Source organism: Girardinichthys multiradiatus, chromosome 20, assembly GCF_021462225.1.
Source record: "Girardinichthys multiradiatus isolate DD_20200921_A chromosome 20, DD_fGirMul_XY1, whole genome shotgun sequence".
Lineage (NCBI taxonomy): Eukaryota > Metazoa > Chordata > Actinopteri > Cyprinodontiformes > Goodeidae > Girardinichthys > Girardinichthys multiradiatus.
Window position 1 is genome coordinate 13,572,784 of NC_061812.1, and position 248,318 is coordinate 13,821,101.

General features: G+C 38.0%; 10 protein-coding genes across 14 annotated transcripts; 7 read left to right on the forward strand and 3 right to left on the reverse strand.

Moving 5' to 3' along the window:
* Positions 1-3,325: 3,325 nt before the first annotated feature.
* Positions 3,326-7,681, forward strand: LOC124857556. The gene is made up of 3 exons (XM_047348862.1): positions 3,326-3,475; positions 4,310-5,062; positions 6,890-7,681. The coding sequence occupies exons 1-3, from the start codon at positions 3,326-3,328 to the stop codon at positions 7,679-7,681; spliced, it is 1,695 nt and encodes a 564-aa protein (XP_047204818.1).
* A 9,022-nt stretch (positions 7,682-16,703) lies between these two features.
* LOC124857415 (odorant receptor 131-2-like) lies at positions 16,704-18,172 on the forward strand. The gene is made up of 2 exons (XM_047348667.1): positions 16,704-16,859; positions 16,950-18,172. Exons 1-2 carry the CDS (start codon positions 16,704-16,706, stop codon positions 17,730-17,732), a joined length of 939 nt encoding a protein of 312 aa, XP_047204623.1. The 3' UTR covers positions 17,733-18,172.
* A 6,075-nt stretch (positions 18,173-24,247) lies between these two features.
* On the forward strand, positions 24,248-26,381 carry LOC124857387 (odorant receptor 131-2-like). Its single transcript, XM_047348637.1, has 2 exons — positions 24,248-24,379; positions 25,533-26,381. The coding sequence occupies exons 1-2, from the start codon at positions 24,248-24,250 to the stop codon at positions 26,328-26,330; spliced, it is 930 nt and encodes a 309-aa protein (XP_047204593.1). The 3' UTR covers positions 26,331-26,381.
* An 8,214-nt stretch (positions 26,382-34,595) lies between these two features.
* LOC124856153 (odorant receptor 131-2-like) lies at positions 34,596-36,767 on the forward strand. Its single transcript, XM_047346388.1, has 2 exons — positions 34,596-34,727; positions 35,967-36,767. Exons 1-2 carry the CDS (start codon positions 34,596-34,598, stop codon positions 36,765-36,767), a joined length of 933 nt encoding a protein of 310 aa, XP_047202344.1.
* Positions 36,768-43,512: 6,745 nt separating this feature from the next.
* On the forward strand, positions 43,513-46,187 carry LOC124857558 (odorant receptor 131-2-like). Its single transcript, XM_047348867.1, has 2 exons — positions 43,513-43,617; positions 45,372-46,187. The coding sequence occupies exon 2, from the start codon at positions 45,411-45,413 to the stop codon at positions 46,185-46,187; it is 777 nt and encodes a 258-aa protein (XP_047204823.1). The 5' UTR covers positions 43,513-43,617; positions 45,372-45,410.
* Positions 46,188-47,679: 1,492 nt separating this feature from the next.
* On the forward strand, positions 47,680-50,746 carry LOC124857320 (odorant receptor 131-2-like). The gene is made up of 3 exons (XM_047348535.1): positions 47,680-48,139; positions 49,062-49,487; positions 50,293-50,746. The coding sequence occupies exons 1-3, from the start codon at positions 48,029-48,031 to the stop codon at positions 50,542-50,544; spliced, it is 789 nt and encodes a 262-aa protein (XP_047204491.1). The 5' UTR covers positions 47,680-48,028; the 3' UTR covers positions 50,545-50,746.
* Positions 50,747-52,938: 2,192 nt separating this feature from the next.
* Positions 52,939-72,441, forward strand: si:dkey-43k4.5 (potassium voltage-gated channel subfamily S member 2). 3 transcript variants are annotated; one of them, XM_047346604.1, is made up of 11 exons: positions 52,939-53,196; positions 61,035-61,216; positions 61,344-61,477; positions 61,943-62,107; positions 62,199-62,370; positions 64,287-64,370; positions 64,456-64,617; positions 65,142-65,225; positions 69,250-69,342; positions 70,047-70,106; positions 70,245-72,441. In XM_047346604.1, the coding sequence occupies exons 2-11, from the start codon at positions 61,046-61,048 to the stop codon at positions 70,482-70,484; spliced, it is 1,365 nt and encodes a 454-aa protein (XP_047202560.1). In that variant the 5' UTR covers positions 52,939-53,196; positions 61,035-61,045; the 3' UTR covers positions 70,485-72,441. The 3 variants fall into 3 exon arrangements, with proteins under 3 accessions (XP_047202560.1, XP_047202557.1, XP_047202559.1); XM_047346601.1 differs by having other exon boundaries at positions 70,047-72,441; XM_047346603.1 differs by lacking the exon at positions 52,939-53,196 and adding an exon at positions 56,140-56,250 and having other exon boundaries at positions 70,047-72,441.
* A 7,513-nt stretch (positions 72,442-79,954) lies between these two features.
* Positions 79,955-117,513, reverse strand: LOC124857302 (serine/threonine-protein kinase 4-like). Of its 3 annotated transcripts, XM_047348516.1 has the most exons (11): positions 117,107-117,513; positions 111,810-111,890; positions 110,622-110,750; positions 110,390-110,504; positions 109,415-109,579; positions 108,185-108,352; positions 107,900-108,037; positions 107,372-107,503; positions 107,070-107,271; positions 98,260-98,411; positions 79,955-83,609 (listed from the first exon to the last, which is right to left on the reverse strand). In XM_047348516.1, exons 1-11 carry the CDS (start codon positions 117,148-117,150, stop codon positions 83,451-83,453), a joined length of 1,485 nt encoding a protein of 494 aa, XP_047204472.1. In that variant the 5' UTR covers positions 117,151-117,513; the 3' UTR covers positions 79,955-83,450. The 3 variants fall into 3 exon arrangements, with proteins under 3 accessions (XP_047204472.1, XP_047204474.1, XP_047204473.1); XM_047348518.1 differs by lacking the exons at positions 111,810-111,890; positions 117,107-117,513 and adding an exon at positions 110,899-111,029; XM_047348517.1 differs by lacking the exons at positions 111,810-111,890; positions 117,107-117,513 and adding an exon at positions 110,950-111,026.
* A 324-nt stretch (positions 117,514-117,837) lies between these two features.
* On the reverse strand, positions 117,838-121,772 carry LOC124857066 (cytochrome c oxidase subunit 6C-1). The gene is made up of 4 exons (XM_047348160.1): positions 121,620-121,772; positions 119,246-119,360; positions 118,083-118,215; positions 117,838-117,960 (listed from the first exon to the last, which is right to left on the reverse strand). The coding sequence occupies exons 2-3, from the start codon at positions 119,348-119,350 to the stop codon at positions 118,090-118,092; spliced, it is 231 nt and encodes a 76-aa protein (XP_047204116.1). The 5' UTR covers positions 119,351-119,360; positions 121,620-121,772; the 3' UTR covers positions 117,838-117,960; positions 118,083-118,089.
* Positions 121,773-132,879: 11,107 nt separating this feature from the next.
* Positions 132,880-230,899, reverse strand: angpt4 (angiopoietin 4). The gene is made up of 10 exons (XM_047348098.1): positions 229,922-230,899; positions 150,355-150,510; positions 150,157-150,278; positions 140,040-140,124; positions 139,545-139,692; positions 139,342-139,454; positions 138,978-139,079; positions 138,699-138,865; positions 136,527-136,660; positions 132,880-134,186 (listed from the first exon to the last, which is right to left on the reverse strand). Exons 1-10 carry the CDS (start codon positions 230,315-230,317, stop codon positions 134,026-134,028), a joined length of 1,584 nt encoding a protein of 527 aa, XP_047204054.1. The 5' UTR covers positions 230,318-230,899; the 3' UTR covers positions 132,880-134,025.
* Positions 230,900-248,318: the final 17,419 nt, after the last annotated feature.

Genomic DNA, 248,318 nt, shown 5'->3' on the forward strand with positions numbered 1-248,318 from the left:
GAGTAGTATGAGAATGTAGCAAAGTGAAGGGAAATTGTCATTAGCCGAAACCTTTGCCAGCATAACTACAGAGATAGCTCAGGATAACCTAAGCCACTCTACCTATAAGCTTTATCAAAAAGGAAAGTGCCTCTCATTCTACTTCTAGAGACTCTAGGAACCACCAGTAAACCTGAAGTCTGAGAACGAAGTGCTCTGTTACGAATATATGGAACAATCAGATCTCTGATGTATGATGGAACTAGATCATACCTTTAACTGCCTTTAACTGCATTTTGTGGACATCCTGATAGTAAAGAATTACAATAGTCCAGCCTTGAAGTAACAAATGCATGGACTAGTTTTTCAGCGTCACTGCTGGATAGGATATTTCAAATTTTAGCAGTATTCCGGAGGTGAAAGAAGGAAATCCTAGAAACCTGTTTATTATGGGATTTAAATGACATGTCCTGGTCAAAAATAACACCAAGGTTTTTTACTTTATTACCGGAGGCCAATTTTATGTCGTCCATATTAATCGATTGACTAAGCAGTTTATTTTTCAAAGACTCTGGTTCATAGATGATTACTTCTGTATTGTCTTAATTTAAAAGCAGAAAAATTAAAATCATTCAAGTTTTTATGTCTTCAAGACATGCCTGTAGTCTGTCTAACTGGTTGGGCTCATCAGGATTTATGGATAAATAAAGAGTATTATCAGCATAACACTGAAAATGTATCCCATGCTGCCTGATAATTTTACTTATTGGAAGCATATAAATAGTTAAGAGAATTGGCCCAAGTACTGAACCCTGTGGTACTCCACAATTAACCCTGGAGTTTGAAGATGATTTATCATTTACATGAACAAACTGGAATCTGTCAGACAGATAAGATTTAAACCAGCTTAGCGCTGTTCCCCTGATCCCTACAGCATGTTCCAGCCTTTCTAATAGAAATTTATGATTGACTGTATCAAATGCAGCACTGAGATTTAACAGGACAAGTACAGACACAAGTCCATTATCTGAGGCAATAAGAATATCATTAGTGACTTTCACTAGTGGTGTTTCCGTGCTATAATGACCTCTGAAACCTGACTGAAACTCTTTAAAAAGATCATTGCTGTGTAAATGATTACACATTTGATTAGTAAATATTTTCTCAAGAATTTTAGATAACGTAAGACTGGCTATAGATCTGTAATTTATTAAGTCACCTTAATCAAGCAAAGGTTTCTTAAGTAAAGGTTTAATTAAAGCTACTGTAAAAGCCTGTGGTACATATCGATTTACAAAGGATTGATTAATCATATCTAAAATGTGGCTGGTAATCAAAGGAAACACTTAAAGGACTTAAGGCCTCAATAAATGTCAAGATTCATTATGGTGCAATAAGAAAACTTGTTTAACTTGTTTAGGGTTGCTGAGTGAAAGACCCTTTTCTCTAAAAAGAGGATGTCTGTGTTTGCAAAGTTGCGTCTGAATGAACCACAAGACTCATTTGGACCAAAATAGATGTTAGGCCCTGTTGCATGGTATCATGTTTGGTGAAAATCTGTGAAAATCAAACAAAGCATATTTGTACAAACACTAGTTCACAAGCCACAAGACCTGGACACTTTGTGTGTATAAGTTGACCACGAATACTTGACTCCTTGGTTTTTAATTCTGTGAGCAAATGTGAGGCCACCACTCAAGCCAAAACTGAATTATAACTAGTACAATGATCCCAATTGCAAATGCACATCTACAACAGAATTACTGAAAAAGAAAAGAATCAATGTGTTGTAATGGCAAAGTTCAGATCTCCAGCTCAATTAAATTATGTTGTTTGACCTTAGATCAGATGTGCAGAAACAAATTTCTACATGCCCATATGTAATAATATGAGATCAAAGTTGTCATTTATTTCCTAAGAGGAACAAATGCCTGAATTTAATATTTTCGTACAATAAAAAAGGTTGGTTGTTATCATCAAACAAAAACGCAAAATCACCCCTTATTAAGCAATTGAACAAGTATTTCTAATTGTTTTAAGTTTCTCAATGAACGAACAGTTATATAATTAGGTTATCTATGGTAAGTTTTGTTAGCCTGGAGGTTTAATCCTGTAAAAGAAGGACACACACACACGTACAAGTGCAGTATCCATAAGGGCTGCTAGATTCTACGTATGCACAGGCACACCCATGAACCCTTACGTTGATCCCATCCAGACTATATAAAGAATGGACCATCAGTATTACTTTAATCTGTCAAAGTAGATCTCATGCAAAGATTTGGCATAAAAAAACAAAAAAATATAAATAAATCATAATTACCAAGGAGTGAAACAATGATAGTAGGCCTTTATGAGTTGATCAGGATGTGTTTAGTAAATCTGAACCTTTTTGAATAAGGAACAAGTGAAACAAAAGGTCTGCTGGAAGAAAAACTGATTTAAGCTGATTTGGTGATCCTGAAATTGAGGTTAGTGCTTCTATTTTATCTTTTGAAAAATTCCAGCTTTTACATTCTGATGTAAAGTTACAATTATATGCTGATACTTTACTACAGAGACCGACAAGCTTCGGTTTACAGGCAATGTGCTGTTTGGCTGCTCTCACTAAGTCATAATGTTATATAATGATTTAATTTGAATGATTCTGAGCTTCAGATTGAAATTGATTATTTTGCCTTACATGACTGCAAAAAAGGCTAATTACTTAAAGAAAGATTCATATAACATTAATACCACTGAAATTTTGTGTATAAGATTTAATTTGTTATTACTTTGGCATCTGTTATTGGAAGGTCGTGATGTAGGCCTTGCACAACTTAAACAAGGAATTGTGATTATATATATATATTTATATATATATATATATATATAAATATATATATACATATATATAAATATATATATATACATATATATATAAATATATATATGGGGATGTTAACAGGAGGTAGGTGTATTATCTTTAAGAAAGCATATACAATGAACTAGACAGGGTAATGTTTCCTAAAGATTCATGGATCTGCAGAAAAAATAAAGGTTTCAAATTGGTCTGGATCCAATTGTGAACCATGTCACAACCTGATGTACAATATGCTAAAAGCTAAATGGTTAATCATGAGAGTGCAAAAATACAGAGCAGTCTCATTAGCCATGCTGACTTCTGTCAATGTGTGAAAAAACAAATATGAGGTTGAAACCATCAACACGCTTATACACCTTTATAGGTTTTACACATCTATAAACCCGAGCTGTTATGAAAAGCAGAAACAGAAAACTGCTTTTGATGTTGCTGTAGATCTCTTTAAAATATTTTTTCTTATTTTACCTTTACAGGCTTGAAGAAATGAATGTGTCCGCTGCCAATGTGACAATGGTTTTAGATTATAGGGACCCCTTCACCAAAGCTGTGATCAAGAATGTCATTGTTGTGGTCCTTAGCATTTCCATCAACTACATCAATGCAGGAATAATTCATACCTTCAGTGAACACCAGGTCAGACATCTTTTGATAACATTTATTGCCTTAAGAAATCAATGACATAATCTCACAATAGCATTTTTAAATTTTCTGTTTATCAACCTGATTTGACCAAGGTTTTACATTTAAATTGAAGCAGAATTAAGTCAGACTTTAACTTTTCATATTTTCTCTTCTTACAACCACAAACCTCAAAAAGAATGCAAAAGGAAAATGATAGATGGTTTTCAAAGTAATTCACAAATAAAAATCTTAAAAGTGTGGAGTGCGACTATTCAGCCCCCCTAAGTCAATAGTTAGTCTTTCTCTACAATTACAGCTGCAAGTCTTTTGAGGTCTGTCCTTATGATCATTGGTTTTTAGATCTTGCCACAGATTTCCAATTTAATTTAGGTCTGTATTTTGACTGGATCATTGTAACACATGGATATATTTGAGAAAATGCGTAATTTAGAACACAAAATTGCAGCCATAATACAAAACCTAACCAAATTTACCAAAAAAACAATGTAGACCTTAAAATATAATTGTTTTGCTTAGATGCAAAAAATGTATTTGTAGTATGTCAGTAAATGGTGAGTAAAAAATTCTAACAGTTGAAGTTTTTAAATACAAACCATTTTTAGGCCAATATTAGCCCAATATTATTGATTAATAAACCACAAGTGCTTTATTTTGATCTGATATCAATGGGCAACGCAACACTCTTTAACTTTAAAACAATTCCTTTCACTTCATAACAGTATTGCTTAAATCCTCATGTGTTATTTGGTCCATCATTTAAGATGATACATCATTTTATGACTTTTTTAACCATTACTACATGCATTTTCTTTGTCTCATATTTAGATCTTCTACACAAATCCTCGCTACATCCTGTTTGTCCACTTGGTTATCAATGACATGATCCAGGTGTCACTGACTGTTGCACTTTTCATCATTAGCTACATCCTGTACAAGATACAGGTGTTTGTGTGCTGCATCTTAATGCTGATTGCCCTATTCACCACTGAAAACACCCCGCTGAACCTGGCCTGCATGGCGGTGGAGTGCTACATCGCCGTCTGCATCCCTCTCCGTCATGCTCAGATCTGCACAATCAATAGAACGCGGCTGCTGATTTCTTTAATCTGGACCACCAGCCTGTTGTCTGTTCTCCCCGATCTCTTCATTACCTTGGCCACGGAGCCACTGGACTATTTTAATTCACGTGTGTTTTGCCTCAGGGAAACAGCTTTTCCAAATCCCAGAATCATCGAGAAGAGAAATATTACCTATATTGTATATCTCACTATAGTATGGTGCATTATCTTTTACATTTATTTCCGGATAATATTCACAGCTAGAATAGCAAGTAAAGATGCAAAAAAGGCGAGGAACACAGTCCTCCTCCATGGGTTTCAGCTTCTGTTGTGTATGGCAACGTATGCAGAACACCTGTTGAAACAGGCGTTGTTGAAATGGTTTCCTAAGTATTATTCAGACTCTCTCTTTGCTTGTTATATAATTTTCCAAATACTACCAAGATCTATTAGTTCAATTATCTATGGCATGAGGGATAAAACATACAGAAAGCACATAAAAGGGTATTTACTTTGCAAAGTGAGCCCACAGTAACATTAATGGAGAATGTACTTCAGATTTTGTTATTCAGTCTTGTATTATATATGACCTGTAATGAATGCAATATAATTATTTCACAAATCTTTGTCAAATGATTATCTCTCAAGCAGTTCTATGTGAAACAGTACTTTTCATTAACAGTTGTAGTAAAGTAAATCCATTTTAAGTCATTAATCAAAATGTATTGTCAGACGTTTAATTTACAAAGAAGGTTTTAAAGAACAACCAAAGTTGATCAAAGTTCTATACAGTCAGTCTTAAAAGAAATAATAACAATGCTAATAATTTCACATCCAGAGCAACAACGTGAAGTGTGGTTATGTAGAAAACGTAATAGCCATCATTATCTTAATCCAATTAAGACCAAGAACATTTTGGCGGTAGGCACTGCAAAAAAACCAAAAAAATACATAAACAAATAAGTAACACCCTTAAAAACAACCTAAAATGTAAAAATATGTAGCAGTTCATCCAACTGCTATGTTACAGGTCACTACGTTCATAATGGATACCCATAATATTTGTGGTACAAGAATAAATCAGGTTTTGTGCTTTTTTCTTTCAGTATTTTTGTTGAGGAAACTGTTGTTTGAGCACATTTTCCTATCTTGCTTTTTCCTTCCACTCAACCTTTTAGGAATATGCTTGGATACAGAACTCTGTGAACCACCAGCTTCATTAGCAATTAACTTTTTTGGCTTACCCTCCTTGTGGAGGATATCAATGACTACTTTACATCATTCCAGCCTGCAGTCTTTGTCGTGATTATGTACCCTACTGACCCAGACTGAGACACAATTTAGAAATTCAGGAGACCTTTGCAGGTGTTTTGAGTAAATTAGTTGATTTGAGTGTGACACCATGCGTTTTTCAAATTAAACTTTTTAACAATATTCTAATTTTCTGAAACAAGGAATTTTGGGTTTTCATTATCTGTAAGCAAAAATCAATAGAATTACAAGAAATAAGGTCTTCAAATATTTCACTCTATGTGAAATAAATCTGTATAATATGAGTTTCACTTTCTGAAATGAATGACAAAAATATTGAACTTTTTGCCTATATCAATAAACTATTTTTTTAGATGTACCTGTATACAGATATAAAGGGCTATAAACTCCTCCAATATTAAATTATCACAGTATGATTACAGCTACTAAAGATATGATGATTTTGCAGTTTTTGTATTTAAATTTAAAAGAATAATGTGCAAAATAATATTATTGCTGTTATTTTAAAAAAGCTAGTTATTACTGCTGATGCTAAAATATTGCAAAACTAAGGTTAAGAAAATACATTCAGTCAGTTTTCGTGTTGACCGTTGTTTCCATTTCTGATCACTCCTCGTCAGATCTGCTCTGGAAACAACATCTGCTGCACATAGACAAAAATTATTTACCCTAGATTTGGGTACAACTCATCACAGTAATGGTGCGAGCTAAATAAAACATTAGCATGAAGATATCTGTGAAAATCTATATTCAAACTTTTTAACACAACCGTATTTTGCTATTTATTAAAAAAAAACTTATATTTCCAAAAAAATATTATATTTCCAAAAAACAAAAGGTAAAAATAAAACTGAATTTGACCAATAAATAAATTTCTGTAACAATATTACAATTCTTAGGTGTAACATTGATTGTGAGAACAAGAAATAAGTAAGTATACTAGCAGTGGTTGGTATGAAGGCCAATATCCTTTTTATCTCATGCATTGTCTTCTGCTAACATCATTGTCACTAACACTAATCATTTGTTAAACAACCAGATTCATGTTTTTCCTTCATTTTGAATCTATCTGCAGATTTTCAACATGAATCCTCGGTATATCCTTTTCATCCACACGGTGGTCAATGACATGATCCAGGTGACCCTGGCCATCAGCTTGTTCATGATCAGCTACACCATCTACAAACTCCATGTTTCAGTGTGCTGCATCCTGGTCCTACATACTCTCTTCACCACTGAAAACACCCCGCTGAACCTGGCCTGCATGGCGATGGATTGCTACATAGCCATCTGCATGCCCCTGCGTCACATTCAGACCTGCACTGTGAAGAGAACACTGATGTTGGTGGGATTAATCTGGGCGACCAGCCTCCTGTCGGTCCTTCCTGACCTGTTTATAACATTGGCCACAGAACCGCTGGATTTCTTTCACTCCCAAGTATTTTGCATCAGACAAACGGCCTTCCCAAATGTGCTCCTTGTTAAAAAGAGAGATATCACATATTCAGTGTTTTTAGTTTTACTTTGGTTTGTCATCTTTTTATCTAACTTTAAGATCCAGTTCACTCCAAAAACAGCAAGCAAGGATGCAACTAAAGCCAGAAACACAGTTGTCCTGCATGGGTTTCAAGTGGTGCTTTGTATGACTACATACGCAGCTCCTCTCCTTAAAAATGTTCCGCAGAAGCCGTTCGCCCTAAACTATAATGACTCTCTCTTTGCCTTCTACATCATCGTGCAGGTCATGCCACGATCCATTAGCCCCATCATATTCGGTGTGCGAGACAACATGTTCAGGAAGTACCTAAAAAGGTATGTGTCATGCAAATTCAGTCAGAAACCATTCAGAACTTTGAGAGCTTTTTAGTTAAAGACAGCTCCTTCCATTAGTTGTTCCTACACAGAAACACATAGAAAGAATGAAGCATGGAAATGTAAATTGTACAGTTTAACAACATAGATATTGTTTAGGTGGTAAATAATTTCTTGTTTTTAAAGGCTTTTTGATGAGGCTTTCTAATTGTAACCCACCTGGTAAGGGTTAATAAATATTTTTTATTGTTGTTTCTAACATTTATATGCATTATTGGTTTGTTTTTAAACCATAAGTCTGTTTTGCATACATAGGAAGTGTAATGCATAAAAAAACATAGTTGACATGGGAGCTCACTCACAGAGCACAGCTTTTGCACACATGTTGAGCAGTGAAAGAGAGATAAAGGTATGAAAACCATATATCACTGTACTTAAACTTGGGTGTATGTCAGCTTGTAATGTTACCTTTGTAAAACTCTTGTTTAGCATTGGATAAGTGCAGAGTGAGCGAGGTTATGTGGTAAATCACCCCAGTCCTTGGTAAATTAGCTCTCACTCCTGTTCCTAAATGCTGAATGATCATGTGTCACACAATTTGAATGAAAATGAAGAAGGGGAGAACATTATTTTGCACATTTTAAGTTCATTTACAAAGAATTTATGTAACAGTTTATATTTTATTTAATTAATTAGGCAGAGAAGTCTTTGTAACATACACAGTGTCCCTAAAATAAGCCAAAAGTGATTGCCTCAAAAGTAATCGATGGGAAATAAAATAGGTTAGAGATAAATTATTCTGACACCACGATAGCCCCAAATAAAAACCACTCAGTAACTACACTTCTCTACTAATTTATTGTTGTACAACATTTTGACTTGTGAGTATAATTAATCTGATAACTACATGACATGAGAGCTTAGACTATAACATGTTGTAAATACAAGTCAGGTCTTTTTGATAAGTTGGAGGAAAGTTAAGCTCCTGGCCCTCATATCTGAAAAAGCCTATGTATAATTCTTTGATGGTGAGCCTCCCGCATCCCCAATTGCATTGTTTTTCATAATTTGAATAAAGGTTCTTAAAACTACGATTACCCGTGTGTTTGATCATTGCACTACATCTCAGCTTCTTCGATCCTAGACTGTGCTGTGTCCATTCCTTGGAGTGGGTTAAATAATACATATCTAAAATCTTAATAGAAATGTAAACGGCTATGAAAAATTAAACCAATTAAAGGATAATCTTAAAATAAAAAAGAAACTTTTTTTATCTTCTATTCTGTCTTCTTTCTCTTTTATCTTTGATCTTTTCCTCTTTCAACTTAGATTATGTGTAACACGTGAACCTTAAAGTTTGATAAATTAAATATAAAACTGCGATGGACTGGCGATGGACTGGCGATGGACTGGCGACTTGTCCAGGGTTTACCCTGCCTCTCGCCCATAGACTGCTGGAGATAGGCACCAGCTCCCCCGCGACCCACTATGATATAAGCGGTAGAAAATGACTGACTGAAATATAAAACTATGCAAAATATAATACATTTTTGAAATTTAGATGAACAACATCTGAGAATTATTAAAGTTACTATTGATAGAGATAAGATCGCCAAGTCTGCAAAACATGAAGAACCGTTTAGTCGACTGAATCAACTAGGAGGAAACTCATCTCCTTGGAAATAAAACCTCTGTGGGTTTTTTACCTGCGCCGGGTGTCGGCGTGGTCTTCGATCGGCATATGAATCTTCTGACCTTCTTGTATCAGACAGATTTCCAACTTTCAAGCTCTTCTGGGAATGGCCTTGTGGAGCAAAGGTTTGCCTGCGAGCTTTTGCCTCCGTTGCGTCGTCCCGTGAGACACGCGGAAAATCGGAACGAAACTTTATTTCCTGCGGGTTCTACAATCCCGGGTGACGTCAGAGCTGCGATGTCTCTAGAGCTGCGCAGGTCAAAATCTGCGACCAAAATGGATGACTCCAACAAGTGTGTGACATGATTTCATGAAACATACTTGTCCCAATCAAATAAACAATAAATAAATAAACTGTTGACAGGTTTATAAAGTTTCAGTGGTGAAACATAATGTACATGAAAACGTCCACTGTCAGAGCACCAATTAAAATGTTTACACTAAAACTGAATCTGACTAAACTAGATAAGGATCTAAGTATATTAAAGCACCACACTGAGAGGGATGGTAAGGGAAGTAAAAAAGTGTCCAAGTTAAAATACTGCAACAACGATTAATTTTTTCATATGACTGTGCTACTGTAATAAAAGCTCAGTTGATTTGAATGCTTTTTACACATCTTTACCACAACTGCCAATAAAGGTTCAGGATACAGTAGCTCTTCAGAAGAAAATGCTTACAAGCTGCCACCAAGCTGCCACCAAGGTTACAGCATTGCTGATTTAAAACCACAGGTGGAAGGAGCTAAATGGAGTCAGTGATACTGATTCATGAAAAAAATCCTTGATTAGACTATTCTGTTCTGACCATCTTTGTTACACAGAAGACGGAACGAAAATCTTGTTAAAATCTTTTTAATAAATTGCTTTAACTAAAAGTGATGTAATCACCAGTTTTTCAAAAAGGCCTGTACCATTTATGTCTTACAAGGCATAAATGTGCAAAATCAGAATGCTAACTTTAATTCTCATTCTGATCCTGTTTTCCTATCTTTTTTCTTTTTTTTTTTGCATTACACCAAATAATCCCAAGACAGAATGGTTTGATTAAAATGACCGATTCTACTTTTTATTTTTGTTAACTTTTTTCCAATTTAAACTGAAAGATCTGGTTGATGGTAAAAATGGTAAAAAGATTAACAATCAGCACAGTATCCTATTACATATTACAAAGATAACAACCACATTACTCTCTACATGCCTCCATCTTAAGTCTAGCTTTTAGTTTGAGGATTATTTTCAGTCTTTTACAAACTTAAAAGCAACATTGTTAGTCAGTCATTTTCTACCGCTTATTCCATAGTGGGTCATGGAGAAGCTGGTGTCTATCTCCAGCAGTCTATGGGCAAGAGGCAGGGTACACCCTGGACAGGTCACCAGTCCATCGCAGGGCAACACACAAACAACCATGCACAAACTCATTCATACACCTAAGGTCAATTTAAAGAGACCAATTAACCTAACAGGCATGTCTTTGGACTGTGGGAGGAAGCCAGAGTACCTGATGAGAACCCACACATGCACAGGGAGAACATGCAAACTCCATGCAGAAAGATCCCCGGACGTTAATTGAACCCAGGACCTCCTTGCTGCAAGGCAACAGTGCTACCAACTGCACCACCATGCATCCTGTATTTATTTTCGTTTCTTAATTTGAGCTGTGCCTATTACTTTTTCATGTCTTATAAGATGTCCTCCTCTCCTCGTTAGCTGAATTGTACACTTACTGAAAGCAACCTGAATGGACCTGGAGTTTATCTGGACATGTTCACTTTAACTGATGTTGTTGCCAATGTGGTCGTTATTTTATGCAGCATCATCATCTGCTTCCTTAATGCTTCAATGGTTCACACATTCTACAAGCATCAAGTGTGTATTTCATTATAGTGTGTGTCTTTAGAATATGGTGCTCATATTTAAAGCTCAGTTGCATCCACTGTGCAGAAAATAAAAATAACTTTAGGTGTCTGTACTGCTACAATGTTAGAGAAACACATTATACAAATATGACCAAGAATTACTGTTGACAACATTTAAACTTGGAATTTTATCAGGTCAGTTTTATCAAGTCTGATATGATGAGGAGGAGTGAGTTTGTAGGCATTTTGTTTGATATTTTATGAATGATAACAGGGAGATATTTCTTTCAAAACAGTGTGGTGTTTACATCCCTAAGCAATTTGCTTTTTAATATGTATATGTACTTTTACTGAGTCCTTGGTACTTAGTTTTACAGCATGTGAATTAAGAGTCTATCTGGTTAAATTAAAAAAAGGAACTGTTCATAATAAAATAAGATCTAGATTCCATGGTTTAAATATAATCTTAGAAACTACAGTATATAAAATTATGTTTTTGTTGTTTTTACCAAGAAACACTATCCTGCATCATGGTTTTCGGATGCTGCTATGCATGTGCAACCTTTGTTAAAGCAGCTCTTTACAAGCATGTTCTTTGAGGAGAGAAAACACATACAAACTATTACTTTTGTGTTAATCCAGGTATTTCCTCGCTTTCTAAATCGTGTTGTTTATGGGTGGCGAGACAAGGATTTTTGAATATACTTTAAGAAGAATTTTGTAAATTTACAAGTAAAGGCAGATCACTCTTGCCTTTACTTACCTAGCATAGCTCCAAAAACGTTGTTTGTTTCAATATTTTCAACATAAGTTAGAAGATGCAATCTTATTGTCTTTAAGGGGGGAGGATAACGCTAAACAACTAATCAGTGAGCCAGAAGTACTCTCTCTAGGAAAGAGTGCACAAATGCAATGGCAGCAGTAGGTTCTTAAATGACAATCCAGTGAAGATAGACTTCTGCACACACTACAGAAGCATTGGGCCAGGGGTACTTTCCCTGGATAAAACACAGAGAGTTAATTTTACAAAGATAATCAGTTAATTTATTCCTTGAGAATAGTGGGAGAAAATAGCAGGATGGATAAAGGTGGTCAGTAATTCCTCCAGCAGGCCCTACCTGTATGTGCATAACTACAGCGAAAGCTCAAAATGACTTAGGCCACTATATCTATAAGCTTTATCATACACGAGAAGAGCCTAATAGCTACTAAATATTCCTTCGATTCTACTTTTAGAAACTAGGAATAACCAGTACACCTACAATCTGAAAGTGAAGTAATCTATTGGAAACATGTAAGAATAAATTATTTAATAAGATGGAGCTGGACAATTCAAATCTTTCTTGCCACTTTTGGTCCGCTTTAAACGGACCAGAGTTCGTTTCCCCCCTTGGTCCGGACCTTTTGCGGAGGTGTGAATACACTCAAGCGAACCCTGGTCCGGACCAAACAACCGGACCGAGACCCAGGTGGTCTCGGTCCGCTTCCAAACGGACTCTGGTGCGGTTCGCTTATGGTCTGAATACAAACCGGCCCCGATCCGAACCAACTACAAAAAGCGTACGTCTCTTTGGACATAAAAAAAGGTAGCAAAGATGTATGTTGTAAGGTAATCATACCTGATAAACTGTGTGTTGCTTAGCAACGCTACCGGCTTGTTGTGGGACAAGGCACGTAGAGAATGTCGGGGGTTCCAAAATTATAAATGGAACGTCTCAAAGTCTGTGTTGAATTAGCTGCCCTTCACCCTCACAATGATATTGCAGCTGTAATAACGGCATAAATATGCAGAACAGAGGTGCTGCAGTCAGCACGTCTACAGCTGTTTTCCTAAATTTCCGGGTCTGTGCTCTGTCCCGCCCCTGTCATTTCTGTCCAATGGGAACAATGATCGTCACCCGCGTGGCTTTATTCACAAGTAATAGTTAACTTGCAAAAAGTACAATGTGAAAGCAAACCGCACCAAATGAAAAAAATAAAGTTCGCTTTAGGTCCGGACCAAACAAGCGGACCAAAGGAGTTTCCTGGTGTGAATACACCCTAAAGAAGACTTAAAATTTTGAATAATCACTCCATTTTGAAATATAATCTCTCCATTTTATTCTCATTAGAATGAAATAAAAAGGTCAGCTGAAGGCTTTTAGATGAGTTTTGCGGCTTTCTGAAAAAAAAAAAAAGCTTGGCCTTGATATAACAAATGCATAGATCAGTTTTTCAGTGTTGCTATGGGACAGAGTAGTCCTAATACTGGCAACATTGTGCAAGGGAAAAAAGGTTGTCCTAGAAACCTGTTTTATTGGATTTAAAGGGCATGTTATGGTCAAAGATAACACCTACTGTAGATTCTTTACCTCAGCATTAGCAGTTTTTAAGACTGACATGTCCTTCCCTTGTGTAAACACGTGCAATTTAATATGCTGTCATGGTCAAGTACATAGAAGGTAAGAAAAGTATTGAAAAATTCTCCAAAGTCAAAAAGAAACTTTAAAAGACCTGCCATGTAGTCCTACCTCAATAAGTATTGATCCAGGTAAAAACTACAAGAAAGCAATGTTCGTGTAAAATGTTTACAAGTTTCTCATTTAAGTAAGTCAGACAACTAATTAATACCCAGGAGAAAATCATACCTACATCCCATGTTGGCAGGATTTAACATTCATATAAAATCCGATGCGATATTTTACGCTCAGCTTCGGACTGACCAAACAGAACCGAGAGTGATACATCTTAGGTAGGACATTTCTTGCACTTCTCATGTGAACTATAATGTTTTGGCTATAGCATTTTCTGCAATTAGCTTTCTTTTTCTGAAAAATGCATGTAGTATGTAGAATATTGGAGATATTTAAATGATAAGTATCTTTTTTATTCTTTCATATTTGCAGTATTCATTGCTATTATCAATAATAGTGTATAAAAAATATATCTATATCTTAAATATTCACTGCAGGTATAATAGTTTGATAGTGAAAAGTATGACTGAAAACCTTTTTTTGGAAATGTGTTGTCATCTTTTCCATTTAGAATAAAAGAACAGTATAGGTAAATGCAAACAATAACATATTTTTTCCATTTTGTTTCATTTAATTACATTGGTGAAATTACAAATTCAGCTTATTTCAGCTTCATTTTATCACATTAATTCTTGCTGCATATCAAAATTCTGTTGGCATTGTTCCTTTCTAGGTTTTACTTCCTCATCTCCTTTACTAAAACACTTCCTTGATGTTAATGCACTAAAGGATACCGAGTGTTGAAGCCCTTCTAAAGGTGTTTTTTTGTGTCCTTTTCCTGCACACCTGTTCTAAGGTTTGTGACAGTGTGGGTTCTGGTCAAAACCCCTTACAAATTTTGACTTAGTGCAGATTAGGACCGTCTGCCTGCTGTTCTTCTATAGCAATGGTTTTGTCAAATATACAAAATATAATTTTAAATAATTTACAAAACAAAGGTTTGCTTGAACAGCAAGGTGTTTTCTCTAAAATCTCAAAGTACCTGACTGTATTAATGTTGCTATCACAGTGCACAAAGTGCAAGGATCTATGCCATAATAGATGATGACTTGTTGTTTGTCTCAACACTGCATTAATTCTTTCAAAAAATGTCAATATTAGAGAATCATCTAAGCATTTGTTGTAAATATAGCTTATGATACTTTATCGGTCAACCTGTATTTTTTATGTTCTCCCCGTGCATGTATCGGTTCTGTCTGAGTACTCCAGCTTTCTTTCGCAGTCTAGAAATATGCATGCTTGGTTAAATGGTCTGCAAAAGGGTTAAATTTGACCGGCGCTGAGCCCAGTTTACCATTTTACATGCATTTATGTACCAAATGACAAAAATATGTTTTTTGAACTATTAAGATGATGATTAAAACTTGTTTTTTAATGTGTTTCTGTTGTGGAATACCAGAAAAAAGAAATCATCATTCCCTTCTTCTGCCTTTAAAACAAAATATATATTTTTTTATCTTTACCTAGATGATAAATCAAATTAAGTGTTCAATTGGAAAGTCATAGACAGCAGATATACAGGGGTTGGACAATGAAACTGAAACACCTGGTTTTAGACCACAATAATTTATTAGCATGGTGTAAGGCCTCCTTTTGCGGCCAATACAGCGTCAATTTGCCTTGGGAATGACATATACAAGTCCTGCACAGTGGTCAGAGGGATTTTAAGCCATTCTTCTTGCAGGATAGTGGTCAGGTCACTACGTGATACTGGTGGAGGAAAACGTTTCCTGACTCGCTCCTCCAAAACACCCCAAAGTGGCTCAATAATATTTAGATCTGGTGACTGTGCAGGCCATGGGAGATGTTCAACTTCACTTTCATGTTCATCAAACTAATCTTTAACCAGTCTTGCTGTGTGTATTGGTGCATTGTCATCCTGATACACGGCACCGCCTTCAGGATACAATGTTTGAACCATTGGATGCACATGGTCCTCAAGAATGGTTCGGTAGTCCTTGGCAGTGACGCGCCCATCTAACACAAGTATTGGGCCAAGGGAATGCCATGATATGGCAGCCCAAACCATCACTGATCCACCCCCATGCTTCACTCTGGGCATGCAACAGTCTGGGTGGTACGGTTCTTTGGGGCTTCTCCACACCGTAACTCTCCTGGATGTGGGGAAAAAAGTAAATGTGGACTCATCAGAGAACAATACATGTTTCACATTGTCCACAGCCCATGATTTGCGCTCCTTGCACCATTGAAACCGACGTTTGGCATTGGCATGAGTGACCAAAGGTTTGGCTATAGCAGCCCGGCTGTGTATATTGACCCTGTGGAGCTCCTGACGGACAGTTCTGGTGGAAACAGGAGAGTTGAGGTGCTCATTTAATTCTGCCGTGATTTGGGCAGCCGTGGTTTTATGTTTTTTGGATACAATCCAGGTTAGCACCCGAACATCCCTTTCAGACAGCTTCCTCTTGTGTCCAGTTAATCCTGTTGGATGTGGTTCGTCCTTCTTGGTGGTGTGCTGACATTACCCTGGATACCGTGGCTCTTGATACATCACAAAGACTTGCTGTCTTGGTCACAGATGCGCCAGCAAGACGTGCACCAACAATTTGTCCTCTTTTGAACTCTGGTATGTCACCCATAATGTTGTGTGCATTTCAATATTTTGAGCAAAACTGTGCTCTTACCCTGCTAATTGAACCTTCACACTCTGCTCTTACTGGTGCAATGTGCAATCAATGAAGACTGGCTACCAGGCTGGTCCAATTTAGCCATGAAACCTCCCACACTAAAATGACAGGTGTTTCAGTTTCATTGTCCAACCCCTGTAAGTGGCATAAACAAAATAGCAACAATTGTGAAAAAGGAAACAAAAACTATAGAAAATATTGTGTAACTTTTTCCAGTGATAATTCCTTGAGCATCGGTTTTAAGGACTAAGACGTTTTTGTGAACACTAAATGCTTCAATTTGCCTTAAAAATCAAAACATTTAAAGTGTTGTTGTTTAACATGATTTTCTCTTCATAGAAAAGGGCAACATATTGGTTTACTACATGAATTCATCATCTTTTAACATCAACATGTCAAGCAGCTTGGCTTATAGAGAATCCCCCATCGCTGCTGTGGCCAAAAATGTGATCATCCTGGCTATTGGCATTACCATCAACTATATCAATGGAACAGTGATTCACACCTTCAGAAAACACCAAGTCAGCCTTTGTCTTCCTTGACTATGACTTATCTTTGTCAGTTATTGAAATCAAAGTAAATTGATAAAACCTTTATTTTTTCTCTTTCAGATATTTTATATGAATCCTCGTTACATCCTCTTCATCCATCTGGTGGTGAATGATATGATCCAGCTGACTATAACAATCAGCTTGTTTATCTTTAGTTACGTCTTCAACAAAATTAATGCCTCCATCTGTTGCTTCATTATTACCTTTGCTGTTTTCACCACTCTCAACACTCCATTAAATTTAGCTCTGATGGCGGTGGAGTGCTACATCGCTGTTTGTCTCCCACTTCGACACGCTGAACTCTGCACCATCAAACGAACATATTTTGTCATCGGCTGTGTTTGGGTTTTGAGTGCAGCATCAATTTTGCCAGACATATTTATTATCCTGGCAACGGAGCCTCTATGGTTATTTTACTCTACAATATTTTGTCAAAGAGACACTCTATTCCGAAACCCAATCAGTATACAAAAAAGGGATGTTTCTCATATGATTTGTTTATGTGGAGTTTGGTTCACTCTTTTCTTTACCTATTTCAAGATATTTTGTGCTGCTCAAGCTGCTAACTCAGTTCAAGGAAAAGCAAAAAAGGCCAGAAACACTATCCTTCTTCATGGCTTTCAGCTACTTTTGTGTATGTTAATGTATATATATCCATTGGCAAAAACGTTTCTGGTGTTCTTGGCTCCTGCAAATACTGTCCAAATACTTTTTGTTTGGTACATATTAGTCCAGATTCTTCCCAGGTTTGTGAGTCCTATTGTGTACGGACTACGAGACAGTACATTTAAACGCTATTTGAAAAAGTATCTTCTGTGCACCATTAGAGCCGCCAACAAATGACATCTGTCAGTAAAGTGTTTTGTGTTGTGGTAGATTCCCTGAATTGGATCATTTAATGCAGTTTGCTGTCCTTTGCATAAAATAAGACAATGAATTTTGCTGTTTCAAGCGATCAAACAAAAATCTTTTTCAAGCAAAACTGATATGGGACCAAAATTAGACAAACTTCATTTCAGTTATGTGATTACACTATGAAAACAACTTGTAAATCAAAATGAAAATCGAAATATTTTGAAATCTAAAGGTTACATACATACAAAATCAATTTTTGTTTTCCTAATTTCTCTCAGAGAGCTTAGGTAAGTGAATTTCCATGGCAGGACCTCTGATAAACATTGTTAGGTGTGTCACTTTCAGTAAGTCTTGAATGAAGCCTGTTAACAATGGAACCAAATGCTTCAGCCAATCACATTCCCCTTTGAATCAACGATTGATCACTTGTATTCACTGTGCAGTATATGACTCTTAGTCCTGAACAGTTTTCTCTTAGGTTCTTTTGCTTCTTTTTCCATTAGCTGGCAAGATTTTGTACTGAACCATTATATGTTTCCAATATTCACAAGACTATGTAAATGTTCATTTCTGTCATTTATTGTAATGTTTCATTAAGATACTTCTTCCTGAGTCTTCATTTTTTAATCTGACAACTGAGTCATCATTTAAAAGCTGATAAAAATATCGAAAAGAAATAATTAGATATTTGTGTGTTGTCTTTAAACTTTCAAGCACTGCATTAACATGTAAATGTTGACATGTAAGTTTCAAGAGCATGTACCTTTTTTTAAATAAAACGTGTGTTGTTTCATGTTAAAAAGGCAGGCACGCATTATCTATGGTTGAGAGTAGTACTTTGACATGGAAAAAACTGAAACATTATGGATTCATTTTATATTAATTTCTGTCTATGTAAGCCCTTCTCAAGTCCTGCTGGCTGTTTGTGATGCTTTAGATAGTGTAAAGTGTTTGTTGGAAATAATTTATTTAATAAATAAACACATGCTCAAAAATGCATGAGATACTGCTGTTGCTGTTTCATTTTCAGGCTAGAAACCATTCTAATAACATGATATGTCAATTGCCAGTTCTCCAAATAGAGGCCATGGGAGGCTCGTCAAGTCAAGTTTATTTATATAGCGCTTTTCAACAACAAGGCACTAAAGGTGGTGTAAATAAGGAAAAACATTACAATGATACAGAAAATCAAACAACAGAGGTAATTAAAAAATAAAGAGAATAGAATGATGGATAAAAAAACAAAAGGAAAATTGGACTGAAAACGTAACTAATAATGTTTAGATAACACATTCAAAGGCCACTCTAAACAAATACATTTTTGATCTTGATTTAAAGCAACTTAAGTTTTCAGTGCTTTTACAGTTTTCTGGGAGGTTATTCCAGATTAGTGGAGCATAAGAACTAAAAGCTGCTTCTCCAAGTTTGGTTCTGGTTCTGGGTATGCAGAGTAGATTTGAGTCAGAAGACCTGAAAGGTCTTGGTGGTTGATACACAGACAACAAGTCTGTAATGTATTTTGTGTCTAAGCAATTCAGTGATTTATAGACTAACAAAATAATTTTACAGTCTATTCTTTGAGATACGGGGAGCCAGTGTGGGGACTTTAGAACCTAGTTGATGTGCTCCAATTTCTTAATTCTATTAAGGACGTGGGGAGCAGCGTTCTGCATCAAATGTCTGATCGACTTTTTAGGCAGACCTGTGAAGACACTGTTGCAATAATCACTTCTACTAAAGATGAACACATAAATTAGTTTTTCAAGGTCCTGCTGAAACATTAGTCCTTTAATCCTGGAGATGTTCTTTAGGTGATAAAAGGCGGACCTTGTTATTGTTTTTATGTGCCTCTGAAGGTTCAGATCAGATTCCATCACTACACCTAGATTTCGAGCCTGATTGGTGGTTTCTAGCTGTATTAGCTGAAGCTGTGTGCTAACTTTTAAGATCGTTGGCTAGATGCATAGAACAAATCAATGCATGGTTGTGCCATAATTTTCTTCAGTTCAATAAAAACATGGCTGAAGTAATTATTTTTGGACCAAAGGAAGAGTGATCAAGAGTCAGCAGACACCTTCAATTACTACAGCTAGAAACCTCTGATCAGGCCTGAAATCTGGGTGTAGTGATGTGCTCAGACCTTAACCTCCAGACATTCAGTGAAATGAAGACATTCACTAAATCGTCCTATCAACCAAAGAACATTACCAGGATTAAAGGCCTAATGTCCCAGCAGGATCTAGAAAAACTCATCCATGAGTTTATCTTTCATTGAATTCATTACTACAGTAGTGTCTTCACAGGACTGCCTTAAAAGTCAATCAGGCATCTGCAGCTGATCCAGGATGCTGCTGCCTGAGTCCTTATTAAAACTAAGTAAGTAGAGCCCATCACTATAGTCTTTGATGTGGGTTTCCCGGATTCGAGTCCCAGGCCCGGTGACCTTTGCCGAATGTTTCCCCCTCTCTTGGGGCTGCCCTGTTGCCTTGCTGCAAGAAGGTCCTGGGTTCGATTCCCAGCTGGGAGTCTTTCTGATTGGAGTTTGCATGTTCTCCCCGTTCTCCCCTTGAATGTGTGGGTTCTCACCAGGTGCTCCGGCTTCCCCCACAGTCAAAAGACATGCCTGTTAGGTTAACTGGACTCTCTAAATTGCCCTTATGTGTGTGCATGTTTGGGTGTTGCCTGGCAACCTGTCCAGGGTGTACCCCGGCTCTTGACCAAAGACTGCTGGAGATAGGCACCAGCTTCCCCTTTGGTGTAAGAAGTCAGTTCTGGCTTGTCAGTTTAGGTTAGGTGTTGGTTGATTCTTTCCTATGGGCCCATTTTTCTAGATTTTTTTGTGTGCTTTTTGATGGATTTGTGGCAACTTTTATGGAAGAATAAATGGAGGATATTTCTTGTATACTTTTGTCCTTTGTCTAACTGTTTGGTCCCTGACACTATTCTTTAAAGATTCACGCACTCGAGGAGGCTTAAAACTAAAATAGAAACTTGAGGCAGGTCTTACTGGGATTAATCCAGCTAATAATTATCTGACCATTTGGGGCACTTATAGAGCATTGCAATACCATTCCTTGATGGTCAGCTGCTCCTTTAATACAAAGAAATACTAATAAAGAGATGTTAACGTCACAGAATAATTTGTCTGGTTGTGACACAGCTACGGAACTGTTCACCCTTTTGATCTCAATATACTGAATGATGCTGAATGGCATCACATCAAAAGTGTCATGCGTACTTTAAAGACATCACAGGACATTATGTTCCACAAAATCTCATTCATTTCATCACATTAAGATTTACATAACAGAGGTTCTTTAAAAGAGCAGCATACAGGGCAAGATACATGGCAACAGTGTGCAGTCTATGGCAATGTTTTGTATTTTAGCCTATGTTGGTTTGCATATGTACCAAATTAAGCACTTAATAACTCTTTTTTGACTGTAGTGACTATAGTTAATAATGTTTTCTTCTTGCTGCTGGTTTTATCATAACAGTTTGCCTGATTATAAGAATTCTTTTTTTCTCTTACTTTTTATGGGTCAGACCAGGCGTGTGGTTGGACCGAAGCCCAGGATGTTTTCTGAACAGCCCCGGACTTCTTGATAGAAGAAATTTAGAAGTATTAAAAAGATGCAGCCACAAAATGGTATTGGACTTCACATTTTTATTTAAAAACAATCAAATTTTTTCAATTGTGTTCCATATAATCCACCTAACCTGACAATGAGTTAAAAGGAGAAGACAAAAATAGTTATTTGCGCACTCGCAGCACCACGAATGCGCAACTACGCGCACAGGTAGAGACGGACTCCATTCTGGAGAAGTCCAACAGCAGTTCACTCCAGGTCGACCTGCCTCCTTCATTACCTGAAAAGTTACACTGAGCGCCTCGAAAAAGGCTCATTTCGGACCAACCGCGGAGCCAACCGGAAAGTGGGAAGCTGGTGGGTGTGTGTGTTCAGGAACAGGTGGAAGCAGAGCGGTATAACCCAGACGAAGATAGCGGTAAAACCTGAATGCTGACTCAGAATGGGCTAATTGTAAGTTACAGCTAATCACTTATTCACCCAGCAAGACATCAGGTGGAGGTTCACTCTAATGAGCATCTTCAGGGTCATGATGAGGAACTTTCACCTGAGCGTCAGGTGAAGTTCAATGATGTGACTGTGATAGAAAACAGTAGCAACCTTCTCTGTGAGCTTCTAGCTGGATTTGCATCATAATGTGAAAATATCTGGTCCTTTACTTCAGTCAAAATAAAAGCATTTAATCCTAACGTAGCTAAACACATTAAAAGTCCTTCAGATCCACAAATTGCTTCTCATTGCAGCAGCCAGTCTTATATTCTAGTTCTACATGTAGACAGAAAAACCTGTTGCTCAATAAACCAGGAAAATATCTCCTGGTTCCAGCAAGACGTAGTAGAAAGTGCAAAAGTAAGCCTCCCTCTTCTCTTTCATATCTTCTGTGCTGATTCTAAACATACAGCTCTGGGTTTAAAGATGCAGCATAATTAAGAAATAAATCATAGCAATTAATCACTGGTGGACCATTGATTAGTTAACTATTTTATTTTTCTGAATTACACATGTAATGTTATATAAACTAAACTAATTAAACAAGGATACAGTTTTACTGAAGGTGAGACATACATACCATATGTATACAGTTATTAATAACTGTAATATTAGTAATGATAAGGTTCAGGATGAGGCTCTATGCTCTATTTTAAACACCACAACTTAACACCTTCTGTCTCAAAGTGTTTAATAATAAGAACTGCACTAATGTCTCACATGCTTAGTGCAGAACAACAGACTGTGTTGAAAAATGTTTCATTTATCATTTTTGGCAGGCCAAATTTCTTCAGAAGTGGAATAAAGGGGTGAAAAGATGGCGATAAAAGAGAACAGGTTCATAAAAGAAGGAACAATTTTAATAAAATGTTTCGAAAGCTCTTGGCATAATAAAATAAATGTGTTTTAGGATTTTACCATTTGACTAAGATTTAGGAAAATCCACTTTATTCCACTTTATTCCACTTTCCTTTTTTGAAATATAAGAATAAAGACAATGGAGCCTCAGGAGTGGAACACTTTGATGAGAATGTAACCTTTAAAAAAGGTAATTTATGTAGATGACAAAACAAGCTCATTTATCTGGCCCATGGTAAACATCTCTGAGTTTAAGAAAAACTTTTGTCAGCGAAAAATTCAGATTACGTTTTTTCTAAATACCTCAAAATGTGTCATTATTTGCTTCAGCAAAATGGTTTTTCATCAGACCTAAACTCTGTTTCTCCTTATCCTTCATTCAGCTTCTAACAAAAATAAAAAGTAAAATTATTGCAAACCTTTTTTGTTTGATTCACAATAATTTACAGTCAGTCTAAAACCAGCCGGGACAGAGAACTGGTACAATATGTCCTATGTTATTTTAACCTTAAATTACTTATAAATTGTCTTATTGAAATCTAAATATTTTGGATTTGGGCAAAAGCTCCCTATGATTTGAGACCCTAAAAATGCCCCTGGGTCAGACCATATGTGGGTTTGTTTATTTAAATTTGTATTTTTGTTAAGAAGTAGCAGTGGTTATTCAAGACAGAATAATGCTTAAAACAAGCTTTGGACAAATATACTGATTTCCATTCTCATCTCATTGCAATGCAGTCTATCATGGCCCTAACATACACATACACGTGCACAAAAACACACAAATTACACTGTTGACTATTTATTACTCTCAAGACTGCCCTTCTTATTAGATATATATTAGGACATGTCAAGCAGACCTGACTTATTGTCTGCAGCATAACCCTATATGATCATCACCAGGTGAGTCTGTGCTTTGTGTTGTTTCTGTTTAAAATGTTTAAAAATTAATTCTTAGCATTCATTTTAAATTCCCTGTTAAGAAAAAATGGTAATATGTACATTACATCAGTTGTGATTTTGTTGTCCAGTTGAAAATTTCTATTTTGCTGTCATTGATGATGTGTGTTTTGCTGTTTTTGGTTTGGTGACTCATTGGTTTTAGCAATGGATAAATATTTATTGATCAAAACAGATATTTAAACTTTAAAAGTGATGCATGTAATTATACACTACGGTGTGGTGTGAAAGGGCTTGTTATAAAATGTATTGTATTTCTGTGATCAGAAACTATTACATTTCTTGATTTAAAATTGTAACATTTGATGAAATGGAACACCTTTTTAAGTTAAAAACTGCTTACTGTCATATTTGAAAATGAGCTTGAAATTAAAATATTAATTTGTTTAAAGTAAAGACAATCCCAAGATCACTCTGATTATGTTGAAGAGTGCTTGTGTTCTGCTAATTAATATCACGCTATTAAAACCTATTAAAACAGGTTAACTGCTATGTTTCTGACTGTATAAGCCATTCATTTATCCTGTTTTAACATTTACCTGTTGAACATTTTTCTGCAGTTTGGCCCACTATCTCAGATTACTTGTAAGCCTTCTACATACTGGTATGAATACCACTACAACTGTCATTCGGGACCCGCTTTACCTAGCAATCATCAAGAATGTGATCACTGTTGTCATCTCCCTTTTGATCATCTACATTAATGCTACTCTGGTTCACACATTCAGAAAACATCAGGTATCGATTTTGTACATTTTGCAAATTTGCATTTGTGTCTTTTGTGTAATAGCTCAGGCAATTCTCACCCAATTTCTGTTGTTGTGAAACAGTAAATAACAAAACGCATGAATTTAAATATAGAGAAGTTAAGTAACAATTTTAGAAATGTTCTTTTTCAGTTGTTTTTCTGGCAGTTTAAAAGTGATTAATGCAAAGAAATGACAGTAGAAAAAGAAATGAGCCTACTAGAATCTTAAGGTGTCCCATATATGCCATTTATTCATAAAACTTCCATTTATGACAAATGAATGAGCCTCAAAGTGTGTTGTTCTATTCCAACCAGTGTACTTGTAAAAAGGTCCATATGCCTCTAGCTGCAAAGTAATATGAAAATATTAATATTGTTGCTGTATTATTTCTTCTGAAAGTTCTACTTTTCATTATTATAGTTATCTGTCTGTTAGGTCTTATTGAATATTTTTTAGTATATTGTTGATGTAAAATTCTATAAGTTTTCTTACAATAAAGTCTTAATTAAGAATAAGTTTCCGAAGCCAGAGCTGCCAGAGATGCAAGCCACCACTGAAGAGCTTGCTGAATTTTGATGCAGTTTATCTTAAATTAGGCAGGGGTTTAAAAGGTATTTTATGCCAAGACGTTTATGGAAAGGTGTTTTACTCCGTCTGTTAAAATAATGTAATGATAAAACCATCTTTTTTAAGTTTTAGGGCAAGAGTTTTGCTAAACCTTTTGTTTTCAAAATGGTGAATAATCCTTGTACAAGTCATGACTTACATAACAACAAGAGTTTTAAAACTAAAGTTCATATAAAGTTTCAGCTTACAACAGCAAGACCGTTTAAAAAGGATCATTTTGCCAACATAATTCATTGGAAATTAATGTAACCCTCAGAAAAAAATGTGAAAGGACTTTCAAGTATCATGTGGAAGGTCACATACCATCAATTGTGCTTGTATTGGCGTTGAGAGATTGTGATATTTGCAAAAATATTTTCAAATCAAACTTCAGAAAGAAAAATACCTTTAAACAATTGGTATCCAGATTGTTTCATGCTATAAGCTTAAGAACTCTGAACTACGAAGGTAGACTTACTATTAAATCAAATCTGTCTTCCTTCCCATTTCCTGAAAAATCTTGTCCTTTGTTTCAGGTTTTCAACACAAACTCTCGTTACATCCTGTACATCCACCTGGTAATCAATGATATCATCATGCTGGCATTGATGATTCTTCTTCAAGTCCTGAGTTACATCTTGTTCACACTCAATGTCTCAGTTTGCATGATTATGCTACTGATTGCCATATCTTCAAATCTAAACAACCCCTTAACACTTGCGGCCATGGCTTTAGAGTGTTATCTGGCCATATGCTTCCCTCTACGCCACCCTCAGATCTGTACAGTCAGGAAAACCTACATTGTGATCACTGTGATATGGTTCCTCAGTTTACTGACAGTCCTACCAGATCTCTTCATAGTTATTGCCACAAGACCTTCAGAGTACTTTCAGTCCAGGATTTTCTGTATGTGGACTAACATTTTTACAAGTCCAATCCTTGCAAAAAAGAAAGATGTATCCAACATTTTGTTTCTAGTTATTGTTTGGTTCATTCTTTTCTATACATACTTCAGGATTCTTTTCACTGCACAGGCTGCTTCAGCAAATGCAAAGAAAGCAAGGAACACTGTCCTACTTCATGGCTTCCAGCTGCTGCTGTGCATGTTAAGCTATGTTCATAGTTTAGTAATAGAGGCCCTGTCAAGGTTGTTTCCAAATGATATTCTGGCCATTCGATATGTAATTTCACTACTGATTCAGGTCATGCCTAGGCTCATCAGTCCGATGGTATATGGCATAAGGGACAAGATGTTCAGAGAGTACTTGAAACGATACCTGTTAACTACAAATTCAAATATTCATCCAGAAAAGATACAAAAAAGGCCAATATAAGTATGTTTCAATTTCAAAAATCCGTTTTCAAGGCCCAGGGGCCATACTTTATTTCCCCCTTTCCCTACGAGATCTAAAAAGGGTAAAAGGAGGCTTAGAGTAAAAGCCTACCTCAAAAAAACACCTCAAGGGTGGAGCTTTTTGGAGGAAAGTTGCTTAGAATTATGATTTCATTGCAATTTTTCAGTATTGTGCTTCAGTAATCCCTGGATTTGAATTTTGTGTTATAATGTATTTGCTATGAAAAAGTCTGAACTTTCTGACTGATCCCTGTCACGAATGCAGGGAAGCCTGTATGGAGAGCCGTTTCATTCAAAATTAAATAAATAAATAAATACTGCTATTGATAAATTATTAATAAATATTCCATGAAATAAATAAATATCCCCATGAAATAAAACACAAATAATTATGTTAAAAGAAATGTATTATTATTATTTTATTTTATTCATTTCAAGACTTATTTGATTTGCTTAAAGATTTATTTAATTTACTTAAAGATTTATTTATTTATGTCATAACGCAGTTTTATTTTGTGACACTTTTATTTTGTAAAGCTACTTTACGTATTTCGGTGACTTTTACTTTTTAACTTCCCTGAAAGTAAAGGGACTTTACAGAGGTTATGGAGTGAAACCAGTATTAAAGATGGCAAGTCCCTCAAGCTTAATGGAAAGGTGTATCTGTATCAAGCTTTAAAGGTGACCTATTATACTTCCTTTTAAACATTTGGGATAGGTCTATGAGTTATACCAAACATGTCACATTTTTCACACAAAATCATTCTCAGATAATGAGATTCCACCTCCTAAGTTGCCCCTATTTTGAGCTCCTTTCAGAATGAGATGTTTGGGGTCTCTGTCACTTTAATGCAAATAACTGTATCAAGATGTGACCCTCTACTAAAAATCAAGCAGGAGGAGCGACGCTTCAGTTGCTGGTCAGGGGCGGGACTCAGGTAACGCTGCTAGGTGCCAGTGTAATTGTGACATCACAATTGTTTTTTGAAACTGCACGATTTAAAAAAAAAACTAACATTCATTTATAACCAAAAAAACGGCTGAATATTTTTTCTTTTTTTTGCATTTGAGCTATTTGCAGAAGTATTAGTGACCCAAATGGAAGTATAAAAACAATCAAAAAGTAAATTTTGCATAATAGGTACCCTTTAAATAACTTGCTGATACAGACCTTGTGTTCAGGCGAGATGATAGAGCACTGGTTGGGACTACAACCTGGTGTTCTGGGGAGGTTAGATTGTTTTGATGAGAGTGTTTATTTTCCCTTCCTCCATAGACAATGAAAGCCAAACAACACACATCATTCAGTTCATTAATATATTCTTCCACTAAGGGGGATTTTTTGTATCTATTTGAAAAAAAGCACTGCTAAACCCATGCTAATCAACAGGACTGACTGAGTTTGAATATTTAGTTTGCAAACAAAAAATACGAATACCTTCTGTTTTATAACTTGAAGGTCATATAAATTATAAACTGTAAACTAAGTTTAGAATGAGTATAAGTAAAGCAAAATGCTGAAATAATCAGTAAAAAATGTTTTGCATGCTCTCTCCTACCACAAAGCTCCACCCCCAGTACACCCAAAACATTCCATCTCCCAACCAGGCAGTTTTCTGCAGTAGATTTCTTTTCTGGTCACCTCATTTGGCCTTCATTTCTCCTCTGGAAATGATGGGGGTAAAGGTATAGCCCCAGAAAACTAACCTGGAAACAGGTTTTAAAAGCAATGCTTTTCATTTCCTCCACTTTATTCTATTTATGGTTTTTTGCATAAACCACACTTAAACTTCGTACTCGTACTCGTCGTCTTCCGCTTTATCCGGGACCGGGTCGCGGGGGCAGCAAACTCAGCAGAGACGCCCAGAGGTCCCTCTCCCCAGACACCTCTTCCAGCTCCTCCGGGGGGAGGCCAAGGTGCTCCCAGGCCAGCCGAGAGACATAGTCCCTGCAGCATGTCCTGGGCCGTGTCCTGGGCCTCCTCCCGGTGGGACGTGCCTGGAACACCTCCCGAGGAAGGCGTCCAGGAGGCATCCGGTATAGATGCCCCAGCCACCTCAACTGGCTCCTCTCGATGTGGAGGAGCAGCGGCTCTACTCCGAGCCCCTCCCTGATGGCCGAGCTCCTCACCCTATCTCTAAGGGAGTGCTCGGCCACCCTACGGAGGAAGCTCATTTCAGCCGCTTGTATCCAGGATCTCATTCTTTCGGTCATGACCCAAAGTTCATGGCCATAGGTGAGGGTAGGAACGTAGACCGACCGGTAAATCGAGAGCTTCGCTTCTCGGCTCAGCTCTCTCTTCACCACAACGGACCGGTACAGCGCCCCCATTACTGTGGCAGCCGCACCGATCCGTCTGTCGATCTCCCGCTCCATTCTTCCCTCACTCATGAACAAGACCCCGAGATACTTAAACTCCTCCACTTGAGGCAGGAACTCCCCTCCAACCTGAAGAGGACAAGCCACCCTTTTCCGATCGAGAACCATGGCCTTGGACTTGGAGGAGCTGATCTTCATCCCAGCCACTTCACACTCGGCTGCGAACCGCCCCAGTGCATGCTGTAGGTCTTGGCTAGAGGGGGCCAGCAGGACCACGTCATCTGCAAAAAGAAGAGACAAAATCCTCTGGTCCCCAAACCAGGCCCCCTCCGGCCCTTGGCTGTGCCTAGAAATCCTGTCCATAAAAAATATGAACAGGACCGGTGACAAAGGGCAGCCCTGCTGGACTCCAACATGCACCGGGAACAGGTCCGACTTAGTGCCGGCAATGCGAACCAAACTCCTGCTCCGCTTGTACAAAGACCGGATGGCCCCTAGTAAAGAGCCACCGATTCCATACTCCTGGAGCACCCCCCACAGGGCATCACGAGGGACACAGTCGAATGCTTTCTCCAGGTCCACAAAACACATGTGGACCGGTTGGGCAAACTCCCATGAACCCTCGAGTACCCTGTAGAGGGTATAGAGCTGGTCCAGTGTCCCACGGCCGGGACGAAAACCACACTGCTCCTCCTGAAGCCGAGGTTCGACTATCGGTCGGACTCTCCTCTCCAATACCCTGGCATAGGCCTTACCAGGGAGGCTGAGGAGTGTGATCCCCTTGTAAACTTAAACTTAAACCCCCTGTAAACTTAAACTTCACCTTGTAAATTTTTTACCAAAGAAAACAAGTGGTAATTTGAAATTGGTTAAGTTGTCGGAATAAAAAAAACAAACATAAATCATATTATTAACAAAATTATGTTGTGGAAAATTCTTTGTAATACTCTGAACTTCCCTTTACCTCTCTCCTCTCTGACCTCTGTGTTTTGTTACCCTAGAGGAGTTGGTCTGTAAATTAATTATCAGAAGTTTTATGGTTAACACTCCCTGAAGTGTTGTATCTCAAGGGATGGTAGATGGGTGCCCTCATAAATAACCTTGTTACCTCCGACCCGGGGAGGGTCTGGAGGCCATATTTCTCAAACTTTTTAAGTTGAGGTAACACCCACATACTGTTTAAATACTGTTTGTAAACTCTTGTTCTGGGCTCTGCCTTTCTGAGTTGCTCAGTGACAGTCATTCAAACGCTGAATGCCTTTGAATAAACTTTATAAGATAAAGTCCGGTCTTTCTCTTGTTAATGAGTTGACTTCTCTCTCACTTTGATAAGAAAATCCATAACACTTGTCATTTGTGTAATTTAGTAATATAGTATTTTTAGTAATATAGTATATTGCAATATAGTAATAATAACCTTAGATAATATTCAATGTATTGAATTCGACTATTCATGTTCAGGGACATACATGGGCAGGTCATCAGTTCATTGCAAGGTCTATGCAGACACGTGTGGGTACAGCATGCAACAGAGGTTCTGTTATGATTTGGGGCTTTTTGGTTTCTGTTTTTTTCTTATGCTTCTCCCAGTTTTTGAATCATGCTTCTGTTTATTATTTTCCTGGTTATGCTTTAGTTTCATGTTTTTCTAGTTTCTGTTAGTTTGTATTCAAGAGTCTCTGTGTTGCTCCAGCCATGTTTTGTTCTATCTGTCAATTATCTTTATTCGGTTCACCTGCTCCAAGCTAATCTGTCTCCTTGCTCCACCTGGTTCACACTCCATATATACACACCTGTTCAGTTATTCATCGCGGAAACATTTTCAAATCATGCTCTAGTCTTGCTTTTTGGATCATGCCATGCCTGTCTCGTCTGCCTGTTTCTGTTTTGTTGCTGCCTCATCTGTGAGTGAGTTTTAGTTTTTTATTCATTAAATCTTTTTCCACTTACCGTCATGCTGCCTGCTAGTCTGTATTCCGGGGTCCTTCGTTACACAAACCTTAACAGGTTTGCATTTAGGGACAGCAGAGTAGATATTTTGGACAAAGAAAATATATGATTTGGGAGTCTACCTGGATATCAGTGAAACTACCTGGGTATCAGGTGAACCAAAGAAAATTATACTTTTAAAAACAGTGACAATGCCTTTTTTTAATACGTCAAGCACACACAGTGCGGCTTTAAGAAGCATAAGCTTCTTCCTGCTCCTTTTAGAACTTCATATTAAGGTTTTTATTTTTGATTGATTATTATCATATTATTATATTTTGTTAATTTTTCCTAATATTTGTTGTTTCCATGTTATTAATAGAGATTTCATTCATTCAAGTCAGCAGAGGGTTTTGTTTGTGTAATCAGTCAGTGTGATTTTGTGGGTTCCTTTTATTTTTGTAGGCTGTTAACAAACAGACATAAGAGCAACCACGAGTGTCCTCCAACATCATGCAGCACTGAATTGTCGTTTTAACTGTCTCCATTTACAATAACATTCCCACTACAGCTCTTTCACAAATTATTCAGTTATAGTTCACTTATCCAGACAAACAACCATGTATAGCAACACTATGCTGTAAGTCCCAAAACGACTGGTAATAGTTAGCTGTTAGCTTACCCAAGCTAACAATAGTAACTTACAATCAGTAATACTTAATCAATAATACTTAATACTTAGTATTAATACTTACGGGAATAAACGGCCCACCTTCCCCACATTAACTTCTAAGCCATCTCACACGTCGCTACATCTATGTCGCTTGATCTGTTAAACAGACCCGAGAGCAACCATAATTTTCTTGAGGTACATGGCCTTATAAGGAGGCTGTAATGACTCTAGATTCATGGTCAAAAAAGTATTCATTGTTGCAATGTTGTGAAAAGCATATAGTCAAATGGAGACAACCAAGATGACGGACAGAAAGTGAGGCTGCAACTTCAGTGATGTCAATGAAACCCCCCCACTGCCATTGGCTTGCCGAGTCCAGAGTACTCCCTATGTTCAATATGCCCTCTTCTGGCAAATTGAGTCCACTACACGGATAGTGCTTTACCTTTGGTCTAAATGGAAGAAATGGAACTTGGTGAACTATTGCCAAATTAAAACAAAACATTTGCAATTTCATAGAATAATATCCTAGGCTTCCATTGAAACGAAATACATTAAAAAGTATTATGCCCAAAGTCTATTCTCCCACAGTTCTTGTGTTTTCTCATGTTGGATGTCTAGGCTGGTGTTGCGGAGGACCCCAGAATGCAGATAGACAGGCATTGTAATCGTTAGTAAAACGGTTTATTTTTAAGCAAAGCAAACCAATTCACTCCAAGGTGGAGGCAGAAACAAAACTTGAACAGACACAGGGTACAAACAGAAGTGGTGATGTTTCCGCAATGAACAGACAGAATGATGGAGTATAAGTGGAGCATGGTACAGGTGAAACCGGGAGACTGATTGCTTAGTGCAGGTGGACCAAATGAAGCTGATTACAGGTTGATGATGCAGGGAGTGAAAACGAAATGTGACTCGGACAAAACAGAAATCCAATGATACAAACTAATCGGGAGAAAACATAACGTACAAAACTAGAAAACAATAATCAGAAACTAAAGGACAACCAGGAAACAAGTCCACAGGTGCAAAGTATAAATATGCCATTCAATACATTGCTAAATGTGAACAGAAAATGAGAGCGGACTCGATGGCTGAAAAACTAATAATGTTACTGGCTGTTGGAATGAGGTGAGAGCTCTAAACAAATCTAAAACATTACTTCCTAGTGTCATTGAGGGTGTATCTGGAGTTGACAATATAGTACAGCTCTGGAGACAACATTATTCTGCCTTATTTAACTGTGCCAGAAGTGCTTCCTATAAAATGGAAAGTATTGCTAAGAAAGATATAATGATAATCTCTCCTAATGAAGTTCAGCAAGCTATAGCACTATATGTTGTCTGATAATAAGGCAACAGGTTCGGATAAAATCCCAGCGGAACATATGAATTATACTAGTCAAAAAGTTGTTGTGGTGTTTGCCACATGTTTCTCTGGGTTTGTGACCCATGGGCAGCTACCTGACTCTTTATGGTCTGTTACTCTCGTCCCTGTAATTAAGGATAAAAATGGCAAGGTAGGAAGTCTGGATAACTACAGGCCTATAGCTTTACCCAGTGCAATATCTAAAGTACTAAAGCAAATACTGCTCAATCGTCTCAGTGAGTTCATTTGTACAACAGACAATCAATTTGGTCTCAAAGCCAAGATGGGCACTGATTTTTGTATTTATGGCCTGAAGGAGGTAGCACAGGCATATATAAGGTTGTTTGATAAATTAAAACAAAGAGGTGTCCCAGACAGTATTATAAGAATCCTAGTCTACTGGTACTCCAGTGATTAAATGCTTGTGAAATGGGGCAATACTGTCTCTATCATTTTATGTATGCTAATCAACTGGCTGTTCTCTCTCCCAGTAGTGCTGGCTTTCAGCAGTTGCTGAAGTCTGCTCTGACTATGGGTTGAGATATGATGTGCAGTACAATGCAATGAAAAGTGTTGTGTTAATATGTAGGACTAAAGGGACAAAGATCTTTCTTTTCCAGAATGTTTGTAAAAAGATCAAATCCTCTGACATGTGCTCAGATAATGTAAAGATCAATGTATTTAAAGCTTATTGTACACCTTTGTATACCGCCCCCCCCCCCCCCCCCCGTGGTGTAAATTTAAAAAGTCTAGCATGTAGAAGCTTAAGGTCGCTTGTAATGATTCCTTGAGACTTCTGCTCAAGATACCATGGTCCAGTAGTGCAAGTGAGATGTTCTGTTATGCACATGTCAGGACAGCTCAGGTAATTAGGAGAACCTTGATGTATAAGATTATGTTTCGTCTGGACAGCTCCCAGAACAGTCATATTGTAATAATGTCAAATCCTTCAGCCAGTGTACTACGCTACCAGTCTTTTCTTTTTTTCTTTTGTTTGTGTTTATTTGGACTTTGAGTCTGCCTGTTAAATAAACTAACTAAACTAACATAATTATAAGTTGTTTCTTCACCTGATTTGTTGTAGTAGGGAATGCTAGCTATTTAAAATGATCATGTGTTACAGCATCCTGAGTCTTATGGCACTCCTAGATGCAGGAACATGGAACACACACAAACCGACACACACACACACACCCTTGACTGTTTTTGATCCCATGACTTTTGCACACAACCTATATATATTGAAATTTATCAAACACTGCTACCTACTTGTCTGTAACACAACGGAGTATAACCATCACCAGGTGAGTCTGCTTTGTGTTATTCCTGAGTGTAAACAGGTAAGACATCAGGGTGCCTTTTGTATATAAGTTAATATACATTATATAAGTCAGAGTTCAGGGATAATTTACCTGAATTGAATCTTGCTGCTGATGCTGTCATTACCAGAAGTGAAGAAAAAAAATTTCAGCACTACTATTTTCTATGTTTTTTAGAGTACATCAGTAACAGGAAACAATTAATTGTCAAATAAAAGTTATTTTTTATAAATTGTCATTAAGTCACATGTGCTTTTGAAGTGAGGACAAATTAAAGGGCTTCAAATAAGTCCTATTTTTATAATGCTGTGAATTACTAAGTCAAATCTCTAGTGGCTGTTTTGGCATTTATTGAGATTTCACATATGATATTGAGTGTTTATTGTGTATATTAAGTGAATAATAAACTATGTTCTGTTAGCATTGTTGAGGTTTATGTGTACAGATCACATCGTAGTAAATGGCAAAGCTTTATGATTAAATGTTTGTTTGCAGTTCTGTTTTTGACTTTGTAGTCATGCTATGCTTCTTTCTAAAATTCTATAAACTGTCATGTTTTTATAACCTACCATGATAAATGTTTTTCTGCATTTAGCCAGATTATGTCCGATGAGTCGTCAGCCCTCCTTGTACTGGCATGAATATCACAACAACCACAAATAAGGAACCCCTGCACATTGCAGTAGTTAGGCTTGGATTCACAGTTTTTTTCTCGCTCACGATCATCTACATCAATGGCATTTTGATACACATTTTCAGAAAACATCAGGTATCAATCCTGTCTTTTTTCTAAATTTACTGTGGTGTCTTTAGTAAAAGATAATATGAACTGAAATTCTATGTAGTATTTGGATCGTACTAAATTGAATTTTTGTTGCTTAATTTCAATGAAAACAAAAGTGGTGTCATCTTGTCATGATTCATTTGTGTCTTCATTTTCCTGATTGATCATTTGTTTTTACATTGCTTTTACATTGTTTTATTCAGAGCATGTGGTGGTCTTAACCCATTTTAAGTATCTTTTATCTCAAGTTTGTAAGAGTGAGACAAAATATTAAGACTTTTTGTGGCTTTTAAGTCATCTTTTTGATTGCCTTTAAATTGGTTTACAATGCAACTGAATGTTAAACAGTGATCAAAGTCCAGTTTTCCTTTAATTACCTTTTGGCCGATTAGAGGAAATACAGGCTAATCAACTAATAAAAAGTCAGATTTTTAATAAAAAAAAAAAAAAAGAGATTTAGTGTCAAATTTAAAATATTGGCTCTAAATGTTTTGAAAAGCTGTTTTTGATAGCACCGTGATGAAGAGCATGTTTCTTCTAATTATTGAAACCACATCAAACCTCTAATATGTCATGTTGTTGATCCTGAAATTATTTTACTCCAGCTAAGAGGATACAGTTCTAATGAGTGTATAAATAATAATCATTTTTATGAATGCTAATTACTTCAGGGTCTTAGTGATTAATTTAATTTAATAAGTTGAGTTCTTGTTAAGGATCATAATTGATATTAGCTGGTAGATCCTTTTTGCCAGTATTAAAATGATTTTTTGTCTGGACTGACAAATACTCAGAACAATTGGAAAGAAGAAGAATTTTATACTTATAACTTTGTAAAAAATGGCCCAGAGCATAATGCAATCACCACCAAGCTTTTTGTCCTGGGTTTGAGTCCCGGCCCCGGCGACATTTGCCGCATGTCTTCTCCTCTCTCTTCGTCCCCATTTCCTGTCTAATTACTGTCAAAAATACTGGGGGGAAAAGGCCACTAGTGCCGCAAAAAAAATTCTTAAAAAGAATACTTTTTCCGATAATAAATGTGACAAAAAAATTCCTACTTGTTTAGTTGCTGGATTTTGTTCAATCTCATATAAGCGTAATTATATGAATTAGTTTTAATGAATTTAGTTTATGCTATTTCAGATTATGATATTGTGTTGTCGTGACAATGTCAGGCTAACCTCTGTGCCCATTATCTCCTGAAAATCTTGTCTTTCCTTTCAGGTTTTCAACATGAATTCTCGCTACATCCTCTACATTCATCTGGTTTTCAATGACATCATTATGTTAGCATTGATGGTCCTCCTCATAATTCTGAGCACCGTCTTATACACAATTAATGTCTCGTTTTGCATTATTATGCTTATGATTGCCATATCTTCAAATCTAAACAATCCGTTAACACTTGCTGCTATGGCCTTAGAGTGTTACTTGGCTATATGCTTCCCTCTCCACCACCCCCGGATCTGTACTGTCAAAAAAACGTACATTGTGATCGCTGTGATATGGTTTCTGAGCTCTCTAACAATACTGCCAGATCTGTTTGTACTTGTGGCAACAAGACCTGCAGAATATTTCAATTCAAGGAGTTTTTGCTTGTGGGCAAATATTTTCACATACCCTCATCTTGAGAAGAAGAGAGATGTATCGAACATAATTTGTTTGGTCATTGTGTGGCTCATTCTTTTTTATGCATACTTCAGAATCCTTTTTACAGCACAGGCTGCCTCTTCAAATGCAAAGAAAGCGAGGAACACCGTTCTGCTGCATGGCTTCCAGCTGCTGCTGTGTATGCTGAGCTATGTTCATAGCATAATGATAGAGGGCATTATAAAGCTTTTCCCAGAAGACGCTCGAGTCATACGCTTTGCGATCTCTTTGCTCATTCAGGTTACGCCTCGGCTTATCAGTCCAATAGTTTACGGGATAAGGGACAAGTTGTTCAGACAGTACCTGAAACGATACTTTTTACCCACTACTAAGACAGACATTTATCCAGAAAAGCTGGAAAAGAAGCCAATATAATATAATTTACTTACTTTCTTATCTAAACCACACTTCAGCTTTTTAGTACTTCTTTATGCAAAGCAAACACATTTTTTACGTGCATGTCATTATCAGGTAATTTGATAGTTTTTGTTTGATTGGAAATAAATGAATGAACAAATACTGTATACTGACTGCAAAACTTATTTATCTTTATGTTAGATTTTTATGGCTTCATACCTGATTGCATGATTTTGAAAACCCTGTATTTTGTTTATTTTTACCAACATTCTGTAAAAAAATAGTCTGGTTTAGTGTAATTTGCAAACAGGACTTAGTAAAATCTGCTCTGTCAAAGTGATTAAGCAGCATCTTCCCGGAGATGTTGGTGCTCATCCATGTGTTCCTTCTTGATTGGTAATTATTGTCTTTTGTATAAGAAATGTTTAACAAAGTATTTATTTAACTTTTGTCTCATATTTCTGTCTGCTTAATGATTTATTCCCTTTAATTGTTACCTTTTCAACAAAGGACATTGGTTTTAACAAATCAATGTGTGTTTATACATTTTAAGTGGGTCTTTGCTAATGATCTATTCTGTAAACCTAAAAATGTGCAGCATCTTAAAATGAAAGCTTTTTATAACCCTGAAAGTGTAATGAAATTGACATCACACCCAACATAATCATGTCCCAGTGGCATGTTGAAAAAAATAAAAATATACAATCCAATTCAATAAATTAGAATATTATAGAAAAGTTCATTTATTTCAGTAAATCAATTCACTAAATGAAACACAATATATAGATTAATTACACACAAACTAATGTTTTCAAGCCTCTCTTTCTGTTAATTATGATGATTTTCTACTTACAGCAACAAAACATGACATTTAGAATTAGATTATTAAAAAGCATCATTAATACAGAAATGTGGGCTTAATGAAAAGTATTTTAATACTGTATCTGTTTAAAGGTTATTAGTTTCAAAAGGTACTTTAATGTGCCTCATTGAAAAAGATTTTTCAGTTTACTGAATGTGACAGTAATTAAGTTACATTCACACATCACTACTCAGGTCTTCGCTTAGTTTGCTTTGCTATATAGGTTTTAGGGTCATGGTGAGACAGCATGGGAATGGGAATTGAACCATAGGACAGCTTCCCTTTGAAATGTTTTAATTATTACTAAAAATATTTACTATTTTTATGTTAAGATAATGTAAACTACAATTGCAACACATCTAATGAGCCCCAAAACAGCTCTTTACTCTTACGCAATGATACTATAACTTTCTTCTTCTTCTTCGGTGTGCACAGACACATTTATATAAGACAGTGTGGACTAGTGATCTACTTAGATGATCTTTTCCAAGAAAGTATGTACAACTATGGTTCCGAATTTGATTTGGACAATACCATCAGACTGTTATATCTTCTATTAACTGCTCATAATAAGAATTAATCACCCAAGTAAAATCCTAAAAATGACAAATAAATTATTATAGACAGACATACAATGCAGCATTTTCACATAAACAAATAACCAATAATAATAGGATCACAGATTGCTCCTTGTATGAATTTCTTGTTGGCTTTTTGTTTCTGATAGAAGAATGAGCTCAAAGGACAATAAACATCAATGGGAAAAACAAAGCCATGTCTCCTTCAGAATGTGCTATAACCTGATGATTAAAGGACCCAAATGCAGCTATGGAGAAGGTCGGTCGTGATGCAAATAAAACCTTTAGTAATACACTGACAATGAAGATTAAAACTGATGCACAAATTTACAGAAGAACAAAGACAAGTGAAACTCAAGAGGCCCAGCGAGCAAATAGGATGACTACTTGTAAGAAGCTCAAATTTAAAAGAAGGACAGTTAGCTCAGAGGAACACAGTCTGAATACTCAGCAGTGTGATTGGTGAATGAGCTGAAGGTGTGTTGAAAGATAACAACGTGTGTGGAACAGGAACCTAAGGCAACTGGGGGAATATCATGGCTGGAATTCAAAATAGTAAACAACAAAATGGCTGATTATACACAAACCAAACAAAACTGGAATAGAACCTAGTGTAAAATCTACATAGCCAACCTCCACATCATGACAGAATCATGTTTGAGATATATGTAGTGGCAATTTTGTAAAAGACAAATAGCACTCTGTTTTGAAGTATATAGAGTGGGGAGAACAAGTATCTGATACACTGGCGAATTTGCATGTTTTACCACTTACAAAGCATATAGAAGTCTGATATTTTTATCATAGATACTTTTCAACTGTGTCGGAATCTAAAACAAAAATCCAGAAAATCACATTGTGTGATTTTTAAACATTGCAATTAGCAATTTTAAGTAATGCAATTTGCATTTTATTGCATGACATAAGTAGTTGATCACCTAACAACCAGTAAGAATCCTGGCTCTCACAGACCTGTTAGTTCTTCTTTAAGAAGCCCTCCTGTTCTCCACTCATTACCTTTATTAACTGCACCTGTTTGAACTCGTTATTTGTATAAACGACACCTGTCCACACACTCAATCAAACAAACTCCAACCTCTCCACAATGGCCAAGACCAGAGAGCTGTGTAAGGACATTAGGAATAAAATAGTAGACCTGCACAAGGCTGGGATGGGCTACAGGAAAATAGCCAAGCAGCTTGGTGAGAAGACAACAACTGTTGGTGCAATAATAAGAAAATGGAAGAAGTTCAAGATAATCACGAGAAAGGTGATTGATCAGCCCAGAACTACACGGCAGGACCTAGTCAATGTCCTGAAGAGAGCTGGGACCACAGTCTCAAAGAAGACCATTAGTAACACACTACACCGCCATCGATTAAAATCCTGCAGCGCTTGCAAGGTCCCCTGCTCAAGCCAGCGCATGTCCTGGCGGTCATTTCTTGTCCAGCGTGTGTTTGCCAGTGACCATTTGGATTATCCAGAGGAGGAATGAGAGAAGGTCATGTGGTCTGATGAGACAAAAATAGAGCTTTCTTGTCTAAGCTCCACTCGCCATGTTTGGAATAAGAAGAAGGATGAGTACAACCCCAAGAACACCATCCCTTCCGTGAAGCATGGAGATGGAAACTTTATTCTTTGGAGATGCTTTTCTGCAAAAGGGGACAGGACGACTGCAGTGTATTGAGGGGAGGATGGATGGGGCCATGTGTCAGGAGATCTTAGCCAACAACCTCCTTCCCTCAGTAAGGGCATTGAAGATGGGTCGTGGATGGGTCTTCCTGCATGACAACGACCCAAAAGCACACAGCCAGGACAACTAAGGAGGGGCTCTGTAAGAAGCATCTCAAGGTCCTGGAGTGGCCTAGCCAGTCTCCAGAACTGAACCCAATTAAAAATCTTTGGAGGGAGCTGAAAGTCTGTATTGCTCAGCGGCAACCCCAAAACCTGAAGGATCTGAAGAAGATCTGTATGGAGGAGTGATCCAAAATCCCTGCTGCAGTGTGCCACAACCTCGTCAAGAACTACAGGAAACATCTGATATCTGTAATTACAAACAAAGGTTTCTATACCAAATATTAAGATTTGTTTTTCTGATGTATCAAATACTGATGTCATGCAATAAAATGCTAGTTAGTTACCTAAAAATCACACAATGTGATTTTCTGGATTTTTGTTTTAGATTCCGTCACTCACAGCTGAAGAGTACCTATGATAAAAAAAGAAAGACTTCCACATGCTTTGCAAGTGGGAAAACATGCAAAAAATACTTATTCCCCCTTGTGTTTATATATATGTGTGTATATGTGTGTATACATATATACACTGCTCAAAAAAATAATGCGAACAGTCAAGATCTGAATGAATCTGAATGAATGAAATATTCTCATTGAATACTTTGTTCTGTACAAAGTTGAATGTGCTGACAACAAAATCACACAAAAATCATCAATGGAAATCAAATTTATTAACCAATGGAGGCCTGGATTTGGAGTCACACACAAAATTAAAGTGGGAAAACACACTACAGGCTGATCCAACTTTGATGTAATGTCCTTAAAACAAGTCAAAATGAGGCTCAGTATTGTGTGTGACCTCCACGTGTCTGTAAGACCTCCCTACAACGCCTGGGCATGCTCCTGATGAGACGGCGGATGGTCTCCTGAAGGATCTCCTCCCAGACCTGGACTAAAGCATCCACAAACTCCTGGACAGTCAGTGGTGCAACGTGACATTGGTGGATGGAGCGAGACATGATGTCCCAGATGTGCTCAATCGGAACAGGTCTGGGAAACGGGCGGGCCAGTCCATAGCTTCAATGTCTTCATCTTGCAGGAACTGCTGACACACTCCAGCCACATGAGGTCTAGCAATGTCCTGCATTAGGAGGAACCCAGGGCCAACCGCACCAGCATATGGTCTCATCTCGGTACCTAATGGCAGTCAGGCTACCTCTGGCGAGCACATGGAGTGCCGTGCGGACCTCCAAAGAAATGCCACCCCACACCATTACTGACCCACTGCCAAACCGGTCATGCTGAAGGATGTTGCAGGTAGCAGATCGCTCTCCACGGTGTCTCCAGACTCTGTCACGTCTGTCACATGTGCTCAGTGTGAACCTCCTTTCATCTTGGCCCAATACTTGCGCTAGATGGGCCAAGGACTACCGAACCATTCTTGAGGACCATGTGCATCCAATGTTTCAAACATTGTATCCTAAAGGTGGTGCCATGTATCAGGATGACAATGCACCAATACACACAGCAAGACAGGTGAAAGATTGGTTTGATGAACATGAAAGTGGAGTTGAACATCTCCCATGGCCTGCACAGTCACCAGATCTAAATATTATTGAGCCACTTTGGGGTGTTTTGGAGGAGCGAGTCAGGAAACGTTTTCCTCCACCAGTATCACGTAGTGACCTGGCCACTATCCTGCAAGAAGAATGGCTTAAAATCCCTCTGACCACTGTGCAGGACTTGTATATGTCATTCCCAAGATGAGTTGACGCTGTATTGGCCGCAAAAGGAGGCCCTACACCATACTAATAAATTATTGTGGTCTAAAACCAGGTGTTTCAGTTTCATTGTCCAACCCCTGTATATGTGTGTGTATATGTATTGTATGTATTAATCTATAAACTGAACATTTAGCCAGGCATTTAGAAGGTTGAACTTGCACATTACTGATCTATCACATTTGTTAGAAGAAGTTTAAAATAGATGTGATAGATTTCTATACTGTGCATTATGGTTTTTGAGGGAATTTCTGTTGACATTATGCCTCTACCGGGATTGAAGATAACTGTCTGCCATTATTTGAGGCAGGAACAAAAAAAAGGTTATCTGAGCAGATGGAATGACATTTCAGTTGGAAAAGTACACAAATTAGAAAACAAAATGTCATCAACCTGGTTTTTATGCCTTTTTTTATCACCAAGTGGCAGTTTGTACCCAATGTCCAATTATTTTGAATAGAAAATATAATTCATATTTTAATACAGTTCTACATTATTCTTATGAATCTTTTAATGTATTCCTGTTAGAATTCCTGTCAAAAGGTATATTAACATTATACAGACAGACTTTAAAGCAACGGCAAATTATTTGGAAATGTTCAGTCAAATGACATATTGCTGTAAATATATGAAATAAAAAAGTCACAGGATGAGAAAACCATACATTACACCAACCATAAGATTACATCATCATAATCATCATCATTAAAGTTTCCTGCTCATTGATGAACACTGTTGTCTTTATAATAGGCAAACTGCAGCTCCTTTTTGTCTTTGTCTTACCTGAGGTCAGGTAAGTACCTATGAGGTTAGATGCAGGACTTGAGTTTGCTTTTACATGAACAGATACGATAGTATTTATATTTAAATCAAATTCTAAATTTCAATTTAAAATAAGTTTAATAAGCTGAAATGTTCTGCTTCTATATCTTTGGAATTTATGCTGTCTTTTATACTGGCTTTTAATACTCTTTTGGGCTCCTTTTTTGTTTTTTGTTGTATTATGTATAGTTTTTACCTTTTGAATTATTATTTGTTGTTTTTGTGTGCAGCATTTGGCAGTTGTTTTTAAATGTGGTATATAAATAAATTTGGTTCGATTATTATTTTTGCCTTCCATGATTTATGCACAGTTGACCTGCCAAGGCAGACAGTCTTTGCCACATTTAACATCTTAGAAAACTCATCCGTTTAGCACCCATTTTTCATTCAAATTTCTGTCATACAAAAAATGGAGGCAAAGTGACATTTGGCAAATCTTTTACTAACAATTTTGTGAAAACAAAGAATAAATGACAAGATTTTCTTTAATTATGAAAACAGATTGCAAAATATTTTAAGAAGTATTTAAACGTGTTTAAAATATTCTTTAATTCACTTTTATTAATGTTATTAATTAATTTCTTCTGTTTGGTTTCTCTAATGTCTCAGTGAAGCATGAACTCATTATTGAGTCTCACAAGCAATATGACTTCCCCTTATCAGGTTTGGTGACACATTGAAATAAATATTACTGAAATGTTTGATGTGGCTATTTTTGACTTCATCATTATTATTAGTAGTAGTAGTAGGAGTAGTAGTAGTAGTATTTCTTACAAAGAGATTATTCCCAAGGTAGCCCTAAAGTGAAGGTGCTGTAGCAACACTGTTTTATGAAATTGAGTTTTGTTTCTCTTGTATCTTATGCTAATGTCTGTAAAGGCTTGAAGGATACTAAATAATGGCAATAAATGTGACATATTTGCATCTTTCTGTAATTAATCTGACTTGTTTAATTTTTTCTCTGTTCAGCCTGTGCACCTTAGAGATAATTTCACCACAGCTTTTGTCAAGAACCTGACTGTTGTTCTGGTCTGGCTCGTACTCACTTATATCAACAGCACTTTGGTTGCCACATTCTTTAGACACCAGGTATACACATGCACACGTCTAAAAGCTCAAAACAACAACCAATGAACACCCGCTTTTTACAAACTGTATTGGCTGAATATATTAACAAAGTATTTGTCTATAGACTTTAGATAGAAAGAACAATCGAATGTCATGAAACCTGTGAAATATGAATTATTGCTTTATTTTCATGCAAAAAATGTGTTGTGGTTAAATGGAGATCTTGTAGAAGAAACTGATTTTGTTAAACCAGAGTAGGAATGAAAAGACATGAAACAATTAATATTTCTTGAAATGTTCACATTTTGTCACATTATAAATTCAAACTTAGGTGTATTTTATTGGGATTTTATATGATAGACCAACACAAAGTAACACATAATTGTGAAGTTGAAGAAAAATATGTTTTTGATTTTTATACTCATGGTCTGCAGACTTGCGGGGGCAGCAGTCTAAACAGAGCCGCTCAAATTTCCATCTCCCCAGACACCTCTTCCAGCTCCCCCATAGGTGGCCTAGGAGGTCTCCTTCTCCCAATAGAAAGTGCCAGGAACAACTTCCGAGGGAGGTGTCCAGGGGGCATCCGAAACAGATGCCCAAGCCACCTCAGCTGACTCCTCTCGATGTAGAGGAGCAGCGGCTCCAATCCGAGCTCCTCACCCTTTCTCTGAGGGAGTACGTGGCCACCCTAAGGAGGAAGCTCATTTCAGATGCTTGTATCTGGAATCTCGTTCTTTTGGTCATGACCCAAAGTTCATGCCCGTGAGGGTAGGAAAGTAGCCCGACCAGTAAATTGAGAGCTTTGCCTTTTGGCGAACCTCTCTCTTCACCACAATGGTCCAGCGGATTTCTGCCACGGCCGCACCAATAATATCTGTTCATCTCCATTCTCACCTCACTCGTGAACAAGACCCCAAGATATTTGAACTCCTCCACTTGAGGCAGGAACTTCCCTACAACCTGTAGAAGGTAAGCCAGGGTTTCCAGTCGAGAATCATGGCATCGTATTTTTAGGAGCTGATCCTGGCTGCAAACCGTCACAGTGCATGCTATAGGTGTTGGCTAGAGGGGCCCAGCGGATAGGAAAGCCACTGGTCCCTAAACAAGACCATCTCCGGCCCTTAGCTGTGTCCTGCCCATGAATGTCATGAACAGTACCGGTGACAAAGGGCAGCCCTGCCATAGTCCTACATGCCCCAGGAACAGGTCTGACTTAATGTTCCAAGTAAAAATCTGCTAAATGTGACTGGAGATTTTTGCCAGCTATTCTATGCAAAATAGCTGAAGCTCAGTAAAATTAGGTGGAGTAACTGTTCCAATCAAAATTCAGGTCTTGCCACAAATACTGAATTGCATTAAGCTCTGGACTTTGACTGGGTCTTTTTTAAACATGAATAAGGTCTGATCTAGACCATTCCATTGCAGTCTGTTTGTATGTTTAGGACCATCTTTACGTAATCTCTGACCAGTTTATCTGTAACTAATGAGGAAAAGCATAAGGTGTACCCAAGTAAAAAGGGCTGAATGCATATGCACAGTAAAATATTAAGATTGTTATTTGCTGAACATTTTTGAAGACTGATCAAATAGATCTTCTGGGTGGCATTTCAAAAACTACAGATTCTGATTATCCTCATCTGTTTGCCTGCATGTTTATACTGAGGTTGATACTGAGATAAGGCAATTCATAATTAATTGTTAACCTACTTTTAAAACAATTTATTCATGCATGACTGCAAATTAAAGGCCTTCTCTTCTTGCTTGTCTTCCGACAGACATTCCATGAAGATCCTCGTTACATCCTTTTCATCCACATGGTGATCAATGATGGCATTCAGCTGACTGTGACCATCACGCTTTTCATCCTTAGCTACATTTTCTACAAGATCAATGTCTCTTTCTGCAGCTTCTTCATCCTGGTGGCGGTCTTCACCACCAGAAACACCCCAGTTAATTTGGCCGGCATGGCCATAGAGCGCTACATTGCCATTTGCAAACCTTTGCGGTACACTCAAATCTGCACAGTGAGGAAGACTTACATAGCCATCGCATTGATTTGGTTTATAATTGTGGCCCCAGATATTACGGATCTGTTTATAACCCTGGCAACTGAGCCTTTAAGCTTCTTTCATGAGTCTGTGTTCTGTTTGCGCCAGAATGTGTTCAAAGATCCCATCCTGGCTCAGAAAAGAAACAGCTTTGATATCATCTATTTCTCCTGCGTGTTTCTTACTCTGGTCTTTACCTACCTCAAGATCATGTTTGCAGCCAGGGCACTCTCAACAGTTAACACGTCAGCTCAGAAAGCCAGAAACACCATCCTCCTTCACGGTATCCAGCTGTCCATGTGCCTGCTCTCCTACATCTCCCCGAGTGTGGAGATTGTTCTACAGATCATTTTTCCGGGTCGAATTCTTGAAATCAGATATGCAAACTACCTAATAGTCTACATTCTGCCTCGGTTCCTGAGCCCAATAATCTACGGTGTCAGAGACAAGAAGTTCAGGACATATCTCAGGATGTATCTGCTGACCTGCTGCTGCAAGTACACAGTAAAGCCAGTGGATCCGCTGAACAAAGACAGAATATGAAAATGTTTTTTTACAAAAAATTAAATAGATGTTTGGACTTTTGTGGATATAATCTTTAATTACATCTGACAGGAAAATAAACTTTTCTTTTAAATTTTAAGAAAATAAATGTAAACATTTATTTAAAAATTAGTAGTTAGTTGAAAAAGCCAAACCTGGGGACTTTTTAAAGAGATTAGACATTTTTCACTCTAGTAAAATATATTATATATAGCTAAAACTAAAAGCTTACAGACACTGCAATAAAAGATAAATAGCCTTTTTTTCACTGCTGAAATAAGAATAAAATTTGTTTTAGGTCAGGTAAAACAAAATACAATAATTTATATTTGTTGTTTAACTGTTGATAACCTTCTTGAACACTTTTGTGATAAATTACAGTGGAGGCTGCAGTTCTGGTTTTCTCATCTAAGCATGAACACACTTCTAAACCTTGTAGAATATGTTTACAGAATAGTTAAATTTGCTTTTGCTGGCAACGGTGGGTCCATCAACATATTGGACCTTGTAGATTAATACTTTTGGCAGTATAGTGTTTTTCTGCAAGTTCATTACAGGAAACTACAGCGTAACCTGTTACATCATAGCCTATATAACTGAGTAATATTGACTCAGAGGCCAAAACATCCATCAAGTTATTCATAAATGAACAAGAGGAGGTTTCTGACTACCTCACAAAGCGAGTGCTCTGTCTTCAATTTATAATGTGTGAGTATATGACTTTATTTTTATTGAATGTCAGAGCTTTAGGATACATCTGATTTTAAGGGTACTCATAAAATCATTTCTCTGTTCTTCCTTAAAGTTTCTTAAGCTTGTCTTGTAAGTTACACTGTATTTGTCTGTAAAGGTTTCCAGTCAAGGTGATTTAAGAGCAGAAAATATTGTTTTTGGGTAAATAGTAAAATAGTACTATTTTATGTCCAATTTGTGTATCCCTGCAGCACAGTTTACATACATGTTTTGTGTTTTCTAAAACAGTTCTTTTTTAGTCTCCAACATGAGTTTTAAGTCTCTAATTAAGGTACACATAATTTATTTTATGAATCTCAACTATTTTTCTGAAAGTAGTTCATAAAACTGTTAATTAAAGATTCTTGTATGACAACATTATTTATGAAGTATAACTTTATAAGAGAATTAATTTATAAAAACTGATTTGTCAATGTGTTGTTCTAATTCCTTTTACATCATTAACCCTCTAATGTACCAGGAATCCTCTCACCCAAAGCTTTAATGCTGCTTAAGACACTGTGGAGGGGATGTTGATGATGAATTCCACCTTCTCCATGCATCTGGCTCTTCTTATGAGTAATAGCAGCTCTATACAGATAGAGGGCAGTGTGGCTCTAGCTAAAGAAAGCTTCTCTTCTGTTCTGACTAAAAACATCATGGCCATGATGGTGTGGCTGGTCCTCAGCATCATCAATAGCAGCATGGTGCACACCTTTCTACAACATAGGTACGTATGCTTCGCTGAATTTGAAGTCATTTTTAAAATGATAGGTACAAAGCTCTGTCATATCATGCAATATTTATTATGATTTTACTACAGATGAAGAAAGGTTATGCAAACAACAATAAAAATGGACAGTATTTTGGTTAATTATCTACATATATTTTTAAGGAATAAAAAGTATTTCTTTGGAAACTATACTACAATGAAATTACCTCATTCAATTCACCTGTTAACTCTCCTCAAAGACAAGACAGTGACTATCACATATGTATTTGCATTAGCTGTTGTCTTATCTGTTCTAACATGAACATATAAGCATTCATTTCTCTCTCAGCTCATTTCCTCTTACCCTAGTCTCTTCTACGAGAACTCCCGCTACATCATGTTCATCTGCATGGTGGTCAATGATGCTCTGCAGCTCACGCTTGTAACAAGTCTGTATGTGATCAGCTACATCTTCAGGAAGATCCATCTCTCAGTCTGTTGCCTTCTGGTAAATTCAGACTACTTTTCATCAGCTTCATGGCACATAATAACTTTGTCTAAAATAAGACAGCTGTAGATGCCTACATTAAGAAAGGTTTCTACTCTGGTTTTGCCACATATGCCCTAAACGGTCAAATATATATATATATATATATATATATATATATACTGTATATATATTTTTTATGTGGAGGAACATAAAAGCAATATGTGAAAAGCAGGAAAAATGAAGGAAATAATTAAGAGCATAATAGTACAACTTCTCTGTAGCATTGTTTAAATACATTTTTATTCATTTAACAACAGACAAACACTGTAATACACAGATCTTTACCCTGCCTGATCATAAAACAAAATGTAATATTATGAAGACAATCAATGTTTGTCTTCTTTGACATGCATGCTCAGTATGAGGGATTGCTGCAAAGTCAACGCCAGTCACTGTCCACTGTCTCTACATGCTCATCCAGGAGGAGTGAATGCTGCAAGTCTCTGACTGGATGCAATCTGCTGGGTTTCCTTAGACAGAAAAACGTTTTATCCAATTTGAATAAATAACTAACTCTGACTGCACGGTTCAATGATTAGGATTAATTGGAATGTATGAACTTGACTTTTGTGAAGTGCCTTGAGACAACGTGTATTGGGAATTGGCGCTATATAAATAAACTGACTTGAATTGAATTGTTTAACTGTCAGAGTACATAAGTCCTTTTTAACTGTGGCCTTCAACTAGAATATGTATTCAATTCAATTCGGAAATACTTGATTCCTGTCTCCTGCACCACAGAATACTTTTAAACTGAAAATTAGCTGACATTAAAAGCAGCAGCATCATAGAGTACTGTGATCAAATTCTGAAATAAGAACCATTTATCCTTCTCATTATTTTTCTGACCACCACTACAACATATTTACTTCATCTTCAGGTTATGACTGCAGTCTTTACCACCCGCTCCACCCCTCTCATCCTGGCCGGCATGGCTGTGGAGCGCTTCATCTCCATCTGCTTTCCCCTACACTTCAGCTACATGTGCACAGTGCCTCACACCCTCCTTCTCATCGGTGTCATCCTCATCCTTGCTGCCACACCACCAATCACTGACCTCCTCATAATCGTCATCAAGGAGCCTCCGAGTTTCTTCCACAGTGTCATTTCTTGTGACCACTCACTTCTCTTCCCTGATTCTTCCATCTATTACAAGAACTGTGTGTTTGATGGGTTGTACCTTTCATTTGTGGCCCTCATACTGCTCTACACCTACTGTAAGATCATGCTGACAGCACAGGCTGCCTCGACCAGCCTGGCATCAGTGAAGAGAGCCAGGAACACCGTGCTGCTTCACGGAGTGCAGGTGATGTCTCAATGCCGAGAAGCAATGTCACTGAACAATACAATACCAGGAGTTTACCTACAACAAATGCAGACATTGTTTGAATATATTTAACTTTTACATACAAAATTTTACTACATTTAGATTTTTTTAATAGTAAAAATGTAGAACAGAAACCATCACAGACAAATGTTTAGGATTCCACTGCATGTAAATACTTCAGATTTAACCAAAATAAGTTCATCCAAATTTATTAAAACTGTGTATACATAATAATCGTCAGTGAAAGTTGCCTAGATCGAGACAGTTATTAATTAAATCAATTTTGTATTTTTTACGTAAGACCTGCATAAAGTCTTTGTTCTAAATTTGGTTGAGGACAACTAATTTGATTGATAAACATTGGCTAAATAAGGCAAAAATAAGGCAAAGACATTGGCAAAATAAGGAATAACACAATAATTTGTTCATTTTGTTTGACCAAAATCAATAAAGATGTTATTTAAATAAAACCTTTTTGTTCACATTACTGGGAGAAAGAGATTACCAACACATTGTGATATATTTTGTTTGTAATTATTTTATTTATTTTAATATTTTAATTATAGCTATTTTTAGTTTGTGTATTTATTAGTTTATTTTAGTATTTTTCCAGTTTTATTTTTAAGTGGATGGAAAAATCCATAAAGAACTGAGCCACCATTCAGTACCAAAAGGATATTACTGTTTTCAGTTTCTTCCTTTGTCTTAAATTTTCTTCGCATCTTTTGTACACATGAAATCTCCTCTACTTGTAATCTGACGGTTTTTCCTCCCTCACTTTCAGCTGCTGCTGTGCATGCTCGCCTTCGTGGTTCCCTCCCTCCAGGCTGCTCTGATCTCCCTTTTCCCTCAGCTGATAATGGAGATCCGTTACGTCTTCTTCTTGGTCGTCTACATCATCCCCCGCTTCATGAGCCCAGTTATCTATGGGTTCCGGGACGAGCTGTTCAGAAAGTACTGGTTCCGGTATCTGTCGTGTCAGAGTCTGAAGATCATTAGGGTCAGGCCTGGAACTTTGAAAGAAGCCTGCAGGTGAAATAAAGTCCAGTTGGAAGCATGGAAACCATCATTTGAGATCTGGCTTCACTTTTAATCAGTGCAGTATGTTGTGATTTCAAGGTTGAAGACTAATTGGTCTCTGTTTCAAATTCTTAACTTTTCTGACTGTGGAACTGCTGGATTAACATAATTTGAAATGTAACCATTTTTTTCAGAATAAAACCTTTAAATTCACTAAATCCAAAGAATGAATAAAAATGTACTCTTTTTCGCATTAATATGACATTCAATTAAAACTACCTTTAGAGGCACATAACACTGTTCATTAAAAACATGATTGCTGTGTAGCTGTGCAAATGCTTCAAAACAGGTGAACAGCTAAAAGAAAAAACAAGCAGACACTCACCACCCTCTTTATTACATACTTCAGTTCAGTTGCTTTTCAACACAAATAGTAAATCAGCCAATCACTTGGCAGCAACTCCATGCATTTTGGCATCTAGCATTTTTTTTTTTTGAAGGAGAAGGAAAGGGGATTTAGGCTATTTTGATCACACTAGTTTTTTTGTTTTGTTTTATGCCAATCAGGCCATTCTGAGTATTTTAGAAATTGCTGATATACTGAGGATTTAACTACCATCTTTCAAGTTTGCAAAGTATGGTCCAAAATATAATGGTTGTAAAATGTTTTGTTGACATGAAAGCTCTAAGGAGAATATGCAGACTGGATTGAGTTATTAGGAAGGCAAAAGTAGTTCAAATAATCACTCTCAACAACCAAGGTATTTGGAATACTGTCCAATCTCTATACACACAACACATTAAAACGTCAAGCAGGTAGGCTACAGCAGCAGAAGAAACCAGTGGAAACCACTCATGTCAACCTGGAGCAGGAGTTTGTTTTATAGTTCACATAGCCTCACCAAAATTAAGCAAGGATAGACAGATGAGTCTTGATTTGCCTATCCAGACTGTTGGTGATTGTGTGATGTTGTCAGAGACATTTCCTTAGAAAAATGTGGGGCCCTTAATAGCAGTTGAACTTCATTTGAACTCCACAGGCTAGGTATTGCTGCTGACCATGTTCAACCTTTTATGCCCACTGTTTAGCCATCGTCTGTTGCCTAGTTCCAGCAGAATAAGGCATCATGTCACAAAGCTCAAACCACCTGAAACTGGTACCCTGAACATGACGATGAACTAACTGTAGGCCATTTACAGATCTCAATCCAATCGAGCCCCTTTAGGATGTGGTGGAGATTCACATCATGGATATGAAGCTAGGAAATCTGCTGCGACTGCATAAGGCTGTCGTGTCTCTCTGAACCAAAAAAAAAAAAAAAAAAAAAATGTTTTATACACCTTATAGAACCTATGCCATAAAAAACTAAAGCCGTTCTGAATACAAAAGAGGGTCCAATCCAGTACAATCAAGGTGTACTTAATAAAGTAGTTGGTGAGTTTAAATCACCAAGTTTCTGTACAAAAAGAGAATTGATACTTTATAAATGTATTCATATGAAAATAAATATTTAAAAAATGTTAGTAGCAGACCTGGGTGTAAATTATTATTTTTTCTGAATTGTTTGACACACTTATGAAATACACATAGAATGCGTTTTTTTTTACCTTTAGCAACTATTATATAAAAGACTACTATCTTTTAAATAGCAGCCAATATAACTCTCTCTCTTATAGTTGAGATTTGACATTTGACATTTTTGGCCACAAGGTCGAGCTATCATCATAGTGCTACAATTTCATGTAATTGCGGTCTTTTGGTCTTGTTAGTGAAACAAAATAAATACTTTAATGATGTAGCCTTTATTAAAGCAACAGAAACAACTGAGGAAAGATTATGCATTCCTAGGCTACATTTTAGACAAAATATTCCATGACCAAAGAGCCAACCAACCCCAAATGAGCTCTTGAGAAACCTTTTAAGATTCTCAGCTTCCTGCTATTTGGCTTTACCTTGCAAGGAAATATTGGTTAAAAAAATGCTAATCCCTTCAGCTGTTTGTTGATTGCACGTTTTTTTTTTTTTGAAAGTCTAATATTGTGTGAGCTTTAATTAAATAAACATAAAAAATAATCTGACACATTAAATCAAAAACATTTTGTGGTGTGTTTCTCAAAATGATCATTGCTGTGTGGACAGATTCAATTCTGTGGTTTCAATAAACTTTCCCAGCGCTTAATAGTGTGATATTAGTTATCAACGGGACACCAACTTTTACCTAGTCAAAAACAAAATAAAACAAACAAAATTGATTTAAGAATATTTCTATCATTAACCACTGAGTGTCGCTAATACACCATAATACATGGTTGTTGTGGCCTGGGGAGGTGATACTGTCTGGAAGTAGACCTCCTTTTCCGGACTGTGACGGGAAAAGCCGAAGACTCCCCACTGAGGGAGATGGAGAAAACCCGTAGTTCAGATGGAGGAAACCTAAACCTCTACAGCTGACTCTAGCTTCTTTTCTCAGCTGTTTTTAGTTACAGACGAAGGAAACGGCTGAGTTTATTACGAGGAACAAGTCGTCTTGCATTCTTCTCTTTTCTTCTTGTTTCACATTTGCATAACGAAGGGTAAAACTTATTAAAGAATCATGGGGTGAATCAGACATTTGAGGATGAGGATGTTATTCTAGTGATGAAGGAGCTGTCGTCAGAAAACTCAGACGTAAGTTACAATTAAATGTTTTTTTTTCTCTCAATAAGGTGTGCAGCCAAGTGCATTTAGTACAATCCATTAAGAACTATTTCAACAGATTTATGCTTGCAGAAAACTGACGCGGGCTATTGTATAAATGTGTATATAATAGTTTGTTGTTGCATCTCTCCATCGCTGGGTTTCAAGCGGAAGTGTTGAATTATAGATCAACTTTTTTCCTGTTTTCATCATGTGCAGCCCCACGGAGAGCTCAGCATGAGCTCATCATATCATCACTCACACACAAATTCTCTGTCACTGATCCACAGTTGTTAATTGCATTGGCTTTCCTGTTTTAAATGATAAAACATAACCTTATTTCATTGTTTTCATGAGTAACCATAATGAACCTGTATATAATTGAGCTGTGATGAAAATGAGGATATGATTTTGATTTTTATCATATTTTGTCATCACATTAAAGTACTGCTCAAACAAATTAGTTAAGAAAAACAAGCACACTACTGGACTTTAGGGTGAAATAAGGAAGAACATTTTTATAAGTTCTTAATACATAAAGGCAAACTATCATGAGAGTTGACAAGTATTTTACACTAATGAAATAAGCTGGGCTGCAACTGTCCAGCGGCTTTCAGGATAAATCCTGACAGTGAGATGCAAACAAAGAAACAGATAAATACAGCTTCGGCTTTGTTTGCATCTAGCTAGGGCCGGTTCCCAATGTCAAGGTTTGAAAAAGTTGCAGTTTTAAAACTGCTGTTACAGAGTTCATAGAATCCTTTCAATAAGAAACTAGGGGGAGTGGCAAAATAACCTGAGTTTTCATCAGCGTTATAAAGCACTATCCCTTCTAAACCTATTGCTGCACACGGCTGGTCAGCTGCCTGAAAGAAGAATACCACACTATTCTCTCATTTATATGAAACAACTTGAACACGTAAATAAACTGAATTGAAACTGAACACGTAAGAGAAAAACAAAAAAATTAAGAAAAGAAAAGGTTAACCTCATTTACCAAAACACTTTATCTGATTTTAATGAAAGACTAAAAAATACTTCATCCGACTTGCTTTCAGTTAATGTGTTTATAAACCAAAAATACTGGGAGTTTTGGTTATTTACCATTTTGGTTATTTTTCTAAATATATTTCAATAAGAGCCAGGTCAAAACAGAATATAACCACCACAAGAAACCACTGAAATACAAAACTAAAACTGCATTAACAGCATCTCAGCTGTAGCATTGATAGATAACTTATAAGTGGCATTAAACTATATTGGTATAATTAATTCAACCAATCTGATTTTCAGTCTCATAATCGGTTAAAAGGAAAGATGAATTCAGAAGCTGAAAGGGGGAGTTTCTGGCTACGGAGATGAAAGCTCAGAATATGTTTTACTGACTAAATATATAACCTATCAAACTATTACAGAGCTATCAGGAGTTTAAAGAAAGGGTTCCAAATGTAGAAAAGGAAACAAGTAACATGTGTGTTTCCTCACCTTACACAAGAAATGTCAGGCTAAAATGGGAAAACACAGAGCCTATTGTGGGTCAGCAAAGCAAAATGATAAATCAAATCTTGACAGGTTAATTAGGCCTTTAACTGGCTCAGTTGAGCAAAACGTTTCACTGGTTCTGGTTCTTCTTACGCCTCTGCCGCTCCAAACACACCATACCTCTCCAAGAGATATCGAGGAAAGAGTCATCATGAGGGACTGATAAACCAATCAGAGGCAGAATTAGGGAAACATGCAAAATATGGAAAGTTTTACACTAAAATAGACATGGAGTTGTTACAATTTCTTTAGTATAGAGAGAGATAAAAAATGTCATCAAACTGTTAGTTTAGATAAAATACTATCTCCTGAGTGGAGATGTTTTACATTCAATGTTTCAAACATGTCATCATTCTATTGAACAAAAAGATGAGCTCACATTCAGATTAATCAATAGCATAACACTTTAAGGTCAAGCTCCTGTGTCACCACTGGTGTGGGATGAGAGGCTGTGGCTAAATCTGAATGTCCAGCAAGGACATTTGGAAGGGACTGGGAGGAAAAGGGTTTTTGAGTTTTAAATGCTGATTGTGTCTTTGAATTACTACAAATTTAAACTGAGAAGCAAAACTTCACAAAACATTTTTAGTAAACAGAAAAAAGAAAAAGAAAAGAACATAGAAACATTATAGGCACACAAAAAAAACTTGCAGTGATGGAAATAGACTTAAAAATAAAAACTAACAAATACATAACTGAAAAAAATAGAAAAAAGGACGAAATACTGTTATCTTTTACAATAAGAGTCGAAAATCACCTCATGTGATACATGTTTCAGCCACTATTCACAATTTTAAGTATAATTATGTGTCCCTCAAACAAACACACCACCCACAAATGATTTTTACACTAAATGTCAGTATGGTTATCTGAAGCCAGGTTATGCGATCATATAACTCAGCAAGATTTGATTAAATACTACCAGGAAGAAAGAGAAAGATTCAGGAACCAAAGAAGTCGGATCACTCTGGCTAAAATAGCACTACGCTCACATTAGGCTAACACTGGAGTCCTGAGGCCATTTTCCACATTTACCAATTAGACACTTTACAGCATTAGGGCATCCCGGTTTAGCTGCACTTTACCTTAAGCTATGAGTGCTCAGTGTGGACTCTGAATAGCTCCCATCAGTGTTGTTAGATGGAGTGTGGAGCAAATATCAGACATTACTCAGAAATAATGCAATAAATGTGTGAAATAAAACAAACAAATCTGACATTTTAATAACACAGGAAGTTAATAGCTCCTTAATCTTATGAAAGAGTGTTGTTCACTTAGCTAAACAGTAGTTTCAATAGATTCCGTCACTGAAACCTTGCATTGACTGTAAGAAAGACAGCTACTAAAACAGTGATCCAGAGGCTCCCTCAGACTTTACTTGTTGCTAAGCAATGTTGAACCAACATTTGCAAACAGAACTGGATTGAATTAAGGTTTTTTGTGGCATTACCTTCACATGTTGGAATGTATTTCAGGTAACAACAGGATGAGGAACATCTAAGAGTGAGTGAAAATGTCACAATCCTTTGCACAATTTTAAAGTTTGACATGAACGTTGTAATTAATTCATCTGATGGGAGATCTCAGTGCATAGTTTTTACTGTTAGAGTCTGTTCACCGTGTGGGTGTGTACACTGGGAGTGCAGTAAATTAGCTTGCGTGGGAGTTATTTTTGCATCTGCTGTTGTTTATACATTTTTCTTGCAACTTCATTACCTTAAGAAAGTTGAGTAAATCATATATTTCTTCAGCACTCTGCTTATTTACAATATTTTAGCATACTGATGCATTGTCTATGTTAAAGATTCAGCAATTTAAGATAAATTAGAAGCTATATGGAAAAAACACCTTTTGTGTTTTCTTGACAAAATTGAAAGGTCTTAACTATAAATTAATATCAGAATCAGAATCAGCTTAATTGCCAGGTTTGTGCACACAAACAAGGAATTTCACTCCCGTACACTTTTACATTTAAATGTACAGACTGTCAAGTGTTCATCAGAGAAACAGCCTGGGGTAAAAAACTGTCTCTGTGGCGACTGGTTTTAGCAGACTGCGTTCTGCAGCGCTGTCCTGAACGTAAAAGCCAGTTTAGGTGCAGGATGTGTGGAGTCTATAGAGATTTTAGCTATCCTTTTCCTGATCTGTATAAGTCATGGACAGAGGGAAGGTCAGCCCTGATGATTCTCTCTGCAGACTTGATTGTTTGTCTGGACCTGTCCTGTGTTTTGGATGAGCCAAACCACACTGAGATGGATGAAGACAGGACAGATTGAATGATGGCAGTGTAGAAGATGACCAACAGCTCCCATGGAAGGTTGTACTTCTTGAGTTGCCTTGGAAAGTACAGTCTTTGCTGGGCCTTTTTCCAAGCATTGTCTATTTGTGAGGACCATCTCAGGTCTCAAGAAATGGTGCTTCCTAGGAACCAAAAGTGGTCCACAGCAGACACTGGGTTGTTGAGGATGGTGAGAGGTTGTGTGGGGGTGGCGTTCTCCTAAAGTCCACCATCATCTCCACAGTCTTGAGTGGGTTACGATCAAGGTGGTTCTGACCACAACAGTGTATCAGCCGATCCACCTCCTGCCTGTATGCAGACTCATCACCGTCCCGGATCAGACAAAGGACAAAGGCGTAATCTGCAGCCTTCAGGAGTTTCACAGACGGGTCCACTGAGATGGGGTCATTTGTGTACAGGGACACGATATACTGTGCATACATATCTGGATGCACTATCCTAAAAAATCATTTGCTAAAACAGATGAGACTAGACTGCCCGCCTTACAAATGCAATAGATTGAAGAGGCTAAAAGAAAACCTGCCTTTGTAGCTTTTAAATATTCATTCGGTTGTTGTGTTCAGCTCCACATATGCATGTAAAACAAATGTTCTTTATGAATCTACTCTGCTGATGTTTCTATTTGGTGACCACTGTACTCAAGCAGATGAAATGACAGAACCCACCCTATTGGGGCTGCAATATTGTTTTTTTTTTTCTGTAACGCTGTTCATCAGTGTCAAGCATAAATTTGCCTTCAATGTGATGTACATTCCAACGAACCATCAAGGACAATGGCCTCTGTGACAGTACTTCATGGACTTACTTGCACACACTCACTCGCACACACACACATGCTCAAGATAAACATATGCACCCCCTCACACCACCTTCACCGTTCCCGGCATGATGTTGTTTTGTCAACTTGTTGCTTCTTTGTGCTGAGGGTTTTTGCAATCTCAAACTGTATCCTGCTAAGGATAAAGTGTGAAATATGATTTTTTTCCCTCTACTTACCTAATGTGGCCTCTTTTGTCATCTAGCAAGGGCAGCGCCTGTGAGTGGGCAGCAAAGCCTCGGTGACCCGTCCCCCCTTGTCTTGTGTCATGATGTATGTTTGGATGGGTTGTACTGGAATTCTAATTTCCCCTCAGGGATCAATAAAGTATCTTTGAATTTGAATTGAATTGAATGAAAAGGCAACCCAATTCATGTTGATGTCAGGAATCAAATGTGAAAGGTCCTCCACACACATGTTTCCAGCCTTAAGTTATCTGATATATGAAGTCCCCGGTCCATCCTCTGAGTTTAATTCATAGGTCAGAGTTAAGTGGGTTAACAAACAAACAAATACACTAAAAATAGGAAAGTACTAGACAGAAAATGAGTACGACCAATACATACTTTCAACAACATTGAGAAACATGTGCATTAATGTATTACAATAAAGTCTGGCTGCAAGGACTAAAACAAAATAAATAAATAAAAGATAACACAAAAGAAAATGTTACTGACATCACAACTATCCATCATAAATTCCACAAATCTAGCTTTCATTTAAAAGTTGTAAGTAGAAAGCCATGTTGAAAGATAGTCATAAATGTCCCATTTGCAGTTTCTACAACCCAAGTATTGGACACAGAAAATATGGGGCAGAAGGTGCTCTGGTCAGATGATGCTAAAATTGAACCTTACTGCCTACATCCCTACATGCTATGTGTGGCAGAAAACTAACACTGCACAACACTTTGAAACACAATCTCCAGAATGATACATGGTGGTGGCAGCATCAAGCTATTTGCATTTGTTTATGAGAAGATGGATGGTGCTGAATACAGTGCAACCCTGGCAGAAAACCTCTTAGAGGCTGCAAAAGACTTCAGCAGGAAAATAATAATAACGTATAGCTAGAACTCAAATGGAATGATTTAAATCAAAGCATATTTATGCTTTAGGAGGAACTTGTCAAAGTTGAGACGCAAATCAAATTTGCTTTCCATCCATTCTGACTAAACCTGAGCTACTTTGTAAAACCAAATGGGCAAAAACTCCATTCTAAAAATTCACAAAACAGGCAGAAACATTCCCACAAACATTTCGTGCTGTTCTACATACATCTGAATATATATGCACTCCACACCAAAAAATATGAATCCGTATCTTGAAAAAATATGTATCCTTGTCCTTTCCCATTACAATGCTATGCTACTCTGAGTCTATCACTTAAAATCTCAATAAAACACATTATAGTTTTTGATAATAATGTAACAAAATGTGAAGAAGCTCAACTGGTGTGAACAATTTACAAGGCACTGTACTTTTTAATCAGATACTTGACAATAGCATCTATTTTAGGACAATGATGACTTAAAATATTTCACATTTGATGCTATGGAAAAGGTGCAAAGGAGCAGGATTTATCTTGTAGGAATCTAGGTTACAGGGCAACGAAGACAGATTATTATATGCTTCAAAATAATTAAAACTCCTACATGTGGAAGCCTATTTATAAGAGTGAGTAGATTAATTTTGCTCACTATATGGCAGAAAGCCTGCATGTATGTTCTTTGAACTTTCTTCAGGGGGATGTAAGTTGTGTATGTAAAGCAGCTTTCAGGTAACTGCATCTGCATGGAAAATTATATCAGCAATATCATGCAAAGATGAAGAAATAGGTTTCTGACTACATAAATAATCTACATGACATATGTGTTCCTTTTGAATTTTTGTATTGTTTGATAAATATCACCTGGATAACTTTACACACTGTATACTTACGATAAAAAAAAAATGAAATACAAATGATTTTATGTCCTATGAATATTTCAATTTGAAAACCTTACAGTTTCTGATCAAACTTTACTGTAAAGTAGCAAAGTATTTCAAAATTCTATCTTTTTAGGGCATCCTTTTGAATATGAATGTTGACTTCAAGTTTTATTGTCAGACAACGGAAAAAAAAGTATTGAAAACCAACAAGAGCTTTTCAACGGTTAATAATTCCCTCCACTGAGAGTTTGCTCTGTAAGTCCACCGATTCTTGTTTGTTCTATCTTTCTTTCTTGCTGTGATTTAAAAACCAAGAAACAGAAACTAAAACAGAAAAATGACCTTTTGATGACAAGTTTCTAACTGTAACTCCTCTCTATGATTCCAGTGGAAACACATCAGAAAAAAAAATCATTAAATTGCCAGTATGAAAAGAAGAAAAAGATTACAACAAAAAAAATATTTCATGGCAACCTCATTATTTTCTAAGAAGAAAGACACAAACTTCTCATCATCAGCATGAGCTGCTGCATCCACAAATGCAGTGGGAGACCTCCGTCACATCTGTTCCTCGCTTGTTTTCGGAAGATTTTTTCTCTCTGCAGTGAGCGCAGTCAGAGCGATAGGAGTCATGATTGGACAGTATAGCAACCGTCAAAGTGTTTGTTTCTATTTCGGTAACAGAAATATCTTTTGAGTTAATATTACTTCCAAACCAAAGAAGTTAAATTATCACTTTTCAAATGTTTTTTAACTAGTATCAATCTTTAAAGGTTACCGAGTATAAATAAAATGGGTCATATTGTGTGCCTACTTTAAGCTGCTTTTGTCGAACCAGTGAGTAAAACTTTGAAAGGAATCAGGCATTTGATCAAGAGACTTCCAGGTGCCTCACTTTTCTGGGCACATCCCACTGGAAGGAGACCCCGGGGCAGACCCACAACCTGCTGGAAAAGCTTGCGATTGTTCAGAATAAGCTGTAGAACTAATCTTGGGAAAAGGATCTCTAAGTTGTCTTCCTAGACCTGCTGTCCTTGCAAGTGGTTAACTTGCAACTTTACCAACTCTGCTGTGATTATGTCCCTTTGTGGGTCAGGTCACACTAAGACAGCAAATACACATCTTAGGTCTGTATTGAAAGGGACGTCTGAAAGGCACCAGTGAAGTTTGTGTGTACTTTTAATTTTGTCTGCAGCACCACCTTTTAATTCTAATCTCTGCTGTGTCTGTTTTGCTTCAGCAAATTTCATTATGGTGAAGGAAGCTTTGCCGAGCTGGGTCCATCAGGACTCTGAAGAGGGTCTCGTTCATGTGAATGTCGGCGGTCTGAAGAGGAGCCTCTGTTCCAGCACACTGAAGAAATTTCCAGACACCAGACTAGGAAAACTGCTGGCATGCGATTCAGAGGAAGATATACTGCAGGTGGGCCCAATACTTTAACAGATAAAATGACAAAATAAACTTGTAGATGACACACAAGGACCGAGGTTATTTTCACCTTTCCTCCATGTGTTTTCCAACTTTCCTTTTATACTCCTCACTCTTATAGGTGTGTGATGACTATGACATACAGGAGAAGGAGTTTTATTTTGATAGGAATCCCGGTCTATTCCCTTATGTCCTCCACTTTTACCAGACTGGCAAACTTCACGTGATGGAAGAACTCTGTGTGTTCTGTTTCAGGTCTGTTTGATCTAACCACCACATCATCCATCATGTCACACAGAAAAAACTTTATGCTAATCAAATTTATTTGCGAGTTCCTCCACATTTCACCTGGTTTAATGAGGCGCTGAGTAGTAGAGTGGTTGCTGCGTAAGCGATCTGAGCAACAGTAATTGAGATCTTCTTGCACATGCACCAGATATGTGGTTTATTATGTTGCTCTGTAAGCAGATAAAGTAGCTGGTCTTCTGTTAAGCCTCTACTAATGTGTTTGTTCAGTGACCTGAGTGCCTTTTCTTTCTCAATTAAAACTAAAGTATGGAAGTCAGAAAAACACACAGATGACCTCGGTAACTTTATCATTATAAATAACTAAAATAACACCAAATTATTAAGTGATTCTTGACTACTGTTTTTGACTAAGGTTTTTACTTATTATTTCAAATATGTCAAGTGGATTTGGCACCTTTTTCCCCTATAAAGCCAGGAGATAGAGTATTGGGGCATCAACGAGTTCTTCCTGGACACCTGCTGTAGTTACCGTTACCACGACCGCAAGCTGGAGAGAGGCCGACACCGCAGCTGGGATGACGAGAGTGACGTCAGCAGCGTTGACACATCTGTAGACGAGATTTCAGATTTAAACAAGTCAGACATCTTGGTGCTCTTTGCAGTATATGTAAATTTTGAATCTGGCTCTGAAGATCCCCTTAATTGGTATCATCCTCCCTCCTCACAGGGACATGCAGCATTTTCAGGAGGTTCGCTATGGGAACATCAAGAAGTGTTTGTGGCTTACACTGGAGAACCCAGGGTACTCCATCCCCAGCAAGCTCTTCAGTCTTCTCTCCATCGGAGTGGTGCTCACATCCATCACCACTATGTGCATTAACAGCATCCCAGAGTATCAGGTTGGTGCGGAAGAGCTTGAAAGATTAGATGGCCATGCTTCTGATGGAAAGCCACTTTTAGTATCATATCTATTGATTTACAACTCCAAAATTCTCAAGGGCAATTGAAGTGCTCATCTGTACTCCTCAAAATTTTCCTCAATAAACTTTTAATATTTTAACATTCTGTAATCTAAATCAATGTTATCTCAAATTATCTAACGTAAAGTTCATATTTCAACTTCCTTTTATAACAAAACCAAGTTTTAAAAAACTGTCTGTGGCTTGATTTGCTCAAAATACTACACAGCCATCATACATTAGCACTCTACTACAGTCTTAATTTACTGAAGATGTTTCTTTGCGGGATTCTTTCCTTCTGCTTGCAGGACCTGTCTCTTTCGGAATAATCATTCATCATGAAATCTAAATGCTAATTATTTTTTGAGCAAGAACATTATGGGAACATGCTGGGAACTCACACCTACACAAACTAGGGCACTGGACTGTTTAATTATCTTACTAGCAGTTAGTCTGGGGCACTAGTTCATCCTATGTGGACAATGTCATTGTGACTCATAGGTTCAGCTGGCCCAATAGTCATCTAGTTGGCCTGTAAATCTCCAGGCTCAGTTTTCTTAGATTTTTTTTTTTTTTATCTAGGGTAGTTTCCTGGCCCATTATTTATCCCTCTCACCTCATCTAACAGGGTAAAAACATAAAAAACCCTGGTAAAATTTTACCCCAGAAAACAGGCCTAACTGGGAAGTAGTACTGTTGGTATTACCCTGAACCTCTGGGATGGAGCTTTGTGGAGGAAAGAGTGCGAACCATTCCTGATTGGTTGAAACTTGCCAGGATTATGTCGCAATCATTCCAGTTTAAACTCCTTTAGAGATAACTGTAACTAACTATAATATACTTTAAATCATGTACTTCCTACCGTTGAGGCTGAAGTGTTTTACAGTGGCTTTATTTATTAAAAATCAGCTTATTTTGTTAGTTATAGCTGTAGAACATCGGGCTGTTATACTAACAAGAATTGAGAAACAGTTCATTTCTCCTCTGAAATAGACGTGAGTGAAGGTGGAAGTCAGCACCAACAAAACATCCAAAATTTGATTCAGTTGCACCTTTGGAGTGAAATTACACAAGTTGCAAGCCTATTTCAGATCATCTATTTGTTCTATGATCTAGACATAGATCATGGAATCCATTTTTCACCTTGTGATCAACTGAAAGGTCCCAACAATGAATGGGGGCTTGAAGTTGACCCACCAAAATTATCCCAATGATCCACTTCAGGATGTAGCCCTACACTATCAGCATCCATAGGTTATATGAACAGCACTGAAGTGGAAACACGTAGAAAGGATAAGCTAGGGCATATTAAGGGTTCAGGGTAATTTTGTTCTCCAGGAGAAAGATACGGTGTAGCATATTGTAAGCCCATCTTTTTGATGCTCAAGTCCTTTGAGTTTAAAAATTTTAGATACACTGTGATGTCATTTTAAATAAATGGTTGGGGTGAGTGTGCTGTTAAAAATGCAGTAATGATTTGAAAATGCAAAAATGAAATTCTCAATGAATTCTCAAAAGTTTAAATATCATAGTTTCAAACAAGTGAAAGCAGCTAGAGTTCAGTCAGACTGCATAAATAGGTATTAATGTCCAAGAAAAACCATGTATTGCTTTGCTAAGTGTCCCAAATGAAAGCACATCATGGCAAGTGATTGCTAAGATAGAAATTAAAGATTTTATATTGCAAGAATAAAAAGAAAAAAAACAAAACAAACAGCCTATTGTTGTTAAGCTAAGTTATTACCTAATGTTGTTTAATAGATAGTATGGTGAATAAAAATCAAAGTAAAACAATAATACTTGATATGTCATACACTTTGACTGATGGACAATATGCCTTTATTTTTTTTGAATAGACTTTTGACTCAGATGAAAAGTTGATCCATGACCCAACCACACAGGCTCTTGAGGTATTCTGTACGTGCTGGTTCACCTTTGAGGTGAGGACATAGAAACAAAATATTTTGTTATGCAGGTGATGTATGCAGGTGAAAACCAGATGCTGCTGTCTGTTTCTGATCTCAGGTTGTGGCACGTCTGCTGCTCGCTCCAAACAGGAGGAAGTTCTTTTATCACCCACTCAACATTATCGACCTGGTGTCTGTGGGTCCCATCTACATCACCCTGATCTTTGACATAGCTGTGGGATCCGAGTCTGAACTGGGAGGCCTGGGGCGACTCATACAGGTTACTGGTGTAACCCATTCTTACTGTCACATTAGAGAGCAGGAAAAAAATCAGCATTGTGTTGGATTTGATTTCTGTTCAGCAAAGTGGATGACATTTTTGGAAAACAGTGTTTTTTGGGTAAAAATATAAGGTGGTATATTTCTTAATTCTGGATCAGCAAAGTGACAGATACATCACTTGCAGGCAGGGGAAGTGAAGCTTGAAGCTTCTAATTCAAACAGCAAGATTGGTTTTAGACTTTTAGATTAAACCAATAGGTAAGTTTTTGCCTCTACAAACTGGACTGTAGTGTGTACACCATGACATCAGCCAGCATATTTGGCACTAAAAGCCCCTTTAAATCATTATAAGGTAAGCATCTTAGTAACAGTAGAAACTGTTTCTAATTTAGGAAAATAGTGGAACTTGTAATATGGCCTCATTATTGTTCATCTCCACGTGACTATGTGACTAAAGTCACAGAAACATTTTCTTTCTATGAGACACATTGTATCACACATGGACATTTTTGTATCTCCCAGGTGTTCAGATTAATGAGGATCTTCAGAGTTTTGAAGTTAGCCCGACACTCTACAGGTCTGCGCTCCCTGGGAGCAACACTTCGGGTGAGTCAGTGTCTTTCCACATAGTTATATAACTCAAAACGTTGTGGCACAGTAGCTTGAGAACTTTTTGCAGATGCATCCTTCAACATTTAATAGATATTAAAAGATGTCATTGACAGGCCCATGTCAGTGAATTAAACTATCATTAAAAAGTTTTTTTTTTAGTTCTTCAAATTAAATTTGGATCTCATGTACAGGGGTTGGACAATGAAACTGAAACACCTGTCATTTTAGTGTGGGACGTTTCATGGCTAAATTGGACCAGCCTGGTAGCCAGTCTTCATTGATTGCACATTGCACCAGTAAGAGCAGAGTGTGAAGGTTCAATTAGCAGGGTAAGAGCACAGTTTTGCTCAAAATATTGAAATGCACACAACATTATGGGTGACATACCAGAGTTCAAAAGAGGACAAATTGTTGGTGCACATCTTGCTGGCGCATCTGCGACCAAGACAGCAAGTCTTTGTGATGTATCAAGGGCCACGGTATCCAGGGTAATGTCAGCATACCACCAAGAAGGACGAACCACATCCAACAGGATTAACTGTGGACGCAAGAGGAAGCTGTCTGAAAGGGATGTTCGGGTGCTAACCCGGATTGTATCCAAAAAACATAAAACCACGGCTGCCCAAATCACGGCAGAATTAAATGTGCACCTCCACTCTCCTGTTTCCACCAGAACTGTCCGTCGGGAGCTCCACAGGGTCAATATACACGGCCGCGCTGCTATAGCCAAACCTTTGGTCACTCATGCCAATGCCAAACGTCGGTTTCAATGGTGCAAGGAGCGCATATCTTGGGCTGTGGACAATGTGAAACATGTATTGTTCTCTGATGAGTCCACCTTTACTGTTTTCCCCACATCCGGGAGAGTTACGGCGTGGAGAAGCCCCAAAGAAGTGTGCCACCCAGACTGTTGCATGCCCAGAGTGAAGCATGGGGGTGGATCAGTGATGGTTTGGGCTGCCATATCATGGCATTCCCTTGGCCCAATACTTGTGCTAGATGGGCGCGTCACTGCCAAGGACTACTGAACCATTCTTGAGGACCATGTGCATCCAATGGTTCAAACATTGTATCCTGAAGGCGGTGCCGTGTATCAGGATGACAATGCACCAATACACACAGCAAGACTGGTGAAAGATTGTTTTGATGAACATGAAAGTGAAGTTGAACATCTCCCATGGCCTGCACAGTCACCAGATCTAAATATTATTGAGCCACTTTGGGGTGTTTTGGAGGAGCGAGTCAGGAAACGTTTTCCTCCACCAGTATCACGTAGTGACCAGGCCACTATCCTGCAAGAAGAATGACTTAAAATCCCTCTGACCGCTGTGCAGGACTTGTATATGTCATTCCCAAGACGAATTGACACTGTATTGGCCACAAAAGGAGGCCCTACACCATACTAATACATTATTGTGGTCTAAAACCAGGTGTTTCAGTTTCATTGTCCAACCCCTGTATTACGTATGGGGTGATATGTTTCAACGATTTATTTCTGTTAATTTTGATGGCTATGGTTTATAGCTAATAAACGTAAAATTCTGTTTCTCATAAAATTTTAACTGTTTTTGGGTCAGGGGTTAGGTTTAGGATTAGGGTGCGAACTGTGTTTAGATTAGGTTTCGGGTAGGCATGTCCTGGTAATGGATAGGTTTCAGGGTTAGGCCATAGAATAAATAGACAATGAAGGGAAGTCAATGCAAAGTCCTTGTAAAGACAGAAATAAATAATAAGTCTGTGTGTGTGTGTGTGTGTGTGTGTGTGTGTGTGTGTGTGTGTGTGTGTGTGTGGTGGCTCTTGAAGCACTGACTCTAGCTGCAGTCCACATCTTGCTTCACAGTTCTCTTTGGGCTGTGTGTATCTCTGCTGCCTGTATGTCTTTTTCTGCCACTCTATTAACATGCTTTCTGCAGCTTACGCTCTGCTGGACAACTGTTAGGTTAGCAGGCTTTCCCGTGATTGTGTAAGCCATAACATGCTCATTTCTGTTATAAGAAAATCCTTTTTTATTGGTCTTATGTAAGATTCCAATTATGTGTGAAACAGATAGTTGGGTATTCATTAATTCAAGCAATAGTCAACAAATTCAACTAATAGAAACTCTTGAAATACATCACTGTGTGTAATGTATGGTAACAGGTTTCACCTATTTACCTGAAATAAACTAACTTTGCAATGATATTTGTATTTACTGTAATACACCTGTATTAAATCCCACACATTCAAGAAGGGAAACGACATAATTGTGCCTCTTTAAAAGATGTGTTTTAAATGACTGTGAATTTAAATAGATTAGAAATGTTGAGGGCAATAAAAACTGAAGGATAATACACTGAACTTGTCTGAGACTGACCTACAGGTTTCAGTCCAACATAATGAGCTAATTTAACTGCAGTACTGTGCAAAAATCTTGAGATAAGCTGACACTAAACACTTTTTCTTGAGCAGATTGTTAGAAGCTGCACATGCTTGCCTGTGTACACAGGTTTAATCATTCACAGACTGGTTGCATTCATCTGACCCCAGCTTTTTGAAGGTCTGGTAGACTCTGCTGCTTTTTCCTCAGCCCAATTAGTGGCCATTGCAGTGGACGATTTAAATAATTATACAAGAAATAATCAACTTTAATTCAAACCCTCCTGAAACTAAAATATTTATTATTCGATACCAGAACTGCTATAATCTTCTCTGTATTTATCTATTAGCTTAATAGAAAAGGGTCTGTCTGCAAACATTGGACTCCTAATGAACAACTAATATTCTCTGTAAATCAAACACTGTTGTTTTGCCTTGTGTCATTGTTCGATAAAGTCTTAAAGAAAATTTGCAAGTGGGACCAGTAAAGACATTCTAGAGAAAGATGCTGAATTTAAGGCTGTTTTCAGCAGTTCAGTCATTCGTTTCAGCATGTTAGAGTCATGGTGTCGCCATCTGAATTAGAAAGAGACTCTCATCACTGCAGGCAAGATTAATAGTTAAATGCTCTAGGATGCAAAATGGGATAAAATCTTCCTAAAGAAATTGTTAAACTTTTTGAATGCTCCATGTCTCCAGGATTTGGATGTATTCAGATTTAATTTAAAGTAAGAAATACTTTATTAAATTAACTGATTTATCAGCATCAACAGTGATTGTTGAGTTTATTTTATTTTATTTTTATTAATAATTACTTTATGAACCTAAAATCCAGACACATTCCGAGTTTAAGAAATTTAATTTTGGTAAAATACTTCATTTCCAAATCAAAAGAACAAACAGCAATATGTAAACTAACTGGGTTAATAATTTTAAATGCACTCACACTAAATAGTGTGTAAAAATAATTTTAACTAAACAGCCTTAATTTTCTCAATCCATCGTCAAAGGAATACTAGAAAAGACAATCTATCAAAGTTTTAGCCTTTAAACTCCAAAGTATTTTTTATCTTTCACTTACAGAGAAGAGAATAGGAACAACAAAAATCCATCTGCTATATTTAGCAGCAGGCAGTGTAGCATTACCGCATCCAAGTAATGTACGAGTCCAGGCTGTATTTTATTTTTAGTTGACTAAATTGACTGAGGATGTTCTGTGTTTTCCCAGGAGAGAGACTGAATTACACAGCAGTTCGAATAAAATGTCAGTGTTGATATCCTTTCATTTAAAATATGACTCTTGACATTTTTCCATGATGCACAGCATGAAAAGGGTCTTTCTGCTTTACTTACATACTAAGTTCCAATGAAACAGCATTTCTTCCTGGATATTTAAAACGTTTCTCAGCTCAGATGGCCTGGTTCTTTATATTTTTGTCAATGTTGGCAAACTTTGAATGGCTTTATGAGAAACTTATGGCATGAGATAAAAGACTTTCTCACACAAGGTGGTCCGTCAATCAGGCAATTAATCAATCAATGGCTGTTCAGGCATATTTGTGAATATAGAAACAGGAAAAACAGCAGGTAAACCTCTGCCAAAGTGTGTTTTCTAATTGTTCTACAGAATGTGATTTCTAACTCCTCCCTGTTGTATCTGCAGCACAGTTACCGTGAAGTGGGGATACTCCTGCTATATCTGGGTGTCGGGGTGTCTGTCTTTTCTGGGATTGCTTACACCGCTGAATGTGAAGAGGTAAAGTTTAAGTGATGTTGAATAGTTTAGAACCCATGTGTAATATTATGGTACATATTCTATGAATATATGTAACATGTACATTTAGTTTATTGTAAACAATTTAATTTACTGTTCAACATCAACAGTTTGTTTTGACTTTGCCAGCAGGACAGTATGTTCTCCTCACCCCCCTGGTTGATCTAGGTTTAAGTATTTGTGGCACGGAGAGTAATGAGTGTTTCCAAAGGCAATCAGCTTTGTTAGAGTCAGAGATGTTATAAATTCTGGTATTTCCTCTTCATCATCAACTTAAAATTTGTTCATGATCATGCAACCTTTAAACTGATGGCATAAACCAAAGGTCTAACAACTATATTGAGTTCTGTTCAGTTAATATAGCAGTAGTTCAACACAAATGCCATTTCAATGCACTTTACAAGGAAAATAGGTCCAATGCATATCAAGTTACATAAACTTAGTCCAAATTCAATTCATATCAGTCCAATCAATCAGTCAAAGCACCATCCAATTACATAGACCGTAAACATATAGCCAGAGACACAAAGGAGGATTTTAGATCACAGATGTGGGATGCAAAATGGCAAATAGAGAACTGACCTTGAACCAACCTTATTTAAAAGATTTGGATACTTGCTGTAAAGTAAAATAATGTTGGATAGCTATTATCCTCTGTTTTAGGCATCCATTTGTACCTGTTTCAGGACGTAGGTTTGGACACAATCCCGGCCTGCTGGTGGTGGGGAACTGTCAGCATGACCACGGTGGGTTATGGAGACGTAGTGCCTGTCACAGTGGCTGGAAAGTTAGCAGCCAGTGGATGCATCCTGGGCGGCACTTTGGTGGTGGCTCTGCCCATCACTATCATCTTCAACAAGTTCTCACACTTTTACCGCCGGCAGAAAGCTCTGGAGGCGTCCGTGAGGAACAACAACTGCAAGAGGATCAAGGTGATCTGCGAGAACGAGCCGGAGGATGAAGAGGAATCAGATGGTGACAGTCGCTGCCTGGATGATGATGATATTGATGACATTGAAGATGACATTGATTTTGAGGATGAAGGAGGAGTGATAAACTACAGCTATGTGGAGCATCCATCTTACACATCGACAATGAGAAAGAAGGAGCTGTATCAGCTGTAAAGATCTGAAACTTTATGACAGACACTATTAACCTAAACTCGGTGGACTACATATACCATGAGGACAATACGTGACACTAGTTTGATTAGAGTTTGATGCTTCCAGATCATTTAGGTGAAGGAGACGGGTCGTAACTGGGGAATACAGGGAAGTAAGCATGAATTTTGGGGCTTCCATGAATTGTAATGTGTTGCCACTGAGCGTACATGTGGGCTGTTTCAGGACTGAATTTTACCTTTTGGTTTTATTGCTCTGCTTGTTGAAAATGAAAGTAAAAACCAATCAAAGGAGAATGACAGACCATATCAAAGTCAAACCGTACAAAAGAACTGAATGTATGTGGAAAAGCATGCTGTTCAGTAATGTAAATAAAATACACCATAGAAATACTTTAATAACATAGAAGAAGATGAAGGACATATTTAACAGGCTAAAGTCCATAGTTGCAAAATTTGCATCAGCTAAACAGGTAAGTTAGCGTCACCTGAGAGATAAATTGTTTATCAGAAAATGCAAACACAGGTGACATAAAGAACAGTAAAAAAGTGTTGGACATGAAGATTATAAACTTTTAACCATAAATGTTTGGCACAAAAGTAAGATAAGTTGTGTTTGATTATTTCTTTGTTGTCACAATGCTCTAAAGCATTGAAAATGCTCATTATTTCAAATTAAATGGTGCCACATTTGTAAGGAAAATGCATTTGTGGGTTGAGCAGCAGAGTTTAGTATGTGGGTTGCTCCCATGAAAAACTCGCCAAATCCTCTCTGGCTCTCTGTATTCTGCTACAGACTCGTGTTTGGTGTCACTTATTGCTTTAAATAATGTAGGTTTAAAGAAACAAGACATATTAGCTATTTGACAATTAATTCACTTGCCAAACAAGGGCCATAAGAGTGTGTGGGAGAACTGTACACAACCACAAATGCTTGGTCACACACTGATGTGGGATGACTTCCAATTCCTGAACTAGCACTTTTCACAGGGCAGGTAATGTGGTTGTGTTGGTTATTTTGGCATGAACAAGTCCAAGCTGATTCCAAACATGTTTGATGGGGTGGAGGTAGGGACGTCCAACAGGCCATTCTATCCTTTCCACTCCAAAGTTCTAGAGTTTGTTTCTGATCAACCTTGCTCTCTGTCCAGGACAAGCGTTATTATCTTAGAGGAAATAGTTCAGTGAAGATCTGGGATTGCCACTGGCTATAGAATTTCATCATATTTTTCTCTATTAGAACTATCTCCATTGTGAGGAAGATGCCTCCACCAAAAGGTGTTTGGCATTGGAGGATATTTGGCAAGGTTTTATGGGTATAACGTATTTGACAAACAAAGGCATTTTTCTCACAATTGTGAGAACATTTAAGAGGAAATAAACAGGAAGACCCTCAAACTCCAACTTTTTTCAAAATGTTTCAACATTTGGACACCACATTGAAATGGTCTGACTTCAATTAGACACTTTATCCTCCTGCACGATACCCTAAATGTATTACTAAAACAGCTTGTAAAAGATCACCCAAAATCAGCACTGATAACATATTCTACAAGTAATATTTGCATGTTAATAACAAATAGTGTTGAACTATGTAATTGTTGCCCTTTCATGTTAATTTCTAGGATGTAGTTTCACCTTTCTATTACCATTCATCTTTGCATTACTTGAGACACTCTCTACATGTAATTTTAGGAGGTATTTTGAACAGTTAGCAGCATGCCTTTGTTAGACTACCTCTTGAATTCCACACAGCAGCTCTCTTTTCACCTCTGCAGATAATCCCCGTAAGAGAGCAGTGTTTTTAGGGAATGGGGTTATGGAGTGATGATGCTCTACTCCTGAATGTGCTCTCTCTTCCTTATGCCAACACTCCCTTTTACCCTACCATGGCAGCTGCTCACAGATAAGCCTGGGAGAAAGTTGTAGTCTTCATTTTAATAAAGTTTTCATGATTTGTTCCTCTTCCGCTGATTTATTTAACTTGGGTAGGTGAAGGGGGACACAATCTCAGTGGTATTTTAGCATGGTGAAGTCAATAAAGAAGCAACAAAAGACATAAAGGACTACAAGTCTGCCTCTCACTTTAGTGTATTTTTGAAAACAGAGCTATCTCATTTAAGACTGTGTGCATCCCCTTTCCCATGCTCAGAACAGTTTTCTCCAGAAACCTTTCCTTTGTTGTTTGCAATAAACATTTGTAATTCATTTCACCTTACAGATGCTTGCCTGCACCCCCAGGGTCATAATAAGTTTCAAGAGCCATCTTCCCTATGGTCATTTAAATATTAACAATCCTTCTTTTGATTATTTTTCAGATTTTACGGGCTGTCCAGACATGATTCTAAATTATGTCTTTAACCAAATTTGAGAAATGATTTGATAAAAGTTCATAAACACGCTTTTTTTCCCCTATATTTTAGTGGTCTAATCTAAACCATCAACCAAGATATGATAAATCTGTCCTTAGTAAACAGAGACAAACCACATGCTTTTAAGGCGGCAGTTCTAAGACCTTTTCTTAAAAAAATAACTACTTTTGATTCAGGTTCTAGCCAATTATTTACCTGTATTTTGAAAACGTGAAAAAGAAAAACACCAAAATCATCCAGTTGAATGCTCTAGACAGGTTTTAAGAGTCCATCAAAGCACTGATGAAAGCTATAAGGAAACTCTAAAAATTTTTATACTGTAGTTTTTAAAAAATTGCTTTGATTACTGCTTTGCTCTCTTGGCATTCTCTGCATGAGCTTCATGAGGCGGTCACCTGAAATACATTTCACCTGAAAGAATCTTGATAGAACATCCCAGAGGTTCACTGAGAGACAACCAAAGGTTAATATTTCAGTCATCACAGCAAAGGGCGGCTATTTTAAGGAACCTAAATTATAAAACATATTTAAAGTTCTTTTGCAATTTTTTGTTTGCTACATATTCCATATGTGTTCAATTACAGTTTTGATGGTTTCACTGAGAACCTACATTCAATGGAAATAGTCATAAACATAAGAAAACACAAGAAAACCATTACATGAGAAAGTGTGTCTAAAACATTTGACTGGTAATGTAAAAAGATAGTAGATAGATATAAATTTAAATAAAAAATATAAATAGATAGATATACATTTGAAACCTTTACAGTGGACCAAACAGTCAGGTTTTATGTTAAAATAAACACTTAGGTAAAATTGTCACTAACTGGTGTTGCTTTTTTTCCCCATTTGTGTTTGTCGTGAAGTTAGTCTTAACTTTTTATTTCAAGTGGCATTAAAAGGTCTTAATTCAAAGTCAACACAAAATTTAAGCTGAAAAACTGATGTGGTAGGCTTGTCCAATTTGCTGAATTGTCTTGGCAGTTATTTAAAATGGTAAAAATGGCACGTGGGTTTGTATGCATGCCTAACAGCATCAGGGCATACTCCTTAAAAGATGACGGATGGTGTCATGGGGTATCTCCTCCCAGATCCAGACCAGGGCACTGAGCTCCAGGCATTGGATGGACCTAAACATGATGTCACAGAGATGCTCTATTTGATTTAGGGGACTGTGGAGACCAGTCAATGGTATCAATTCCTTCATCCTAGGAACTACCTGCATGCTCTTTCCCCATGAGGCCAGATCTTACCAGTGATCGAAAAAAACAGCGTTGAAATAAATGGCGTTACTAACGGCATTACGTTTTTTACTTATGAGTAATCAAATGAATTATTTTTTCAGCTTTACAACGCCATTACCGGTACTGATAATTAAATGGGGCACGTTATAAACCAAAGTTACTCATTGAAGCTCTTCTCATCTATTGTGGCTCACAGCCACAGGAGCTAAGCTTTTTTTTCTTTACTGACGTTAGGTGGGAGGCAACGCAATCGTATATGTGATGATGATTGACTAGGGTAGAGTAAGCTTTCATTGTAAGCCAATCAGAGGCAGTGTTCAGTTTACACACAAACTACAAACGCACACGTCTGGCAGTCAGGGCGCCATGGTTTATCTTGTACAGGTCTGTGCGTCCCTCCATTGATATGCCTTCCCAGACCAACACTGATGCACCACCAAACCAATCATACTGAACAGTGTTGCAGGCAGCATAACGTTCACTGCAGTTTCTCCAGACCCTTTCACATCTGTCACTTGAGCTCACAAAGACCTGCTCTCATCTATGAAAAAACAGGGCACCGGTGCTGAACCTGCTCATTCCTAGTATTCTCCACAGTGCCGGGTAGTGAGCACAGGGCCTACTAGAGGATGTCAGGCCCTCAGGCCATCCTAATAAAGTTGGTTTCTAATGGTTTGGTCAGAGACATTCACACTGGTGGCCCTGTGAAGGTCACTTTGTAGGACTCTGGCAGAACTCATCTTGTTCCTCTTTGTACAAAGCAGCAGATACCCGCTCTGCTAATGGGTTAAGGACCTCCGACGGCCCAGTCCGGCTCTCCTAGAGTAATTGCCTGTCTCCTTGGATCTGGGAGAAAACTGCAGTCCCTGACATTAACCTTCCAAAGTTAAACACCTTTAAGTTTTATATAATTTGGCATTTTTATGGGGTTTGCCAGATTAGACTATAATAAACTTTAAAAAAAAAAAAACAGAGAGGTTAGTTTCTTTGAGAACTTTGGTGTGTGGTGTAGACAACTGTCATTTGATTTGTCTTCTTTCATGATCACCCTAAATGTCAAATAGCCTCGAAGAGCCATTGGTCAAGTCAAAGCAAACTTACTATCCCCTCAGGTAGCACCCCAAGGCCTTAAAAAACATGAAGAGCATATGATCTTGAGAGGTTTAAGGCTAAAAATTGTTGTCTGAGCACGTGTCATTAATTAGCAAATTAGGAAATCAAGAAAGCTTTGCTGCAGGTGATTGCTGTTCGTGGGTCTCGTAATCCCTTTTAACACACAACACTCACTCTCCTAGACCCATACTAAAAGGCAAATGCTTGTTTGAAGGACTGCAAGACAAAAACTACATGAGTCTGAAAAGCAACAATGAAATTATTGCTGTTCTGCTGCTAAGCTTATATTTCACTCAATGGATGATTGAGCAGGACACGACTTTTAGCAGGTTTTTATCCCATGCCAGAGCCTTTAACAGGAGAGGGAAGATGATGCCAGAAGAGCCAGACTGTCTGCTGTGATGAGCTGAGACGGACTGTTCTGTTAGCTGTCAGAAATTGTGAAGAGAAAAGGAGCAATGTTAAACCCTAATGCTAAAAACCTTGAAATGGCCAATTCTGGTTAGTTTACTTGTCTTAGTGGCACCAAGCTAAGATGAATGGAAGTCATTTGTTGTTACAATTATTTGATACTTTAACTTAAATCCAGTTGAACTTAGTTTTGGAGTTTGGTGCTACTCTGTTTCCAGGGATGACTGCACCTGTGTCTGCTGGTCAGCAGAAATTCACTTATTATTGAAGGGATTGCCATGTAGTTTGTTACAGCCATCATTTGATCAAAATACACTGATAGTTAAAACTTTACATTTGATCTAGCATGCCTATCCAGACTTGAAAACAACTAAACATTAGGAAAACTATTGCTGCAATCATTTCCAAACTTGATGCATATCAGTTTGTGTGAAAAAGTCAAAAATAAACTTATAGCCTTCCTCATCATGCTATAAATCAGGGATCTTTAAAAGGTAGACCACATCCAAATACAAATCAGCAGACAATGATTCCACCCAAGAATCTGAGGAGAGATTATCTGCCCCCATACCCATCATCAAAATACAATAAACAAACATTGAAGCATTTATGACATACTAGTAACAGTGCATTGTTGTTGGAAAGAGGGTTTAGACAATATGAAAAGGTTATCAGGGTTTAGTTCTACATCACAAAAGCCTAATATTTTAACAAGAGTGTACAATTTGCATGTCCACTGTAGGTGCACAGTTGATCAGAGACATCTGCATTGGAAAGATCTGGCAGATCTGTTTCATTCCTTCTCAAAAACAATAATGTTGTAACTTCCAGTAACTTCTAACTAAGGATTGTACAATCAGTATTTGATTCCGTTGTAAATCTGGGATCTTCTCCTCAGATCTGGCATCAACATAATTGATTTTACGAGGGTACTGTTGTAGTAAAAATGGCGATGGAATGAGCTCGAGGACAAGAGGCTTTAATATAATTAACAAATGTTACTCCCACCTCTGGGAAACAATTGAGAAATAAAAATGACAGTGTCAACTCTGGCACTAAACAATGAAAACCATGAGACCTGATCACTGAGGTAATTACTATATTAAAGACAGGTGTTCTCGCTAAAAATAAAAAAACAGGTGAGATGGGATAGCGGCACCAAGCAGGATCTACAAACTGAAACAGAGACTGAGGGAACAGAACCAGCTGACACAAAAAGAAAAATTACTAAGTCCAGATCAAGCCAAAAATGTATTAACTGAATGAGGTAATTTAAAATAAAAGGAAAATCAAATATTTGTGAATCAAGAGAGAGCTGACAAGAAAACCCTTTCATATTAGCAGTACAGCCATTGAGCTCTGTCAGGAAAATTGAGGTTCTGTGACAGGTATCCTTGGGCAAAAGCCACAGAGGAAAGGCACCAAGTGAAAACTGTAATAGCTGTAATAAAGCGCTTTGAACAAAACTTAAAACAAAGTTTAAAAAAAAGGTGCATATAGGGGCAACACCAATGACATCTGAAGTAATTATCAAAAGCATGGATTTACAATGGCATTAAACACCATGATGAAAAAGTGCAAACGTCTAACTTGCAGGCCAAAACCTATTGGAGTAAATATTGGTTTTTAATTTCAATTTGATTCCTTAATAATTTGGTGATACTGGTTGTTTGAGCAATGGGAAATTTAAGAAGAGGTAAAAATTAAACTTGATTTTAGTCCTTATTAATTAAACCCCAACTGCTCTGATTCTCAATAAATAGCTGCTAGAACTTCTTGTTCATTGCCTGCAGAAAGGAGCAGCGTGACTGCCTTATTGCCAACCTTTAAACCTTTAAAAAGACAAAACTTGCTTGCATACAGAATGCAGCATTGTGCAGTTTCAGAAAAAAACAAAGGAGTTAATGTGTTTTTTTTTTTTCACAAAGTACAAAATAGGCAATTTAACCAATGGAGGTCTTATATGAATGAAATATGTCTTTGCTCTTCATCTGTAATTAATGTTCTGCCAGAACTGAGCTGGAGACGCTGTCAGGCGTCCTGATCAGACAACTAAACGACGCTTTAAGACACCTTTTACTGAAATATGACCCAGATGTATAATGAATCAAAATGAAAAGTAAATGTCAAAACAACATTGCAAATTAGTCTTACAAACAAGACTCTCTTGGACACAATGTTCGTCCTCTGCAAGCACACACATTTATCCAATTAGGATGTAGAGAAACAGCGGGCCCACAGACAGCAAAGGAGAGTGAAATGAGATTTGTTGTCGGCTGATTAAATATTAATTTCAGCTATTTTGGCAGATATAACTCTCAACATGGTGAGGAAAAATGAAAGCGGGAAAGAGAATCGCCTCAAAGGTTTTGTTGATGGGACAAGAAAAGGCTTTTAGAAAGTCAACAGGACGTTGAGCTTAGTCCTCATGTCTGCTGGTCAAAGCTGAGCTAAAATGAGGGCAGAACATTAACCAAAATAGACAAGAAGACACCTTCTCATATGTAAAGACAAAAACACGCTTCCAGTCATTATTTTATATTGGAATCTAAAACCGGGATTGCAAACTCCAGTTCTCCAGAGCCGATGTCCTGCATGTGTCCCTGCTTTGACACAGCGAAATTAATGGCTAAAGCACCTCCTCAGTTAGTCATAACTTCTGCAGAAGCCGTGTAGCAAGTCATTTATTCGATTAAGGACAGGTCGAGCACAGAAACCTAGACATCCCTTTCTTGCTCATTCTAGAGGATCTTAATCTGTTCGCAGACCAGAACGTATGTAAAGTTTCTTTAGAGAGATCTTGTTCTGTCCCGGGGTCTCCTCCCAGAAAACCTCTAAAAAAGGTCTTGCCCAGTAGGCATACTAATCAGACACCCGAACCGACTCAACTAATAAAACTTGAACTGCAGAGGAGCAGTAGCTCTACTTCAACCTTCCCCTGGATGATGGAGATCTTCACCCTTTCTCTAAGGGTTAGTCAGGGACCCGACATGATCATGACCAACCATGGGTGAACGTTGGTATGTAGACGGACTAATAATGTGAGAGTTTTGGTGTTTGGATCAGCTCTTTCTTCACCATTACAGAGTGGAGCAATGTACTAGAAACAATCTCCAAATGGTTATGCATCTCTCACTGCATTCTACCATCACCGTTGAGCAAACCCGAATGATCAATCAACTCCTGATGGCTTGAAGATGCCAACAGAAACATCATGTGTTCCATCCAATTGCTTCATCCAAACAGCACAGGGAAGAATCTCAACTTTGTACCAAGAATACAGACACAACTCTTGCTTTGGTTTTAACAAAAAAAATAAATAACGGATGTCACTTAAACGCATCTCTGGTACCCATAATCCTGCTGAAAACATTGCCTAGGGTGACACATTCGTAAGCCTTCTCCAGACCCATAAAACACATGTTGTCTGGAAAACCAAACTCCAAAAACCTCCTCAGCAACCTTGAATTAGTTTTAGATGGTGAATTATTTCTTGGATGGCTGTTACTCTGACTTACTGCAACCAGGGCTTCTCCAAAGGAATTTCCCCTTGTTTCTTCAAACAGAAATTGATCTGACTGCTGTCTGCTGCAAGTAGGACAGAGTGCTCTTAAGTGCTAAACAGAAACCAAGCTCCATACCTTCAACTGTCCTGGGACCCTTGACATTTTAACTTTTTATTGCAAATTTCAGTTCTGATACAGATTGTCAAAAATTTGACCAGATTGTGTCTTTTGGGAGGAATTTTTCTTTTATATTTTTTTCTTCCACAGTTAAAATACCCATTAACAAATTAAACAGAGCAGTCTGTGCAGTCTTCTGCAATTTTGTTTTAATTGACACATTCAAAATGAATAATTTAAAGACCATGCCATTGCAATTAATTTCCTTCATTCCATTTTTTTAATCTGTTCAAAATGTCATGTTTGTCTTCTACAGGACCAGCTTTCCCTGCCAAAAAAACCAAACCATTCTTATATGGGTACACATCACAAGATGGAAAAAATTGACAACTAAAACTCACAAATGAGGCATTAAAAATTCTGAAAATGTGTGAATATTTCCCATTCAAATTAATAATTAAATATACAAACATTCATGTTTGGAGAAAATATGTCAATACATTTATGGTAATCTTTAAAACAGCATTTATATCCAGCTTAGGCTTGTAATGGCCATGCATTTTCGTAAATAATGATTTCCGGTTAAATGGTACAGAGTATTTAATGCTAGTTTCAACTCGGACTCCAAAACTAGGTGCTTAAACACAAAACCTCATTGTCTCGCATAACATTTCTGTTTAGAGGGGCGAAGCAAAAAAAACAAGCTGCCCATTTAAGTTTATTGTCTTTATTAAAGAAGCAAACAAATAAAATACAAAGACCAAATATCACTGATAGCAACATACGCTTGACTTGTAATGCATGCTGTACTTTAAGGCAGATACACCTCGGAGAGTGAAAGGTAAACTCGCATGCCGACAAACTGTTTTGTACTTCGAGACCGAAAAGCAAAAGGCAATAACTTTTAAACTCCGATTTATTCACTTAATATCTATCAGATAAGAGCTGACTGAACCACTGCTGCAATACACTATCAGAGGTATCATACTTTCTAATAAATCCCACATCTATCTACAATTTAGTCTTTTTTCCAGTGCTCGTTTAAGAAGTTTAAAATTAATATAAAAACACTGCATCTTTATAAAAAGTAATACAAAACTGAAAAAAAAAACATACATTTCCAGAAGAACAGTGGTAACACTTGAGAACCTATTTCAGTAGGATTTACACTTTGCAAGTCAGAGTTATTCATTCCAATTACACAACAAAAGTATGTAAATAATTTAAATAACAGATATTAAACTACCCATAATCTACATTACTTAATAAAATGTATTTTCTCTTCCCACAGACCAAATGTTTACAGCCACAGGAAGCTTTTGCAGAAGGTTTTTGAGGCTGTGTACCTGCAGATTCCTACTGAGGCAAATCAGACCTCTTGCTGTTACAACTTAAGACAGTGTTGCTCTTCAAACAGGAAAGAAAATGTAAGTTTTACATAGATCAGCATTGTTAGCCTTCTGCCTCTGTTCTCCAGTGATTTTGACTTAATTTCATGAGCATTTCAGCAGAACTCAACAGATTATTCATCTAATTCAATGATGCTACGGTTACATTATTTTCAGGATTTGTCCGTTTTTCTGTGCTATCAAAACAAAAAGGTGACGACTGATCACAAAAACAAAACGGGAAAACCACAGGTTATAATAAGAATCCCTTTAGCTTGTAACACAAAAGAAAACAGAAAGTGAGTCTTATTACAGAAAATCATGGCATCCACAGAACAGGCTCAGTTAATTACAGCATTCAGCTGAAGGGATTCCCTCCATCAAACATCCAAGCTCCTCTGAAGTCTAACTGAATTACAACAAGCAAACACAGCCAATGCTTCTCATACAGTACTTACAGAGGTTCACTCTGTGTGGAGCATTTCTGAATATCTACAGCAGTTTCTCATTGCCATTATTTTACACCCCTGAGGAGTTTCAGGACCTGAGAAGCTCGTTTTACTCTGACACAGTTGCTAAAGGGTTCCTTCCTTTCTGACTGCGTTAACACTAAAGCTACATAACAAAAATATACGCGTTCCAACTTTTTTTTTCTTTTTGTGCTGATGAAAAGCAGATATGTCTGAAATGCTGGCGAATCTTAGGAATGTTACCAGTAAAACTGGATCCGATCTGGAATGAGGCCGTTTGGCAGCCGTTTAAAGTTGTTTTAAAGTAGAAAAAAGGAGCCTTGTTAAATCTGTTTGATACATTTGTCAATCTAGTTACCGTTTTAAGGTGTGGACTTCATTACAGAGAAAAAGATGAAGAATTAAACAATGACAAGGGCACTGGGGGTTAAAACAAGACCAAACTATTTTTACATTATTAAACTCCCTTAAAAACACCCACATCATAAATCTCAAATTATACTCAAAAAACATTTAAATCCATATCTGTACATATCAGTACAGCCAAAACCTTTTGACTAGTCACTAAATGAAGTTTATTTTCCCAGGAGCCGCTAATGAAGACCCAAAGAGATGAAAATAACCATCACCACTCTGCTCTCTCTTCTCCTTATTAACATTTAAATGTGAAGCATAAAGACATGTAAATACTTTCTAACACTGCAATCACACAAGTGTAAATAACTCTTCCAAGGCCTTGACAAAAGGATTATATAAATGTAAGTTTAATTACTTTAGGGTGAAAGATATATAAGAATTCTCGATCTTTAAATGGCTCGAGTGGCTCATGTAAACATTAAAAATGCCCCATCTCTGTTGTTTGCAGTGTGCTCTAAACCCAGCTTCAAATACTGCTATAATTCTAAATATAGATTTGTGTGTTAAAGTAGTTTATGTGCTTCTACTGATCCTCAGGTCACTCTTTAGATTCACAAGGAAGAAATGTCTAATAAGGCAACACTGGACAAATAAACAGTTCAGACATAAAGTTGCAACATAAATTTGACCGAAGTGCTGAGATTCACAGAGGGATGCAGACGATGCTGTTATGGAAAAGAAACAGAGGTAAATGGTGGGCTAATACTAACCGACATTATCATTGCAGTCGCACATTTTCCTAAAATTGTGCGGCTTTAAGTCAAAACATAGATGTTTAGTTTGGATCCGTTAAGTTAAATGCATCAGTAGCAACACCCTACAACATAAACAATGAGCCCGCACCAGCTGCACTTAAAAAAATTATTTTTAGGGAGGAGAAGGCAACATCATCACCATCATTATCCAGGCATTAAGCATAATGTGAAAAAACAGCAACAAAAACTTGAAATCTTACTGCCTCCTTCTGTAAAACTTTTTGCAGTTTGTCTCTTTAAAGCAACAAATCAGTGGAAACAAAACCAGTCGTGTTACGAGGCACAAAATGAGGGTTTTAGCGTTTCCTAGGTAGAATATAACCACCGACCTTTACATTCAGAGCTGAGGGTAAAAATTACAAACATGTACCGAATTAAAGAAACTAAAGGTTTCATTAACTATCTGGGTAAATACACACATGTTAAGGGGATAAAAAGAAACTCCTTTAAGGCCTTTAAATCTCCTTTCCACTCAGCATTAAATTTGTAATGGCTGTTTGTGAAGGCCTCAATCTGGTTTGGATCCAAATTAAACTTTGACATGTAAACGAATCAACTTGTGTCCCAAGGGAGGCCGTCATGTGCTGATAACTTAAAACTTCTCTGTTCTGCTTATTGAAGTTTTTTTTTTTTTGCAAAAAGAAAGTTATTTGATCTATTTCTTGGTTTTCACAGTCTGGAGTAGGAACACTAAAACATTTAGCAGCAACTATTTTCTCCAGCACAGAGAGAAAACCCTCAATACAAGTACCCACTGAGAAAACATATAAAAAGAAACTTTTAAGGAAACTGATGGTCTGAGAAAAGTTATTGTCACTTCAGACAAAAACGTGCAAGCTCGAAATAAACCTGGCAGATACAGATCAGCTGCAAATATAGATTTTTTAAAAATGTTTTTTAAATCAGCTCTCTTCTCTTAAACTGAATAAGCTCTAAAAGAGGGCAGATTCTCTCAAATCAAACAAACCCTCTGTCTAACAGGGTAACTCTTTGGAAACTTGCTTGACATCAAGTTCCACATCCAAAGATCCGCCTCTTCCATCAGTTCCCAGATGTCACATCCAGCTGCATTAAATCATGTCCAGCTATTAGGATGAGACATTTGTTAAGACAGCAGTTAAAAATAAGAGAAACTATCCTGTTGTATTCGTCCTGTAAAGAGGTCTGCGGGTGCCTCTCAGAAGTTCTGCTGAAGTCGCTTTTTGGCCGCGATGGCGTCGAGGATGGGCTGCCGCTTGGCCTGGTAACGCTGATGGATCTCTTCGATCTCCTGCTCCATCTGAGGATCCAGGGAAGAGAGTCTCACCCGCAGCTCCTCCACGGACCACGTGCTGACCTGCACAAAGAAAAATCAAACACATTGATTCTTTTATTATCCTTCGACACCAACTTTTATTTAACAAACTGTTAAACACTGGAAACTACTAGAAACGGTTACTAGAAAATATTTAATTTTTCAAAAAAAACTGACACGTTATTGATTTTATTAATCATTTGTAATTCAGAAGCAACATCTTAAGGAAAGACTTCTTTGTAAGATGCTCTGTTCTTGTTAGAATATTTCTGATCCTGTCTCTCACTGCGCCGTCCATTTATAACCAGGATGACTTTATTCGGTTGGCATTTAAGATGAGAGTTAAATGCAAGGTTTATAATCTAAAACACTTAAATTGGTCAAACCCAAGTTGTATTATTCTATTCTGAGCAAAGCATAATCAAAACACAGTTTGGGGTTCAATATTTACTGCTAGTTCTTACATTAAAGTCACCCTGGGTGGGATCTTTCTTCAAAACAGGAGTACTTACAGAGGTCGACCTGGCTTGAAGTATTTTAAACTGATAACAGCATTTAAAAAAAAAAAAAAAGTTTGAAACGTCTCCTCTCTTTCTGAGAGCAAAGAAGTGGTGATTGTGTTTTTCTCAAACTAATAACCTGTGTTATGTATTAATGAAGACTACAAAACCTTTTCCACAACCTCATAACATCTAACACACAACATCTTGGTGTACCTATTTTAGTGGCTTTTTCAGAGGTGACATCTATTGACATGTATTTACCGTCTTTTGCTCTGTTGTAGTTCTGTGATCGGGAACGGTGCCTCCTTCATCATTACCCAGGAGGTTTCCCATCTTTGTTTTTACCAGCAGCACATCGCTCTCAAGCTATTTATTAGCTACGATCGATAGAGCTAAAATTACACAGATGTCCTAGTCCACCACACAGAGTCCGATGAACAGAAGCTGGAAGGTCCTGCAACTCGACGACATTAGGGTTTGTGATTTAAAGGTCACTGAGGGGTCAGTACCTGCGTAAAAGTTACTAACAGCACTCATGTAGGTATCATTAGTGCGATACTGCAATTATATGCTTTCAAAATTAAGCAGAATATTGTTACATTCATGAACATGTCACCAAGCAAACAATTCATTTTTCACCCTGAAAATATTCAGGCTGTTTAATCTTTTAATTTCTACACAGATACAAATTTGATAGTTAACCCTAATATAACAGGGCAGCATAATTTCAAGCTGGAAAAGAAAACCTGCCTCTGCTTTTTAATAACCTGGTGCATGCATTACATATCGACTCAAAGCCTCGTTAAACAGATTACATTGAACTGATCTTAAATAATTAAATACTTGGAAGTTAAGTCTTAACTGAATCAAGTAGAAAAACACTCCTGGAAAATGCATTCTCTGTTACTATAGATGTGCTCATAAATTATTTCTGCAGGCCGCTCCAAGTATTCTAACACTGCTTTAAATAGGACATAATTATGTCAAAATAAGACTAGGATGAATAATACATAAGAATATATGCAACGAAGATTGGTTGCAAACGCTGTATTTCATTAAAAATTGAAATAGTTAAAAAATATTTTACTTGTTTTATTAATTACTGAAATACAACATAATATTCAACACCAAATACAACTACCCTGATGAATAAATGATCTGAAGTGTTTAAATTACTTTGAGTTTTATAAGTTGATATTCCTGATATTCACTCTTCTGTCAGAAAAATTACAAACAACTTTGTTCTCACTGAGACTTATGTTTAAAGGGATGATCTGAGGCAGCAGGGGGACGGTGAAAGTTGAAGAATAAAAATAGATGTAAAGAGGACCAAATGGAGTGAGCGACTGGTTCTTCTACAGCTGCCTCCCATGAAATATTCAGGTTAGAACGTTCAAACCACATATTCTGTGCTGCATTGTCACATCACTCAATCCGCTAAAGCAAAAACCAACTCAGAAGCCCACAGAGCAAGATATTGCAGATATAAGATAAAGTACGATATACTACTGCTACACATCTTAATACTACAATCACAGGATGATCAGTCTAATAGGTGAAAAACAGACAACCCCTCTCAACCAGAAACATCTACATTTAGCTTTAAAACATTTAAAGATCTGTATGTAAAATAAATAATGCAGTTTTATACTAGTGATCCAACTACAGTAACAGATCTTCTAATGTTGTAAAAATGCTCCATTTATGCTTCCATAAGGTTTGGAAATGCAGACACAAATCTGTTTGTTTTTTCAAGATGACATAAGCTGTAAAAATAAAGACAAACATCTGTTTATGTCTTCAGGGTTCTGGTTTAAAAAAAAAAAAAAAATGTATTGTTATCTCATCGTTCACATAAAATGTGGAAAAGTTTTATCATTTAATGTCAGATTTGTTTTGTAAAATCCAACAAAAATGCCATAAAAGTTTAAACTAACAATACTTTTTTTCCTCATTAAAGTTAAATACGCCTCTTCACCTTCAATCCTTTCCAACTCTTTAAACAGTGTTTTTAAATCTGAACAGAATCACTTTTTATAAGTATACTAAGCATGTATCAGTATATGGTATTATAGTTTAACAAACTCACAGGAACTTTATACAATCTTACTTCTCCTACAGTTTAAAGCTTTTTAACAAGAAACCTGAGAGCCTGCAGGAGTGAGAGTCTCTCTGGCTGTATGGAGCCCAGAGAAGGTCTCTCCCTCCTCAACCTTGCAGCAGGCTGTCAGTCGGCTGGCTGAAGAAAAGCAAGGCAAGTATAGGAGCCTAATAAAAAAAGAATAATGGCAAAAACATGAACAGTAAAGGCTTGAATGCTACAGGAGTGGATGAGTCACTCTTTTTAAAAGGGAACACAGTTTTGAAATGACAGTTGGTATCAAGTTTCAGGAGTCAGTGAATCTCTAAAGTCCAATACTTAGAGCAGGTTCCCTACTGGGCCACAGTGGATCAGGATAACTGTTTAACATCAGGATGTTGAACTCCTGATGATTTTGAACAAAGCAGAATCGACACAATAAGCTTGTCACCATAAGAACTATGACTACATTTAGCAGGTGATTATTTGCTACAACAATTTAGATGTCTTTACTGTAATTTGTAAAATAAAGGATTAAAGTTTAAAAAAATCGAATTCAAACTGACTTTCATGTTTTAACCGACACTGGCTTATTAAATTTGGTAGTACCGTATTTTCCGCACTATTAGGCGCACCGGATTATAAGGCGCATAGAATAGAAGCTACTGCAGTCAAACGTTTGACTGGGGTTGCGTTATGCATCCACTAGATGGAGCTGTGCTAAAGAGAATGTCAACAAAACAGTCAGATAAGTCAGTCAGTCAAACTTTATTAATACACTACAAACCAGCGTTCTGATAACTCCATTCACTCTCATGGTAAGGTCTCCTCTACATAGAATTCTATTGAATAGAGCCAACCGCACGTTAGGAATGCATTGGAGTCTATGAAGATGAAGTTGAAATCAAACGTTAGTTAAAACGTGAAAGGGAACTTTTCCCTGATTCAGTAAACACGTAAAAGAAACAGTTTGATGCACTAAATCAAACGTTAGTACTGTTAACCTTTCCTGTTTCTGTCCCCTGACCGTAGTCTGATGACACAGGGGAGACGCTTTCTCCAGGGCCGAAGTTACTAGTTTCCTCGGGGTTAACTCCCTCACTCATACGTTGCTGAGTTGAGCATGAAGAAACAGCATCAAAACACTGAGTTGTTGACGAGATTCGGGGTTCTTTTTAATGACTTTGCAGCACGTAAAAACACAGGGCTTACAGACTCATACACCGCTGCTCCGGTCGCCGTCTCTACCCACCCCACACACAATAATACCGACGTCACTCCTTCACTCTTGATTCTCAGCTGCGGCAGCACACAGCGCCACCTCTGTCCGGAGGAGTAATGTCAACATCTTCCATACACACACACGAAACATACACCCCACACACTGAGCTTCTAATCACATATAGTTCAGGCAATTCCTGCAACAGTACATTCAAATGTTATACACACACAAGTGGTGTTGGACTAGGAGTAAGCACAGTACAGGTGTTTACCGCTATTACTTCGGCGACGCCCCTGACTACGGTAGCCGTATTGCTGCAAGCGGTGCGGCTTTGTAGTTTACCAGTCGTACTGAAACATTTTGACAGAGCGCCGTGTACAACCAGTATGGATCAACCAATTAACCAATTGATCCATATATAAAGCGCTCCAGATTACAAGGCGCACTGTCATTTTTTGAAAAAATTAAAGGTTTTTAAGTGCACCTTATAGTGCGGAAAATACGGTAAATTTAATTTTAGTAGTTTCGACTGAATTTTTGAATTAAAAATCCATGTTATGAACACATTCAGCAGATTTAGTTGTTTTATCTTTATCTCCTGTTACGGAGCACATTAGCCATACATGAAATTATTTTAGCAGTTGTAGTAAAAAAAAAAAACTGCTTTTCCTTTTTTAAATCAAAGCAATTAAGTTGAATAACTTTTTTTTAAATACAGCACAACATAAAACAAGCATTGCCGGCCCAATGCTGAACAGAATTCCACAATTAAGAATTTAATAAAACGTATATCGCAAAACAAATTCTAGAAAAGGAATGAGGTAAAATCTAAATAATAGAGCCCAAATATTCTTCATGTAAATATGTTTTTTTGGTCAGTGATATATGGTGGTAAATTATGACTCTGAACTTCAGAAGAGAAGCCATTATAATATTGCCAGGATCATAGTAATGTGACAAGATTTTTATTTTTATTTTTCCAACAGGCTCATTGCTTTCCTCTGAATGCAGTGGAGACGAGACAGCGTGAATAACAATTATAATAAAAAAAAAACATGTTGGGCCTTACTCAGGATTCTGCATTATGATTTAAAAAAAAATAACAATTGTAAATATTTGCTTTAAAAATTTAAAATCTTGACCTAATAAAACTTAGACTGTGCTCTATGTTTTTGTCTAACCTGTTTGGTTTGATGCCACTGTACAGTGAAACTGTGGTAGTTATGCTTAAGTTAATCATCTCAGACTGTCATACCAAGCCTAACTGGTACATTTCCAGACTCTATTCAGTCTCGTGTAATAAGAGACTGCTTAAAAAACATCCAAAGAATTTATTAAGCAACAGTGTTTATGTGCAAGATGTTTTTGCAGCAACTGCAAATAAATAAATCTATCTTGGTATTTTTTTTCATTCAGTCAACAGAAACTTTGACTTGCGAGTTTATCAACAAAACATTTTTATATCAACATGATCCACTGGTCTGTTGAAAACCGGGCTGTCAGGAGTAAAATGATCCTCTCACTAACGGTGCAACAACAGTAAATCTGACAATAGGTGATACAGTGCATCTACAGGTCCTTCTCAAAATATTAGCATATTGTGATAAAGTTCATTATTTTCCATAATGTCATGATGAAAATTTAACATTCATATATTTTAGATTCATTGCACACTAACTGAAATATTTCAGGTCTTTTATTGTCTTAATACGGATGATTTTGGCATACAGCTCATGAAAACCCAAAATTCCTATCTCACAAAATTAGCATATTTCATCCGACCAATAAAAGAAAAGTGTTTTTAATACAAAAAACGTCAACCTTCAAATAATCATGTACAGTTATGCACTCAATACTTGGTTGGGAATCCTTTGGCAGAAATGACTGCTTCAATGCGGCGTGGCATGGAGGCAATCAGCCTGTGGCACTGCTGAGGTCTTATGGAGGCCCAGGATGCTTCGATAGCGGCCTTTAGCTCATCCAGAGTGTTAGGTCTTGAGTCTCTCAACGTTCTCTTCACAATATCCCACAGATTCTCTATGGGGTTCAGGTCAGGAGAGTTGGCAGGCCAATTGAGCACAGTGATACCATGGTCAGTAAACCATTTACCAGTGGTTTTGGCACTGTGAGCAGGTGCCAGGTCGTGCTGAAAAATGAAATCTTCATCTCCATAAAGCTTTTCAGCAGATGGAAGCATGAAGTGCTCCAAAATCTCCTGATAGCTAGCTGCATTGACCCTGCCCTTGATAAAACACAGTGGACCAACACCAGCAGCTGACACGGCACCCCAGACCATCACTGACTGTGGGTACTTGACACTGGACTTCTGGCATTTCCTTCTCCCCAGCCTTCCTCCAGACTCTGGCACCTTGATTTCCGAATGACATGCAGAATTTGCTTTCATCCGAAAAAAGTACTTTGGACCACTGTGCAACAGTCTATTGCTGCTTCTCTGTAGCCCAGGTCAGGCGCTTCTGCCGCTGTTTCTGGTTCAAAAGTGGCTTGACCTGGGGAATGCGGCACCTGTAGCCCATTTCCTGCACACGCCTGTGCACGGTGGCTCTGGATGTTTCTACTCCAGACTCAGTCCACTGCTTCCGCTGGTCCCCCAAGGTCTGGAATCGGCCCTTCTCCACAATCTTCCTCAGGGTCCGGTCACCTCTTCTCGTTGTGCAGCGTTTTCTGCCACACTTTTTCCTTCCCACAGACTTCCCACTGAGGTGCCTTGATACAGCACTCTGGGAACAGCCTATTCGTTCAGAAATTTCTTTCTGTGTCTTACCCTCTTGCTTGAGGGTGTCAATAGTGGCCTTCTGGACAGCAGTCAGGTCGGCAGTCTTACCCATGATTGGGGTTTTGAGTGATGAACCAGGCTGGGAGTTTTAAAGGCCTCAGGAATCTTTTGCAGGTGTTTAGAGTTAACTCGTTGATTCAGATGATTAGGTTCATAGCTCGTTTAGAGACCCTTTTAATGATATGCTAATTTTGTGAGATAGGAATTTTGGGTTTTCATGAGCTGTATGCCAAAATCATCCGTATTAAGACAATAAAAGACCTGAAATATTTCAGTTATTGTGCAATGAATCTAAAATATATGAATGTTAAATTTTCATCATGACATTATGGAAAATAATGAACTTTATCACAATATGCTAATATTTTGAGAAGGACCTGTATTAGGAGGCTCTACAGAGAAAAACAATCTGGGTCAAGGAGGAGTTATCTGTCACCGAGAGCAAAAAGAATTAAAATAAAACCTTCCAATCCACAGTGGCAGAGACCTAAACCTCAAGAGGTGCATGAAACATACAAACAGGCAGCTCATCAAAAAAATATGTTTATACTAATGCACTCAGATTTAAGTTCTGTTTTTAGAAACAAACTTATACAGCCTGGCATAGTGAAACAAACCCACATTCCTCCATAACCATTAAACACATACAATTATATATCAGGGAGAAAAAAAGAGAGTGCTGTATGCTTTCTGTTTTAACGTCCCTTTTATTAGCAACATATTGCAGAAACCCTTTTTATTGTTTACTAAGAAATTAGTGGCAAACTGATACAAACACAAATATTAACTCATAGTTTCATTAAAAGGATTCAGTGAAAATCTAAAGGTGAAATGGGAGATCTGTGATCTAGTTAAAGAAGCCATCATATATTTAAAGATCATGTATTAATATTTAATCCCAAGCAGCAGCTGTTTGCACTGTGTAAGTGTCTCTGAGCAAGACAAACGCCACCTGCATTTTCACAGCAATGCAACTTCTGAAGTGGTATTAATGGCCACGAAATACACTATGTGGCAGCACAGTTAGTCAAACTAAAAACAGGCAATCCTGTGAAAGAATGACGTTAAAATGTGTATAAATCAGTGAGAAGATTTTGTTACATATTGCAATGAGACAACGTTCTGATTACACTCCTCACATGGGTAACAAAGAGATTATTCAGCTTATATTTCTGTTTATATTTTGCAAAGAAGAGTAACGGGTCACGCCAGCTTTACAATCTCATGAACCATTCTGCTATCCAAAGTTGTAATGAATGCCTTTACAACAAAACGTGACGTCGCCCGATACAGCGGAGCCGGGGTCCCACCCTGGAGCCAGGCCTGAGGTTGGGATTCGTCAGAGAGCGCCTGGTGGCTGGGTTGCTCCTCGCGGGACCCGGCCGGGCCAAGCCCGAACAAGAGACGCGAGACCATCCCCCAGTGGGCCCACCACCTGCAGGGGGAATCGTGAGGGACCGGTGCAAAGAGGATTGGGCGGCGGATGAAAGTGGAGACCTCGGCAGCCCGATCCCCGGATGCTTAGGCTGGCTCTAGGGACGTGGAATGTCACCTCGCTGGGGGGGAAGGAGCCTGAGCTTGTGCGGGAGGTCGAGAAATATCGACTAGAAATAGTCGGGCTCACCTCCACGCACAGCGTGGGCTCTGGAACCCATCTCCTTGAAAGGGGTTGGACTCTCTTCTACTCTGAAGTGGCCCACGGGGAGAGGCGGCAGGCTGGGGTGGGTTTGCTTGTTGCCCCCCAGCTCAGCCGTCTAGTGTTGGGGTTTACCCCAGTGGATGAGAGGGTCGCATCCCTGCGCCTACGGGTTGGGGAGAGGTCTCTGACTATCATTTCAGCCTACGGGCCGAGTGGTGGTGCAGAGTACCCGGCCTTCTTGGCGTCCCTGTCGGGGGTGCTGGATAGTGCCCCTCCTGGGGACTCCATTATTCTGCTGGGGGACTTCAACGTCCACGTGGGAAACGACAGTGACACCTGGAGAGGCGTGATCGGGAGGAATGGCCTCCCCGATCTGAATCCGAGCGGTGTTTTGTTATTGGACTTCTGTGCTAGTCACGGATTGTCCATAATGAACACCATGTTCAAGCATAAGGGTGTCCATCAGTGCACCTGGCACCAGGACACCTAGGCAGGAGGAGAATGATCGACTTTGTTGTCGTATCATCAGACCTTCGGCCGCATGTTTTGGACACTCGGGTGAAGAGAGGAGCTGAGCTGTCCACTGATCACCACCTGGTGGTGAGTTGGATCCGCTGGGGGAGGAGAAAGTCGGACAGACTTGGCATGCCCAAGCGCATAGTGAGGGTCTGCTGGGAACGTCTGGCGGACCCCTTGGCCAGGGATGTATTCAACTCTCACCTCCGGGAGAGCTTTGACCAGATTCCGAGGGATGTTGGAGACAGAGTCCGAGTGGACCCTGTTCTCCGCATCTATTGTCGATGCTGCCGCCCGTAGCTGCGGCAGAAAGGTCTGTGGTGCTTGTCGCGGCGGCAATGCCCGAACCCGGTGGTGGACACCGGCAGTAAGGGACGCTGTCAAGCTGAAGAAGGAGTCCTATCGGCTGTGGTTGGCTTGTGGGACTCCTGAGGCGTCTGACGGGTACCGTGGGGCCAAGCGTGCCGCGGCCCGGGTAGTGGCAGAGGCAAAAACTCGGACCTGGGAGGAGTTTGGTGAGGCCATGGAGAAGGACTACTGGTTGGCCCCGAAGCGATTCTGACAAACCGTCCGTCGCCTCGGGAGGGGGAAGCAGAGCTTCGCCAACACTGTTTACAGTGGGGGTGGGGAGCTGCTGACCTCGACTGGGGACATTATTGGGCGGTGGAAGGAGTACTTCGAGGATCTTCTCAATCCTGCCATCACGCATTCCCTGGTGGAAACAGAGGCTGGGGACTCGGGGTTGGACTCTTTCATCACCCAGGCTGAAGTCACCGAGGTGGTTAAAAAGCTCCGCGGTGGCAGGGCTTCGGTGTTGGATGAGATCCGCCCTGAGTACCTCAAGTCTTTGGATGTTGTGGGTCTGTCATGGTTGACACGCCTCTTCAACATTGCGTGGCGGACGGGGACAGTGCCTCTGGATTGGCACACTGGGGTGGTGGTCCCCCTACATAAGAAGGGTAACCGGAGGGTGTGTTCCAACTACAGGGGGATCACAATCCTCAGCCTCCCTGGTAAGGCCTACGCCAGGGTATTGGAGAGGAGAGTCCGGCCGATAGTCGAACCCCGGCTTCAGGAGGAGCAGTGTGGTTTTCGTCCCGGCCATGGGACACTGGACCAGCTCTATACCCTCTACAGGGTACTCGAGGGTTCATGGGAGTTTGCCCAACCGGTCCACATGTGTTTTGTGGACCTGAAGAAAGCATTCGACTGTGATGCCCTGTGGGGGGTGCTCCAGGAGTATGGAATCCTGGGCCCTTTACTAGGGGCCATCCGGTCTCTGTACAAGCGGAGCAGGAGTTTGGTTCGCATTGCCGGCACCAAGTCGGACCTGTTCCTGGTGTGTGTTGGACTCCGGCAGGGCTGCCCTTTGTCACCGGTCCTGTTCATAACTTTTATGGACAGGATTCCTAGGCACAGCCAAGGGCCGGAGGGGGTCTGGTTTGGGGACCAGAGGATTTCGTCTCTTCTTTTTGCAGATTATGGTCCTGCTGGCCCCCTCTAGCCAAGACCTACAGCACGCACTGGGGCGGTTCGTAGCCGAGTGTGAAGCGGCAGGGATGAAAATCAGCTCCTCCAAGACCGAGGCCATGGTTCTCGATCGGAAAAGGGTGGCTTGTCCTCTTCAGGTTGGAGGGGAGTTCCTGCCTCAAGTGGAGGGGTTCAAGTATCTCGGGGTCTTGTTTACGAGTGAGGGAAGAATGGAGCGGGAGATTGACAGACGGATCGGTGCGGCTGCCATAGTAATGGGGACTCTGTGCCGGTCCGTTGTGGTGAAGAGAGAGCTGAGCTGAAAAGCGAAGCTCTCGATTTACCGGTCGGTCTTCGTTCCTACCCTCACCTATGGCCATGAACATTCGGTCATGACTGAAAGAACGAGATCCCGGATACAAGCGGCTGAAATGAGCTTCCTCCGTAGGATGGCCGGGCACTCCCTTAGAGATAGGGTGAGGAGCTCGGCCATCTGGGAGAGGCTCAGAGTAGAGCCGCTGCTCCTCCACATAGATAGGAGCCAGTTGAGGTGGCTGGGGCATCTATACCGGATGCCTCCTGGACACCTTCCTCGGGAGGTGTTCCAGGCACGTCCCACCGGGAGGAGGCCCAGGGGACGGCCCAGGACACGCTGGAGGGACTATGTCTCTCGGCTGGCCTGGGAACGCCTTGGACTGGAGGAGGTGTCTGGGGAGAGGGACGTCTGGGCATCTCTGCTGAGTCTGCTGACCCCGCGACCCGGTCCCGGATAAAGCGAAAGACGACGAGTACGATGATAAAATTAAACAACAGAGGTAATTTAAAAAAGTAAAATAAAAGACAGACAATAGAATGATGGACACAAAAATGAAAGGAAAATTGGACTGAAAACGCAACTAATCATGCCTAAATGGCACAGTCAAAGGCCACTCTAAACAAATAAGTTTTTAATCTTGATTTAAAGCAACTTAGGGTTTCGGCCCTTTTAGAGTTTTCTGGCAGTTTATTCCAGATTAGTGGAGCATAAGAACTAAAAGCTGCTTCTCCATGTTTAGTTCTGGTTTTGGGTATGCAGAGTAGATTTGAGCCAGCATACCTGAGAGGTCTGGGTTGTTGATACACTGACAACAAGTCTGTAATGTATTTTGGTGCTAAGCCATTCAGTGATTTATAGACTAACAGAAGTATTTTAAAGTCTATTCTCTGAGCTACAGGAAGCCAGTGTAGGGACTTTAGAACCGGGGTGATGTGATCCACTTTCTCAGTTCTAGGGAGGACGCGGGCGGCAGCGTTCTGGATCAACTGCAGATCAACTATCATGTCTCTTTGGCAAACTGAGTCATTGCAGATGATGCTTTCAAAAATAACAGAAAAATGGTCAGATAGAGCAACATCAGTTACAGACACCTTGGAAATGTTTAGACCCTTAGTGATGATCAAGTCCAAAAAAAGTCCCTGTTTGTGGGATTGCTGTTTAACATGTTGAGTCAAACCAAAATTTCTAAGAGTGTCAAATAAATCTATTGTACTTCTGTCTTCAGGATTGTCCATGTGAATGTTGAAGTCTCCCACAATAATTAAACAGTCATAATCAACACATATCACAGATAAAAGCTCATTAAAATCACTGATAAAGTTTGTTTTGGACTTAGGAGGCCTATAAATATTCAAGAACATTGTTCGGACCGGGCTCTTTACCTGGAGAGCCAAATATTCGAAAGAGTCAAATTTGCCCAGAAATACTTTTTTACACTCTAATAAATCTTTAAACAAAGTGGCCACTCCTCCACCTTTTCTTTGCTGTCTGCTCTCACAAAGTAAATTGTAGTTTGGAGGCATCGATTCTATCAGAATGGTAGCTTCATTAAATTCATGTAACCATGTTTCTGTTAAAAACATAACATCAAGATTGTGGTCAGTAATGAAGTCATTGATTAAAAATGATTTTCCTGACAGAGATCTAATGTTCCGTAAACCCAGTTTATATGACTTAGTTTCTGATATTAACTCTGTGTTTGGTTGTACCTGACAGTTTATGGCTTTTGTTGATTGTTTATTACTGTCTCTTATCCTTTTGGCTTTGCTCTTTCTGTCACGTATAAGCACAGAGATTTTACAACTAGCTCCTATCAGGGGCCCAAGTTTTTCCTGGACATGCTCATTTCTGATAGAGTTACCACTGGGGCCCAGATTGTATCACAGATAAATGATTTGAAGGTCCTGATTAGGAGGAGATAGATTAGGAGGTGGTGGAGGTCTGCTGCATTTGGAAGATGTTGGTTTAATAGCAGGGCCTCGGCCACGGGGGGTGTTGAATGGAGAAGATGTCAGAGCCATTTGGGTCCCGGTCTTAAGAGCTCCTTTCATGTTATCAGAATCCAGTAAAGCAAAAAGCGGGTTCAGTGGGGTGATGGGAGAGTTCTGTGCGGTCTGGGTCGGGGTCTGGGGTGAGGGGGGTTTACCCGGGGTGTCGGGTCTGGGTCTGGGTTTGGGGGGATGGCGGTATAATGGGGGGGTCCACGTCTGTGGATTTCGACGGGGAGACCTTTTGTGATGACCTCTCTTTCTCAGCCAACTGGCCGGTTGTCTCTGCTGGAGCTGTTGGAGGCAACGTTATCATTGTTGTTGATACTCCATGTTCTCTGCTGAAGATCAAAGCTGCTGGCGGATTATTTACTGAATAGAAGAGATTAGATGTGAGACGTTTGGCTCCTGGCTTGTTCAAACAGAAACCATCTTGCTTGAAGAGTTGTCTTTTTTCCCAAAAAATATTAAAGTTTTGATGAAGTTCACAGGTGTGGTGGCACATGCTTTTTTCAACCACTTATTAATCATCAGAAGTCTGGAAAAAACCTCATCTCCACAGAAAATCGGTGCAAAGGGTCCGCTGAGAAACACCTTGATATTGAGACCTCCAACAATATTCAGAAGTCGAGTGAAATCCTCCTTCAGTCTTTCTGATTTTTTCCATTATTTCCAGCTGTCTCACTCCTATCAGTTGTTGTGACATCAGCTCGCTGTCGAAGTCTCCTTTTCCCAGGGGAAACAGGGACATTTCTCTGTAATTCTGGCCATTCTATTTTATTTAATTGCTGAGATCTTCCAGTGACTCGTCTACCTTGATTTTTTGGGCATGCTCCTAAAACATGCCAGGGGGGTCTGCCGGTAGGTTTATTCTCAGTGTTCTGATTGCCGGCTGAGTTGTTGAGCTGGCTGTCACTGTTTGGGATCACAGGCAGAGTTGAATCATCGTTGTACCCCATATTCACCTCCACATTCACTTCTAATCGGTGGATTTTCATCTCCAAAGGAGAAAACGTCTGAGCAGGCAGAGAGGCGGAAGTGCCAATCTTAGTCATTAGATGACTAAGATTGGCATTCACAAAAACTGCTGTTTAACTGCTGCAGTAAATTAATTTGCAGTTTTAATCACATTAAAACAGACATATTGCTTCCTGTAATCGGACCCACTGAGAGTATATCCAAATGCAGCATGAGTTGATGAGCATTGAAGCAGATGTTCGCAGTTTAAAGTCTTACATCAAAATCACAAACAAGATCCTGTGTGACAGGGCAAGACAAAATATGATCCATTAGCAGCTGGTGTTGGACCTCAGGATCGCTTTCATGCCAAGAGAAAAATAAAGGGGCAATTTTAAAAAGAAAATACAGAGGCCGATGTGTGCTAAAAGTGGGGAAATGTAAGATTGTACATGCTTCTAATTCTGAAACCAGACACAAACGCGGATCAGCTCATAAAATAGCTTCAGCAGGCAAATAGCGTCTCTACGTAATAGTTTTTTTTTTTCAAATACAGAGTTGCCACACGAGAACACGGCCAACATGTAATCACTCAAAAGTATTTCTTTTTTTCCTCATAATTATAAGTTAGCATAGTATTTATATGGACTGCATATAACCTGATACATTTTCAACTTTAATCGATCATTTTCTAAGTGAATCTGGTAAAATGTTTGCAGCACAACTTTTTTATTTGGAAACTCCATTCTGAGAGTGATTTCTTCCCGATACAGTCAGATGTTTTTGTCAAAGGGGTGAGGAGTGTCAGGTCCTTGAGTATAACAAATGTTCTCTATCTCTGATCGCTTCATTGCACCTGCTGCTTTGTGGCTTAGAAGACTGCATTCCGATGCAGAAATAGGTGCAAATCTCTCCCATTTGCTGAACATGATGGGCATGTTTGCTCCTTAAGGTACTTATTACAATCTGCTTTGTAAATCCAGTGCAGACACAAAGCGTGTTAGCAAACCTGTTCCAAAAATGGAGGAGATTGCGCTGCTTTGTGAAATCTTCCCAGAGTGAGTTACAGTGTTGCACATTGACAGTTTGTTACCTAGCAGCTTGAAAACACCTATGCCTCTATGGGAAACTGAGTGGCTGGTAAAGTCACGATAAAAATCCGTTTTTTTTCTCCCTCACTAGTTTGAAGAGTCAGTCTCATACTCACAACTTTGAGATCTCCTTCAGCTGGGAGCTTGTGGTTGTCTGCATTGTTTTCTCCACGGCGTCCCCCATCATTGTGATTGTTTACCTCCTTCTCTTTCTGCTCAAAGTACTCCAGGAAGGACGGCTTGGCCGGCTGCATCGTCTCATCTCGCCCTACGTGACACACAATCAAACCGCCATTTACTTGACTGTAGCAGAACTCAACATATCATATGCTTTTTACTTACATTTTTAGCTAAAGATCCGAAAAAACGAAGAGTGGACTGGATTCAAACGATGCTTTTGTTTTAGAGCCTAAATTCTGAATGGGTTGAAGCATCAAAACATAAGGATTTAAAGAACCAGATGCTAAATTTATCATAATAGGTGATTTTTGTTTCTGAAAAACACAAAACTAAAATCACATAATAAAGGGTTGCATATAAAGACTGGTATGAGGTGCCGGGCTAGAATATAAGACATGCAACATAAGGGAGTTTGTGAAAGTAACACAGCAGATGAGTCTACAGAAGGATAGTGTGACTGGATTTAGTTAATGGTAATGGATCTCTGGGTGCAGTAAAAAATCATTTCTAGTATTAATAATAGTCAAATGTTATTATTCTCATTCCATTCCAGTATTCTTTGGCCCTTCTGATTAGAGCAAAAATCTCCATGTTGAAAAACAACATATTCGCCAAATAGTTTTTATTTTTACCCCATTGTGAAACACATCTAATAGTATAATTAAAACGGTCAACAATATATTAATTTTATGCTTTTCACCGAGTTCTGTATTCCAATCAAGTTATCAAAAGAATCATGCTTATTCCTAGATATGAAAATAATAATTATTAACATAAATAAACAGTTACATTGCAGCTTAGGAATCAGTGGATAAATAAGGGCAGCACAAGGCTCAGAATATGGATACCTTTAACTGCAAGCATAACTTGTATGCTATTCCCCTAATCCCTCGACGCTGCAGGTTACTGCACACTGAGCCAGCGATAATGCTCCGACTTGCAACAATTCCCCTTCATAGGGATCAACTAGATGCTAAATTATTAAAGCAGCAATAAACGGAACAAGACAACATAAAACATCAGGACGAACATGACAATATAAGGAAAAAAGAAACCTTAAAACAACAATTATGTTGGGTTGGGCTTTAGTGTATTACTGGTCCAACAGAAAAAGAACCCAATATCCTATCAATGCAGTGTATACCAGATCTAATAAATCCTGCACCAAAAATGCATCAATGTCTTCCATGATGAATGGACTGCTGGATAGAAAGATTAGCTATTAACCTTTTTGTAGCACAAACATTACAATCACACATTAGTGATTAAGTTAAGATTGCATAACAGCTAAAAACAAAAATACTCTTGCATGTGGGGATTCACCAACATTAAATTTGGGTGCACATCAGTTATTGTTAATAATCGATATATACTCATATATATTTCACAAATTTTTTTTTATTTCAATAGCTTTACTTGTAAGAGTCACAAGAATTTTAATTTAACCGGAATACCAGTGTGTTACTACGTGGGAGTTAAGACAGCGACACAAACTGCATTTCACAAATTGTAACCGTGTTAGTGCACCAGTGGGGCAAATCAGTGAGTGTAGTTCAGGGTTGGATTCATAGCTTTAATAAGCTGTGGTGTTATTGAGGAAAAACTCCCACGGCATGCACACATCACAAAAAACAACTGCCACAGTTAACATTTAGGGCTACTGATTTAGAGTATTCTAAGGAAATCCTTTACACCTAATTAAATATTTCCTTTTACAGAACCTTGTTAGATATGAGCCTTTTGATCTATCATCATTACACTGGAAAGTAGGTGAAAACACAGGTAGTTTAAAAGTGCACTTAAACAGATTTGTGGCTAATTGTACAATTAAATAAATGGAAAATGAATAACTTGAAAGCCATAATCTTGATTCAGCTATTTAAGGATGTAATGATTCAACATGACCAGAGCAGATGTTCAGCTTTTAATTACAGGGTGAAGATATAATGAGGTTTTCGGCTCATTTTATATAAAATAAATGCTGAAAAAAATGATTGTTTACCTTTTTTCGGTGTGGGCAGTCAAGAGAATACACAGGTTGTCCTTGCTGGCAAATTAGTACAATGTAAAATGACAATACATTACCAGTCAAGTCTAATTTTAATGTATTAAATATTTAAAGTAAAAATATCACGCAATCGGTATTTAAAAGTATTTGCTGAATATGTCTGATGATAAGAAAAGAACTCTCTTAAACCCTAGATACTGTAGAACATGTAAAGGAAATTCAATTTTAAGGGGTTCTGGTCTACTTTCCTCAACTTGCAGAAGCAGAGAATTTAACATGTTTATGTGTCAATAAGGGAAACGATGACTTTGTTAAGACACTTGTGAAGAACTCCTCCCAAGGGAAGAGGCTAATAATGGTGCATTGGGATATATTTACCAAATTTCTAAGTCTTCTCAACTTTCTTTTGCTTTATGAAATTGTAAATCTTCATAGTTCTGACAGAAACTAATAAGAGCAGCTCAATAAATAGCAGCGCTGAGTCAATAGGAGTGTTAAATATATCGGCATGGTCTAATTTGTGGAACCAAAGCCACTTTTTATGTGAATATAAGAAAATCAATCTAACGTTTTGTGCTGTCTGACGAGAGCTACACTCATTTATTCTCAGACACTGAGCTTATAAAAGTCAAAAGTTAGGGAAGCTTGCCTTAGTTTTCCTAATATGGAGATGCTGCCTGCCCACCCAAAATAATCAGATAACTGAAGGTCAGCTCTATAAAAATCCATGAAACTTTAGTTCGGTATCTAATGTTGTTTGGAAACTTCAGCAGTTATCTGACTGGTCAGAAATACTTTGAGATGGTGCTATAAATTCTGGCCTGCTGTGCTTTAATGCCTCTCTACGCCAACCAAGTCTGAAGGCCAGCATGTTAGTGAGCAGTATTAAATGCATCGCCCCTTTTTTAAAGTTTTACATTTAAGGTTGACTTTTATTTCTGCTTTTATGAAGATTTATGCTGCAAAATGCCAAAATGACCAAATACCTCTAATATAGGATATATGTTACCTAACTTAGTTAAATAGGTGCAATTCTTTTTAAATAAACACTGCAAAACATTTTTAACACCTCACTGGAGACATGTCATGTGCCAGCCTGCTTCAAGTCCTCCATCATCATCCCTGTTCCCAAGAAGCCAAGGACCACAGGGCTTAATGACTTCAGACCCGTCGCCCTGACCTCTGTGGTGATGAAGTCCTTTGAGCGCCTTGTGCTCTCACACCTAAAAAACATCACCGACCCCCTCCTGGAACCCCTGCAGTTTGCCTACAGAGCCAACAGGTCTGTAGATGATGCAGTCAACCTAGCCCTTCACTTCATCCTCCGGCACCTGGACTCCACAGGAACCTATGCCAGGATCCTGTTTGTGGATTTCAGCTCTGCCTTCAACACCATCGTCCCAGCTCTGCTCCAGGAGAAGCTCTCCCAGCTGAGTGTGCCCGACTCCACCTGCAGGTGGATCACTGACTTCCTGTCTGACAGGAAGCAGCGCGTGAGGCTGGGGAAGCACGTCTCTGACTCCCTGACCATCAGCACCGGTTCCCCCCAAGGCTGTGTTCTCTCTCCTCTGCTCTTCTCCCTGTACACCAACAGCTGCACCTCCAGTCACCAGTCTGTCAAGCTTCTGAAGTTTGCGAACGACACCACCCTGATCGGACTCATCTCTGATGGTGACGAGTCCGCGTACAGATGGGAGGTGGACAATCTGTTGGACTGGTGCAGCCAGAACAACCTTGAGCTCAACGCTCTAAAGACAGTGGAGATGGTTGTGGACCTCAGGCAGAACCCAGCCCCACCTGCCCCATCACCCTCTGTGACTCCACAATTGACACTGTGGAATCTTTCCGCTTCCTGGGAACCATCATCTCCCAGGATCTCAAGTGGGAGCCAAATATCAGCTCCCTCATCAAGAAAGCCCAGCAGAGGATGTTCTTCCTGCGGCAGCTGAAGAAATTCAACCTGCCAAAGACTATGATGGTGCACTTCTACACAGCCATCATTGAGTCCATCCTCACCTCCTCCATCACCATCTGGTACGCCGCTGCTACAGCCAAGGATAAGGGCAGGCTGCAGCGTGTCATTCGGTCTGCTGAGAAGGTGATTGGCTGCAGTCTACTGTCGCTCCAGGAACTGTACACCTCCAGGACCCTGAAGCGGGCAGGGAAGATTCTGGCTGATCCCTCCCACCCCGGTCACAGACTCTTTGAAACTTTCCCCTCTGGCAGGAGGCTGCGGTCCATCCGGACCAAAACCTCACGCCACAAGAACAGTTTTTTCCCATCTGCCACCAGCCTGGTTAACAAAGCCCGGAAACCACCCTGACACTCTCCCTTTCCCCCACACCCCCCCTTTTTGCTGACAGGACACCTGTAACCTGTAACTCTATGCGTTACATTAACGCTCAGCTTGGACTCCTGCTTTACTTGCACAATGATCACCTGCACTGTTGTACCGCCCTGGTATCCTATACTGCTCTACATTTACTCTCACTCACTTAAAACTGTGCACATATATTTATATTATATTGTAGATATGTTTATACTGTTTAATTTGTATTGTATTGCACCGACTATGGCAAAACAAATTCCTTGTATGTCCAAAAACGTACTTGGCAATAAAGCTTTTCTGATTCTGATTCTGAGAATCAGTGGTTTAAGGCAATCGTGTACAGCAAAATGTTCTTCAAAGATCGGTAGAAAACTCTGCTTAACCTGCTAAAACATTTCCTTTTTCTTTCTGCTGGCCTGTTTATTTACTTTTTTTAAAGCAATGGGGACAACAGACAGTCAACATGGATAATCTTCAATGCACATTAAAAAGCCTGAACTGATTTGTCTTCCTTGCTAATTTTGAAATCAGTTCAGCATCTCCTGCCTAAGTAACGTTGGAGCTCTTATCAAAAAGTTTCAAAAACTGAGTTTGTACAGTTTAAAAACACAAGTTAAAGATAAAACAGGAGAAAACTTTAGAGTGCTGCCATCCACTCCTACCGCTTTAATCAACCCCATTAACCTTTCATAGACGAAGAGTTGTAGGAGATGAGCAGCATAAAATACTTTACAGTCTCTTTAATGAGGACGCCCCGCATGGAGCAAAGCCAGCGTTATTTTCAGCAAGCACCGAGTTAACTGTGGAGTTTGTGCTTCCCAGCTTCTGCACAAGAACTTGTAGAACAATTATAGTGGCTGTTTTATACATATTTAAGAATCTGAAATTTAAACCCGTAGTCCTGTGGTTAGGAAGCCTAACTAACCATTTATGACCTAAATGTATTTTTTTAAAACCTGTTTTATCAATTACAAATTCTTATAATGATGGTAATTATAACTTCATCTGATTGTCTTCATTTCGTTCAATTTAAACCAAAATGCAGAAGCAAAGCGTTGAACCATAAACTAAAGCAGCAGCCTTTGGTATGAACTACACAACTTTACTGCAATGTTGTTTGGATGGCACAGGAATCTATCTACAGGGAGAAATGTTTGAAAAATGCATCTGTTTGTTGCTTTCTTAGTTATCAAGAAATAAACCAGTTATTTGGACAAATACTGATGCCACAAATATTTAAACAATCAGATTTGAACTAAAACCGTTTCATTTTTCAGTATCGTGTTTTTATTGATGCTAAATAACTGACCAGAACTCCCTGTTAAATCTAAGGAAAAATTAGAAACAACTTTTATGACACATAAAGAGATGACACATCTGCTGTTTAAACCAAATTTACCATATTTAATTTCCAGTTAGATAACTACTGTCAGCTTTGCATATTGCACTTGAATTGCACGTCTGGGGTTTGCATGACAATTATTCTTCATAATGAAAAGATTAAAATAGTGTTTGAGTTTGAAAAAGAACTCTAGATTTTAGAAATATATTTTGAGTTAATCTGGTTTACAGTAAAAGGAAGAAGAAGATGCTGAGGGAAAACGCTTTTTATGAATCATGGTGAGTGAGGGTAAATAGCAAATCCATGGAAATTAAAAGGCTTTTTTTTAGTTCTATTAGGGGGGATCGATCTCTGATCTAATCTCTTATCCAAATCCTCAGGGCCTCGGAACCATAAAATCAGACTCATTAGCTTGGTGAATGGGCAAAGACACACACACACACACACACACACACACACACACACACACACACACACACACACACACACACACACACACACACACACACACTTCAGACAAAAGACAATGAAACATCCTTGATTGTGGACGTTCAAAGTCAGAGAAATACACACAAACACAGAAGCATGTAGGGTTATAACGTAATTATGATTTCTAAATGTTCCTGTGTTAATGAAGTTTAAAGGGAAGCAAGAGGAGATCCATGCTAACACAATGCTTAAACAAATAAATCAGATTGGAGAAATGTGTGTGGATTAAATGAGTGCGAGATCAAGATTTATCGTTGTCCATGCAACTACGATGAGGTAATCCTTATTAAATGCGTGCTTGTGTTTAATGTAATGACATCAGTAGCGTGTATCATGTACAATTTTACAATTTAGATCATTTATGCACACAGTATTTATTTTAATGAAGATTGTACAAGAAAATCTCTGACATCAAAAACAGATTTTGACATAATAATGTCAAATAATTAAAAAGTATAAAAAGTAATAACTGAACATGACTGCAAGGATATTCACTTTCTTCTGGTTTCCCTTTAGTGGTAAATACAGCAAGTAGTGTGGCTTTGTCTCAAGCAGGTTTGCACATGTGAGCAGGGCAGCTAAAATCTAAACCCCAGTTGTAGTTCTCCGACAGAGTGAAAATGATTATCTTCCAGGATTTGACAGTATTTTTCTGCATTCATGTTCTCCTCTACCATTACAAGCCGTCCAGGGAGAGCTGGTAAGAATCCCCAGAGCATGATGCTATCACCACTATGCTTAGTGGTGGAGATGTGTGTTTCTGACATTCATAAACAGCTTGTAGCCTGGTGACCAAAAAGCTCAATGCTAATCTCATAAGACTAAAGAACTTTCTTCCTGGAGTCTCCGGTGACTTTTTGGGGGAATTCCAAACTAGGCAATTTCATATAAACCTTTTTTTTTTTTTTTTTTTTTGCCACTCTCCAATATAGTTGTGACTAATGTGCAGTTTATCATCTGAGCCACTGAGTGTAGGTGTGTTGGTGTATTGGTGCCCTCCCCCATTTCTTAATGATGGATTCAACTGAAAACAATTAGATGTCCAGCATGTTGGAAATCTTTTCTAAGCCATTTCTGGACCTATACCTATAATCCCCCTTTTACTAATTATGATGCTGCTGCCATCAGTTTAATGAACCCAAAATTATACTAACCATAACCATCAGAAAGTGGAGTGACCAGTTTACAGGCATTGTATCTGGATCTATGGCTAATAGTGAATGGCAATATACAAGTATCCTAATGTCAAAGCTGGCATTACTAATCTTTTAGGATGTTGGGTTTTGACTGTTCATGACTCACTACACAGACATTTTACAACATACCTTAGAAGCTAAGTGCTACAAAGCTTCTCGGCTTATAAAGAAGCTTCATTAGACATCAGTGTAGGAGTTCTGGCATTACATCATGAAGTTTTACAATCCCTTGTTTTTCAGACACAGCATTGTGCATCGCTCAAGTCACACTTAATCAAACTTACACACATTCACATATGCAATGCTCTCTTTAGGGTTCATTTTATGGCCATAAAAAACAAATAAAAGTCCACCCACAGACTCCCAGCACACACAAACAAAATGCAACTCTCATAAAGACTCCCTGCCAAAAGCACCCAAGAGATCTAATGCTACCGACTCCCACTCTTCAGACTCCAAATTGATGCTGCCCAAATAAACGTCAATCCAGGCAGTAAAATATTTAACCTAACAGCTGATTCAACCACAGGTCAATCTCTCAAGACTTCATGTTAGTAAAAAAAACAGCAATGGATGAATGAATGAAAAGAAATTAATTTACAGGCTGGACATACATATTCTTGTGTTTGACTAAAACTTTCACTAAACCTAAATGGAACAGTAATAATTTCCTAGCTTGCAGGATGAATATCCAAAATGCGTGATATGAAACAAAATACGGTTTAGGCTTCTGAGGAAACATTTTTTTTTTTGTTGGCAAGATGAAAAAGAAACACCAATAAAATACATTAAAAAGCACAAAAGCTCTAGTACTGAAGTGTGGGATCAGAACTATTCAGGATCATTGTCATTCTGAGAAATATTTCTGTGTGAATAAAACATAACGTTTAAACTAATTCGACTGCTTTTGCAAATGTCTATAATAGCCAATTACCTGTGTAAGAAGATTAGTATCTACAAACACAAGCAATCAGCCATCTTTTCGTCTACATGTTTATTTAGGTTATTGAAACCATGCGCCCCCTGGTGGAAAAATTAAGTCAGTTCTACTGCATGAACCTTTTGCTTATCCTAAAGTAAGACAGTTATTAAATAACATAAAAAATATTGAAAACTTCATTCGGTCAAAAAATTTAGTTTGTTTACTAAAGTCTTATTAATAAGCAATGCGGCTCAATAGATAGACATATTAACAGTATGTATATATGTATGACAATGTGCTGATTAAAGAAAAAAAAAAAAAAACCTCTTTCCACATAAGGTTTACTGATAAAATTAAGATACAATTTAAATTATTTCCCAAAGCTGCTAACTCAGTTTTATAGACCCTAAAACCAAATAAATTGTATGTATGCAAGTGCAATTTGCTTTGTGGAACTTACTTTTCATAGTACCAGCCTCTTCCTCATCCTCATCCTCAGAGTTGATGACCATGGTGCCAAGCTGTGACTGCATGGTTCCTGTGTCTCCGTGTTCAATCATCGTACCGCTAAGTGAACTTGCTAATGAGCCAGCAGCCCGAATGGTCCCAGAATCACCCGTTACGGCCCGAACCATCGTCCCCTGGTCAACCTCATCTTCATCCTGAAACACACAAAGCACTGAGTCAGGCAGAGCTCAGTTTAATGCATTTAAAAAAAACAATCATGACATAACAGCCCTCCAGTTCTTCCAAGGTTTGTACCGAATTGTTATCATCTTCAGCATCCTGTTCTCTCTGCTCTGCCTCCTCTTGTATCTTTAGTTTGATCTCCATGGCGTCTTGGATCAAGGCTCTTAGGATGGAATTGGGCTTGGCTGATTTGATAAATGGATGCTGTAGGGAAGAAAGAAACAATTCATTCTGAAATTCTAAAATTTATCCAAAGATGTTTGTTCTCCTAAGGAATAAAACCGAATGAGATTTGTGTTATTGTACATAGCACAAGTCATTATTTTCAAAGCTTCAATATCCTAAAGATGTTCAACAAAAACATGCATACATGATTAGACACGTCACAAAATAATACTCCCAGAAGCTAAATAAAAATATATGTAAACTTACTGTATGTAAAGTAGTTAAACATTTTATTTGCAATGACTTAGCTGAAATAAAAGAACAAGACAGCTACGAGAAATAAATATTTTTACTGTTGTGACGTAATAACTCTGTCTGGGTAACTTATACTGGTCCTAAAATGCTACCACCATTACTACTGGTGGGTAACTTTACCTGTAACAGCTGTGTGGCTGTTGCCCTGTTTTCAGGGTTTTTCACCAAACACTTTTTGACAAAGTCAAGAAAATCTGGAGACCACTGATCTGTGTTCCGAAATGTTGGTGGAGGGTTGGTTGGAATCATGAAGATCGCCTGCAAGAACAAAATCTATTAGGTACAATCTATTGAAAGCCTTATATTAACAAATAAAAAATATTAACAATGGCTCCATGTTCCAGTTAGTACAGCAGGTTTAAACATTTTCCTCCTTCACATGTAGAAAACCCAACCAAACCTCACCCTCATTGGGTGTATGTCAGCATAGGGCGGTTTGCCCTCACCCATCTCTATAGCTGTGATTCCCAATGACCAGATGTCAGCCACACAGTTGTACCCAATCTCCTGTATGACCTCTGGAGCCATCCAGAATGGTGTGCCGATGACTGTGTTTCGCTTTGCCATGGTGTCCTATGAAGGACAAAAAGACAACAGGATTTACTGTAAAATTAAAATAACACATTCTTTAAAGAAGTTCAATTACATCCGAACAAGATTTACAATATAAAAGGTCATGTGTATTACCGTAAATTCCAGATTATAAGCCGCTACTTTTTTCACACACTTTGAACACTGCGTCCTATACAACGGTGCGGGTAACGCATCTTTTTTTTCATGCCGCCAAAAACATTTTGCCTGGTAACAGTAGACCACTCAAATTGATGAGTAGTTCAAAGAGGTCCAATGAACTTGTGCGATAAATCAAGAGCACTTTCACAATTCAATTAACGGTATTGTAAATCAGACATTTATCTTCACCCTCATCAACATGGAAAATCACCAACGAGTTTCGAAAGGCTGGACTGCTGCGTGATTAAGGGGACCGGGTGCGCTCAAGTGAGAGCGTCAACGAAGAGGCTGAAGTGAGTGACGAGATCCTGAGGGTGTTCAATCCGGACCCTGAAGAACAGGACTTTGATGGTTTCAGTGCACAGGAAGTAGATGAAGAAGGCGATCAATGACTTTTGACCTGGTAGGCTGCAGTGTAAATCAGTTAGGAGAAACTGGAATGTTGTTCGTGCGCTGTTCAGTAAAAAAGCATTAGCAACGTAATTTGTGTGTTACTGATAACGTGCATATATTTAAAGGTAGCCGTGTTACAGGCACTGTTCGAAAAAAAGCATTTGCAGTATTCATCTGTTTATATTACCGTACGGATTAAATTAAAAGTTCAAAAATCCTCACGAGTAATATCTTTCTGTGTAAATCATATTACAACGTGGGACACCCGCGGCTTAACATCCGGTGCGGCCTGTACTAGTACAAAATAGGTTTTCCTTCTAAAATTAGAGCATGCGGCTTTTAATCAGGTGCGCTCTGTAGTCCGTAGTATATAAAAAAATAAAAAATCCGTCGGCTACAAGTTTTTGAATTTTAACAACTAACTTTTGTTTTTCGAATTTTCTGACGGTTGTTTTGTTAAACTAACACTAAATATATGATTAATGTGATTAATTTGGGCCTTCTGCTTACTGTAAGCTGTCCAGCAACTCCAAAGTCAGCCAGTTTGGCTTGACCTTCTGCGTTTAGCAGGATGTTGCCTGCCTTGATGTCTCTGTGGATCTTCCTCATAAAGTGAAGATACTCCAGACCCTTCAAAGTTGATTGGAGGACAGTTGCAATCTCATCCTCTGTAAGCTATAAAGCATAAACACACACACATAGAAAGAGTGATTAAGAGAGATGTAGGGATGTAATCCAGCAGCCATCCACAACAAATTCGTATTATCCCATGTCGCAGGTGTCATAAATTACATTTTCAAATGCACAATCAGTGAATAGTTTTAGTTGGCAAGAATAGTCACACAAAGTTAATATGTAATGTTCTGAAGTTTTTTTTGAACATTTCTCTATATATGCAAATCAAAAACCTTTAAAATTCAACCCTCAGATTGACCACAGTGTGGTATTCTAACGAGGCATGTGTAAACAGAAATCTTTTCTTTGCATCCCAGACTGCCAAACTATTCACGAACCAAACTTTTCACAGCAGAAATGGTTTTGTTGCTTTCAGCTTCAAGAGGATCCAGCTTTAGACCCTTCTGGATCATCATGATGGCTACTTGTTCCTTTGACAGAGCCACTCATCTCAGGGTGACGAAAGTGTTATTTAAAATGTCTCAATCTGGAATTATTTGGTAACTGTATTTTCTATCTTAAAAAGGGTTAAATACAATAAAATGAGTACAATGGAAGAGTCTTATTTTGAAAAACTGATGTCCATTTTGGACATGTTTAAGTGGAAACATGCCATTGGGATTTTTAAAGATTATGAATTATATATTTTATATTGGATCAAATTTCTGATATAACAAAAATATTACTTCTATAATAAGTTAAAATCCTAGTAGTGTAAAGCATCCGTCCTTTACTTTCTGATAGCTGCCCACTTCTCGTTGCACAAACAGATAGGTGTCTGTGTGTGTGTGTGTTTGAGTGTTACATTACCGTCTTGTTACGTATTCGGATGATATCAGATACTGATCCGCCACCACAATATTCCATGACAATCCACAGGTCACTGTTTTTGAAGTAGCTGCCGTAGTACCGCACTACATGAGGACTGAACACAGAGATGTGGCTGTCAGACATGTTCTTATTTGTAAGGGACGCCACATTAAGTAGCTCTACGCCCCACATGTGATGGTGTTATTAATTCAGCAACCAGTTCTAGTCGTACCTGTTACATTGCTGCATGATGGAGATTTCTTTGATGATCTCCTGAAGATCAGACTCCACAGGAACTTGTTTGATGGCTACAATCTCCCCTGTTTCTTTGTGATTAGCCTTAAATACACAACCATAGGACCTGCAGACAGACAAATGATGTTTTATCTGTTAAAACCCATCAATAACCAGATGGACAAGTAAACCCAGAGTATCAGTCAGTAAACGTCAACATAACTTAAAATCCATCACCAACATTAGTCTATAGATGAGACAATTTGATGATTTACTTTATTTTACATCTGGTTCTGATTTCTAGTAAATTTATTTAAACTTCGCACAGATCATTTATCCCTGGAGTTGGTAATCCTGCTTGTGCTTGTCCCATCTGATTGAAGTACTCTTCAGTCTGACTAAATTTTCATTTAGTTTCAAACACATTTTGACAAAAATTCAGAATTTGGTTCTGAAAAGGTTGTTATAACACATAAAGCAGTTAAAGACATTTAAAAAATGCAGATCATGATCCAGCCCATCTGTCGATACAAATATTTTTACGTTTGAGTGTGTTCTGCTGTTGAGGTTTGCTGTGCTTTTCCTGTTAAGCAGGAGGAGCAAACAGCTATCAGCTATCAACATCAGTCTCTTTCAAGGACCAAACTGAACTGGATAATTTTCCACATGGCTTCAAGTATGAGTCTGTATTTATTGTCCTATTTTGTCACTATCTCAACTGGTGGCTTGACAAAAGCCCAAGTCACTTTAACAGAAATTATGCTAATGACTGATTTATGAGAAGATATGAGGAGACCAAATAAAAAAGACTGAATTAGATGGAAGTTTATTTAAATCTGCTACTCCCTGATGACACGACTGGCATCAGTTGTGACACGGATGCACGGCGTCAATCAGCTGCGAAAACAGGAAGAGCGTTGAGAAACAGGATATGAAGAGGCGCTGTTTAGACTGACAGGCACAACAGAAGGGAGGAGCTTTCTGGCAGAGGAGGGAGTCATAAATGAAGCAGAAACGCTAACAGCAGGATGGCATGACTAGCAGACAGAGTATGAAAGAAAATGGGACACAAAAGCAGATTACCACCAACCCTTAGATCCCCTTTAAATGCACGCAGATTTAGACATCCAGACGGTATCGTTTATCAGGGCTGCGTAATCAGTTATCATCTTACTATGTGACTTACCCTTCACCCAGCTTCTCTAGGACATCAAGGACTTCCTCTGGTTGCTTGGTGAGACTGTCCTCACTCAGCTTCTTCAACTGTCTGTAATCAATAAGAGATAGATGCTGATGAAGAGGTGTTGCTGGAAAAGGAGAGTTTACAGAGTCAAACCCTCAAAATAGGGCTGCAACTGGGGAATCCTTTCAGTAATTTCTCAATAAGATGTTCTTAAATTGATCCTAACCCTAAAATTTAGACGTCATGAATTGAACCCAAAGACATAATGGAAACTACAATAAAGAAAAACATGAAAATTATTTTAAAGCAACAGTGCACGTTGCCAGACATCGTTTTGATCAAAAATATACAGACTGTTTGTTCTGATGATTTCTTTTTTAAATTTTCAAGATTTTACATAAAACCCCACATTTTTAAAATAATACTTATGTAACCAAAACGTCCTTGTAAGTGTAACAAAAGGCAGTTAAATAAAGGTTCAGTTGTTCTTTTGAATGATCACTTCTTGGAAACATCAAATTCTTAAAACCTCTTTATCTGAGACAAAAATATCTTCAGCTAAGAGACACAAATAGATCTAAACACTTCCAAGATGTAGACCCTGACGAGTTCATTTTAAGATGGAGCAGGGAGGCAGGAGGAAATATCTAATTAAAATCAGTGGCAGACTGCTGAGTCGGGGCTCCAGGGATGTTGGTGTGGGTGGATTGGACCACCTACTGAACTAAAACCATCCCACCAGCCTCAGCAGTCTGTTGTGTTGGGCATATTTTTAATAGATTATGCTTATATGTTTTACCTTCATGTGAGCATGAAACTGTGACTATATCTTAGTTACTTTTTTTTTTTTAAGTCTGATAGGCTTATTAATGAAACAGATTCTTCTTCTGGTTGAATTCTACAAAAATATATTTGACAAAATAAATTATGTTAATCAAAACTTCAATTTATGTTTTAGAAGAGTGTTTTTTTTTGTTACCCATAACAGTTAAATAAGTCATTTAAAAAAAAATATAATATGACACCAAAGGTCTCTTATTAAAGAGATATCACTGCTCAGCAAGTATGTGGCTTTTCTTTGAAACTTTTGTACTACAATTCATACTTTATGTAGCCCATTCCAGCCTGACGCCAAGCTGCTCTGTCTGTCAACTTTAAGCCAACAGCAACACAGAAAGAAGAGCCTTGAAATGTTAATTTGTCACAGGAGACCACAAGAAAATCCCAATCTGCTTTTAAACTCCTGCCAAAAAGAAATGGGGGACACTAAATGTTAATATTACTATATTTAAAACTTTTTAAATTGCCACGTTTTCCAGTTATGCCTCTTTTTCTCCTAAAACCATAGCTGTGGCACTTAAAATACCATGTAACTTCAGACACACCTGGTTCATGGTGTCACTCTCTCAAGTAAGAGAAACATTCTGGTGTGAGGTTAAGTGCCTTGCTCAGGGGCACCTCAACATGAGGCAGGAGAAGGCTCAAACTGAACCCACAACATTCAGATTGCAAACGACTACTCTTCCCACTGAGCCACAGTCGCCTCATTTACCATGACAAAGGAGCCGTGGGCTTAATGTCTGATGATAAATTCCTTCTAACATGGCCCTGCATTGTGGGCCTTGTAGTTTTATCTCAGCATAATGACACTGTAGTCATTCAACAAAAAAACAAAACAATTGACCTGAAAACATCGGAGCAAACTTAAAACCTAGTATGGGAAGGTTTTTTTTTTTTTTAAATGTCTACATTTCACATTTAGTTTTTCACATATATGCAACCAGTGCAAATGTGGTGTTCACATAAATTCATTCTTTTAAATTGTTTACACTCATAAAACTGACCCATAATTCTTGAAAAACTTTACAAACTTCAAGCTAACGTATGTTACGCCATGCTAAAAAAAAAAAAAAACATGTTGCTTCAATTAAATAGATATATATTTAAACAGCACTCTTGCATTGACTGAATGAGGAAACAGATGATGACTGAGAAGACATGATAACAGAGTTGCGATTTTTTTTTTTTTACTGGCATCATCCTGATAAGTGAACAGAATAGGAACTCCTCAGTTCCTACTGCCAAAGACACTCAGCAAACTGAGCTAAAAACTGGTTCCTATTCTAAACAAACTTAACAACTTTAGTGAGACAACAAAACTCATACGTTGATAACAGAAAGGGACAACTCTGCAACATTTTGTCCCGAGTCATAGCCTTGGTTAAAACCCTGTTAATAAATGCTGAGTGGAAAAAAAAAAAAAGAGACTCCGAAACCCTGTCAGTCTACTGCTGTCAACATCAAGTCAGTTTCTGAATGCTAACATTAGGTTGTTACTTGAGTTGGAAATCGTTCAAAACTGAATGTGTCTTCATTTTGTCACCTTCTGATAAGGCTGCATGCTTTTATAAATGAAGATGGGAGGAGATCAAGCAGAGGAGGCTCAGGCTGTGAACTTCTGCTCTGAACCACAGGAGGCAAACCCAGCTTCATGCAAATCTGAACCACTCAATGAACGAGACATTTGAAGTCCTGGTGAGCCCAAAGCTAGGGGCCAGAGTTGTCTTTTTGTTGGTAGCTTTCAGTTAGAAGTTTAACAAACCGTTATGTGATCATGCAAGAGTGGCAAAGGCATCATAGAGGTCAGCAAAACCAAAACCCCATGCAGAATCAGGCAGTAAAATCAGAAGATCAACAGGTGCATTCACCCACTGGCTCGGCTGTTAATCTTCTGATCATGTTAATAAGTTGGCTGGGAACCTTTCACACTAACAGCAATAGTATTTAGTCAAAGACAGTAGGTCAGAAGGCAAAAAAAAAGAAACCTCAACTGGAACTGGGTCGACTACAAATAAAAGATTCTAAAAACTGAACAGAACGTTTTGAGCCTCAGTAATTTAACAGAAAGCATTAGTTGATTAGTCCCAGTCTGAAACTTTATTATGGTTAAAACCCCTAAGAAAATAATGCCATGTCTGCTTGAAAACTAGGGCGGCACAATGTCAGGAAAACATTCTCCTAAATCTTTTCTTTCTTTTAATTCACTGCAATTTCATCGCCATTTCCTGTGAGCCTTTCAGCCATTATTAAAAATAGAAATAACGTTCATCAAGGGCGGTTGAAAGCATCCAACAGGCCAATCAGTGGCATAGACATAAATGAGTGGCATTAAAAACATGATATCCAACCAGATATTAGATCCAAGCTACCCTTTGTGTTTGTGATATTACAAACATTGATATTAGAATAATGATTACTATTCAATGTAGTGTGCAGCTCTATTGAAAACTCAGTAGCTCTGAACAGCTTTACAAAACACTACTTTTTCCTGAAACTACACTTACTCTCTAATGACATCCAACAAGCATACGTCTCTTTTATCAGATATTTTCGATCAATTAGAATTTCTAGATGTCAGCCTCAATATAATACTCCATCGTGGGGTGAATTGTTTGAAGAAAGCAACTATTATGTCCTGAAACGTGCTTGTCTTAAGATACATCTGAATCGCCACATACAGCTATAGTCTTCAGTGAGCTCAGGATTACTTTGTTTTAATGCACAACAGTATACTGAAGTGCTAGGCTAATGCCACCGTGTTTACTCTCTGTTTGATATTACTTTAGGGCAATAATCTGAGAACAGCTAGCCAGTCACATGACACAAATCCAAAGTCACAGACTACTGACAATAAACTGGTATCCTAGGTGGAGCTTCTTCAGGGACTCTGTGACCAATTATTTAAACATGCCTTTATTAGATACCTGATTCAATATGCCCACAAAAAAAGGTTCAGCTGTAGCAGCTAAAAACATTTGAATCTTCCAGAAGTGGCAAAGCTCCCAAGCTGGTAGCAGAGATGTACTCCAGCTGATAACCATTGAGTCCTGCTCCAAAACAACTGAAAATTAGACTACATGAAAACAAAAATTATTTTAACAGCATATCAATAATATCTGAAGTATAAAATCATTATGATGAAGGTAGTGGACAGATTTCTTTTACATTAGTAATATAGAATTAGCAATAGATGAAGTTTTGTACAACTCTGATTGATGTATAGATAGTATGAATTAAGAGTGCAGGAAGCCTAGAGCCAGAATGGGCGATTGCAGTCCTCCAGGGCCGGTGTCCTTCATTGTTTTAGATGTTTATCTGCTTTACCATACCTAAATGAAATGAATGGCTGGTTTGGAGGCTTATTCGTAGCCTGGGACAAATGCTCAGGAGACAAATTCAATCTTTTGATTCAGGTGTGTTGGAGCGAGGAGTCACCTAAAAAAGGAGCACTGGTTTTCAAGCAGTGGAATTGCCTAATTGATGGCCTGGTTTGTAAAACATTGGAAGCAGGAAGAAACAATAATATGTGAGTAAATACAAGAGCCAGCATTTTAAAAAGTATGACAAATAATTTAGTCTCAACAGGGATTCATAACAAATGACAAAAAAATATCACCATATTACACCTGCTGGCCCTATATCCCTGCCACAAAACCAGTTATGGGGTGGTCTTACTCCCAGCATGCATCAGTTATCTCATTCACGCCAAGTTACAAGTTTCTAATTACAGAGCACATTAAATGCTGTTCTTAAACCACTGTGGATTATACAAGCTAGGAAAAGATCTAAAAGGAGTTAAAGATTTGAATTAGATTAGGAGGCCTCCATAGCAACAAGCTCTGAGATTTAAAACAAAGATCAACACAAGCTTCTTAAGGCAGATCAAACAGACGAATGTTTGAAATGGGTCTGAAGAAAATGCTGCAGCTCTCTTCTGTGACATAAGAATAAATGTATAATTCTTGGTTCGTTTCGTTTTTTTTCCGTCTACTACCTAACATAAAACCAATTAGCTAACTGTCTAAAATGAACTTATATTCCACAGCAGTATGTGATTAACTTTAACCAGGTTAGGAGAAAAAGATCAAATGCACAAGTTTTCATAAAACCTGCAGCTTCCACCCGAAAACAAAGTCATTTTATTTAAATAAGGCGACTTCTGATATTAAAATGAATGGTGGTGTAAAACACGTTTAATCACATATAAAAAGAACAATTGAGCACTTGTAAATGCACCAATGACTTAAAATATTAACATTTGCTGTTGTATTTCAGTTTTCCACCTAGTTGTAGTCTACGTCATTTAATAACGTACTCACTATACGCTTTGTTGTTCCAGATGCGTATTTGGCAATTATTTGACCCATCACTAAACTTGAGTGTAACGCCAGGCTAACGTTTAGAAAGATTAAAATCATTGATGTACCACATGTCCAAACTGTTTTCATTATTAGTTTTACCTGCGAGGGTTATTCCTCATCTGCACTTTATCCTTGTTCTCCATGTTGTTCCCTCCAGTTCACTCGGGTTCTCCTGGTTCAGGTCTGGAATCAAACTTGAACCGGGGCTGGTCAACGTCAAGTAGATGCTAACAGTAGCAGGTCGCCGTCTGCTAGCAGCGGCAGCTAACGCGCCGTTTCACAGCGGCGTCCCGACTGACGATTCTCCCGCTAGGTTGCCGTAAAAACACGTCGTACGAATCATTCTGTCAACCCGGATTCACACGGTAAATACGTTTTGTTAGGCTATGGTATCCTCGCCGCTAGGCACATCCTTCCCCTGAATCGGGACAACTTTAGACTTGTTTGACAGAGCGTTTGGCAGCCGCTCGAACATCCACCTGAGAAACCAGGAAGTGCTGAGAGGAGTGGGCAGGAAGGCGAAGGCGGCGCAAACAAAGAACGCAGTACTTAGTTTCAACAGCAGGGGGCATCACGAACAAAAAAAATAAAAGTATATATATATATATATATATATATATATATATATATAAATAAATAAAAGCCAGTGTTAAAAAATTACACAAAGTCCACAATAGCATAAAAATTTACAGCATCAAATATTAGACCTCTAATTTAGATAGAACATTGCTCATGTTTACTTGTGAAAAGACTACATAGAGAATACATGATCTGGGCAGCACTGTGATTTGTGAGAACATTTTTTCTATGACTACAGCACAGAGACAGAGTTTCATTAATAGAATAGTTTATTTTATTTTGAGGAACAAACAGCAGAACGATGTTCACATGTGATCAGTAAGCATCAAAGGAAAACCATCTTCAGGCCAGGAATGAATGACAGGACAGTGGAGCTGGAAGAAGGATATATGTTACGATTAGACACAGCCAGTTTCAATTGTGAAAATATATCAGCATAAAATATTTTGCTTGTGGTAAAGTGAAAAATCAATTTTAAATATCAACAAAGACTCACAGAAGCTTTACTCTCCAGAGGGCCGCACACTCTCGAAGATGCCAGCTTCTCTCATGGCATTGAACTCTTTGACAGCATCATATTGCTTGTAGAAATCAGCATATGCCTTCTTCCTGGGCTCTGTCACTGTATACTGTTGCAAACAAAGAGTGTAAAGGTTAGCCTAAACATTTGCTAAAATAAAAAGGTCTGCAGGGCAAATGTTACAATGTACAGCTTACTTCCACGTCTAGGAGTACAATTTTCACACTGATCATTTGCACAACAAATGGAAGCAATAATAATATTCAATAAATGTTTTGTAAGTTGTGCAAGTTTTTCTATTGCAATCCAACTTAAAATCTAAATCTACAAAGTAAATGGGCTTTCAGACCAAAAAAACAAATAACGTATCCAATACACACGGTAGCCATTAACCTGCTCCCCACTTGGACAGAAGAAGCCACCTGTCATGTTGAATTCTTCATGCTACCATGTGGATCATATTGTACAAACAGCAAGCTTTTATTGCTGCTTCTCTACTTCAGTAAAACCTGTGGACATAAACTTTGAGTTTTACACTATAGTCGCTTACATGAATTAAAAGGTTTAAAATTGACTTAAAAAGGACAATGATGGAAAAAAGGTCTACCGGGTTCTCAAAAAAAAAAAAAAAACCAGGATGTTGTACATTTCCAGAAACAATTCAAATGAAATTGTTTCTGCTATAGAACTGCCAAGTTCACACATGTTCTATCTGTAATGTTTTGCATTTGCAGAAGTTTAATGTTGGATTAAGTTGTTGGTCGTTGCCGATTATTCCAACTCTTTATTTCAACCATAGAGTTAAAAAAGTTTTTCTTCTAGATGATGTTTTTAAACATTCTCAAGCACACAGAGCATTCCCAATTATTCAGCTTATAGTATAGTACAGTGTTTAATACACGTTAGCTCAAAAATGAATGATTTATGGACTTCATTTCTGTTCATATGCTTTCATGCTTCTAGGATAACAAAAAAAACTGATTTGTTTGGCTTTTGCGTAGGGCTTGAACTTAAGATATCTACATCTGTCTCATTTTAAGAGACACTGAATATGCTTATAGAACATTTTAAAGTGATCTTATCATAGTTTGCATTACAGTGCGAGTCAAAGTTGAGCTGTATGTGTGCCCCGTTCTCACCTTGAACGCTAACCCTGCCGTTATAGCAAGAGTAAAAGCAATGGGGAGATGGAACCTCAGGCGCTTCGCCAACAATCCCCTCATTACTGGCTTTGGCAGAGACATGGTTGATCAACTGTGGGGGGAAAGAAAACAAAGTGCAACATATGATAACTTGACAGACTAGTAAAGTATCCCTCCTTTTTCTCATAATATGGCTGTTATGAAAGCAAATTTACAAATAATCCTTTAATTTGTTTTCCCAGTAATGTAAACAAATCCCAAAATGTATTTTGTTTCTCTGCAAGTAAAACAAAGAGCATAACTTTTTGCTTGTTGAGTTATGCATTATTTCTTAATAGAAATCAGCATGAAAAAATATATAACTTTAAGCACTACATGCTACCAGGTTGTATTTACTGGGTTTAGGGCTGCGACTAACGATTATTTTGTTAATCGATTAATCTGTTGATTAATTTCTCGATTAATCAATGAATAACCAGATAGCAAAAGATGCTTATCAGGAGATTTTTTTTCAGAATTTGAACCCTGTGAAGCTAAAAATATGCCACTTGAGGAGTTCTGGACAAAGAATATTTACCTACAAAAAAGGTTTTTCATATTTAATGCAAAATGTATATTATTTCTGTACAATTTTGCCCTGATTACTGCTCTAAGGTTTACTGTTGTTCTTCGAGCAAATGGCATGTTTTATAGTCTGTATACTCTAGTTAACGATTAATCGATTACTATATTAGTTGATGATTATTTCAATAATTGATTATTCACAATTAATCTGATTAATTGTTTCAACCCAATTAGGGTTAATATTAAGCATTATATATGAGTCAGAGGCTGTTTGTGCTCCAGTCTTTTGCTTGGAGAGTACACTACTACAGCATAGGCCCCCAAAAAACATATTTTAAATAGCTATTAGCAACAATTAGCAAGTTAACATGCCTCGAGTTTTTTTTCCATTCCTTCCAACAACACAGCTAACGTTTATTGTTGAAGTATTGGTCTAACACCACCATGTTTGTCCTTTTCTACAGATAGGTATAATTTCTTTTAAATCAACTGAGTCTTTTTAGTTAATGTTTTCAACTTTATACTATTTTCAACCGATTCTGAAATGTGAGCACAGGCTTAATTAGTCTACACGACACCTAGATTCCAGCAAAAATGCCTGACTATACGATTGAACTATATTTTTTTTATTTGAAAAGAAATCCAAGCTAATTGTTTTTTTGTTTCAAGGTTAAATGTTCTCTGTTTATGTTCTAAACCAACACACATGATCTTGGTATCAGTCTTAAATTATTTTGATGGTCTTTTGGATTAAATTGCTTGTGTTGAAATAATAGCTTTGAAAATGTCGATACCACACCTAGTAAACTGCTGTTTGGTGAACATTAATGAACGCTACAGTAAATAGGATTGTGTATTGTTTTTTACCTTTACTTTTACCAATTATCTTGTGACGTTAGTGTTGTGTTTTTGCATTTATTTTTCAGCCAAGCATTTCGCTGTAAAACATGCAGTTTCTATCTAATTAAATGTGCTGTATAAATAAAACTGTCATCAACAAATTTACTCTTAAGTCTCTGCTCCTTGTTTTACATTCAGTAATTTTGTTTTATCTATTTAAAAACAACTCAGTTTAAAGCAAAAAATTATAAAACAACAGAGTTTAGTAATATTTAGGTATTGACAAATGAATACAAATGAATCCCATAGAATACTTTCATGTTTTAGTAATTTATTTGTACAATTTAATATTGTATTTACGACGAGAAGGACGAGAAGTTCTCTTCACAGCCTCAAAAACCCAATGATTATCATGTATGGTAACTATAGACAGATCGCCATTATGTACTTTTGCCAAATCATGTCAGCACTTATAACACGTCCACTAAAGCGCAGACTTTCAACCAGAAATTAGTGTAATTTTAACAAATCACGACTTAAATTATCAAAATTAAGCATCTGCAAAAGCTAAATGATCATTACATTACAAAAACAAAAGCATCTGACTGAGACACAGGGTCGTACGATGGGTTGCTTGCGGACAAACAACGACTTCGTCCATAACGATTTCTCCAAACCAGTATTATTAGGACATTAATCATAGAGATGCATGTAAATAATAAGCAAGCAATTAACCCCGCCATTCGCTATTAAAAGCCGCTATTTAGTTAGCATTTAGCTGATCATGAGATATTAGCTAGGTCAAAATGAGCTAACGGCTAACCTGACTGCGCCATGGAGGAAGAGCAGCGAAATAATTAAAAAAAAAGCCTAAAAAACTTAACGTTTGGCTTCGCTGCATAGAGCAATCCGATAAAAGCTCCAACCAAACAAAACTATTTAATGAATTCATTCTCAAAATACTCACAGTAAGGCAGACGACCTTCAGAGAAACCGCTAACACACTTCAGCTGTCTTTCACCCTTACAGGAAGAGTCTCTACTGGTACCGCGAAAGGACAAAAAGTCCCATTAAAAAGCAAAGTAACCGAGGGCTGAGAAACCAGAGCTAATAGGGGGCTCTCGATGTCATGAGGGGAGGGTGTGGGTGAAACACAACTTTTAAGCAATATAACATTTCGAATATTTAATGCGATAAATATTTGCTTGTGGCCAGTTCCGCCATATTTATTAAAAAAAATGTGAGTATTTATTTTGTAACCTTAATGCTTGCGTTCATGCTTGAACAACTTCATGAGCAGTTAAGTCTCCAACCACAAAATAAATGTTTTTGTTATAAGTGGAAGAGTGTACCTTTGATGGTGCACATTTTTGGTCCTTTTAATTAAGTTTATTTCTTTTTTTTAATTTTTATAATTTGCCTTTATGAAGCACTTTGTGGTTTTTATCTGTGAAAGCTGCAATAAAAATGACAGTCTACTAACTGCCTTTCTTACTTCCTATATGGTCTACAGTACCTTTGTCTGTAGGGATGTAAACAATTTAAACTTTTTATCATAGATCTCCACAAGCTGGACGGAAATTTTGAAATAAAGAGTTTAACCACAAGAGGGCACCATTAAACTACTACATGTGGTCATTCCTGCACAATGACTGTGCAACTTTAGTTAAATACAGGGTTTATATTTTTGTGTTTATTTTGGTGTCCCTGTACTAACTCTGTGAAACCTGCTTAAACAATTAAAACCATGGTTTTAAATGTATAAGCAGATGTATGTACGTACATTGTATAGCAATATACGCACAGTCTGAAATTAAATCTAAACTTCCTGTTTCAGGTCACTTACAATTACCAAAGTTACTTATATTTGCTAAACACTTGTGTCAAACATTTTAGGAATTATTCCACTGGCTTCTTGTATTTTTGTTTTCTGGAGTTTTGGCAAGTTCCCTCAAACAGAACCTGTGTAACTAAGTCAGGGTTGTAGAGCAACTTGCTCTTGCCACAAATTTTCTATGTGGGTGTCTGTATATTTTATACAGACCCTGTCTGGATTGGAGAAATGCACAGTAAATCAAACATAAGCACCCAACTCAACGACACCATAGGATATATAATATTGTAACACATGGGGAATAGTTCAAACACATCACTATACCTACAATCAATAAGAGATACAAATGATGACATTTATAGTTCTGAATGGAACTGTTATTGTCTCTGTACTGCTGTTTTTGAAGTGCAACGTTTGTTCATCTTATACCATGTTACTGTTTTCACTTGTTTGGTTTTGCAACTTTTTTTAGGAGGCTTGGATCAAAACTTGTTTTTTAAAGTTTGTTTTACCATTTCTTGATGAAAGACTGACTGACATCTGCACTCTGTGTTACTGTCAATTACACACAGATGCACAGAAATGCAGTCTCTATTGATGCACGATAATAGCTACTTTCCTCACAGCTGGGGTTCTTATTTGGCTCATATACAGCACACTTCGGGTAGGTTATGAAAATAGTATTCAGTTACAGTTTAGTCATTTTGCAGAAACTTTTATGCAAAACAACTTAAAGTATGGAATTTACGCAACCTATTGGCTTATCAAGGGTGATAGGGGCTTTGATCATTTGACATAGACATTTCAGCACATGGAATGTGTTGGGAAGGATTGCACATTTTCCAGCTAATGTCAGCAATTCTATTAAAATTCAATTGCCCCATCATAAAAATTTGTTTTTTGGCACTTGATACGCCCTCTCAGCAGTTTTAAAGATTTAATTTTTAATTGTATACAAAACAGAAATGTAATATTTTTTTCATGGCCACAGGTTGTTTTTTTGGTCCATTGCTATGTTTCACCACTGGCAAACAGATCTTGTTTTCTTGAAGCATTCATTAAAAACATTTGGTGGGGGGCTTGGGAATATGTGTAGGAGACGCTAGCGAGAGATTGAATTTTTTTGGCTCATATTTCTGCAGCTGTATTAATAAATGTCTTTACAGACAAAAAAATCGTGATTTGTTATCTAAAATAATAATAATCCCTCTTTGCAACGGAAAGTGTCTAATTGATAGTTGGGATAAAACTGGGGTTTTATAAGGTGTTCATCCCAGACCTTACATCATAGGTCAAAATGCTCAGTGTGTGGGAATCCTTCACTATGGCTACAACTCTTGTTGTGTTGTGTTTTCCAATTAAAAAAAAAAATATATACTGGAAGGTTATTAAATCTGAACTATTTTGTACAAGATAGACGGAGCAACATTTAGTACTCTAAGGTAAGATGAACCATGTGATCCTTTGATTCTCAGTTGTAATAACAACATTGATCTTTTTGATAAATAAAAAAAAAGAAGTACCAATCCATTGCAAAAAATAAATAAATAAAACTAAGCAGCTTCAAAAATGAGAATGAAAATGAACATGTTATTTGTCCTGAGATTCTTTCCAGATTTTTGTGCTGCGACCCATATACCGAGGTCTCAGTCCTTGATACAACTGTCCTGGGTTCAAGTCCCAACCCCGGAGAACTATGCTGCATGTCTTTCCCCTCTCTCCACCCCACTTGCTGTCTGCCTACTTTGAAAAAATAACAAAAATAAAGGCCACTATAGTCGCAGATAAAAAGAAATAAAATGTCATTCAAATATTTTTGCATTAATCTAGTCTGTTAAAATAACAAGAAAGAAGTGATCTAAAAATGTCAAGTTTGGACTCAGAAATCATTATAGGGAACTTGTCTCCAGTTCTTGTCTTATTGCATCATGGTGCTGTGTTTGATACAGTGGATTGTCCAATTGTTTTAGAGGCTTAAACATGAGATTAGTATAAAAGAAAGAGCAGTAGGCTTGTACAGGTCTTATTTATCTGACATGTTGTAATTTGTTCATGTAAAAGATGAGTCTTCTTCATGCACTAAAATTTGTTATGGAGTTCCACAGGGTTCTGTGCTTGGATCGATACTCTTTACTTTCCTATGTGCTTCCATTTAGCATTAGCATTGGTTAAGTTTTCTTGACAAAACATTTGATACTTAGAAAGAGTTATTCATTACACCAGGGTCATCTAATTAGTTTGTCTACATGCATGTCTGGAATATATAAAAGCCTGTATGATGTTCGATTTTCTGCTTCAAGACTCAGAGAAACCTGACACTGATAATTGTTCACAACACAATTAGTGTGAAAACCTGTTATTATTAATGAGCAGTACTTATCCCCTTAATAAAATGTAAAATATTTCGAAGATTAGCAAATGGGCTGCACGGTTGCCTCGCAGCAAGAAGGTCCTGGGTTCGACTCCTGGCCGGGGGTCTTTCTGCATGGAGTTTGCATGTTCTCCCCGTGCATTCGTGGGTTCTCTCCAGGTATTCCGGCTTCCTCCCGCAGTCCAAAAACATGACTGTTAGGTTAATTGGTAATAGGGTGTGAATGCATGGTTGTTTATCCTGTGTGTCTCTGTGTTTCCCTGCGATGGACTGGCAACTTGGCCAGAGTGTACACCGCCTCCTGCCCATTGACTGCTCGAGATAGGCACCAGCTTCCCTGTGACCCACTATGGAAGAAGCAGTAGAAATGACTGACTGACTTTCGAAGATTAGCAAATGGGCTTTCAGTGCCAAAGATCTTATTGTTTCTTTTGCATGATGTTGCTAAAACGCAGAAAGATTTTGTCTCCAAGTCTCAGAGATTGTGTCTCAGCTGGACTCCCGGCTGGGGGTCTTTTTGCAGAGACTTTGCATGTTTCTTCCCATGCATGCATGGGTTCTTTCCGGGTACTCCGGCTTCCTCCCACAGTCCAAAAACATGATTGTTAGGTTAATTAGTAATTTGGTGTGAATGGATCGTTGTTTATCCTGTGTGTCTCTGTGTTGCCCTGCGATGGACTGGTGGCCTGTCCAGGGTGTATCCCTCCTCTCGCCCGTAGACTGCTGGAGATAGACACCAGCTCGCTCGTGACCCAGTATGGAAAAAGCAGGAATAGAAAATGGATGGATGGATTGTCTCAGAGTGATACAGAGCAAGAAAATAAAATTCAATATTTTTTTTTAACATCCTTTGTCAAGCTAGGGATTATATTGATGCTTGGAAATACATAGCAGTCTTCTGGTAAAAGATAGGGTGCAGAAAGCACAGAAAAAAAGTCCATGCGTTGGTAACTTAGACTAGCTTATTGGGATTCTTCATTAACAGGATGTCCAAGAAATTTTTTAAAACACCTTCAGTTCATCTATATTAAGGGAGTTTTGGTTCAAGAAGATTTTAGGAGCATAACAGTTTCAACAGTTTGTCAGCTGCTCTACCAGAGAAAACAAAACGTTGGATTTGTTTTATGCAAATGTCAAGGACTCATACATCTCTACAGCAAGACCTCCTCTAGGCAAATCAGATCCCAATCTTGTTTTTCTCTGCTCGAAATATAAGCCCCTTGTTCAGAGGCAACCTGTAATAAAAAGGACTTAGACAATTGTCACAGGAAGCTGAAGAAGCTCTGCAAGGTTGCTTTGAGGCTACAGACTGGGACGCACTGTGCCAGCCACATGGAGAGGACATCAATGCCATGACTGAGTGTGTAACCGACTTTATAAATTTCTGTGTGGATAACATCATCCCCACCAAAACCGTGAGATGCTTCCCCAATAATAAACCCTGGATCACCAGTGACCTGAAGGACCTGCTTAACAAGAAAAAAAGAGCCTTCAGAGAGGGAGACAGGGAATTATTGAGGATTATACAGAAGCAACTTAAAGTCAAGACAAGAGGCAGCAAGGAGGTGAACAAGAAGAAGCTGGAGAGCTAGCTCCAGCAAAACAATATCAGAGATGTGTGGACAGGGATGAAGAAGATCACAGGCTTCAAGCAGAAGGATGATCAGACCGATGGAGGTCTGGACAGAGCCAATGAACTGAACACATTCTTCAATAGGTTCAGTTCAGAAACAAGCACAGCATCCTCCTCTCCTGCTCACAGCCAAACAGACAACCCACCCTCCTTTGACCCACAGGACCCACAGCTGTCCAGTAACTCCTCAAATGTTTTATCTTGCACCCCAGCCCTAGACCCTTTTGCTTTTACATGTTTGCTTTCAACCATATCAGAAGATGCTGATGCTCTCTTTGCCACCCCCTACCACCTGTGTGCCTCAAGAAGTCAAGTGAAGATGCAACTGGAGAGACTGAATAGGAATAAGGCTGCAGGTCCAGATCATGTCAGCCCTGGAGTCCTGAAGGGTTGTGCAGAGCAGCTCTGTGGGATTCTGCAGTACCTCTTCAACCTTAGCCTGGCCCAGAAGAAGGTTCCAGTGTTGTGGAAGACCTCCTGTCTTGTTCCGGTACCAAAGAAAACTCACCCATCAGTCCTCAATGACTATAGACCTGTTGCCCTGACATCTCACATCATGAAGGTCCTAGAGAGACTCCTGTTGGCCCACCTGAGTAAGCAAACAATAAACTATCAGGACCCCCTTCAGTTTGCTTATCGCTGTGGAGTTGGAGTTGAAGATGCCATCATACACCTGCTTCAACAAACCCACTGTCATCTGGACAAAGCCAGCAATACTGTGAGGATCATGTTCTTTGATTTCTCCAGTGCATTTAATACAATCCAACCTGATTTGCTTTGTCAGAAACTCCAGAAGACTCAGATGGAGGCCTCAACAATCTCCTGGATCAAAGACTACCTGACAAACATACCACAGGTTGTGAGTCTAACCAGGTAGTCAGCAGCACAGGAGCACCACAGGGGACTGTACTCTCACCATTTCTTTTCACTCTGTACACCTCAGACTTCTAGTACAAGACAGACTCCTGTCATCTGCAGAAATATTCGGATGATTCTGCAGTCGTGGGGTGGATCAGAGATTAACAAGAAGCTGAGTACAGGAAGGTGGTGGACCGCTTTGTGGCATGATGTGGAAATAATCATCTCATGTTGAACGTTACTAAAACAAAGGAGATGATTGTAGATTTTAAGAGAAACAGGAATAAGTCAAAAACTATTTCTATCATGGGAGAAGAAGTGGAGGTGGTGGAGGAGTATAAATACCTCGGTGTTCACCTGGACAACAGACTGGAGTGGAGATGCAACTGTGAAGCCATCTACAAGAAGGGACAGAGCAGACTGTACTTCTGGAGGAAGCTTAGGTCCTTTGGTGTTTGCAGCAAGATGCTGCATATCTTCTATAAGTCTGTTGTGGAGAGTGTGATCTCTTCTGCCATCATCTGCTGGGGAGCAGCATCAGAGCCAGGAACTTAAAAAAGCTCAACAAACTGATAAAAAAGGCTGGCTCTGTTCTGGGGACTCCTCTGGAACCTCTGGAGATCATTGTGGAAAGACGGATTCTTCATAAAATGAAGAACATTATGGAGAACCCTGAGCATCCTCTTCATGAGACTGTCCTACAACAACAGAGTGTCTTCACTCAGAGGCTTCTTCAGATGAGCTGTAAGACGGAGCGCTACAGGAGATCCTTCCTGCCTACAGCCATCAGCATCTACAACGGCTCTTTGAAGAAACCTTCATAATGAACTACAACAACATTTAATTTCCCTTTGGGATTAATAAAGTATTTTTGAATTTGAATTGAATTTGAATAACTTCGGCAGATTTTTCACACATTGAAATCCTCTCTTTTGATTCACCTCATACCTTTTGGGTGGTTTGGTTTATGCTGAGCTATTTCTATAGCTATGCTACTTTAGCTTTAAGCTTTTCCTTACTTTTTTGTTTTTACTTGTTTTTTTACTTCCCATATGTGTTGTTTGCAATTATCATTGCCATTAACTTTGGGTTTTTTGCAATGCTGGCAGCCTGTTGTCTTCTGTCTAAAGTTTCTCTTTGCCGTGTTCTCAGAGGCTCTCTCTTTCTTAGTCTGGTTTCACATAAGTACAACTAAAGTGAAGATCGGGTGTAAAGTGTTGTCTTCTGGATGTAGAGAAACCTTTCTAGATATGAGTAATTTATAATCACTAATACACTAAATCTGACTAGCGCTAATTGAACTGAACTGAGAAATGTTATCCCAGCGATCTTTAAAGTGTACAAAAGAAAACAGAATAACTACAATATGTAATATTTGCTGCTCTTTTTTAATAATAAAAACAGAACTCATGTCATGGAGGTGTGTGCATTAAAAAGGAAAAAAAACATCTCAAATGAAGAATTAAGGAAACCAATCCACTGAATAGAATAAATATTGTCTTCAACGTATTTATTTTCTGAATGAGTGCCATGAGAATATTAAATCTGAGGCCATAATAAAATGCAGACTTCAGAAAGAAACAAGAAAATGCCCAGATTGTAACGATTAGGACAATAATAAAAGCAACATTTATTTGCTTCAGGATCTGGACTCAATTCCCAACATCTGTAATCTGTGTGTTCTTTTCTCATTTCATTGTCAAGAATTTCTACCCAACATAAAACAAGAGAAGAAAAAGATTGATTTGGATTTGGCTTGTATTTGCCATTTGCTAATACAGATGATTTGTTTCTTTCCTGATTAATTAGTCCCATTCCTTCTATCAGTGTCCAGTAAGTGTTGCCATATCACTTGATAACTGCATCAAAAAACTGTTTGCGTGCCTGTATTTCCTGAAGAATAGTGAAAACAGTAATATTCAGCATCTTTACAGCTGCAAGAGTTACATTAACCCGCCTTCAGTTATTGATCATTTTCATTTATTTACAATATGTTTGTACGTCCTTTTCTTTACAGGAACTGTAGGTGGTAATCAGAGTTTGAGATGCACTAACATTTGTTCATTAGCCTGCTTTTGGCATCTCAGAAACAAGCCTCACATTTGTTTGATTCTTATGAGCAATAACACACTCCGTGTTTAGTCTTGCTGCACATAGAGATTTTTTTTTGGTTCTGTCTCCAGAGCAGTAAAAGCCAGCTGCCTTCTTGAAAGAAAGCAGAACACAGAATGAGAACACTGGTGAAGAATCACTTTCTTTTGTTGGATGATCATCTGTTGCAGCCTCCTGATACTCTGGCATCAAATCTCAATCCATGTGGGGTTTTCTTCTCCCCACATTGTCTTGACTCAATTTCTTTGTTCCTGGTGTGTTAAGCTGTAAGAAACAAGTCTTCTTGTCAGCCTTTGTCCACAAACTCTTTGGTGCCAATTACTGCATACTTTTACTACCGACATGACAAAACATTGCAGAGAATGCATTACAATTATATAGACTTTGTGAATTTTAAGAGAAGCTTCATTCATGCCGCTGTTGTGTTGTTTTTTGTCTATTAGTCTTTTCTTATCCTGCTTGTGATTTCATGAGAAGTTTCTCTTTTAGTAAATCTGAAGACAATTTAACAGCATTTTGTCAGCACTTTATTTTCTCAAGTGATGACACAAACCTTTTGCATGTACCGGTGAATCTCAATACAGTGTAATATAACTGAAAAGGTAATTAATTCATTTCAAAACGTGAATCTCATAGATTAATTAAACATAAAGTGATATATTTCAAGTATTAATTTGATATTTATGGCTTACAGCTAATGAAAACTTAATACAAAAAAATAAATTGTCAAGCAAAGTCAATTCTAGATTATCTAGAGTATCCAGGACATGGGTTACAACTATCAGAGAGGCATTGAATCCAAGCTGCTTGAGATTCTGTGTAAAGTCATGTCATTTCTTGGTCTTGGTCCTATTGTCCAAAGTTGCAGTAGCCATCTACCACAAAATCTTGGAGCACTTAATATTTCTCTTTGCTTGCAAGTGTTATGCTAATAAAATTTTCTTGCAGGACTTGAGCCCATGCCCACATTGCCAAAAGTATCAGTACCTGGTTGGCATCACTGTGCTTGTTAAGCCATCAACAAACCCCATATATAATGTGCAGTTGCTCACATTCTCACAGCTTGTGTACAAGTTATAATAAATTTACTGCCATTTCAGAAACACATCAGGGACATACACCATGTTAATGAAGTGTGTCACACTGAAACTTGCTACTGCCATCCCAAACTGTTTCATACTAATATTCTTTTCACTCTTTAATTTAATATTTTTACTCAGTTTTAGATGGACTGGCGACCTGTCCAGGGTGTACCCCGCCTCCCGCCCATAGACTGCTGGAGATAGGCACCAGCTCCCCCGCGACCCACTATGGAATAAGCGGTAGAAAATGACTGACTGACTGACTACTCAGTTTTAGATACATTTGTTTTTCTCTATAGTTATTGTTACTTTTCTATTATAGTGTACTCATTACTTATGTAATTTATATCTGTTGCTTTGATGCTTTAGCTGTGCTTCTGTGAAAAAACCATAACATGGATAGGTTCAATGGTCATTGTTTCTGGGTTTTATAAAGGGATGAGACAGAAATAGGATATACTGAGTCAAACTATGCTTAGAACATTTACAGAAGTTTCCAAAAATATAGAATTAATTCTCTTGGAAGACATTGAGAAATAAAAAAAAAACAATATATATACAGGTCCTTCTCAAAATATTAGCATATTGTGATAAAGTTCATTATTTTCCATAATGTCATGATGAAAATTTAACATTCATATATTTTAGATTCATTGCACACTAACTGAAATATTTCAGGTCTTTTATTGTCTTAATACGGATGATTTTGGCATACAGCTCATGAAAACCCAAAATTCCTATCTCATAAAATTAGCATATCATTAAAAGGGTCTCTAAACGAGCTATGAACCTAATCATCTGAATCAACAAGTTAACTCTAAACACCTGCAAAAGATTCCTGAGGCCTTTAAAACTCCCAGCCTGGTTCATCACTCAAAACCCCAATCATGGGTAAGACTGCCGACCTGACTGCTGTCCAGAAGGCCACTATTGACACCCTCAAGAAAGAGGGTAAGACACAGAAAGAAATTTCTGAACGAATAGGCTGTTCCCAGAGTGCTGTATCAAGGCACCTCAGTGGGAAGTCTGTGGGAAGGAAAAAGTGTGGCAGAAAACGCTGCACAACGAGAAGAGGTGACCGGACCCTGAGGAAGATTGTGGAGAAGGGCCGATTCCAGACCTTCGTGGACTGAGTCTGGAGTAGAAAAATCCAGAGCCACCATGCACAGGCGTGTGCAGGAAATGGGCTACAGGTGCCACATTCCCCAGGTCAAGCCACTTTTGAACCAGAAACAGCAGCAGAAGCGCCTGACCTGGGCTACAGAGAAGCAGCACTGGACTGTTGCTCAGTGGTCCAAAGTACTTTTTTCAGATGAAAGCAAATTCTGCATGTCATTTGGAAATCAAGGTGCCAGAGTCTGGAGGAAGACTGGGGAAAAGGAAATGCCAAAATGTCCGGTGTCAAGTACCCACAGTCAGTGATGGTCTGGGGTGCCGTGTCAGCTGCTGGTGTTGGTCCACTGTGTTTTATCAAGGGCAGGGTCAATGCAGCTAGCTATCAGGAGATTTTGGAGCACTTCATGCTTCCATCTGCTGAAAAGCTTTATGGAGATGAAGATTTCATTTTTCAGCACAACCTGGCACCTGCTCACAGTGCCAAAACCACTGGTAAATGGTTTACTGACCATGGTATCACTGTGCTCAATTGGCCTGCCAACTCTCCTGACCTGAACCCCATAGAGAATCTGTGGGATATTGTGAAGAGAACGTTGAGAGACTCAAGACCCAACACTCTGGATGAGCTAAAGGCCGCTATCGAAGCATCCTGGGCCTCCATAAGACCTCAGCAGTGCCACAGGCTGATTGCCTCCATGCCACGCCGCAATGAAGCAGTCATTTCTGCCAAAGGATTCCCGACCAAGTATTGAGTGCATAACTGTACATGATTATTTGAAGGTTGACGTTTTTTGTATTAAAAACACTTTTCTTTTATTGGTCGGATGAAATATGCTAATTTTGTGAGATAGGAATTTTGGGTTTTTATGAGCTGTATGCCACAATCATCCGTATTAAGACAATAAAAGACCTGAAATATTTCAGTTAGTGTGCATTGAATCTAAAATATATGAATGTTAAATTTTCATCATTACATTATAGAAAATAATGAACTTTATCACAATATGCTAATTTTTTGAGAAGGACCTGTACAACAATGACCCACAGCTAGAGCTGCAGCAAGAAATCAGCTGGTGACCATGACCAGTGTGTCACCGGCCAAGAGTGTTCCCATTCTTGCAGAAATTCATGCACAAATGCCACAACAAAGCACGTACTGTACACTGCATGAACATACTTTTCACCAGGTCAGCATTTATGTGTGAGAAATAGTTTTTTTTAATCTTTAGTCTTTGGTAATCTTCTAATTATCTGAAAAACTGAAGTTTGGGCTTTTATTAACTGTAAGCCATAACCACAAAATTAACAGAAATAATGATAATTAAATAAGACAGAAGTTCACTTTTTGAATTAAATTACCTAAATAAATTAACTTTTGATGATATTCTAGATTTTTAGATACATTTGTAGATAACAAATATGATGTCAGACCACATTGTCTTTACAAGCAGTTCTTCTTTCATTTTGACCCATACACATCAAAGTTATCAAATTTTTCTTACCAATGAAAAGACATCCTCCAAGCTGTTAAAAAAGATTCAGACATTTTACATCCTCCCTTTTAACCATCATCACTGCAGTGATGCTTTGATTGGCTTCACTTAAAAACCCAATGACTGATTGACCCTTGGCAGTGAGGAAATTCACAGCCAAGCTCTTCAATAACATAAAAGGTTTGTGATTTACAAGGTAAATGCTTTGTCTGAATGTAAATTTTGATCAAATTAATGAGGTACACAATTTCTATATAAAGCATTGCTCTGAAACCATGAGACAAGGAACCAAGACACTGAAACATCTTACCCTGTCTGCACCCAAATCTTTCAGATGTAGTTACTGTGTGCGAAAGGACACAGTGAAGATATCTTTCTAAATCTGAAATCCAACTAGCATGCTGACCTGTCTGTCCAGCAACGAATGTGAAAGGTTGGCACAGAGTTTTTTTCTTTTTACTAAATATCGTGTTTTGTCACAATTCATCTCTTTGGGATTGTACACAAACAACTGAAACAACACTTGCGGCGTCGAAAGCAACGTACAAATGTGTCTTGCTATCATAATATGTAAAATATGATCTTAAATAAACTGACATGATCTTGCTTTTTGTTATGTCTTATCTCTCATGGACCCAGAACTTGTAAGTGGAAAGTTTTTTAGGCTGCAAGGCTTTCATGGTGGATCATCTGTTGGTCATGAGTTGAGCATATCAGATCCAGAAGATGCACCATGGATGCATCATAAGGCAGAAGCTGTTCCGCATTGTTACAAGTTAGTAACATTATTAGGAAGGTTTGTTTTGCAGATTCTAGACATATGCTTGCGTGGTCATTGCTAAACATCAGGTGTCTTGAATGTAGAGCTTCCTTCCTAGAAGTCATAGGGTCGGACCATCATTGAGGTGGAACGCAGGGAGTAGCTAGGGCCTCTGAAGTGGTGCCACTTGATGCCGTTGAGCTTCCTGATGTTGTGGCCAACTGTGTAATAGATCCCGTTTAGGTTGGAGAAGCCACAGGCGTCAAACCACCAACCTAGATGGAGAAAGAGCACAACAATGAAGGGACATGAATACGAGGGGAAAGAAGAAAGATGTTTGACAAAATTCAAATTTTGATAGGGAAAAGCAGAGAGACAGGCACTGGGAGAGAAGAAACTTACATTTTCAGAACCACTAATTGAGGACCACCCTAGTCAAATGCATGTACTTCTAACATTGAGTAATTAGTAGCAATTAAGAGTAATTCTTTTTTTTTGCAGCATGGAACTGTTTTGGGTCCCATCCTTCCAACAACAAATGCCTGAGATTGGGAAGGATTTCAATTCAAATGTTTTTTTTAACGAGATAAAATCTTCATCTGTTCTTTATTTTATTTTATTTTACTTTTTTAAATTACCTCTGTTGTTTAATTTTATCATTTGATTTGTTTTTCTGTGTCTGTATCTGTGTTTATTTGCTTTGTGATTGTATTGTAATTGTATGTACAGCGCTTTGAGTGTCTCGTTGCTGAAAAATGCTATATAAATAAACTTACCGTACCTTACCTTACCTTATTATGGTTCTTTTAGCTAAAACCTTTCTGAAGGCAGTAAAATCTGTCTGTTCATGTGCAGTTCTTTGGCCAAATTCAATATGAAGACTCTGGCATTATTTGGGTTTGGAATACTTGCAAGGGCCTACATGTGTTATGATTTGGTGTTGTTTGGTTTTTGGTTTCTGGTTTTTTCTTCTGTTTTTCACAGTTAAGGGTTTGACTCGTTCTTTTGTTATTATTATTCTTAGATTTTGAATCATGCTTCTGTTATTTTCTGGTCATGCTTTAGCTTTGTCGTCTTGTTCATGTTTTGTCAAGTTTGGTTTTGTTTGTATATTAGAGTCTCTGTTTTTGCCGCAGGCACGTTTTGTTCTGTCTGTCAATTAAGTTTATTCGGTTCACCTGTCCAAGTTAATCTGTCTCCTTGCTCCACCTGGTTTTCACTCCATATATACACACCTGTTCAGTTAGTCGTCGCGGAAACATTTCTCATGTCTTTTTCTCATGCTCATGTCTTGTTTTCATGCTCAAGTCTTGATTTTTGATCATGCCTTGCCTGTCTTGCCTGCCCGTTTGTTTTGTTCCTGCCTCCTGTAGTGAGTGAGTTTTTTGTTATTAAATCTGTTGCACGTACCGTCATGCTGCCTTCTGGTCTGCATTCTGGGGTCCAATATCTCGCAAACCATAACATGTCTTTGAGGTCCATGAGCATGAATTTGAGTGGTTAAATCCTGAGGGCGCCCATGGCATTATTATGTGCTGCTTGGGGGCCCCAATCATTTTCTCCTTAAGGACCTCGTAAAAGCTTTGTCTGGCTCTGTTTTAATGAATGGCTGCACCTCAAAGTTTTATTGAATGAAATACTCTAATAATGGCTCTGACATTTTTGTGTTTAGAATAACATCTTGAATCAAGCTGAAAAACTTGACTCTATATCACTTCTTGCAATTATTGAATCTTTCTGTGATTCTGTGTTTGCATGGCTGTCCCTGATTCACCCTTACAATTCACACAGTTTCTAAAGTCATCTTTTTAACTGAATGTTAAAAATAATGTTTAAAAACAGATCTTTATAACCAAGTGTACTGCTTTCAATAACAAGGTTCTGATGTTGAAATAAAACAGTGAATTCCTTAAGCCTCACAACCTTTCTCTTTGCATTTTAAAATCTAATTGTTAACAAATGCCCTGTACAATAAGATGGAGCACTCATTATTATCAAATTGGGTGCAAATTAATTTTTTGCCTTAAGGGACATATGATGGAGCTCTGTTTGTCTTTTTTCTATTACTTTTCTTTGCTCTTTCCATCTCAGTTTTTTATTTTAGTTTGTCTTACTCTGTAAATTGCTGTGATTTGAAATGACTCACTGACTAATGGTCATTGCTAGAGTCTTTTCCTTTGAGATCTCGAGGATTCTGGCCAAAACGATTAAGTTAATCTGCGATTACAAGCGATCGAGGGGAGGTTGAGGAGAACCAAAGAGCTGTTTGTGTTGGCGGAGGCTCAAGGTGAAAGTGCAATGACAGAGACAGATGTTTGACTGGCCAGACCTTTATGCAAAATACCAATAATTCTGATCCTCAATCAGTAAAATGTGTATTTTTTGAAGCATTAAAAAATTTACACTGATTGATGGTAGAGAGACACTGATAAGATGTAATAAACTATTATCTAAATCGTTCCCGCCCTTAGAAATACCTAACTTAAAAGTTTCTCGCTTTTTATTTTGTCATTAAAGTGTTAGTGGCTTATCTTTAGAAAAGATAATGTTTCTTATACAGAATTAGCATTGACCTGGAACCTGCTGACACTAAAAAAGACAAAAAGAAAGTATACCTCCAGTGAGCATCAAGGCACATTTGCAGTGGTCACAGTTGTCATTGTCATGATCCCGGGTGCTGAAGCCGGCCCCGTGGGTGATCAGGCTGCTCTGCCTCCCTGATGTACCGCTGTAACCTCTCAGATACAACCTGTGGGCGAAGAGACAAAATCATGAACAAAATATGTTGAGACAAGTTAACATTTGTCTTTAAAGAATATAGTTGCACATGATTTCATTTAACTTTAGATCCAACAAGCCAGATTGTTTTGTGCTCTTTTAAAGGGGTTTAAATCAGTTTTTATTTAGACTTTTATTTGGATCTGCTTTTTCACTTGTTTTTGTCAACTCCTTGACTCTGAACTGAAAGTTATTGTTCATGATCTGACAACCAACTCTCACAATGTTATACCAAATATCTGAACCTAGTATTGTTTCAGGGTAGGACTAGGAGTGGATGATAGACGCTCAAAGGAGGCGCACCAGGACAAAAGAGCGTGTTACTATAACTAACTAAGTAACTAACTAATGAAAGCTCACATTTTTGTATAATGCTTATATAAGTTGTATGGTGGTTGTACGCATAAAACTGGTTTATCCATTGAGTTTAGGAACTACATTTTTTCCTTCATGATTAATCGATCAGTTAAGGAGCTTAATAAAAAGAAAAACAAAAAAAACACACATTTACCTAAAACATGGTGCCTTTCAAAGACTGCAAGAACATCTGGCGTCTTGGAAAGAAGGTAAGGAAATACTGAATATGGGATGTATGCTCTGATCCAAATCAGCATACACTTCTAGCCTCTGGTTGTAAACTGTTCCACAGGTATGTAGGATAACAATTGAGTTTGATTCTATCTGCACTCACTAAACCTGTCATATACAATCTGAGGGATCAGGATGTTTTGTAATCTCAGAGAAAATCGGAGATATATTTAGACCCAAGGCCACTGAGTGGTTTTTAGAGAAGTAATAGGAATTTAAAAAGTAGCCTTTGACACAGGGGGAGCCATTGTAGTGATTTAAGAAGTGGTGGAATGCGCTCCACCTCAACGGTGTGAGTGAAGAGTATGACAGCAGCACTTTGGATGAACTGCAGCCGTCTGAGATATTTTTGTTCAATTGAGACTGATGAAGACACCTTTACCTTCTTTTTGGCCATCAGAAAAATAAATGTTTCCCACTATCTTCTCTGGATAAAAAAAAAAAATATATTTGTTTCTTGCTCCTCATCTTATAGGATATCAGAAGGCTACTCTGACTATTGTCCTTGGCTGCTTGTTAGATATAAATCCAAAACTATACCAACACATTCTAAGTATTTCAAATATAAAAAAAAAAAACATTCTGGTTAATACCTCGTATGTGTGCACATTTATGTAGCTTATAAAGGACTAACTTACATGCATTACCTGTTAACAGGCTATTGTACATTAATTCTGTTTTTGTTAGATCCCTATCTTGGGATACTTTAAAACATAAAAGTAAAGACAACAGTTAGCCTCTGATTTTTGTTGACAGAAAATTAACTGGTGATATATTGTCCTAATAGTTTTCTTCTAGCAAATTAAAATAATTTCAGATATTGGATTGCATTTGTTTGTATGGATGATTGAAGGGTTTTGATTTATTGTGAAACAGATTTAGAAGAGCCGTTTAATGTTTTGGCTTATTAAGATAGAAAATGATTATAAATGTCATACATTATTACTTTTTTTCCATCTACCAATAACATGCAATCATGGTAAAAAGAATGAAAAGATTTTCCAGAGCCCTAATGGGCAAAAATCAATAACCACCAAATTTCTGTCCAGTATCGAGCCTCATAAACACCAAAATTTGAGAAAAATTCTAAACCAAGGTCAAATAATTAAGGAGGTTACTTCACATTCATTGTTTTCCTTATTGTGCATTGGTCAATTATCAGGAAAAACTTATCGTCAGCAGAATTTAGTCATAAATTATGTTTTTCTGGGAGTTTAACTATTCATTAAAAATCCCTAGGTCTGACAGTGGGTGTACTTTTTTGCCATGACTACAAATTGAACACATATGAGAGGCCTAATTATTCAATCTAAATTTAAACGTAAAATTCAAATTATTTTTTATGATACTACAGGAAAAATTATTGTCTTATAATATGAATAATTTCTCTTTGTGTGAGGTGTCTTGTGTCTGTATGTTACCTGTACTGCTGTCTTTCACTGGCCAGTGTAAACCGGTCATACTGGGAATGCTCAGAGATTCCCTCCCAGTCCTGTAGCTCCACTCTCAAGGAGTACTGGCCCTGACTGGTCAGCAAGTATAAAACTTCATTACCCAGCCAGTGCTCCCCCGACACGTCCCCAAAACCCTGTGAGAGACAGGGAGGTCAAGGGGTGAGGTGTGAGGGTGAATTGATTCAAATGATGATTTATTTTTTGAATTCTTTGTTTTTAATTGTTCTCATTCTGAGGCATGCTGACCATTTTGTACTCCCTCCAGCTCCTTTGGAAATCCACGCTGCCGTTAAAGCGCCACTGGAAGACAGTCCAGCCGCCGCCACTCGTTTCCATGTCACAGTACACCTTCGGGAGAAGAAATGGAAAAATTTGACACCAATGTGTAAGACAAAGTCAGCCAAATAGAAATTAAAGTGAAACTGACTAAATGTCAAACTCACACAGCATTCAAAACTATAAATATATTGTAATGTTTGATGATTATTACACATGTGTTAAATTTAAACAAAAGTGAAAATAAGAGCAAAATGTGTACTTTTACAATGTTTTACATGCTCACCATTTCCTATCAGTTAGGTGCAATCTGTAAAAGTCACGCAGTGATTACCTGCACCGGTTCCGTTCTGTTACCGATATAGATGTGATACAGACCACTGGCAGAATTACCAGCCTTGTAAGCATCTGCACAGTCTCTCCACATCTGGCTCCGAGGAGGAGACCCTAAAAGCAAAATACATGACATGATGCAACACAATATTAAACGTTAAGATTTAATTTCCACACAACCTCTCTTAGTGTTTGTGCACATACCGGTAGTTGTGGCCACCATGTCGATGAGTGTGTGGACTGACTCCATCAGCTGAGCCTGCTGCTTCTGGAGAGAAGTGTTGTTGCTGGTGGCGACTCTTAGCTGCCTCTCTAAAGAGTCTATGGCCACCATCTGAGTCCTGATCACAGACTGAAAAACGAAAGCTTCATTAATGTTTAATTCTTGTCTGCGGCTTCTAGTCGTCTTATTTTCTTATTATTCTTCATGCATGAATACAATTATTTGACCCAGAAATCACATGAGGAAAAAAGTCATTTGCATGTTTTTATTGTGTAAATCAAAATCTTTCTAACATAAAGTAGGGCCCTACAGGGTGAAAAACTACATGGTCATGATTAAGTAAATAAAAACATCTAAGAGACCTTTCATGATTAATTTTAATTTTAATACATAGTCAGACACCTGTCCAAACAGTCGTCTGCTAATGTTGTTTCTTTACTATAATAACACACAGATGTCCCGTTCATTAACTGTACCTGCAGTCGGTTCTTCTCCAGTCTCATGTCCTCCAGTTCTCCTCTCTGCTGAGACTCCAACAACTGAACTTTGCTCTCCAAACGGCTGAAAGAAACCCAGAGAAAAGACATCCTGAAAAACATTTAATTTACAAAAAACATTTTTTGCAGCACTAGTGGGCTTTAATTTTTGTTATTTTTTTGAAAGTAGGCAGGCAGGAAGTGGGATGGAAGACATGCCGCACAGGTCAATGGGGTCAATCTTTTACCTAAATTCCTTAAATAGTAGAGATAGCATATAAAATGTTAGTAGGAACACATCAAAGCACAGAAAACAGTGCTGGTGAAACATTAGGTAATATGCTTGGGTCTATACTTCTCCTTTTGGTTCCTAATGCACAATTAATCATAATTACCAACATAGATTCCAACATATTGTGAGTGAAGGACCCTCCCAAGTTGGGTAAATGAAAAACACAACACTTCGGCTTTCAGATCCTTCCACCATTTAACTGTGACAGCTCTCTCACATTAGTTTTTGAACCATTTATTTATAGCATTGTGCTTGGTGTTATCTCTGCGGGTGGGTAGGCTATGGCTTTCTGCTTGATCGAATGCTTAAGGTAAGTCTTCAAGTAATGCAAGAACCGAAGCTGACTGTCGAAAACATGAGCAGACACTGGTGTTACAGTAAGACATTTAATTAGGACTCTAAATTATTCCTTTGTTTCTATCATTTTCACCACAACCTTTAGACAGAACTAGTCCTTCATTAAGCTTGTATCAACAAAATTTGCAAATAGCACATCCACAGTAAAATCAGTTTCTTACTGTTTGGGGGTCACTTTTCCCAGAAAACCTAACCTTCCTCTGCCATTAATTATTTCTAAAGAATAATGTAAGGTATTCCAAATTCTAAACCACTCAAGCTGAACATCATGAAGTGAAAATGATTGAGCTTAAACCAATTCACAATTGGGCCTCAGACCCACATTCAAATAATATATAAATCACAAACAGAAGTTAAAACTTTATAAAGACATGCAGACTGGTGATCCATTCATGCAAAATACAGGTTGTTAACATAAAACTGATGCAGAATGACACAAAATCCAACTATTACATATAACAGTGCATACAAAATCTTTGTGCAACAGACCACAGTTTGTAAATGGTAAATTACTCCCAGTCGTTAAAGATGCTGTGGCAGTGAAATGAAGATAAATAAAGCGACCATAACTCATTCTGCCAGTTCAGACCATAGGTCTCGTTATCTCTGCAGCTTAACCATGAGTGCAGCTGTTGAAAGAAGACTCCAGGCTAGATCAACAACATAAGAATGGAATTTAGCACAGAGTAAATCTGTGACACAATGGAGAACGATTAAAATTCAAGTTTACATTCATTTTCTGAATTGGTGCGGATTAAACATGTTTTAAATTCTACTGATTTGAAGGTTACGTCATAATCTCTGTGTTTTTTTTACATCAGATTTTGTTGCAATTGTTTCCTACCTTAAGAGAATGACAATGGTTTTCAATGATTTTAAACTGAGTCCTGAACGTATCTCAACGTATTGTGTTTGTGCTGGTTATTGTGGTGTTCTTCAGAGTTTATAGACTGTTCTTTTATTTGCTAACCTGCTTTACAATGAACTAACCTTGTTATTTTCTGTAACTGTTATGTCCTGTTGTATATGTATGCCTACAATCATGTGCTGATTTGGTTCAAAACCATATGAGTTATTGTTAAAAACATTACAAAATATATAATTTGTTTAATGGCATGAAAATACTTTTCAACAAGAAAGGAGATAATCTTAATTTAGGTTGGATTGGGGACCATTATGTTTCTCCTCTAAGTCTCTATAAAATCTAAATTTGCAGTCCTCATGGTAACACCAGAGAAGAAAGTTAACATCTGGAAAATTTAAACAAAATGCTCCATCATTCTGTGCCATGTTGCACATTTTAGCATTGGAGTGATACTATCTTACATGAGCAGGTGAGACTTTGGTCACATTAATAGAGCTGAAACCCTAGATCAGCTCTGGGCTGTGATCACTTCAACATGCTGACCTACACGTTAATGTGGAAATATTTTTCAGCCTGAAGGAGACAGATAGACAGCCAGTGATTGCTGTGGCGCTGCGGTTTGTGAGGAACGTATAACGAGATGTGTGTGCATGAATGCGCACTAACTGAGTAGAAAAAGTTGTGAAGTTATAACAACGTTCATTTACTTTATATAACTATGAGAGGTGAAAAGGTTTATGTGTTTGCTTTATATTTTTTAGGCCTGCTTAGGTTCAGGTTGTTCTGATAGGTGGACAAATCCACATGTCTATACTCCAGCACATTATTGTTTTGGTCATGAACTTTATAGGTAAATAAAAGAAAGGATTAAATGTTGTGATTAATAAATTAAAATCTCAGAGTCACTCTAGTCCAAATAGCAGAACACTAAAAATGAATACTTGGTAAAAAAAACAAGCTTTGACTCAACAGCCGGCCTCAAAAGTGGGTGTGGAAGACATTTCAGCTGACTTAAACTGGGAAGGTAATTACTTTGGCATTTTTTAGAAGACAAAACAAAATTGAATCTCTTGGTGTTCATTCAGAATGAATGCTTCTAATAATAATAAAAATGTAATAATGTAAAGTAGGTCTGATAAAATACTGTGTAATTTTTTTGGACCCTTCTTTAAACCTTTCGTTTTTTATCACCTTTATCTGCAAATTACTGAATATGGCTTTGAACTCACTACAGAAAATTCAGGGTATATTTATTCTAGAAACTGAACTTCGTATGAATTATAAAATGCCCAACTAACTCATGTATTTTGGAACAAGCAGGACAAAAAATTATTATAAATTATTATTATTTACATGTCTCTGATATCATATCTATGTCTCAGGTCTGTCAGAGTCATGTTGATGGCTGTATTCTGACAAAGACTTCAATACTATGTTTGTTACGGTCTGTTCTTTTAGTTCAGGTCACTGGGCTGATGTTGCAGAAATTCGAGCAGACCTGCAGGATGTCCTCTCCATTTGTCCACAGCTGGTTGTGAGTGAAGAAGCATACATGTCTATTTATATAAACAAGTAAAAGTCAATCACATGCAGTCTGCTGGGACCCATTTCACCACCAGGTGTAAACTGATGCACATGAACTGTTCACTTGTGACTGGATCTCCATGAGACTCGTGCCAATTCCCAAAACTATACCAAATATTGAGTCAGAGAAGTAAAACACATTGCAAAGCAATTCCTTCATTTGCAAACCTGGTCTAAAAAACATAAATTTTGAAGTCACCAATAAATGAACTAGGGCTCAATTGGCTGTAATGGGACTGTTAATAACCTCTGTTGGTTCAGAGTGTTTTGATATCTGTGTAGTCGATTGACAGCTGTGATTTGACTTTGCTGCCAGCTGTTCCTAAACTCATCCCTTCTCCAACTTTTGTTTCACAATCATTATCAGCCATGCTGTGATCACACTTCGCCTTGAAGTATTGCTGTCCCATAATATTTAATCCTTTTCTTCATCCATCTAATGATAAAAAAAAAAAAAAAAGTAGCAATGATGGCAAGTTAAAGTGGGAGGCCACTAAACAGATCATACAAACTTTGTTCCAGTTTAAAGACACCAGCATTGTTGTCATGTAGGTATCATATACGTCTCACCTTTATACCAGCTTTTATTTATGTCTCATACTGAGTTTAGAAAATAACTCTTCCTTGGGTTGACTAGTTACTTTTCTTTTTTGACGCAAATGTAGCCTGAAAAAGACGCTTTAAATTATGTTAAGATTCATAAACTGTCTGGTCATTTATAAAAAAATAAATAAATCAGTCTCATAGTTTCAAGATCTATGAATTCTTGACCTTCCTCTGGTGCAATCCCCATCAAATCAAAAGAAAAAAACAGGAATTATCTACATTTATTAGGACTATGATTTATTCAGAATCAAGACTACAATTCACCAACACTTGAACTCAACATTACAAGAAAAAAAAAAGAGCAAAAAATCGAAAAAATCAAGAATTTTATTTCTTAGTAATCAAAATTATGTATAGTCACTCATGATTAGCTAAAGAAATACACAAATAAACATCTAACAAACAAAACAGCAATGCTAATTCTACTCTGCTACTACAAATTAAAGGTTATTGACAAAAGGAATCGTTCAAAATATTACCTAAAATGATAAAAAAAAAAAAAAGGATTTATAAAGGTTTTTTCAGTTTCTGAGGAGCCTGAAAAAATAGTTTTACAACCTAATTATGATACTAATCTTTACTTTAATGTGAGAAGGGAACGGGATATTAACAGTTTTTGGAACCACTTTCAATCTATCAGTTTTTAGCCACAAAAGATAGAATTATTTTATTTTGTTCAGATGTGAACTTTTTACTTTAACATAGTACAAGTAGTGTCTCTGCTCATGCAGTTTCCGAGGGGCTGATTAACCAGTTAGAAGCAGGGAAAGGATAATGTGAAGCATATGTTCTATTAGCCAACTGGTGAAAATTGATTCTATTATTTTATCTAAACCAGATTCTTTAGGCTAAGAGAAACCTTTGCAGGGATTAAAATCACAGCAAGCCATCACTTGTATTAAATACGTCTTGACTAAGACTGTTTTCACTTTACATTTTATTTGATATATGTAACTGTGTAGCTATTAAAAGAAACAGGTTCATTTGTTTTGGTGTTTAAGATTTAACACACTAATAAATATTTAAGCTAGAACTAATCATACATTATTTAAAATCTTTCTGATTTTTTTTTTAAATTAGCAAAACAAGATCATTTATGTAGAAAAAAACATTGACAGACATTCAGGTCAAAGGTTTTTGAGCATACCACTGACAAGATCATATGTTTTCCATATTTGAAAGACTCTGGGAAGCCACCTGTATAGTATAAGTGGTTATTTTGACCAGACCCTCTGTTCAGCAAGGCTGCTTGACAGAACCTGGAGAAAAGCAATTTTTGTAGGTGACAGGTCAAATCTGAGCTTCTTTATGTACACAACACAATGCATTACTTGGGTTTATTGTCACCTGGGAAATACCAAAGTATGTAAACAAATTGACAAAAAATAATTTGCCTGTGCAAATATCTGGATCAAATTTTTATGTCCCAGTCCAGCTGTGTCTACTAGTATTTCTTAGCTCAGAGGTGTGGAATAATAGTGTGAAAAAAGAACAACTAAAACAAAAACTAGGAATGGCTTGTTCTCTTTTTCTTATCCTATAGGTAAAATTGTCATTTGATATGATTAAAATATTGGTTTAGTAGAAATAATTTTATTATTGTAACATCAGCAGCATTCAGTTTAACCCTTTTTTTGTTTGGTAAACCAATGTTTCTATAGCAGTAATAGCTATGACATCCTCCACTACACTTGGGTTGCTTTGCTATCAGTCTTTTTTCCTGTGTGTTAATGTCAGAGTTCTGGGAGTTTCTTTCTGTTCACCTGTTTTACCTGCCTCCCATCCTGTTTACATTCAGCCATTCTACCCAAACAACCAGAACCTGATCCTGGAACAGCTTTAGGACATTTTGAGTATCTGGTTATGCCTTTCGGCCTCTGTAACACCCCGGCTGTATTTCAGGCCCTAGTGAGTGATGTCCTGATGGACTTCATCGATCGTTTCGTTTTTGTGTGTTTAAATGACATCCTCATTTAATCAAGAGACCTCTCAGAGCATTAACAACACGTCCGCTTGGTCCTTCAACGCCTCCTAGAGAACTGTCTATATGTAAAAGCTGAAAAGTGTGAGTTTCACAAGACCTCTGTTACCTTCCTCGGATTCATCCTAGAGGGTGGGCAGGTTTGTTCAGATCCAGACAAGATTAAGGCTGTACTCGAATGGTCCACTCCTAACTCACGTAAACAGCTTCAACGGTTTTTGGGCTTTGCCAATTTTTATAGAAGATTCATCAGAAACTACAGTCAAACTGCAGCCCCATCAACCGCTCTGACTTCCACAAAACACCCTTTTGAGTGGACTCCACAGGCAGATGCTGCTTTTCATAAGCTCAGTGACAGTTTGAACACTCAGTTGTGATATTGACAGATAATAAAAACCTAGCCTACCTTCAAGCAGCCAAACACATTAACCCTCGCCAGTCTCATTGGTGCCTTTTCTTTTCACGTTTTAACCTCTCAATCTCATACAGACCTGGTGCCAAGAATATCAAGCCTCAACAGTTCTCCCCGGATGACTCTGACAAGGAGCCTGCTCCCATCCTACCGCAAAGTTGTGTTGTTGGAACCCTCACGTGGGATGTGGAGAATTTGGTATCCCGGGCCCTCAGAAATGAAACAGATCCCGGAACTGGACCCCCAAATCGGACTTACGTCCCATCAACTGTCCGGTCCCGGCTGATCCACTGGTTCCATTCATCCAAGTTCTTGGCCCATCCTGACTATAGTTGAACCATCGCCCTCATTTCCAGAAGGTTTTGTGGCTGTCCCTTCATGTGGACGTCAAAGAGTATGTACAAGCCTGTACTATCTGTGCTAGAAATAAGTCCTCTAACCAATCAGCCGCAGGACTATTGCAACCCCTTTGTATTCCTAAGCGGCCCTGATCACATATAGCCCTTGACTTCATCACCGGACTTCCCGCTTCAAGAGGTATGACCACCATACTCACTATTATCGACCGTTTCTCTAAGACCTGTCATCTCATTCCCCTCAGAAAACTACCCTCTGCCCCTCAGACAGCTCAACTTCTGGTTAAGCATGTTTTCAGACTCCATGGTATACCTCTGGAGATCCTCTCCGACCACGGACCTCAGTTCACAGCTAAGGTTTGGAAACAATTCTGCTTAGCATTGGGAGCTAAAGTATCTCTGACCTCAGGATATCACCCCCAATCTAATGGTCAAATGGAGAGGATGAATCAAGAGCTGGAATCCACCCTCCGTTGTTTAACATCAACCAACCCCACAGACTGGAGCCAATTCCTGCCATGGGTTGAGTACGCTCATAATTCTCACACTTCTGCTGCCACAGGTTTCTCCCCTTTCGAAGCTTCTCTGGGCTACCAACCAGCATTGTTTTCCGCTGACGAGAAAGAGATCTCAGTCACTTCTGTACGCCATCACATCCGTAGATGCAAGCATATCTGGACAGCCACTGCACAAGGCCTGCAACACACTGCTGAGCAGAACAAAAGGTATGCAGACAGGAAAAGAATTCCAGCTCCTCTGTACCAGCCTGGTCAAAAGGTTTGGCTCTCATCACGTGACATCCCTCTAAAATCAATGTCCAAGAAACTCGCCCCCAGGTTCATTGGCCCGTATGAGATTATCAGTCCTTCAGCTGTCCGCCTGAAGCTTCCTTCGAGTCTCCGCATTCATCCAACGTTCCACGTCTCCCAGATCAGACCCGTCATCACAAGTCCTTCTTATTTTCTGAGTACTTACCTTCTCATGTCCTCCTTCCCAGGTTACCTCCAGTTCCGAGCTTCTTATCCAGTCTATGTATGCAGAAGATCCAGACTCTCTCTTCGCAAGAGAACTTCATGGATTATCTTCTCAGTTGACTGCATTCAGGTTTCAAGTCTCCTCAGGCTTCCTGTGAATGAACTTGGCTCAACCTCCACCGTCCTCCTCTCCAAGATCATCCACCTGGTGCCACCTCCACCTCAAGTGCAAGTAAAACAGAATTACCTGGACCTTTCACTTACCCGATACGCTTCCGGAGATTTCCATCATCTCACTTCTCCACCCCCCCTGGCGGATCTCCTAATCACCCTCTGTAAGCAAAAATATATCAAAATTAACAACCCAGAATATTACCTGTCACTTACCATTGATCCCTTCTCCATACAGCGGCGAGTTCCTGTTTCTCCAGCAAACATAATATTTCTTAATAAACTTGTTAAAACGTTTCCTGTTTTCCTGAGTGTATTTCTGCATGTGCGTCAAAGTAGCTAGAAAAACAGTTAAGAGTTTAAAAGGTTACAACACAAAGGAAATCTCTCACATGCTTTAAAAGTACAGTTTCCTCATCCCTTACATGCTGACACACGTGTGCAATCAAAGCCTTTCTGTTTGTGTTATATCAATTACTGTAAACAGAGAATACGCTCGATAATGACTCTGTGGGTTTCGCCGCTTGCTGATCGCCCAAATTCACCTCATAATGAAAAATACCAAAAATATTGTGACTCCAAATATTGGTGGGTCTCTCAGCAACAGCTGTGGTCACATTTCCATCATGTATCCACCTACTTGCTTAGCTTTCAAATATTCTCACTGATAGGTCAGCAGCTGTAATTGTGTAGCTGGTTTTGTATGCTACTTGTGAGTGTGTGTCTTTTTGTGCGTGTGTGTGTGTGTGTGTGTGTGCGTGCGCGTGCGTGCGTGCATGCGTGTGTGTGTGTGTGTGTGCATGCGTGTGTGTGTGTGTGTGTGTGTGTGTGTGTGTATGTGTGTGTATACGTAACATTTAACATAATGTGGTATATACCAAGAAAGGAACTAAATAATACAAACACAGATTATGTTGAGCATTTAGACAGATTTACAGATTTGTTGACATACACCAAAATGGTGCATGTCTGATAAAAAAACATTTCGATTTACTTTCGGTCACTCATCTTTATATCTAAATAATAACGCATTTGCTTCTTATTGCATCAGTGGAACAGTATTGTCCTCATTTTACTTTGGATATGTTTTATATTTATTTATCCAAAAATATTCATGTTGTCTTAGACATTATCAGCTGTAACTAAAGAAAACATGGATGTCAAATATGTCGTCATTTTGGTCCCTAGTTGCCACTGGATAGGTGGGTTACTCTTGTAACCAGTATCATGCTTTGTGTGGCTTAGAATGTCAGATGCTTTTCCACACTTTGTTTGAATGAGGTCATCTGTGTTTCTGGAATTGTTATTTTATGGTTGGTTGCAACAGGAATTGTTCTCGAATAGTGTCAGAGTAAATGTGGTCTTATAGAGAGACTCAATCTGGACACACAATGACTCAATTGGACAAAGACACCACATTAATAAAATCCTTAAGTTTGCTCAAGTGTTGTTTTACAATGGTCCAGGTCTCAGATCCATGTAGAAAGACAGACAATGTTAAAGTATGGAGGAGACGTACTTGCTCATTAGAAAGTAGTTTATCATAGATATATCCTAATAGAGGGACACAAACACTGAATAAGGATCCAGTTTGCCCAAACTCACTTGTTAAAGTCATCTTCTTTTTTGTCACTGGAGAGTTCAGATAGCAAGATGGACAGTGGCAGGTGAACCATTAAGTGTACAGACTTTCTTGTTGTCTACACTGATCTTAAGGCCTCAGTCTGGGTGGGGCAAACAATATCATACAAGATATCTGTAGATTCAACCTCATCATCTGCACAAATATTACTGTCACTGGCAAGCAAGATCGTTACACAAACTGGTTTGTGTCAAATTGTGCACACCCTTTGGCCTTGGAATATCCTTTGAATGAAGGTGTTGTTGACAACATTTAACAGGAGGTGCGGCATCACATCACCTTCGTGCACTCTTGTCTTTATGGTGAACTCTTCAGAGGGGTCATTTGGGATCTGAACAGGACTGCTAGCACCTTCACTGTCTACATGTAATGATCTTTGACGGCATGTGTAGTTTCTAGCATGCTCTACAAGGTGTCCCGGTCAACACAGACAAAGGCAGAGTTAGAGTTGATGTATTCAAAGATTGTCCTCTTTCCACAGTGTGTTTGTTATTTTGTTTTTGCTGATGGAGATCAGGCGGATGACACTGTATTTCTTGATCTCCTGGTTGTCTCCTGGTTGTAAGGAGTTCTTGTGGATGGGGATGATGGTGGCTCTTTTCTATCTCAATGGTATCTGGTCAAATTGCCTTATCATTACAGTTAGAAGGAGGACTTGTTAAAGCAAAACTTTACCTCCAGCCTTAAACTGTTCAGCTGTGACTTGATCCAACCTGGAGGGCTTACTATTTTCAGTGAACAATTGGCTTATTTTAGTTCTTCTAATCTAGGGTCAATGCCAGTCAATATGTCTTGTCATTGTTACTATTAAGAATTTATCAACAGAAAAGTGTGAAGCAGAAATGTGATAAATATTGTAGCTGAAGACCTTTATTACCTGTTTTTATCTCGCAGCTGTCTTATCTCAGTGGTCTGTAGTAAGAGCTCCTTTTCCAGTTTGTTGGTGGACAGTGAGTTCTCCAGAAGCTGGATCTCTATCCGAGACGTGTGGTTCAGTACCTGGTAGAATGACAGAATTTTGATTAACTCAGGAATTGTGCGTTGAATTAAGAAACCAAGTTAAAAGAAAACTTACCTTGGCTTCCACAACATTGAGCTTCCGTGTCTGCTCTGCTGTCTGTGAGAGGAGGTTTGTTCCAATCTCTAACATTGTGGCTGTCTGGTTGTTAACAACATGTGATTGTATGTTAGCAGCATCTCGCCTTAAACTCTTCTGTATGAAGTTCTCCAACTGCAGAATGCAAAAATAAGAAATAGTCGATAAGCAATGTGTTGACGTAAAAAAATGACATGTTGAGCTAGTTTTCGAGCCATTTTAAGATACTGAATGCAATATATATTTTTGCAAGTGGCTCCAGTTAAAATTAGACTTTCACCATTTCTTATTCTACAAAACGTTTACAGCAGTCTCGTCACCTTTTCGAACTGACAAACATTTAGGTATGTTTATCCTATTTACACCTCAGGTAGCTGTAAAGTGCACAAAGCGTCTATAATTCAGTGGTCAGAATCCAGCATGGCAACAGTGTTTATTGAAGAATCCCATTTAAACTAAGTGTGTTAACACACTATCGTTCACTTTCAATAAAAACAATAAAAAATTAGCTGATTGTTTTGTCGGATCATGAAACAATATTGGAAAAAGTTAAACTTAGATTTTTATGGTGCCATATAAGATGTTTACAAAGATTATAATATATACAGTATGTTGTATACACCAATGCTTCTAGAAAGTTTTATTTAAAGGATCAGGATACGCAGCCATAGCCAAAGGAAAGTACGCCTACTTCTAGTTCTAGATTTTCATGTATCAGGAAATAAATGGACTTTAGTAGGGTCTCAAATAAAATGTATATGTAAATCTAACCTCAAGTGTATAAAAACACACAGACTCACTGTTGTTAATAAAATAAAATTTTACCAAAATTTAAAGCTGTGTGTTAAAAGCTAAGTACCCCCTTCCATAAGATTTAGGAAGGAAAAATAGTAGCTTGGTTTTGCCAATCAAAGCACTTGATTAATGATCATCAACAATATGGTCACCTCTATAACAGACTTTTAGCAGCGTGATGGTGTGAAACATAGAGGCTTTTGTTAGCACAATGCCAAGAAAATACATCAGCAATAATCATAGTTTATCAAGACAGTAGACAATCTCCAGTACAGTATTTTCCAGAAAATTCACCTCAGGGTCAAACTGTGTAATGCTCAGAAAAACTGCAAAAAAAGTAAAAGTATTTTGTTTCAGACTCTACAGGCCTTGGTTGGCATGTTAAATTTGAAAGTTCCTGTCAGAAACAAGCATAGATTGTTTGGCATGGTTGCGGGAGAAAACCCCTTCTTTCTAAAGATCAAAGTACAGATGTTTGGCCAAAATGCATAGTACCAAAAAACAGCAGCTGAACAAAAACGCTTAGTAGCACACGTTAAGCATGGTAGTGTAGGTGTAGTGATTTGGGCTTACTTTGCATGAACTCCTGTTTATACAAAAATATTCTAGAGTGAAATGTTAGGCAATTTGTCAGCTGAAGCTTGGACAAAACTGTTATTAACCAGGCAAAGGACCCAAAAATTCAGCCAGACACAACACAGTTTACAAGATTTATTTTAAATGTCAAACTAGTGGGAGTCTGAAAACTTTGGCAGGAGCAAACTGGAAACTCTGCATGGGGAGATGATAGGTTAGTGGCTGTTAAAGAGTCAGCAAATCTGACAGGACTCAAAACGAAAGCCGTTAACCTTTTCAGGATCGGTACAAGGGGTTCGATCCAGACGAAATGCTCATCCAGGAATTTTTCTGTTCTGGGAATCCAGAGGGATGCAACTGTCTCTCTCTCCAGACAGTTTGTCTTTAGACTGCAGGGTGTGAAGTTATTTTTATTTATTTTCTAGAAAGAAACCAGAGAGGCATCAGGCAAGGGTGTTAAAGTCACAATAGGTAACGTGAAAACGCAGTCTTGGGTACTACACAGACGTCAGAGAATCTGTCAGTAATGAATCCAGAGGGTAAAACAGGAGACAGGCAAGGGTCATAGATGAGAAGAGACGAGATCAAAGATCAGATTGCTTATCCAACGGCTGGGCAAAACCCTTAGGTCAAGGCACAGAAACAAAGCCAATGTCCATAGATTGGAAGTGTTGGACCATTTGTTCGCTACTATACCTCCCAGTGTCATCAGCTACTATATACCACAGTATTTATGTTTACTCGCCATGGTGGTTGTTTTCATAATGCAGCAATTTTAATTAATTTCAGCACCAGCCTGGAATGTGAGCAGCGCTGGTACCTGCTGCATTCAGAAGCTACAGGGGAGATTGCAGCACACCAGAGAGTTTCTCCACAGACAGGGAACCGTTGTGGATGACCCTTTAGACCGATTAGGCTGCTGACATCATTATGTACAATACAGCAAATACTTACCTCATTTTCCCTCTATGTACATAGTGCATAGATTATTGTACTGTATCTTGTCTGTATCTTGTTTGTATTGTATGTATACATATATTTTTTTGAGTTTTTCCATTTTTTCCCAAATTTTTATTTTTTGAAAGCATTTTACAGTCTGTATATATTTAAATAATTCTGTACGATATTGTTTTTAATTTTGTTTACTTTTTATTAATGGTTATTTATTAATGTTTCTATTATTTATTTATCCCTCCTAATATTACCATACTAGAGGTGCAACTTTAATCTGTCCTGGCGCTGAAACTATTTAATTTAGCCCTATAAGATAGGGTTTATCTTATTTCTATATTAATAATTGTAGGATTTTGTATGATTGTTATAGATGTTTATGTACTCATTTACTCTACTCTTAAGCGGGTGGATCGATTGTGCCGGTAGCCTTTAATTAATTCTCATTTGATCATTGTTGAGAGAATATCTCTCCTTTTTCTCTGTCTTTCTGCCATCTTCTCTGCTTAAGACACTCTTAAGCTCACTAAAAGTCCTCCTCAGTACTATTAATATTTCCTCACGTTAGCAGCTCTCTTAATGCCTAAGATGCTGCCTGAGTAACCTTTATCGTACCAAGGCAAAATCCTAAGAAAAATCTTAGAATTTCTTGAATTCTGAGATTTTTCTTAGAATTTTTCCTGACGTCACAAGGAGCTACTTTTAGTCTTAGGATTCTTTGTGAATATGGGCCCAGGAATATAAGGCAAAAAAGCCATAAGGTTGAGTTAAAATATTTATTTTCTTTCCAGAACATTCTGAAAATCTGCAGTCAGTTGATATGATTTGAAAATTGAAACCACCCACTCCGTATATTAAGTCCACCAAATCAAACATGCATAATAAAACATATCATGAGGACTGGAATATAAAGAAACAGGTCCTAGAATCTCTGGGAATATCAACCAATGCCAGCCTGCTCTGCCATGCTTCGACCTTCAATTGCTCCCAAATAAACAGTCTGTCCATACAGCCATCTATTCATGCCTCTGACTCCACATCCTCAGGATATCAGTGCTACTGAGAAGCACAAAGAGTTGATAAATATACTGCTGCACTAACAAACAGATTGGTCCCACTGGGAGAGCCAGTTAACCAATAAGGCAAAGTTCAGATCCCAATGCCCTGACCACATCTTGTGGTGCAGATTGCTTTTCTTACAGGGAACCCATCACAAAAAAACTTTACAAGTAGTTTCTTTTACCAAGATCTGGGTCATGTGGACTTTAGATTTGAGGTGGGTGTTGTCTTTTTAAATTCAGACATGGTTCAGAATCAACTTGTGTATTTTTTATTGATTATCACGTTTTACCACAAATATCTTTAGATGATTTTGAGATCAATGGCGGGGACAAACTGTTTGTAACTTAGATTAAATTGGTTCCTACATCTATCTTTATCTTTGTTTGTACAGTTATTTAGGAATACTTGGCTAAAAAATACAAAAGTATCCGCTATTCAGTGCTTTTAATTTTTTTCTTTAAGTAATCATGGTAATATTTTCAGTTCACAATAGCCTTTATCTTGTAAATGTTTGGTAATTGCATTAAATATAATTTTGTTTCCTTTATGTAATGTACTTTATCGACCAAATTAACAATACATGTGATAATTTTAGAAAGAAAATAGCTTTTTTGAGGCCTGTACTATAACTAAACCTTACATAGGCTGTTAAAAGCAGGACATTCAACAATATTAGTTAATTATAAAGTATTTTCATGTTACTCATTGCTGCTTTTTTTGGCTGTTGCTCGTGTTTTATCTGATGATCTTTCATTTTGTTTTCAGTCAAAACAAAGTAAGAAAATAAGACATAGTAATAAAGTATTTCACGTTGCTATTGGTGAGACCACCAAATAGTTTCTTCAGCTTAAATAAATAGAATTTGTACTTTATCTTTAATCATCACTAAAGCCAATCAAAATACAGTGGCAGAAATTTTATATTGAGGTTAACAGCCTGCTGAGGAGGTTAATGCATCAATGCTGAAGAAAATCTCACATCATTTCTGAATTATTGCTAATATAGAGGAAAAATGTAAATGTACATCTGCAACTTGATTAAGATTTCTTTCGAAATGTTTTTAAATGTCCAGATTTTGAACTCACAAAAGAAAATATCCTAAAATTTTGTTCTGAGTTTACACACAGAATTGTTTCTTATATTTCTTTCGGCCCCATTTAGAACCAAATAAACCAGAAATTTGTTTCTATATGCTAAAATATACTGAGTACTACAAATCTAACAATCATGGAAACATAATTTGTAAATAGGAGGGTGGATATCAATGCAAAAATTCTTAAGTTCTTAAAACACTAGTATATTTGCCTTTAACTTGTGTGAAAGCACATTGCTTTTGTGCAAAATATAATGAATCCTTCAAGGACATAATAGTCAAGTTCTTTCAAATACTGTTTTCAGTGCCAATGTACTCTATCATTTTCATCTGTAGATCTGAATGTGGACGCACCACGACCAATTTTCACTACCCAATTAAAGTTATTCAAGTTTTATTATGTTTAGTCTGCTTCAAGTCCAATTTATATTGAGCAAGCATAGCTTAATCAGACAATCATTTTATAAGTGGGGAGATATGTATCGCAACGGGCAGAGAAACCAAGAGGCCACTTTGAGGAACTTTGTGTGGGTGAGTAAATTGGGCTAGAAAAAGATCCGATGCTGTGATGCAGTGAGACGTTATTTAAATAATCAAAACAGGAGAAAATAGCTTGAGCGAGCTGGTTCGTTGGTCCCTCCTATTCTGCTTCCTGAGATGCTGAAGAGATAAACTTCGATAAAAGTCTAAAACCATCACCGTGCATCTGCACTGCTTGCCAGCACAGCCAGAGAGGAGAAAATTGAGGACACAAATTAAATATGCATGCATGTTTTAAAAACACTAAAATAAAAGGAGTAAAGTTATTTCTTTCTCTTTTTTTATCACCTTTATGAAAGGATTTCCAGGGACAGTGTGTTGACTTTTTAATTCCCCCTCACTTCCTTACCAAGAACAAAACCACACGCACACAGGACCTGAAATGTCTTATCTCAAAGAAAGAGACACTAGTGTGCACTCATGCAAATCTATACACCAAAGAACACAACTAGCTCTCATAATGCAATTATAAACTGCATCAGTTCCGACACATCAACGCGCTCTCTGAGTATGCACACAACATCATGTATAGAAGGCTTAATTCAGAGATGCTAACTCAAACCACATGTTGGTTTTGCTCTGATCTGGCCCTCTGTGTGACTTCTGAAGGGGTCACAGGAAAAAAGGGAGGGGGAAAGTTGCCCCCCCCACACACACACACACACACACACACACACACACACACACACACACAAACACACACAAACACAAATGAATGATAACAAGACTGAGGCACAGGCAAAAAGCTCTGATAGCAATCTGGGGTAACAAGTGCAATGTGTGTCACTGGACTGTGTCAGAATCCAAGCTATTGGGCTTGCTGACCTCCACCGTAAAAAAAAAAAAAAAAAAAAAAAAAAACTTTTCTCAGCTAAAAACAGCACATGTTTATATTTGTGCCAAAGCAAAAGTGGAGTTAGGTCAACCATTTAAAAAATTTATTGTAAGTCTGATTCAAAGAGCACCCAGTGAGAATCAATAGTTCTGGATATTTATTGCACCTGATACCTACAAATCTAAAATGGCAATATAATAGCTGTAGTAGTAGGTTACAATGGTTCTGACATAGAGATGTGAAACTCTGTGACCATCTTGGACATAAATTTTGCCATTTTGAATTCCAAGATGGCAAACAGCTGATATCAATTTTGACAAGACCAGCATGTTTTTAGACACTGAAAACAAGTGCATACATTCTTGCTGCAATTCGACGAACTACTCAACAGAAGTTATAAGTAGAAATGTGTTTTTTGGCAACTTTGTTTAAATATTTGGAGTTGTCAATGAAAGAAGGCCATTTTAGGTCAATAATTTGCCTCAGTCTTCAGCTATCATGGATTTCACTTGCAATGCCTTCTGCAAACAAGAATTATAAAAAAATAAAAAAATTGCAATCCTGCTGTTTCTTTTTGGAAAAAATATAACAATTTGTGTTTTGTAGAATAAATTTGGAGTTTAAATCACTTTCAAGCTTTCTTACCTATAGTCTTTTGCTTTTTTAACTTAAACTGTAGATTATTTAATTGTCAAGTGAGCTAATCAACACTCTGCATCACTACCTGCATTTTAATTAGTTATTAGACAGGAGTAAGAGGCCATGCCAAGGGCCAAGATTAGCAATGGAGGAAAATGCTGTGTGTTTAACAACTTGCCGTCCATCCTCTATTATAAGCTGTAAACCTGTGGCTTAGGGTTTTCATTTGCAGCATTATCAACAATGGAAAATCTAAAACAATTTCTTTACCTTTAAAAAGAACTCCCAAAGGTCCCAAGAGGACTTCCCAAAGGTTGAAGCTTAAACACTGAGCATATGAACAGGAGCGTTTACATTTCAGTAGATTTGATTGTGGTTTTAACAGACCAGTTTTACAAAGACAATGAAGACAATGCATTGTTAAACTGCAAGATCCATCTACTTTAGACAGGACTTTAAAGCCATGTGCTTACAAAATGGTGCTACGATGATTTTGGAAAATCACCAGTTTGATCATATCGAACAGAGGCCAGATGGTTAAAAAAAGTGCAGCGTGTCAGTAGGGAAAGGAGAGCCCAGTTGTTTTGATGAAAAGTCAGTGCAGAACATGCTGACAGCCTTTAGCTTTATTTCTGAAAACCTTTGCACTTTTTATCCTTTAGGGAAATATCTGCCTACTTGCTGCCTGACCTTTACTCTCTCTATCTCGTGCGTGAACCTGTTTCCCAAGCAGTTTGTACAGGGGATCACAACCTGGAAACATAGTATACATCTTTGGTTTAAAAAACCCCAGCAAATATGTGTATTTGCATAAACATTTCTGTATATTTATGAAAATCTGTGCGCTTGAAGAGCTGATGAGTGAAGCCCTTTCTGCGTTTGTGTGTCTGGGTTGTCACACCTGCTGAATTTCTGCCTCTTTGACACAGACGTGAACTCCTAAAGGACATCTGGATGGATTTAATTTCCTCATAAAGCTCTACAGATCTGTTTGCACATCTGTAAGGATCCACTGTGCAGATGAGAAAAAAAAAAACTGATAGGAATTTACCCAGGGGGCAAGGCAGACAATTTTAAGAAAATAGCACAGTAGTAGAACTGTAAATTTTATTTTCTCAGTAATTCACCTGATGTTTAATCACGTGCAGGCATTTCATTAAAGTTTATTAAGATCAAAATTTGAAACTTGTGAAGGTGAAACCATTCAAACGGGTTCACGGACATCTTGATGTGCGACAATAGTGTATCTGTAGAGTAGCCACGATTAGAAAGAGGTTTTGGGTGAAATCTAGTTGCAGGAGTTTCTTATGTATTGAAAAGATCAAGAAGAATTTAATAACAATAACAAAATATAAATGTTCGTGTTTAGAAATTAACTTATGTAGACCTCTTTTGCATCTGCCATTCCTGATCTCTACTTGGCTGCATGGCGGCGCAGTTGGTAGCACTGTTGCCTTGCAGCAAGAAGGTCCTGGGTTCAACTCCTGGCCAGGGATCTTTCTGCATGGAGTTTGCATGTTCTCCCTGTGCATGTGTGGGATCTCTCCAAGTACTCTGGCTTCTTCCCAAAGACATGCCTGTTAGGTTAATTGGTCTCTCTACATTGCCTGAGGTGTGAATGAGTGTGTGCATGGTTGTTTTTGTGTTGCCCTGCGATGGACTGGCAACCTGTCCAAGGTGTACCTCGCCTCTCGCCCGTAGACTGCTGGAGATAGGCACCAGATCCCCTGCGACGCACTATGGAAGAAGCTGTTTAGAAAATGACTGACTGACTGATCCCTACTGTTTGGGAAGAGAACTGCAGTAACAATAAACACTGAACAAAATTTTAGGACCTCATCCATTTAGCAAAGCTTGATTCACCCTGATCACGGAGATCAACTGTTTTTCCTAACAAATAAAATTGTATGGTATGTCAGTTAAACACAGGGCTGACCAGTGTGCAATTTTATCAGTGCTTTTCTGACTTGCCGCATCAATCTGGGATCATTTCTCTTTTTTAATGTTTGCATCACAGCCAAGCTACATTACTGTCATAATTATTACTTTAGCACTAAGACTAATTTCGAGATTAGTTTTCTTTGGAAAGTAATTTAGTTTTGTAATGTCCATAATCTAGAAATTAGATTTCTTCTAAATGCTACGCTGCTGAAAAGCTGATATATGACAAGCTCAAATGCAGAACATTTCAATTTTTTACTTAGTTTTTAAAATATCTGCAGACAGATTCACAAACACACCACAGAGCAATTGAAGCCTGTAGGAGATCTTGTTGTATTGTCATTTTTGGCATGTTTAATTAGTTTACTATAAAGTTAAGAACCAGAACATCCAGATAGTTAACCCATCAAATGTTCTCATATTTCGACAATTGTATTTTAAGAGTCTGTGCTAAAGTCCAGATCTGTACCCAGCATGATATTAGACTTTATGAGAACTAGTGAGGTACCTGCACTTTCATTTACAGTTTAACCGATTCTTACATTTTGCATTTTATTACAAATCCTAAACCCAAAAGTGGTAAAAATCATCAGTCATTGCACAGAAACAACAGAAATATGATTTTGGTTAGACATTAGATTTTTCTTTCCTATTAAACATCAAATAACCTCTCGGATAACTTTTGTGACTCTTTGGGGAGCGGAAACAAGTATTATTTTCATAACTACTGATCTAAGTTACAACAACAAAGTTAGATAAATCAGTGGATTTATATTCCATTTTATTAGTCATACTTTTACCTAAGTAAGCTCATAAACACAGAAAGCTTCCTTTTGAACAAATCTGGATTTTCAATTTCATGTTATCCAGTTTTCAATAAACTGCTGCATGGTGTTCTAATAGATGACGTCTGTTTTAACAAAAAAGGTTTTCCATGGACTTTTTATGTTTAATAAATAAACCAGCTGAGTTTTTAGTGTTTAACCATACCTTGATTCATAGGAGGCCAGTCTATATTGAGACAAATGATAAATATTGGCTTTGATTTGTAGCTGACAGGGATACAAGTGGGATTGAAACATTGTAGGTCAGTAGAGAATCTTCATGGTGTGCAGGTAAACCCCCCCACCCCTTATTAACAGCAGCCTGTTGACCTTGGCAGAGGCCAACTGAGCTTTTCTTCTCTCCGCTGAATCTATAGGTATGCTACCATATGTCAAATTACTGTCTCTAGCATGCCCTCTTAACAACACATAACCACAAAGGCATTCCACACATCTTGTCAGGCACTTATCATGTGTAAGTGCTGGCGTGTTTTGTTTTTTTTAACCTGTAGAGGTTAACTTCAACGTTCCTTTGTAAGCTGAAGTCATAGATCTTATATTGTCAGTCCCGTTAGTCCACTGGTTCCAACTTTAGCACATTTCCTGTCACATGTTTTACATACATGTTCACGGCATTAATGCATCACACGTTGAAATTAGGGAATATAGTTCCGGACAAATTTGACACTGATGGTAAAAATGTTGTTAAAGGCCTTTACATAAAGTCATCTTTTATTGCAGCAGCATAATCTTATACTGAAAATGTTTCAAAGCACATTGAGCATATTTATTCAGTCTCGAAAAATTTATTTTTAGGAAATAATTGTATTTAGCAAAATCAAAGGTGCTGCAATTATTAGCATTGCTTCTGTTAATACTTTGTACAACTCCCAAATGGAGAGCACTTAGTCTTCTGCTATGGCATTTCAGAGACTGGAGCAAACAAAGAGAATGATCTTTGATGTTTATTATTTGAAAAATCTCTCTATCATCCAGAGCCCTAGGTTATCATTAACACTCTTTAGCTCACACTGTTTCTACAGGGTTTTGGTGCAGTTGTTCTTTGTTGTTCTTTTGAAAGAACTGTTGAGGATCCAATTTCGCTTTACTAATGGATGTCACCAGAATGTTATTTAAAATCTCTTGGCATTTGAAAGAATCCATGATGCCATCCACTCTAACGAGGTACCCAAGGCCTTTTGAAGAAAAAATGGCCCATAGCATCACAGATCCTCCACTCTACCAAACAGGTAGAGGGCAGGAGTTGATTTCCACACTTTCATCCTACATTTAACACCAAACCCTCCTTGTTTTTGTTGCCAAAAAGCTAAAACATTGTCTCATCTGAAAGCAAGTGGTTACCAGGTTACCAGTTTGGTTTAGTTTAGTTTAGTTTAGTTTAGTTTAGTTTAGTTTAGTTTAGTTTAGTTTAGTTAATTAAACACATGTTTAGGTTTGTGATTGTAGGACAGAAAATGTGTTATCCTTACATTGGTCATAAACATCTGGCTGGAGAGTTTCTAATAGTTGTTTCTCATAGTTGGTTTTTGACTTATTTTCAACCTATTATTACTCTATTCCACACATTCCACAATTTTGTTTCTTTTTGTAACAGAACCAGGAGCTTTTTTCCCTTTAACCACCATATTTGAGATCCTACAACCTACCAGCAGTGTTTAGATGTGAAGAGGGTGTAGTGGCCTTGTATTAGCGCATTTAAAAATTCAAAGAGTGAAATATGTCAGTAGTGACCAATACACAATTTAAAGTATAAAAATATGTTTCAAAGTACTGGTGAAAGGCACAATTTTTATTTCTTAATTTGTAATAATGGTGAACAGATCTGTACTGATTAAAATGAACTGTTTTATCATTCATGTCAAGTAAATGTTTTCTAAATGGAAAAGGTAAGGTCTGTCATAAATCGCATCAGTTTTAGTAAAGAAAATATAAAAAATCACTTTGCCTGTTGGTGCCAGAAATAGTTGCATTAATGGTTTTTCTCAAAGAACAAAGCAGAGATAAAACAAGGTTCTCTTATTCGTTTTCTCTCTGTGTTTTGGTTGTTAGGGTCATTTGCATGCTGTCTAAATCCTGCATGATCCACACAGTTACTTGTTTCAGTGCAACAGAAAATCTCCATGTGACACCATCCCTTTATTGATTTTTTTTCTTTTGACAAACCATTATGTGTTTATATTGGCAGCCTCAAAAAACTATCAAGCTTTCAACAATCCCCGAGAGTAAACCCATGTCAACCACAATTGTGTATGATTTTTAAATGCGTGTGTAATGATGAGGTTTGAAGCCTTTAGAGCATCTACTTGTGCATTTGTGCAAACATATTCTCTAATTTTGTGTAAACCATTGCTTCATCATTCTAACCCTTAGTCATTGTGGTTTCGGTGGCTCTGTTTTCACTTTGCTTCCATTGCTCAAACCTTTGCAAAGTAATTCCCCAAAAATGTCTTAAAATAATACTTTTGCTAATCAGTAACAAATTTAGAAATGATGTGGTCTTTAGAAACATGCATTTCTTCTTCTTTTTAACATTACATTCATGTTCTATTGCATCTTTTCAGCTTGTGTAGAGAAAAAGGGATGAACAACAGATGCAAGTTTAACTTTCACTTTCTCAGCTTCAGATTTAAAGCCTTTTGAATCTTTTCTGGGAAAGCTAAAATTGTGAAAGAGGTAGGAGTGGGAAACCAGTGGGGAGGACCCAAGTTAGTAGTGTTATTTTGAAGCTTGTTCCCACAGGATGCCAAGACTCTGCATTGGCCATGGGATAAACACAAATAGTTCCAATTGAAATGAACTGAGTCTAATGATCCATCAAACACACTTAACATTCAGGAAGCTACAGCAAATATGACTTTCCTGCTAATTGTGGTAAAGATTAGTAAAGGTGCCATATATTCAAAAGACGTGAATCCTGCTCTAGAGGATCAGCATCTCAGGCCAAAATAAATAGAACCAAGATGGAAATGTATGTTGACTCTGGTCTTATTCTTCTCTTTGTGTGAAGACTTTCAAGGGAGGAAGATGTGGAAGGTGGTGCAAGCTTAACAGTCCAGGCAGGAGTCTGACATCCTGCTGTCACTAAGCAATGTACATGCTGGGATAGCAAACATTTTGCAAAGAGAATGTCTAACATGCAAAAGATGTAAATTAGGGCGAATCAGCGGTTTACATCCGAGAAGCTCATATTACAACGAAATCACACAGAGGAAGTAACTTTATGTCTTTATACCCCAACATTTCTATTTTCATACAAATGTGCATTAATATGGAAAGTGTCGCATATTTGCACCTCACACTCAAACAACCTGAAATTTGTATGTTTCTGGTGACCTTTGGTGAACTGATATCTTACATACCAGATGTGAAATTTTGACAAAACAATTTCAAGGAACACTGTTTGTCCAACTTGCCCTAACTTTTTTAAATTATCATTTAAATATTTTAAAGTAGTGAATCATGGAGTAGTGAATCATGAATCATGCTGTAAGTTAGTAGTACTAACTTACAGCAGCATAAAGTCAAAGCGAACATAACTTGCCTGAAAAAATAAATCACAATACCGGAGAAAGTCAGACAGCCAGTCGGTCTCTTATGAAAACACTAAAGCTTAAATAATTGTGTGCTTTTAAATGCCATATTATCTGATTTGAAACTTCACCATTTTAGTGAAACTATTATTCAGTTTGCAGCTTTTTCCTCAACTGAACGTCGTTACTGCTACTGCATGTAATTTTGAGTGCTAAGATTGCCCAGTGCATCAGGCTGCCTGAGTGGTGTTGCCACCCCCACCCGGATATGTTGTATGTATGTGTATGTTGTATGTATTTGTAAGAGGATTTTACTTGCCCAAATTCCATAACAGCTTTATCTGAGGTCTGAACTGCCATTTTCTTTCTAAAGAATGCACATGCAAACTAATTTGTGTAAGCATTGTTTTAATTAAAAAATTAAGTGTGAAAAGACAGAAAAAATGTGCTGCAGGTTTGCCCCTAAACCTTATCCTAACCTTTATCTGAAAACATAATTATTCAAAGTACATGCTGTTTATTTATGTGTTTATTAGTTGAATTGTCAATTAAAATTTATTTTATGAACAGTCTAAAAACAGAACAAAAAAAAGATTTGTGCATCACTAGTCAGATTCCACAGTCTTCTTAGCTGTATCTTGTTGGACAGTTTCTCTATCTCTTTAAAACCAGTTCACTAATATTTCTTTGTCCTATTGGAAAGGCACTGATTTATAACTTATGACTTATAACTGCTTTGGAAAACCTCAATAAATAGAATCTGATCCATTTTTCTGTTCACCAGAAGGTTTATTCCACACAGCTGTCACATGTGGAAAGATACTAACTGTTTGGGAAAAGAAATCAGATCCATAACAGAGGCTTTTAGCATCTTAAATAAACTTAGAGTCAGGGCTGAAACAATTCCTTGGATGATTCAAACAATTAATAACAAATATTTAGCCAGAAATCTCTGATTTAATGCATACTGTGCAGCAGGCATGTTTTTTCACACAGACATGTTTCCCATATAGTAATTGGTCACAAAACATGCGTCTGCTAACGTCAGCTAAGATAGAAAATGACAGGAAATGATAAAAGAAAAATCTGAGAAGTCATAAGTTTTAGTTTCTTTCAAACAAAACAGAAGCAAACATTTACTACAATAAATAGAGCAAACGTTGCAGACTGATGTGTTTCAAATTTTTGAAACAACTTTAACAGTTTGTATTATTGGTGCAAACAGGCAGATTTAGGGTCCTAAACCATCATGAACAAAATGGAATTCATATGTGAGTTCAAAACACAATAAATGAAGATCTGTGATAATGACCCCCAGGTGAAACGGTTTGGTGACTCACAGCATCTTAACCGACAGATTTTCAATTACCTCCAAGAGGTAATTATTTCCAGTTTTAAAGATGGAGAGCAGAACGAGGAGTTGGTTAACTTCTACATTTGCAGCTCAGATTATCTTTGAGTAATATTTTATGCAAAACAAGGACAAAAACATTTGTATTAACAACAGGGACACTACTGCACTAGGCGAGGGAAACTAGAAAGTTTGAGGTTATTAATTCCCTATAAACTTGCTAAGACTGTAGACTCTCCTGAGATTAATAAAATGGCTTTAACTTTCTACTGATAACTCATCTGTGGACAAAGGTAAATTATGTAAGACTTAGGCCTTTTTATTTAAAAAATGTAATGTAGCAGACTTTTTACACACAAATATTTAAATAAAGTACTAAAATCACTGACAGGGTGCTCAAGGGTTCATGGGAGTTTGCCCAACCAGTCCACGTGTGTTTTGTGGACCTGGAGAAGGCATTCGACTGTGTCCCTCCTGATACCTTGTGGGGTGCTCCAGGAGTATGGAATTGGGGGCCCTTTATTAGGGGCCATCCGGTCCCTGTACGAGCGGAGCAGGAATTTGGTCCGCATTGCCGGCACTAAGTCGGACCTGTTCCCGGGGAATGTTGGACTCCGGCAGGGCTGCCCTTTGTCACCGGTCCTGTTCATAACTTTTATGGACAGGATTTCTAGGCGCAGCCAAGGGCCGGAGGGGGTCTGATTTGGGGACCGGTGGATTTCGTCTCTTCTTTTTGAAGATGACGTGGTCCTGCTGGCCCCCTCTAGCCAAGAGCTACAGCATGCACTGGGGCGGTTTGCAGCCGAGTGTGAAGCGGCTGGGATGAAGATCAGCTCCTCCAAGTCCGAGGCCATGGTACTCGACCGGAAAAGGGTGGCTTGTCCTCTTCAGGTTGGAGGGGAGTTCCTGCAAGTTCAGGTGGAGGAGTTTAAGTATCTCGGGGTCTTGTTCACGAGTGGGGGAAAAAATGGAGCGGGAGATCGACGGACGGATCGGTACGGCTGCTGCAGTAATGGGGGCGCTGTGCCGGTCCGTTGTGGTGAAGAGAGAGCTGAGCCGAAAATCAAAGCTCTCAATTTACCGGTCGGTCTACGTTCCTACCCTCACCTATGGCCATGAACTTTGGGTCATGACCGAAAGAACGAGATCCCAGATACAAGCGGCTGAAATGAGCTTCCTCCGTAGGGTGGCCGGGCACTTCCTTAGAGATAGGGTGAGGAGCTCGGCCATCCGGGAGGGGCTCGGAGTAGAGCTGCTGCTCCTCCACATCGAGAGGAGCCAGTTGAGGTGGCACGGGCATCTATACCGGATGCCTCCTGGACGCCTTCCTCGGGAGGTGTTCCAGGCACGTCCCACCGGAAGGAGGCAGGGGGACGGCCCAGGACACGCTGGAGGGACTATGTCTCTCGGCGGGCCTGGGAACGCCTTGGGCTCCACCTGGAGGAGCTGGAGGAGGTGTCTGGGGAGAGGGACGTCTGGGCGTCTCTGCTGAATCTGCTGCCCCCGCCACCCGGTCCGGGATAAAGCGGAAGACGACGAGGTGAGACTAAAATCACAGTAGATGGCGGATCGGATATGTGTGTGAATGTGAGCATGTACATTTCTCAAACTGTGAAAAGCTGATGAAAAGGTTTGGAAACATCTTGTGTAACATGTTTATCTCATTACTCATCCAGGATTTATTCATGATAAATATGACACAACCACCTGCTAATAACAGGAGGCAATTAAAACAGCACCTTCACCACAAAACAAATATTAGGAAGCTTTAAATGATTTTTGACAGATCTTGGGATTCTTTAGAGGTTAAGGGGATTGGTAAAAAGGAAACAGATTTTTCAACTGCTAAATGTTTGTGAATAGCTGTCCACTAGGGGAGGAGATTATTCTTTTAGTCAGAAATTTACTAACTTTTATAATAAAGGGACACAATCTGGCTAGCTGTCAACCTTTTTTCTTGTAGACCAATTTCTGTCTAATGCAGGTATGGTACACATGACTAATAAATGCACGACAGAACCCCCACTGTAAACTAATCTGAAACATCATTTCAACTATGCATTCCTTTCATCATAGATACATGGAAAGAGAAACAAATTACAAATATTTACAGAATGGAGAAGATTTGGTGAAAGTCCAGCACTTCCATTAGGTTGTATTTAATTTCCAAAAACACTTAAAGGAAAATGTGCAGCATTTGTGTGGAATACACAAAATGTTCACAAATCAAATTAGATTGGCAATAATATACCATAACATAACTTTTGGTAGATTTGGGGAAGAATTAGTTAACTTGTAGAATCTTGAAGCTACTTTAAAGCAACATGATTAATAGTTATGTTTTGTTTAATGTTTGCATGTATTTGCACATAACAGAGCTATAGACAACCTGAGCTAAAGAGGCTGTTGGTAGTTTTGCTGATAGCAAGGATAAAATAGCATGGATAAATAAAGTGGCGATTAAAAACATTTTTAGAAAGACAGATTGTTAGTGTGGAAATAAAAAACACCTAAAAAAAGTTTTGGTTCCGAATCTTTTGAATTTCTTGTAATTGGAGACAAAGTCACAGCCAAGAAAACTCAACAGAGTCCAGCTGTCACATAAATATGCACATGACAGAAACAGATTGGAAAAGAAAACAGCAGAAAAGAAAAACTTCCTGAATCTGTTTAATATACGATGTACCAATGCTCCTTTTGTCTGTCTAAAACAGTTCTGTGCAGTGTCACTAACCTAAATAATAATGTCTAATGACCTTGTAGCTGTCTAATGCTCCATATGTGTACGAGTGGGTGCATGTCACTAAATCCATCTACAATATGTACTTCTGTGTGTATTTGTGTCTCAGTTAGCCTGCCAGGTCACCACTACGCCCCCACAAATGAGCCACAACAAATATCTCAATCATCTCACCACAATCAGGACCAGATGGGCTAAGTCAACACAGCGCTGTGTGTACGTGTGTCTTGTGTGTGTGTTGATAAAGTTATGCAGATGTAAGTGTTTGAGGTATGAGAGGATAGCGCAGCCTCCAAGAGCAGTGAGTAGTACTGTTTTCTGCTTTGTGAAAATCATGAGACTCTGGCAGGCCTTTCCAAACTACGCAGCAGGGTGAGTAATGGATGGTTGACTCAGAGGTCTTAACTCTAAATTATAACTTGAAATAATTCGCCCTGCTGTGGGACAGTTTGGTTTGATAAAAAAAAAGTCTATGAAACTTGTCCTCAGGAGGTCAACGCTCTGGTATGAAAACATAACCTGGAGAAGAACGAAAATAGAGAAATAGACAAATTGAGAACGAATGCAGTACAGCCTTGATTTACAGAACCGACTGTGATGGGTGCAGGAAAGGTGCCGGATAAATAAACAAATTGGAGGTTATTTCTGCTCTCAGTGGCCAGGAAATCTCCACTGTTAAAAGAATGACAGAAAAAACATTCAAGTCTGTGCTGAAAGCCCCTTTTTTAACATATACCTGCCCATCCTAAACTGTTTTCAATTAGAATAAATGATATCGGTACTTTACATAAATGGCCAGTATTGCCATTTAAGAACAGATGGTGCTGGGCAACACCTTGTAAAAATCCGATCATTCAGTGACAGACAATATGGCTGAAATTAGTTTATGAAGACAAAGAAGAAACAAAGTCAGCGTAGCTGTAGGTCTTTTCGGTCCTTGGAGTCTGAAAAGGAATAAAGACATGTTGTGGTCACATTTTAGTTTAAGTGTTAGTGCCAAAAATAACTTCTATTGTTTTACAAGTAATGTTTCACTAAATCAGAAATATTCAGAAACATTTGGTTACATGTTTATAGTTATAGAAAGCAGGCAATCAGATGTCAAAACTGTCATATATTGTGATTCTTTATGGACTTTCAAGTCCTTTCACTGGGCTTCAGGAATATAACAAATGTTGATTCCCTGGAACACTAGATGCTTGTTTCTATGCTTGTTATAAATACAACTGAAGGTTTTCTTCAGAAAAGCTTTCCAACCACGACACTGGGCTCACGAGTATTAATTTCACCAAACTAAACAAAGTTTGATTTGTGCCTCATTTCTGTGGCAACATATTTGAAGAATTTGAATCTAGAACAGTTTTAGAGTGTTTCAACTATCACCATGGCAAGGTGATAAGAATCCAATAATTCTGATAATACGGTGATAGCTTGGGACATTTTCCATACAGGAATTCCCTCAAATCCACCATCCTAAAGTTGCTGAGTTTTGTCGTAAATAAAAAGAAAATAAATGCGTTTGTGATGTAAGACATCAAGCTATTACTTTCCATTAGAAAAGAAAAAAAATCTGCTGGTAAAGGTTGTAGATCTTATTTAGGAGCTAGATGTGATAGAACATCACTCTAAGTGGCATCATGGTTTTGAAGAAAAAATATGTATGTGTCGGAGTTCCATCCTAATAAAACATTTAAAACGTCCCGTGTTTGAATTTTTTCCTGTACTCCCCATTCTCTTCCTTCCATCTTTTCCATCTTTTCTGTTTCTTGCCAAAAGTACTCCCAAAGGTCGTTACCGAGTTTCATACTATATGTTTGATTGTAATCAGGCTTTTGGTTTTGGCTACCTGTTGTCCCTGAAGAACTGTGGAAGGAGAGATGAGAGTAGAGTTCACTCATTTTCGGAACAATAAAAAGGGGAATGTTTGAGCCTCTCAATGGTTGTGGAGCTTGGCCACACTCCAGCATCACTGACTTTCTTTACTTATACATCCATCTTTACTGGGATGAATTTTACATTCAATAGCTGGGAAAGGACAAGAACAGTGAAAGGGAAAGTATGCTTTAGATTTGAACAGTTTCAGATTTAGGACATTGTTTAACACTCTTTCTTAATAAACAATACATGTAATTAGAAATAAGGACCAATAACAATAACTGAACTTCCACAAAGTGTGTCTCATTACAAAAACGTAAAACAACAAGGAAGCATACAACTGCACAGGTATGACTTCTTTTGTACCATTAAGCCCAAATGATGTCAGTAGGACACTCTGGTTGACAGTTTAATTCACTACAGAAAATATGTGCTCATGTTGCTAGTGTTTCACACTTTCAGTTTCAATGTGTAAAACTGTTTTATGAGTGATGAAAAAAAAAAAAAAACTAAAATGTGGAGAGATTAGATTAAATGCTGTGGAATAAGTTTCAGCCACTTCCTGAAATCTCAAGGGTGGACTCATGTTTTTATCTCTTTCCAGGGAATTCCCAAAATCATAAAAGTACTATTTTCTTGGCCAGCAGATGGCAGTAACTCCCACAATAATGATACACATTTTGTGTAGGTATCCTGTCAGGTGTATGATCTGTGTTGTTTTAATGAGCCACTGTTGCATGTGAATTAGGATGAAAGGCGAACATTTCGGAGTGTGCTGTGTCAGAATGAAATAAGTTGGAGTCGTTTTACGTTAATAGTTCTTAGCTGAATTATTCAAAAGACAAAGCTAGCTGCCCCAACACAACCTTGCTGCAGCATCCCACTCCAAGTATTTGGCGTTCGGAGAAAAACATTCTCAGGGTTTCAGCAAAAATGCTGAAATAATTTATTATGCCATCGCATGTCCTATTGTGTCTGTTTTCTTTTCTTATGTTTTAGTCATGTAAAGCACTTTGAATTGCCTTGTTACCAAAATTGTCATATTCAAATAAAATTGCCTTGCCTAAATATTGAGCAGATCAGAGTGTCTACATGTCAGGAGATTAAATAATGTTATTATTAGGTTAGTTCAATGATAAAAACAAGTTTTTCTAAATATTTCTGTTTAATACAGTGTTTTTACAAAAGAGAAGGTCATAGTTGAGCTGGTGCAAATTTGCATGGGATCGATGTCAATCAATCTGGGCACTCTGACTTTTAACTGTTCATCAGAGAGACCGCCTGGGGAAACCAACTGTCTTTTGGGCAACTCTGTAGCGCCAACCTGAAGGTAAAAGTCTAAACATTTGTGTCCAGGATGTGTGGGGTCCGCAGATATATTACCTGCCCTTTTCCTGACCCTAGATATGTAAAAGCCCTGGATGGAGGAAAGGTCAGTCCTGGTGATCCTCTTTGCCAAACTAATTGCTTGTTGTAGTCTTGACCTGTCCTGTTATTTGGATGAGCCAAAACACACAGTGATGGACGAACACAGAACAGACTGAATAATGGGATTGTAAAAGATGACCAGCAGCTCCTGTGGAAGGTTGTACTTGTTGGGTTGCTGCAAGAAATATAGTCTCTGCTGGGCCTTCTTCCAAACAGTGTCTATGTGTAAATACACAGGGTTGTTCCTGGGAACCAAAGTGATCCACAGTAGACACAATATTGTTGAGGATGGTGAGGGGGGAGGTATGGTGTGTGTTTTCCGGAGGTCCACCGTCATCTTCACAGTCTTGAGCGGGTTAATCTCCAGGTGGTTCTGACCACACCAGTGAATCAGTCAATCCACCTCCTGTCTGTATGCAGACTTGTCATTGTTCAGTGCAGGTCAGTCAGGAAGCTGGTGATCCACTGACAGTGGAGGATGGCCCTGTGAGCTGGGTCAGCTTCTGGGGGAGGATGTCTGTGTTGATGGTGTTGAAGGCTGAGCTAAATTCCACAAACAGGATCCTGGCGTACGTCCCTGGGTGGTCGAGGTGATGTAGGATGAAGTGTAGTCCCAAATTGACTGCATCATTTGCCAACCTGTTTTCCTAGGGGGGTCCTGCAGGGGGCCTTTGATGTCCTTCAGATTTTTCAGCACCAGTTGCTCAAAGGATTTCATGGCCACAGACATCAGAACAACAGGTATGCTCTCAGGCACAAAGAGGAGACGTTGTTAGGTCCTGGAGCTTTCCTGGTTTTCTGACACTAAAAGGGATTATTTACATCTTCATCAGAGATTTATAATCCAGTTAGGTCTGCTTTTCAAATCTGAAGAAACTGTTAAGGTCATTTGCCAAACAAAATTTCTGCTCAGGGTGAGGGGGATGGGCTCTTGTATGCAGCAATGCTTTTCAGTCCACTGCAAACTGCAGCTTGGTCATTAGCCGAGAAGCAGTTTGTTAGCTTTTTTCTGTAGCTTCTCTTAGCTGCCCTTATCTGTTTGATCAGTTTGTTCCTGGCCTGCTTATATATGGACTGGTACACACTGCTGTAAGCCTCTTCTTTTTTCCTATGCAGCTTCTTCCGATTTAAAATGAACCATGGATCATTCATGTTGTATGTTTGAAAGGTCTTGGTTTGCACCCAAATGTCCTCACAAAAACTGATGTAGGAAGATCCAGTTTAAGCAAGTTTTCGGCAAGCTCATTCAGGTAAGTGGCTGAAGCTTCAAAAACACTCCAATATGTGCAGTCAAAGCTGGCCTTTGACATCTACTTTTGACCGCCGTCCACTACCTAACAGTCCATCGGTGTCCTATGTCCTTTTTTTGCCACTCCCAAGCCCGGATAAACGCAAAGGGTTACACCAGGAAGGGCATCCGGCCAAAATGTTGGCCACAAGAACATGATCTCCGTACTGGATCGGTTGAGGCCCAGGTTAACAATGACTGCCAATTGGTACTGGTGGAAATTAAGATACTGTTGGTCAGTAAAGAAGAAGAGGAGGAAGACATCATCATTTGTACAAGTAGGTTGGGCTTTTTTGTGTTCCAACTTTTGCTTTTGTTAAGCAAACACTGATGCTGTGGTTAACTTTAAAAGGCATTTTTAGAGCAACAACAATGGTATTCAGAATAAAAGAAGAACACAAAATAACAGGAAATATAATTTCTTTGTTGTTTATTGCAAATAAAAGGAAATTATAAAATTCTATTGAATGTAAAATAATGAAATATTCTCCACCCTTGTGTGAAGTTAATAAAAATCAGTTGTTTATACTTATTAGTTGATTTATTTTTCATTGAGCAATGTACTCAAGTTAAGAAAGCATGGTTCTTCTGAAAGGCTGCTGGACAAAAGTGGGACTCAACAGATAAACTAGGCTTTGGATACACAGTTCGTGTTAAGACTGATAAAAATGTAATGAAGTTTGTTGTTGGACGGGCACTGCATAAATAGATAAACATGTATTCATGAGCATGTTTGCTGCAAATGTGTGTGGGAGTGTGTAGAGAAGAAAGAGATAAGACTGACATGGAACAAAAAGAGAGTTTATGTGGTTGTGGCCACACTGGCACATACCCAGAACTTGCTGGGAATCGCTCTATCCCAAATTCTTCCTTTATCTTCCTCTCTATCGCCCAGTCTACACACACAAACTTTCATCTGTTATTCATCCAAAACCATGCCCACCATATTTTATCAGTCCTTCTCTGCATCATCCTACCTTCTAACCTTCCATTTCCCCAAAATGTGTCTGAATGTTCTTTCTCTCACCTCTTCGCCCTCCTCCCCCTTTCTTTCTCTTCATCTCTTTCTACCCCTCTGTCAGACTGTCCTCCCTTTGCCCTTTGTCTGTCAACTTCCATGGCAACTGAAATCTCCAGCTCACAGTTCTAGAGTGACAAATGGCTCTTTAAACCGGGATTTGAAAACAAAATGAACAGCAATTCACTCTCAATCTTTCAGTCTGACTCCTACACACACACACACACAAAATCCCATTGGAGGAGTACTTAATCCCCGTCAAGCTGATAAAAGCCTGTCTGCTGCACTAACAAATTTGGTGGCCTTTTGAACAAGAGATAAATCTCACTTACAGACGTTTTTCGCAGTTTCCTCTTGTTGCATCAGATGTGCTGGCTCTCTGAGTCTGGCTTGGGGCTCTGAAGATATCTGGTAGACATACTAAATTGGGGTATTTTTCCTGAATTGCTCAAACTAGAACAGGAAATATCTAAACTTGATGCAGGTTCCACTTTTGATTTGAAGAGTGCTGGTGAAGTCTCACTGAACTGCCAAGACAGTACCAAGCATGTAGACCTTTTCTTTTTATAGTAAATCCATAACCAATTTTTTTCTTAAGGTTTGGCATCGTATAAGATTGAACATTTCCTGTTGTAGGTCATTTATGGTTACCAAATTTATTTGTAATGGCTGAATGCCTAAATAGTGTTCTTAATTTTTTAAGATAATTTTACAAACTCTAAGATTACTATGCCTTTCAAACATTTTGAGAAAGCCTAGATGATGTGGTAATAGCATTGTAAAATTCTAAAAATGTTATACACCTCATTGAAGTTAAATGGAGGCATACGTATGGATGTATTTCGGAACACCCCCTCCAACAAAGTTTTCCCTTGTGTGACATCAAGGAAAAAAAACAAAAAACATACAGTGTCCAAGACCAACATGTTCTTAAAGGCCACCCAGTAAGGAAGAAGCCATTATGCCAACAGTTACATAAAAAGTCAGATTACTGTATATATCCTGTCCTGTAGACCTGTCTCATCTAAATGTAATGATGGCCATAAGGACCATCATTACGTTTGGATGTAAAGGGGGGAAGAATGGAAGCACGAGAACACCATTTTTACTTTGAAAAATGAGGGTGGCAGCATCACGTTGTGGGGGTGCTTTGCTGCAGGAGGGACTGGTGTATGTCACAAAAATATTTCTGACATCGGCCAGGATGATAAATCTTCCAAAACTCCAGTCCTTTAGGGGCAGTGTTGTGCAAAGTTTAGATATGTCCCTGCTGCAACATACCTGAATGAAATAATTTGGTGATTAGCAGGTCTGTGTAAAGCTTCACTGCATGTTGAGAAGACATTTCAGTCATTTGATACAGGTGTGTAAGACACCAGTTGCAGGACACTGGCCTGGAGGTGTGGAGTTTGAAATCCATGCCCTAAGCATACAGTCAAACTACTTACAAAATGGCTTAAGGGAAACTAAGTCAGTGTTCTAGAGTGGCCATCACAACGTACTGATCATAGCCCCATAGGAAATTTGTGGGAGGAGTTAAAAAGATGCATGGGAGCAAGGTATTCTATTAACCTGACCCCATTAGACCGGTTTTGTCAAGAGGTATGGCCAATATACAGCAAACAATTGTAAGTTTGTGGGACGACAACCAACGTGTTTGACCCAAGTCATACAGTTAAAAAGGCAATTCTACCCCAAATACTAAGAAAATGTATGTGAACCTCTAAAATATTTTGGCAAACCTCACTAACCAAAAGCAGGAAAGGTTTGGTCTGATTTAATGTTGGACTTACAGAAAGAAGTGTTCTGAGTATTTTCATACATTGTATGTCAATATCTGGTTTCAACTGTAGATCACATAAGCAGTTATCAATCAGTCCTTTCAACATAACAGAAAAATTTTTTTTCAGATTGTTCACAATCCGCTCAGAGAGAAAAGAACAGAAAAGGATGTTTACTCAGACCACACAATGCTGACTGATACTTTTGTCATATGTAGAAATCCAGCTGTGTCAAATTTCTTTTTCAGAGCTCAGGAAACAAAAACATAAAACCATCATCTGAGATCATGAGTCTCGAGTCATTTCTCTTCCTAGTGAAATAATCTTTTACTTCTATTTTTATGACATTTTAAACCAAATCCTGCAAATCTTGTTGACAGCTGCATATATAACCATGTGAGATACAGAACTTTCTGGATGGAGTCCACAACATGCAGAGCTACCTCCATGTATTTTCATTTTTTGCCTCATGTAAGCTGTTATGATGGCCATGAAAGCCACTCATCAAACTCTATATGAAAAATGTTGAGAAAAGGCAGCAGTTTTGTATGCCACTTAGAAGCTGAACACTTAAATCTTCACATTAAATATGATACATATGTTGATCTGCTCGGGATGTAAAACAGGCCTCGTGACTTAATGGTGTACAACATGAAGGATGTTTTTTCTGCTGAATCTGTCATGCAAACCTGTGAAGATTTGCTTTTGATGTAGATACAGTATTTGCATTAATAATGCTATGATTTAGCATTAAGACAGATTTTAACCATTCTATTGTATGCAGAGGCACTCAGTTTTACTAGGTTTGATTAGATTGAATTTCTTACGGCTGCACTAGAGAGCAGTAGTTGGCACTTTTGCTTTGCTGTAAGAAAGTCCCGAGCTGAAATGCTAGCCTGGGGTCTTTCTGTATGGAGTTTGCATGTTCTCTCTGTTCATGCATGGGTTCTCTCTGTGCATTGTGGCTTCCTCCCAGAGACTGTCAGGTTAATGGGCCACAGCAAAATTATGAATGCATGTGTGTATGGTTGTCTGTACTGTGTCTTGCCCTGTGATGGACTGGTGGCCTGTATTTTTATTTTATCGTTTTGAGATTGACTGTGAAATCTCTCAAAAAACATTGAAAATTATATAGTGTCCACTGAGTAACCATGCTGACATGTTTTTTTTTTTCATTTAAAGCTCAACTAAGATGAAAAGCTACACTCAGACTAAGATTAAAGGAGGGACTACAATCCCAGCAAATATCTGATTTTAAAAATATCTCTGTAACCAGAAAATAGATCAGATTCTTTTAGTCTTTGTCTATGTCAATCAAACTTAGTGTCATGTTTTGAGGTTGTTGTGGACCCAAATTGCAACTGGATGGAGGCGGGCTCATGATGAGGATATATTTTAATGAAAACTTGAAAAATGTACAGAACTCCTAGGAACACAGATGAACTAGGAAGACAGCAACAGAAGAATCCAACGGAGAGGGGAAAAAAACAACAGAAACTTAGATACTGCGAAAATGTAATGAGCTACATGAAAACCAGGTGAATACAATCACAGGGATGCAGAGCAGCTGAGTGAAAGGTATACTCATGGGCACGCAACCGATCTGACTAACAGAGTGAGAACAAAAACACAAACCGCTACTGATCAAGACAGTAAGGGGTTAAATGTGTCATTTTGTTAGCTGCTGTTGATGGTTCTTCTTACTAACATGTTCTAAAGATTATACAAACAAATCAGTTCAATGTAGCTCTATTTAGTTCAGTTCTACTCTGTTTATTTCAGTTTAATTCACAGTTTAATTTTGTTCTGTTATTTCCTATTCACTTCAAGTCACTGCATGTGATAACAGACCAAATCATGTTTCACCAATTTAAATCCACTGTGATTCAACAGAAATTATATTCCAAAAGCAGAATTTTCCAGCTAATTATTTCAATAAGCGGTTTGTGTAAGGAAAACAATTTAAGCAGTGCACATCCATTACTACATTGTAAAACCAAAAACTGCTAATAGCCGCTGACATTTGCTAACATTAATTAACATCAGAGGGCAACCTCAGTTTTGTAACAAAAGTTCCCCTGCTGAGCAATAGACTTCAGTACCGAGACCGCATGTAGGACTCTTTGAGCTGTAAAAATCCCAGGTTAAATTTGGACTGCATTAACCCATCTACAGTAGTTTTGGCCCTACAACTAGGTACCACAAAAGAAACTGAAAATATATAACCGATTTACAAATCAAGTCTGTAAATCAGTGAAAATAGTGGAATGCAGAGAGACAAAAATAGAATTGAAGTTCAAGGGACATTGGAAAGTTTATTCCTTTAATGGTTGAAATTGTTAAAACATGTAGAGACATGTAGTTTGAATATTTAGACCACAGATGAAAGTGTTAAATGAGTCATGAAAATATCAAGTCATATTCACATGTACATTTTTTGTGAATAGGTGCTGTATAAACAACCTCTACTGTATGGAAGCAAATTGTTACCATATTTCAAATGAAAAAGCATTTTCAGAAATGCTTTTTCATTTTAAGAATGTGGCTGCATTGTTTGAGTTCTTCTCTCAGACACTTTTATGGTTCTACAAATCTATAGCTGCCATTAAATCTGTGTGGTGTGTTTTGTTTTCCCACAGAAAGTACTCCTGGACAATTTCTCATGTCCTCTCAGCCCCTAGTTGGCATACGGCCTCTTATAGTGAGTTCTACTGAACTATTTAAAGGGAAGCAAGTGGTTCCTCTCCCCCGTCGCTTCATACATACTCAGACAATTAATGACTATGCAGTCAGCTGTCCACTGTGGCTGCATGCTTGCTCTAACTAAATTTGATTTGAGAATTTTTAGGATTGAACTTGACTCTGTGTAATTGGATATAAATCTGACTATGTGATTACATTGGATTGGATTGGAATGAAATGAATGTATATAAAAAGAATTTGGACTGTATTGAATTCTATATAAGTGGATATAAACTGAATTTGCTTGTCTTGTAAAGCATTTTAGATTATACTTGTGAATTAATTACACATAAAGATAATTAAATAGATTAAATTAAATTGATCTTCCAAAAAATATTTTATTAATGCTTAAGTTAAAGCTAGAAATTCATCTCTTGAGAGACATTACTACAAATAATATTTATTAAGAAACAAGAATCCTTAGCAGATTTTATCTGAGATGTTATAAAGAAAGTCTGCTCTGCAAGAACTAAAGTGGACAGTAGGACACTTACTGGTCACTAATCCCTTTGTTATCCTTGTAGATCTGTTTCAAACAGCTTTCTTTTGAAGCATCTTGTTTGTTCCTTGTTTACTCTTAAGATGTTGGTGGTCCTCTGGCCAGTGGAGAAAGGGCTTTATTTGCTCTATAACAGCAGCTGATGATGTAACAACATTGTTGAACCCGTACCTGCTTTCTGGATTGGGAATCTGATTTCTAAAAGCTCATTCAGGAAATAATTTTGGGACAAATATTCACCTGAATTGCAAAGATGATCTATATAACCCTGATTAAAAGTTGACATGTTCTTTAATGATCAGTTTCCAATTTTGTGCGTGTAACCAGGTGAAAACAAAACTCAATGATCTGACTAAATTCTTGTAAGAACACAGATACCACAGTGCCCTAAGTTTATTATTGTTATTGCATAAAAATGTACTCAGGGCTGTTTTTGTGTCAGATGAATGTACACTTGAACCTGACACTTTCTGTCCAGACACAATCTCCCCAGAGAGGTTTGCAGAATAAAACTCAGACACCAATGCTCTCTGCAGTGTTTGTTTCCTCTCAAGACAAAAGCTTTCATTACAGAAAGTGCCACAAGCGAATCAACAAACCAAGCATCCTGCAATACGCACACAAATCAGATACACAATATTCTCCTTCCAGACATGCTGTAAACACTTCCTCTCAGTTGTTTGTTCATGTGGTGCAACCCTGAGCACCCCTCACCCCCCCCATCCTGAAAACACGTTTCATATTCTCTGTCCTTAACTGGTAATTACATGGAGGTGCAGGGTTAAGGCTACAGCTGATTGTGCCAGCAGATTCCAAACGATTAATTATGTGTTATCATAAAGTTAGGCCTAAGCCTGAAGTGGATTTTCTGTTTTCTTTGCAATTCAGATGGTGCTGGCTTCCCCCAAACTGGGCCTGAGTGCTTTGACCCGGCTGCTCAGAGGGAAAGAGCAGCAGCAGGCCAAAAGGAAAGATTCCTCTCTTCAGTTCACATAAACAAGCTGTGGCTGGCCAATGGCAGGGTAAAAAGAACTCAAAGAGGAGAGATATAAAAGAAAGGCCACTCCAGTAAAGGATGAGCTCAGTCTGAGTAAAAAGTGTTTTGCAACTGATTTAAGCATCTCAAAACAGATATTTCTCCAGTTTCTTTTTCATATTTTTGTTTGATTTTGTTTGTTCATATGTAATTATTAATATTTAAAAAAGTTTCCTTATACACACTAACAGTGCTGTGAAAAGATATTATTTGGCTCGCAAATTTCTAATTTTTGCTTTTTTGTCAGTCATACATGTTTCAAATCATTACACAAATGTTCATATAAGACAAAGAAAACCTGAATAAATAGAACATTTATTTACATAACCCCGCCTCTTACTAGAGAAAGGCAACAGCCCCCTTGCATCCCAGCAAGGACAAGCAGGTATCGCAATGTATGGATTGATACATTAAAATGATAATTTAATTTATTAAGGGTGACCATGAAAGTCAGCCTGACTCTATGTCAGAAAGTAATACACCCCTAAACCTAATAACCTCTTGTTTAACCCTTGAGAGCAACAACTGCCATTACATGTTTGCAACAGCTGTCAATGAGTCTTTTATGTCACTGTGGTGGAATATTGTGCACTTTTCTTTGTAGATTTTTGTTTTTTGGTTTTCTAGCATGAATGGCTTGTGGAAGATCATGTCACAGCATCACTGTCAGATTTATGTCTGGACTTTGACTGGGCCACTATAAAACTTTCATTTTGTTTTTATTTGAGCTATTTAGACATCAACTTGCTGGTGTACTTTGGATCATTGTCCTGCTGCATAACCCAAGTTCAGCTGTGCTTAAGGTTACAAATTGATGCTAGGACATTCTCCTTCAGGATTTTCTGTGAAAAACTAGAATTCTTGGTTCAGTCACCCAGATCCTGTATAAATAAGCTGCCACAGACCATCACTATACCATCGCCACATCTGAATAGTGGTATGATGTTCTTTCACTATCTTAGGTTTACGGCAGAAGTTACGGGACGCTCACCTTCTAAATATTTAGTTTTTTGTCTCACAGGTCCCAAAAGTCTTTGGGAGCATCAGAACGTTTTTGTCAAATGTGAAACAGGCCTTTTGACTCTTTCTGTTTCACTTTGGTTTCGGCTGTTAACCTTCCTATGGATGCCAATTTTTTCAGTTTCTTTTGTTTTGTGTTGAATCATGAAGACTGAGGCAAGTTGGGCTTGCAGTGCCTTAGATGTTATTATGGGTTCTTTTGTGATGTCCCTGATGAGTCATCAACGTTCTCTAGGAGTAATTGTAGTAGGCTGGCCAATCCTGGGAAGACGTACCACTGCTTTATACACTCACCTGCCACTTTATTAGGTACACCTGTCCAGCTGCTCATTAATGCAAATTTCTAATCAGCCAATCATATGGCAGCAACTCAATGCATTTAGGCATGTAGACATGGTCAAGATGATCTGCTGCAGTTCAAACTGAGCATCAGAATGGGAAAGAAAGGTGATTTAAGTGACTTTGAACGTGGCATGGTTGTTGGTGCCGGACGGGCTGATCTGAGTACTTCAGAAACTGCTGATCTACTGGGATTTTCACGCACTACCATCTCTAGAGTTTACAGAGAATGAAAAATATCCAGTGAGCAGCAGTTCCTTGTTGATGCCAGAGGTCAGAGGAGAATGACCAGACTGGTTCATGCTGATAGAAAGGCAACAGTAACTCAAATAAGCACTCGTTACAACCAAGGCATGCAGAAGAGCATCTTTGAACGCACAACACGTTGAACCTTGAGGCGCATGGGCTACAGCAGCAGAAGACCACACCAGGTGCCACTCCTCAGCTAAGAACAGGAAACTGAGGCTACAATTCGCACAGGCTCACCAAAATTGAACAATAGAAGATTGGAAAAACATTGCCTGGTCCGAGGATTCTCGATTTCTGCTGCGACATTTGGATGGTAGGGTCAGAATTTGGTGTCAACAACATGAAAGCATGGATCCATCCTCTCTTGTATCAAAGATTCAGGCTGGTGGTGGTGGTGTAATGGTGTGGGGGAAATTTTCTTGGCACACTTTGGGCCCCTTAGTACCAATTGAGCATCGTGTCAACGCCACAGCCTACATGAGTATTGTTGCTGACCATGTCCATCCCTTTATGCCCACAGTGTACCCATCTTCTGATGGTTACTTCCAGTAGGATAACGCGCCATGTCATAAAGCACTAATCATCTCAGACTGGTCTCTTGAACATGACAATGAATTCACTGTACTTAAATGGTTTCCACAGTCACCAGATTTCAATCCAATAGAGCCCCTTTGGGATGTGGTGGAACAGGAGATGCGCATCATGGATGAGCAGCCGACAAATCTGCATCATCTGTGTGATGCTATCATGTCAATATGGACCCAACTCTCTGAGGAATGTTTCCAGTACCTTGTTGAATCAATGCCACGAAGGATTAAGGCAGTTCTGAAGGCAAAAGGGGGTCCAACCCGGTACTACCGAGGTGTACCTAATAAAGTGGTAGGTGAGTGTATTTGCTCCTTTTGTGAGTAATTGTGCTTACTGTGGTTTACTGGAGAAAGAAATTCACTTTGTAACCTTTTCCTGACTGATGGATTTCAGTGACTACATTTTTCATACGTTTCCTAAATTTCCTCAGAATGTTTTTTTTATTGATTTCTGAATTTCTGAACAGCTCCTGGTTTTTGTCGGTGAGGCAGACACCCTGTTTACTTTTAAGGCTAGGCTTAAAACTTTCCTTTTTGATAAAGCTTATAGTTAGAGTGGCTTAGGTTATCAGGGAGGAAGCCTTCCTCCCTCCCTGTTGGTTGGAGTAAGGGGGAGTCAGGTTTAGCCTAAACTGGCTTAGTTATGGTTGAGGTGCAAACACACCCTCCATTTCTGCTACCTGTATGACCTCTTCTCTTTTCCAATGGTTATAATCAGTCTGACAGAGGGAGGTATCCCAATCCTTGTGGTTTTTAGTATAACAATGACCATCAGAGGGACCCTTTGTGGGGTGCCTTGAGACGACATTGTTATAAATAAGCGCCATTTAACTAAATAATCTGAACTGAAACTATCTCTGTAGTTATGCTGCTATAGGCTTAGGCTGCTGGAGGACATAATGACCACTTTCACCCTCTTCGCTACATTCTCACACTACTCTCCAATTTTGCATTATTTGCTGTTATTTCAGCTTTTAACTTTGTTCTCTCTCTTTTCTCTTCCTAGAAGCTACAACTGGCCTGGCTCTGTGTCTACCTGTGACACCTTTCTGAAGAGGGAAATCGTCTGAGCTTCTGCTGGCAACAACTTAATGCTCACCTTCTACCGATGATCCACATGACCCTGTTTTTTAGTGTTTAACCCTTTCTCTCTCCTAGACATGGCGATTGACTGAGCTTTACTGTAATTCAATTCAATTCAATTCAGTTTTATTTATATAGCGCCAATTCACAACACATGTTGTCTCAAGGCACTTCACAACAGTCATACATTCCAATTAATCCTAACAATTGAACAGTGCAGTCGGAGTTAGCTTTTTATTCAAATTGGATAAAAAGTTTTTCTATCTAAGGAAACCCAGCAGATTGCATCCAGTCAGTGACTTGCAGCATTCCCTCCTCCCGGATGAGCATGTAGAGACAGTGGACAGTCACTGGCGTTGACTTTGCAGCAATCCCTCATACTGAGCATGCATGTAGCGACAGTGGAGAGGAAAAACTCCCTTTTAACAGGAAGAAACCTCCAGCAGAACCAGGCTCAGTGTGAGTGGCCATCTGCCACGACCGACTGGCGGTTTGAGAGAACAGAGCAGAGACACAAAAAGAACACAGAAGCACTGATCCAGAAGTACTTTCTATGGGAAGGAAAAATAAATGTTAATGGATGTAGCTCCTTTAGTCGTTTCACCTAGAAAGAAAGAACAGATAAACTCTGAGCCAGTTTTCAAGCTTTTGTGAAGTGCCTTGAGACAACATGTGTTGTGAATTGGCGCTATATAAATAAAACTCAATTGAACTCAATTGAATTGAATTGAATTGAATTTCTGGCATCAGGCCAGGATGTGGCTAGGGAAACAGCGCAGCATTTCAATCACAACCGATCACTTATTCACATATGGCAAGGTTGGTTTAAATAGCTTTCTTACTTTAATAAATGAAATTATAATTTAAAAACTTTTTGTATTAACTCAGATTATATTTGTCTGATAATAAGATTTGTTTGATCATCTAAAAGATTTTAGTGGGACTGAAAAGAAAAAAAGAGGACATCTCTATGGGGCAAATACTTTCTTCCACATAACTGTTCACGACATGTGCAGCTGTGTGAGGACAGTTATGCAACAAATGGATTCAATGTATAATCCACTGTAGAAGAAAGACTTAGGGACTAACAGATCTTAGTTTTGTTGTTCTTATTAAAATGTGATACAAAAGTAAAACAATGCATTTTCTGTTTCACCCATAGTATATAAACATTATGTAACAGTAAATTAGCTATGTGTTTATTTCTTCAAAAGAAAAACTTTTGTCATTGTGGATCCCACTGAGCTGTTGCAATGCCGTTGCCATAAAACTTTGTGTGTTAAGCTATTAAAATAAACATAATCGCTGATAATGTGCAGCCTCATTGTGCCTTTGATACAAAGAAAAACTGCCCTTCAACCATAATAGAGAAACTAAAACTGTCTGCATATTTTTTTTCTGCCTTTCAAGAAGAAATATGACTCCTCCCAACCTGCTGTGAAATGTATTGTATTTTTTCATATGAGAATAAAATTGGTGATTATACAAACACCCTCATCCTGCAGAATTATTTTTTAGCAGTTCATGATTGCAGCACTATGAAACAAGCAGACAACTTGAATTGCAACACTGCTGATAAAGCAGTCATAATAATTTCATAGTTGATATACAGGTCCTTCTCAAAATATTAGCATATTGTGATAAAGTTCATTATTTTCCATAATGTCATGATGAAAATTTAACATTCATATATTTTAGATTCATTGCACACTAACTGAAATATTTCAGGTCTTTTATTGTCTTAATACGGATGATTGTGGCATACAGCTCATGAAAACAAAATACCTGTCTCACAAAATTAGCATATTTCATCCGACCAATAAAAGAAAAGTGTTTTTAATACAAAAAACGTCAACCTTCAAATAATCATTGACAGTTGTGCACTCAATACTTGGTCGGGAATCCTTTTGCAGAAATGACTGCTTCAATGCGGCGTGGCATGGAGGCAATCAGCCTGTGGCACTGCTGAGGTCTTATGGAGGCCCAGGATGCTTCGATAGCAGCCTTTAGCTCATCCAGAGTGTTAGGTCTTGAGTCTCTCAACGTTCTCTTCACAATATCCCACAGATTCTCTATGGGGTTCAGGTCAGGAGAGTTGGCAGGCCAATTGAGCACAGTGATACCATGGTCAGTAAACCATTTACCAGTGGTTTTGGCACTGTGAGCAGGTGCCAGGTCGTGCTGAAAAATGAAATCTTCATCTCCATAAAGCTTTTCAGCAGATGGAAGCATGAAGTGCTCCAAAATCTCCTGATAGCTAGCTGCATTGACCCTGCCCTTGATAAAACACAGTGGACCAACACCAGCAGCTGACACGGCACCCCAGACCATCACTGACTGTGGGTACTTGACACTGGACTTCTGGCATTTTGGCATTTCCTTCTCCCCAGTCTTCTTCCAGACTCTGGCACCTTGATTTCCGAATGACATGCAGAATTTGCTTTCATCTGAAAAAAGTACTTTGGACCACTGAGCAACAGTCCAGTGCTGCTTCTCTGTAGCCCAGGTCAGGCGCTTCTGCCGCTGTTTCTGGTTCAAAAGTGGCTTGACCTGGGGAATGCGGCACCTGTAGCCCATTTCCTGCACACGCCTGTGCACGGTGGCTCTGGATGTTTCTACTCCAGACTCAGTCCACTGCTTCCGCAGGTCCCCCAAGGTCTGGAATCGGCCCTTCTCCACAATCTTCCTCAAGGTCCGGTCACCTCTTCTCGTTGTGCAGCGTTTTCTGCCACACTTTTTCCTTCCCACAGACTTCCCACTGAGGTGCCTTGATGCAGCACTCTGGGAACAGCCTATTCGTTCAGAAATTTCTTTCTGTGTCTTACCCTCTTGCTTGAGGATGTCAATAGTGGCCTTTTGGACAGCAGTCAGGTCGGCAGTCTTACCCATGATTGGGGTTTTGAATGATGAACCAGGCTGGGAGTCTTAAAGGCCTCAGGAATCTTTTGCAGGTGTTTAGAGTTAACACGTTGATTCAGATGATTAGGTTCATAGCTCGTTTAGAGACCCTTTTAATGATATGCTAATTTTGTGAGATAGGAATTTTGGGTTTTCATGAGCTGTATGCCACAATCATCCGTATTAAGACAATAAAAGACCTGAAATATTTCAGTTAGTGTGCAATGAATCTAAAATATATGAATGTTACATTTTCATCATGACATTATGGAAAATAATGAACTTTATCACAATATGCTAATATTTTGAGAAGGACTTGTATTGCTTCTTTACTTTTGGATTGCTGCAAACCTCAGCCAGTTAAAGGAGACTCCACATGATACAAAAATGTAGTTGGAACTCTAATGTATCTGACTCTAATTTCCATTACAACACACCACAGTGACAGCTTTCCTTGAGCAGCAACAGTAAAGAAAGTGCTAAACAGTTTAATATCAAGTGACATGAACTAAGGAAGGAGTTCACAGGCTTCTATTCAAACCCTGCTGAAGGACAGATTCTGAACCCATAACTGAAAGCACGAAGTGAAGGGTTAGTTCTGACAGAAAATAAGAAGCATAGATATATATTTTTAAATTCTTTAGCTCTTTAGACTCTAAAATGTTGGAAACATTACCATCAAACACAGTGGTTATTCACTGCAGTCATTAGACATCTTGGCTAATGTCATTTTCAGCTACATTTTGAACTCCTTCATAGAGTGGGAAATAACTCTGACATGTATTTTATGTTAAACTAACTTGTGCATTTAATAACATGTTTATATTTTTTTCTGTGTCCTGTCGTGGCATTTCCGGCATACCATTTGGAGCAGATTCTTGTCTACATGTGCCAGGGCAGTTTTGCTCTACCAAAATGGATACCTCAAGGCAGAAAACTAATTGTGTGATTAACTTTATTAATTCCAGATTAAATCCAGCATCAAAGTAGGCAGGACACATTGATGTTATAGTAACCCTCTGTTTGTATGACCTTCAACCATTTTCAGTAATTGTGTGTATACACACACTGTGTTTAAACTTGACTTAATAAAAAAGTGCGTTTTAGAATGTAGCTTATACACACCATACTGCCAAACGTATTAGGTCACACCATCACAACAATGAATTCTGGTGTTACAATCACTTACATGGCTGCAGGTGTATGACGTTTGGTGTAGATAAACTTGACTGGCCTGCACAGTCCTGACCTCAACCTTCATGAACACCCTTGGGATTAATTAGATTTGGTTAGATGGTTTTCTTATCTAACTATGAACACACTCCTAAACCTTGTGGAAGATGTTTGCAAAACAGTTAATGTTGCTATTGTTGTCAACAGTGGGTCCATCAACAAATTGGAGCTTATAGTTTAAGAATAGGATGTCATTAAAGTTCATGTAAATGTAAAAGAAGACAGACAAATACTTTTGTCCATCTACTTTAGCATTTTCTTCTGAAACAAATCATGTCTCCCGCTGCAAAACGTCTCATGTGCAGTTTGGCAGGAAAAGCACTTTGGTTTGGAAGATGCCACAGCAAATCTTAATTTTTTATTGCCTCCACAGCGCTTTTAACATCCAATAAAAAAACATAATGTTAGAAAGTCTCAAATTAACCAAGATTTTGATGTTAAATTCCACAAATCCAAAGATTTTTGTTGAAAAAAGTTTTTATTTTAAAGGCAACCGCTGTTGTCTCTTAGTTTGGGTAACTGCATTAGCTAAAACAAGAGACTGATAAAGAGTTTTAATGATACATTGATTTATAAGTAGCATATCATCAACACAATGTTAGTGTGCACATTAAACGTGCTGCAAAGATCTGTTTGAAATGGAATATGAGTTAGTTGTTATTTACGTTTTTGTGCAACAATAGGTTTGGTTTGGTTAAAAATAGCTATTAATAAATGCCAAGGGCAATTATTGATAAAGTTGGTGATTTTTAATCAAATCAAATTACTAAGTCGTTTTTGAGGACTATGCAGACATATGTTAAATCAACATTTTCATTTTTATTTATATAGCACCAATTCACAACACATGTCCTCTCAAGGCACTTTACAAAGTTTTCAGAGGTAACATGCAGTAAAATGCCAAAATATGCACATTTATTTTTTTTGACATGCTTTGATTAAAAGATATGTGTAATAAGATAATATATTATTTCAGTTGTAAGTATTGTATAACAGATTTCTGTGCTCAGTTGCACTTACTAATATTACTATTGGTCGATAAAACTTTTGTATGCAATCAAATTTTTTGTGGAATAATTAGCCTCGACAACAATCACAGTTATGCATCTGGGCCTTTGGGTATTTTTAAATTGCAAATTCTGGAGTCAGAAGATTGTGAAATATGACATTTATTTTGTCTGTACTTGCAAGAAAGGGGGAGTATGAGTAAAAATATCATGTTTTAAACTATGCTCTGTTCATTGCTCCATCAAGAAGCAATGAAGCAATAGAGGTGCTTCTTCACTTACGTAAAAGAAACAAAGCAAAAGTGTCTCATTTGTAAAACAAAAACTGGAACCTGTCATTGGTAATCCCTTAAAACCCATTTTATGTGAGTTCTGGAGGGCCAATGCTTATCCCACCTGACACTTTGCAGAAAACTGAGGATAAACTCACAGAGATAACCACTCCATTATGCAGAAAAACAGAAAGACACAATCACACATGCTCATTCCCAGGGCATTACTTTTAGGTGGATTTGGTTTAAAAAAATAACAGGCATGTACTCTTACTGCATGACCAGAATCAGGAAAGAAGAATCCCCACGAGGGCCACCCTAATGCAAACAACACAGTTTAAGGCCCTAAACAGTCCAAAATGGGCCGTAAAAGAATGAACAGGCAACAACAAATGTGAAATGAGAAAAAGAAAGAGATGCTAATCAAAAATTTTCAGAAGAAAAAAACGACAACTGGAGTCTGACGGCAAAATTATTTAGCAGTTCAGATGGAAAGAAGAAAAGAACTGGCTAACACATACGTATGACATTACACTAAGCTAACATAGTGGTAATCGGGCAGTGGCCTCGATAGGACCATGACCTTTATCAGTTTGCTACTCAGTTTAAGGTGCTGGGGTAACAAAAATAAACCAGCTCAGATGCTCTGTCACCTAATTAAGGTCAGGTCAACAGGCCCACTCATACAAAGTTCTCACAGATAATTACAAAAATATATAGGCATAGTTAGCATTTACATTAAGGTAAAATAGACATCAAATACAAAACATGATCCAAACTGGAATAAAACCAGAATGCAAGTGTTTAGGAGACATAACCTTTGCACATAGTTTAAACGTTTCTCAGATGTATCTCCATTTTTTTTCACAATTATTGTACTGTTGTGACTGTAACTTTAATTACTGGCTTACTAAGATTCTTTCATATGAAACATCAGATTGCAAAGACAAGTTTTTTGCAGCAAGTCTTTTAGTCTAGAGATTTTTTACCCAGTCTTCATTCTAAAATACAGGTTGGACAAAGAGTCCCTGTGCCTGACCATCAATTTTCAAATATTACCACAGATTATCAATTAGAATTAGGTCCAGGCCAACCCATGAATAGGTTTTGATGGCCTTAAGGTTAGTATGGTCTCTTAATGGTTTTCTTCCTTGTGCTGCATTTAGTTCCATCAGTCCTTCTGTCACTTCTGACGAGCCTCACTGCCTCTGACAAAGAAAAGCATCTCTACAGCATGATACTTCCACCACCATATTTCATAGTTGGGATTTTGTCTCTAGCATGCTAACTTTCTGACAAACATTGTATTTTGGATGTAAGCCTTAAAGTTACATTTTGGTATCATCTGACCAGAGCACCTTCTTTCACATGCTATTTCACCTGCATGGCTTCACGCTTTTCACAACATTGCAACACCGAAAACGTTTCAACCATGGATAAGTATCTCGAGTCGTTACAGCCTCCTGATAAGGCCATGTACCTCAAGAATTTGTGGTCATCAACAAGGTGGATCCATTTGTTGGTTTGTTTAGCGCAAATCCACACAATTGGCCGCACACACTTTTTAGACAATTAATTATGCAACTATTTATTCATAGTCACAACATAGGCAAAAGTCCATAGCAAGTTCAATATTGCCTTTTATATGATAATTACATAATAATTATATTACTAGATAATACATTTGCAGTATAACAGTAAAGGTAAATTGCAGCCTACATCTAGCTGGTCAAAGCGTGAGAGCGCAGCTTACTGAAGCAGGTCACAGTGCTGAGTGATGGGTGGCAGTGCTGAGTGCTGCCACACAGCTCAGAATCAACTGATCAGCTCACGGTCTTGGCAGACTACTTTCCAGAATATTATTGCAATACATGTATACGAACATTATTTGTTTACCTGTCACAAAATGTGCACTGCACACTCGGGCGTGAGTGAGGTTTAAGCCGTCCAAAACCGCCCTGGATATCCGATTTAGCCACAATAGTCAATGTCGTGTACTTAGTGTTTTTGTTTTCTCACACTGATTTTCTATCAGGGCTGGCAGACAATGGAAAGAACATTGGTCTTGACCACCATGCACAGCACTACCCACAATTAAGCAAGTTTTCCGCATAGTTGAATTGAATGGTCTGGAGTTTTGCTTCACTGATCACGCTAAAACAACCAAAACAGGCTGCAGCTACCACCCAAGATGGCGATCGCAAAGTGCGGTCACGTATCATCATTTGAAACCCCCCCATTGTGCAGGTCACATCTGTAAAAAGATTCTCTCCTCTGAGCCATGGATCTCTGCAGCAGCTCCAGAGCTACCATGGGCCTCCTGACTGCTCCTTAGCTTAGGTGGGTGGCCATGTGTGTGTTAGGCTTGCAGTTGTGCCCACCCATTTTTCCTTTTCAGGTGATGTATTAAACAGTGCTCTGACAGATGTTTAAAGGTTAGGATATCTTTCTATAACCTAACACTGCGTTAAACATCTATACAACTTTGCACATGACCTTTTTGTGTCTTCTTGGGTATAATGCCGTTTGTGGTATAGGTTCTACAGTATTTTGAGTCACTTTAGTGTTTTTGTGTGAATAAAGAAATTCCTAGAGATAACACTGTTTGCCAGAAATGCCTGTGGACAAGGACTGGAATTTAATTGCAAGGAAGGTTCACAGTACAGAATATCCATGTGAAACAAGGTGGTACCGTCACAGTTTTGACTTGGACCTGGTTTTAGGTACACATTAATGGAGTCTACTCAAATGTACCATCCACTTAAGTTGTGGGAAAATAACCACTTTAACAACTGGACCATGTAACTGTGACACTTCCCATTAAAACAACATGACTGAGGTAGCTAAAAGTGGTGGGGTGGGGGCACATCAAAGTAAAGGATGGTAAACTCAAGCACAAAGTCCCTGTATAGTGTTTAGAGTTCAGTAAACACACGCCCCTTTCGAAGTGAATTGTATCTTTGATTAAAGCATGATTAAAGCCACACATGTAAGCGCCAGCTGTGTGAAAGAAACGCCTGTTCCTGGAAGCATTACACCACCTAAAGTCAACAGTACATAGCTGTCTATTAATTTATTTAATCACTAAATCCTTCCCCATAATCGAAAGGGGAAAATGGATTATAAATCATATTTATGAACTCTTAAAAATTGTAGAAATATATTTACACGTGATTAAACATGAAGCGCTGCTTGCACTCTGTCTCTTTTCAAGTCAGCATAACATTTTCGTTGGATCAGAGAGGTGAAGATATTTTGAAAGCAGCAAATGTTTATCAGAAGACCCCCTGAGAAAACCAGAGTAATGGCAAAATAATGCTTTTTACGTCCCACCAGGGTTTGTTTGGATGGTTACGTGATTATGAGTGAGTGGTTGGCTGTGCAAGTACTATTTTTTCTTTTGAGTATGTGTGTGTTCGTTTGTCATTACTGGAGATGCTAAAAGCAACACGACATGGGTTCATATTTCATGCCTGCCAAACACTACACCCAAAATGCACTGATGGATTCACGATCAATTGTGGAAGTATATCAAAGTTGAGTCTTCAAACCGTAAATGTTGTTTGTTTTAAATTCCATGTGTTCTCACTGTTCAAACCGAGCACAAAAGAGTGCTGGAAAGACCAAGAACCAAAAGTATTTTACTTAAGTTTAGTTTTACTTCTAAACTATGATGATTTTTTTAAGAAGGCAAGAGCCAAGAGTAAAACCTTGAACCAGGTTTTGGCAAATTGAAATCCAAAGAATTTCCTCTTGGACTAAAAACTGATTTCAGAGTAGAATGAAATGTTTGTCTACAGCAAGATTCCTAAACTTTTGATGTTCTTCTCCAAAGAACAACAGAGGAATTCATCTTTGATCATATTTTACAAACTTGGGTAATGTATAGGATTGTAAAATGTTTTCAAAGAACCCATGCTTTCTTCTTTTCTTCTAAAGGGAACTGAAGCAATAATATTCTGACCTATAAGTCTTTTGAAGTTTTTACTCATTTTCAGTCCAGTCTGTGTCTCTAAGGATGACAGTAAATATAAATGCTTAAAAATGAAGAACATGGAAATGTGGAGTAAAGAACAATAAAAAGATATGTATAGCAAATTAAGGCTTTCGGAAAGTAATTTCTGTAAGAAAAGACTTCAAGCAGGACCTGAGATGCATCAGGTTTTCAGCTTATAGCTCTTTTGGAATCATTGTTGACACAACACTAGTTAAACACTTGAGTTTGGATGCCCAAACAAACTGTTACAAGTCTTTAGAAACCATTGATCAAGTGCCATTTAAAATTTTAATAAATTAATATAAAGAAATTAAAAACTCAAGACTTTTACACCGAACAGTTGATTTCTAATGAGTGAGCTGAGGGAATAATGACATACCATCAGCTGTTTTTATTAATGAAAACATCTTTGACAATTCAACAAAAATATACCATTTGGAATAATTTCTCTAAATGTATGTAATTTTTGGGGCTTGTATTCCATGCATGCCATCTTACAAACAGAATAGGGGCCCCTCTTTGGGAATCCCTTGTGTAGAACTAATGTAGCGAATAGAGGATTAAATTATCATGGCCTACATGACCAACGAAAATAGAGCCATTGTAGTGTCTAATTTGTCTGACCACAAAAGGACGAAATAAGAGCAGAGCTTGTCACTGAATTGAGGCCATAATCCTAAACATGTTGTTCTTCCAGAAAACAATAAAAGAGAAAAACTGCAAATTTAAAGCATGAACCTCATCCATTCGATATGCAGTGAAAAACAGCAGTTTATGTGCGGAAACTCACCAACATCAAGGTCAAATTTTCAACAATCTGAGGTGATGGTCTAATTTAGTTAGTATGTTTAGTTACACATGTTCCTACACAAGTCGCACTGGCCAGATACTGAAAGCAATACATAAAGTGGCAGACACTTTAGTAGTTATTGCTTGCTAAGTAGTAGGCCCTCTTTTACGTTCCAGACTACCTTGATTCCTCATGGCAAAGATTAAATTAACTGTCATGTTCAAGAAACCTGTTTGACATTATTTGAGGTTTAAGACATCTTACATGATTCTGAGCCATCAGAAGATGGGTGCATCCACATAAGCGATAGAAAGGGATGGACATGGTCAGCAACAATATTTGCATAGGCTGTGGTGTTTAAACAATGCACGTTTGGTACTAATTGGCCTAAGGTGAGCCAATAATATATTCCTACACCATGAGACCACCACCAGCCTGAACCATTAATTCATGTGTTGTGCAGTTTATACCAATTTTTGACCCTACAATCTGAATTTTGTGGCAGAAAAAGACTCTTTGAACTCTTTGACCTTTGGGCCATTTTAGTTTGGCTCTTTGAGGCTGTGCGAATTGTAACCTCAATTTCCTGTTTTTGATTGGTGTTTTGTTGGTGTAGCCCATCTGCTTCAAGGTTTGTAGTGCTATGAGCTCAGAGATAGTATTCTGCATGCCTTAATTATAATGAGCGGCTATATGAGCTACTGTTGCATTCCAATCATCTGGAACTAGTCTGCCCCTTCTCCTTTAACTCTTGACCTCAACAAGTCACAAAAATGTAACTGACTGGATATTTTCACTCTTTTGGACATGAAAAATGGATATGCATAAAATCCCGGGTAATTTTTTTAATCCCAGCATTTTCTGATATACTGACATCAGTCCATCTGGCAACATCAGCCTTGCTAAGTTCAAAGTCACTTAAATCCCCTGTCTTGCCCATTCTGATACTCTGTTGCAAGTTGTCTTTACTATGCCTAGTTACCTGAATGCATTGTGTTGCTGCCATGTAAATGCTTGACATATGACCACAAGCAATTGAGTAGGTTTACCTAATGAAGTGGTCTGTGTATTTTGCCACCGTTACATGTATAATATTATCTCTCTCATTATATAACCTGCAGTGTAGCATATTCTATCAAAAGCAACTCTGCATTAAAACAGATATGGAGAGAAGAAACTAGCGAGAATTAAATGAAATAAAATGTATTTATTCTGGCACACAGAAGGTTTATTCAACATGCTTTCACAAATGAATGTGTAATAAGGTGCCTGGGTCCAAACCACAAAATATTGCACTTTCACAACAAAGACTGAAAAAATGTATAAGGATTACGCTTTTCCACGCTCATTTTCTAATGTAACTGTAACTGCAGTCCAAATGTTTTTGTTTATGTGGCACATCTTCTGTCTACTGATCATAGGCTTTGCATGTAGCTGTTCAGTTTTTTTCACTTGTCCGTAATCAAAACACAATTTTTCACAGTGTATTACAGATGGCCAAGCCAGTGCTTGTAGAATATGTTCAAGAATAATGCTGTTTATTCTTGCAGTGAAGACTGAGAACATGGAGGACCTTTGGGGCATTTTAAGGACTTCAACCAAGCCATCTGCAGCCTTCGAGAAATTACTTCAAAGTTTTCTGAGAAAATAATTTGATAAAATATCTCTGTAATGACCAACTAAGTAAAGAACTGTGTTACATTTTGTAAACTCCATACTTTTAAAAACAGCCTTTAGCAAGTTTTTCTCTTTACCTCTGATGTGATCTCTGATGTTGCCTCCAGAGAATCAATAAAATTAGCCTTATCTTTTTTTTAAACATCATTATCTACTATTCAAATAATTGGGGCTAACAACAGTTGAAGAAAGGCTGAGTTTGCAGATGCTGGCATTGTTGTACCGCACGTAGCACTAAGTGGACTCAACCTATGGCAGTAGCTTAAGCACTCAGTGACAGGTTGAATAATCATTACAAACACAAACGGCTTGTACTGTTTTACTCCAGCAACATTAACACACTGTTCAAAAAGACCCCACTGATGAGATATCAGTGTTCATCTCCAGTTTTGGCAGGCAGCATGTGTTTGATACAGTTTGCATGTAGTGATTGAGTTTCCTTTTTTTCAGTGTACATTTGGCCTGCAGCATCAAATAAAACCTATTTCACACAGAGTACTGCTATAAATCATGACTAAATGACATAATTTATTTGTTTGGCTTGGCCACCTGTCACAGCAGCAGAGGGGGATTTGTTTCCAACAGTTTTTCTTTATCTAATTTGAAATTAAAACGAGTAATTCAATTCTGACATGAAGTCACAGTGTTTGTACCTGAAGGGCTGTCGGTTTTCCACAACTGTTTTATTCTGATGCTAGGCAGGTCTATTTTTGGTCAAAGCAGATAAATACCTTTTCTTACACATCAGTGGGTGAGTGCTTTGTACAAACAAATCTGGGCTCAAAAATAATAAAATCAGCTTTTTGTGTGTGGTGGCAAACGACAACATGTGAGAGTGGAAAACCCAACTTGTCAGTTTTGTGTATAACCCCTGTGCAAAGCCTTTATGAGGTGAAACATTTTCACCAACAGAGTGTGATGGTAAGGAATGTCTCCATGGAGATAGAGAATGAAAGATTTGTAGACTGAGAAAATTATCACAACTGCTTATCAATGCAGTTGTCAAAACAAGAGCACCAGCCAGAGGTTCAGTTCGAAACACAAACATGCAAACAGTCATATCGACAAATACATTGGCATGATGTGGTGAACAAGCCTGCAAATAAAAAATGACACACTGAAAATCTATTTTCACAGGTTTGGAAAGTGGGCACAGGCATTTACTTTCATTGTTCTTGGTTTTGTCACATGTACAAATACACTTGGAACAACATTGTTGCTCCTGAAAAGCAAGTTATTTGTTAAGATTGTTTTCAGTGTGGAACCACTGAAAAACAAAATACAGACAAACAGTGTTTGTCTGTATTTTAAACAGACAAACAGAAGTAACCACTGGAAGTGTAACAAAGATTTAGGGACTGTCTACAAATGGTAACATCTGTCTTTAATTTACACTCACTGACCACTTTACAAAGTAAACCTTGTTAGCATACGGGTAGACTTTCTGTTGCCTTCTGTCCTGCCTTAATACTTTATGTTATAGATTCAGCAAGGTTCAGAAACATTCCTAAGAGATATTGGTCCAATATTTACATGATAGCATCACGCAGTTGAGGCAGATTTGTTGGCTGCATATTAATGATGCTATCCTCCCGCATCCCAAAAGGGATTAAACTGAGACAGTGACACTGGAGTACAGTAAACTCACTGTCATATTCAAGCAACAAACAGTCAGTACTAAGAACCTCAACGTGTGCCATGAAAATATCCCTCATACCATGTAACAACCGCCATCACCAACCAGAACCATTCGTACCAGGTAGGATGGATCCATGCTTTGATACTGGTGACGTACCATTTAGTTGTTGCAGCTGAAATCAAGGCTCATCAAACCGGAAAAGGTTTTCTAATCTGTTATTGTCCAAATTTCGTGAGCCTGTGGGAACTGTAGCCTCAATTTCTTCTTGTTAGCTGACAGAAGCAGCACCTGTTGTGGTCTTTTGCTGCTGTAATCCATCTGCTTCAAGGTTAAACATGCATTTACAGAGGCATCTACAAGACATTTTCCTCCACACAACTGTTTACAGGGTATTTTCTCTTTTTTGAACAATTCTCTGTAAAACCCGAGAGATGGTGATGCATAAAATGGTCAGTACAGTAGATAAGTGGTTTCTAAAATACTCAGACCATCCCTTCTGGCACCAACTACTATATCACAGTCAGTATCACCTAAATCTCCTTTGTCGTAATTCTGATGCTCAATTTGAACTTTAGTGTCTTCCCGGAAGCCAGATAACAAAATTTATTCGCTGTCATGTGATTGGTTTATTCAGCACTTGTGTAATTGAACATATGTATCTAAAATGTTGGCTTGTGAATGTGTGCATATGGTCTGTCTCTCAACTCTTTGTTTCCTTCATCAGTGTCAGGTATTTCTTTATGTTATGTATTTATGTTTATTTTGAAAGGTTCAGTGAATTGAGGTACTCACAAAACAATTTACTTTTTCTTACCAATAAAACAGTAAACATGGGAAAAAGATTTTGTCAGCAATACAAAAAATCTTTTTTATCAAAACCCCATCCACAAGTATGCCCCCTTTTTAGCAATTACATGAATCAGAGAGACATACTAACTTATAAAACTATGCTTTTCTACTTAAAACATCAAATTCTGCTCACACAAGAAATGTCCAGTAGTAGAGGCAGCTCCTAAGGCAATAATGAGAAAAGTTGCTGACTGTGTTTGTTTCTACCACAGCTGTTCTGGTGACAGCAGCTGTTCTCTGGGAAAAACTAATTGATAAATGAAGTTATTAAATAAGAATGTCCAAAGAGAATCACAGCAGCTGATTAGACAAAGATGTTCTCTCTGTGTTAGTGTGTGTTGATGTGAACAGGTTTTTTTAGAAATAGATCCGCATTGGTATGTTTACGCGTTATTTGTGTGTGTTTTGTTAAAAAGAAGGAAAACCTTATGTTGGGGGTTTTACCGTGTTTTTAAATATGCATGTAATCACAGTAATTTATTGTGCAACAGATCAGCTGATTAGAATAAAAGTGTGTTTATGTAGCATATCTACATAAACACTGGGTTTACTTAAATGTTATTATAAAGTCTTTAAATCATAGACACAAAAAGAAACTATAGCAGATAACATTGTGAAATTATCAACCATCATACTTTTCATGAATTTATGAACTTAGTGCTGCAGCTTTACAAAGATACACTTGCACGCACGCACACACACACCCACCCACCCATCCACACCCACAGACACACACACACCCACACACACACACACACACACACACACACACGCACGCACACACGCACACACACACATACCTAAACCAAACCTTTAAAAATGAATGCTTAGTTTAAAATCTGAATCTTTAGCCAAGAAGAACATGCCCAGAAATGTTCAAAAAAGGCATCCAGAGAATGGAGATGAAGAGGGAGAGAAGTGCTACTTTGAGCTCCCTTGCAGGTGAAGGTTTATTATTATTTTGTTGTTATCCAAATCTCATAATACTTAGCGGGCAATGGGACATAGATTGACCAGTAAAATGAAAAGTTCACATTTTAGCTCAGCTCTTTTTCCCTACTATCCATCATGATTTAGTCCCAGTCCATTCTGCCATTATTTGAATAAAGTTGTCAACTCTCACAAATAGGTTTTATAGATAAATAATGCAGAACATCAACACAAAAACAAAGGAATATCCTGATAAACTACAGTATATATATAGAGCTAAAATGTGCATGGACTGCAGAGCAGAATAGTGGTTAATGCTGCTGTATCCCAGACAGAAGGTTCTGGGTTTAAATCTGGGGCAGGGTTTTTATGTGTGGAGTTTGCATGTTCTCCCCACAGGTTTTCTCCGCAGATAATAACTTCCATCCACAGTCCAAAGAAATGCCTGTTAGATTAATTAGCCACTCTAAATTGGCCAAGGGTTTAATTGTGTGCCTGCATGCTTGTATGTTTTGTCAATCTTTGTTGAGGCTGTGATGGACTGGCATTCTCTTCAGAGTGTATTCCACCTCTTACCCATTGAGCATTGGTGATATGTATCCTGCAGCCCTACAAGGATTGATCAGGTATAGAAGATGATATAGACATCACATGCCTCACCCTTACTATAAATAAGACACACATAGTATAAAATGTCGGAAATGTGACGGGAAACATGTAGTATGGGTATAAAACTCAGATTTCCAACATAAGAGTGAACAGGTGAAGGCACCTCCATCTTTCATCCTCCTTTTACGTGACAGTGACCAGCGTATACAGAATCCAACACTTCTAATCTATCATGAAGTGATACATTAAACATGGTGCTAAACATACAAGTGAACATTAAAAAAAATGCTGAACATTCAAATAATGATTTAAGCTACTGCTGGTCTTCATGATTTTACTTGATTAGACTTGAAGGTGTCCTTTTTCTGTTTTCACAATGTCAGCAAGCATTGCTCAGCATAACACAGGCCTCTCTGGCTCTGCTTACTCTATATGTTGAAGCTAAAAGCAAGCAATGTAAGAAACAAAAATGCCAAGAATTTGTTCTTCAGTTCAGCACAATATGAACCTTACTCTTGAGGAGATCTAGATATTTTTCTCCAGAACTGTCTTTGTAAGTTTAGCGTGGACACTCATTCTGAATTTGTTCCCAGAGAGCTAGAAAGGTATAAAGACATGAAGACCACCTCTTGCTCTTACTGTGTCACAGTCTGGTGGAATTTATTGAGCAAAGACAAGCGGTACAATCATCTTTAATAGAAGGTAATATTTTCTGCCTCAGCTGGACTCCCGGGTAATAAAAAGCTCTGTCTCACTTCTTCAGATAGTCAACTGTGTGTGTGTGTGTGTGTGTGTTCTTGTACTTGTTGCTGAGTGAGAACCATTTTTTGTATTTTTATCGCAAAGTGAGGACATTTTCCTGGTCCTCACTTTTTCCAATTCCGTTCTTGGGACAGGGGTTAGGTTTAGGACTAGGGTATGAATTGAGTTATTGATAGGGTTAGGGTTAGGTATTAACTAGTTAGGGTTAGGGTTAGTGTTAGGGTCAGGGTTAAGCACTAAAAATCAAGGAAAATGAATGGAAGTCAATGGAAGTAACCGAAAAGCCCTCATAAAGATAGTAAAACACGGATGTGGGTGTGTGTGTGTGTGTGTGTGTGTGTGTGTGTGTGTGTGTGTGCTACTGCAAAGATGTTAAGCAGCTGCTGCAGGGCAGATAAAGAGGCTGTGGTTGATGTGATGTCTTGCTGTAAAGTGCTGCAATCACTAGCTGTCTGACTCACTGATAGAGAGGGAGAAAGCCCCCATATGTATTTCCTTTATTGAGGAGATCTCATAGTTGTTCTCTTTAGTTTTCCTAAATTAATACATTTGACACATTTTACAAACTGAAATGTCTAGAAACATTTGCTTAGAGCTAGAACAACTTGATATCATTACTCTGTGTTTCTGTGTTACTTCATAGGTGAGGTGTTTCAGCAGCTATGTATATTAAAACCGCAATGGTAAAACTTTGGTAACTCTCTTAAAACTGTCTGAGAGACATTGAAAGATGCTGTAAACATGTTTCAGTCTTGTATTTTTAAGATTTTGTTTATTGAACAGTAAGTTGACAGAAAAGTGGAAGAAAAGACAGGAAATGGCCTGAGATCGGGAGTCGAACTTAGGTCAGCCGCATGGAGGAAAAAAGCCTCTTCACATGTTGTGCCTGCTCTACCAAATGAGCCACCCAGCGCCTCCAAACATGTTTCATTCTTGAAGAGCCACATGTTTCTGAGCTGTCGGTACTGACCCAAACAAACTACTCAGTGTTTGGTACTGTTTTTGTCTTCTTTGATGTACTTTTGTCTCTTCCTGTTCCCACAATCCAAACAGGGATCATTGATCTTTAGCTTTAAAGTGTAAAGCTTATGCCTCTTCTATTAAAGTCTTTGACAAAAGCGAAGTGTTTGTTTTCTCCATTTAGAGTGGCTCAAGAATGCTTTTTGTGGGGAATTGGCGCAATATTCATAAAACTTAATTAAGGTGAAGTTGTCCCTCTGAAAGCAGCAACTTTATTACAAAGAGCTTCAGAAAGTCCCCTTGGGGCTTGTTAATTTACTACAAAAAGGTAATAAAAATGCTCATAAGACTTTGGTACACCTGGAAACTTTAGTTAAATAATTTATTCTCTATATACACATTTTTTCTGGACATTAAAGCAAGATTACATACACTTTACAAAGATTAATTCTAAGTAAAAATCACATTTTCATTTTCTGTTGAATCGTGTAAAAAAGTTAAAATGTTTAAGATATTAAACTTGCCTTTCTGTATTGGGTCTTTTTAGTGTGTCTCCTTTGCTGCGCTTAGATAAATGGATGTTGAAACATCCATTTATCTAAGATAACTCCTCTCTTTCACCGTCTTTGTTCTTCTCTGTTTTTCTTGCTTTGGTTCATTGCCCTGATTTATAGGTTGACCGGCCACTTGGCCAGATTTGTTGAGCCATGTCTTCCTCTTCTTTATTTAATCCATCTTTGTCGTTTTTTCTTTCCAGCCTTTCTATTCATTTCATTGTCTCTTTTGTCTTTTTTATGCAAGCCGAGCTTCTTGAATTTGCAGTGAGTTAAATTAGACTGCCCAGTTAACATCTCAATATAAAATAACTCTCTCTAGGATCAGTTACTTTAATGGGAAAATAATTTAAGCCTATCAATTTTTAAAGTATGAAACATAAGTAAATAAGTAAATATAAGTAAGATTTCTACATTATTCCAAAGCAGATAATTAAATTTAAAAGCATATTATGACGGCAAACAGCGATAGTCTGATGGACTATTGTTGTATGGAATATATGGACTGCTTTCATGTTGTCATGATTTGTGGGTGTTTTTGGGTTCTTCTTCTTCTTCTTATTATTATTATTATTATTATTATTATTATTATTATTCTTAATAGGTTGTGAATCATGCTTCTGTTTATTATTTTTCTGGTCATGCTTTAGTTTTTGTTTTCTAGTTCATGTTTTGTCAAGTTGGGTTTTTGAATCTGGTTATGCTTTAGTTTCATGTTTTTCTAGTTATGGTTCTATTAGTTTGTAAAGAGTCTCTTTTCTGCTCTAGCCACGTTTTGTTCTCTCCTGTCTGTTTTCAATCATCTTCATTCGGTTCACCTGCACCTAGTATTCAGTCTCCTCGTTTCACCTGGTTCTTGCAACATATATACACATCTGTTCTATTCATTCCTCGCGGAAACATCACAGTTCATCTGTTTATGCCAAGCCTGTTCTGTCAAGCTTGTTTTCCCTAAGTTTGTCCATCCCTGCATCTGCAACTACCTGTCTGCTTGCAAGTTACTTTTTGGTTATTAAATCTTTTTTCAACTTACTACGCCATGTTGCTTGCTGCTTGTCTGCATTCTGGGGTCCTCCGCCATACCAGCCATGACAGAATGTTTCCGCCAAAATTGGACCTCGCAGACGGTAAGCAGGAGAGCGCCAGCAATCGCTTGGTTTAGCAGCAGCAGATGGAGGAGGCGATAAGACATCTGTTGGCCGATCTGGAGGTTCTGCATTCTCCACTGCTGCCGGAGCAGATGGAGGGCAAGGCAGTTCAGCGCCGTTCTCCGCCTGCTCCCCTGGTTGTGAACCCTGATCCGGCAGCAAAGCCGACGTCCTCCTCCCGCCGTAGGAAACGCCGGCACGGAGCACCTTCCCGTTGTTCGGCCGGCGAGGAGGTGGGTCCCGTGACTGCTGACACAAAGGCTGCAGCGAGTAATCCCGCGTCTTCGTCTGCCACAGCACTGTCTGCCAGGCTCGCTGCACCTCTGCCCAAGCTGTCTTCACACTCTCCAGTCCAAGATTATGTGGCGATGCCAGACGAGCTGGAGGAGCGGTTAAGGTTTTTTGCTCACCAAATTAAGAGCTTCAGTCTCTTGTATTCCTCTACAGAACCTATGGAGAAAATCAGGGAGATGGAGGAGGATTACCAGACAGCAATAAGGCAGTTTTACTGCCGCCCACCTCCATCCTCTCCAAGTCTCCAAAGCGCCGCTGCCGCTCAGCCCACGCCAGGTCTGCACGGCGCAGTTGCAGAGCAGCCCACGCCAGGTCTTCAGAGCGCTGCTGCAGCTCAGCTGTCGCCAAGGATCCAGGGCGCCGCCATTGTGCCACCCAAGTCTGCCTTAACATCCTCCACACGCCGCAGAGGACATCGGAAGAGGGAAGCCTCGGCTCTAGTCATCGGAGGTCCCGGCACCCCTTGGCTCAAGTCAAAGGGGGGTCTTGGCGACACCTTGGCTCAAGTCATCGGGAAACCTGGTGACGCCTCAGCCCCTGCTCAAGCCACTGAGGGTCCCGGCGACGCCTCAACCCTGCTCAAGCCACTGAGGATCCCGCCGATGCCTCAGCCCCTGTGCACGCTGCTGAGGGTCCCAGCGATGCCTCAGCTCCTGCGCACGCCTCTGAGGGTCCCAGCGATGCCTCACCTTCTGCTCCTGGTCTAAAGGCCTTCCAGGGGTTCAGCGAGAGACTGGTCCTCGTCCGTGTTCCTGAACCCTGTGATGAAGGGTTTGAGGACGACCCGCCACCAGATCCTGTTCCTGAGCGGTTTGAGGAGAGATTAGTCCTCGTCCTGGCCTTTGAACCCAGAGACGAGGAGGAGGAAGCGCCGCCGTATCCTGTTTCTGAGGGGTTCAAGGTAGCATTTAAACAGAAGAGTTGTAACAATTCAAGATTCCATTCAACCTTTTTTCTCATTACATTACCATAATCACCTGTTTTTTACACAAATTTCTATATCTTTATTAGAAAATAAATAAGGCTGATTTTTTGTTAAATCATTTAACCACTTTAGAGGAGATAATTATAGAAAAGTACCACTTCTTAGGTCTATGAATATTTTAGCACATCTTTCAATACAAGATCAGTATGGATTTTATTTGTGATTTTAATGCCTGCAAAATAATTAGCAAATGTGAATATCTAACTTTTCTGTTTTCTTCCTTTCTATGCACACAGTTGCCAGCATGTTTGAAGCGTTCCTCTGGCAGGCAAGCAGATTAATTGTGTTGATAACTGTCCAGTAATCAGCCAGAGCGATTCAGAGGTCCAACCTGGCTCATACTAAAAGGAAACTCTCAAACAGAATAAAAGAAAAACAAGTGCATTTCTCTTTCATTCCTACCTACTTGTCTGGGCAGTAAAATCTTTTGGTAATCAGATCTGAAATCAAGCCACATGTGGTCAGAAAGCACATCCATTCGTCGTGCTGAGACAAAAGGGGATGCTAAAAATTACTTATGGTCTTTTGAGTTCCTTCTGTTTGGTCCTGTGTTATTATGGTTTTGCTTTTCCTGTATTTTACAATTATGTTTATATATTAAAACTCATTACATACATTTTGATGTTTCAGATGCTTAGATGATTCAACTGTTTATTTCTGTTAATTTTTATGCTTATGTTTACCGATAATGAAACTCCAAAATTCAATTCCTCAGAAAAAATATGACATTATACATTGCAGTGTATGCATATAATATTTGGTTGGGGCTAATTTTGCATTATTTAGTGTATCAATGTGGTGTAGCGTGGATTCCAAATATCGGCTCAATGTTCCTATCATCTCATTTTGTAAGATCAATAGTGACTACGCTCAATTCCTGATAACTGTTTTGAGTCTTTCTCTCTAGCTTTGCAAACATGTTGGCAATTAGTGTTGCCAACATGTTTGCCACTCTAATCGAAACTTTAAAGCTGAAAACTAAAACTCAGTCGCCACTTTCCAACTTTGCAGTCCAGGTATTTCTCAAGATAGCAGTAAAAGAGATGCCAAATAAGGTAGGTGAGTAAGTTAAGCAGGTAATGCAACAGCTTGATTTTTAACTGCTGAGGAAGTAATAGAGAGTAATCAGGAGAATGCAGTGCAGCTAGGTGAGGACCTAAGCAGAGTAGATGAGGGAAAGGTACAAGTTAACACAGAAATGAACAAAGGGATCTACCAAGACACAAAGAAAATCTAATCCTAACAAAACCAAAAGCTAAAAATGAACTCTAAAGAAAAATCTACTCCAACTCAAAAAGAACAGAACACAAGACAAAGCTAAGAATAAAAAAAACAAAAGGGTAAACCACGTATAAAATGCTGTGAGTGACAGAAACCAAAAATAATAACAAGACAAAAGAATCCAAATATAAAACCAGGTGACAACCAAAACACAAAGATCCATGGATCATGACAGCAGGTCCTTTGGTGTATCAGCTTGGCACAACTACAGACTGATAGTTTTCCACATACATTTTTGCAAAATAGCTCAAATTCAGTCAATTTGGATGAATATTGTTTGTATAAATGTTCAAGTCTTGATGCAGATTCTCAGTTGGATTCTCAGTTGTCCATGCAGTCAAAAAACTCGACTTTAGTCTGGTATTGAGCACAGTACCTTTGCCATGTCCTCTAGTATGACTGGAGCAAGCTGCAGAGGGAAATTATTCGAACTTTAATTATCTTGCTACATTTCTATTGAGGCAACATTTGTGAAGGACACAAGTAACAGCTGTCCTGTCCTAAGCTGTGGATCTCTGCAGCTCCTCCAAATTTACTATGGGCCATCTTGATTGGAACAACCCTATTTATAAGCCATCAGACACATGTACAGTAAGGATTCATGGTAAATCGAACATTAATATTAACAGGGATTTAGAATACTGCATTTACATGATGATTGAATTTGGGCATTTTCTTTAAATATAAAACAATGTTCTACTTCTCTGATAACCTTTTGTTTTTTAATCACTTTAATAGCTGAACCACAGCATTTTTTTCATCAACATGGTTTGAGCTTACAGAGGCTGGACCCAGTCCAATCATTACAATATGTCAAGAGCAGTCGATTGCAGGGCCAACAGCACATTAATAAAGCAGTCATACACAAGCAGCTAAGGTCAAATTAGAGTCAATACTTAAACCTAGATGCTAATTTGGGACTGTACAAAGACATCTCATACTGCATACAGGAACTATCTGAGATTTGAACCAAAACCTTTTAGTTGTAAGGCTACAGTGACAAAATCTTACAAAGGCAAAATTTTTTATGCAGGCTTTATTGAATTCTTTTCTTTTTTTTTTTTTACTAGAAATCAGTGTATTTTAGTATATCATGCAAACAGGTACAAACAGGTTAACAAGTTATCAGCTTTATGGCTCTAGTAGGCTTGTAGATAAGCTTCAGCGAGATAAGACATGGGTTGTACCATCTGAGTGAATAATGTGGTTTTAGCATGTCCGGATTTGGACAGAGAAAGAACACCTGCTACTATTGGAGTTGCTATAAATTCCCAAAAATATAATATTCCACACGTATAACTACGATTAATAAGAAATTTCACAGTCAAAGGTAGATTAACATATTGGCTCCAGAAATTATTATGCTAAGATTTATCACAATGTTCATTTTCACATTTTTAGCTCAACAAAAAATGTTTTGGCAACATTTCTCTCTTGTCGTGTATTTTTTCCCTACTGATTCAGTCTGCTATGCCAATGAAGCAGTAATTGTATTTTGTGCATAAACAGTATAAAATGATGCATGCCACGCCCCTTTCTTTTGTAACACACACAAAGGGTAAACGACTTCACAAAGACAGATCATAACTGCCATTCTTTGTACCCATTATTACTAGATTGAGTTTTAGGTTGAGTTGAGTGAACTAACACAAAGAAAGGCCCAGCTGTGCTGAAACGTACCATATCCTTTGGCGTTTTTAGATGTTCTTTGCCAGAGCCTTGTCTCATCTTTGTTCAGATTTTCTTTTTACTTTCTTTTATGTAACATCTTGTTTTTGATGTCTCATCTCACTGTAGTCCATGTGTTTTTGGCAACACCCTTTGTTTGCTGTTTGTCTAAAATGTTGTATTTCCTTTGATCCTCCTGGCTACTTTAGTGGCAGATATCTTAGTAGATCATCATAACTGTGAATATGCTTTAGTGATCAAAAACTTGAAAATATGATTTTTTATTTATTTATTAACTTCTATGGAGCAGATGTTTTGCTGGTGATAGAAATAGCTTTGCCCACACAAACACAAAAGGATGATGGGAAATCCAAACAGCATGACAAACTGTGAACATTTATGTAATTACAAACAAGCTCATAACTCCCTTTCCATTTGTTCAATGTTCCCTGCTGTTTTACTTCAAAACAATTCAACACAACAAAAACAGTTGTTTCTAATATAAAATGCAGCTGCCGGAAGCAAAGCATGTAAAGCACATTCACAGAGGTTGGTGCTGAATAAAATATATTTAAAAAGATTGATTATATTTTTTTCTAAATACTGAACTGGACTCTTCTTTTCCTAATTTTGTTATGCATACCATAAAATAATATAAAATTTATGAATAGAAGTGTCTAAGTTCTTTATTAAAACCATGAGAGTTACAGTAGACTGCAGTAAAAAACATTGTCAACAGAGTGGAAGACATTAATTCATAAAAAGACCATAAAGAGGTTTCTTTTACTTCTGCCACCTACACCAGTTATAGAAGTCCGACCTTTAAAAACCCCTTTGTTTTGTTTATATATTCAAACATGGATTTTTTTGTTGGTACATAACTTCAGAGAACTCCTAACTTATTAATCTTTCAGACTACTTTCTAACAAAACATGAACTCTAATTTCAACATAATTATTCATGTGCCTTCTTTTTTTCCCCGAAACAGTGATCAGAGTCACGTAGAATAATTTCCCAACAGCCTGACACAATACAACTCTGTATCCAAATGCATTTAGCCATTCACCCTTTTTTCTGTGCTCATGCAATATAGAGAAAATCATTATTTTATAAATTGAACTTAAATAGTTATATAAGTTAACGCTGTGTAATAAATGCTTCATTAACAATTGTCTTCTCTCTAAAGTAAATATAAACAGGTGAAAAATAGATGTGAAGAAAAATTGTTTGAGAAATAACTAATCACTAGAGTAGATGTAGTTGCTTTGGTCTTTACAAATATCAACATTTTGTTGCCGTTACTGATGATCTGAGGACCATCGTGGTGGAAGAGGTTTTTTTAGACTTAAGAATACATTAGTAAAAATCAATATTCACACATTGCAGCAATGTTACCTAGGATTATCAGGTGTTTTTTATATCTTTCAAACATAATAACCTTTTGCAGGCTCCCCTGAGGTTGATCAGACCCTTTGCTTGTGCCCCAGCAGCTATTTGCAGATCTGCCGCTTCAACCAGAGCTCATATTTTCTTATCTGTATCTGCACTATCTCAAATAACCCTCCCCTTTTCTCCTGTCCTGCCACTGCTCTGCCAAGCAACTGATCAACAAAGCCAACACCTGCCTTTAACCAATTAACACTTTCTTGGCATCCAGCGTCTGCTCTGCCATTTTTGGTCTTCATGACCTAGTCCCACGGCCAAACCATGACATACTGAGCTCCAGTACATACTTTGATGTTTTAGACAAAAGCACATCAGCTCTGCATAAAGCATATAACCTGTGAAGTCTGAAGGAAATTGTAGAGGCTTCTTTTAGTTAACTTCCAACCTAATGTGACAGGCAGTGTAAGGAGACCAGATGAGGGATAGGCTTTTAAATAGTCATTATGGTATAAATACAGTACAGACCAAACGTTTGGACACACCTTCTCATTCAAAAAGTTGTCTTTATTTTCATGACTATGAATATTGTAGCTTCACACTGAAGGCATCAAAACTATGAATTAACACATGTGGAATTATATACTGAACAAAAAGTGTGAAACAACTGAAAATATGTCTTATATTCTAGGTTCTTCGAAGTAGCCACCTTTTGCTTTGATTACTGCTCCGCACACTCTTGGCATTCGGTTGATGAGCTTCAAGACGTAGTCACTTGAAATGGTTTTCCAACATTCTTGAAGGAGTTCCCAGAGATGCTTAGCACTTGTTGGCCCTTTTGCCTTCACTCTGCGGTCCAGCTCACCCCAAACCATCTCGATTGGGTTTAGGTCCGGTGACTGTGGAGGCCAGGTCATCTGGCGCAGCACCCCATCACTCTCCTTCTTGGTCAAATAGACCATACACAGCCTGGAGGTGTGTTTGGGGTTATTGTCCTGTTGAAAAATAAATGATGGTCCAACTAAACGCAAACCGGATGGAATAGCATGCCGCTGCAAGATGCTGTGGTGCCATGCTGGTTCAGTATGCCTTCAATTTTGAATATATCCCCAACAGTGTCACCAGCAAAGCACCCCCACACCATCACACCTCCTCCACCATGCTTCACAGTGGGAACCAGGCATGTACAGTCCATCCGTTCACCTCTTCTGCGCCGCACAAAGACACTGTGGTTGGAACCAAAGATCTCAAACTTGGATTCATCAGACCAAAGCACATATTTCCACTGGTCTAATGTCCATTCCTTGTGTTCTTTAGCCCAAACAAGTCTCTTCTGCTTGTTGCCGGTCCTCAGTAGTGGTTTCCTAGCAGCTATTTTACCATGAAGACCTGATTCACACAGTCTCCTCTTAACAGTTGTTCTAGAGATGTGTCTGCTGCTAGAACTCTGTATGGCATTGACCTGTTCTCTAATCTGAGCTGCTGTTAACCTGCGATTTCTGAGGCTGGTGACTCGGATGAACTTATCGTCCACAGCTGAGGTGACTCTTGGTCTTTCTTTCCTGGGGCGGTCCTTATGTGAGCCAGTTTCTTTGTAGCGCTTGATGGTTTTTGCGACTGCACTTGGGGACACTTTCAAAGTTTTCCCAATTATTCGGTCTGACTGACCTTCATTTCTAAAAGTAATGATGGCCACTCGTTTTTCTTTACTTAGCTGTTTTTTTCTTGTCATAATACAAATTCTAACAGTCTATTCAGTAGGACTATCAGTTGTGTACTGTATCCACCTCCTGCACAACACAACTGATGATCCCAACCCCATTTATAAGGCTTGAAATCCCACTTATTAACCTGACAGGGCATACCTGAGAAGTGAAAACCATTTCAGGTGACTACCTCTTGAAGCTCATCAACAGAATGCCAGGAGTGTGCAGAGCAGTAATCAAAGCAAAAGGTGGCTACTTTGAAGAACCTAGAATATAAGACATATTTTCAGTTGTTTCACACTTTTTTGTTCAGAATATAATTCCACATGTGTTAATTCATAGTTTTGATGCCTTCAGTGTGAAGCTACAATATTCATAGTCATGAAAATAAAGAAAATTCTTTGAATGAGAAGGTGTGTCCAAACTTTTGGTCTGTACTGTATTTCACTAGTTCCAACAGCATCATTTGATCTTTTGTGATGTCACAAGTCTGTACTGCATTGCTGCATGGCTGCAACAACAAAGTGAAGGTAAGACACCAATAGAAGATAATAAAACATAAGACAAGACAACTCCATAATGCTGCTACTGACATATTATCAACAGGACCTGAATAGCAGCAGATCAGAATTGAAGTCAACAATTTTCAAACACATTATACAAACACTTAGTAAGCATTCCTGATTTTTAAAGAGGAACGTGCTAAACCACCTAAGAATCATGTTAAAAATGAATTTATTTTATTAGTCATCATTTGAGGCCATGTCCTCCAGTCCCCAGACATGTATGGAAGTAAGCAGACACACATGTACTCTCCGACTCATGACTAAAGCAACATCCTCTATTCTAACATTTCCTACAGTAGTTAATTGTTTTTAATGTCTCAAATTCATTTAAGACGTACTGTAGGTCTCATTAAATGAAATGTATATCCTATTAGAACAGATACAGGGAAACAATCAAGACAGCAAAAAACTTCACTAATGTGTTTTAAAATTAGGTTTGTTAATTCATATATCATCGTATCTTGATGTTAGTGTCAGAAAAAGAAGGAGCACATTATTGTCCTTCATTGTCAGATCATAAACCACAAGCACATTTTCCAGCTGGCAGTCAAATCAGTTTGTTTAACCCGAGTAAATGCACTCCCAGCTCCATGCTTCATATCTCCATAAAACACTCGGCTGAATTTAAAACATTCCCATCACTGCCTCCAGTTCTCAATAATCATTTCATAACAATTCCCAAACGGGGAGTAAACTAACAGAAATCCTTAGCAATAAAAAATTACAGTCTTTAATTTCAACATTGTGAAGGGCTTCGAAACATAAGTGTGGAGATCAAAACAGAGAGAATCCAGAAGTTTTACCATGCCATATTATGTTCAAGGACACTTCAATTAGGATGGTAAATATTTTATGTAGTTGAGATTTAACAAGTTTCTTTAACCTTTCAAATAGTCACTTTAAAATCTATAGATTGTGTGCATTATTACGTTTTTGATTTCTTTTGTACTGGTATAAGACTGTGAAACTGTAGGTTAATGACAACAAATATAATTTCTTTATATAAATACATACTCTGAACTTATTTCAGTGAAAAATATTTATATCAATAAATATGCCAGTAACTAACAATATATTGCTTATGGGCAGTGTTCGGCATGTTACTTAAAAAAATTAATTAGTTATTGTTACTAGTTACTTCTCCCAAAAAGTAACTGCATAAGTTACTCCACGTGTTTGTGGTTTGTGTTTAAACACTGCCTCTGATTGGCTTACAATAAAAGCTTACTCTACCTTAGCCAATCATCACTTACTCGATTGTCTTGCCTCACGCTCCTCCCTTCACCAAAGAAAAAAAGCTTAGCTTCTGTGGCTGTGAGCCGTGACAGATTGACAAGAGCTTCAATGAGTAGCTTAAGTTTATATGGGCCCAATTTAATTTTAGTTAACGATAACGGCGTTGTAATGTTGAAAAAAGTCATTTGTTTGATTACTCGTAACTGAAAAAAGTTGCCGTTATTCCCATCACTGCTTATGTGCATGAATGAATGATATAGCGGATGTTCTTCAGTCTGTTTCTTGTTAACAGAAGACTTATACTTTGCTTGCATTGGTACCTGTATCAAGACACAAACCCTGTTTCTGTAATGAAGACCTAAAATCAGCACTACATAATAAGCATGCCTACATATCCACTAATTCCTAAAATTCATGATGCATTGCATAAATTATGTGCCCCAGTTTTAGCGATTGAACTGAAACTTTGTTTTGGTGTATAAACAGTCTCTTGCAGAGCATTTCTGAATAAAACAAAAACATATAAACATAATTTTTTACACCTTAAACGGGATAATATATTATACCAATTCCTTCATCTGTGAAAGACTGAGCAGATGACCTGAACAAATTAGGTCAGATTATGTATACTGGCATATTTAGCTATTTCATTAACTCTGTTAAGACTGACAGAGAAGCCATAGACAACCTATAAAGTTCTGAAGGATATCAGAACTTACACAGTGATAAGGTTGGTTGCACTACTATCTCATTTACCTCATGCACACATACAGACCAGTCAGAGCGTCAACCCCAAACCTCACCAGTCTTGATTTTCAGTGTCATTGTCTGGCAAAATACAGACGGTGCACTGCTCATACATTGTGGGACTAGGGAAATATAGAAAAAACTATTTAATTAGGGAATAACATAGCATGCTATGCTTTCAAACCAACTGAGAGCTCATTCATTTTGTATTAAACTATCTTTTAATGGCAATTTTCGGTTGTAGGTTGAAATGCAGTCGGGGATGTCAGGCTCGGGGTGTCATGTACTAATGAGCAGAGAAAGATTTAGGCAGGGAGAAAGAACGAAAAAAAAAAAAAATGGAAATGGACTCACAATTTGGGAGACATGTATACATGACGATGTCACAACCAGGGTTAGTGGCTCAGCTAACCACAAAGAAAATAGCATCTGCTGTGCTATTTAGCACCTCCTCTAAGTCCCAAATATACTTTTATGTATCTCTGCTACAAATATGTATGAGCACTGATGGTGGGCTACAGCTGATCACAGTGTAAACAGAACGAGCTGTGTAATAAACTGTCATGATGTAGGGTTGTTTGGTTTTTGGTTTCGAGGTTTTTTCTTATGTTTTTCACTGTTCAAGTTTTGAATCATGTTTCTGTTTATTTTCCTGGTCATGCTTTTGTTTTGTCGTCTTGTTCATGTTTTGTCAAGTTTGGTTTTTGGATCTGGTTATGCTTTTGCTTCATGTTTTTCTAGTTTGTGTTCAAGAGTCTCTCTTTTGCTCCAGTCACGTTTTGTTCTGTTAATTAAGTTTATTCAGTTCACCTGCTTCAAGTTAATCTGTCTCCTTACTTCACCTGGTTTTCACACCATATATTCACACCTGTTCTGTTAGTCTTCGCGGAAACATCTTTCACTCTCATGCTCATGTCTAGCTCTCATGTCTAGTTCTCTAACCAAGTCTTGTTTTTTTTTTTATCATGCCATGCCTGTCTTGCCTGCCCGTTTGTTTTGTTCCTGCCTCCTGCTGAGTGTGAGTTTTTGTTATTAAACCTTTTTTTTTTCACTTACCATCACGCTGCCTGCTCGTCTGCATTCTGGGGTCCAATTCCAAGTAAACCGTGACAGAACCGTGACAATAAACACAGCAGAATTAATGGTGGCTACTGTCTTAGCAGTGCTTTAGCATTAGAAGCTGGAATAATGAAGACACAATTTAGCAAGCTAATAAGGACCATGCAGACATATTCTATGTGGGTTAAAGAGAAGAGAGGGAGACGAGACTCAGACAAAGCGGAGCAAGCTCATGTTACAAGGCTATCAGTCCTCAAACCACTCACTGAGATAGTTTGAGCCTCAGCTCCGACAAAGTTTAAGCATAAAAAAGCAAACACAATGAATTAAACAATGTTTAAAATGTTTTATCCTAAACTAATACTCTCTGTCCAGACACAACCTCTTACTGTGAACCGTTCTGATGAACAGAAGAGCATGTTGATGAATGTCCTTGAAACATCCCTGCATCATTCCGGTCCCCAAGAAGCACACCATTAAATGACTGCGGGCCTCTTGCCCTGACATCTGTGGTCCTGAAATGCTTTGATCAACTGGTGATGTAGTATGTAAAGGAAATCAAAGGCCCCCTGCTGGACTCTCCAAGAATCTTATCCCTCACAAGAATCATCAGCACTGGCACTTCCCTCCTCACTCCTCTTGTCTTTGCACACAAAGGACTGCACCTCAGTGGACCCATCTGAAACTCCCATAGTTTGCAAATAAGACCATTGTTATCGGACAGTGAGGTGGATTGGCTGGTCCATTAGTGAGGTCAGAACCCCCAGGACCTTAATCAGGTTAAGACATTGGAAATGATGGTGGACATCCAAAAAACACCCCCCACACGGCCTCCCCTTACCATCTTCAACAACTTTGTGTCTACTCTTGATAACTTCTGGTTACTTAAAACCAACATTTTCGGGATGTAAGATGGTCTTCACCAGAGGTGGAGAATCTAGGCCCAGAAAGTAAAAACCCTGCCTAGTTTTCCTTCATCCTGTTCACTTAACCAGGTGATTAGTCCCTGTCTATGTTGTGGAGATAGAAATTTAAATGGTTGAGACTAATCTCTGTACAGGCTTTTTACTCTCTGGACCTGGATTCTCCACCCCTGGTCTTCACACATAGACACTGTTTGGTAGAAGACCCAGCAGAGAATGTACTTCCTGCGGCAACTCAAAAAATACAACCTTCCACAGGAGCTGCTGGTCATCTTCTACACTGCCATTATTCTGTTCATCTTCATTCGCCCATCACTGTGTGGTTTGGTTTATCCACAGAACAGGACAGGTCAAAGCTACTATGAGCAAATAGGTCTGCAGAGAGGATCATCAAGGCTGACCTTGCCTTTTTCTAGGACTTGTACAGGTCTAGGGTCCTGTACAGTTATTTCAGCGTTTGTCTATAAAAAAATGTTCCCCATGGAGTGTAGGATTGTAGAAATAATCCTGTCAGTTGTTTCTATGTTGAAAGAAATGTTTTCACTCATGTTTTGCAAACTGGATTCCAAAGTATTGGCGCATGAAATCCATGAATCATAAGACAATGACATAAATGACCAACTTTTGATAATTAAAGGTAATTCCAGTTTGTAAGTTTTAACACTGCACTGCATTTGTCTGTACAAATTTAAAAGCCTATTGCAAGTAAATACGCACTGAATTGTCAGCAGTTGTGTCAGCAGACTTAAGGACGCTGATGGATAGATAATGGCTGTCATTAGGCTGTTATTAGTGCTGTCAGAGCTGTTTGATGTATTACTGTGACGGATGATAGAGAATGAGCAGCTCACAAACCAGGTATTTCTATTCTATTGACTATCCCTGGAAGATTTTCTTATTCTGAAACTCTCTTTTCATCACAAGTTGGATTCAGAACACACTTTAATCTTCAGACACCTTGAAAAATTGTTTTCTGCTGCATGATCAACACCACCTGCTCATAAGCTCCCTGTGAAGTACACTAGTGAGTTTTTTTTTTTTCATCAACATGATAAACTTCCCAGCAGTTGTCATGTAGGCATGTTCATTTACAGGCGTTGGACAATGAAACTGAAACACCTGTCATTTTAGTGTGGGACGTTTCATGGCTAAATTGGACCAGCCTGGTAGCCAGTCTTCATTGATTGCACATTGCACCAGTAAGAGCAGAGTGTGAAGGTTCAATTAGCAGGGTAAGAGCACAGTTTTGCTCAAAATATTGAAATGCACACAACATTATGGGTGACATACCAGAGTTCAAAAGAGGACACATTGTTGGTGCACGTCTTGCTGGCGCATCTGTGACCAAGACAGCAAGTCTTTGTGATGTATCAAGAGCCACGGTATCCAGGGTAATGTCAGCATACCACCAAGAAGGACGAACCACATCCAACAGGATTAACAGTGGACGCAAGAGGAAGCTGTCTGAAAGGGATGTTCGGGTGCTAACCCAGATTGTATCCAAAAAACATAAAACCACGTCTGCCCAAATCACGGTAGAATTAAATGTGCACCTCAACTCTCCTGTTTCCACCAGAACTGTCCGTCGGGAGCTCCACAGGGTCAATATACACGGCCAGGCTGCTATAGCCAAACCTTTGGTCACTCATGCCAATGCCAAATGTCGGTTTCAATGGTGCAAGGAGCGCATATCTTGGGCTGTGGACAATGTGAAACATGTATTGCTCTCTGATGAGTCCACCTTTACTGTTTTCCCCACATCCAGGAGAGTTACAGTGTGGAGAAGCCCCAAAGAAGCGTACCACCCAGACTGATGCATGCCCTGAGCGAAGCATGGGGGTGGATCAGTGATGGTTTGGGCTGCCATATCATGGCATTCCCTTGGCCCAATACTTGTGCTAGATGGGCGCATCAGTGCCAAGGACTACCAAATCATTCTTGAGGACCATGTGCATCCAATGGTTCAAACATTGTATCCTGAAGGCAGTGCCGTGTATCAGGATGACAATGCACCAATACACACAGCAAGACTGGTGAAAGATTGGCTTGATGAACATGAAAGTGAAGTTGAACATCTCCCATGGCCTGCACAGTCACCAGATCTAAATATTATTGAGCCACTTTGGGGTGTTTCGGAGGAGCGAGTCAGGAAACATTTTCCTCCACCAGTATCAAGTAGTGACCTGGCCTCTATCCTGCAAGAAGAATGGCTTAAAATCCCTCTGACCACTGTGCAGGACTTGTATATGTCATTCCCAAGATGAATTGACGCTGTATTGGCCGCAAAAGGAGGCCCTACACCATACCAATAAATTATTGTGGTCTAAAACTAGGTGTTTCAGTTTCATTGTCCAACCCTGTATGTCTGCTCATTGTTGAATTTAATGCATAGCAATAAGTGGTTAAATAATACCTATGGACAAGCTATACTTTTATAGGTAGGAAAAACGGAAACTTTCATGTTCATTTGAGCTAAATATTTGTTTTACCAGTTTTATGTAAAGGTGCTGAAGAAGATACATCATTACAGAATTAGGGTAGGATCTTTTTTTCAAAATTCAGTTAAACCAAGACATCAGACCTGGCCATTTTATACTTGTTTACTTAATCAAATAATGAAAAATATGATATTTTTTCAGGTTTGCATCAAAATTAGGTAAATCCTTGGGTGAGGTGGTGGTGCTGAGGTAAAGCAAGCAACCTGTGTTTGGAAATTATGGTTCTCGACGCAGCTGTCACAGGTTCGAGTCCTGGCCTGTTGAACTTTGCTGCATGTCTTCCCTCTCTCTCTCCACACATTTCCTTTCGGTCAACTTACAAAATAAAGGTCACTAATCACACAAAGTTGAGAAATATATGCTTTGATGTGCAAATGGGAATAATTCTTCCTTTGATGCTGGTTTCAAAACTACTGTCTAAACACAACTTTCTGTTTTATGTCCTTCATGCCTTCCAAAAAATATTTAATGGGTCAGAATTGAAAGTGGCAAGTCAGCCCTCGATAAAAGATGGAAATCTGTATTGCCCAAGAAATGTCTGATTATTCCATCATGACTATTTGATGCTTTACAGAGATTTATTCAATATTTATCATATTTTTCAGGTTTTTTTTAACACTTCCTAGATATTAAGAAAATACATATGGACCTCTAAAAGTCTGAATGTTCTTTGGCCACAATTTCCAGATGCCTGAAGGTGCAATGTATTCATCTGTTAAAACAATTATATGCACATACTAACACCAAGACGGTTTCTAGTTTTCCTACTGTTTAAGAAGGAAGAAGCTTCTGTGTCTGGGGGCAATTGTGTTAAGGTGCAAAATGTGTATATTATCACCGTAACAAAAGCAGAAAAACCTTGTTAAAATGCTAGCTGATGTCAGTAAGTGTATCATTATTATTCATCTACAATAAAACACCTGGGCTGAAAGGCCACTCTGCAAAGAAGAAGTCATTACTCCAAAAGCAATATAAAAAGGCAGATTACAGTTTGCAAATACACTCAGCGACAAACATCTTGATTTTTCGAGACATGTCCCACAATCTGATGAAACAAAAGATGAACTGTTTGGCCCCATCAACCATTGTGACCATATGCAATTCTGAAAACACCATCCACACTGTAAAGTATGAGGGTGGCAGCATCATGTAAAGGGTGTGTTTTGCTACTAGATGGACTGGTGAACTTCACAAAATATATGGTATCTTCAGGAGAGAAAATTTTGTGGAAATCTTGATGCAGCATCAATAGACGTCAGCTAGGAATTTAATGCCTGAAAACAAAGGAGTCTTCCAAATGAATAATGACCTTAATCATACAGCCAGACAAAGGCGATTGAGGACGAAATCAATGCTTTGAAGTAGTCATCATAAAGCTCAGATCTAAGTCACATTGCTAATTGGTGCATAGGGCTGAAAGCTGTGTGCAAGCAAGGTGCCCTACAAACTTGGCTCAGTAAAACCAGTTCTGTCCAGAGGACTGGGCCAAACTATTGTGAGAAGCTTGTGGAAGGATACCCAAAATGTTTGATCCAGGTTTTACAGTTCAAAATGCAATTCTACAAAATAATAAACTAAACTAGTGTAAAAACTGAACTAAACCTTCCAAATAAAAACAGAATACCTCTTCACTCGTTATTCTGCTATTTAGCAAAAAGAAATAGTTTCATTAATCCTAATTTACCCAAAGCAAGAAAAGATTAGTCTGATTTTTTGTTAGACAGTAAGAAAAAGTTATGGCTCTTCATACAATACTGGTCAATCTCTGGTTTTAAACATTTATTTATAAATAAAACATCTTGAGCATTTTTTTCATTAACAGATCAGCCTTTCTCTTGAAATTCATATATTATATATTGAAATATATGAATACATCTGCTAAATTTAAATTTGAAATACACACTGCTGCTGAAATTTGAAATTTGTTTTATTTGTTTTTATACATCTTACAGATTAATATCAAGCTAAGCATATAGAGTCACTCTAACCCTAATCAAAGTATATTTCCTCCCTCAGCTTTATGCTTTCTGGAAATACATTTATCCTGACACATAATCACAATTTGTGTATTTAATAATTTGTAAATGTCACTGTATGCTTCACAACAAATGTTGAACTGTGGCCAAAGAGTGTGACTTACAATAGAGCATCCAACATGTTCTTCATCTTATCCCTTCAGATTTTCTAAAGCTGCCACCCTCTTTCCTCCTTTGTCTCACACTCTTCAGAGAAGGTTATCATAAACACAACCTTTGACCACATCAAAGCACTGTATTGGAGCGGCCTCGGTTGATAGCCAGGCCATGATCCAACCACAGTGGCTTTCCTGTTTCCCTGTCTCAGTCTCTCAGGCACAGGTCCATTTGAAATCAGTCATTTGGCAGAAAACTAAACAGGACCCCTGTTAACCACCTCACTTACTGCTGTTTACAGGGAGTCTGTCTTAAAAACCACAAACTGCTGCTGAGACCACAGAGCCAATTGAAGCCAAACAGATATTTAGTGGTAAAATCTAAAACAGACACATTGGTACTTGTTTCAAATAATCTGCTCTGAATTACTTTAATTATATTGGAATATTTTAATTGATAAAAAGAAAGAGAGGCCTCACTTTTTAAATTAAAGCAGCTGTAAACTTAATGTTCATGATGGTTTACTAGCCTGTGTAAATGAACAACAGTTAAGTTTATTTTTGCAGAAAGTACCACTTACAGTGGAAACCTTGAGCAATGATACCACTTATGTTTTCCTTCATGAGCAGGCTGTAGAGTTAATCCATTTTCACCTTGTTGCTGTTTGTTTTTACTTTAAAGCTTAGAAGCAGTGTGAAGCAACTTCACTAATGCCACAGTCATCTCCATATAGTTTCAGTCTGTCTAAAGCTGTGACCCCGGCTTAAATCCGTGATTTGTGATTTCCTGAGCCCTGAGAGAGCACATGCCACAAGTGTTCACATGAGAAACAAAAATACTGAAAAGAGTTGGAACAAATGAGGATTACTCTAGGGCAGTCCTGACCTAGACATGAGACAGCTGTGACTCTTTAATTTGTAGCTGTGTTGAAATTTTTAAATGTATTCTTTTGTCTCCAGTTTGCACTGTGAGTCTGTTTGCTGTGTAAATCTCTATAATAATGCAAAGAGTTTAAGCATATTGTTTATAAGCCTATACTGTAGGTTGGACAACACTGTCTGACATCACTGGAAAGATTTTCCAACTTATAATAGTTCCAGATGTTTTGTGCTACCTCTGCTCCAAGTACTTTACTGAAACCTTGGTTTTGAAAACCATTTTATTCACTATTTACTTGTTAACAGAGGTTGATGATAAGGAGGATGGAAAAAAAAAACTGTTTGGGAAATAAAAACCAGTTTAGCGTAATTGTTTGATCAGATTTCCGTTTTGTCTTGTTTGGTCCCATTTATTTTTTACCTTCAACTGTGTGTAAATAATTCTCAAGCAAGCAGTAAATGTTTTGTCATAACTCATAGATTTTTGTACTGTTTACTGTTCATAAAACATTAAACAAAGGATTTCACTACACATTTCAAATACATCTACTAATTTAACTTCTATCTTGAAAGTTTGTATGTAGATGTAAACACACTGAATTTATGTAGCACTTTTCTGTTCATAATTACCACTCAAAGAGCTTTACACTAAAGCCTCATTAACCCAACACTCACACATGCATATATTCATACACCAATGCATACTGTAGATCCAAATTTAATTAAAACTGTTTAACCCCCATCCATGTCTCCCCAAATTGGTCACACTCCTCAAAATCACTTTGCAGTATAATAGAAGTATTGTACCTGCTCATTAACATAGAAGCGTTATACACTGGAATATTGTTGAAAGTGTGAAAAATAAAGACACTGATAACAGTTTCTGTGGGATGCCGTCCTTTTTGAGATATTGTGGCTGACATGATAGAGATGGTTGTCACACAGTGCTCTCCTTTCTGGGGTATTTTGTGCTTGCCCTTCTGATTGAGAGAGACATTTTTAGATGATGTGGCTCTGTAGCACCATCAAATTTTAATAAAATAAAGTTTATTAACCTTGAACTGGCTGTTTATCTATATAGGTGTGTATTTACGTCTTTGTCTTCTTTAAAAAAGAAACTGCTTAGTCAATTACTTAACTTGGATGGCATTAAATTGACCTCCAGTATTAAAGTAATAAACCTTGGTGTTATTTTTGACCAAGACATGTCATTTAAATCCCATATTAAACAGGTTTCTAGGATTTCCTTCTTTCACCTCCGGAACATTGACAAAATTAGAAATATCCTATCCAGGAGTGACGCTGAAAAACTAGTCCATGCATTTGTTACTTCAAGGCTGGACTATTGTAATTAGTTATTATCAGGATGTCCACAAAATGCAGTTAAAAGCCTTCAGCTGATTCAAAATGCTGCAGCAAGAGTTCTGATCAAAATTAAAAAGAGAGATCATATTCTATTCTATTTTAGCTTCCCTTCATTGGCTCCCTGTTAAATCCAGAATAGAATTTAAAATTCTCCTCCTCACATATAAAGCCCTTAATGATTTAGCTCCATCATACATCAGAGATCTGATTGTTCCATATGTTCCTAACAGAGCACTTCGTTCTCAGACTCCAGGTTTACTGGTGGTTCCTAGAGTCTGTAGAAGTAGAATGGGAGGCAGATCCTTTAGTTATCAGGCTCCTCTCCTGTGGAACCAGCTCCCGGTTTTGGTCCGTTAGGCAGACACCCTGTCTACTTTTAAGGCTTGGCTTAAAACTTTCCTTTTTGATAAGGTTTATAGTTAGAGTGGCTTAGGTTATTCTGAGCTATCTCTGTAGTTATGCTGCAATAGGCTTAGGCTGCTGGAGGACATAATGACCACTTTCACCCTCTTCGCTACATTCTCACACTAGTCTCCAATTTTGCATTATTTGCTGTTATTTCAGCTTTTAACCTTGTTCTCTCTTTTCTCTTCCCAGAAGCTACACCTGGCCTGACTCTGTGTCTACCAGTGACACCTTTCTGGAGAGGGGAATCATCTGAGCTTCTGCTGGCAACACCTTAATGCTCACCCTCTACCGATGATCCACATAGCCCTGTCTTTTAGTGTTTAACCCTTTCTCTCTCCTAGACATGGCGATTGACTGAGCTTCTACTGTGACTAACTCTATGTGTTCTCTTTCAGACTCTAACCTTGAAAACTGGCTGAGTTTATCTGTTCTTTCTTTCTAGGTGAAACGACTAAAGGAACTACATCCATAATCATTTACTTTTCCTTCCCATAGAACGTACTCTGGATCAGTGCTTCTTTGTTCTTTTTGTGTCTCTGCTCTGTTCTCTCAAACCCCCAGTCGGTCATGGCAGATGACCGCTCACACTGAGCCTGGTTCTGCTGGAGGTTTCTTCCTATTAAAATTGAGTTTTTCCTTTCCACTGTCGCTTCATGCATGCTCAGTATGAGGGATTGCTGCAAAGTCAACACCAGTCACTGTCCACTGTCTCTACATGCTCATCCAGGAGGAGTGAATGTTGCAAGTCACTGACTGGATGCAATCTGCTGGGTTTCCTTAGACAGAAAAACTTTGTATCCAATTTGAATAAATAACTAACTCTGACTGCACGGTTCAATGATTAGGATTAATTGGATTGTATGTACCTGACTTTTGTGAAGTGCCTTGAGACAACATGTGTTGTGAATTGGCGCTATATAAATAAACTGAATTGAATTGAAGTTTAAACGCAGTAACTGAATACTTTTAATTTTTTATCTTATACCAGAGATAAATATATCAAATAAAAATCTAATCTAATATAAATGTACTGATTAAGAACATAAACATTTCTAGCTCTAAAAACACTAAATGCAAATTAAGTCTTTACATATAAGAAAAATGACTGTAACTCCCAGCCTGATTCGAATGATGACACTGATACTTATATTTATTGTTATAATACTGTTTTCATTGTGGCTGAGGTCTGGCTTTCATTAGAACGGAAATTAAACTCTTTACAATGTATATACAGGCAAAAAAACTAAATACGACTGATTAACAGTTACATAAAAGACACTGATGCTCTGTCTATCCTTTATTGGAATTAATATTTGTGTAATATAATCAAAAGATAGCAGAGAAAATGAAACAATGCTAAAGTCAACAAGGCAAACTAAAGACGACAGCAACATTTATCTTATATCTAAATTGCATTAAAAGTCTATTTAGATGGTGAAGATGCTCTGAAGAAGGACACAATTATCTACTCATAGACTGACCCTGACTAAATGCCAAAGGTGAAAGGTCGCCCTCTGTCTCCTGTCGGGATGCTGTAGACTTCAGCTCTGGATCTGATCCACGTCTCCTCTGAGATTTAACAGTGTGGGTGGTAATTACACCCCAGCTCACATTCATGCTTGCAGGCAGACACTTGTACACACACCACCACAACACAGAAACACAAGCACACTCCTACATGCCTTGTTAAAAGTGCTGGTAAAATCTTGGTGGGTTAATCCAGTGAAGCACTCTGACAGATTAACATCTTTCCAGAGAGTAGCAGAATCCCTCCTTCAGCTACTACAATGAAGAAATCAGCAGGGGTGGGCAGCAGGAATAATGAGAATTTTATACACTCCATTTACGCTGGAATGTATCTTAACCCATGTAATGTTTCAAATGTAAGCACAATAGACCAGCATCAAGCTGTTGCAAAACAGAAATTTGTTTCAGGAAGGTTTTATTTTTATTTCCTTTAGTTGAGGAGATGCAGACTTCAGATCCTTTAGGAAGCATTTAAGAGGAATGAGGCAGAACTGCAGCAATATTCAAACAGATGGAAAAGCATGTATTCGCTTCAAAAAGAAGTAAATATTGAAAAAAAAATACAATAACCTGTTCCCACTCCTGGAGTTCTGATTTGACAATTACTCAGTAGCTTCAAGGACAACTGTATAGTTTCTATTTTTCTCCTGCAGCTGCCTGCTACACAATTTGATTATCTGGCTAGATTTCCACCTATTCACGAAGAGCTTATTTCACGCTTACCAAAGCCGGTATTACCTGAAAGTAAATGGGCAAGGAACGCGCTGGAAATACCACTTAACCTCTTTGTGTTCACAGTTTGCTGTGACAACAGTTTGTATATGGACTCGGAAAGATTTTTTGGCTTGACATTGTTACAACGTGGCAGAAGGTTATTTTTCTGTGTGCTGCACTTGTATCTGCACTTTCAAAAGTCGAGCTTTATGTATAATCCAAAGGTATGAACAAAGTTTTAGACAGAAACTCAAGAAAATCAAATATCTGCATGTGTTCATCTTGTTTACCTCAGGAATGATGGGAATGTGTCTGGGGACCTGGGGAACTGCACAACTAAGGTTTAAGTGATTGCATCATTACCTCAAGCAAATTGTCAACAAGGTGAAAATGATCATTACTGACATTGTTTTTAAAATGATTAGCGCTAACCAAATACACATTTTAAACTGTAATATTTTACTTTACAATAGAAATTGTTTGAAATTGTATAATATTTTAACTTTGAGCTGTTGTGAGTGTAAACTCAGTGTAAATTCTAGAATTAGTACTGCTCTAAGTAGCTTTTTGCTTAGTAGGAGGGTGCAGATGCATTTTTCCTTTTTTTTAACTCTTTAAGTGAGGTTTAGTGTAGTTATTATCAGTATAATTTTTTTTTTTATCTGGAGTAGGCAGATGCCAAATCACAGTGCTTGTAGAAAAGTAAATGAATGTTTTCCCAGACCAGCGGAATTCTAACAATTTCTCACTTGGAGACCCAGATCAAACAGAGTGTAGTAATTTAAAATGACTCAAACTCAAAATGCTCATATCTGGCGGATTTATACCAGTATAACTGTAGCATAGTTACACAGAAATTGTTCTGATGACAAAACAGCAACAAACTTAACAATGGTCTTTTATGAATGTGTCAATGTTTAATATTTGCTAATATAACTTGGTCTCCACTGGGTACGAAGATTTGCAGTTAAAGGTTTTAAATTGGTTAAAACTCAGTACGTCCGATCAGTCAGAATCCCCTAAACTGAGATAATTGTGGCTACTCTCCACTGCATGTCACATATTAATGTTTCAACAGTATCTTACACAAAATTACTTCCGAAAAAAATCTCTTTTCTTTACACCTATTTATGTGATATACCAAGTAGAACATGTAACAAAGTGTAAAGTAAGTATGAGCCAGACAGATTAGGGTTGTTAAAAGTTTGTAGAAGATAAGTTGCTCTTTGAAGAAAGGAATCTTGAAGGCAGAGAGGCATGTCCCTTTACTGATAGCATTTGGTAGTTCCTCGTTACGGTATCACAAACAAGAGCAATATGGACAGAGAGTGACTGAAATGTAGGGATTGCAGTGCCAGAAAGCATTCCTGAGAGATGCACAGGGATTTAGATAAGCTTGTATGTCTGAGTTTAAAGAACTGTGTTCAGATACAAAATCATTTGAAGGCAAGAATTGTTTACTTGAATTAAATCTGAGCAGCAATAAGTTGTTAAAGAAGATCAATAAATAGTGTAGCATCCTTACAGAGGAGGAAATGAGCAACTCAGGTGGTGGATTTCATCGACAGTTTTGTTAATTTACAGGAATTGATTTCAAACTTCTGACCATGTGAATACATTTACGTGCATCATGTAGTAGACAGATTGTCTTATGAATATGTTTGATTTCATAATGACTTTGAAAGTATCAAATGAAAAGTCTAGACTACGGAAAAACAATTGGCAAGTTGAAAAAACTAACTAACTAAACATCTAGAGGGGGATAAATGATATGGGAGAGGACCAGGATGAGACATTTGGATAGTTTACAAGATAATTATAGTACATTTTTATTGTAGGAGATCTATAGTTTACCCTTGAGGTAAACTATAGATCTAGAAGCCTCTCTATACACTACTTACTCCACTTAAATGTGGTACATCAATACTTTATAAAGCAACCAGATGAAAAAACGGTGGTATAGCAAGCAGTTTTGAAAACCTCCTAGTAGTTGGGACATCAGTCAGTTTGAAATGCATGTGTGTTTTGATAGAAGTTGCAGAGTTTTCCTACATCACATAATTAACAGTGGATGTTAACTTTATAGAGCTATGACAGGTGCAACCAGCACACTCAGGCAGCTGAATAAATCTTTTTAACTTAGAAGAATTACAATTCTGAAACAAGGGCATTATTCATGCTGCAGCTCTCATCTGTAACACCTAAACGACTCTAATGATGATGAATGGGGGCTCCCCGCATGTAGATTCCTTTAAAAAAAAGTTTTCTTTTCCTAATCTCATTTAATGGATCAACAACACCTACTGCACCTAAATCACTTCAACCTGCAAACCAGCAGGAGGGGATTTACTGACGTTTTTACTGGCAGCATTTGGGAGTGACGTTAATAAAGAGCTTGATGTGTCTTCGTCTTTCTGCTTTAGCTCATCTCAGTTTTAAGCTTCATTATTGCACATCTTTTTTTGTGCAAGTCGAGGGATTTCTTGATTCATATTTTTTATTTTATGAGCAAAGACTAATGGGGATTATCTCAGATGTGAGAAATGAGTTAAAGTTAAAACGGCTGGAGAAGTAAACAATTTTAGGGTATTTGGAAAAGAAAAGAGTTTATCATCTGTGGAATTGTGTCTTATGATGAATGGAATGTTCTTCAACAACAGGAGAGAGCCAAAAATTCACAAGGCAATGCATTTTTTGTGGTAAAAATGATCTCATGCTAATATGGCATTCCCTGTATGTGTTTTGAGGATTATCCAGTTGAAAGGTTTTTCTTTTTGAGAAGTAAACTTACCTCAGTTTGCCCTATGTTGCTGACATTGACCACAAAGGCTAGATGAGTTTAGATTCTTGTATCCTTTAAACGTTTTACTTTTTGCACGTGTGGTGGCAATTCTTTGATAAATATGCTGTTATCTGAAAGATAACTCTTTATGTAGGTTGTTAGCTTCACAGTAAAATGATTTTGATCAGATAGTTTGGAGATCTTTTAAGACCATTCCAAGACTCTTTGGCATCCACAACCGTTTTTTTTTTTCTTTTAGACATCAGAGAACTCTTCAGATCTTTGTAAGATGGCATCACATCCTTCAGAAGCAAAGCTAATGACAGACCCTTGAAGTCAAAGGTTTAGATAGGACAGGGTTTACCTGTCACCCCTAAGCAAGCTTTAATCATTGGCACCTAATCTGAAACAGATTGTGCTGCTTGTATAGTCCTAAGGATGGTTATAAATATAGCAATCTTCCACTTGTTAAACTTATCTGTGACAATAGCATCTTTCACAAAATAGTTTCGTAATAAATAAACAAAGATGAGTATTTCGCTAAGGTTACTCTGGTCATTCACAAATGACAAATAATGTGTATGATATCTCACACATAAGTCAGCTGTAGAGATTGACATATAGAGTTACGCATAAAAAAACCTGTCAGAAAAACCCATGATCTCTCATGGTATACTTCAGCGTAACCTATCCGATATATGTTTGTGGCAAGAAATGATCAAATACATGGCGCACAGTGCTGGACATTAATCCCCCTACAACCACAGTTCACCCTTGTACAAACTGTAACTACCTAACTCTACCTTATTTGGCAAGTCAGGGGAATAATGGTGGCTGGTTCACTTCAACCCCCTTTCCACTTTGATGTTGAAAAAGCTTCTTACTCCTCTCTCAAAATGTTTTGTGGAAGACATTAATGGAAAACGTCTATCTCAAAAAAAGTTGACACATGCTCGAACCAAAATGTTTTTTTTATTTTTTTTTATTTGCATGTTTCAGATAGCTAAAATTTAATTTTAAGAAGTGGTAGACACATTGACAACTTGTCAACACGCTGGCACACTTGAACGCTTTTAAAAGAAAACACAGAGACAAGGAAAATAATCTAACTTGCTGTACTGTGCTTCCTTTTGAGGCTAATTGGACAGAACAAAAAAGAAAACATAACTAGTAGAACCTTAGTAATGGCGGCTGAGACGGCTGACGCTTCACCAGTCAAATCTTTGTGGTTGCCCTGTGTAATGCTAAAGGAATAAAGACACTTAGGCTCGCTCTCATAACATTTTGTGAGTTGTCAACTTAACAAATAATTTACATATATTGTTTCCAAGTGAGCTGTTACAACCACCACACAGTCAAAAAGCATAAAGATTGGACATATCACACTGGTCATAGTATAAAATCTTAATGGTGACCCTTAAAGGTAGCAATTTCTTGCAGCAACAGAATCACAAATGAACTTCAATAAGACCTCAGCTGCAACAGCATTTACAGTACATCGCTTTTTCTTTACATCTTTGGACTTTTTTCTAATATATTTTTTTGTTCAAGAGCTGAATCAGTTGATTTGATCCTGTCACACTGAGTGACCACAGAATGCTGATTTAAGCTCAAGTCAAATTGCATTTTTCAACTATTTCACAACAAAAGATTTTGTCTTCTACAAGTAAAATTTTGCAGCAGCTGTTACTGTCTTGCACAAAACAACATGTTGGTTCAACCATGACCAGAGGATGTTTGTAGAATTAGAAATAAAGACAATGTTTAATAACCAATGTATATTGAATAAAGATTAAAGAATGCTGTTTTTCAGACCTGACATTTTGAATCTAATGGCGAGCTAGAAGTTATTCGGCTTCCTATTTATCAGCCTGTATACTCTTCCAGTGCTGTAAAAAAAAAACTATTCACACACTGGTTTTTTGTCAGAATTATGTTTCAGATCATCAAACTAATTTATCACATAAAGAAAGAAGGAAAAAGCTATTAAAACCACCCTAACCCATATATGGTAAAGTAATTGCCCCCAACCTAATAACAAATTGTGCCACCCTTGACAGCAACAGCTGCCATCAAGCCATAGCTGAAAAATTCATTGTAGGTCAATTTTGACTCATCTTTTTTTTTTTTTATTGTTTTAACGGAAACACTTTGGACAGTTTTGGAGCTTGAGCCAAGTTTTAGGTTAAGGTTATTACTTATTGCTGAACATTAATTCATGGTTCTATCAGTAATGTTAAGTCATCCAAGTCCTGAAGCAGTCGCAGACCATCTCCCTAACACTATTATGTTTGACCATCAGTCAGATTAGTTTTATGCCAGATTTCAATAAAAACAAACCTTGCAGAAAGTTTCATTTTTGTGTTACTTGTCCAAAAGTATTTTTCAGGAAGTCTTGGGGACCTTAAAGATGTTTTGTTTTTTTGGCAAATGTGTAATGGCCTTTGTCTTCTTTGTGGTTTTCACCTTGGAATTCTCTCATGAATGCCATTTTTGCCCAATTTCTTTCTGATTAAATTATGATCCGACTATAACTGAATGATTTGTTGATCCACTCTTGGAGTAATTTTGGTTGGCGGCCAATCCTGAAAAGCTAGACCACTGTTCCATGTTTTTTCCTTTCGTGGATAATAGGTCTGACAGCGGGTCACTCGTGTCCCAGAGTCTTAGAAATAGCATTGTAACCCTATACAGACTGATAGATGTCAGTGATTTTGTCTCTTATGTGTTTTTCATATTTTTTTTAGATGATAAGTTGCTTTTTGAGGTCTTTTAGCCTACTTCATGTTGTCGAATAGTTTGTATTAAAGTAAGTTTTTGATTCTACAGGTCTGGAGAGCTACATCCAGTTTGGGTTTGGGTTTGGGTATAGCTAGTAAAGTTGAACTGATCTCTCCAAATATTGTGATCAGTCACACTTAATTCAACAAAAAGCAAATTACTTTTCACAAAGGGTCAGTCTTGTTTAGATAGATGTGGTCCCTTATTAAATTAAATAATTTTAAAACAGATTTTTGTTTTCACTCAGGTTGTATTTGTCTGATAATAAAGTTTGTTTAGTGATCTGACAAATATTTTTGACAGCCCTTTAACTTGTTCTGTAATGTTTTATAAGATCCTTTGTTGTTTTATCTTTGATATTGAAAAGATAAATGAATCCTGCCTGTTATTGTCATACACACTGCCAGTGAGGCTTATATCGTATACCCGCATATCTCACCAGTTTAAAGATAGTTTTTTGCAATTGAAGCTAAAGTAGCTTTATTTTGAAAGTGAAGAGCAAAGGTTGATAGGCGATTAAAACAGAGGGAATGTGTCCAATTGTTTCAGACATTCACAGTGACGAAAGACTATAGAGAGCAAAACATGCTGTACTTTTGCACTTAGAAACAAGTAAACCTCTTTTACAATAGCTGGTCTGGGTTTTAATGCAGTGGAAAAAGGGATCTCCTAAAAAAAACTCCCTGCCAATGAAATTCATCTTTGGCAGGTGAAAAGAATTGGCTGCTGAAACCATGTCATACGTTGAATGCTGGAAGACCTTAGCATTTGAAACTGCAGGGCAAAAGACTTGTAAAATCAGTAGTGAAGTGTAATTGTTAGAGACAGAGCTGAATTATTTAGAAATGTGAGATGTTTTTTGAGTGATAGATTAAAGGGAAAGGAAAAGACAAGTTACTTTAGGAAGAATAATAGTTTGCTAGATCAACAGCAGGGGACACATCCTGCTTTTCTCCTGATTGAAACCAGTTGCCACTCATCCTGAGTTATAACCTGAATCTTTGATCCATAACCCAAAAAAGAATACACAAGAAATCCTCAACTACCTCAGCCTAGATCCATTCCATCAGAGAAACAGACACGCATGTAATCCGAGTGCAGCTGCAGAAGCAATGTGACACATTTCCATCATAACATTCTTTTGCACTTTTGCTTCTGGGTGTTAAATGGTCCAGGACAAGGCAAACCTCAGCAATATGCTATAAGTCACACATTCCCAGTTTGTAATGAGTGGGTAATACATCCATGTATGGACCACCTTTTTTATAGAGCATAATTTGTGAAAGATCTGAAAGTGGGTTCATGTGCAGGCGTATACCGTTTTTGAGCATTGCTCTCCCCTATGAAAAGATGCAAACATCTGTGTAGTGAGCATGCATATTTTTTTTGACTGTTCAGCTGCTTGGCTCAACAGTGAGTTCATTGAAAAAGGAGTTATCCCTTACCTTCTGCAGCCACACCGTGTTGTTCTCCATTATGCTTTCTAGGTGCTGCAGTTTCTGAGCCGACCATTCGCCATCCATGGGTGGCGAGTCTCTCTGCACAACACTCGCTCCACTGCGAGATCGCCCATAGTGTTCGGCCTGTGATGTGGTCCCTCCGCTTGGACATCCGTCCAGCTCTGGAAGGACGAAGGTGTAGCTACACTGACCATGCTGGATGCGATGAAGCCTCTTCCTCTTCTCTGCGCCTCCTCCTCCTCCACCAGTTCCACCTTTTTTTTGGTTTCTTCCAGCTCCTGCTCGCTCTGTGCCTCCAACTCCGGCTCCATCACTGACTGTGGACCAGGTCCAAAGCAGCAGCAGTACCAACAACCACCGGCTGAGATTCAAGCCTTTCATGACAATATTTTCAGTATTTTGAGGAATTCACCGTTAAACCAGGCCAAGGAAAGTTTGTTCACACGTTGACCCCAATTCACCTTAAGAGGAACTTTGAACAAGCCTCTGCATGCAACAGTGAATCCATGAGGTCAGATCTTCCTGCTTCTTCAGGATGTTCTCTGAAGTTTTTAGATATTTCTTTTCTTGTGGATCACAAGTGCAACAAAGAATGAAACCTGTTGCTCTTACAGTATATTGCAAACTTTTCCACTCTGAATTTCAGTAAAGATGCCCACCTCTATTCACTTTCTTAAGCAGGATCTTGGTTTAGTTTCTTGTGGTCAGTTTTCTTTCAAATCATCATCCTTCCGCATGACGTTAGGCAGGTTCTTCATGGTTTGCTTGAATTATATCCTTTTCTCATAAATGCAGAAGGTGAATGTTCTTATCCAAAAAGGAAAAAGGAATAAAATAGGAGGTAAAAACAAAGAATTTAAAGAATAAATCGGATTTTTAAAATGCAAGTTTTAAAAAAACTTCAATATTGAAATATCCATAAATCAACAAAACAAAATCTATTAAAGGTAATGTGGATTTTACTCCTTCCACCCTTCTCTGGTGGCTTTAGCTTTAGAAGTGACTGAAGAGAATTACTTCTGCCCCCTTCTTATCTGGGAATGGCTGAAGAAAGGGGGAAGGAGTGAGAGTCAGAGAGAGAGAGAGAGAGAGATAGGCAGGAGGGGGGGTAAGGGGAGGAGAGAGAAACGATGGGGGGACGTGAGGGAGGTCTATTAGAGTGCCCTCATGTTTGCTAGCTGAGAGTAAAGGAAAGGAAGAAGGAATGGGAAAAAGCCAGAAAAAAGATGCAGATTAAAAGACGAATAAAGAGGAAAGAGGGAATAGTGAAGAGAGACAGACAGGCAGATATCACAAAGAGAGGCTAGAATTGGAGTCGTAACTGTTGACTCACAGAGCAAAGGCAGAGAAATTGATAGGAGAAAGAGATCTAAAAGAGGTTGTGTAGTTGCTGTAATCTTGCTCCCGACTGATCTTTCACTTCTGAAGTAAATGCCAAGGCCTTGTATGGTCATTCACACTGGCCTAAAGTTAGAGCTTTTGTCCTCAACAGAGTCGTGCTCTGGGGCATCGAGGAGTATCAGCTGTTATGAAGAACCATGTAGTCCTCATAGTTCAGGTGAAAAAAACAAAAAAACTGGCCGAGTCTCTGTTGCAGGATGCATCTCTTAGCTGCTTCTCATCTGTCCTGCTGTGCTTCCCCCTGCATGGAAACACATACAAAGATTAGTTCCAGATAGATGGCTCGCTCCCAGCCTTATGAAAGCCAAGCTTTACATGTGGAGAGACAATGTGAGTTGACAGAGTTCCTTTGTATGATGATAAAGTGTTCTGCAGAAATTAAATGACACAAATACAGACAAATATCTGATAGAGGGCATGAGAGAAGAGATACACTCAGATTTTCACAAAGAGATATAAATGAAATCCAAAAATGCGCCATTAGAGACGTTTTGAATTAAAGTAACAAGGGACTAAACTGAATGTTTCTGTTTACAAAATTCTATTACTGTACCGTCCACTGCTGGTCACAGAGGAGTCAAAGATAAAAAGCTGTTCTAATACTCTCTTCTTATTTATTTTGACAAAATGCTGTTTTATTTTCATCTCGGCCTGACCCCAGTCTACTGTTACTGCTGCCGCATACATCTTAATTTTTGCTGGACTGGGTTGCTCTCTTAATGTTAGCCAATTGGTCCTTCGGGAGCAAGCAGTGAGGTTACACAGTGGATGGCTTCTGCCCCAAACAGCCATCATTCTCATGGGAACGGGATGGACAAGGAGCCCAGTTTGCAGATATCTTCAGCCCAATAAGACATGCTTCTTTTTCTGTTTCTTTCTATCTAATGAAACAAAATAGACCCAATACTAATCCAAAATTGATAAGTATTGGGTCTTTTAGCAGGATTATGTTTTAAAACCTGCAGATAAATCAACACAGAGGTTCACCAAACACAAACTCAGCCTTCTTCTGAGACTATCTGAATCCGCATACCTAAATCCTATATAAAAACCTGTGGGATGAGGTGAAAAGAGGCTCGAGGACTCTGGATGGTTGATAGTGCTTATGCATTGAGAATTCCTCTCTCTTGATGCTCCAACTTTATGAAATGTTATATGAGATGATCAGTTGTGGCTGTATTTGTAAAACAAGGTTGTACAAGGAGTGCAAATAATTGTTGTACTCATGATTTAATGTTAACAGTATGTTTTTTGGAGGACTGAATAAGGCAACGAATGGTTGTCCAACAGTTCCTTAACCCCTTGGCAGAAAGATGAAGTATTTGCAGACAGGTGTGCGATCTGCAGCAAGCCAGCCACGCCCTCCAGCAGAGATCCTCTGTTGAGAAAAGAGTCTCACACAAGCACGCAAACTCATACCCACTCACCAGAAATATGACAACTTTAGAGATTTTTATGTAACTTCTACCAGAACTGGCAATAATTGTGAATAGAGCTGTGTCAGCATCCTAGCTACTATTGGGTGAATGTTTATGAAATATAAGACATGACATGCTCTCAGATAGTTCTCCTCTCCATTTCTCAATGTTGGTGGTCTCTGTAGCTTATTATGTTCCTTTTTATTTCAGGAGTAACAATGAGTCATGAACCAGCCCTTTCACCCTTCTTCTGTGGGAAACGGACAGAGAAATGAGGGTGTTCTTTATTAATCTAGAATTTAATTTCAGCATTGGTTCTATTTTCTTTTCTAAACTTAATCTCTGTCTATTTATTCATCATGACTTTTTCCTCTCTTGTTTCTAGGTATGAATATATCTTGGCAAGGGTTGGCAATTTCGATATCTGGTGCCACTTTTTCAGAGGTAAGAGTTCTATTTCTGGCGAATAAATGCTTAATGTTCTGCATGAAGTCGCTGGTTATGTGTGGGATAAATTGAACAAGTCAAAATCTTATCGTTAACACACATGTTCCATACTTGGAAGATGTCCTGACCAAATCTGTATAGCTTGTGGGAAAAAGGTGAACTGAATTTGTGAGTGTTCTGCATCGTGCATTTACTTGATCTTCATAATTTACTTGTTTTAAATTTCAAAGGATATTCTGCAATTTCTGTCTGGAGTTTAAACAATCCAAAATGATTACTGCAGAAATGAGGCAAAATCTTTGAAGGACTGCAAGATTAGCATGAAAATAAAAATGGAGAAACAAAAAACTGACCATATTCTGAGGAAAATGAAGGGATTTAGTAAAAGCATATTCGGACAAACACAAAGAGAGATGACAGAGGAGGATTTCCTGTCTCAAGGTTTCAGATGGTAAGTCTCAAAATGAAAAAAAGGCATTTGGCTCAGACAGAGCTCAAGTTTGAATACAGTCTGTAAAATCCATCATATCCCAAAAGAGAAGAACGGGATAACATCCAAGATGTTGTACACTTCATGTTAACACCGAACATGTTTCTCCTTGACAAACTTAAAACACAATTCTTAAAAAGCACACATCATCTGGCACCAAGCTACATCAGGTTTATAAAATATGATCCTTCTTTTAAACACAGTATGTTTCAAATTCTTTTCTTAGGATAGCAACTTTAAAAACTACTTCCAATTATTTAAAAAAAGATGTAAGTTTAAGATTCAAATGCACTACTTGTAATCATGCAAAAATATATCTTACTGATTTGATAATTTAGTTCACAATTAAATAAAACTCTCAATCCTTAATCATTTCTGCTGCTTGTGTCTGTGCTGGAGTTACTTTTCATGAACAATGTAACTGTTTCCAAATAAATAAAGGGAAATAAAGAAGCTTCTGTGGTCACTTGGAAGCAGAACCTTACTGACTGCTCTGAGTTTGTACCAACGTGCTGCACACCCAACGAACCAAATACGTATGTTATCAAAATAATCGACTAATAACATTTTATCATAAAGTATATTTAAGAAAACTGTTTAGATGCACAAAGCAAAAATGCGGGCTTGGGGAATTTCTCTCATGTGTGGTTCTGTGGTGAATGCTGGGTGGCTGGCACCATATAAACCCCAAAATCTAATTCTGCTTTGTTCCTCGTACAGCACCGAGCTGGTACAAGGTACCAAAAAAGGGATACACACATTTGTTTCACAACACGAAATGCAGTTTTGGCTACATTTAGATTACAGTTATGAAAGACATATTTAATTTCCACCAATATCCATATCATGACAAATCTCTTCTGACAGTTAAACTGATATATTTGCATGTATATGTTGTGACGCAGATGGATAAATAAAACAGAAAACATCTCAAATACGCATATTTACCAAAAATATATATATATATATTCTTGATGAAATCAAGCTGGGAATTTTATGTAAAGTAAATTTTGTAAAGTAAGTAAACTTTATTTATATAGCACCTCTCACGTCAAAAACTACAAAGTGATTTACACTAAAAACAAGCATGAACAATACAGAAGATAAAATCATAAACGAAAAGATAAAACAGTGTACATGTAACATCATACAGCATAAAAATTGTTAAATTCTGAATAAATGAGTCTTCAGCTGATCTTAAGAGTCAAATAGACAAGAAGGCTGTTACAATTATCAAGACAAAATTAAATAAAAGCCTGCACAGTCATCTCTAATTTGGCTTTAGACATCAGAGTATGAAACTTATCAATATTTCTTAGCTGAAAAAACCTCCAATGACATGGCAGAACCAAAAATAATACCAAGGTTTCTTAAGTTTGGTTTGGCATGAGGCGCCAAAACACCAAGGTACTGCTTGATTTCAGTTATTTGGTTCTCAGGGGCAAAAATTATCATTTCACTCTTATCAGAGTTTACCTGCAAGTAGTTGTCACAGTGCCATTGTTTGATAGTACTATAACAGTTAATCAAGGAGGACACCTTCAAATATTCAGTTAGCTAAAAATAACAGTAGAGTTGAATATCATCAGCAAATAAATGATAAGACAGAATACTGCCTGATTATTTGAGCTTGAGGGCAAATATACAAAAGAAAGAGAATATGTCCCAAGACTAAGCCATGTTGTACCCCGTGTGGCAGGCTCTTGGAGACTGACATGATATGGTTTGCAAAAACAATAAATGCTCTTCCAGAAAGATATGAGTTAAACCACTCCAGAGTCTCATGTTTTTAATTAAATAAATTAACAGTTCTGCCACTACTTTTTCAAGAAGCTTTGACATTTAAGGGATTTTGGAGATAGGTCTGTATATCTAAGCTATTTAGGATCCAAGTTTCAATTTTTTAAAAATGGCTCAACAACAGCATGCTTGATAGAACTTGAAACCACACCTGTTAAAAGGGAAATATCCACAGTACAAGGGCCAGAAAATACCGTTTAAAGCAACACCTCAGCAAGAATGTCTGGACAGGTGGATATTTAATTTTATCAAATAAAGATGAAATTTCATTAAATGGATCAAATATGTTCAGATACTGAGAAAGTGGAGAGCCAGAAATAAAGTCCTTCCTCTGACATTATTGACTTTTATCACAAAATAGTGAGAATGTCATTACTCTCAGACACATGTACTGATGGGGTGACAGGAAAAACAAGAGAGTTTATTGTTTCAAACAGGACCTTAGAGTTTTTTGTGCTGAAGTAAGAAAAATCTGGCAGTTTCCATGAACTCTTTTAAAAAGAGACAAAGTTTCCTGAGGTGGAGGCTGTGAATCTCATTTAGTGAATATCCATAAGCGTGAATTTCCTTATGACAGTCTCTTAGGGTTTCCAGATTAATTTATTTCTCCATGAAGCTTTTTTAGGTGGTACAAAGGCAGTTTTCAGTGGCACCGCTACATTAAGAATACCTGAAAATGATTATTAAAACACCGTGTAGTAACATCAAAATCAGGGTACTCAGCAAAAACACTCTTCAGGATTCTGTTAAGTTGACAATGGGTCCAAAGGAAAAATACACACAGCAATGATCACTCACATGAATGTCAATAAGTTATGTTTAGGCCAAGAGATTAAGCAAGATCCATGGTGTGGAATTTTATGTGTTAGACCAGAGAAATTATGAATGAAATTGTGTATTTTTTAAAACCAAAGTTTAAAACCGGAACACATTAAACTCTTTGTGCCAGACTCAGATTGGATAGTATTTAATTCATGAATTGCCAGCAAGTTCTGAACCTTTGTATCTTGTACTTTCCAGCTCTGACTCCAATTGACAATACCCATTATTATAAAATGTTATGAGATTTTAAAGTTTTTAAATAATATGTCATCTTGTTTAAAAAATACAAACTTATGACTGTTGTACCTAAAAAATAAGGTAAAAAACATTGTTTCCCTATTGCCAACAGCCAATTTTACAATTTTTTTAAATAAATGACGTCCTCTGTGTCCAAATGCTGTCTTTGTGAGACCAGGCTGCTTCCTAAACATGAAACAAGTTTACAGAAATTGCCGAAATATTTTTTATGATAATATCAGGAGTAAGCAGGCCGAAACAGAATGTGCAGTATATAATGCTGTGACCTAATATCACCATTGTCCTGACTTCAAATTGCAGTGAACAAAGTTTACTTGGTCTTTTATTAAATGTAAATAAAACTTTAAATCTGCTTACATATTTTGTGAATTCCTAAATGTCAAAACAGTGTGGCAATGTGTCTCTGGTTTCAGCCAAAAAAGTACCACAAACTGTGATTGTTGAAATGATGTTACCACAACATAAATAAATACAAGAAAACCTAAATGCATACAACACATACACAGCAGAAAAACAAACCTACCTTGCATGAAATGGTTAAGTCCAAAGTCAAACTTTAGCTAAAGCTCATTTTGATCATTTTTCTGTAGCATTGTGACGATCCTACAATGCGTTTTTGCCACATTATGCTGTCAACTTCCTTGTTTAAATGCCTTTGTTTAACTGTTACATAAGTTGGATAGCCTGAACACGTAGTATGCAGCTAGAGTCTCAAAGTTGCACAAAACAAAACCTCCAGATGGCTTTGGTTGTTAGGGCAATGTACAAACACGGCAACCAGCATTAGGGAAAGGAGGACACGGCAAACTATCAACTGTATGTTAGAGCCAGGCAAATTCATTTGAAACCTGACTAAAAATAACCCACTAATGGGAAGATTTAATCAAACACATTCATTGCGCTGAAAGGCCGCACATATCTACAGACTATTCATGCATAAAAAAAGTAAACATGGTTGGAGTTCATCCCAGCTTTATAGTAGTTCTGCACAGTGGCACAGCCACAAAAGGTTCAATTTGAAAACAGTTTTTTTTTTGTGGGTTCAATATTATATCCTTCGGATCCCTCAGGGAATCTTCATCAGTACTTAGTGTAGGAGAAGAATAGTAAACACTGTATGTAAACAGAGTCACTGTCAATCACTTTTAGCACCTCAGACATGGAATAAAATCTGAACCTGATGGTGAGGCAGCACTTTGATGGATGAGGGCACAACCCTCCTTACACTTTTTAATACTCAGCACCTGCAAAAACACTCGATTGGATATATCCTGACATGATTTTACATAAACAAAGTGAATGAATGGATGAACGGATGACAGGATTAATGGATATTTTGTGCCTGTTGGACTAAATCCCTCTGCGGGATTCAACACATTTTTTTTAAGGGCAGATATGTTTTGATACTTTAAATATTGACACTGTCTAATTTACAAGGCAGATTTTATTGTCTCATTTCATTGTTCTCTTCCTGCAGTTTTATATTTTGTGTTTATTCTTTGTTGCAAACCGATGAGGTAATTAACTTCATTGCTATTAATACAGATCATTAAACTAAATAAAGCTGCATGGTGACTGGATTTGCAAGATTGTTTCACAGTAGGTTGAGTTCAAATGTTGGCAATGTCATTTTCATATGCTCTTTGTGGAAGTATAGATTTTCTCCACTGATTTGTAGTCCAAAAACATTTGTTTTAGGTTAATTGGCCTCTCTAAAATGCCCCTAGGTGTGTGCGTGAATATTTGTCTTGTCTCTGCTTTGGCCCTGTGATAGACTGGTGATCCACCCAGGTTGCACACTGACTCTCTCCACTAATGAATGTTTGGACTGACTACAGGCCTCAGAACCCATTAACAGGATTAAGCAAGTATAGAAAAGGGATGGATGGATTAAAAGAAAAAAGTTTGACATGTCACTTTCTATCCACTTGTGGCCACTTTACAGTAGTTTCTCAAATTAACTCTATAATCCTTTCTTTCCACTTTGAAAGGTGGCTGGTGAAAATTCACATGGAAAAAGGATTACAGTACATGCGAGCTCCAGAAAAACTAAGGAACCTCTCTAAAACCTTCATTAGCTTTTCACCAACTGTGACATTAACGAATCTAAATAAAATCACACATTCTACTTGCAAATACCTTTGCAGCTTCAGGCACCATCACTGAAAAAAAACATTCAACTCAACAACTCAACAACATTTGCAGCAAACCAACTGTATCCAGGGAAAATGTAGTAGGTTTTCTCCTCTGGTTTCACTGCCTGGAAACCTCCTTCATTCTGAAACAACTTTATGGTTTTAGTTTCAGGGCATCACTGTTTTATGCAATGTGCTTTTATTTTAACAACATTATAGATCTGTCATCTCTTAAGGTGATTTCTCAAAAAGGCAACACAGCATTTTATCTCCTCCCTCTGGCAACTCATTTATATTAAAACTGGAATTGAAAATGCTGCAGATCTGATTTCCAGCAAGAAGGCTGTAAAAACAGATTGGTTCAGGATGTACTGTAGGTCTGTAGTGTTAGTCAAACTTTCTTTTTTGTTGTGTTGTGTTACATTTAAGGGATCCAAAATGTTTCTATACTGTCTTATTTGTAAGGTTTTTACGATTTGGAACAGGAATGAAGAGATAAGAGACATTTATTAATTACTCTTCTTAAAGCATCTCAAGGCCAGAAAGAACAAATGACTAACTGCATAAAAATGAAAGCTATAAAATCGTTTAAACTCCAATCAAAGCAATCTATTTGAAGGAGTATTATATGATAAAGGCTTTGATGTTTTTAAAGTTTCAGTTCTTCCTCTAATGGGATCAGGATCATTTACAGAATTAGGCAAAAAGGAAAGACAAGAAATATTAAAATTAATGCACACTGATCTCCTCTGCAGAAATCAACCACTGGGGGTCAGCATTTTAGCATAAAGGGCTGATTTGAACACGTGTTTAATTATTACATTTCTGGTACTTTTAAACCACTAAATCTCACAGGAACTCAGATTAGACATAGTTTGTGACCTCAACAAAATGATCTAAACACATTTTCCTTAATTAAACTTATGTTTTGGTCAAGAATGTGCAGTGCTAGCCACATTTATTGATACTAATAGAGATGTTTAAAAAGCGTTACAAAAAAGCCTAGTTTTAATTGCAGAAGCCTAATCTCACACTGAAAATATTGGGAAGAATTCAACCTTTTATTTTGATTTATTCAGATTATTTTGTTCAAGTTAAGAAAAGGTTTTTAGCAAAGTCTCCAGGGGCACAATTATTGGTATTATTGTAAACAACTGCTATAACATAAATATACCTGTAGAATTTCTTCAAATTTTACTTTACATTTTAAATCGATCAGATTTCCAGGAACTTCTTATTAGTTATCAGTGGCTTTCTATTCAACTGGGGAACAAATTAATAACACAAAAGCCCATTCCTCCTAGCCACTGGTCTCTAGGCTGGACAAGGACCCATGTTCAGTCACAATGCAGGATTATAAGGAAGGGAAAAAAAAAAACTCACACTCAGAAAAAAAAACACATCGTTTTTCTCTCCCCATCAGCAACATAAATATGTGGAGTTTGCTGTGCTCTCCTGGGACTTTAAATTGAACAGTGTGCTTCGGTCATATGAGACAAATATTGATCTTTATGACAGAAAATACTCCAAGTATGATTGGTATGAAAAGAAGGATAAATTGGATAAGAAAATTGAAAAATACACCTCTCTTATGTAAAGCTTGAGATATATGTGCCAATACATTTTTGTGCACTAAAATGGGAAAACTGTCTTTTATGTTATATTATCCCAAAATTTAGATCTCACCATATTATAAAGCTCATATTTTACATATTCTGTGTAGACTCTGTTCAATACAATAAGAAAAAAATCTTGTCAAGTCTCCTAGGGAAAAAAGGAGACAGGAATGCTTTCAACAAGGGAGGTAAAGCTTAAAATCATGTTAAGAAAGGAAATCCACATCTGTTTTCAGAAAAGGCTTAGCTGTTTAAAGTTTCCAAAAGCTTGCCATAAATGTAGGAAGATTTCCCACCATTAGAGATCATTGTGTTTATACTATATTATCAGCTTCATTTTGACTGTATCACCAATGTCTTCCAAAAACAGATAACAGCAGCTAAAAATGGCCTTGAGTGGCATTTCTGAAATAAAACATGTCCTACATGATGGTCACATATTTATTTATAAATAGTTTAACAAATCTTTTAGCGGTTTAATATCTTCTGGGTTTGTTGGGAACCAATCAGCGGCCAGTCATAGATCAGGGGGTGGAGTGCATGTGTGTTTGACAGGTACAGAGCGGAGTTTGTTGGAGGTCAGCCTGCAGCCTTGGGTTACTGACAGGCTTTTAAATTCCTGAGTAAACATGCTACAGGTCCACTAACTCCAGGCAACATTAACCCTCATTAATGAACTTTCACTACATGCTCGCTGACACTACAGAGGAATATGCCATGCATGTGCAGTTATCAAAGAGGAAACATAAACCTTTGCTCGTTAAGGATATTAAAACAAAAAGAACATTAATATCTCTCTGTAAATAAATACATCATGGTAATTTTTCTGTCCACTACTTTAAGTTTCAATAATTATTTCAAGCAAACTGAGTCTGCTCTGTCACCAAGAATAAGAAATCAAAATGTGTCTTTTCTAACCAAGCCTGACTTAAGTTAAAAACCTTGGTGTTATTTTTGACCAGGACATGTCATTTAAATCCCATATTAAACAAGTTTCTAGGATTTCCTTCTTTCACCTCTGGAACATTGACAAAATTAGAAATATTCTATCCAGGAGTGACGCTGAAAAACTAGTCCATGCATTTGTTACTTCAAGGCTGGACTATTGTAATTCTTTACTATCAGGATGTCCACAAAATGCAGTTAAAAGCCTTCAGCTGATTCAAAAGCAAGAGATCTGATGAAAATTAAAAATAGAGATCATATTTCTCCTATTTTAGCGTCCCTTCATTGGCTCCCTGTTAAATCCAGAATAGAATTTAAAATTCTCCTCCTCACATATAAAGCCCTTAATGATCTAGCTCCATCATACATCAGAGATCTGATTGTTACATACGTTCCTAACAGAGCACTTCGTTCTCAGACTGCAGGTTTACTGGTGGTTCCTAGAGTCTCTAGAAGTAGAATGGGAGGCAGATCCTTTAGTTATCAGGCTCCTCTCCTATGGAACCAGCTCCCAGTTTTAGTCCGTGAGGCAGACACCCTGTCTACTTTTAAGGCTAGGCTTAAAACTTATAGTTCGAGTGGCTTAGGTTATCAGGGAGGGAGCCTTCCTCCCTCCCTGTTGGACGGAGTAAGGGGGAGTCAGGTTTAGCCTAAACCAGCTCAGTTATGGTTGAGGTGCAACCACACCCTCCATTTCTGCTACCTGTATGACCCCTCTCTTTTCCAATGGTTATAATCATTCTGACAGAGAGAGGTATCCCAATCATTGTGGTTTTTAGTATAACAATGACCATCAGTGGGACCCTTTGTGAGGTGCCTTGAAACGACATTGTTGTAAATAAGCGCCGTTTAACTAAATAATCTGAACTGAAACTATCTCTGTAGTTATGCTGCTATAGGCTTAGGCTGCTGGAGGACATAATGACCACTTTCACCCTCTTCGCTACATTCTCACACTACTCTCCAATTTTGCATTATTTGCTGTTATTTCAGCTTTTAACTTTGTTCTCTCTCTTTTCTCTTCCCAGAAGCTACACCTGGCCTGGCTCTGTGTCTATCTGTGACACCTTTCTGGAGAGGGGAATCATCCGAGCTTCTGCTGGCAACAACTTATTGCTCACCCTCTACCGATGATCCACATAGCCCTGTCTTTTAGTGTTTAACCCATTCTCTCTCCTAGACATGGCAATTGACTCAGCTTAACTATAACAAACTCTATGTGCTCTCTTTCAGACTCTAACCTTGAAAACTGGCTCAGAGTTTATCTGTTCTTTCTTTCAAGGTGAAACGACTAAAGGAGATACATCCATCAACATTTACTTTTCCTTCCCATAGAAGGTACTCCTAGATCAGTGCTTCTTTGTTCTCTTTGTGTCTCTGCTCTGTTCTCTCAAGCCCCCAGTCGGTCGTGGCAGATGGCCGCTCACACTGAGCCTGGTTCTGCTGGAGGTGTCTTCCTGTTAAAAGGGAGTTTTTCCTCTCCACTGTCGCTACATGCATGCTCAGTGTGAGGGATTGCTGCAAAGTCAACGCCAGTGACTGTCCACTGTCTCTACATGCTCATCCAGGAGGAGGGAATGCTGCAAGTCACTGACTGGATGCAATCTGCTGGGTTTCCTCAGACAGAAAAACTTTTTATCCAATTTGAATAAATAACCAACTCTGACTGCACTGTTCAATGGTTAGGATTAATTGGAATATATGAACCTGACTTTTGTGAAGTGCCTTGAGACAACATATGTTGTGAATTGGCGCTATATAAATAAAACTGAAATGAATTGATTTAAGTTCCATCCCCTTTATTTTGAGTCTCATTTGAAGCTTTACTTTTTTAGGGATGACAGCCGCTCAGTATGAAGAGTTGGTTGTCTTTCATCGGAAAATTGTGGGTTTGATTATGACTTCCTCCCGCCATGTGTCGATGCGCCCCTAAGCAACGCACCCCCACGTTTCCTATCAATCTGTGTTTTGGTGTGTGGGCACTGTGAGTGCAGCTGGCTTATAGAAGGGCTTTTATTGGTCAGTATGACTAAAAACACACTTTATAAGTTCCCACCATTTACCATTCTTTTACCATTTTATTTGTTCTCTTTACCAAAACCGTCATAATGTTTAGAAGATAAACCCAATTTTAAAAGTTCCTACCATTAACACAGTCATAAAATAACAGGAGCCTTTTTTGCAAAGGCAGAAAGGAGTGAAGTTCCCTGGTCAGGTTTCAGCTTCATTGTGCAAACTTCATGGAGACGAACATCATCTGATCAACACCATCTGTGTCTTTATCAGAGTCAATATCTGGAGCCATATTTGACTTTGTTTTAACTTTTCCCTATGTAATAAATGCATTATTGAAACTGTTTTACATCTGAGAATATTTTTTTTCAAAACATTTTTTCAAAATGGTTTGCCATTTTGCAAGATAATCTGTCTAAATTCTTGCTAAAAACAAAATTTAAGTTGTTTGACAGTCTGTGATCAACTCTAATATGCTACATATGTCATAATCTGGCTGTTAGGGGTTTTGAGCTTCGTCTATTTTCTCTGAACTGCCATGTTCTTCTGTTGTTGTTTTAGGTCATTCATTCTCGTGTTTAGATTACTTTCTTGGATTCCTATGTTAGATGCTTTACTTTGTATTTCTTGGAGATCTGTTTCCTCGCTGTTTTTTTTTTACTTATTTCTGTTCACTTAGATGTTTCTGTCACCTCCCTGGACTCCCTGTTCATGAGTGTTAATTAGACTCCCTCCTTCAGTTGCTTTTAGTCTCTATCTCTCACTAGCTACTCCTGATTGTCGCCTGATTAACTCCAATTGTTCATTGGTCCATTCTCCACCCTACCTCAGTATTTATCCTCCCTTCTTCTCTACTACATGCTCCATGTCTGAAACCCTGCCTGTGTTCCATGAGACCTTGTACGTTTTTCCAGTCTCATTGCTTTTAATAAATATTTCTACAACTCACCATGCTGCTTACAAGCATCTGTCTGCCAACAACATTTCACAACATATTACCTAAAGGAAACAGATCTGGAGTGCATGATGGTTACACTTACTGCTGTTAGAATCCAGAATACACCAAGCACAGACTTACTTGAAGCACATGTATCTGAGTCAATGGCACCTTGTTATTGTACATTCAGACAATGTAAAATTGGACAGTCTTTCTCCTATTTGATCTATAGAGCTAACAGTTATTATCAACTTAAAAATGAGAAAGTTCTTAATCTCAGATGAACACATCACCAGAGAACTCAGCACTGTCTCTCACAAGATTGACGTTGTATTTATCCATGACAAGTTCTTTTCAAGGTATTCTTGAGCCCAAGTGGCTGTACTGATGGGTTCTCATACAGGTTTATATGAGCACTTCAATTTCAATTTGTTTACAATTCAGAGTCAATGATCCCGCTAAAGATTAAACAGTTACCACATTTAATGACGACTGTGATAACATCTCCATTGGTTAGTATTACTCTGTTGCATTATGTTGTATTCTTCAACCAAAATAAATCTAAATCTACAATCTAATGTAATGTAATGTAATGTAATCACAGAAGATAGCAATGGCTTCTTTTTTAAGCTTGTTTTTAGGTTATGAGAAAATTCTTTAAGGGTGCTTTTTCAGCAGAAGAGGAAAACTATTCCAGCAGCAGAAACAAATTCACGAATACTGCAGTAAGTTAGTACCTGTTTACACATCAAATTAAACATTGACTGCATATAAAGTCTAATCATGTCCAACATCTTTTACAATCACTTGATGATAATTTGTTTTATAATGTACAAAAATCTCCCTCAAGAATTTTTTTAATACCTTCTCATTAAAAAACTCAGATGGGGGCAAAGTTCCACAAGCAGCAGGCTTTGAAACTTGAACTGTCAATCTTTATGGTGGCCTCATAACAAATTTTTATTTAGATCCATTTACTTTTATTCTAAAAGGTATTATGACTCACCAGACAAATTACTATGATGCCTGTAAAGTTGCAGGTCATCAGTGAAGCTTTATATTGGATTAGTAAGTATGTGATCTCAAACAAAGGCAAAAAAAATGGCAGGCCATTAAGCTGTTTATTCTCAATGAACAAGTAGAGCAGTGGAGTTATAAATACTTGAGGAGAATGTGACTTGAGTGGATATTTCCTGAAAAAAAAGAATGGTTTGAGCCTCCCACATTTCAAAATTTAGTGTGGCAGCTTGAGGTTAATGCTTTTATTCTAGTGAGAAGGTTTTTGTGGCAGGGGTCAAAGATGCATGGTGCCTTGTAGCGCAAGACAACAGATCTAATAATAACGTCTTGTGCTGACTATAACTTTTTGTGGTAAATGAGCAGGGAAAATCACAAAACATGCCTGTATAAAAAACAACTAAAAAAACAAAGAAAAAAAGAGCATGGAAAATTGTGAAAAAAAAAACAAAAAAACAAATTAGCAAGAAAAAATGTAACTGAATATGCAAAGATGTAAGCAACAAAGATATGTACATTTAGCTCCATTGAAGTTTCTCAGCTACGCAGTGGTGAGTTGTTTTTTCTACCAAATAAAAGTGTTTGACATCAGCTGTCATCTTATTGTTTATCAGTATTTTACGTTTTTACGATGACTTGTTCTATAACTATGTGGGAAGACTTTGACAATAACTTGTTATACATCCAGTTAGCATGCTCCCAATATCAACTTTTTTGGTCGACAAAACAATCCATTTTCTTTTATTTTTCACTTCACCTCATATGATGATCTTTGGTGGTCTATGATGGAACACAATCACTCCCCGAATTAGTGCAGTTCATCCATACGTTTTTGGAATATGTCTAAAATATTGGCTTTACTTGTAAAAATGCTATTTGTGGTTTTTAGATTAGGAGTATTGAGATATTTGTGATATAACAGGTTTGATATTCTTTGCCCTGACAGGTACAAAATAGGAGAAGAATACTGCTCCAAAGTGAAAAGCTTTCAAAGCTCTTATTAACCCACTTTTCAATGTAAAATCTCTCCAATTACAATACAAATGGAAGTTCAGCATTTTCTTTAGTAGATGCCGGTTTTTATTTTTAAGCATAAATCTTGGTAAGATGGATTTCAAAAAGGATACAGCAACATAACCTTGCAAGAAATTATCAGGTTTGTTTTATTAGACAGGCAAAATTTGTCTTCAGTAAAACAAACAAAATCCACTACTGACACCATTTACAGAGTGCTAAATTTCAGGATTGTCATCATTTGTTGTACATAATGTATGTAAATATGTATGGGACTGAGGTTTCTCTCATATACCGCGAGAGAACTTACACAGAGTTCTAAGAAACATTGTGGTGCCTGAACATTTCCAAATTTTGTCACATTCCATCCACAAACGTCACTTATGTTGATGAGTTTTTATGTGACAGATCAACACAGCTTTATAACACAAGTAGCAAACAACTGAGAGGTGGAAGGAAAGATAATACATGGTTTTTTTAATGTATTTCCAAATAAAGGTCAAAAAAGTGTGGTATGCATTTGTTTTCAGCTTCCTATAAGAAATACTTTCTAGAACTACCTTTTACTGAAGTGGAAGGTAGTTCCTAGTTCTTAGTGATTGTGTTTGCCCGTTATTGTTTTCTACCAAACCTTTGAGGCCCTTTACAGCACAGCTGCATTTATACTCGGAAAAAATGGCACAAAGGCGGACTCTATTTGATAATTTGCATTGATCCATCACATATAAACTGAATAAACAGTATTAAAGTTTGTGATTGCAATGTAACAAAATTTGAAAACCTTGGTGAGACACATTAGGAGCATTCCAGTTACTCTTTTTAACTTCCTAACTTCTACAGTGTGCCCCAAATAGAATAACAGACCAAGTGGGTGGGTATCTTGAACATAGTTTAAAAATGTACTCAGGAAACGATGAAAGAGGAACTGACTTGACAACGAACAATTTCACCACATGTGATATGAGCCCAGGCTCTGCAAAATGGAGAACATCTTCCTACTCATCATCTCACTGATAACAGGTAAAAACTGATTTCTCTGTTAGAAACATAATTTCCTAACTGATCTGAGGTAACACTGTTGCATAAATTTAGTTACTTCTGTTTTCACGTCCTTGAGCAAGCACTACACTTACAGCCTCAGTGCAGCATCTGATCATAAAGTCAAACTAACAAGTCAAATATATTAAACTGTATTTTAATGTGTCCTAACCAATTTCCTGTTTATACCTAGTTTTTATTCACTTTCATTTGGTTTTGCAGGTGTGTTTGGTAGGTTTTAGGAAAAGTCTTCAGAAATTACCCTGACAACAGTTTTGTAGTACTAGTTTGATCCGTACTGTAAAAAGAAAATATTGATTTTATTTTATTGAAGTACGACTGAATTGTTCCATTACTACATATTGTTTAATTGGTAATTGTTCCATTACTACAAATGTATGATATGGACGGATGGAAATCTGCAGGTAACAGATCAATGCATTACAGATCAATGCGGAAACAAAATGTAAACTCCACAACAAGTGTAGACACATTAAAAGGTTCACCTTAATTAGCCCCGCGAAAATCAAGAAAAAATAATTAACAAATCCCTGAGTTTAAGTTGCGTGGTGCTGGGTAAATGTAATAGCTTGGATCTGGGAGGCTTTAGTTTGACTATTAGGTTTCATGTACCAGAAGTGGTTGTGATATAAGTGGATGAGGCTGGATAGGTGTAGGTAAAGAAAAGTGTTTTTTCTATAAAGATGAAGTTAGTTGGACAAATGCAGTAACAGAGAAGGAAAGATGGGCAGAGAATGTCAGAGTTAGACACACTGATAAACTCAACGAAAGTATGCAATGAAGACACAAGCCGGTCAAAGATATCTTTGGCTGGCCAGGGAGAGACAGATCATTCTCTCAGAGGAGTTGCCCTGTGTCACAGCCTTTTATTAAAGAAAGAAAAAAACACTCATGTTACAGCATCATGGGTGTGGCTACACACAGTTTCACAAATACAAGTCCTACTGAATAAAACTGGTTCTGGCCAGATGCTGATACAGCACACATGTCCACACCTGGCATTCAAGGAC

Coding starts and splice junctions, on each gene's coding strand:
- LOC124857387 (XM_047348637.1), top strand. CDS start 24,248: ATGAATACCACTACAACTGTCATTCGGGACCCGCTTTACCTAGCAATC. Junction 24,380..25,532: donor ACACATTCAGAAAACATCAG/GTATCGATTTTG, acceptor CCTTTGTTTCAG/GTTTTCAACACAAACTCTCG.
- LOC124857415 (XM_047348667.1), top strand. CDS start 16,704: ATGAATTCATCATCTTTTAACATCAACATGTCAAGCAGCTTGGCTTAT. Junction 16,860..16,949: donor ACACCTTCAGAAAACACCAA/GTCAGCCTTTGT, acceptor TTTCTCTTTCAG/ATATTTTATATGAATCCTCG.
- si:dkey-43k4.5 (XM_047346601.1), top strand. CDS start 61,046: ATGGTGAAGGAAGCTTTGCCGAGCTGGGTCCATCAGGACTCTGAAGAG. Junction 64,371..64,455: donor CGTGCTGGTTCACCTTTGAG/GTGAGGACATAG, acceptor TTCTGATCTCAG/GTTGTGGCACGTCTGCTGCT. Junction 64,618..65,141: donor GCCTGGGGCGACTCATACAG/GTTACTGGTGTA, acceptor TGTATCTCCCAG/GTGTTCAGATTAATGAGGAT.
- angpt4 (XM_047348098.1), bottom strand. CDS start 230,317: ATGAAAGGCTTGAATCTCAGCCGGTGGTTGTTGGTACTGCTGCTGCTT. Junction 139,693..140,039: donor TGGAGAAGAACCGACTGCAG/GTACAGTTAATG, acceptor TTCGTTTTTCAG/TCTGTGATCAGGACTCAGAT. Junction 136,661..138,698: donor AGTGAAAGACAGCAGTACAG/GTAACATACAGA, acceptor CTTCGCCCACAG/GTTGTATCTGAGAGGTTACA.
- LOC124857320 (XM_047348535.1), top strand. CDS start 48,029: ATGTTCATCTGCATGGTGGTCAATGATGCTCTGCAGCTCACGCTTGTA. Junction 48,140..49,061: donor TCTCAGTCTGTTGCCTTCTG/GTAAATTCAGAC, acceptor CTTCATCTTCAG/GTTATGACTGCAGTCTTTAC. Junction 49,488..50,292: donor TGCTGCTTCACGGAGTGCAG/GTGATGTCTCAA, acceptor CCTCACTTTCAG/CTGCTGCTGTGCATGCTCGC.
- LOC124857556 (XM_047348862.1), top strand. CDS start 3,326: ATGAATGTGTCCGCTGCCAATGTGACAATGGTTTTAGATTATAGGGAC. Junction 3,476..4,309: donor ATACCTTCAGTGAACACCAG/GTCAGACATCTT, acceptor TCTCATATTTAG/ATCTTCTACACAAATCCTCG. Junction 5,063..6,889: donor AAGGGTATTTACTTTGCAAA/GTGAGCCCACAG, acceptor ATCTATCTGCAG/ATTTTCAACATGAATCCTCG.
- LOC124857066 (XM_047348160.1), bottom strand. CDS start 119,350: ATGTCTCTGCCAAAGCCAGTAATGAGGGGATTGTTGGCGAAGCGCCTG. Junction 118,216..119,245: donor CGGCAGGGTTAGCGTTCAAG/GTGAGAACGGGG, acceptor TGTTTGCAACAG/TATACAGTGACAGAGCCCAG.
- LOC124856153 (XM_047346388.1), top strand. CDS start 34,596: ATGAATATCACAACAACCACAAATAAGGAACCCCTGCACATTGCAGTA. Junction 34,728..35,966: donor ACATTTTCAGAAAACATCAG/GTATCAATCCTG, acceptor CTTTCCTTTCAG/GTTTTCAACATGAATTCTCG.
- LOC124857558 (XM_047348867.1), top strand. CDS start 45,411: ATGGTGATCAATGATGGCATTCAGCTGACTGTGACCATCACGCTTTTC.
- LOC124857302 (XM_047348516.1), bottom strand. CDS start 117,150: ATGGAGAACAAGGATAAAGTGCAGATGAGGAATAACCCTCGCAG. Junction 109,580..110,389: donor TCCGAATACGTAACAAGACG/GTAATGTAACAC, acceptor TATGCTTTATAG/CTTACAGAGGATGAGATTGC. Junction 108,038..108,184: donor CTGACATACACCCAATGAGG/GTGAGGTTTGGT, acceptor TTGTTCTTGCAG/GCGATCTTCATGATTCCAAC.